Below are 262,308 nucleotides of genomic sequence, written 5' to 3'. Positions count from 1 at the left end.
AAAAAATAATACGAAAATGTAGAAATTCTGTCATTATCATGAGATATATATATATTTTTTACATTGTGGTTTTACTTTAAAATAATAATACTTTGAGATTGTAGTTTTCCATAGAACATTATGCACATTACGACGGAGTTTACATTATATCAGAGATAAATTATTTACTCTTAGGAGTAGTGTTAAATTCATACATGGCTTTCATTGAAAATAGCAGCGATTCACTTTCTGCCCCATTCAAACCTGAATTCAAAATTGTAAATTAAAGACAAAATCCTGTGGAGGGCAGTACTCACCTGCAGGCCCCTAAATATTAATTGTTCTGGGAGATTTAGGTTGAAAATATATTCAGTCAACCAAGAAGAATCTGATAATGAGAAAGGTGTCTCTCAGATGATAAACCAATGAAAAGAAAAATCAGTCTGGTGAAGCGCATTGTAATAATAATTCCTTGTAATACCGGTAATAATTGGTATGTTGAAAGTTAATAATAACTTTCTCAATAACCAGTCGACAATTACTTACCATCATAGCAACCAAGCTCATTTTTCACGTAAAATCTGCCATTTGGGAGCAACTATATAAAAACACAGTGCTTCAAATTATATCCATGATTGTGTTGTCTTTGAGAACCAATTTCTTATTTTCCCAAACCAAATATTTCTGACACATACCACTTTCATTTATTAGTTTTTTTCAGATGTCCATTATCAGGTAAATAAATGTTATAAATTATCATTATCCAGGGAAAATGCATACATGAAATAAGTGAAGGAATAATGAAATGTTTAAGTGATTTGTTATACATGATTCAACAATTCAGTAAAAAAAAAGTCCAGATAAAAGTTACTTTCATTATATGTAGAAAGCACACACTGCATAATAATTTCACTATTTCTGTAATTATTTCATAGTTTCTTGTTGCAGAGTGTTGTAAATTCATTTTATTTTTCCGAGATTACCTGCCAAAGTCAGTCAGCCGGGTTAATGCTGTTATGGGCAAGATAATTAGTCTGCAGTTAAATTGATGCGCAGGCTAACCAATTACATGTTAGTGTCTAACTGTGCAACCATAATAACAGTTTAAAACGCTTCATGGCAGATGGTAGCACAGAAGTTATAATATAACTTATACAAAAAACATTAAATATTATTGATTGAAATATTTTCTAATCTTACTGTGTTTTTTAGGAATGCATTAATGGTACATTTATACTATGGATATTTATATTTTATGAATGTGTGTGTCACAATTTTCTTTTAGATGCATCACATGTAAAGTTTAATCTAGATCTTATATACACTGAACCTGTATCCTCTCAGTCTGAGATTAAATCAGATTAAACAATTCATTTAGTGTTTGAGTTTAGAGATTTACATACATTTTAGTGTTAATTAGAAATAAATTTTTAACCACATATTTAAAATGGCTATATGGCCTTCCACATGATTTTCAGCTTGTTGGATTATCAGCCTATTCCTCCAGGTTTGTGGGTCACCCTGCTCACACATATTTCAGTTCCACCCACACATTTTCTGTTAGTCTAAAGTCAGGGTTTTGTGACACTGATGACCAGTTCAAAACATTAAAATTGTTGTCCTTACACCACTTTGTAGCAAATTTAGCTGTATGCTTACGGTTACCATCTAGTGTTAGACCCATTAGCACCAAAGCTCTCTTTTGCTGGCTGATTTCTTGAGACGTTGATCCAGCATTTCCACATAATATTTTGAAGTACATTGGTTACTTGTGCATCAACACAAGATTGTGCAGACTTTGAAGCATCTTCCCCCAACTCTTCCCCTGCGAATGTAATGCAGTGTGTAATGGCTAAATATTTCAATTTTAGTTTCATAAAACCACGGAACACGTATTCAAAGTGAAGAGCTTTTTCACTGAGTGCATTTGCAAACGGCAAATCTGCCTTTTTATCTTGCTTTTAGAGTACCTCAGTGCAGGACTCATTTTGCTGTGGATAGAAATACTCTTAGCAGCCTCAATCGGGAGCTTCACAAGGTCTTTTGCTTTTGTTCTGAGATTGATGTGCACATTTCACATTGAAACACACTCATCTCTAGAACCCACAATCTCTCTCCCTTCACAAAACTGTGATGGTTAGATCTTTCCATGCAGTTTATATTTGCATTTAGTTGTGCCGGATATTTTTGATTGTCTTGCCTTGTCACAATAAGAGCCAGTGTTTTTAACGTTGATTTAAATATCCATGAATTCTGCAATGTTGTTAACTAACATGGATTCTTATTAAGCTAAGGCATTATAATCTGTCATCATCAACAGTTTACAGAAATACTGATCTCTGTGTATGTGAACAAATTTACCAAGAGTAACAGCAGAAGCTTTTAAAATATTCTCTCTCTGATTATTCTGGAATTTAGAAAGTAGAAATCATTTTGGTAATCCTAACATGTAAAGTTTAGTTTGATTTAAGGTTAAAGAAAAAAAAAAAAAATCTTCTGCGTTTCATTATACATTGTACTTAAATATTACCAATTTCAACTTTACAAATATTCTTTATTTTTTTTGGAATGTGGCACTTTTGGCCCCTACCTTATAATACCAGTAGTAATCAATTTCTTTTATTGTTTTTAGCAGCAGCAGCAGAAGGGATAATTGTTTTTTTTTCCTGTTTGAAAAAAAAAAAATCACATTTGCCATTAACATTTTAAATGTTTGTGTAAATCTGTTGATCCATTAGTGTTTTATCATGCTGTAAAAGTCATACTGGTTGGTTGTTTTTTAACAGCACACTATTTTCTCCACTATCCTCATTACCAGCTGTTGCCATTTTAGATTTAAAGTGCAGCACATCTGTGATTGCTTCCAGCATGCTCTCTAACTTTCTGCCTTCTTAACAAACCCAGATATTTTGCCTCTGATGTCGCTCATGCCTGCTTACGCACATTGCTGTACTTATGTGAGCTTGTCTGTCTGTGAGTGAGACAGAGAGAGAAAGAAAGGAAGATAGAAAGAAAGGAAGAGGAGCGCCGATGTGCCCCAGCACTCTCCCAAACTGCTACCTACCTACCGGTGCTCTGCCGTTGTCATGGTTACAAGTCTCCCCTCCCACCTCACGGTTGTCTTTCTCGCTGGTTACAGGGAGATGAGAGGAGAGGAGAAGTGGATCTGGCTGCTGCCTCTGCGTCATATTCATACCAGTGCAGCTGAAAGCCTCCCCTGGCCCCCTCCACCTCACCAGCACACACGTCCACCTCCTCCTCTTTCTTCCTTTCCTTCTTCCTTTCCTTCTCATCATCCAATTTGCACCCTGCCAGATCCCCCTCAACCACCACCACCAGCGTCTCTCCATTTGTGTTTGCTATCTGCACCTGCTTATCACAGCACTTCGTCTCTCTCTCAACTGGACCTTCTGCGTTGGTGACCTGAGAGGACTTTCATCAAGCAAGTGAGGGAGAGGAGAAGAGAGGGGAAGACAAAGGTAAGCACTCACAGGAAAGATATTTACCGTAAGTATGTTTGTGTCTGAAAGAGAGAGCATGGGAGGCAAGAAAGAAAGGAAGAAACCAGGAAAGAAAGAAAGAGAGAAAGCAAAGAGGTGTAAGACATGTAAAAAAAAAAAGCATGAGGAGAAACCATCTGTGGCAGAGATATCAAGAACCACCAGGAGTGTTTTGGGTATTTTGGTGGGATTTATTAACAAAAATGTGGACCGTTGGTGCACAAAAACAAGTGTTTGATGTAAAACAACGTGATGGGACCAGATGTGTGCCTCAGTCAGTGAGCTTGTGTGCAAGCACTTTGCTATGTGTCACATATTGTTATTGAGCTGCTGCTATTACGTGTTCCCACGGCAGCGAGAGGGATTCGAATGCAGGGAAGGGGGGGCTTGATTATTTTCTCTGAGAGCTTTCCGAGCAATGTGAGGACGTGTTGACAGAGTGGCAATCTCTGCACCTTAAAGAGAGCTTAGAAAGAGTCTGTCTAACAGGGCAGTTTAGTCCTCAACTCAAATCTCTTGAAATGGGTCATAATACCCCTTTACTATTACTTCCCACACACTTTATATTTTATTTCGTGAACAGGCAGCAGTGGAAATGTCCCCCTTTTTCCTCGCCTTTATTTATTCTACTGTTCAGAGTTTACAGTAGCAAGATCTGTTAATGTTAAACTACAGTCGTGGCAGCTTTACAAGCATCAAAGGAAAAGAAAACATATGAGAGAGATGAGCACACAGAGAGAGAGAGAAAGACCAAAGGGACAACAAGATCGCTGTCTGCAAAGGGGAAATAAAAACAAGAGAAAAAAGGGGGGCCTGGAGGGTTGCTCATTGTATCTTGGTCCTGACAGAAGTGTCTGACATGGTGTATGACATTTAACTGTGATGTCTCTGTCAGTGCGACGGAGTGTGGGGAATGTGCCTGTCAGCTTTGATTTTGACAGAGACACGTTTATTTGTCTTCTGTAAGTGAATTAGATGACAGACAGAAAACAAAGATCTTAAGTTTGTTAAACTGAGCTTCAACCAGGAGAGTGCGTGGGGGTCAGTCGAGGTGAGGCGGGGTGTTGTTCCTGAGATTTGGCAACATGGTGGTGCCAGCATTGTCTTGTGGGAGGGAAGACAGACAAACTGGTCCCAATGGAATGGGAAAACCATATCATAGGCTGGAAAAGACTCAAGGCCGTGGTAGAGTTTCACCTTCCAGCCCTACAATAAGTAGTGTTGACCACCACAGACGGGTTTAAATCAGAGCATACTTAGGTATTGAAACGGCCTAGCTAAAGCACAAACCTACTTGAAAATTTATGTTCACTTTGTGTTTGCCTATCATATAAAACACATTCTGATGTTTGTGGGTCAAGAAGTGGCAAAAAGTTAAAATGTTTACTTTTTCACTTTGTCTAAGACCACCATGTCTAAGACCATCATAATGTGGTCTTAGACATTTGCTGTAATTCAGTTAAACAACAGATTACATAAATAACATATAGAGCTGTTACCTAGAGTGCATAAATGTTATGTAATAATACCTAAAAAAGTTTAAGGTTTTCCTTTGTACAAGGTGACATTTCTTTTTTATGTCATTTTAACACAATGTTTTCCTTTCACTTTTAGCCACAGTGCTTGACATAGAGTACCAGAACACTATATCTACTATAATATCTTTCAGAAATGTTGATATATTGTTACAAAAATATTTTTTTAATGGAAGTACACTGCAGCAGAAATTGTTATTGCATACGCTGACCACCAGAGCAGCTCTGACTCCATTGTTTATGTTATGGTAGGAAAGTATAAGCCCTGGCTTCAGGAAATTTCTTTTTTGATAAATTGTTGGTTTGTAAAATGCCATTTCATTTTGCTTCCTTTGTCTTGGTAATGCTGCAAATTTACCAAAAATAAATCCAACCTGAATCTGAATGTTTACTGATGTCTGTTGTGCATTACACAACTACACACAGCACAGAACGAATGTGGCGAAGAGACATTTAGCTCGCAGGAGTTTTTCATTATGTCTGAGCTGAAAGGCTTTGTCGTATTTGTAAAGACCAGTGACTTCATGCAGAAAAAAATGGAAAAAAAGTGAAGTGCAATTGATTCTGGCCTTCATTCCAACCCAATGCTTTGTTAGAACATTAAGATTGAGTATGCCAAGGTGGATACTTAAGAAATCTGCTCGAAAAAGACTGGAGCAATAAAGAAAAAAACAGCTAAACTTGTAGACCCTTGAATTTGAGACTCATCCAATGGAAAAATTCGGATGGTTGACGTTCCTTTCTCTGAGTCATTAGGTTTTATATGCTACACCCAACCAGTTTGAGCCATGACTTGAAAGTTTTTGCTTACAAACTCTCCATCCAGTCTAACGGAGCCTTCGCTGTTTTGCAAAGAGTGGTCCAACATCCTAATCTGTTGTGTGCCAAGCTATTGGGGACGTACCCCGATAGACTTACAGCTGTTATTACTGCTAGAGGTGGATTTACAAAATACTGACTCAGGAGGGTTGAACACAAATGCATGTAATTTTTTCCAGACTCTTGCACTTTATAGTTTGGCTCTACTTTGTGTTGGCCAATAACATAAATACTCTAAAGTTTGTGAGAAATGGGTAAAGTTTCAGTTTGTTTTTAGGTTTAGAACATAGTGACACTGTGACAGATTAGTTAATGAAACTGTCTGTAGTCATCTGTTGAGATCACAACAACAACAGAGGTATTAAACTTCTGGAAGTAAGTTGTGGGTGTGTGTGCTTGCGTGTGTGAAACTGTAAAAACATGCAATTTGTGAACAGAATTTATGGGGCAGACACAGCAAAACCAGAGGGGTGGACAACGTGAACAAAATAAAGCCTGCAGAGATTAAACAACAAAGTAGAGGGATTTAACAAAGAGAAATAAAAGTACAAAAAAATAATAATCAAAATAATTGTGGCGACGTCTGAAGCAAAGCCAGGCTGCGTACCTGCAGTTTTGTTGGGCCTGCACACGTGCATGCTGCATGAACACGTCCTCCGTGCCTCCCGTGGGTCTCCAGTGTCCCTGCGCTCTAGGAGGCCTTTGCATTTTTAATCGATCCTGTCTGTAGTGATTAACACCAGTGTTCTCTCTGCAGCAGAAAAACAAAAAGATGGAGCGGGATTCGGAAAGAGAGATGCAAATCTGTCATACATGAGGCACAGTGTGTGTATGCGGGCGTGTTCATGTGTGTGTTTGTTTGGCAGTAATTACCCTCTGCCTCTGGGCTCCTACTGAGTATGTTTATCTCCCACAGCAGCACAGGGCAAAAATAGATGATGCATCACTGCCACACATGCACTCACGCCTTTTGCATTTTTCCCTCTTTCGTCTCTTTTGCCCTAATTGCCTCCCTCCTGCATTCTCCATTTCAAACGTGCATTCGCCCTCACTCTGATCCACATTCCCTCCTCTAGTCTCACACACTGCCTAGACTCTTTCTTCCTGTTTCACTGCTCTCTGGTTTTCCCTCCCACTCATGTTGCAATATGTCTATTAATGATGCAGCTTGAGCACTGCTGCCAACTTCCTGCCTCTGACAGAGAGAGAAGAGTGTGGTTGTGTTGTACATGGCCTGCTTTTTCACCACTCCCTCTTATCTCTCCTCCCCTCTATGTCTATGCTGTTTTCCTCAGAGTTAGCCCATGCGAGCGGCGTGTGGACTGAGTGCAGCTGTTTCGTTCAGAGAGGAGCCCAACATGTGAGAAGATGTCTGTTGGAGGCTGTGCTTGTCCCGGTGAGTTTTCTCTTTCCTTCCTCCTCTGTCTCTGCGCTCAGTGGTGCTGTCAGAAAAAAAAAAGAAAAGACTTATGCAAAAAGTGCTGCAAAGCCCCCTGGAGCCAGCACCAAGCTGTGTGACTTCTGGGTGTTTGTGTGTGTATGTGTCGGTGAAACCAATGCCAGACTTTTTAACACAAGGTTAAAAACTGAAGCTGCCACACTGTGGGATTGAGTTGTTCAGTAGAGCCTCTCAGTCACGCTGGCTTGCTGTGCAGCAGATCAATGGCTCAGAGTTTTACCACAGACAGAGAAACTGAAATATCGATAGGTACTTCCTTTGCTGGCAGTTTTTACTCATTTTTGCAGCTTTATCTTTCCAGTGCAGGCCTGGAAAGATAAAGCCTGCAGGTCTGATTCTTTGTTATTTGAAAGTGGTAGAGGCTGATGAATGGTTATTGCTCTCCAACTGTTTGTTATATCATTAAAGTCCTAATAATGCTCTCAGTAATATTTTAATATTCTCATTTTTTGCTCTTTTTAGAGTCACTTTGAGTCTTATAGTTGATTTAGCAGGTATCTCAGTGTTACAATCTGCTCAGGAAGCTAGCCTGCAGCCCGCTGCTTTACAGATATGCTGTTTACAGGAGTTTTTATAAGAGAGAAGGGAGTACTTCAGTTTTTTCACCATTACTGTCAGGTAATAGCTTTTCATACAGACAATTGCTGTCTGTATGACAATGTCAAATTTAGATAGTCACGTTTCCCTCCCTCGAGGAATTTGACTGTTTCTCGAGGGAGAAATAGTCAAATTCTTTCAGCTTAATGACTGACAATTCACAGCAACTGGTGGGGAAGGGCTACATCACTTGTGTGTGTGAAATCAAGTTTCCTGGTACAGAATACAGCAAAATGCCTCTGAAGTAAGACTTTTTGGGGTTGAGGGGAAGCAATACAAAGGTATAGACATGTTGCCTTAGTGTTTGAATGCAGAAAAGATAGAAACAGATGTTATCGGCTTACAGCTGGTGCCAAAGCACATAGCAATCCTATTTTATATGAGCAGCAGCCATTTTGAACTCTGAACTCAAAGCTGTTCGTCAGGCTCCAACTTTATTTTTAATATTTGAATGCATAAAGTAGAACAGAATACATTGTTATCAGGTAATGGTGGATTAGAATTAGGAAATCCAACTGGCGTTTTGACTTGCAATAGCTTGTGCTAAACCCGGGTGCAACATCCTTTCCAGATCTAATCTCTAACTTACAAGACACATCCAATGGAGCAAAATAAGTTGACTAGATGAAAAGAAGAAAAGTTGTACTTCCCTTCCATCTACACAACATGAGAATAAAAGAGAAAGGTGAAAATATATCTTCACAAAGCTGTCGATCAATGTCTAATTGTGGTTGAATGTTGGTTGGGCAGAAGAAACTAACAAACCAAGGCTGACCTTTAATATCTTTAATTTGGCAAAAATTGGATGGGACCTTTTCAATGTATTTTATTGGATAAATAAAGCCAAGGACTGGCCAACCTTCAATAGGGATAAAAGAAGATGTACATAAATGTCCAGTGATCAAAAAATATGCTGCATACAACTAAAGATAACTTGCACCTTCTCTATCATCTCTTTAAAAGGAATTTAATCTGTATAGACAGTATGACATTTTCTTGTTTGCTTTTGCTGTCTTAAAATCGTATCCTTTTAAAAGCTTGATAAGTCTTATCGGTCTAACCTATCTACGGGCTGTGAAATACATTTAAGTTGCTCTCCCTTGGCGAGTTTTAACAATTAATGAGGGTGCTTAAGATTAAAAAAGAGCTGAATTTGCTTTAAGCTAAGCTACTTATTTTTAAGTGTGACTTTGCACTTTACCTTTCTGTGTGTTTAATGTTTCTCTACAGTAATTAATGTTGACATCTGAGATTAAAAATTGATATTCGCAAAAATTACTCTAAATCTTGCTTGGATGGAGTTCCCACACTCGGTTTGCATCACATTCAGAAGGAAACTCTCTACAATGTTTTCTTCTGGAATGTTCGGCAAAAAAATAGTTTTGGCCTATTTTAAAAAGCATGTGGCGTAGTATGCATAAATGTCTTCTATTATTTTTTTCTTGCTCTCAATATGTCTTCTACTGAGAGGGAGATCATTGCTTTGTTTGTGGAAAAAGTGGGAGTAGGAGACGGACTGTGTGGCATGAGGGAGTGAGAATTAGGCAGAAATTAAACCATAGCATCTGCTCCTGGGAAAATCAGAGAAGGCAGATTGAATTAGAGTTTCAGAATAATTTGAATGAGGCTGCCTTGATTCATTAACAATAGCTCATCAGGGAGTGTATTAGGTCTTTGCTTGACTTGTTCCCTTTCTTCCCTCCCATCTAGCTTTCTCGCTGCCTTCTGTAGTTTTCCTAGTATCTCAGTCTTCGTTCAATGCCAGACTCTACTGTGGAGCAGCAACTTTTAATCACATCCATGTGTTTTTGAGGGATGTATATAAAAGAACAAAGTGCAGCAGAAGGACCTGCCATCATTCAAAGACTTGCAAGCTACAAATCCTTCCATGCAAATAAGCATGTGCCTGCAGTCTCACACACAGACACACACTTCTGTGAGCAGCCTGCTAGGACAAGTTTAGGCTGGTAGATCTCATAGATAAGCTCGCATGCTTCAGTTTCCCTCTTCCTTCTTAGGTGCGAGCTGCAAATCATCATGTTTGCATACTTTGCATTTTCATGGCAGAGTAGATGGAAGATCTCCCGAAATGCTTCTAGAGTACTTTTATTTCAAGTTAAAGCTTGAATTCAAGTTAAAGCTGAACTTTCAATTTCATGAGGTTGTCCTTCTTCGCTTATTGGGTGAGGATTTCACATGATGCAACAGAGGAGTTTTGCACATGTTCTAATAAATAACAGGCTGCTCCCGTCTGTCTTGTTCTTCTGCAACCCCGTGGCATTCCGCTGTTGCTGGGATTTAGCTGTGAATCAGCCCTTTTCGGGCTTTGCTCCATGCATGAAGAAGATTCGTCCTAACACAGAGGAGCCAATCACATCCTTTGTTCTGGCTAAATGGTAAAAATAGATTGCCTCAGAGCTGAAGATACCCCCACCTCACAACAGCCTGACTCAAGCATGCGCTCCCCTCTGCTCACCACTCTCTCTTTCCCTCTCTGACCTCCTCTCCCCCACCTCCCTCATCTCTTCGTCTTTGACTCTTGCTTCCCTTGTTGCCTTTCTACAGGAACAGCAGCGTTACCTCATGCAGAAAGTCATAGTGTCCCCAATTGGAAAAAAAAAAAGTGACTTAAAGCAAGATGGCAGTCAAACAGCAAGCACTTTTCTCTCTCATTTTTTTTTCTTACTGTTACACAACAACCCCACCACAGCCTCAGCCTTATCTTTGTTGCACTAAAACGCTTGAGTCTCTCAGCCGTTCCCTCTGCTGTTCTCACTTTTTCCCATTCCCTCCGTGGCCTTTTCTCCGAACCCACAGATTTTGTTTGTTAGATCAAAATGGCTGTGTGTGCAGAGGCAGAGAGAAAGAAGGAATGCGTGGGAGAAAGAGATGCTGGGGAATAGAGGGGGGGCGGGGGGGCGGGGGGTTGCGGAGTGGCGCCGAGCTGCGGTGATGTCACATCTGCTTTGGGCTGACAGGATGGCAAAAGAAAGCTGCCATGGGCCTCAGCAGCTGAGAGGAAGGGGAGAAAAATAAATGCCTGAGAAAGAGAGATTTGGATCAAAGCACAAAGTGTATTCTGTAAGAGATCTGCAGAGCGGTGAAAACACGACGGCATGTTTGGAACCTGACTACAGAGGATGATGCTGCTGAGACTGAAAACAAAAAAGAGACTCTTGTGTCTCTGCGGTTGCAAGAGCGAGGGCTCAAAGCACGAGTACACAAAGCTATAAGCAGCCAAAAATATCAAAAATAAACTGTGCTCATAGCAAATGGCACACTGTACACTTGTTGATGATGTTGTTACTTTGAAATAATGAAGGTTTATACAAAACCTGTTGCTGTGTGACAATCAGATCAGAGAATGCTCCTATACAAACATAAAATAGATTACATCTGAAGCATTTGGACTTTAAATTATCCATTATTATTTAAGCAATAAAGAGCATCTACATCTAGAGCCACAGGATATAATCACAAAAATCTGCTTCTTTTTTTACTCAGATTAAAAGTAGGAATCAAGTTGCAAAGAAATTCATGATTATATTGTCTTATGATGTTGTCAACATTCCAACACTGATATCTAAAAACATCAATATACTTCAGAATAGAAAAGTTCATTAATTTATTTTACAAATTACATCCATATTGATTAATTACAGAGTGATGTAATTCATGCATTTGTTTCTGCTCATTTTAATAATTATGACTTACAAAAACCCATATTAATTATTTTTAAATGCTATGCTTCTTAAGACTAAAGAAAATGATATATTTTATACAAAAACGTTTGGCCACTGAAAATAATGACTTGCTGCATCAACGCAGTGCAGCATGGAGGTGATGAGCCTTTTTTTCCTCTGCACAGGTGTTAAGAACCCTGTCTTGGTTTAATTGCTGCTTTCAGCTTTTCTGCATAACTGGCTCTCACGTCTCCATCTTCTTCTTCTCGACAATATTCAATATGTTCTTCATGGAGTTTCAGTCAGTTCATTTCGCTAGTCAGTTCAGTTGTGCTATCATGGTTATTAAATTTAAGTTTAATTAGCATGCCAAGTTGAGATAAAAAACTTAAAATAGTGCCTCCATAAATCTTGTCAGCACAGAAAAATGATCTTAAATTTCTTTGGATGATGTGTGTCTCCACTCTGGGACACTGGTTTCCAAACAAAATTCAAACTTTACTTCCATCGGTAAAAAGGACTGAGAAGCTCACAGCAACAGTCTAGAGTCTAGAGTCTAGAGTCTAGTCTAGTCCATTCCAAATTATGGAATGGACATTGTTTTGTGGACTTATGTGAACTGCAGCACATTTTTTTGTCATCATAGTTTTTCCTTCCACTCAACTTTATGTTCAGGGAAACTAATGGACAGTGTTCCGGACAACAGTGAAATCTGCAGAGTTCACCAGCAGTGAACACATAGGGGGCAGTGATTATGTAGGTCATGATAGAACATTTGTGTATCGATAAATATAATCTTTCACTGAGCAAAAGCAATATTATATTTTGTCATCAGCTGCAAGTCATGATAATAAGACAGACATAAACACTGCAAATAAATTTTTAAAATATGACTTTCCCATTTAAAACTGAGTGACTGAAAAACAAACAACTATTCAAATAATAACATTGTTGTACACCTGAGATCCTTATTTACAAAAAACCTTCACATCTTTACTTATATTTGGTTGCACTGTAAGAGAACATTCCATTTACCACATTTGTATTTATCATGTTTCAATTTATCCTGCTTTCAGGCTGCTGAGCTTCTTTTTGTCAGCCCACAGTTGCATCCTTGGAGCGCAGTGCTGCGTTAGTGCTGCCTTGTTGCTATCACTACCTGTCAGTTGTCACAACAGTTTCCCTGTCAGTTTTGTGCCTACGCTGTGGTGTCTCCAACAGCAGCAATAGGATTTTGAACATCCTGTTCAGCACAAAAAGCTTCACTATTGCCCTGTAAATTTGTGAAAGGAATGACTTGTCTGAGAAGTTTGGTTTTCAAGGCAGGTTGAATCCATGGTAGTGTATATGATAGATGTGCTAATTCAGTTGAACAATTCTCAAAGTAGGCTAGAGATTCATTGATGAACCTAATTATAAATGAGTTCTTTTATACATTATTATTTAAGACAGTTATTGCTTCGTATAAGAAACATGTTGTAGGTAGGCCTGAATGTAATGCAGCTCAGCTCTACATAAAATTATATGGCCATGTTTGTTTTTAAAAAAAAAATCTATATTCTATAAATACAGGCGGACACATAAGACCTTGTGGGGTACCAGACCAGTTTCCAAAGCCTAAAATAGGCAGTCAGCTCTTTTTCCCAGACCCAGTCTTATCAGGAAATCTGTGTATATAATAAAGGTGACTCTGAATGTTTTTAAATTTTTTCCGATTTTATTTCAAACATCTTGTTGGATCTAAAATTAATTAGTCCATTTCACTGCTTATTTAACTTCTCAATTTGGTAGAGATTTGCTCCTCTGTAATTGTATAATTCAGTAGGCCTTATTTCAGTTGTAAATATTTAAGCCCACAACTAAAATTCAAGACCAAACACAAGGAAATGGAATAACCATCAAGGCAAAAGGTATTGTAGACAGATTCTGCTCTGAAGACACACTGAAACATTCTCGGCATTGGCCACCAGAGGGAGATGCTGCACTTTCACCGCTCTCCACACAAAAGCCAGCCAGTTAAACATAATCTGAGGAAACAAATGAGAAAATATGTGTTCAGGATGAGGTCCAGTGTTAGCTTCCTTCAGACATAGGATGTTGGTCAAAAAGGTAAATTTTTGTCTGATCTGACCAGAGCACCTTCTTCTTTCTTGCTGTGTTCATCACACGTTTACTGCTGACAGTTTTCAGTTGACAAATTGTTCCATCTGAGCTGTGGATCACTGCAGCTCCTCCAGAGTTACCAGCTTTTTGGCTGCTTCCCTGAGTAATGGTCGCCCGATCTCTGACTTTAAGTGGATAATTGTAGCTTTTTGGTTGTGCTGCACTCTTTTCATTTTCAGATAATTGAAAAGGGCTCCACAAGTTGTGCGTAGAATATTTAACAATGTAATCCTGCTTAGAACTTTTCCAGACTTTATCCCTGACCTGTCTGTAGTATTGGTATTCATGATACTGTCTGCTTTATTATGTTCTCTAACAAACCTCTGAGATCATAACAAAAAAGCTACATTTATACTGAGATTAAATTACACACAGCTGACCTCTAATTACCATAGACCTTTTAATGTGGTTTAAGCCATTTTCCTTGAACCAGATTGCACTTAAAGATATCAGAGAAAAGAGGGATTAATAAATATATAAAAACACCCTTCTTACTTTGATTTATATTAGCAGAAATACAAATTTCATACATACTTAGCCATGTATGAACGTAAATTTGTAGTGTTCACTAAAAAGCTAGTGAAAAAGTATGCTAACTTTAGACCCACACAATGCTTTGTGTTAGTGCTACAAGCCCAATAAAATGAAATAAAGCTTACCATCATAACAGGATAGGAGTTGAGGAAGTTGCAGCAGTATGAAGACACTGTACTTGTGCTTTTCTGTTTGATGGAATATTAAATCTAAATTCACACTTTAATTTTATGTTTTTGTTCAGAGCCTTTATACAGTGAGAATAGCTGTAGGTCAAATGCACTTCTTCACTCTGCTGCATTCCAGGCTTATTGAGTTCCACAAACTGAGTGGCAGCTAAAGTGAAAGCCTCAACAAATGAGCTTTAAATGCACCCTGAGACCACAAAAGGTTTTCTATCCTTCAGATATATTGCTTGTAAACACGAGAGTGGATATTGACTGAAAGTGAGGCTGCAGATCACATAACTTTAAGGCTAAGACAGGCTTAGAGCTGCAGTCCAAATAAGGAAGCATTTGAAAAGTTGGCTGGAATTACACACATTTTCTGAATGGAACATTTTAATCAACCTAAGTGACTTTGAGAGAGATTTTGAACTTATGAAGAATCTTTTTTACTCATTATGAAGTTTAGACCAGAGAGACTTTTCGTGATCAAAATATTACACATACAGCTCTGTTGGACATAATCCAAATAATTATGTCTGTGGTAAATGCCAAACTTGTCAAATTTGATGGGAAAAAAAGTCTATAGATCTTGTGTTTGTTTATTGTTCACATTATTTCATGCAGAACTATTATAATCAAGCTAATAAGATAAAATTAAAATGTAAAAAAAACCCTAAACAAACAGGCACACAATTTTAGGTATAAAGTTTTGAAATAATGCAATTTCTGATTTTAAATGAACACATCCACATAAAGCCAGACGTCTTAACTCTTTTGCATTGGCTTCCCATTCCAGAATTTATTTAAAGGCACTTCTTAATGCATTTTAAGTCCCAAATGGATAAGCTCTTTCATACATTTCATTTCATGTTCATGTTCATATCTATCTAGCCCTGAGAAATCTCAGATCAACAGATACGTTTGTCCTAAATGTCCTTAGATCATGATTTAAATCCCAAATGAGACAGAGCCTTTTCAGTTACTGTTAAATAAAATTATTTTATTATTATTATTTGTATCATTATTTGTCCTTTTTTGCTTTGCTTAATTAGTTTACATTATTCATTCTATTTGTAAAATGAATAAGATGAAATGTGTAACACTTTGGAGAAGGAAAGACTCTGAAACATATCCGTCTGCTTACTATATAATATCTAAAAATTACAGTGGCTCTAAAAAGTGTACATACTCCTGTTAAAATGCAAGGTTTTATGATGTAAATTAATGTTAATTTGATGAAACAGTTCAAAACTATTTCTACCTTCAAAGGTGCATAATAAATTCTGTATAATCAACCCTCCAAAACAAAGAAATTTATAACAGGAATGAATCTCAAAAATAAAATAAACTAAAACATTGTAGAAATATTCACATCCAGAACTGAGACTTTGCAGAAGCACCTTTTGGTATGGTTTGGCCCTCTCTTGAATCCACACCTTCTATGAATAATGTCAAATCTGGCAAATCATAAATAAGGTTCAGATGCTAACATTTTTTATGCTTTTACTAAAACATCAGTTTTAGGTTGCAACTGGTCAGAAAGACTGAAGGTAGCTACCATTTGATTCTACATGCAACAACAATCATCTATAATCTTATTACATGGAGGACAGTGTCCATAGCAAAGCATGGTGGTGATAGCATCATGATCTGGGGTTACTTTTCTTCAGATGGAATGAAGCCAATGTTTCTTACTGAAGTGGATTGAATTATGAATTTTGAGCCAAACCAATTTGTTGTCAGCTGGAGGTTACTTAAAAACTAGTTTTATTATCAAATTCATTGTTACAAAGACAATGATTTTTTTTTCTCCTAACTGATGAGGCTGAAAACAAAAGAATATACAGAAGAGAAATTTTGAATTCCCATTATTCCAGTGAGTCATCCAATTTAACAAACATTATGACTTTAGAAACACTTTGGGATGGAGATGTATTCACACCAGATTTGGAGAATTTTACAAAGTTGACTGGACAAATATTACAATGTGAAGGTGCAATGAAAGAATAGTGAATGCTAAAATTGAAATAAAAGGTTTTTCAATTAATTATGCACTTAAAGGAGTGACTATTCATCTAGCTCTTTTCAGCTTTTAAAAACTCAATTTGAATTGTAATGTCACATTGCATATGGAACAAATTGAGAGCCACAGTGTACACAGCATAAGAGTGCATAATTCCTAACATTTTCCTTGTTCTTTAATATAAGATAAATTGCGTTGTGGGAAAAGAATTATTCCTCTCAATGGGAACCCACCTTGTTCCATGCTGGAGGCCATTGGCACACTGATGAGTTCCAGACAAAACAAATTGGGGGCCCGGTGAGGGAGAAAGGGAGGGAGGCCTGTTTTTGTCCGGCTCTGTGAGTCGGGATGGGCGGAGGAGCCTGGAGGAGGCGGGGTCTTCGTTTGTTCGCGTCTCGGCTGCAGGAACAAAGGGGTCCTGTAGTAGTACAAGCATAGGTATCACGGTTCTCCTAGCTAATGTCTGATAAAACGTAGGTATTGTGTTATTTCAGGTCGGTTGAAATCGGTGGAAGTAGCGGGAGGCTTTTTTTCTGTCATATGGCCGCCGCCTTTTGGACCTTGAGAGTAAATTATCAACGGTAAACACTGGAGCTTTCTCCATCCTGCCGCTCCGGCTAGCAGCGAGGCTAGCTGGCAAGAGACACCGAGCCGAGGCGTTGAACGACGCCGACTTTTTCTGAACCTTTCTCTGCAGGTAGCTAAAAACTTTTAGCTATACATATTCAGTTGCAAGCCTGTGTAACAAAGAAACAGCGAAACAGGACGCTGGTTGGCAATAAGAACTTAAAAGCGTACGGTGGTTATGGTGGTCATTTAGCTAGTAGGTTAATAGCTTAGCAATGGCATCCGTCTTTAAACGGTTACCGTTAATTAGGACGGCCCAGCAGTTAGTTCACGCCTGGTCCCGACAGGTAAACTGGATGCTGCCACACTCTTAAATGCATACGGTGCATTATTACTCACAGAGGTATAACATGACTCCGCTGACCTGCTGTGGAAGTATGCTGAAGAGTGTTTGCACATTGATGTTTTATTGGCTGAGGGCCATCCTCTGGATGCAGCTCTATTGTTTGCAGTGAAGGAGTTTGGGCGGACTAAATTACACCAAGGTCTTTTTATGTGGAGTTAACCTCTGTGAGATCTGGAGCGCCTCAGCACTTCTCATATGTTTGAATGAGTTATTTATTTATCTCTCTCTCTCTCTCTGTATATATATATATATATATATATATATTAAAAACACTTTAACAACCTGGTTATTATGACTTAATGTTTTTTTTTCTTGCTTTAATTGAATTGGACATGCTTGTAATTTATTTTCACAGTGTTTTGACTTTGACAATCTTTGAACATTTGTCTTTTGATGCCTTAAAAAGCTGTAAATGGGTCGTTTTTTAGATTTAATGTTTTTTGGGGGTGGATAGGTTTGATTTAAAGCTAGTGTTGTTTACAGTAAAGTAGTTTAGGTGGACTAAATTACTGCTTGAGATGCCTTTACAGCTCCCATAGGATGAAAGTTGTTTAAAGGTTGCAGTTATTTACCTTCAACTCGTATTATTTTGACATTAGCTGGTTATTTGAACCTGCCTCTTTAATAAAACATTTGTGGATTTTGCCTACTTATATTAGTAAAGTGATTTGTTTTTATTTTTGTAAGCTATTAAATTCCATGCTTACCAAAGGTGCACCCATTAGCCTTTCCTGGTTATTTTTATTGGTCTGACCTTCCAGTTCATATTCTGACTGATTTACCGTAGTCTTTTTTTTTTATCACACAAAGGAAAACTGATGGATGTTTTGCAAATTATATGATTGGGAAAGTAAGTTTTGAGTAGAAAATTTAGCAACAAGGTCATTTGAATGTGTGCATCAAAGCATGTGTCTATAATCATCTATAATGTTTACTTTAAAGATTTCAAAAGATGACAGTTTTTTTTTGGTTTTTTTTTTACAAACTGCTGTGCTTTTTTGATATGCACAAATTTACTTCGTTGTAAGAAAGACTTTAAATGTAGGACTGAATGCATCCTGGGACTAATGAACAGGATTCTTGGGGAGCAGGTGAAAAGGTCAGACGTAAACCATATAATGCCATTGTTGAGTTTCCCACTGCAGGTTTAGCCCTTATCGTAATAGGGAGTGGAGAATGACCTGCCTTGACTCTCGGATTTGCTGAAGAAAGGAGGAAGAGGTTGAAAGCAAATGAAGGAGGGGTCCTATTTGTTCAAGGGATTGGTTTCCTTTTTTTACCCAAGTTGATGTGCATATTGAAATCACCATTTGGGGGAGTAGTCTACCTTCAGATCCCTTTTATAACTGCACAAAAACTGATGAAAAAATATTGAAATGAAATTCCTGTAAGATTTGATTCTTTGCCGTTGTTTGTGTGTGTGTGTGTGTGTCCCCTGCTGTTTTTAATTAGGTATGATCCTATTTTCATTTGGCAAACTGACAGTGACAGACTGTTGTGTATAGATATTGAATTACAGGAACATTGTGCTGCCCTCAGGTGTCTTGTCTGAGAATATTTGATCTGAAAAGTGTAACGTGTCAACATTTTTAACAGAGAAAGCGCACGTTTAACAAGCTTTTAAGAGTGTAACATCTATGACTGCAAAGAATCCGGACCACGTAAATGAAATTCCATCATGCGTTAGAAATATTGTTTGCATTTGTGAAAAAACAAAGCTGAAAAAAAGAGCTATGTCTACCAAATCTGGGTCAAATTTTCAGGGCTTATACTCTCTTGCTTTTTCAGTTCAGCACTGTGATTACTTATGAAATATTCTTGTTTGAACATGATTACATGAAGTTTTGGATCATGCTGTTTGTACATATGCATCTCAACCAGAGCTGAAGAATAGATTTTTTATTTTTTTTTAAACATTGTTTGAACATTGCTGGGTTGTCTGGAAAAAAAAGGGTTAACAGCAGCCAGCGTATGAAGTAGGGGGATGGGTACTCTGTGCAACTTAAGGGGGGAGTCATGCACACGCACATACACAAAGAGTAAAAAGATTGTTTTCTTTTGGGATCACACATCTAATGCAGATGGCTTCATGAATAGGTACAAAAAATGACAACAAACCAGGCCACCTTTGCTTTCATCTGCCTACTTGACTGATTATTTGCCTCAGATGTGCGAAGGCTAATAAATGCCCTCATGATGATTTGTTTTCTTGTCCATTTAGTAGATTGAAGATGCATTAGATAATGAATGCGGCAGGAAATTGTTTTTGCAGCATGCTTTCATTTGACCAAATCGCAACCAAATCATCCAACATTAGATTACTTAGTTGATGCTGTGATTTGAATGCAGTAAATCCAAAGTAATCTAAATCTCCTTTTTAATTCTCTGCTCCCTCCCCCCCCAACCCCTCCTCTTTTCTTTTTTTTTCTGTGCAGGCTGTTCGTCAAAATCATTCAAACTGTACTCTCCTAAGGAACCCCCCAACGGTGGCAGCTTTCCCCCCTTCCACCCAGGCGCTATGCTGGACAGAGATGTGGGGTAGGTGTCAGATTCAGCGTTGAAGGAGAGGGTTCTAAAACTTGAACAACTCACAACAATACACTGGTTTTATTGCTTTTTGTTTGGCTTATTTGGGTTCACTAATTGGTTATCTTGATTTATATAAGTTTACATTTGTGTCCTGTTCAGTTTTTTTTATTTACTCTTACTCTCTACTATCATGTTTTGAATTATTTACAGACACAAATCGATAAGTAATATGTTTTCCGATCCTTGCATCTTAAAATTGTAATAATGATTAACAACATTTACTTTAAAGAGTTAAGTCTTTTGTAATGACATGCATTGTAAGAATTCTTTCCTACATTTTTAGGCCTACACCTATGTACCCACCGTCATACATGGAGCCTGGAATGGGGTGAGCATGCTCAGCTTGGATCATACGGTCATCTAGTTGGTCTAAATGCCCACTGAAACTAAAAATGTTGTAACTTTTACTAATGGAATAATAATATTTTGTTGTCATTTTTGCGAATCAAGCTGAGTCCGAGAATGTCTCCTGATGCTGGAGTGTTGCTACTTCAGATTCCAGAATGAGCAGTCAGTGAAATCAGAACTCTGCAGCACGAATAGCACATTGTTTCATAGCAGTTTTATTTCAGAAGCAAAGCATGTCGCTACAGACATTAAAATGCTTGTCTGTTTGATTTTTAATTAACTCCGCTGATCTCGATTCCCACGTGGATCCACTAAAGTGAGGGGAAAAAGTTATTTTTGTAAAAATAAAAAACTGTTTAAACTCTAATCATATTTTGTCACAGGTTTAGTTTTACTCTTTAAAATTTGTCAATTCACTCCGAATGTTTGGTAAAGGAATAACTGCACTAAACTGAATGAAGTTGAAACACTTAAGTGCAAGAAAGGGAAAGAGACAGAGTTAAGCTTCAACTTACAGCTAGGCTTTGTACAGCAAGAAGTTGTGAACATTTCACAACTCTTGCACTCACTTTCTTGCTCAACAGAATTAAATAAAAGCGTGTGCGATATCTCCCGATGGAGCAAGTCAGCGGCTGCATGACAGCTTCCTTTTAAATTCACATTAGCTGACGAGACACAATGCTGCAGCATCAGATTGTTTTAAATGTGTATTTCTGAAAATAAACACTTTATCTGATTCCTAAAAATGATTTAGATGAGAAGGTTTCTTCTTCTGGCCTCAACAAACACCAAGAGAGGAAATTTATGCTTCAATTAATATTTCACCTAAGCTTTGCTGCTCTTTACCTAAATGTCAGCACTATGATTACAACATGGGTGATTTGATTTGACTGTTTGCAAATACAAAACATTCCTATGTTTAGATATCTATTAACTCCTCCATTCAGAGTAATATTTTAGGGTTTTAAACAGTTTCTGTTCTGTGCCACAAATGATTGCTCGTTAATTATTTTAATTAATTACTCATTTGACATTTGAGTCATCTTATTGTTTCAGGAGACCAACACCGTATGGGAACCAGACAGATTACCGGATATATGAGCTAAACAAAAGATTACAGAATTGGACAGAGGTGAGTGCCGTTTCTAGCTCAGATCAAAAATGGACTCTTTTGAAGCTTTTATTGACATTTTTTGCTTCACCTAAGATGAACTCCTAAAGTCCTGTACAATCAGATATTGTACATGGTAGTAAAAACATTACTGGATGTTTTTAATTCTTTGCACCTGTAGTCTGTTTTGTGATTTTTGAAGTTGCTGTACCATTTATGTTTTCAGTGTAGATGAGACGACAAGCCCATCTAAGCTGACCACTGAGCATTGTTGGAATTTTACCCACAGTTTAATGCCCATCAGTGTTTAATATACTTAAGCATGCTTTGTTTAAAGTGTTTTCCCAATCTTGTTTTGTTGACGTTGCACAACAAACACACATTGTATGAGTTTCAAGTTCTTTTTAAGATTTTGGTGTATTTAGTTAGTTTTAGGCACATTCTCCTGTATTCCTTTTCTCTGTAGACAGCATACATTTTCCTTTCTCCAACCACTTCTGATAGATTGGTTAAAGTTTAATCCACCTCTGCTTTCAGGACTGTGACAACCTCTGGTGGGATGCCTTCACTACAGAGTTTTTTGAGGATGACGCCATGCTCACAGTCACTTTCTGTCTGGAAGACGGCCCCAAACGATATAGTGAGAGATAATTTACTGCTGCTTATGTGGACTTTTTGTTTCTTTGACGTCCTGTCTTTTTTGTTTTTCCGCTGTGTTTTCTTATGTTTTTTCTTTTTTGTTTTTTTTGTTTTTCCCTCGATTTGTTCACAGCGATCGGCAGGACGTTGATTCCTCGATACTTCAGAAGTATTTTTGAGGGAGGGGCAACAGAGTTGTTCTACGTTTTGAAGCATCCAAAGGAGTCTTTTCACAGCAACTTTGTGTCTCTTGACTGTGATCAATGCACCATGGTGACTCAAAATGGCAAACCCATGTTTACACAGGTAAATGTTTTGGTTCTATTCTCCTACTTGGTTAATAAAAAGCTCATTTTCTCCAGTTCCTCTGACCATCTCTCCTGTGAATTAGGTGTGTGTTGAGGGTCGCCTGTATCTAGAATTTATGTTTGATGACATGATGAGAATCAAGACATGGCACTTCAGCATCAGGCAACACAGAGAGGTTTTGCCAAGGAGCATTTTGGCTATGCATGTAAGTGTGACATAAAATTACACTAATGGAAATTTGCATGCATTAAAAACATTTTCGTTCCATATTCTATTTTATTAATTCACCTTTTTTATCTTAACCGCTAAGGATCCTCAGATGCTCGATCAGCTAGCTAAAAACATCACCAGGTGTGGGCTGTCCAACTCGACGCTCAACTACCTCCGTGTAAGAAAGTTTCCTTTTAAACCTTCTATTCTTTTTTTCCTCACTTTGAGTGTTAAGGTAAAATTTGACATATGTTGCCTTTTTATTTCCCTGAAGTTATGTGTGATATTGGAGCCGATGCAGGAGTTGATGTCCAGACACAAGACTTACAGTTTGAGTCCAAGAGACTGTCTGAAAACCTGTCTTTTCCAGAAATGGCAAAGGATGGTAGCGCCTCCAGGTAACTCCTGAGTACTTCTTTGGCTCAGTTCATCTTATGCTCCTAAGCTAAACTGTATTCACCAACCAATTCCATGATGCAATGTGCTGAAAAGTTATACTCCATATTTTGTCAGAATGCAATCACAACCCTAAATATATATTTTCTATTTTATGTGGCACAACACAGTACATAATTGTGATGTGGAAGAGAAATGATGGAGCCATATTAAAGGTTGATTCAAATTTGGTTGTAGCAGCGTAATGCTCTTCTATTTAAAAACATTTGTCTGACGTTTGTTCTCAAATGTCCATCTTCATAAACAGCCCATTAACAGGTCAAATAAGTATAGCTCTTGAGAATCTGTGCCAAGACTTGAAATTGACATTCAAATTTCCTCCATCCAGTTACTCTTTTCTACCCACTTCAATCATGTGTTGCATAAAATCCCAATAAACAAAGCCGAAGTTTGTAGTTGTACCATTAAGGGGGTGTGAATACTTTAGCTGGGTACTGTAGTTTCAGAAGTGCAGATGATATGAAAACCATTCCACTAAATCTGTGTGCAGCTGAGCCAGCAAGACAAGCTCCAAACAAGCGGCGGAAAAGGAAAGTGTCTGGTGGTAGCAACGTGAGCTCCGGCGGAGGTGGCAATAACAACAGCAACAGCAAAAAAAAGAGTCCGGCCAACAGTTTCTCACTCTCCAACCAGGTACCTGTAAGCATTACTGCTTCCTGACTGACCTACAGTTGATTGTGACAAGCAGAAGAGCAGTGAGGTTATAAAGTAATTTGATGTGTCGTAAACGAAACAGCAGGTGAGGACGGTCTAAATGCGGTTTGGATTCAGACGGGGTTCAGGGATAAGTTTACTCTTCCCAAACTTAAACCTAATTAGTGACATGCTTGACTTCTCATGTGCACCAGTAACGGGCAGTCCCTGGTCCTCTGGTGGCAGAGTTCATGTCGAGGATGCATATGAGTTCTCACTTTTTGATTAGTGCAGAATGTATTTTGGGGGCGTGTAGTTGAATAACCTTGCTGTGATTTTTTTTATTTATTTTTTTATTTTATTTTATTTTATTTTTTCATTGGAACAGTTGGGTTTGGTGTTGGCTACAACCAAACTCATCAAAGTGCCTGATTCACACTTAACAGCTGTCTTTGCCTTCATGGTTGCTTGATTGAGCAAAAGAGACCCGAGGTGGAATGAACCCCCGCCCTGTGATGCAGCACTCAAGGATCAGGGATGCCCAGTTGTGTCAACCCTGGTTCTTGGAATAGTCCAGACAGAGGCCCCAACAAAACCTTGCCCTGCTAAGTTTAACTGTAATGGGTTAATCGCTCAAAATGTAGAGTTTTTTGTTTTTCCGTAAAATGTGGCTTGTGTAGCAAATATAATGGGATTTCATTCATTAAGATCAGTTTGAATGACTAAACATTGAACCAAATTAGTTTGCACCTGGACCACATGGGGAAAAAATACTCCCATTAAGTCGTCGTACAGCCATTCATTGCGCGAGCACCCCCACCCCCCCGTATTATGGGGATAATGTGTACCGGCCCTTGCTGTCCCCTTTAGGATGTGATGATGGTGGGAGAGCCCACACTGATGGGAGGGGAGTTTGGTGACGAAGACGAGCGTCTGATCACACGACTGGAGAACACGCAGTACGATGGTGTGAATGGCCTGGACGATGAGGACAGTTTCAACAGCTCGCCTGCACTAGGGGCTCACTCGCCCTGGAACAGCAAAGCCCCCCTCAGTCAGGAGGGCAAGAATGACAACTCCCAGTCATCCCAGTAGACTGCTGAGGTCTAAGCCAGAGGCAAAAATTTTAAGTAAAAAAATACTGGAACCTTGCCTCAGCCATGACAATAGCAGGATGGATGAGGGAGGGCTGCACCGAGCACTTCTATTGAATTGATGTTTAAAACTGTACCATCGCTGGGAAAGCAGAGTCAGTGAGAGAAATTATGCTGGTGGGCTGACACTTGAAGCAAAACTCTGAATCTCCTGCAGATTGTTGCACATAATTAGTGGTGCTCAGCCTCGTCCCCTCCGTCGCTTTGGCTGTTGTCAGTCCTCTTAAAGGAGTGGTAACGGTGTTGTTCGCCTGCGCGTCCACTCTCACCACAAAGCTGAGGCAATGTTGACGTGTCCCATCAGAGTACTCACCGCTGCGGTCACGCTGGTGGGTTTTTGTTCCAACCTCGGGTCTCTCAGTTGTGCGTTTTGGTTTTTTTTCCCCTCCCCTTGAAGACGCACCTCATTGTTTCTGTTGATCTCACTGTCACTGAAAGAAAAAATGCTTAGCCTTAATTTTACCTTAACCTGACCTTTTTGCAGGCTGTAAACATCCAACTATGTGCACTTAAAGTGTCAAAATTCAACGTTCAGTTTTTAAAAACTCAATTATTTGTTTTTGTAGGACCTGGTTGGAACAAAAACCTGTACAGTGCCGGAGCTTGAGGACCGGAGTTGAGAACCACTACGCAAAATCTCTTAACACACATTCACACATTCACCTACACGCACACACTCACGCACCGACCCACTCACGCACACACACACCCACGCAGACAGACCAGTCCACGCAACAACAAACACTGTCGCCTACATCTGTGGCCCCAAACAGTGAGGTACTGGAGAGAGGTGGTACGCAGCATGTCTGGACCAGAGCACCAGACGCCACAAAGTTGTTTTTATTTTCTATATTTTAGATCTGTTTTTTTTTATGTAAAGTATTTGAAAAAACCGGCAAGCAAACAGTAACACCCCAGGATTTTCTTTGCACTGTTTTCCACTATTAACGGCAGTCTATTTTTCTTATGAAATTGACGTGTATTTTTTTTTTCTATTACTGCTTGTGTAAGAAATGTAAAACATTTGAGACTTTCAGTATATTAATGTATAATTATTGCTGTTAGATCATTTTTAATGTGGTGATGATAACTCTGTAAGCTTTTGTCATCGTTCATCTGGCAGAGGTGTGGACCTGAGTCAAACATTTAATTACTTCAGACACGACTTAAGGAAATCACAAGAGTAGAATCTCAATTTGGACTTTACCGCCATTGACTTGTGACTTCATTTGGATTTAAGCCTTTTAACTTTAAAATGGTTGAAATTTTGTTCCATACAAAAAGAATGTTTTTCAAGATATTTCTTTTGCCATTTCTTGAATCAAATAAAGTTAATATTTACTGTGAAAACACCTAGAGGACATTTTGGGGGGGAGGGAAAGTTAGTAAGTTCATGTTCAACTGCTTGTTGTGACAAGAAAGCACAGCTGTTAAATCATACTAACACACTTTAGAAATTAGAATAACTTTTTTAAGTTAAATATTTGAACAGATTCCTGGCTTAAAGAAAGTTTTAAGTTTAAGATTTCAGATCTGACCTGAAACTTGAACATCTTGGCTTTAGACTTGACTTGGGACTGGCAGAACAACGACTTTCTCCCACCTCTATCTGACCTCAGTAATAAACAGTTTATTGTTTGTACTGCTGCGCTACAGCTAATCTGATGCGAATCCAAAGCAGAACTGCGGTTACTTGTTTCCCCACTAAATCTCCATCTAATGTCCCATCCTTGCAAAACTGTCTATTTTGTCCTTAAATCTCTTATTCTTCGGGAGGGTAAGGGAGCGGGGTTCTTCAGAAAAATATAGTAACAGAAAACTCAAATTTGCTACTCAGAATATTTTAAAAATCAAGTTTTAACTGGATTGTAAAATAGGAAAACTTTTGTATTAAGCTTCCCAGCAATGTTTTTAAATTACAACAAAGAAAGCTGCAGACCAAGGAGCTCCATGTAAAGACTCTTACACACTGCGCTGTTTTTATTTTTAATATTTTTGTTGGCTTTCCTCCTCATGTTTGTGTCTGTGCTTGTATATTTTTAGGTAGTACTTTCTGTAAAAGTTCTATGTATTCCTTTGAACTATGAGAAACTCAATCTAATGTAAAGAGATGGAGAAAAAAAAAGCCCTGTAAGTTGTTTTAAAAAACATGATTTTTAATGGTACAATCACTGATGAAATAACTTTACCTTCATTTTAGCAAACTATTTATTTTTCTATGTACTGATGTTCTGTTCAGGTTTAACCCATCTGTACAATACTCATGATTATATCTGGAGGAATTTGTGCTGCTGCTGAGTCAGAATGCTTATCACAGCGATGCGGTGTTTGACATAAATCTATCGAGTCAGGCAGTTGCTTTCTCTGTAAAAACATGGCATAGCCGTGCAATAGGTTTCTGCTCTCTAAAAGTCACATCCTTATAAATAAATACAGATATTCCTGTTTTTCTGTGCCACAGTGGTGCAGCTTTCAATCAGACTTAAGTTTATTGAAAACCTTTTACGCATTTTTATTTTTGAATCCCGTAACTACGTCAATAATTTGGGGTGAATTCACCTATGTAGTTGATAAATCGCTGCAGTTCAAGTTTCTGTCGGTGTGCAGGTACACACATAGTGAAACGGTGAAACTCCGATTCGTCCACCAGGGGTCCCCCTAAGCACCAGACTGAGCAGCTGGACAGTTTCCTCCACCATCGTGTACAAAATCCACAACAAGCTGTCGTGTTTTAAACCCTTTTTCCAACTGTCTCCCAGTGCCTCCTAGGCTACTTTTTATTTGTGGTGTATCAGTTCAGAAGGCGGACATGAAATCAAACGCAGGGTCGACTTACCAGCACCCTGTGCTCTTTACAGGTTGACATAATATGGGAAATATAAGTGTGTGAGGCAGAGAAATGGCAATGCACCTGTAGCTGGCTCTTGTAGCACCTCATCACAGGGGTGGTTTTATATATTTCTTTGCCAGGTTTCTGTCAGTAATAATTATTGTATGTTATCAATAAAGATGAATTTTCACTGAATATCAGTTGTACTCATTTGAAAAAAGAAAAAAAAAAGTGTACTACTGAAATTATTTTATTTTTTGGTTTTCCAAGGAAGTTTTAGTTATGTAACAGAATACAAACAATTTAGAGGATTAAAGAAATTTAGCATTTGAAATAGAATAAGTTATTTATGACACCACTGCTTACACAGTATAGCAAGTAGAGCAATCTTGTCACATACTGTACTAAAGCCATAACAGCCCTCAGAGGAGTGGTGGAGAAAGTTGTGCAGAGTGCATTTTGCCATGTCTGCTCTATTCGCTAAATCATTGGTTTTCAGTCATGGTCTTTTGGACGCTCTGAATCAAATAATTGTATTACCTCCTCAGCTGCCACGCAGTGCTGCAGAAGTCTGTTAATTACTCATTTACTGAAACCCAATGTGTGGACCCAGTTAAAACCCCCAAAACATATACAGAACCTGAGAATGAGTAGTGGCTACCTGTAAATGAGGCTACTTGTGGCTTTTCTCTTTCCACGCTCTCCTGAATCCCAGATTTGTGGAGGGTGTAATGAATAGTTGACACATATTGAAAGCTTCTTCCAACTGAGCTGTGGATTGCTGGAGCTCCTCCAGAGTTATTTTTTGATCTGGGTCAAGTGGTTGAGTTTGTGGTTACAGCTTTTGCTCAAGTATTCTTATTGACTAAAGTTGGGCACTGTGGGTGAAGTTAAAAGAAAGTCACAGTTACTGAGTCCAGGAAATTACAAATCCAGGAATGTACTTTTATTAATTGTTTTAAGACTGTTAATGTTGGTGAAGGATTTTATACCATTGCTTAATAATGAATTACCTCTCTTCACATACAGAAATTAACAACATCTAACACTGAATATTATTTAAAGTCAGCCCTTAATTAATTAATAAGTAGCGGTAAAAAAAAAAATCCATATAAACGGAACATAATATTTATGCTCTAAATTGAATCACCGATTCCATTTTCTGATTAGTGATCCATTACCATATTACTCCAGAATATAAACTTTATGTGGCACAAAGACCACTTGTCACAATCGGCAGTTATTAAATGAAAGTTTCAGAAATTGTTGCTTTTGATTTTTATTCTGTCAGTATAATTGGTTTGACAAAAAGTGATGTACTTTTCAAGCTGAACCTGTAGGTTGAGCATCATGACAAAGCAAAAAAAATAAATACAATCACCATTTTTAGCAAATTGAATAAAAGTTTCACAAACGTAAAGCTGTATTTTATGATTTGTCTTTTGTCAGGTTTAACCATTCCAAGTGGTGCAGTTTTTAAGGACTCCTTATTGAAGAACCAACAAAAAAATCTTATAATAATTTTTATTTTTTGCTTTTTACGTATCCTAAATATCACAGTATATTTTAACAAAAACTCTAAGCACAAAACAATTCAGTTCAAGTTTGACTATCCCTTGTTAATTTAGATTCAGCACCAGAGCGGTTCAAAGGTAAGTTAATCAAGATCCATATCTGATGCTGGGAAACAGATGATTACTTCAGGGTTAGCATCCTCACCCTTTAACATTATTGTCGAAAAGTAAATCTCTAAAGACAACTGATAGAGAGCTATAGCAAAAAGTGAAGGCTTTCCTTTTCAACCATTAGACTACATAGGCTACGAACGTTTCTAAGCCTGTTCTGCTCTACCATTACTAGGCTAAACATGTAAACATAGTTCAACTTTACTCGTACTTCAGCTGGAACCAGGGGCACCCCCAGGAAGCTTGGGCCCCAAGACAAAAAATTTAATTGGACCCCCCTTCGCAGCTGCTGTTATAATTTTTTGAGTTTATCTGACCCATCAAAAGCGTCACAATTTCAAAGGCTTGCAACTGCCTTGCTTTCTGTGGTCCAATACTGATACTAGCAATATTCACTGCCAACGAATTTTACATGCAACAGACCACATACTGCATGCAAATAGGTTGCTTAATTATTTTATTATTATTATTAGTTTTAGCTCATTGAAATGTCTCTTCCCACCACCAACAGTCAAGGGCAACGTGCAACATATACATAAAGCAATCTAGACTTCTCAAAAAATACTACGTTGCTGTATTTTGTTCAAGCCACAGAATCTAACTTTAATAAAAAATGTCTTTTTCCACATTTGTTAAAGCTGTCACCATGTCGTGACAGTTTGCTATGAAACAGATAATCTATGAAAAGGTCAATCTCATTCATCTCCTCCCTGAACTGTTACTGCTGTCTAAAGAAATGCACCTTCTGACCAAAAACAACCAATCAGAACCAGGAGGAGGGTCTTAGTGCTGTCAGTCAACCTCAGTCACTCACTCTTAAGTGTGCTAATGGAATATTTTATAAAGATTGTTTGAATTTCTGAGTAATAAATACATTGTTTTTGTCGTGTAGCTGTTAAAAGAGTATAGGGACAGGAAAAATCCACATACATAGGGGCAGTCGGTCAGGGGCCATTGGAATTGTCCTAACTTTTCTCCCCTATACCTGTTACTGCCACAAATTAAACTTGGTCTCATTGTTAGAGTACAGCCACGAACAGCACAACAGTTACCCGAGCTCCACAAGGGCATCTTACGACGCTATAACCAGTTAGAGAGACCTGTTGTTCTCTATAAAAGGTGTGAATCGGTTCGGTTCTATTCCAGTGGGAAGATTCTCGTATTACAGTCTGGAGCGCAGCAGCTGCGGTCATTTCTCCGCTGATTTGCATCGACACTCAGCAACGGAAAACCTGGAGGTTCTGGTTCTCTTTCATAGCATTCGTTTCGTGTCTCACTATGGGAACGCCCTGGGCGTGACCTCGTCAGAAGCTCCAATTACACTCCACCAGCCCTGATTGGCTGGGGATAAGTCTGTCAGTGCCAGGGAGAGGGGGCATGTCCCACCCCCTGCCTATATATAGGACTGGCCCTGCACAGACAGATCATTCAAAAACCTCTTCTCGCTACGAGCAGAAGTCCCGACTGGTTTCTCTCTTTTGCCTGCCCTCCTGGAGCTTAGCTTAACTGTCCATAGATACGAGTGCGAACTCGATCGCCGGGCGCTTCGTTCCAGACTGGTAGTCTATATCGGGAGAAAACTGGCGTTCAGTCTGTTGCAAAACAGCGCTGTTAGCTGTGAAGAACTGTGCTGGGTAGAAATACGCTTCACTGTTTTTCACTCGAGTAGCAATACTCCATCGGTAGCAATACCGGCAGAAGTAGCGATACTTCACGCAAGCTATTGTTTCGCTGTGCTAGCTATCAGCTGGGTAAGCCGCAACGCTCCCTGACATCTAGCCACACCAGGCTAGCCATTTTAGCTGTCACCAGCTTCGCTGTAGCTTCGCAGAAATCGTTCCTGCAATTAGCATGGACGCCGGAAAGGCTGAGGCTAAAGCGGACGAAAACCCACGAGCTTGCCCGTGTGGAAATAAAATTTCGAGTTGGGACACTCACCAAATGTGTGTGACGTGTCTCGGCTTAAGGCATGCCCAAGCAGCCCTCGAGTCATCGGAGGAGTGCACTCATTGTAGCCGGCTCTCACTCAAGGTGCTGCGTCGCCGTCTGGCCCGTCAATTGACACTGTCCGGAGGCGACCCCGTCCTGGCTTCTGCTGCAGCTAGCCAAGAAACAGCGGCCCAAGGACTGACACCGGTCCCTGATGCAGAACCAGGACCAAGCTGGGGCGACATGCTTGACGCTGTTAACCCGTTGCCACTGGATATGAGCGGCCATAGCTTCACAGCTTACCCCCTTGATTACCCCATGGCAGGTGATGACGGAGGCTCGGATGCAGATTCTGAGCTTCTCATCACCGACGAAGAGGAGGATGATGAACCGCCTCTGGTGCTCCGAGGTCGGGTCGCAAAACCTACACCTTCGGGGGTCAGCCAGGCCGGTGATGGTGACTCTTCTTCGTCTGCCTTGGATGTGGACCTGCATGACGTGTGTAAACGCGCCGCAGCAAAACTCAATATCCAGTGGCCCGAAGTTCAGGCTGAAGCAGCAAAATCACGTTTCGACGGTAAAAAGCTGCCAAAAGCCAAGAGAACGGGAAAGCAGTTCCTGCCTTTCTTCCCTGAGTTGTTGGAGGAATTTTCAGTTTCCTGGCGCAACAAACCATACAGGGAGAAGCACCCAGTGGCAGGTGGCTCGATTCTAGACTGCGAGGGAATGGACGACCACGGTCTCCGCCAAATGCCTCGAGTCGAACCAGTGGTGGCAGCGCACCTTCACCCGAAAACTTCTATGTCCTCGGGTGGGTTGGCTCCATCCCTCCCCTCAGCAGCGGACCGCTTCCAATCAAACCTGACGGAGAAATCCTACAAGGCGGCCGCTCTATCAGTTCGCGCCATGAACGCCTCTTCCATGCTGATGGCGTATCAGGCGGAGCTGGAGGAGGAGATGACTGCATCACCAGACGCTACACTGTGGGAAGAAGTGTGTATCATCACTGATCACTGTCTCCAGCTCCACAAAGTAGCGATCCAGGCTATGGGGAGAACTATGGGGCTCATGGTTCTACAGGAAAGAGCCAGATGGTTAAACTTAACCACGCTTTCCACCAGGGAAAAGGAGGACCTCCTCGATACCCCCATCACCCCACATGGCCTGTTTGGTGCAGCTGTTACATCTATGCAAAAGAGGTGTGAGGAAAAGAAAAGGGACGATGAGGCTTTAAAATTGTGTCTCCCAAGACGGGCACCGGTGCACACAGCCGTCGGTCCTACATCCCAGCGCCAAACCTTTGCCCAGGCTGCGGCGCGTTTGCCTCCCACTTTCAGAATCCCTAAGCTGCCGAAGACCCAGACTGCCGCCAATCTTCCTCCGAAAGGCGCTGCTGTTAAGGGCTCGTGGCCGAAGAAACCCGAAGCCGCTCGCTCAGATCAGCCGCCACCTACGTCCACTCAGACAGTGAGGAGGAGGAAGCGTTTGGCCTGACAGCTTTTTGGAAGTCAGAGAGCGAGCTGGACTCGTTCTTAGACACGGCTCCGTTACCGAGCCCTTCCATAGAGTTCAGCAAAGTTCGGCGCACAAACGAGGGGATGTTCAAGCCCGCTCAGCGCGCACAGAACGGGGACCGTGTTCAGTTCAGGATGTCCCGCATTGGGCCCAGTTCATGTCCCACAAGCACTGTTTTATGTCACAGAACATTAAACTTTCACAAGCTGCCGCATCCAGGCAAAACGCCGAGGGCGCAGCTAAAAATGTTGCAAAACAAACAAATACCAATAAGAGGGGAGAGGGTTTGTCGCTCCCTAATGGAAGAGCAGCCCCTCCCCCCCATAACCAGACGTATGACCGAGGGAAACCCCTGCGCATGCGCGATGCGAGACGAGAGGTTTTGCAAGCCAGCGCCACAAGAGGGCGGTATTACTCCGTGCAACACAAACTGGCCTGTCAGCCCGCTGTCACTGAGACTGATAAAATGGGCAAACTGCACAGACTCAGAGTGGGTTTTAAGAACAATAAACCGTGGATACCGGCTGCAATTTGCTCTGCCACCTCCACAGTTCAGAGGGGTGATTCAATCGCAGGCCAGTGGCTCCGCAGCTCTTTTCCTACAAGAGGAAATATCCTCTCTGTTGGAGAAAAGAGCGATACAATTGATCCCTCAGGAAAAACGCCAAGCAGGGTTTTACTCCAGATATTTCCTGGTCCCAAAGAAAGGTGGCCGAGGGATGCGTGCAATCTTAGACCTTCGGGCTCTAAACAGACATCTGAGAAAATACAAGTTCAGGATGCTGACACACGTTTCCCTCTTACGTTTCCTGCGCCCAGGCGATTGGTTCACATCAATCGATCTCAAGGATGCGTATTTTCACATTCCGATTTATCCACCACACAGGAAATATCTAAGATTTGCATTTCAAGGGAAATGCTACGAGTATCTCGTTCTCCCATTTGGCCTCTCCTTGAGCCCAAGGGTGTTTGTGAAATGCACAGAAGCCGCTGTGGCACCACTCAGGCAGCAGGGGGTTCGTGTAGCCACATACATAGACGATTGGTTGATCGCAGCTCCGTCACTGCAGGAAGCTGCAGATCATACAACGTTGCTCTCAAAACACATGCTGGATTTAGGATTCAAAATAAATGTGGAGAAGAGCATCCTATTTCCCTGTCAAAGAATCTCTTTTATCGGTCTGTTTCTAGACTCTGCCCAAGCCAGAGTGAAACTCACAGAGGAGAGAGTAAAATCACTTGTGAACTGCATGTCCCTGTTTTACAGAGGAAGTTTTGTGTCTCCCCGTCTGTGCAGACGATTACTGGGTCTAATGGCCTCAGTTTTGGATGTTGTCCCACTGGGCCGCCTTCATATGAGGGGACTCCAACGTTGGGTCGCTTCTCAGATGGTGGGCCTACAGCCCCCACAGAGGGAGGGTCTCAGCCACCTGCAGAGCAGCTCTACGTCCCTGGAGAAGTGTACACTTCCTAACTCAGGGGGTTCCCATGGGAACTATACAGAGCAGAAAAGTGGTGACGACAGATGCCTCCCTGTCAGGCTGGGGGGGGATCTTCGAGGGGAAATCAGTGAATGGGACATGGGACATACACATGTCTGTGTTCCATATAAATTATCTGGAACTGATGGCTGTTCTCCTGACACTGAAACATTTCCTCCTTTTCCTAAAGGGTCATCATGTATTGGTTCGGACAGACAACAAAACTGTGGTGGCATATATAAACCGACAAGGGGGTCTAAGATCCCTTCATCTTCATATGCTGGCCCACAAGCTGATCACTTGGAGCAGCAATCATTTTCTGTCCTTGAGGGCCACTCATATCCCAGGAGTGTTAAACCGGGGAGCAGACCTTCTCTCCAGAGGAAACCCTCTGTATGCAGAATGGAGACTTCACCCCGAGGTAGTCAGGATGATCTGGCTGCGTTACGGGCAGGCTTCAATAGACCTGTTTGCATCTCGGGAAAACACACAGTGTCCTCTGTTTTTCTCCCTTCACGACCGGGAAGCACCTTTGGGGGTGGATGCTCTCTCCCACCAATGGCCCCGAGTTCTCCTGTATGCATTCCCTCCAGTAGCCCTCATTTTGCCGACGATAGCCAGAGTTCGAGCCGAAGGCTTGTCAATGATTCTCATTGCGCCTCACTGGCCATCGAAGCACTGGTTGGCAGAGATAATCCAGCTTCTCCAGGGAGAACCATGGCCTCTACCGCTGCGGCGGGACCTGTTGTCTCAGGCGGGGGGGGAAATCCTCCACCCGCACCCAGAAAGGCTGGCACTATGGGCCTGGCCTGTGAGTGGTTTAATCTACACTCTGTAGGTCTCCCACATAATGTTATTGAGACAATCCAGAGTGCGAGGGCCCCCGCCACCAGGTCTTTGTATGACTGCAAATGGGCCATATTTGAAAAATGGTGTGCAGAAGCACAAGAAATACCCATTCAGTGCACTGTAGTTACCATTTTGACTTTCCTGCAGGACCTGCTGGATAAGGGTAAAGCTTTTTCCACCATAAAAGTGTACTTGGCAGCAATCTCAGCTTGCCATGTTGGTTTTGGTGGGAAAACCGTGGGACAGCACCCTTTGGTTTGCCAATTTATGAAGGGAGTTCGTCGTCGGCTGCCTGTCTCTAAACCCCTGGCCCCTTCATGGGACCTTCCTCTGGTTCTGGAGGCTCTGATGGATGCGCCATTTGAGCCCCTGGGACAAGTGGATTTGAGATTTGTTACTCTGAAGACAGCACTTTTACTGGCGCTTACTTCAGCTAAGCGGGTGGGTGAGCTTCATGCTTTTTCAGTGAACCCAGCTTGTACCAAATTCTCTGCAGGGAATAGAAGGGTAACCTTAATCCCTAATCCTGTTTTTTTACCTAAGGTGGTGGGGTCATGTTCGGCTATAGACTTGGTGTCTTTTAATCCCCCACCTTTTTCCTCAGTGATGCAGGAGCGTCTTCATGGACTCTGTCCTGTTCGGGCCCTGCACACCTATATGGATAGGACCAAAATATTGAGGAAAAGTGACCAGCTGTTTGTTTCTTGGGCAAAAGGTCACCTCGGTAAACCTGTGTCGAAACAGCGACTTTCACAATGGATAGTTGCTGCAATTGCTTTAGCTTACACCTCTAAAGGACAGCAGCCTCCTGAGGGTCTTCGTGCCCACTCTACACGAGGGTTGACCACCTCATGGGCCCTCTTTAGAGGAGTGTCCATCCAGGAGATCTGTGCCGCAGCAAGCTGGGCTTCTCCCCATACATTTGCTCGGTTTTATAAGCTTGATGTCACAGCTCAACCGCTGGCTCATTCAGTGCTCAGCTTGGCATCAGCACCACCAAGCACCCGTTAATGACTTTATTGTCAGCAGTCAGTCTTGGGTCTGCAACGCAATCCGGGAGTCAGGATTTTCCCATAGTGAGACACGAAACGAATGCTATGAAAGAGAACTTTAGGTTACTTTCGTAACCCCGGTTCTCTGAGTAGCATGAGTGAGTGTCTCACCTAGCCACCCTCCTTGCTCATTCGTAGCGAGGAAGAGGGTTTGAGTTTTTGAATGATCTGTCTGTGCAGGGCCAGTCCTATATATAGGCAGGGGGTGGGACATGCCCCCTCTCCCTGGCACTGACAGACTTATCCCCAGCCAATCAGGGCTGGTGGAGTGTAATTGGAGCTTCTGACGAGGTCACGCCCAGGGCGTTCCCATAGTGAGACACTCACTCATGCTACTCAGAGAACCGGGGTTACGAAAGTAACCTAAAGTTCTGATGGACTAAATAAACCCATATATTTTATTTTGTCTTATAGAAATGCATTGCCGGCCAAGCTTCTCTGCTTTTCTCTTCTTTATTACTGCCAGCTCTTCAGAGAAACGAGCTGCTATCAGCGATGCTAACTTACATTTACAAAATGTATGGCTGTGTTCCGGTCGCTCCCCTGATTAAACTCACAATTATGATACTCTGCACTGAACAGCTCTCTGATAGTAGACAGCATGTCCGTAAACAGGTTTTACTAAATATTGTACAATAACGATGTAACTTCTATCATGATTATAGATTGGCAAAACCCCTACAAATTACAATGAAATACTGCTACTTCCGGTGGGCGCCGGAAGTAAGACCCATAATTGTTTCCACAGTAAGCCTCCCAGGAATAAGGTGGCACGGCGCCCCTGGCTGGAACCATAAGTTATGGTCAGAAATAATGGACCTTACCAGAGGGGCCGCTTTTCATTGGCTGATGCCCATTCTACGTGGTCACGTGGGTGGCCGTCTCACAAACACAAGCTTCTCGTTAGCTAAGTACAGCATAATAGCAGTTCTGATACAACGTCTACACCTTGTAGCCTGTCTGCTACACGGTCTTACTTTAGCTAAACAGATCAATATGCAACGTGTACTGTATCTGACGCACACTAACAATTTTATTTTAGCAGAAAAGGCTTTGGACTAAACTGTTACTCGTGTTAGCCTCTCTAGCACCAAGTACAGCTAGTCAATCAACCATCGCTTTGTTCAGGGAAGCGCTGATTAATAATCCAGAAATAAATATCAAGCCTGGAAACTTGATGTCGTAACGGACTGAATGTTGTTTTTTTAACGTAATCTTTGCTCGTCTTGCGAAGCGCAGGTGGTTGCCACGGTAACAGGTGTGCTTAAACTACAAAGAGAGAGAGAGTAAAAGGCAACGAGTGGTTTTGAGTTGATCACCTGTTCGGGTTATTTTACCTTTGTTTACATTTGCTGTGGCTCATTACAGCCGCTGTAGTTTCTAAACGTTGGACTAATTACCTGTTTGTTTGTGACTATCGTCATTCATAACAAACATCAAATATAACAAATAGATTTCATAAAATTTTAACAAACAAATGGCTTCTTTACCTTAACAGAGCTCTTTGGTTCCTCCTATCAGTCTGTAGCTTCTCATATTGAGGTCATCAAACCAAATTTCAGATCTACCATAACTGACTGACTGACACCTGCTGGCCTCAGGTTTGCAACCAGCTTGTGACTGAAAAACCAGCAACCTCCTCCCAGACGATGACATGAACTTGTTATTTCCTCTGTCCATTGTAGTAGCTGATATATTGTGAAAATCCGGTAGAAATGATGCACTAATGGAGTCATGTTTACATAGAAACAATGCGCTAAGAGGCTTTGCTTGTGAGACTTGCGGTCACGTGGGTCGGTTGTGGGCGGAGCTTGGTAAGGTCCATTAAGGCACCACCAGCATTCCAGGTAGGTTTACCTGAAGCAAATTATGAGTAGGTTATGTGAAATAGCAACTATTACCCACTGAGCCCTTTTTTGTTTTTTTTAAAGAAACTGCATCAAAACGACGCATAAATTATGTATTTAAATATCTCTCTATATTTGACATTATCAAGGATTAAAACCGAGGTCTGGGCGTAGAAAACGTCGATTTATGCTAGTTGATTCGAGACTGACTTGCATAAAAAACAAAAATGAAATCCAATGGATTCTAGCTCGCGACCTCACGCTTACTAGTACAGCTACATCGTTTTAGCAAACTATCCACACAACGGGAAGCTGTTGGGTGTGACCAGAATAAAAGCATGAAACAAAACTGGCTCTATTTCCCTGTATAAAATAAATCATTGTTAAAGTTTAACTGTAAAGGCAAAACAAGAAATTGGTCCAAGGAATCAATTAGTTATGGTTTCTTTGAAAGAACACATCATTATATATATAAAAATATTAGTATTATTTCTACAGTTAATGAGTCAGGACCATTTCTACAGGCTTCTAGTCCCTGTCGGACTTTGTCTAAAGCAGCCCATAATGTTTTTTTTCTTTTCATTTTAGTCTAAAATACCAGAATTTACATTAAACTTTATCTTAGGCTGTCTGATTAGATAATTTTTAAATAATACGATGCTATGATATGAAACGCTGCTTGAGTAACCTTTTTAAAAATACTTTTTACTCTGACTTGATTAATTCTTTGTATGGCTGCGTTTTTTTTTGTTTTGTTTTTTTTTTACTTTTACTTGAGTAAAAATATGTTGAAGTAGTATTACTCTTACTTAAGTAAAATTTTTGGGTACTCTACCCACTTCTAAAAATAATGTAAATCAAACACCTTTTCTAACTAGCCTAATTCTGTCATCTCTGCATTGTGAGCAACATAGCTACAGAGCATTACAGCAGTGGATGTAGCTTTAGAAGAAAATTAGAATTAATGTTTAAAGGGAGGACTTGCATATATTTTTCCTCCACTGAATAAATGCACTCATTTTTTATTTAGTTTTTTACACAACGTGCCAACAAATTACTCTGCAACTGTAACAGTGAAATGTGCCCGACTCTGAGATGCTATTTCAGAAGACACTGGATTGTTTAATGCACTCTTTGGTTGTGGTGGTGTTCATGTGCTAATGCTTCAAGATGAACAGATTAAAGGATCAACTTGTAATTGACGACACCGGGTTGAGGTTAACCAGTTATAGGTGATAAGCCAGTGTGCTCCTGATCAAAGAAAACAGAAACGGACAGACAACTTTAACTTTAAAGCATAACTGCTTATGCAAACTTTTGCTGCCCCTTTTAATGTTTACTAGGCCCAACTCTACCTCCACGGCAACAATTACTAACATTAGGCAAAATCAGTAGAACGGTATGTCCCTGCAAGTTCTGTCCCATCACAGCTCTTTTGCTGAAACTATTCAATCTGGGGTGTTGTTCAGACCGACTGGCATCTGTGGTCTTGTTTTGACATGCTTCACTGAAAAGTGGTGCTGAAAAGCTTCCATTTGGATACTTCTGATAACATTTTTCAGCTGTTTCCAATTACCCCCAAATATTCCCTGAATTCTTGCAGGATTCCTTGACATGCTTTGGATATTGTGTATCTCAGAAAACTCCCAATCCCGAGTGTATCCTCCTCAGCTTTCTTTCTCTACACATATCAAGTTGTGTGCCGTGTTATTTGGCAGATTTTTCCTTGCAGATTTGAATTTGCATGATCACGTGACCATATGGGATTTTATTAGCTCTGGACACAAATAAGTGACCTTGATTGGAATCAGGTGTGGTCAGTGTGTATATATTTGTCATCTAAACAAAACGTTTCACACATGTTTAATCCAGGAAACCATTTCGGAAAATTTGCCTATCATGTTGTTCATCTCTGTCCCTCACAGGTTCCTTCTACCATTCCTGCCTCTCTTTCTCTGTGTGTTTGGTTTTTAGGACCCTCCCTTTCTCTCTCTTCTCCAATCCCTTTTCTGTCCCCTCCCTCCTCTGTGTCAGAGCTGTGCACTCCAGCACACAGACAACTTCCCAACAAGAGCAGACCGTATCAGATTGCCTCTAATGCACTGAGATTCTCCCACTCCTCCCTCTGAATAGCTCTGGATCAGGTGAACATAAGTACAACTTTGCTAAGGAAGGTGAGTTGGCTGAAAGGAAATTACAAAAATTTTACTATTGCTGCTCCTCAGAGTATCTTGTCTTCAAATCTATCCTATTTACCACTTTGATTTTTTTTTTCTTCCCGTAGTGGCCATGCCTCAATGACTTGTACCCAGTGACTAGGTAAGAACATTTAATTTTTCTGTTTTCATTCCATCTCTTAATTTTTTTTGTTCACTGTTGGCGTATTTAGTTAACTGCCTAAAGATAAAAGTTTCCTTTCTGATTCACGTTTTTCCACTACATCATTAACAAAGTTAGCACTGTCTTAAAAACTGAGCTGTACTGAAAGTCTTTTTGTTGTTCTGAATATATCTTTTGAGAAGCCATAGCCCCTTATGTGTCGAATGCTAGACAAAAATTGGTTTTGTTTTGTTCAGATTTAGAAAAAAAAAGGCATTTCTGTCATAGTTTCAAGAGTTAATAGAGCACACATAAAGACAAACTATGACAATCTTCAGAACTTTGCAGAACAAGCATGGTTTGGGATAAACAAAACTAATGCAGGTAACTGCAGCTTATCTCCCTGTTTACCCTTTGAACACAGGTCTGTCAGGTTACAGTCATTTTCCTGACATTTCTTGGAACATTTAAAAGCCAACATCCTCCACACTTCATTGTTTTAGAACAGGGGTGTCAAACTCCAGTCCTCAAGGGCCGCTGTCCTGCAACTTTTAGATGTGCTTCTGCTGCGCCACACCTGAATAGAATAATTAGGTCATTAGCAAGGCTCTGGAGAGCTTTTCTACACAAGGAGGAGGTAATTAAGCCATTACATGCCAGTGTTTTGTACCTGTGGCACATCTAAAAACTGCAGGACACCGGCCCTTGAGGACTGGAGTTTGACACCTGTGTTTTAGAAGTTGAATAGATATTTTCTTAACAGTTATAACTTCCTGTTTTCTAAATGTCATTGTCGTTGTTCTTGTTGTGAAAGACAACATCATTTATTTCCCCTGTCACTATAGAAAAATTGTTTTGTCATCTCTATGTGTTTGTGTGACTCACTCTGTGGATTTCAGTGACTTTTTTTCCCCTCCAATAACTGGAGCTATTTTCTTCTCTGAGAGCAGCATTGTATTCAGTCTGTACTTCTTTTTTCTAGGTGCATTCAGGCAGTGCTCGCACCATGAGTTAATTACTCTGAAACTGTGACTTCTTCTTCCAATAAACATTTTCAATCTGGTTTAACCTGTGAAAATGCATTTATGTGAGAATATGTGGAGATGGCCATACAGCGGGGCAGTAGGAACGATGCTGCTGCTTCTGGGGAGCATCTCGGCCCAGGATGTTTCTGCACAGCTCAGCTGTCAAGCGGCCGAAGTCGCTCAGAACATCACTCAACCTCAGTACAACAGCATATTAAACACCAAAGCGGATGCGGCGTCTTTAGTGCCATTCGTGCAGTCCTTTCTTTACACAGTCCAGCCTGACCCTTTTCCTGAAGGTAAGTGTTGCCTTCTTGTTCCTCCATCTAAGAGTTTGCTTAGGAGGTGTATTGCTGTTTGCTGTTGCTAGCTTATGGACTATCCACAATAACGTAATGTGGTTTCCGCTTGCTTGGGCAAACTGTACCTATGTGGTGAGGAACTGGAACAACTCATCAATCTCCACACATAAACATTACAGAGAACCAGTGAGTAAATGGGACTTCTCAAAAGTTGGCCATTCAATCATTAACTTTTGTGTGGTGTCTTAACTTTTGATCTTTTGTTTCCTTGATCCTTGCAGGCCCTTAACATTTATTGAAGTTGCCCTATAAAGCAGTCTCTGTTCCACTCATTCTTCCAACTTTATATTTATTTCAGATAAGAGTCAAAAAGTTCATAGTTAACCCAAATGCTATTGATGGAGTACAATTTAAGCAAAAGCCACTTGATGCGTAGAAAACCCCAAACCATACCAGTTAAACAAATGCGTAACAGAACACTCCCTTTCATCTGTCTGTGACAAAAAGCTAATTATTTCCTGACTTTTTCAAGTTTGTATATGCATCACTTTGCTCACAATCCCCTGCACTGCAGGTTATAAATGTATAAATGCGTGTAAGTAGAAGAATAGGGGATTATATTTATAGCATTCTGCTTTCTGATGTCACACAGATGGTAAATGAAACATAAAAAGCTTGTATGATCAGCACCTGAGCGTTTCTACTCAGTTACCAGCACCGGCTTTTGTTGTGAACTAAATCCACAATACCAGGGTTTAGCGGTCACATTAATGACTGGCTTTATATTGTGTTATCTCCCACTGAAGGCCGACCCGTCTCCTAGTAACCAGAAGATGTCGGTGTCTGATTTCCACTCGTACAATGCGAAAATTTTAAGATGTTTTATAAAGGACAGGACACACTGTCCCTGGGGCCAGGATTTTTATACAGAGCTGACCAGAGTAGAGAGGCAGGAAGCATGAAACATCAAATCAGCTTTCTTTGAAAAAGCCTCACATTTATTCTTAAATTTCAGAAACACATAGCAACTTTGTCTCATATTTCTTTCCAGGAATATTTCTGGAAATAATCAAGGATCCTCAGCAGGTGCAGTCAAACAAAGGGCTGATGACTCAAGTAAGTAAGTGTGCTTGAATCCGAAATATACACAATTGGGAAAATAAGTATCTAACACGTCAACCTTTATCTCATGAAATATATTTCGAATGAGAAATAGATTTCCATAACCTCATTTCATGCCAATAAGGATATTGGCATAAAATTCACAGCGGTTGCTGGTAAAGACCCAAGTAATGGCCACATGTGTTGAAATCAAAACAAGTCCATTAACTAAGTTATGATGTAGACTGGCACAGAGAATATGTATTGAACATTCTATACATATAGATCATATATGTATAGAGTAGTAGTAATAAGTAGTAAGTAAAAAAGCCTTTTTGTGAACTTGTGAACTAAACTGTTTAAATGGAACTTAGATCCCCACTTCTGCTCCAAGTGTCTTGAAATCTTGAAGGTTCCAGGAGTTTCTGCTATGTCCTCTGAAATTTATCTCTTTTCATAGATTTTCAATTGTATTCAAGTGAGGTGATTGACCAGGGCATTCCAGAACTTCTTCTCCAGCGTTTAATTTTCTGTATATCTAGAATTATTGTCTTGGTTAAAAATCCACTATAGAAATAAAATTTTCACACCAGAATGTTCTGGGCTCCAGACTTTACGGTTTTCGGCATGGTGTTTTTAGAGTGATGTGCAAATATATTCCTGGTCCAAACAAGGAGTCTGCATTGATACAGAGAGTTCAACTTCGGTCTAATTTGATCAGATTATGTTCTCTAACTAAGCAGAGCTTTTCAATAAAGCAAACTTCAAATTATGCTTTTTGTTCAGAAGTTGAGTCTTAGGCAGGGGCTTTTTTACACAGTCGATGGCAGATAGTAATTGAGTGCCTAACATACTGTTCACATGGAAAAATTTAACCTGCTAATTCCAGATCTTTCTGAGCTCTCTGTTAGGAGTTGTTAGCTCTGGAGTTCATGTTAGAAATCTAGTGAGGAGAACCTGGCCATGACTGGTTGCGAGAGTTACATTAAATTATTTCCACTTCCAGATTATGGCCTCAACATTGCTCACTAAAGCAGTTGGACATTTAGAAAGACTTTCATAAGCAATACAGTCAGTATGTTTTGCATCATGAAATGTTGCAACAGTGAACTGCTTTTATTCACTAGCACACACTTCTAGTAAAATGCCTTGGACATGAAATATCACTGTTTCTAGGACCAAACCATCTAACTTTAATTTGCTCTGAATGAGGTTAGGATTATTTTCTAATTACTGACAAATTTCAGCTAATTCCTTAGATTTTATGTCTTTTTTCAGTTTCTTTCTTCATGTGCTCAATGTTTATTGGATTGTTGAACTAAGAATCTGTGACTGTTGAACATTGGAAAAAAGCCTGACTGGTCTGAAAACTGCTAAGACTGCCATCCTCATGGTTGTAATATGTGAAAACATTAAAGAGAGAACTTATTTGTTGATGTCTCACTGGGCTCTGACATCATATGAGGCCACAAAGATCTAATTATCGCGTGTGCTTTTGCATTCAGATCCTCACATATGAAGTGGGTTTCCTAGTGTGTATCGCCATTGGCATCTTGTACATCGTCCTGATGCCCATAATTGGTTTCTTCGTGGCTTGCTGTCGCTGCTGTGGCAACTGTGGGGGGAAGATGTACCAGAAGCAGACATCCTACATCAACAGTCTCAGAAGAACTCTCTACTTCAGTGTATTTGCAATTACAATCATTATCTTGTGAGTATGCATGGGTGGGTGTAGGTGTGTGTGTGTGTGTTTTCTCAAGAGACATAATGAGAAGTTCATTCAAATGTGTGCATCTCTTGGGTAAAGTGCCTATTCATTAAGCAAATTTATCTGTTTGTACATTCATGTGTTGTTTTTTTTTCTTTCTCTGTTTCTTATTGCAGTGCTGGTAACATTTGCATGTTCAGAAGCAACGAAGATCTTAAAGAGAGTATGAACCAGAGTCCGTCGGACCTCAACAATACAATAGGGGACATGCACACCTTCCTGTTGTCTGTACCACAAGTAAGTGAAAATATACACAGGTCAAAGTGTTGATAACTTGCAGTTTGGCAGTCGTTATCAGCTTATCTTTTTTATTAAAACTGCTTTTAAACCATGATCTCCAACCTCCCATTCATCAGCAAAGTTATTGAAAAAGCTGTGTGTAAACAGTTAAATAGCTTCATAACGCTGACCAACTGCTTTGACTCCTTCCCGTCTGGTTTTTGTGCTCACCACAGCACTGAGATTGCCCTCGTAAAAGTGTTCAATGATATCCATATAAATCCTAGGACCCCTCTTATTCAATATTTATATGCTCCCACTAGCTCAGGTTACAACAGGAAATAATATTAGCTACCATAACTATGCAGATGACATTACAATGTCACCATCCAATTACTGAACAGATGCTTAGAACAGATAAATGTGTGGATGTGCCAAAACTTTCTCCAGCTGAACAGAAACAAAACTGAAGTTATTATTTTTGGACCTAAAGAGGAGCGATATATAGTCAGTACAGAAGACCAGTACAACTAAAAAGTTATTACAACTAAAAACCAGCGATCAGGCCGTGGGAGTAGTGATGGACTCTGACCTGAACTTCCAGAGCCACATAAAGACAGTTACAAAGTTGGCCTTCTATCACCTGAAGAACAGGATTAAAGGACTAATGTCTGAGTCAGATCTAGAGAAACTCATCCATGCGTTTATCTTCAGTCTCATTGATTATTGCAACAGCGTCTTCACAGGTCTGTCCAACAAATCAATCAAACAGCTGCAGCTGATCCAGAATTCTGCTGCTCGTGTTCTCACTAAAACCAGGAAGATAGAGCACATAACACCAGTTTTAAAGCCTCTCCACTGGCTCCCTGTAGCTCAAAGAATAGACTTTAAAATACTGTCGTTAGTTTATAAATCACTGAATGGTTTAGCACCACAATACATTAAAGATCTGCTGCTGTTGTATCAACCTTCCAGACCTCTCAGATCTTCCGGTTCTGGTCTGCCAGAACCAAACGAGGAGAAGCAGCATTCAGTATCTATGCACCACAAATTTGGAACAAACTTCTAGAAAACTGTAAAACAGCTGAAACACTGACTTCCTTTAAATCTCGACTAAAAACCCACCTGTTTAGGATTGTATTTGAAATGTAATCAATTACAAATTCATTGATGGAACTTTACTTAATGTCGTGTTTGGATTATGGATTCTATGTTACATTGTGTTTCTATGTTTGTTATGATGTAAAGCACTTTGTAATGCCTTGCTGCTGAAATGTGCTATACAAATAAAATTTGATGTGATTTTGATTTGATGAAAAATATTGATTTTGCTTAGTCAAAAAAATTCCCACAGGGAATTTCTACCATTAATATTCCCCAAACTGACATGTTGTATAGAGACATGTAAAAGTCTCCACACACATTGAACAATGTTACTCCAATGTCAGTAATTGGAGTAATCACCCATTGTCCACCATTGGACATCACCCATAGAGGAGCAACTGCAAGTTAAGTATTCAACTTGTAGAGAAAGCTGATTCTTTTGACTCAGGAAGAGTCAATACAAATGCACACCACACTTTTCAGATTTTTAACCAAAAAAAATTCTAAAATTTTATGTATTGTATTTCTTTCACTTCAAAATTATACCTCTACCACATGAAATCCCACTGAAATAGATTGAATAGCACGATTGATCAACTGCAAGGCAATGTAGATTAAATTAAAAAAAATCTTACATCTGTCAACTGACTTAGATCCAGTTCTTTATTTTGCAGTGTCAGTATGGTCATGTAAAGAGAACAGGGTGGTACCTGGCTTAGAGATACTGTAACTTCATGTGACTTAAATTATATTAATGTAATATTAATATTATTGTTTGACCCATAAGGATGCACTTCAGCTTTTCCATTTTTCATTGTTTGACTTCAGCAAGTGGAAAATGTGGTGAATGAGAGCTACAGAACTGTGCAGGAAGTTACCAGGAACTTAGATGGTAAGAACAGGGAAGTAAAACTGCTAAAACAGAGGAACCACTGTGCCTCACATGTCACAAACTGATTTGTTTGGGTGTTGCAGACATTGGACGTCAGTTGGGGAAGAAAATTCAGCAGCGCTTTAGAGGAACTCTTGATCCAGCTCTGCAGTCGGTCAAACGTCTACACAATGGTATGATTTCCATACCTGAACAGGTTTGGGCCATGAGAGCATGGAAATGCGTTCGCTCATGTTTGCAAATGAACATCTCTGCTTCCTGCTCCAAATGGAATTAACATGTTCTTTGCAGATGCTGGGCATTTTACTCTTCTGATTAGATGTTTTAATAGGTAGTTTTAGGAATAAAAAATTACATAATGCAGAGCCAAGTACAGACAAGTCAGCTGCTCCCACTGAACTATAAAGTAGTCAAGGAGGCTCCTGACTGAGCCTTTGTTTGGAGTAGTTGTTTTGTTTTAGATCAACAAAGAGCCGTTTTCAGTGCAGAGTATACTTGATCTCATTGTACTGCTTCTCATTCCTGTAATGTTGAATGTTTGGGCTCCTTGGGAAGAAGAGCCTCCCAACGAGGACTTTGGGTTGTCCTTCCCAAAGAAGAAGAGCTCTTTGAGTGTAACCACTTTAATGTGTAAAATGGTTACACATTAATGTTAATGTGTAACCACTTTAATGTGCTCTTACACATTAAAGTGAAAATAATATTGCATATTTGCATCTTCTATGGCTGGAAGCTAAGGCGTCCGCTCTTCTACCTCCTTGGTGACTTAGTCTGCTTTATGGTTTATAAGAAATAGAAACCTGATATGCAAGCATTCCTCTGTGTGGGATTTTTTTTTATTTTATTTTTTTTATCAGATTTTATCCTCAGGTGTAAAACTGAAAAATGTAATTGTAGAAGTTCTCACAGAAATTGTCATTTTAGTTATTATTACACTGGACTTGATAAAGCGCTATTTACTAGTTCAAGCCATTTACACAACTCATTGAAAAGTTTGTCACTTTTTTTACAATAAGCTTAAAAATGCTTTTCCAAACAAAATGTACATGATGCTATTTATTGACAACTCTGGTAAATGTGCATAAAGGCTGAGGGTAAATTCAGTTTTGTTGCAGAAGCTTAATCTCACGCTTCAAAAAAATCCAACTTATAGTTTGAGCACATTTATTGAGCGTGGGAAAGAAAGTGTCTTTATTTTTCCAACTTGGATTTAATGTTTTAAGTTAGTCTGAATACCTAAGAGAATTACTTTAGTAATTCTTGACTCTGTGGTTCCCTTAGGCAGAAATATGACGTAAAATGCCCATAAAACAAACAAAAAAAGCAATTTTTCAAAGTAGGAAAAACAAGAGAACATACCATTCCCAAGGACAGATGTGACTACAAGTTACTATTTGCCTAAACTTGCCCATCTCTATATTGGGAACAAAAATAGAGAAAGTTTCCACAAGCATTGAGGAAGATGTGTTGGAAGTAGTGCTGATCATTTTCCCCCTTCACCGTTTTGTACTTTTGTAGTTTCAGTCTTTTTCTATGCAACTTTTTTCAGGATGACAACAGGATGTCCCTTGCCTACCGTACATCACTTCATACCTGCTAAGAGTACAGTTTGATCAGAGGTCGGTCAGCTGACCCAAACATGGATCAGAACCAAAATGAACAAAAGATTCAAACACCAAGTCTTCAGACAATAACGCAATATTACAGTAAATTATACATGAAACTTGAACATTTTGCGGCTGTTTATCCTTATGATTCATAAAAATGCCCACTAACAAGAAAAACGTGACACCCAACGGTGTAAGTAAATGGGTAAAAAGTAGATGTAGGAAGGGACTAAATGGTAATGTATGGCTACAATATGGGAATGGGAATTTCTGCTGAAAAAGTATATACAACAAAAGGCAGGGGAGTTAAAAACAATCTCCAGAGCTCATGTATTTTATTGCTTTTACAAGTCTTTACCAAGAGTGTCACCTAACTGTGAAGTGTTTTATAGTTATTTGCTTTCCACTATGACACCTTATGTAGAAAACCCTTAATAGAAGTTACTAGTATTAGTTAAAATTAGTTTCTAGATCAAAACCTGTTAAAAACACAAAGGTCTGTAAAGAGTTTTTCAAATGATCACTGATTAGTGGCTTATTTTTGTGTGTTTTTTTGTTTGTTTGTTTGAATGAGCAGAAACTTTGAACACCAGTGACCAACTTGACCAGATGAACTCATCATTAGTCCAACTGCAGTCCAGCATAGACCGTACTGAGGCCAACATCAGCGTTGTCAGAGATCAGATTAATCGCACGCTGTCCAACCCAGGATGCAAAGATTGTCGCCAGCTAACAGCAGACGTGGAGAAACTAAGGCTAGACATCACCATTTCTGTAAGTGCTGGTTTTCTGTAGCCTAAAATATAACAGGCATCATTCTTATTTGATTTATTTATATTCCTGTTGAATGGATGAGTTCTGGGTTCCCAGAATGCCTGCCTGCACGACAAGGACAAATAAGGTGCTGAACATCCAGTTCTGTTAGCTGAAGTGTTTTATGGAAGAGATGAGTCAGGGCTGATTGCTCAGTTTACATAATACTCAGATTCTGTCCCTAAGCATTTTGTCATGAATAAACAAGAGAAATGATTTCTGCAGTCACACTATGTTTGACGCAGGCTGAGACAAGGACCAGAATGACAAATCTTTCTTTGGAGGAGGAGAAATTCATCATTCAGACAAATCCACTCTTTTCCCACCTCCTAAAATACTCAATCTGTGTCATCTTTGATCATTTGATCAGTGTTAGGTTGATTTATTTAAGTTTAAGATGTATTTTATTTTGAGAAGAAAATGAAAACATACAAAATTGATAGTACACTTTGAAAATCATTCATTGATTGACCTGACCATTTCTTGGTAACTTCAGTTAGATTTTTCTGTTTTTGCACTCTGCTGCCCTCCTTTGTTGCTTTAAGTTACAACATGTTGGAAACTCCTCAGCAGAACTTGCGTGTGTGTGTGTGTGTTTGTGTGTGTTTTTTCACAGGCTCCCAGCCTGCATGAGTTTCAGTCTGCAGTGGATGAAGTCATTAAAGCTAATCTCCTGTCTGAAATCAGTGAGGTCAGTGGAAACTGTAAACAAATAAAAGCATTAATGGTCTGAAAACAATTCTGGAAAAAATGTCTGAGTCTGAAAAAGCCTGAAAAAAAATTATGATGTTGTTATACATGCTTTCTGTGCCACAAAGAGCTGGTTTGTTTTGTTTCCTTTTTTGGTGTAAACAGTATTATTACAGTCAGGATCATTTCCTTTTCCAGTAAAAGAAAATGACACAGATACTGTCTTCTATTGTAGACGCATCAGAGCTATTTGTAGAATTTGCTTTTTATAATTTCACAGGTGGAGACGTTTTTCGACACCATTCCTGAGAAGGTGACCAATGAAACTGAGGATTTAGTTAAAAGTGAGTGAATACTAAATGTATCTCCACAAATATAAGCTGCATAATTACTACTTTTGTTTTCTTGCCTTTGTATTTTTAGACAGCAAAGAGCAGCTGAGCAACATAAAAAAACAGGTTTTGCAGATTTCCCAGGATCTCCACCTTTCAGCTTTAGATGACGCGTCCAAGACTCTAAACAAGGTCCACAGTGCCGTGGACACGTACTTAACTGGAGCGAGAAGACTGGAGGATATTGGGTATAAACTATGGAAGTGCAAATGTACGCAATAAATAAAAAAAACAAAGCAAAACATTTCTAATTACTGTAACATTTCCTTGTTAGATGGAGTGTGGGTGTGGTTCTGTGCTGTGTGATCCTCCTGGTAGTGGTCTGTAACATCCTGGGTCTGATATTAGGTCCTCTGGGTTTCTCTCCTAAAGTAGACCCCACCAACCGCTCTAGCACCTCAAATTATGGAGGCATCTTTCTCATGACGTGAGTGACGCTTGCGCCAGCCGGAAACCACCCCACTGTCTACCGGACTGGGAATATTTTTTAAAGAATTAAACCTGGATTTGATTACAGGAGCGCAGGGTTGAGCTTCCTGTTTTCCTGGCTGTTCATGATAATAGTGCTGGTGCTCTTCTTACTGGGTGGAAACGTGTACACACTGATTTGTCGACCATGGAGCAATGGAGAGCTGCTGCAGGTAGAGATACACACAAATATATGCATTTGAAATGCTTTACAATCCTTAAAGATCAAATCTGAATGCAAAATAAAAACATAACTTTTGATAACAAAATCTTTTATGTAGCTCTAGATATAAATGTTTGATCTTGTGCTTTGCAAAGTATCCATACCTTTTAGGCATTTTCACATTTTTTTCATGTTACAACCATTACCAGTGTATTTTTCTGGAATTTCATGTGAAAGACCGACTCAAAGTGGTCTATATCAAAAGGTTGGATCCCAATTATGAATCTTCTTGAATAGCTGCATCTCTTATTGGATCATTTTTAAGATTCTAGTTTGTTTTTGTTTTTTTTCGTTTTTTTTTTTTTCATATGGCCACAAAACACTGTGATAGCAAAGCGGTCCAAACTATATTTCTACTATTATATCCTATTGTACTATACATTTGAAATGATTTGTAGGAATACAGTTTCTTTACATAACCCTATTCCAAAAAAAAATAAAATACAACCAAATAATTTGAAATAAATGTTTGAAACCATTTATACAGGCTTTTAAGGAATATCAGAGATGCATTAAATTAATTCCTGATGGCCTGACTGAGATGAGCTAGGCAGTATATAATAAATTCTCCAATATTTTATCTGTTGGGGTAAATAATGTTTTGTCTTTAATTGTAAGGTACATCAAATCTTTCTTAGGAATATTGTTTAAACTTGGTAAATAAAACATATGGCTATGGATTAAAAGATTCCTGAGTCACTGTCTTTCCTGCTTACAGTTCATTGATACTCCAGGTTTAATCCCGAACTTCGAATTAGGCTCGGCTTTGGGACTCAAGAGCAAAATCAACCTCTCCCATGTCTACAGGTATGCATCACCACTACAACTCTAATGCAAACACTGCTACATAAACCATTCACGCACGGTTTATGTAGCAGTGTTTAATAATAACTGTGTGAATAGTCAATCTGATACAGCTGGCCGATGGTGCAAATGGTGTCTGACTTATAGATTGCTATTCGGTGCTGAATTAAAGGGCTATTTCACTGTTCTTTAAATAACCTAAACACCATTTGACCGTCTCTGGTTCAAAGTGTAAAATAACTTCAAAGTAAAATTTGTGATTTATGAAAGCTCAGATTAACCACTCCTGATCACAGGAATAAATTTGTATCTACTTGTTTGGCTTGAGTGTCTAAACCTGTTGCATCAGTGATTAGCCTGTAATTTGTCAAGGCGATATGTCAGTGCGAAACTTATATTTGATGTTTATCTTTCCAGAGACTGTAAGCAAAATCACCCTTTGTGGACGACGTTTCGCTTGTATGAACTTATAGATCTTGGAAACGTACTGAATGTGTCTAAAGTGAGTTTTGTTCAAGCTATCTCGTTTTAAGCATCTATTTTTTGCCCTTTTAATTGTGTGTGTTAAATATCCTCTCTAATGATCTCATGCTCACAGTACACAGCCCAGGTCGACAAGGAGTTTGAAAATACAAATATCACTCTGTCTTCAGCTAATATCCTGAGCCCTGAATTGATAAAGAAACTTGAAAACATTTCTTCCAAAGCTACTGATTTCAACGGTACAGCTATCACAAATCAGGTACAGCTTATTCCCACGTAGAGTTATTGCTATTTTATGTATTTCTGTGCAATCAGTGATCCTTTACTTTCTCTTACAGATGAATGACATTCTAAGCATCAATTTGAATAAAACAGCAGAAAAACTTGATAACACGAGTCTTAAACAAGTGAGTCTCGTCACATTAAGACTAATATATATTGAAAAAGAAAAGTTTGGTTTCTTCCGTTTTTAATGTTTATTCTAACTTTCTGTCCATTTCTAGCCGACCGCCATGAAAAATGAACTTCAAAATGAAGCTTTGAAACTGAGGCTAATTCAAGCCGACATAGAGACGACCATCTTTCCTCAAGTGGTGAGTGCTGGGGTTCGTCTCTGACGGTGTCTGTTTGCAGGGCATTTCGTTTGCATTAACGAGACGACCACTGCTTTCTACGCCACAGATAAACCTGAAATCATCCATCAGGGATCTTCAGTCCACTTCAAAAAAAATCAACGTGAGTGCATTGACCAACACCTTGAGCTGCAGAAAGCAGAAATCATTCATTAATTCTCCTCTGCGCTTCATTCTTGGTTTCATTTGGTTCTCTCCGGCCCTTTCAGGGAACAGTGGGGGAGGTGCTGAGGAAAACTCAGGCAGCACAAGACTTTCTCAACACAAGTACAACACAGATTGTAAAGACCGTGAGTAGAGCCACGAGTCACATGAGTTTGAAGAAATGTGCTTCATGTGGTCTGTTAATGCCTGAGGTCATTTAGCGAGTGGGGAAGAGGAGGGTGGGAGGATGGATTACTTATTATGGGTGTGTGTAGTGGAAACAGTGTGTTTCCACAGGGCATTTGGTGTGCTGCTGAATTTTTGTTTCACAACATAAGTGAGTTATCCACTTATGCTGTAGCGAAGCACCATTTATGTAGATTTTATTCCTATCAGTATAAATTTGAGCCTTCAGAATTTATAAGTGTCTTTTGCATAGTTACGGTAAAATCAGGATGGATGAGATACTTTTTGCTTTCTAGTGACCATCTTCTTTTTTCTTTTTCCACACCTAATGACTGACTGACAGTCTCAGGCTGAAAGTTAAATGCTCAAAATACAGTCTGTTAGTGACCTCAAGTGGTCAAATACCGTTCTGGTAAATTAATGAGAAAATGGGTCCACCTGGTCTGGCATAGACTCTGCTAGCATTCTGTGATTAGTGACATTATCATGGAGTCATCATTGCAACAATTATATATACGTGTTTATATTTCTGGACATGATCATGCCTCAGAATGTTATTTCCATATTTTGGACAACTAAATTTTATGGAGTCTAACCAATTTTTGTTCCCCTAAACTTAGGAAAGTAGGAAGTTTTTAAACTGCCAGCTGGATTACTTCACTGCTTATACTGACTGGGCCAAGACTATGGTAAAAGAAACTCTTCAAATCTTTTATCTGCAATCTTAGAAATGAGTGCATTGTGTTTGTAAAGTGTTTTTTTTTGAGCCGTGTTCGATTTCTCTCAGATCACCCAGCAGCTTGGCCGCTGTGGGCCTGTTGCCTTGGCTGTAGACTCCATTGAGAATGTCCTCTGTGTTAACATAGTGGAGTCTTTGGTGAATACAAACTTTTTCCTAATTTATTTTTTATTCTTGAGACTACTTGTTATTTTCTAGTTTTTTAAATGTTTTTTTTTTTTTTTTAGAATGCGTTCTGGTTCAGTCTGGGCTGGTGCATTGTGTTCTTCATCCCCAGCATTATATTTTCCATGAAGCTAGCAAAGTACTACAGGAGGATGAGCTACTCTGATGTTTTTGAGTAAGTAGCGCAAAAATGTGTAGGTGATTCACGTGACTGAATAAGGCTGACTTCTGTTCATTTATCTTGTCTTCAGAAATCACATCGTTATGAACCACATCGCTCAGGCTCAGATGAAAATTGGCATAAGCGTGGGGCAGAATTAAAGGTCTTCAGGCACAAATGTTGTGTTTGAGAAAATCAAAGCACATGGGACACCACAGCACAGATGTGGCACATTGTCACTTGGGTAAAACAACTGAAAGAAAAAAAAGAAAAGGTTAAAACTAACATACCTCCTTGAATATTTTGTAAATTTTGTTTTTTACTAGAGGAAAACCTGACCACAGTGTGTATGGTACATTTCATACAGCCTGTGTTCCCCTTTTAAAGCTATCTAGAGGGGTTCTGATGATATAAGAGAACCTCAAAGGATGTTTTTTTAAAATTTCCTGGCTGAAATCAGCCTCATCAGGCATATTTCGTGCTTCTAGTTACATATGTGAATATGTTGACGCACAGTTCAATGTTTTGACATTATTTGTGGTTTAGCAGCTTGTTGACAATGGGAAACACATTTCATTTTTGGCTGAATTTCTATTTTCATTTGCACTAATGTTGGGAACAAATGATTTCTGGGTTCAATGTACTTAATTGACTTGCAAACAGTTTTAATCATATCATTGCTGCTGTTTGCTTACTTTACAATGCCATTACTTTTTTTTTTATCTCAAGTAGTAATTTCATTTGAATAATGTTATGTTTGATTGGTGTTGATTTTGTTCTGCAGAGTAAATTCTGTTCTTTTGTTAAGCAGCACTTTACGCCATTTGATTGTGATTTTTATAAAGGGTTGAAACATTTCTGTCAACTGTTTTCCATACAGTGAACAAATAAAAAAACACTAATCAAGAGTTCAGTGAGTCTTTTGTTCATCATATTTTGTGCAATTTTATTATGGTCCTTTCTATCTTGATCAAAAAGCAGAAAAGTGTTTTCATGGTGCAAATGGCTAGAGGTGATTTCTGCAAGGCACATGAAGTTTTATCCCCCTGCTATATTGAGAAGAGTGAACAATCTTTGCAATAATGTGCTACAACAACAAATAACTGACAAATATTCTTTCATTTTGATTAAACATGACTTGTTACAGAAAACAGATGTTCTGCCTTTCCACTGTGACATCTACCGTGCACAGCTCTCTTATCAGAACGGCCATGCAAGAAGCTCAATATGTTGTTTCCTTTCTGTTCTAAACTTTTTTTGTTTTTTTTATGTTTCACAATCAACCATAATCTACACATCATGCACCGATATGACAAGGTAATGGCTCATCAAGAAGCTGCTGGTTGCTGCTGTAATTTAGAAAAGTGACACAAAAAAAAAAAAAATCAAAAGCCATAACTTGAAAAATCAGGGCTATGGACTCACAGCTTCACATCACTTCTTTCATTCCGATAGCACTCTGTTTTCTTTAGTGTTGCTGGGGGATTTTCTTTTTGTGATAAAAGCTAAGCAAGAAAGAAATACCTTTATCATAAGTTACTCCTACAAACATAGAAGAAGGTGTTCTGCAGAACTGAGGCTGAAATTAAACTTTCCAAACACTGTTTGCAAAAGAGAACTAAGACTAGGGCAGAAGTTCACCTTCCAGCAGGACCATGACCCTAAACATACAACCAGAACCGCAACAGAAGGGTTTAGGTCAAAGTATATTTACATACCAGAATGGCCTAGCCAAAGTCCAAATGTAAATTGACAAGACCTAAAAATTGATAGTTAGACTCCCTCTATTGAGACTTATTGAGCTTGATCCAAATTACAAAGAAAAATTGACAAAATCAGTTTAAAGATGTGCAGAGTTATTGGAAACATAATGTAATAGATGTGCATTTATATTTGCTTTTTCTATTTTTAGTAGATTACTTTCCTAGGAATTCATTGAACTCTGTAGATGTAAAGTGACAAAATGTAAAAAAAAAAAAAAAAAACCCAAAACAAATATTTGCAGTTCTATGTAGACTTTCTTGTCTAGATTTTAACTAGACAGGTTTATTTCTTGAAAATGGGTGGACCTCTGCCATGTTTAATCCACATTCAAAATCTATGTGAAACCTGAAGTTATTTGCTTAACTCATAACAAAAAGGATTTGATATTAATGTAAATAAATGTTTTAGTCCTTTTATTTAGGAAAATTAACACCAAAGTCACTTTAAAAAACTTTGAACTCACTGAACTCTCAGCATTGTCTTTACTAATTGTTGTCAAACAAAAACAGTTTCCAAAGTTGCCGCAGTATGCACATAAAGTTACCCTTTAATAGAGCTGTCACCCACTAAAGCAATCTGTTTTCAACAACACATTTGTCATTGCTGTCCAAAACTTGTTTGCATAAGTAATACCGTACTCTGCCAATCAACGTGGAAATGCAATAACGACCTTCGGAGGAAGAGCTCAAACTCAATTTGGAGTCAATGATCCATGATGGCAAAAAAAACAAAGCAGGAGCAGAATCGTGCCCATCAAATCTGTGGTCTGAATCAGCTAAGTTGCTTAAAATTCATCATCACCCTCCCTCCCCTGAAATATTTTAGTTTCAAGGTTGATGGATCTTTGTTGCACATTGACTCGACATGTGATGAAAACGTGTTGCAACGCAGTCATCCCTGTCACGGTGCATCAATTTGTGCTGCTCTGTAGGGTGATCCAGAAGCTCGAAGACAGATAGAGGACGCAGCACCAGGGAGCAGAGAACCAGAGCCTTGTTGAAACGAGCTATTGTTTAATGCAAGCTATAATTAGACCAAGTGAATCAATGACATTACAGCACAAGCGTGACCCGAAACCGTGTAATAAGAGACACAGGATGCTGGGAAAAATCAATGAGGAGGAACAAATGTTAGATCAAGTGGAAGAGAAAGAGACAAGGAGGCAATATCAGGTCCTGCAGCTTCTTGCACCCAACCTTTTCTTTTCTTGCCTATTATAACTGAACCTCCTTTCTTGTGTTCTTAGAATGGAGAGGAGGAACTAGTCACATACTTTCTACCTCTGCTGCTGTGATTACATCTTCACTCCTTCATGTGGAAGCTGACATTTAGCTGTGAGAGCCCCACAAAAGCGCCTAGTGTCCCACATTTGCTCCACTTACAGTCATGAGTCTGAAAGTGTAACTAAAATAAACCCTGAACATGGAAACAATGCAGCTGTAAGTGGATTTGGCAGAAGTTTTGTCACCGTTTGAAGTGTATGGTCAGGTTTCAAGATAGAAATTCAATACTCTGGAGCGTAATGTCTTTATTTATTGTTTTTAGTGAACAAATTCTGCTTTGGTCTGTGAGACAGAATGTAAACAAAGGTGAAGAAACCAGAAATACTTCAAACATGTATCGTTATCAAGCTTGATCTGAGTCACCTTGATTATAACAGGCCATAACATAAAGTTTAATTGGATGTATATTGTTCATTTTGGCAGTATGCAAAAATGTTATTTGGCTTACAGTAGCTTTAAGCAATAACATTCACATTTATTAGGAAATAATACTGCACATTTATGACTGTATAATTTATTAAAAACATATTACTAATAAACTACTTGATATTTGGAATTTGTTAAAGTATCTGTATTTCACATGTTGTAGTAATCTGCTTGGTCATCATCACACCACGTCTGAATGCTGCCCTGTTTAACCCTTTGTTTTCTGTTTCGATATAAATAGGATTTGTAAATGACTTCATAAAAATGCTCTCATTCAAATCTTTACCGTTTTTAATTGTCAGAAGGAAAAACAAATAATTTTTACATCCTGCAGAAATACTGTAAAGTTTTCATGTTCAGAGAAAATCCTGCAGAAGACAATAAAAGCGGAAAATTTATCTTTTCCAAGATGCTAAAAGGGTTTTCATTGGCAACAAAAACACCTTGTGTTCCACTTCAGACAGACTGGACAAACAAATCACTTAGTTCAGACGGAAATCTCATTTTTACTTTTAATAGCATAGAAACATATGCTGATAAATCCTTTTAACTTGTTTAACGTTTTATACTCCTCCAGTAAACATTGGCAAAAAAAATTAAAAAATCAAAGTCACAATGTGGATATAAAGAAGAAATGAACATAAACTGCAGCAATAAACAGGCAGAGTTGAAGGCAAATAAACACTGAACATCCAAGCAGGCAGTATGAACGGCCTGTGTGGGGGAAGTCAGGGAGTTCCCAGAGAGTCTCAGTTCATGTTCAGCACACTGATCTGAAATCAGCCCGTCGGTTCCGTCATAAATTAAGACACCAAAGCGACGGATTGCAGCGACGAATCCCAAGAATTTCTGAGTGAATTTAAAAAGCGGGGAGGAAAGGAATGCACACAGAGGTCGGATGCTGGGAGTTCTCCCTCAGGAATACGAGGGAGCTGCAGAGATGCGGCAGAAATGTGACACCGCTGTGTCAGCTGAAAGGCACCGACTGTCCCGCAGCTCTTTGAAGTCTGATTGTCACGTATAAGAGAGGTTTCACTGAGCCACACCCACACAGAGCTTAGTAGTCTTCAACAGTTTGGTTCAAAAATAAATAAGAATATTATGGATGTTTCCATATTTTAGTACAAAAATACAATCCTTTTTTTTTTTAAACTAAAACACTCTCTTCACCCATCCTAAATCAGAAAAGCTCAATCTGAACAGAAACATCCAGAGATCAGAACAGTCAACACTGACTGGTGTGATATAAAAGTGCAGAGCCAAGAATACAGAAAGCCTTTCATCTCTAATAACATTTTCCAAAGTGGTTCCAAGAAGGACAATGCATGAGATCTTACGCAGGCAACATGGAGACTGATTTGGTCCAAACATGTCCCTCCCATACACACACACACACGCACACGCACACACAAACACTTGAGTCTCAACAAGATTAGTGCTGAAAATTGAATTTAAAGTCCAAAATGTGAGTCACTTTTACTGGGAATGTAGTCTGGAATGTCCCGTGAGTTGGGTTTAGAAAGGACAAGATGGAGCCGGGAAGGGAAAATGGACGACACCGAAGGGAGAAACAGACAGCTGGATGTTTTGGTTGTCATGTCAAGGCAAGCCAATCAAAGGGGAGTTAATGTATAAGCCTGTTTACTTTGTCGAATGTGAAACTAAAAGTCAGCAGTAGAACCTTGACCCCGCCTGTTTTACCTCACTTTGAGCGAACAAGAACAGAAAGGCGGTTCTCTCTGTTGATTACCAGCTGCATGGAAGCAAGCCACTCAAGTTAAAAGGACTTGAGTGGCAATACTATAAACCCTGGATGTTGTTAAGATGTTTTTTGGACCGCTCTTTAAACACTGCATAGCTTCTGATACAGGTTAAAGTTACTCAAGTAGATGCTGTAAAGGCTTTGGAGTTAACACAGCAGGAAAGGAAGGAAGCTTTCAAAATAATCCAGACTTCAGACTTTAAGTCTGAATTAGTGGCTTTGTTACTTATCAAGCAATTAGTTGTACTGTCTTATTACAGTAACCTATATGTCACCATTGTATTTTAATAAGGCTGATATTAAATAGGCCGGTGCGAGAACAGTTTCATTCTCATGCAGTTCAGGATAAAGCAATAAATAACCTGGTAGATTCTGTATTCACACTAAAAGGTCGACTTTCACTGCATTACGTACACTTGTTGAGTCTTCAGTAGTCAGTTCAGAGTTTCCAGTTGTCAGATTTGTTCTGACAACCTGCTAAAAGCCACCTCACCAGTGTCAGTAAATTACTTTACTGATGAACATTTAACTTATTTGTATCTTTGTGCTAAAGTAAGAATGCTGATATTCAGTTCGGACATGTTTTGTTCGCCATCAAGTTCGTTTGGGTTTATGAAAATCCACCTGGGTCTGCAGGTAGAGCGTTTGTGTTCGGAGATGATTTCAGTTCCTGCGTCTCTGTGTGAGGAGACGGAGTGTCTGCGTCGGACACGGAGCTCGGCCGAACGGTGGGCTGGCGGGGAAGAGCCGGCGGCGGGTACAATGGCGACTGGAGGATGTCGGCGTACCGCTGGCTGGGCTTTGTCTCCCTCTGAAGAACTTTTCTCAGCAGCGGCTTCAGCTGCCCCATGGCCAGCTGGCTGCTGGGGGGGTCTGCAAATGGAGAGTGGGACGGAGAGCTGCAGGAAATGTTTTTGAGCACCAGGTTGAGGATGGTGGTGACAGTGTAGTCCTCAGGGCACAGCGCCCACAGCAGGTCCAGGTAGGGGTCCAGCTCCCGGTGCTGAGACACCTCGCACAGCAGGGAGTTGAAGATCTCCTTGTTGAGTAGGGGGCTCTGTTTGCAGAACTGCTGGGCCACCTGGGTGACCCGCTCCCACTGGCGCTTCATCATGAGGATACGCAGCGCCTGCAGAATGGCATTGGGCCGCTCGCTGACGAGCAGCAGCTCCACTTCCAGGTCCTGCCGCTGCTCTGTGTCCGGGTCCAGGCTGGACAGGACCCACAGGGCCCGCCTGTAGAGGGGAACGTTGTTCTCCCCGCTTTCCCCGCCTCTCCCACTGGTGAAACCCCAAGAGGACGAAGCCAGGCTGAGTCCCAACGCCGCAGAGCCCTGCTGCTGCTGGGACAGCTGCAGGAACCTTGGCAGCCAGCCAGGCTGAAAGCGAACGACTGACTGGCAGAGAAGCTCAAACACAGGCAGGGCAGCTGGGGAGGTCGTGACCTTACAGTTATAATCCCCTTTCAGGCTGGGGCTGTGCTTCGACTGCCCGTTCGTGGCGGGAAGGGAGTTCGGGCAAGGAGTGAGGACCATTTTCCACACATCTGGGGCGGCCCTGCTGGACATGGAGCCCTCCCCGTTGTGGTGTAGTTGCAGCGCAGTCTGAGCAGCGCTCCACGCCTGGCTGGGGAACAAGGTGAAGATGGAATTCAGGTAGAGCAACGCTTCGCCGTCCAGTTCGGAGGACGACAGCAACCTCACCACTTCTTTCTCCACCAGCGTCCCACCCATTGCCTCTACCTCTTTCACACCCCCCCTCACTAAACTCCCCTTCAGCTCCTCCAGAGCCACCAGAGCCCTCAGCTCCACCTCCAGAGAGCACATTAACTTCTCCTGCCCTGCAATATAGTCACCTCCTCCATTCTGCAGTGACTCTGTCTCCGTTCTCCTCAAGCCTGAGTTGAGGTAGTTCCTGAGAATGGAGGCCAGAGAGATGGGGGCCTGGAATCGTGCTCCCTTCTTCAGGGACTCCACGGTGAGCTGCGTGCTGCTGAGGCTCCTCTGCTGGTAGTACTTGCACGCCTCCTCGAAGACGGCTTCAACCAGGACGGCTCCGGACTGATTACTCTCAGCCGGACAGAGGCCCAGAGCTTTCCCCGTAGAGTCCTTCTCCGCAAGCATGAAAAGTCCAGTTTCCGAGAGCAGAAAGGGAGTTTGTCTGTCAGCCTGGTTTGCGTATAACAGCCCCTCTCTTTTCAACGCAATCTTCTGCAGCTCTCTGCCACAGTTCACCTCTATCAGATGCAGGGTTTTCCCGACCATTAGCGCCGCGGTGTTCACGTAAAAGCACAGGCTGGTGTGAGTGTCTGCTTGAGGCGTGAAGTTGTCCGCCAGCTTGTACACCCGCCGCAGCATCCCGTCCTCCTGCAGGAGGTACAGCCAGCCCGTGTTGAGCAGCATCAGCAGGCCTCCACAGCCTGTGGGAGAAAAGCTGCAGATTTCAGGCGGCTCGAGAGCCGACAGATATCCCAAACAGTCTGCAATCAGCCGCCTGAAGTCGGACTCCTTGGCTGAGAGCTTCTTTATCGGGGTGTTTTTGCACGTGGTGCTGATGGTGAAGGAGTTGTGGTGAGGGGACCACGTCAGGAAGAATTTGGAGATGCACAGTTGCAGCTTGGCTTTCAGGTCAGGCAGCAGATGCACGTAGTCGCCTGAGCTGATGACGGTGAATTTGGGATTATTGTGAAGAATGATTTTCAGTCCTCCCAGCTTCACAGCTCCATCCTCCACCTCACAGTCCCTCCTGCAGATGCAGTATCTCAGTTTGTTCCTGGTGGAGCTGAGGGCGGGGGAGCTCTCTGAGGCTGGACGCTCCTCACACCACACCAGGAGGCTGGAGCACACACACACTGACAGCACTCTGGCCCGGGGGCTGTTGCACAGATCAGAGGTCTGCAGGAGATACCAGCCGGTTTTGTAGTCCAGGAATTTCCAAAACTCGGCTTTCCCATTCTCATAAACAACCACCGCAACAACTCCTGTCCCCTTGCCTTTGTTATGAAGGAGATCCAAGTAGAATACATCCACTATGGAGACGCCCCCTTTGAACCACACGTCAAGGTTCTTCGGGTTGAGAGCCAGCTGAGGTCTTTCATGCTTGTCAAAAGTCATGAGACCAACCTTAGGCTGGCGGAGGAGGACATGGATGTGACGTCCATCTGGACTCACACGAACGTCTGACAGTTTGATCCTGCTGGGCTCGTCTTTAGAAAAAGTTAGTAAGTCACTCAGCTTCTGGCTTCCAGCGTAGTCCCTGAAATCCGACAGCTCTTCCAAGACAAACCGCGACATATTCACGGTTCTGTTTCGAGGAGTTCAGAGTAACTTCCTTCACCGCAGCCCTTATCAATAAGCTTGTCAGTTAGCTTTGACGGCTCATAAATCCTACCCCTGGCTCCAGCGAAGCTAGCAGAGCGGATGCTTTATGTCCGGTGGAGGGAGTCATCTCTATAACGGCCGAGCGGAGGGATACACAAATCCGACAGCTTTACGCTGCTGTAATTTCATGTTTTATAGACCAGAGCGGAGCTAAACTGTTAGCTGACAGTGTAAAGGTTTGAAAGAGCAGTCTGAGAAAAGGCACTGCAGTCATTCCGATGCTATGCTAGCCCACCTCTAACATCACGGGACTGTTAATTTCCGGATACTGAGACTTCTCTGGATAAAGAGGAGGAGCAGAACACCGACCTTTGGGCTACAAAGATTTTGCAAAGGAAAAGGAGGAATCACTCTGCTGATATATTTTTTCTCTCGAGATTTTTCATATTAAATAAAAATATGATATCTCAACATCGTTCATTAGATTAAGTGTTTGACGATAGTGCCTTTCAATAGTGTTCATATCCCTTGACCTAATTGTACATTTCGACTCTATGTAACCTAAAACGTAAGTATTTCATTAATCTGACAGATTAATACGAAGTAGCACATAGCTGCAAAGTGGAAGGAAAATGATGCAGTTTCATCTTTTATTTTAATTTTCAAATACATTTTGAAAAGTGTGGAGTGCAATTCATGTATAGAACCATTTATCTTTTCTTACAACTGGCTGCAACTGTGTCCTATTCTCTTTTACAAAATAGCTCCACCTCGAGTGTCAAACTCATTTTCATTTTGGGTCATATGAAAAATCTGAATGTTTTTAAAGGGCCGGTTGCGCCAGGATATATTGATAAAACTAATTAAATCTAAAAGTTGCAGGAGAAGCTCTTGAGGACTAGGTAGAAAACAGAATTACAGAATTGGACTCTATTTACTAATTAGGTGACTAAGACAGTTGTCAGCACTGAATTTTATTTAGGTGTAACACGGTAAAAAGGGCTGAATACAAATGTAAAAGTTTAGTTTAAGGTATCTTTTTATACAATTATGATTTTTTTTTGTCTTGGTCTATTGTATAAAGTCACAATGAAGTACCATAAAGATTGTGATTGTAATGTGACGAGATGAGAAAAATTATTAGCGTAGTCGCGATTTTCACAGCAAGATGGAGCTGTAGTAACTTGGTATGAGATTTTTAATAGGTTATTTTTCATCGGAATATTGGTGAAGCAGGATGTAGACCAACCCTTTTCAAATGTGAAAGATTTCTATGTAAAAGTTTGAATATTGTTAATTTCTTTGACTTTATTCAGACTAGTACATATCTTATACAACCAGTCAATCTTCCATCCACTTTGAGTATGACCAGAGATCTTCCAAAGAGAGACATTCAGAACAACCAGCTTTATTTGTCAAGATAGTTTACACAGACAAGGAACTTGACTTTGCTTTCACGCATTCATGGCACACAGGATTAAAGATAATTTGTAATAAGACAAACTTTAAATATCTGGTTGTAGTTCTTGCTGCCCAAACACAGGAGGTATACATTTTATATTACACCAATTTAGGTTGCCAGTTTCCTATACAAATGGCATGATTAAATCCAGTTCAAATGCAGGCCTTTAAATGCAATTTAGTCAATTTGATCAAAGCTAGCAACTTTTAGAGAAGCAATTGTAGCCACCATGTGGCATCTCCCTTTTCAGTCATAAATTCACATTGTTTAGATTGCAGTTTTGCTTGGTTTGTGTAGCCTCAATGTTATTCTGCCCAGGCAAACATAATTTCATGAATACAGAACTTTACATATTTTAATACCTCTAAACCTTTGCTGAAGCTGGCATCAGATCTCCTAGCAATAAAGGAAATGTTAGTGTTTTCTGACAAGATAACACAATAGCATTTTGAAAATGTGCTATTCTTCTTCCTGCTACATGTATTTATGTGAAGCAGTGCTGAAAATATTTCATATGATGCAGGTGTTATTAGGCGGAAAACAATTTAAGAGGAACATTCAGTAAAGAATACAAAGAGGAACTATGTGAATTTCTGCTTCTACTTTTGAAAGCTGTTTTTTGTCGCTGAACCAGTTGTTTTACTGATCCGGTGTTTACATTTTGTCTTAACTGAAAAACCATCCTAATTATTTCTGGTTTTTGGTGAGAAGGTTTAAAATTTAGCCACTGGCTTGTGTAGGTTTGTTTTTTCTGCTCTTTCATCCTTGTTTACTCAAATTTCTTACTGAAGCGAGATTTATTAACTCAGCAGTCCCAGATTTATTATGAATTGAGAGGCCTTTTTGAGGATACAGGTATAGTTGGAACAAAAAAAATAAATAAATAAATAAGGCAGCATACCTGGATGAAAAATGCATTGTTTTGACAATATCTAACATTTATTACAGTGGGAGTTGAAGGCTCATTGGTGACTCACAGTCTAAGCAAGCGGATCCCTGCTATGGAGCATGGATTACTTTACCAAACTTTTCTGGCAACTTTCACCAGAGCCCACAGAGTGGCATTAACTGTGTACGGACAGTGTTGCTATAAATACATATTTGGAAACATCTATAGAGAGACCACAAACAAGTAGTTGGCAGTAGTAGGATTTTTATTTTTTATTTTATTTATGAAGGTAGTTTGCAACATTTAAAATTGAAACTAATTTGAGAGAACACAGATCACATTTTCTTTAATTCAAATAGATTTTATGCTGTTTCTCTTGATTTGTCTTCAGTTTTCGATTCTACTACTTGTGATCAAATCAGGTCACATGAAGGCGAGAGAAGATCTGCTCAGAATTTGAGATAGGAGAAAGGGATTAATTCTAAGCTTGTGATCCCATCAACATAATCAAATCATGGAGAAAGTTTTGCTCCATGTCTCTTCAAATTATCCATGGGATCCTTTTGTGTTTATTAATGACAATAAGTGTTTTTAAAATACTGAGGATTTCAGGCTCAATTATCTGATATCTAATATCTTTAATGTCAAGCAACATCCAGAAGGAGGCAGGATTGAGCCTCACTGTGTGGCAGGGATTCAAGACCTGGTGCTGAAAATAATAAATGTACAACACGTATGATTACAAAGAAGACAAAAAGCAGTCCTTATTTGCACATATGATTACAATAACAATAATAATAATAAGTCAATGTTAAAAATGTTCAATATAATTTAATTTTAAATAGTACTTAATGAATGCAGGGGCAGCATTTATTAATACTTCAACAGTTTGTTTATCAATGCATATTGGCACAACCGGTCCTTTGAGAACATTCATGATATTAATATTGCCCAAAATAAAATTGAGTTTGACACCCCTGATCGAAAGCACATACCATACTTTTTTTTAAATCAGTTTAATTTTAATTTAAGTTGTTTATACTGTTAGTATTCTAATGTAAATTTGTATTATTTGTTTTTATTCTAATAGCAATCACCTTTGTATCATTTTAACTTAACATAATTTATTTAATTTTAATACAATGAAGTAAGTTTATTTACTTAAATCTTGGATTAAAAAGCTGACATATTCTTTCAGTGTCTGTTAAGTAGATCCGTGCTGTGGATCTTATGACTGTCATTGTTTCTGTTTTAATTCAATGCACCAGTGTAGCAGCTGTTCTCCTCCTTTGTTGGAGACAACAAGGACCCTTTAAAAGTCAAAGGATCTTTTGATGAAAACTACTTGCTTTCACCGCCTACTCATTTTCACAGCTTCAAATTGCTTTTCTGTTTTTCTTACTTATTGAAAGCCAGAAATCTCAAAGTAGGAGAAAAATGGGTACAACCGTATTTTTCTGAAAGTTTTCTCTACAAAACTGGGTAAAGTTTAACTTGGAAGAAAAGGTTCTCTTTCTTTCAGCTCCGACACACAAACAGGCAGTTTCTATTATATCCAAGCCGCTTTTAGAGGACGTTCTTTGGTTATTCAGAATAGTGTGCATGCAGATAAAAGTATATAGTTGCAGTAGATTCAGGCTTCTTTGCTCATGGACAGGTTTGCCTTGGATAGAAAACAGCGTCTATTAGAGAGTGTGTTCAGGCTGCTGTGCCTGTAGACAGGAAGATAAAGTGCTTGTCTGGAGACTGGAGGGGATTGAATGTGGGGGAGATTTTCTTCTTGAGTTATAAGGCACAGAAAGGGAAACTAATGGCTGAAAGAAATGCTGCTTCTTAGGGTGGAAAAGATGGGTTGGTTGTCGGCTTTGCATTCCCTTAGGATAGACGTCTTTCTAATTTGAGCATAATTTAAAAGCAGAAGAATTGGTAATTCTCTGAGTGATTGGGCTTTACTAAGAGGATATGTTATTTTTACGATATCTGTGTCCCAAAAAACATTGCAACAGCTGATCAGCCTTACATGTCCTGTAAGGACAGGTATGACTAGTTTGCTCTTTGTGATAAAAGATGGCAGCTTCCCTCTCTCTATGTCCACCATTGAGTTCTTATGTTCCACATCTGGATCATTTTCTCATATTGAAACTACAGTAAACTCTTTCTCGCTTACTTTGGCGTTTCCACCTGAGAGACTGCCTAGTGATGTTGGATGACAGTTTTCAGCTCTTTTCCCGCAGATATTAGTTGCTGTGGCAAAAAAAAAAATAAAAGAATTACATATATTTGGATTCTGAAAGCATAAAGTTAAAGCCTCGCACAGATGTTCATTACATTTGATCTTGAGGTTCAAGTCTTAAGTAGGGTCTGCAATAGCAGTTACATCCACAGAGGCAGTCATTTACTCAAGGAAAGAATCAGACCTGAGAAAAAAAAGTCAGCAGAGCTGTACATAAATGAGATATGATGGGCAATATCTTTTACTCACATGACCCCCAAAATAACAAGCTGGATGTGAAAATACCACTTTGGAGATGTTATTAGCAATGATCTCAGCATAATAAGGAAAATTGTTTCTTGTAAAGGCAGTGGGGTGAAACTTTCAATATTCTTCCAAATGAGGTTCATGATAAGCAAACAGAGGTTACGTATTCTTAATGTTATCATTTATAATGGATATGTTTGCCTCATTGGTAGGGAAGATAGTATTTACAGATGGCTGTCCCTCCACATTTAGCCCCAGCTCTAATCTCAATGAGCCATACTGCAACTCTGAGCAGCAATAGCATCAGATCTCCTCCATCACACTATTAATCCGATTTATGGCCCTTGGCTTTTTGTGGGACTTGCTTCATGTTTTCAACACCCCCTCTCCCATCTTGCTTTTCTTCTTTCTCTTCTTAATCTGTCCTGTTCCCACTGGATGAACGAAGTGATGCTCATTTATGAACTGCTGAATGTAGTACTCTCTGTGACCACATATGGGCAGCGTGTATTGGGTTTGGTTGATCAGAGAAGGATGAGAAAAGGTCGTGTTCTTGCTGATTTTACCCATATTTGGAAACTGAAGTGTTTCACTTTGTAAGTAGAGTGGATCCACTCCTGCAACAAATATTCTCTCTCACTGTCACTTGATTGTGCACTAGGTTTAAAGAACATCTTTCCATCTTTAGCCTCCTTCTTAGTTTCCTTGTTCAGTTTACCCTTCTTCCAGAAATGAGTTTGCTGTCTTCCTCCATCTCTGCCCTCTCTATTGCTTTAGATCTCCCCTTCATCATGTCTCTCTTTCCACTTCCTCCTTCATGTCTAAAGAACATCTGAGAACAGATATGTTGTAGTCACAAAATTATAAAAAACAAAACAAGTTCCCCTTACACTGTGACCAGTAAAAGCCATATGCATATGCATTGGTAATAAATATGTGCTATTTATAGACACATATAAATAAAAAGCATTTTTCAGTTTTTTTGCCCAGCTGTGGTGCCTGAAGCTTTGCTCAACAAACCTCCTATTTCCCCTGCGCCTTCCCCACTCAGCTCCTCGAGACTAGCAGCAGCAGCAACTTTCAAACACTTCGTGGAACAATGAGTCTGGTGAGCTTATCATATGAACTACTTCTCAGGCCAACACTCCCAAGAACAGTCGGAAATGGCATAATGAGAAACATTGTTGTAATGAGTGTTGGAAAGAGCAGGAGCTTCTTAAGGCGACAGGTCCCATTTCAATTTGTCAAATTGCAAAGTCTGTTTTTGTTTTTGTAACAACAACAAAAAAAAGTGTAACCATGTAACATGCTATACTGTAAAATGACATGGCATATCTGGAAAATAGAAAACTTCGCCCCTTACAGGCCAGATTATTGCACCGTTTGTAGAGCACAAATCCTCTCTCTGTAAGCAGACTCGTGTCTTCCTACACTTCTTGCAAAGCTGGGAGAGACTCAGAATTACTTGTAACTGAGATATAGTGAAAACTGGTTCTGCAACGTTTTGACTCAAGGCATTTAATAAAAATGCATGTGCACAGCATTAAAATTTTTTGTTAGAAAATGTTTTCTAAAGCCTCATCAATTTCTTTCCCCTTCCATTATGCCCCACTTTGTTTTTTTTATATCAAATTAAATTCAAATAAAAATACATATAAATTTCTAGTTGTTACATAGAAAATTTTTTAAAACTTCAGGGGCTTTAAATACTTTTGGAAGGTTCTGTAAATCCTCTCCTGCTGATTCTTGTTCTTTTTTTTGTCTCAGAAACATTTTCATTCCTTCTGCTACATGCAAAGACTCAAATCAGAATCATCCCAGCCTTTGATCACACAGAGCCTCCCTTCACCAGCGCAGACCTAATTTAGCAGCCATAAAACCTTGATGATCTAACTTGAAACACCTTCACCTTGGCTGCATCCTGACACGAATCTGGCAGCGTGTCAACGTGATCAAACCCATCTAAAACACAAGAGCCGAATGTGGATTTGTACTACTCACACGTGTTTGTATGTGAAATGTGTGTAATTGCTGAGGAGGACGGTTTATTCTAAAGTGTGCTGCCATAAAGCTGTCCACGACGGGCCTTGGTTGATGAGCTGTGACATTATAATGTCTTGGCTTTTTAAATTGTCAGTGTCTGCTCTCATCAATTGCCTCTTGTGCCTTTTATAGGTGCTTATAATGGCTCTACTAAAGAGGCATTAGCAACATCTGTTTTCTTTTCCCTATTTACACACATGGAAATTACTCCTGTTCGCCTCTGTCTTCTGCTGCTGCACTGCATAACAAGCTGTATGTTTTACACATTCTTAGTCAGCCAGTCCTTTTAGTCATTGTAGCTGTATTTTATGTACCAGCACATGGGAGCTACAATTAACCTATCTTATGTAATTTTATTAAGGAGTGTGAGCAGGCTTTAAGCTCTTCTGACAAAGTCCTCTAGAGCATTACCAGTTTCAATGCAGAAGTCCTGGAGTTAAAGTCCCACTGTTACTAAGCGTTAACCCCCAAACTCCCTTCTGACCATACTGTCTTCTAAAAGGTTGCCATGCCTTTGTCAAAACACAGCTGAGATTCTCCAAGCGATTGGCCCCCAGTTTTCTATTTGACCAGCAGGAGGCAGGACATGGTCCTTCTGGCTTTATTTCATATCATCTCACTGGAGGGGATTTGTGTTTTTGTCATTCTGGTCACTTCATCTGACTTCTCCAGCATCTGGTGTCTAGTTTGTTTTTGAATTTGCCTCCGGGAGGAAAGACTGTTGGGCTGATGTGGACTCAGGGAATTGCTGTATTAAATCTCAGCTGGGCTAGAGTTTTTCTTCACTCATATTTATCATTCTCAGCTTTTAAAGAAAAGACACCTGGAGGAAAATATATTTCGCCATAGTTGTTATTGTTTTATGTATTGTCAGTTACGTTTCAGACGCTAATGTAACATTTAAACAGGTTACATAGTTTTGGTTGCAAAATAGACCTCATGTGTCTCAATGTCTTTGATATAAAAGATGTGCTTTGCCTTGTTTTCCAAGATTCTTTAAAAAGCCTTTAAATTGATATGCTGGGTACAAGACAGATTGTCCTGTTACTGGCTGTGTATTGATAATTCAGTTATAGCTGAACTGCAATGTGGTTCAGTTCTTTTTTCATTTTTCTTTTTTTTTGCATACTTTACAGAGTTGTGAGTGCCTGCTCTGTTTATAAATACAGAGGAATATACCAGGCATCAAAGATTACCAAAGAACCAAAAGTCATCTGCACATGACACCTGTATATTACTATTATTCTTGATTTTTAAACTTAATTCATTACGTTGCTATTAAGATTTATAAAGATGGTTTTTAAATGTACAAATGTAATTTTATTCTGTTATTGTGGTAAAAATGCAACATGATTTTTTAATATTATTATGTACTATTAATTTTTGAATGTGTAACATTACAAACAGCGATCCATAAATAATGCTGTATTGTTACAATAATCACATATCTCTTAGATCCTTTGGCGATAATGCAAAGTAAAAACAGCCAACTTTGTTTTCAACGATGAGTTTCCCACCTAAAGTGGAACAGAGAGCTCTTTTTTTCTCCAAAGTTTATCCTCTTTAATAGTACTGGCTTTGGTAGCTGCCTAAGATTTGTAGGTACTAAAGCTTAAAGCATAACTGCAGTAAGAAAAGGTTTATAAATACCATAATTAACCAAAAGTTTGCTCATATAAAACAAAGGTGACTATAGAAGTTAATTTTTTATGTGACCACAAAAATCACACATTTATAGACTCATTTGGACACAGCAGAGCACCAGAAGCATTACTGGAGGGAATCATAAAAGATACTCACTATAAACTGAGAAACACTTTTATTTTCCAGTGATATGAGTCTCTTGAATCATTATGAGTGTACCTGGGCATGCTGCTCCCACAGAGGGAATGTGAATGTGTCGGTACGTGGAGCACACCGAGTCATTTGCTGTTCGGCTGCATCTCAGAGGAAAATGACTTTGACACCGTTGGCCCTTTGCTTTATAAATTAGGTCCCAGGGGTGGACATCCAGCTTTACACCCCAAATTCATTATGAGTTAACCACGAGCCATTTGGGAAGGGAAAAGCTATACAACCACATATTACCAGGTCATTATCAGAAGCAGTAGGAGGCACAAGCACCTCTATACCTAATAAAATTGAACACTGTAACATTGCTACCTTACCAAAGATCATATTCCTGTCATATGATTGGGTTGATGTATAGAGATAGTGTAGCTTTAATTGCCTTTTGGTCCAGGAGTCTTGGTAGTGATCAGAGACATCTTTTAATTGGGGAAAAAAAAAAAATCAACTTGGCGCTCAAGGGACAGAGGAGGGTATTGGAGAAGTTGCGTTGAGTAATGATTTCCTGTGGGCTGCAGAGACAAAGATAAAGGCTTTGTTGGGTAGTGGTCAGAAAAAGAGGACAGGAGGAGGTCAGAAGGATCAGAGGACAACAACTACTTTCAAGCCCATTCATGTAGACTGCCTGCTCAGAGAGAAAGAAAGCTCGCAGAATAGCAGAGCTCAGTTAATCAATGTCCGATTCCTTTCCTGTGCTTCCTCTTTCTGTTGAAGTTACAATTTTCACTAATGAGCTACTGAAGAAAAGTTCAACTGTAAATGATGATAACCAAAGAAGCTGTCTATTTTTTGTTGTCAAGCAGTTTTATTGAGGAATCAGACATGAAAATTGAAACATCAACAATACAATTTTGTCCTCTTTTTGATGTAAACATAAAACATAAAGACAATGCAAAAACAAAACAAAACAAAAGTGAAATAAATGTACAGGGACATTCTAGCTGTCTATTTTTTTATTACAGAGATTCAGGATACTGAGGTTGCACATGAAGGTAACTTTATTTCTGTGGCAAGTTAATTTTGAATGCTTTATAATGAAGCTGTTTATAAACAAATTGAACAGGAGCATCTGGAAAATATAATGATATTCACCAGATTAGATCACAGTTCTACAAAAAGTATGCCTCTTTCTGTTGAATCCAGCATCAAATTTAACATTGTTCTTACAAAAAAAAAAGCAATAAAAGAATGAAACTCAGAGAAGGATTAAACACTTGTTCAAACATATTAAAGTTCAAATTAGTTTCGTCATTTTTTTTGTTTTATTGAGTAGCACAAGCAGACAAGGTTTACTTTCCAGAGCAAGACCTGCTAAGACAACAAATTCTTTCAGCGGGGCTGATATGATTGTGTTTATTTATTTATTTTTACATTTGAAAATCTGACCGTTACATAAAAACAACAATATCCATGTAATACCCATGTCGGTAACATGAAATATGCTGCATAGAATCCCCTGTGAATTCTGTGATGTCGTCTCTTGGGTTCTTCATTGTCCACCCCGTTCCTTCAGTCACTTTCCCTGATAATTTCTCCTCCTCTTCTTGCACGCCTCCCCACCCTGCCTTTGTCATGCCCATTAGTCCTCAGCATACAATCGATACCCTGAGGCCCACAGCTGCCACTAGAAAAGCAATGTAGGAAATGAGAAAGGGAGATAATGAAAGTGTAAGGAGGAGAAAGAGAAGACTTGTAGTGGTGCTCCTTATTGTAGTTGGTGTTTGTGAAAGTCCTTCGTCTTTGTTTTCTCTCCCTCTGCCACTTCTGCTCATTGATTTAAATTTTTGGATAAAAGTTTATGCTAAAAGCTGAAACTTCTGGGTTGTCAGATAGGTTATTGAGTCACAGGTAACAAATCCCTTTTATCCGTCTGGGTTTCAGTGGCTCAGTACATCGATTCAAAACCGTTGCCTTTCAAAGCAAAAGCATACTGACAAATGGGACTCAGCAACGGTGCAGCGCTCGTAAATTTTTTGTTGTGAACCCTGCTTTGTGTCAACAAGGGCCTAAGGGGGAGGAGGGCTGGTGCTGGAGGTGTAAATTAGACTATAGATCAGGGAAACTGGCAGTCACTGATGCTGCTCCGCTGATGAATGGATAACAGCCCCTCTGTTCCACAGAGCATACGGCAGATAAACTGGGGTGCCCATGTGGAGGGCCAGCAGCAGACAGACAGGTGTGCACACATTTGGACTCAAACCACGTGCATAATTTAATTTCCATGCCAAGAAAGTGCAGGAGACACTCAAAGAGCATGCAAACTACTGCAGAGTTTAAACCCTCGTTTGCACAAGAAAATATTTCTGACTTGAATTCACTTTTTACTGGGAGAAATGCTTCAAGTAACATTTCTCAACATTGAAAAAAAAAAAAAAAACCACAAAACAAAAATGGTTGCTTTTTTTTTTTTTTAAAGCAAATGCTAAATAGCAAAATGTGTTCTTCAGTACCATGATGTTTAACAGTATCTGTACATGTAGAGTGTGAGAGAGATCTAATATCTTTATGCAGCGTTAGCAGCAAGTAAAAAAGGGTTATTCAAATCTGTATTGAATCTCAAATGGCTAAAATGGCATAAAACAGGTAAACCACAGGCTTGCCTCTTGTTTTCTGTGCAGAACAGTTGAAGAAACTATAGAAAGGCTAACGCTCCCTTGGGCTTCAATCCCATGAGAACATTTAAGGAAACCTTTAAGGCCATCTTTTTCTGACAATCCTCCAGTTGTGTGATTCATTTTGCCATTTCGGTGAGGCTGTTGTTGTTATTTATAGCAATGTACTTGCCCAAATGTCTCTAATTTAATGTTTCCAGCAGAATGTTGCTCCACACTCTCTGAAGACATGGTGCGAAGAAAATCCAGGCAGAGTTCCCCTCCTTAAATCACCAGGAAGCCAGAGTGACAACAGGGAAGGGGGCGTGAGAGAGTGGATCAGAGTGGGCGTTAGACAGATTTGAGATTACTGTTTTTACCTCCTCCTCATTTGATCCATCCCTCTCTAAATCTCCACTAAGCTATAACCATGACTCACCCAGTCTCTTAGGAAACTGAAAAGGAAAGCTTGGAAAGACAAACGAAGCATCAGCCATGTTCTAACATTAAGTAGACACATCAATCTAACAGACACACTCATTATATTGGCCTAAGTCATATACACCTCCTCAAATACGAAAAATCTGAAATAAATTGGATTCATTTTTTTTAAACCAAGAAGAGAACCATTTCTTGTCATGCAGTCCTGATTTTGCTCTACAATAATAAAGGCTTTTCAATGACCCACAGCACACGACTCTAATCTGTAATGTCACTTCTTTTGATAATTGATGATATTTATCGAAGAGCAGTGACAGGAACAGAGGCAGACAATGAATAATGCAAACACACAGAGGAGCACAATATAATAATAATAATATTGCTCAAACCTACTTGCACCCAAAAATAAATTTATTCTAACATTTTCTTTGTTAGAATGAAATTGACAATCAAAAAGCAAATGAGCAGGACTTTTGATAGAAATGAATTTTTTGAGTCAGTGTAATGGCTTGCATAAATGATGAAAACAATGTAGTAAATTATTTACTCCATGAAGTTTTCTACTTCTGTCTTTACTTGTGACTTATAGATTTATTTTTGGCATTTGCCTAAATAACAAGCTAATGTTTCAGGACTTTTTAGTTGTGTTGGGAATATTTTTTTATTCTTTCTTTTTTTTTCGTCCACTGTAACTGAAAGGATATTTGAGTTCTCTTTTCACTCTTTTTACATAATAAATCATTACAGCACTCACGCTAGTATAACGATTACAGTGAACATGTGCGTGGTGACTAACTATTCAAATGCTCCGGCTTATTGAACTGTCTGCAGAAGCTATCCGAATCCATCCTGTGCCGTGTATTAAAGCGTATGAGAAACAACCAATCATGTTGTCCTGGCTGTAAATTTTTTTTAAAATAGAGCATTTCCTGATTAAGCAGTCAAGAGCTGTTCTATGGAGATAATGTGGTGGCTTTGAGGGGATTTTCACAAGTAGGTGTTGTTGTTTCCCCCTGGCAGGGTGGCAGGGATTTTCACTGAAAGTGTCTGTGACTGCGTTGCCAGTGCAGCCATTGGCACAGTGCTGTACACATCGTCTGCAGGCTAATATCACGGCTTCAGCTGTTAAAAATGGGACTGAAGGATTTGATGGCTCACTCAGAAATTTCAGGGGACTTGAAAAGTTATCAGCCAGATTGATTTCAAATGCTGCGTGACTAATTGAAGAGGGGGTTTTTCCAAACACACACAGTCCGTGTTTGTCCTTTCATCTTCTTCTGCCAACAGACAGAATATTATTATTTCAGAACCATGTGACGGTTTCCTGTTTTCTTTTCTTTTGTGTGTAAACTAATAAATTCAGCTCTTGGTGTGGCTATAAATCTTTTTTTTTCAGTGCATCTTATTGAAGTTTGATGGCGACTGGAGTCTTTGAGTCAAAAGTGTACACACACTCATCATCAGCATCAATATATTAATCTAGGTGTTTTAATGATTCAATTCAAGATTACTAATTTAATCATTTTTAAACAACAACAACAAAAAGATAGGCTCACATTGTTATGCTTAGTGTGGAACTTTACTTCACATGTGCATTTTGTAGAATCTGCATTTGCTCTTTCTTCATAATTGCATACGTTTCTCATCTCGCATATCTACATTGCTGTACAGTTCTTATGCTATCTTTATTATTATTGCTGATTTTATGTGTACCTGTCTGCTTTCATTTTCCTTGACACTTTGCTGATGATACTCTTATTTATCCATTGAGGGACAAATAAAAGCTTTTTCATTTCCATCCCAAATATTCGCCATATAGCTGGACACATTCAGAACCCCTTTAGATCAATGGGAGCTATTAGCCTCCATCAGCTTCAGGGGTCAGTGTCTGGTATGGCAGTTAATTTACTGACTAATGTGATCATTTTTAATGCTTTATGAAAAGAGCTGTTAATGCTAGCGAATGAGACAGTTGCAAATTAAAGTACTGTTGATCTGCTTCAAGCCGGTGACACATTTACACAATAATGGCCCTCAAAAGCCCCCAGATTGAGTTAATTATGTTCAGCGCAAGAAGTAGTCACTATTTGCCACTAAGTCCGAAGAATCTTCAATGCATGACGCTCCTCGTTACAGCTAAATCTCCCGCATCTCATACATGGAAGCTGTTCTTAGGGAACATGTTTGGTAGAAACTAGCTGAACGTCTGATCTTACTGCTGGCAAAAGGAGCAAATAAATTAAGGGAGAGTGGAGATAAAGGGTGGGACTACGATAAAAGAGGTCATATTAATTTTTGTAAGCTCTGAAAGCAAATGTATATTTGCAGGTTCACCAAAAAGCTTTGCACAGATCAGACTAATTATTATGTATGGGGATCAAAGAGTGTGGTGGCTTAGCATGCTGAATGTGTTTGCTTCTAAGTAGTTATGTAGGCAGCCAGCTGGAAACTTTAATTAAAATCTGATTTGAATGCTGGGTGTACTATTTTTTATTTATTTATGCACAACATTCTCCTTTAAATTTTGCGTCCAAAAAGCCAACTTCTTAAAAAGAAATATTTTAACCCCTTAAGGAGTTTACAAAACATGCATTTCTTTGGAAAGCTTTGACATTTTCAGATATAAATTAGCCTATTTTAATAAGAAATATTTTTATTTATTTACTTATGATCTAAGAGTCATGCAAGTATAACATATTTCATCCTATTTTAAATAACTAACCAATGTTGGCTCGACACATAACAGACAAGTTGAACAGAGTTCCTTCGTCACATTGTTTTTGCCACCTTGTCACAAAGACAGTGTTAAAAACATGATTTTCAAATGATACTTATCTGCTGCAGATACATTTTTAGGCGTGACTCATCTTCTTTTGTTCACTAGTTTCACCCTTTTTTCAGCCGCATGCTGCACACTCTAGAGTGAAATTGAAAGAAAAAGCAGCAAATCCTCTACAAAAATCTCTGAAAGGCCTGCAGAAGCACTTATCTAAGCCACTTTAAAATGTCACAAGAAAGGTTGGTTTCCTTGGGAGCAAAGCACAAAGAAATTAGGAGTCATTTAAACTTCTGAATCATACAGAACACTTGAAAATCTCTGTAGATTTCAGAATTTTCAGACGTTCACGTCAACTTGCAAATTAATGATTTTTCAGATTGACAAATATGTTTGAGTCAGGGGTTATTTCAGAGAATTGGTGTAACTTTGTTCTCTGCTTCAGGATTCTCAGTAATCACCTCTCTGACCTGATCTGTTTTAATTGGACTCACTGGCTAAGGATTCACACTCCACCTTCTGCTCAGCACCAGATCCCAGTTCCTCCTCTGTATCTGAGAAAGATATGTTAATTTTCTTTTTTTACACTGTATGCTTTGCCAGGCTTTACCTTAGTGAAGGGGAGAAATTGTATTTTTTCCAACAATTCTTCCCACCTGGTTGTTCAGCTGAGTCGAACTGTGCACACCTGAAAGACAAGACCGAATTACTTTCATCTTGTAAAAATAAAACATCTTATCTCCTTTGTGTGTCTTGATCATTTTCACCTCAGTCGACTTCAGATAATATTTAACTTTGGCTTTCATGTTATGAGTACCTGCAACCCTCCAAGCCTGAATAGACAATGACTTGATGTATGGATGTGATCGGAGCATTTTTACATACAATTTACACACAAAAAAGTATTTTATTACAGTTGCATAAGTTTGTGCTTCATATTTTGAGAAACCACTCCTTTATTTGGCTGCAATAAAAAAAAAATGTCCCATGATAAAACATCTAACAAAGCTTTTACCAAAAAAAAACCAAACAGATTAACAGTACTCCTGACAAAGTCTTTCGAAAAAGAGAAGAAAGGAGCATGACTTTTTATATATGCTCTTTAAAATTGTTCAATGAGTGCAAAGTCATTAATCCTTGACTTTCTGCAGGGTGATAATATAACATGACACAAAGGCCCATTACCTTTAGCCACAGGCTGCCATGCTGGATAAGAACCCATATTTTCTTGCCACCACATGCAGTGATCAGGACATAAAAAGCAATATCTAAAGCTCACTGACATAAGACTGACATATTGGTGGTCCTGGTGTCTCCATAAGAACCATGAGAAATGATTTACAACTGGTTATTTGTCCATTTCTGCCCTAGAATTGTAAATGAAACACGTAGAGTTTGCTAATCTCTGAGACTTTAACCAAGAACTGTGTTGTTTGGTCGGATGTGTCTGAGCATCAGCATTTCCACATGCTCACCGTTATGGAGGAGGATCTGTGATGCCGTGGGCCTGCTTCTCTTCGAAAGTCTCAGGAAACATATTGGAAACTAGCAGACTCATTGAACTGCAAACAGGCTGTGGACGGTCTTTAGAAAGTTTGCAAAGAGCACAACTAAAGAAAAAAGATTAAAGGATTAATTTGTGTTTAGGCTTTTTACACGTCTAGGACTGAGAATAAAAGAGGTGTGTTAAAGTAAATGTATACCATACAATACAATCTAAATTATGTAAAGGTGCAAGAAGCATTACTGAAATATTTACTATTTTAAAGTATTCCTAATCGTTTTGAAAGTTGAATTGGAACAGTTGTCGACCTAACAAGAAATACCTTTGTTGCAACATAAAAATCACAAAAACATCACACTGATTTTGTTTTGACAATGCAGTGCTCTGTGGGGAGGATTTCCATATTTATGTTGATGTTACTTTGACATAAATTCTGAACCTATACAATGTTGGAACTTAAACATCTCCTCCAACAGAATACTATTTATTAAAACAACAACAACAATTTTATTATCTAGAAGAGAAATCTGGATCAACCTATGATGTCCCCCAGACGTCCCAAGACCTTAAAGAGATAATGGATTTACTATCCAGTGTAACCTTCTGCTTTGGGAGCAATAGTCAGCATTTGCAATCTTTTTTGAGCATTGAAGCCATTTTTATTTTCTCCAAAACAAAAAGGCAAAATAGGAAACTCAGGGGAATAAAATCTGATTAATAGTAATCTTTTAGATTTTGTGAAGCTAGTTAAGAAGGTAACACTGTAACAAGCACCTTATCAACAATATCCAGATCAAATCCACTTCTATATCCTTTCTCCTCTCTTTGCTCTGTAAGCATTTTGCATACACAGACCCTCGACATGCTCAGCCAAGCATTTACACTTCACTTTACATGCAACGCAGGCAACACACACTGGCGCACACGCCCACACACACTGCGTTCTGACCTGTCATCTCTCTGACAATCTGTCTGCAGCACTTCATCCCTGAAAACACCTGTCAAGTCCATCTCAGTTCACCGTCTGACACACACACACACACGCACACCCACGCACACGCACACCCGCACACACACACACAAAGCAACAAAGTTCCGTAAATGCAGCTGGACAAACTTGTCTCCTGGCTTCAATAGTGGTAGGAGGTTGGGATTCAGTGAGCTAAGAGACCTTTCTCCAATTATCCCAGAGGATGCTGAGAGTAGTGTGTGCGTGCATGTGGGGGTGACTGTAACTGTGTGAGTGCTCATGGATGACTTTCTGCCTCTCGCCCAGAGATCGTTAGAGAGCCACTCAGCTGTAACAGATCCCCGCAGAGAAGGACTGAAGCAGGGAGGAGAGAAAAGCCACAGGTAAAAACCTGGAACAGGATTTTCTTCTGTGAAGAAAGATAAATAAATCAGTTTGCTTTAGTTTATTTTGCATGAAGACAACACGCTTAAATAATAATAATAAAAAAAACCTGCTGGGTTTGGGTAGTGATAATTGTTTGTTCAAAAATTTTGACTCGATTTGCTGGACTGAAGAAGATCGCTATTTTAGATTTACAATCATTTAATCCGACTCAATGAACCACTTCCTCTGGATGAGGATGAGCTCACAATGAGAGAGCAACTTTGTGGTTGAAACAGTCCGTTGCTGCAAATTCATTGCTTAAAACTAGCTGTTTTTTCTTTGATAAGACCACATATGCCTGGTTGCCTGATTTCCAACTTTATTTTGTCTTTTTACCGTGTTGTACTGCAGTCAAAATGCTGACTAGATCGTCAAAATTGCAGTGCAAAATGAGACAGATGAAAAAATAAAACCCCTTTTCCTTCTCCTACAGTCCTTCTGCCGCTGTTATAAACAAATAATAAAAGCCAGGAAAAGAGTCTTAGTGCTGTCTATCAATAAATATAGATATATTCAATAAAATATACACATATAAAATTTGAATAAATCAGATCACTGAAAACCAATATCAATGCAGAAATGTGAACTCACTGAAACATGTTTAATATGTGCTCAAAAGTTATTTCTAAAAAAGAAACTTGTTCTTGTGTTTTGCTCGTTGCTCATATTTTTTCTTAAATTATTGTTATTCAATTCCCCCTTGAGTTGTGCTTTTCCTAAGTTAGTTCTTCTCCAGTGTTTGATATTTACCTTTATCTCAGTCTGGCAATTTTTGCTGCCAGACTTCCTGCCTCAGCTGTTCTTCATTTTCTTCTGATTAGTTTGCCTGATTCCTCAGTCATTTTCCATCCCTTCCTCTGTATTTAAGGTCCTGGGTTTTTATTGTGTGTTGCTGGATCCTTCTATTACAACGCCTGCCTACCTGTTGCATTCTTTCTGTAACTTCTCTTTGTCATCAAAATACTTTTTGTTTGTCTCAACACTTGGGTCCTTGCAAACCAAAAGCATGTCAGTTATTACTGCTCTTTCAAATGAGAATCACTGGAATGGATATTCTAATTTATTAAATGGCAAAAGAAAAAAAAAAAAGACAAACACCTTAAATAAAGGTTTTGAATTCAAGTTAAAAACCCCAAGCCTGCAGACAAAGATGTTAGTAGGTTGCAGACTGTATGGCTGCTTTCACCCTGCAGACTGAAGTGATCCAAATCGGATTTTTTTTCTTTCTCAATGCAATCTGTATCTGATCTCTTCATGACACTCTGAAACACAGACATCAGATTTTTTTCTGAATGCTATTCTACCATCAGCCATCAGTGACAAATACACCAATGTGTATATATTTTATTTTTCATTTTTGTTCAAGGGGAAACAACTTAAGTGTCATTGGTTAGTAATAGTTCTTTCCTAGCATAACCTAGTGACTTGGTGTTATTCCCTCAAGCCTAAATGACCCAAGTTGTTTTATTTCCTTTAATTCATCATTACCAGCAGTATCTTGATGTAAACGTTATTTGAACATTTCTGAAAATTCTATTTCCTTAAGAATGAGAGAATGTCATTCTTGGCTTCAGGTTATTGTAATTTACTGGCATGTTTTCAATTCTAAATTTAGCACAGTCAGTCTCATCTCTAAAGAATAATTTGTAACATTTATTGCTGTTTAAGTATTTTTAACAGTAGCTGTAAAACATAGGCATGGATAATTCCCACTTAACTGGAAATGTGTTCCATCAGTAGCTAAAAGATTAGACCTGACTGACTCGAATATACATATGGTATTGCCACGGAGAAGCATAGAAATAAAGTTTATTATTCATCTCAAAGTGAAACAAAAATGTGAGTCTTGTGAACTGTTCATAATATCCACTGAAGCGATTCGGCGTCCTCTAGAATCTTTTGATGGTTGTCCATTGATTAGAAACTACTTTCTTGTCTCAATTTCTTACTCAAATTGTAAAATCTGTTTAGTTATAAATGGTTTGCTTTGCTTTTATAGTCACTGAAGCACCAGAGGAGCAGTTTTACGTTGATGTACAACGGAGTTGCACAAATTGTAACTAAATGTACAACACTATCAATTGTGTTTCTTTGTGGATAGGGGTGAACACAAAATAAAGTCACTACTTTATATTGCTTTGCTCATGTTTCATTTTCTTTCTCATATAAAAAAAAGAAAGTATCCTCCAAAGTTCTGTCAAGGTAGTACAAGATTTACTTTTTTCTCTTGCTTGACACCAATAAACTGGGTCAAACTCATGACAGCTGGAAACTTCTCTTGGTATAATGAGGATCCAGAGGCTTTCCTATTGTTCCACCTGACATTACTGTGGCTGTGTTGTGGTTCAGGTTCATCCTGTCACGCTTAGCAGGGGCTAAGGATCGTTACAGCAAATACAGAGCTTATTTAAGCAGATGAGGGTGGTATTATAAATGACAGGTACAAGGTTTTCTTAATGTTGGGACATCATGGGGCTCTCTTTGTGCACCCTGCCTGCTAAAACTACATTAGCGTCAATGTTTCACCTTGAGAACTTGTACACTGTCAAAGTGGTTTTTGCAGAAGAAGCTATTAGTGCAGTCGTTAATTAATGTCGCTCCCAGTTAATGAAGGAAGCTTTCAGCACAGCTTGGCCTGTCTCCAAATAAATAGAGGCAAATAACTGTGCTGTGCATGCACATAGAGCTGAATTCAAACTTCTGACTTGTGCACCTGCTTATTCAGGCTTTTTGGATTATTCCAGTCATTTAATTCAGACAGGGTTAGCTAAATTAAGGTATTTAGGCTTCATTGTAGGATGATTGGCTTTGTGAGGATGGGGAGGCACCACCCATTGCTTCTCCTCTGCTTTGCTTGTTGCCATCCTGCACTTCAAATTTAATGCACTGCAGACACACTGGCTTTTGCCCACATTGCATTGTATGGTCGTTTCCTGGTAAAAAAAAAACACAAAAAAAACAGACAAAAAACAACAACCTGGTTTTCGAGGATGCAGAGTTGACCGCAGGGTTCACAAAGCAGCCTGGGCTGTCCACATAATTGAAATATCTGAAGGCCATGCTGATGACAGGTCCAGGGTTTGCCCACCTCTCTGGTGCATTCAGCTATATTTAATGACCTGGTGCTCATGTCTCTCTCATTTCTCATGCTGCCCTGGGCAACTACCTATATAGTGCACATAAAAGTTCACTCCTGGCTATCCTGGTGAAACTCCATCTGGGATATGGGATATAAAGAAATAAAAAAAATCAGGCGCTGAAAATAAAAAAAATGTATCTGAGAGTAGTGTATCTGGAAACATCTAGGACCGCTGACCAGTGTTGAGGACAAAAATACTGATCAGGAAATCTTTATTTTTTGTTATTATTTATGTAAGGCTGTTGGTGGATTTGGTGTAAATCATCAAATTTCTTAGTTTTGTTCCTTTTCATTTGTGACGTCTCATCTTTTATTCCAAAGTGATTGACAGTACAATTCTTATTTTACCGTGATTTACAATTATTAAGCATCAGCATGCAACCAAGAGAAAGGCAATGTAAGTCCTCTAAATAAAACAGTGTCAGGAAAGTTTAGGGAAAGGGCTAAAATTCCAGACGGCATCCGTAAATTGAGAGATCCCTGTTTCCTGGGGCTTTAAATTATTTAACTGATGTCTTTTCTTGGGATTGCTTATCTCAGCTTCTGGTTTAGATTGCTACTCTGAGCAGAACTGTCTTCTGTCTTGGTTTCTAATGAAAAAGGGAGGAAAAACACGTGGTAACTTTAAAAGATAATTGAGTCATTTTTCAGTGTGTGCAAAAAGAGAATTGTAATAAACTACTTCAGCTCACTGCATCTCTTATTTTAGTCCCTTCGCGGATTAATAAAATATAACACACTCCCACACATACTTACAGAGAAACTTTCCAACTCATTAAAGCTCTGAAGTGCTCAGGGTAAAGAAGACGAATCCTTTTGGGAATATTGTAATTTAAAAGACAATTTACAAAGTCGCAAAAATTTTCAACAATTTGATCACATGTCACAATCATTTCCAAACAAACTCATTGAGTCTGTATTGTCACGCTGGCTGTGAGGGGAGGCTACCACCGTGGAACGCTGACTCAACATCTGGCTGCTATTAGAGTTCAGTATTCCAGTGAGCGGCCACCGAGAATGGACACAGAATAATGTATAAAGAGCTACTTAGTACCATGCAAAAGTGCTGCAGAGAAAGCTCTTGTGGGAAAGTGGGTGGGTGATAGTTGGTGTAATAAAAGCACAATACAAGATTTGTAGGATTAACAATAAGGGATCAATAATGAAATCACTCTTTGATGTGCATTTCAAATTTGTATTTTTTCCAAAAGTATGAACTGAGAAGTATGTCCATGTACTGAACGGTTCATGCACTCACTAATAAGGACTCCCTTTGCATGAGTTACTGCATCCGTGTGCTGTGGCATGAAGGCGATCAGTATGTGTCATTGCTGAAGGGTTAAAGAAGCACAGGTTGCTTTTAATGCGGTTACCTTAGTTTATGTATTTCTGAACATGTTGTCACTTATTTTCCTCCATGTAACACCTCATGTTTTCTGAAAGGATCCAGTTTTGTCAACCAATCAGTCACAGTAAAGGTCATAAAAACTTTTTTTGGTACTAAAAGAAGTTTTAATGGCTTCACTGTCGCTGGGTGGACAGGAGGCCGGTCCTCAGGGAATCTCAAATCAGCATCTCCATAAGGTGGTTTTGAGTGATGCTGTAATTTTCAGAAAAGCTGAAGTTGGGGTTTCATTGGCTATAAGGCATAATTTGTAAACTTAACAGAAACACATCTTAATGGACCTCGCCATCTGGGTAGCAAATCTATACATGTTTTGCTTTGTAATAATGAGGGGGAAAAAGTTCCAATTTATTTGGATCGTCTTGCATTTCTATGCCTTTATTTTGAACCTAACTTTGTGTTTGTCTTTTTTTTTTATATATCTCTGACTTGGTTTTATAAACATATCAAAGTTATGTGCAAGTTTTGAATACTACTGTGCATACTAAGAAATATTTCTTCAATCACATGGTGGGCAAGTCATATATTCATTCTCTGCATCTCCCTCTCAGTGCATATGTAATCTTCTCATGTGCTTTCAAAGATTTGTAGATTTGCTCCATTATTAAAATGTCTGGGGTAATTAGGAATATAATTCACTATAATCAAGTCCCTGTGGATGTTTCATGTACCATGATAAACACCGCTGAGCAGAAAAATGCAATATTGTGGTTTATTCGCAGGGGGAAATAAAGCCAGAGATTCAGTTTAATAGAACGCACACGCAGCCCGATTCATAACGAAGAGTAAAACAATTTTTGTTGATGACGAGGCGTTTGAGGCAATAAAAATCAACAGCTGGAATATTGTGTGGAAATGAGCAGTATTGGAATTTAGATTGCATAGTGAAAATTTTGTCTGAGTACAAGGTATTGGAGGATGGCTAAGCTCAATGTTTAAATAAATTATGTTAGTTAAATCTGTCTGAATAATAAAAACTTTACAATAGTTGTAAGCAATAAATTAGAAAATGTGTACCTATGAGACTCACTTGTCAAATTAAAAGTATCTTTCTGTATAAATATGTGGTTTTTATTTATTTATTTTGACATAACTTTAAATGTTTTTGTCAGCTGTGGGTAGAAAATAATTATAATTAACAGGAATAAAAGCTTGTTTAATTTACCCATGTAATGTTTCACTTAAGTTACTGAACAAATAAACTTTTCAACAATATTATAATGAATTGAATGCAACTACATATGACTGCATATATTTGAGTACAAAGTATTTCTCATCCAAGCATGAAATTGCAATTCTTAATCATGAAATAAAGCGCGAATAAACAGTGCCGTCTACAAGTACTGCCACTGCTGGTAAAGTTGTTTAAAATAGTTTGAATTGTTCTTTTATTGCAGAAATATATTCTGGCACTGTAAGATAAGAAAAACAAGGCTTTGTTTTCAGTGACTAAAAATCCAGTCTGATGAAATTATTGTTTTTAACAAAAACACAGGTGTGTCATCTGCTGGGAGTGTGTTGAAAAGAAACCCTAAGCAGAATTTGATTTGGGAGCTCACCAGCCAAACAACACAGCTCTGCTTGATTGTTCGCAAATAATGCATTTAATGGGACATGTTGCAGAGTTAACTACTGAGCCCTAATGAATTACATGAATTGAAAATGCGAGAAACATGGCAAACAGCTTTAATAAACAAATGGCACTAGGGACAAAATGCCTCAGAAGGAAAAAGCTGTAAATGAATAATGGAGGTTAGGTTATTTCTTAAACTTATTCATCTGCTCTTAGTCATATCTGGGTTCCATTGTTTCAATGCAAACTCAGCAGAACAGGGAAACATAGTAAACATTACTTTTGTTATGCTTATACATGAAAAGACTGTTCATTTTGTTGTCAAAAAAAGTTTTATAACACTTCAAATATATTTCAATAGTCAGTATCCCTTTATTTCATCCAAAGCCACTGTTTGAAAATTAAGATAATGATAGCAAAAATGTATCTAATTAGTTAAGGGTTTCCCTGGCCAGTTGAGAAGCAAGAAGCGTTAAATGTTTTCGTCTAATAATAGAAAGAGACAATCAAACAGGAATATATTTCATCATTAACATTTGCTCAGTGGATGTATTGATTGCTGAAGTGATTCGCCTTTTTCCTTCTGATTTATGAGTGCTGGGAAGGATCGAGACATTTATTTCTCCCCAAGTGTGAGCAATGTTTTTCTTTTTTTAAATTCCTCAGTGGTTTTTACCCTCACCGAAGCAACCCTGCTGTGAAATCCATCTATTGGTTTCAGTATTTGAAAAACGACTTTGAGATTGGCTTTAAAAATCAGGAGGAAAAGTGCATTGCTTTTAGAATTAGCCTCTAAATTGGTCAATTAGGCCCATCTTTGGGTTTCAGATAGCTCCATGAAGATGGCTGGTGTTCATGATTATTTCATGCTCTCTTATTTGGACGCATGAATTATGCAAGAAATGTCATAAGTCCAAGAGGTGGTGCTGTGAAGCCTTTGTAAGTGTGGAGAGTGTGTGTTAGTTCACACAGTGTGTCTCCCCACCTGCTGAGATGAGTGGAGGAGACGAGTGTGGGGACTGAAAATGTGTGCAGGAAGGAAGCCACTACTTAAACCGTGAGTTTCCAAGACTTCGGAGTGAGTTTGTAAGTTGCAGACACAAACAAGCTCACAAAGGGCCATGCACTTGTGAGCAGAAGCAACAGACATGTGTGTGTGTGTGTGTGTGTTTAATTATGGAAGAGCTTCCCCTCTTTCTTCTTTTTGTGTTCCAGGGATTACGCAGCACTGTCTTGAAGCTAGAGCTGATTCGCTCCCACTTCCTAAAATATGCACACCTTTTTTTTTTCCCTTGCAGATTTCATGCTTATTATCAGCTGCTTTGTTGTGTTCTTTTAACACAACTTTCCCACTAAGGGTATGACTGTAAAATGTGTCTTAAAATATCTTATACTGTGAAATCATTCTCCTTAAACTAACATACTTTGGAAAGCAATAATTTCCGTGCATGTCTGTGAAACTGTCACACGCCTTTCTGATTTTACTAGCAGAACATTCACTAACTCTGCGTTGGAAAGCAGCAAACAAATATTAGTTTCAGGCTCTGTCCAACAACCATTTGTAAGTCAACAAAATCTGTTTATTTTTCTGAAAAAAAAAAAAAAAAGCTTTTATATGCATGCCAAAAATGTTATACATATTCATGAGTACAAAAACAGACTGAAGGAAAGAAAATGAACCTTTTGGAAATAACTTGTAAGCAAGAGCATGCTGTTCATTAAGGCCACATCTCTATATAAAGGCTGCAATTTCAGACTGTATTTCAGTCAGTAAAATTTAAGACTGAATTGCACATTCAACCTTTTTAGCTCGGATTTTCTATCACTTATGGTTAATGAAAACAACATTTAATGTTTTGGTTAACTAAAAGTGGAAAATCATCATAATTAACATGAATAAAAGCTTTAATTGTGTTTCAATTAATGAACTGAGTTATAGAAGAAAAACATTTTAGTAGTGTTCTCATTCATAAAATATGACTTTATATATGCATGCATATTCGCCAAGTAAAACATGACCTCTGTCACTTCTCTTTTTCTTAAGGCAGCAAAGCGTGTGATAGCATGCACATGCATTATGCATCCTTCCTTAGCAGCATATTTACAAGTAAGGTAAAGTAATCAATCTTCTTACGAGACCCCAGGTTACTGTGATCTTTTGTTTGTTTAGGTTGCATAAGGCAACAGGAACCAGGGGCTCATCTGGTCTGCAGAAACTGTAATGTTTTGGGTGATAATTTCCCCCGTCTGATAGTTTTAAATGCCCACATGTTTGCTTCAAATCTGACAAGAGCCTCATAAACTCTTTAACATCCACAATATTACAGCAGTACCAATCTGTCAAGAGCTGGAAGCTTTTGTCCTCAAGACCCTTAAAATTATAAATGAAAGGACAACTTATTTATTTCAATTGCCCCAAACAATTGATTGAAGTTTTCCCCTGATGGAAGCCTCCGCATCTCTCACAGCAGCCATCTTTGAAAAGCATTCTTGAATTTACTAGCAAAATTTATCCACTTAAATAGAAACATGTTGCTTTGTCTCAGTAGAGTCCGTAATAGGCGCTGGTGGTTTCATGGCACTAAGAGATCCTGCTAATCTCCCTTCTTCTCTTCAGTCGAAACTTTATCGATTGTTCACATCTCTCTTGAAATTAGAATCCAACCTGGGTCTCCTCTAGTGATCAATCTTCTTATTCACAAGAGAACAGGACTACTGTGGCTTGATAGATGCGGGGATTTAGAGTTTATATTATTGGGTGTGTTTACAATCCAATGCTCTCAGACTCTCAGTATGCCTGCTTGCACACTTAAACATGATCAGCTTGATTAATGAGTTTGATTTGCTCTCTCTGAGGGTAACTGAGACTGGAACATTGTTAGTTTATCCTTGAGAGCAGAGCTTTTTCTTTCTTTGTATGTTGGCTTTTTGAATTGGTCAAATTATGCACAAGGTGAAACTGGAAGAGACTGAAAGGCGTGGTTATGAAAGGCTACCGATGTTTTGTAACTGATATTCTTTACTTTATGTTTATCTGGTAGTTTATTGCCTGGAATAAACTTAAAATTAACAAAGAAAGCTGGAAATATTTATTTATTTTTTGTCAAAAGTAGAAGAATTTGTTCCCTCTGCCTGTTAAAATTCAGATGTTTTGGGGCAGTTTTTCTTTACCTCTTGGAAAACCACAAAAACAGTTTGATGTTGAATGTTGAATTATGATGAAAAAACAGGAGGGAATCAGTGGTCAGGCTTCCACAGTTAGCAGGAGGTGTGTGTGTGTGGAAGCTGGTTGAGGAACCTGTGACCAAGGCATGGAAATGTGCAGATCGAGAGAAAAGGCTCAATTTGGCAATTGCTCCTCCAACATTTATTCTACTTCGTTCCTTGAGAAAGGTGAAAGCTGAGTGGCTAAAGGTTTGAGAATCCTGTGCATGTGCTCAACCTAACAAGGTTCCTCATGTGAAGAAAAAAAACTGTTCTAAGTAGCAGAGGATGCCCGGCTGTTACTGAGTTTCTGATTTTCTGAGTCAGCTTAAATGTTCAGAAAAGTCCGGATTAGCAAGTGCTGCACTCATACGCAATTACTACCTCTGGCTGCATGCAATAATGTTTTGGAACGGCCCAGTTTGAGTCCCGACTTGAATTTGAAGCTTAAGATCAGGATGACAGCAAGGAGGCTTTTTCAATGTCAAAGACGTGGTGCTCATGTTTGAAGATAATTCACCAAAATAACAGCATAAAAATGCAAAGCTGGGCAGCAATAATGAGAGGAATCTGACAGCTATGCCATTAGTGGTTTTTGCAATGATGAATGAGAAGGTTGGAAATAATTTATAGCATCATTCTGAGGACTGAGGTGGCATAGAGTGACTCTATTATGAAAAAAATATAATCAAATTAGAATCAGACTTTTTCACACATTGATATTGACATACGGTTCTTTTACATTTTCCACAAAAATCTGACCTGCAAAAATTTGCCTGCAAATTTGGTGACCTTCTGGTGACCCAAGCCAAAGCAGCGGAGCTGGTTAGCGCGGCTTAATGAAGCTGAGCGAGAAGATGTTTTTTTTTTCCCAGGACAACCTTTTTTTCCCCATCTACTCACTGAGTGAAATGTTTGACTTGTTCGACTAGTGTCAGCAGGTCAGTCAAACCTGGTGACACTTGATGTCATGAACTAGTATCAAACACCTAGTTGTCATCCACTAGTGTGCCACCCTGGTCTCCAGAGGCTCATTTAAGAGATGCACCTCTTTTTCTGCCCAACACTGATGTCATGTGATCAAAGGAGCACAATTTGATTGGCTGATGGTGTTTGACTCCATCTAGCACTGACTGCTATGGCTTGGGTCACCAGTAGGTGTTTGAGTGTTTTGGCCAATTACTGACCCACAATGTCCAGGAACATCCTGATTGGATTTTAGTAAAAAGAGGGAAAAGAGATGATAAACTAATTTAATTAGCATGCCGCAGCCCAACAAAAACATATATCCACAATGTTGGTTTGTAGGGAATATTACATTGATATTGTTTGAAGAAGCCTACTCTATCCATATTATGTGCACAAGAATAACCTTAAACACATAAGCAAATTCAGTCAAAATTACCAATGCAAAAATAAGATTATCATGCAAACAAGAGCAGTGAACATCTCTGTGATGGTTTAAATTTCCAACTGGCCCTCACAAAGATAGTTTCAGAAGTCACATATGCACCCCTTACACACGCATGCATAATGACTCTTGCTTTGATCTAATATAGTGGCGTTTGTCCCATATGGTGCTCAGCCTCACTGAGCTCCATCTCTACTGAAGCATATGTGTTCGACGCCAGTGTTTTTCTCTGTTTGAAGTTACACAACACTTCCATTTATTTTTCACCCAAACTGTGAACTGCTTCGCTGTTTCTATTGTTTTACACAGAACGCACACTTGTAATTTCAAAACAGTTTGTTACAACTCTTCTCTATACTGAGCAGATAAAAAACTCTTCACACTATCAGCAAAAAATATATAAAAGCCTGAGGCACACTAAAGAATTGTAACATGATCTGAAGCTCGAATTGATTATCTATGTTGTCTATAGGGAAATCAGCATTTCTTCCAGCAAATGTTGAGCTTTTGGGGAGTCATTGTTCTGCCTGAGGGTCCTTCAGAGGAGACAAAGTGTCCTGACATGGGGGGCTTGATCATGATTTCTCACATTCCTGCAGGCCAACCTTCATAGACTGATCATCAGAGCTGGACGTCATGCAGCACCTGCTGCCGGACTCCGTCCTGCCAAAGGGTATCAGTCGGGGCTTATCAAGCTTGATGGAGGTGCAGATGGCCAATACAGAACAAATGTGTGTGTCCTTGTTTTGAAAAAAAAAAGAAAAGAAAAAAAAAAATCAATGACTCACAATGTGATTCACTTCTGCTGAGCCACAGAAAACATTTGGGTTTCAGAAAGGGAAACATCTGTTCATTTAATTGTCTAACTGCTGAAGTTCTGGAGATGTTGTTTCACATGAAAACGTTCCACCTCTCTCCATATAGCCAATGAAAACCATCTGAACCCCCCCCCCCCCCCCATTAATTTAGAGCTATTTAAAATATTTCACACTTGCAAACATTCAGAGATAGTGTTCTATCTTCAGAGAAACACGGTCATGAGTGGACCTCATATTTTTGAGAACTTTGAAAGACATTGTTTAAGTGGGTAAAGTCATCTCAGTTAATTTAATGTCGATGATAAGAAAAGAGCTACACTGTTTTGTTGGAGCAAACTTTGGAGATTTTCTGATGTGACATTTTAACTCTAAGTGTGTGATGCCTGCATTCATGCAGGTAGCAGAAACTGTTCAGCTTTTGAACTGTCTCTGCTGTTCAGTAAATATATTGGTATTTTAGGCATTTGTGTCTCTTCCTTTCTTTTAGCATGACTTTGTTTTATAAGGTTTATACAGACTCAAGGCTCAAGCTCCAAACTTTAAAATTATCTGGTGGAAGATTTTTTTTATACTAATTTCTTTATGAATCAGGATAATGTTTAAGCAAAGGATTCTGACCAAGATTATTCAAAGACCACCTGAATTTATTTTGATTTTGTAGCGGCATATAAATTTGTGATTGACGAGCGTTAAGACTCACCTCCCGGCTCTGATTGGTTGTTTCTAGTTAGCACTGGGAGAAGACAGAGGAGCTCACTGTTTTCACAGGTTATCTGTCTCATGATATGTTGCCGTCATGACATAGTGGCACTTTCAACAAATATGTAAAAAAAATATTCTTTATAAAAGTTACACACTGCAGCTTTAACTAAGGTAAAATTTTCTTTCTATTTTAAAACTATGTTACTGATCATAGATTCACACAAATAATTTTTAACCACATTTCATTTTACTGGCTTGACTTTAATGTGTTTTATTCACATATTTCCAGCTTCAGGAATGAAAATCTCTCTGCAAATGTGAGCACAGTAGAAATCCCAACATCAAACTCTTCATGTCCTTCATAACAATTTCAAACCATTATGTTATCATAATACATTTACTTCGTATTACATAACCTCTTCTTTATATGGGATTTTATTCATAGCCATCTTTTAGGTCACTCTTCACATTTCCGGATTAAATCCGGATAATGGAAGTTATGAATCTTAAAAGCAAGATAATGGTGATGTAGTTATTTGCAAAAAGATTGCCTTTTAAAAGACAACATCCTGCTTTTTACTTCAGCTTAAATCCAATCTGTTTGATGCAATAAAATGACACAAATAGCTTTAAAAAAAACCCATAAAGTACTTCCAGTGGTGTGAAATTTATGGTAAATGGACTGAATTTATATAGTGCTTTTCTAGTCTTACTGACCACTCAAAGCACTTTATGCTAGAGTCACATTCCCACAACCCCACTAACACCCCGATCAGTAGTTATCTTGAGGTTTAGTGCCTTGCCCTGGGGCACATCAACATGTGACAGGGATTATTTGGAACTGAACCCACAATCTTCAATAATAGTATTGCAAGACAGTAGCCAAACCATTTTGCTCTCAGAACTGTCTTAATACTTCATGGGGTAGATTTTTTTTTTTTTTTAAAAGGAATCAAAAACCTTCCCAAGAGATTTTGCTCCATATTGATAGCATCAAGAAGTTGCTGCAGAGCCATGATGCAAATCTTCTGTTCCACCAAGAGTGCATCCTCCACATCCTCCTCAATGGATGGATGTTCAACAAGTTCTCTTCACATCCAGGTGCCAGTAGCTGCCATTTGATTGGCTGATTTGTTCTTGTTGAACAGGTGTACGTAATCAGGCGGCCTGATCAATAGCAGCTTCTTTCTATTTCTGGAATGTGACATTTTATAACACATGTACACATGTAGTCAAGTTGCAGAAGATCCTTTCTCCAAGTGTGAGAGAAGTTATTTGTTGCACTTCTGATTTGCTCTTCATAAGAGCAGCACCTGCAGGCTTACAGTTCTTATCCAAAACAAAGGACACAGAACTGATCTAAATGTACCAACAAAAATGCAATAACACTCTGAAGGGGGAAAAACAATCAGGAGAGAAATGTCGGTGCCAGATAAAAGAAAAGTATCTTCTCTCAGCAAAGTGTCATGTTGCTATGACTACACACCTACTTCTTATTTATTTATTTATTGCTGCAAATGAAACCAGCACTGCCTGAGCTAATCTTAAGAGAGGACCCAAAACAGCTCCTGCTACGCTATTAGCTTTATGTCATGTATATTTTCAAAGTACAAAAAAAAGTGAAGTAAGCTCTCCAGCTTCTATCTTGTGGACGCTTTCAAGTGGTTGTTGTTGCTGGAATCACGGCAGAGAGCGCATGGGTGGGCCTGCATGTGGGTGAGAGCTTGCCAGGTAGAGAAAGAGACTGAAGTCTGTAGGTGGAGGTTAACTTCTGAGATAAGAGCCGGAGAAAAAAAAAAAAAAAAACGAAGGTAAAAAGCTGTTTAGTGTTACCACAAATCCAGGACTCGGATCATTTGCATACTTAATCCAGCATGACTCAAACTGGACCCCGGTGATAAGCATATTTTCTCTGCATAAGCTTGCAACACGGATTTGTGTCTCACACCCTTCGTTTGTGTTACGTCGGGCAGGAAAATAACAGGATGCACTTTTGCAAGAAGAGAGCTATGAAGAATTTCACCACAGAGGAGAAATAGAGGTCATGATGGGGGGAATGGAATGAGAATGGACAGCAGGATGCCCGTAGGCCGGAGAGGTAAAAGGTGTAAATCTACTTTAATGGGCAGGAAAAAAGTCTTTAGGTGACAGTGGCACACTCACACACACACTCGCCCACGCCCGCCAACCCCCACCACACACACACACACACACACACACACACACACACATATTTACACTAAAGGCAGACGAACAAATCAGTGCTCACTGTACACACCTAAAGGGTAATCAATAGATTAACGACTCTTAATGGAAGATGTGTGATCAAAGATGGCAGGTTGGTATTATCACTGACACAAAAGAGTGAGAAATATGTGCCTCGTCTTTATTTCACCGTGCTTCACGCCACTGCAATTTTACAGTCTGTTTTCAAGAAGAATAATTACTCTCCACTCTCACTCAGATCTGCAATATTATGGAATTGTGCATGCTTATGTGAGGATGTGATTGCTGGTTGTTTTATTTGTGTACAATCCATTATGCTGATGTGACATTTGCACAGTGAAATCTTTCTGATTTAAAATTATACAGAGGGACAGGACATGAATTCAATTAGTCAGAGGACCTAATTAGTGGAAAACATAATATAAACGATTTCTTGTCTATTAACTATAGCTGAGGAAAAAGCAAATAATAGCAAACAACACTTGGGTTCATTAAAAATAAAATTAGAGGATCATTTGTTAAATAGTAAAACAATTTGAAATAAAATTAAATGAAAGTTGTGATAAATAAAGTTTACATAATTATTTTACATTTCAACTATAAAATAATAGTGTTTACCTTAATATGGAATCCTATCCTCCTATTCAATAAATAACAAAGTGTGGAGTTAAAATATTAAATTTGAAATATTAATTATTGGCCATTAGTAGATATTTTTACTTAAAGGGATGCTATATGTGTTAGAATAAACTGGAAAAAAATGATTACGGTACATCAACATTCACCTATTTTCAGTGTTAGTTTGAAAGTTCTGTTTGAATATTTAATGTTTGGAGGAAACAAAACTAGATGGTTAATTTTGTCTGAAAGGAGTTTTACTCTATCTTTATTAACTGGATTATTAAATATCATATATAATCAAGTTTGTTTTTATAGCACATTTCAGCAAGAAGGCACTTCAAATCGCTTTACATCATAAGAAATCACACACACACAAAAATACAAGGTTATGAAATAGACAGTCAGCGATTGTCAAGTGTCATCGTTACATCGTTAATCTTTATCAATTTTGTAATTATAGAAAAATATAAGTTATCCTTTCTGTAACATTTCCAGCTGTGAACAAGTTTTATTTACCTAGTCTGAGGGTGAAATGGCTTTTTGGATTATAAAGGTTGCCGACCACCCTCAGTTTGACTAACAGAGGGCTGTAACTCCGAAGGTCTGCAAACCTAATGATGATGCAAATCCGAATATTGATGAAGAAGAACAAGGAATATATGAAGGCTCGTAGTATCTTATAAGTATTTGTCACAGTTTTCTATCATGTAGTATGCCACCTTTAGATTAAAAAGAAAACTAAGAAAATCCCATTTATGGCGTACGCTGTAAAGCTAGTAAATAGCAAAAACCTCATAGTGACACCTGAGAGCAATTGCTATTAATTGCACAGAGGCAGCTGGCTTACAAAGCAAACTATCATGCATTTAAAAATAACACAGCCATCTCTCCATACCTACTCCCTAAAACACTTCAGACAGATAAGAGCAGATGCATGGTGTTATGGATTCTTATTCAGATTTAGAGTCAATATCTCCTCTCCAGCAGATTTTATTGGCCCTCTGAAAAGGGACCACACTTGGACAGACTTTGTCTGAGTGACATTTCCAGGCTATTAACACCCTGTGCCAAAGATGAATTTTATACTAGTCAATCTAACAATGTGACATTTAAGCCATCCGGTTAATGGAGGCGCCTGCAGCCTTGTCCTTGCAGAAAGAGCTCATGTAAAAAACAATGGAACATGAGGCAGAGTCTCATCATGTAGAGGTTTGTCTGAAGCATTGTAAAAGGTTTTCAAGCTCTTAGCCTGTCACAACTAATAACGTTTCTGAGAGATGTAAATTATTTATTTATTCTTTAGAATAAGAATCAGATTTATTATTGCTGAGATTTATTTTTTCCTTTAAAAATTGGATGTTTTTCACATTACAACAAACACGCAAAAACAACACAAATCCAAATATTTGAAGCAATTGCCACTTGCATTGGATATACATTAAAAGAATTTTAATATCCCGTGTCCAGCAGTGGAGCAGACCAAAAGGTTTTGTTGATTTGAGGTGATGTGATTCTGTGTGCATGGTAACACATTACTGCACACTACCACAGCAAATAAGTGGATCTTTTTATGGAGCAACAGGACATGGCATACAATGCATTGACATGGGTTCATTTGACAGTTTATTGTAAATCAATGTGACATTTATCATAGACATACTGTTGTTTAACACAGAGCTTAAGATGGCTACCGATTGAGCAGATGGCTAAAGGGAGATTCCAAATAATTTTTTATTATCTTTATGTAACTGTGGTTAGGAAACTTCAATGTTCAGACTCTTATATAGCCTCCTGCAAAAAGGAAGTAGCCACCACTGGGGTGTGGAGTAGTCTTAATTTTCAGCACAGAAACCTCACTATATAATAGAACCATTTGAGGATAACAACCTTTAAGCAGATATTAAACATTTATGTATTATGGTTTTTCTTAGATGCTTTGGAGCATTTTTACATGACTGTTGACATTTGCATAACAGTATATTTGTCAAAGCAATTAGTACAAATGACAAAACCTACGTCAAAGAGAGTCACTTGCTCAAAACAGATAGTCCAGTCCTCAAAAAGCAAGTATTCATGTAATTAAAATTACAACGTCTGTGTCGACAAAATAAAAAGTCATTCTCAAGGTCTTTCTCACAAGATCTGGTTGTGCGAAAAAGTCCATCTGGTCCTTTTGTACACTAATGAAGAACGGCACAACAGGTGTGAAGGTAGGATGGACATCTGGTCCACTCATGGGATGACCAACAGGAGAGAAGAAAGTGAAGAGACCAAGAGAGAAACAAACTTTTCAAAGTACTACATTCTGATGACTAAGACTTGTTTGAATGTAACTTTAGGCTAGCCGTGGATTATTCAGTTCATTTACAAACATAATAATCTGAGTTGTCATAGTAATACTGCTGTTAGAGGGCATATAAAGGGGTTTCCCTTCCTGTAGTGTAGCTGCAACCTTTTTGAATCCCCTGGAGTTCAGAGTTCTGTCATGTGAACAGCCCTCCCTGTAGCTTGACTTGGACTGGAATTTATTTGCAAATCCCAGAACCCAGCAGCACTCTTCGCTGCTCTCTCTATTCCAAGTTTTTTTTGGGGGGGGGGATTTGTATAAAAATTCCCATAACAAAAGAAAAAAAATTCATTCCCGGCTAAAAATAGAAAAAAAGCTGAGTGAATCCCCTCAGGTGTTGCTGCACGTGCAAATCAGAGTGTGCTTGGATGGTGACAATGTTTGTGAAAAACCTATTATGTCTGATGGGCTGGAGTGATGGCTTGTTCACGGCTCTCAGGGCTGATGAGTGCGTGAATTATGCATGGATCACAATTTACAATGTTAGCCTCGGGTAATTAGAAAAATGCTATCTCACCGTTTACTCCACTAGGTGCAATTTGTCAGTGCTTCCCCAGTGATCAAAGCACAAAAACCTTTGCATATAAATGTGCTGCATTAACAAGAGTATGTCTGAATAATTATGTCTAGTTTTTGATAGTACTCCGGATAATCTGTTCCATTATGATTTGATTGTTCCCCCAGTTGAATGTTTTATATGATTTTATCAAATTGGGTCATCTTTGAAGGGATGCATGTTGTGTATTGCCGTCTTTCTCACAGTGACATCTCAACAAATTATATGGAAACCAGTAAGCAACCAAAGATGAATGAAAACATCCAGGTGCAAATAATTCATAAAAATAAATGGAAAGACAAATAGATTTACAAAGAGAGACTGATTTTTCTATTCTTTGTTCTTTGTTGCATGCTTTCCTCATTTTTGCTCCTTGCATGTCCTTTAACCATGAGTGTGTTCTGATGTCATAGTAGGACATGTAAAGCATCCAACTGTGGGTTTGATTCAAAAGCTAAACTGGACAGAGAAGCATATATTATCCTTCATTTATTCATTGGTATTTTTTGCTTTCTATTTCATTTTTAGTGAGGTTTTTCAGATAATTTATTTCTGGTCTTAGAATAAAACTTGTCCATGTTTCATGTTTGATCCTCTCTCCAAATGGGCATAGCTTAACTTGGAATCAATAATTTTTTTGGCCTACTACACAATGTTTTTTTTTTTTTAGATATGAGAAATCCAGGGTTGCACAGTTGGTAGCACTGTTGCCTTGCAACAAGAAGGTCCTGGGTTTGATTTCTGGATCTTTCTGCATGGAGTTTGCATGTTCTCCCTGTGCATGCGTGGGTTCTCTCCCGGTTCTCCGGTTTCCTCCCACAGTCCAAAAACATGACTGTCAGGTTAATTGGTTTCTCTAAATTCTCCGTAGGTGTGAATATGTGTGTGAATGGTTGTGTGTCCTGTATGTCTCTGTGTTGCCCTGCGACAGACTGGCAACCTGTCCAGGGTGAACCCGCTTCTCGCCCGGAACGCAGCTGGAGATAGGAACCAGCAACCCTCCGGACCCCACTAAGGGAGAAGGGAGAACAGAAAATGGATGGATGAGCAATCCATAATAAATATAAATTTCCTTTTAGCATCTTTTGCTTCAATCTTACATGAACCATGATGCTGCTGCTAAAAAGTGATTTAAATAATCCAAAAACATAAAAAAGAGCTGCAGCCCTCTATCCATCGATTATTTGATGCATTTATTGTGGCTTCAAACAAATTTACTACATACAGCTCTCTCTTTAATCACATAGAGACAGTTCTCTAGCTGCAGGATGTAGGAAACATTTCCTGTTTCATAAATACATTAAAACAAAGATGTTAAGTCATCTAGAAAAATGTAAATCTACATAGGGATAATTTTTGGTGTGTGTAAGTTACTAGTGTGAAGTAAAAGCATAACAGTTGGGATGTGTAGCAAGACTGGTCTAAATGGCTTTCAAATGTAGATTCAAAGAAAACAAGGAATACAGACTGCTGAGGAACAGACTGTATTCAGTTGCAGGTATGCTGTCGTAATAGTGGCATTGAGATGAATATTTTTGTGACTATCACAGGACTTCTTGCTCATTATGATGCTTTTAATACCAAGAGGGGGAAAACATGAAGAATATCCTTTCAATTTGACCAAGTCTGCTAGATGTTACAACCATCCAATAAACTCTCCCATTCATTTTCTGGTTTGCACTTTTATCTGCAAGTGTCCCTCCACCTATAATATTCTGTAATTCTCTTGTTATAGGAGTTTTATCTATGTTCTCCTATTCCAGCTGCAATGCTGCTCTGGTGTGTCTGATAGTTGGCATTTCCGTACTGTTGGTGTATTAATTAGCAGCTTACCTTTGAGAGTGTCCTAGGTGCTTCTGTCCTTTGGTTTGTCCTATCATCCTGCTCCCTCTTACAGTCTAATTATTTTATTCCTATATTTTTTTTCTCATTACGCCCCTTCATATCTTAAAGTAGTTCCTTCCTGCAGCTTCAGTTTTTAACGAGAAACTGAAGCAGCGCGGACAAAATAAAGTTTAACTGTCAACCTTAAATCTAACCCCTTCTGTTTTTGTACTTAGGAGGAAAACTAAAATTGATAAATGTCGCCTTGATGTCCCAGATTTGAGAAAGTCGTACTTTCTGTTTATACAAAATATGCAAGGCAGACAGGTCACAAAAGCTTTAGCCCTTTATGATAAAATGCAAAATTTCTGCAAGGGGACATCATGAAGAAAGATCGGAACGCTTTTCCTCATTATTAGATGCACTAAAAATATTTGAGATCACATTTGTTCCATATTAGCATAGCAAAAAGACACATCTTCAAAATGATTCCCTCCTATCTTTCATGTTAAATGGGATCAGATCCCGAGGCAGAAAGCTCTTAACACAGAAAGTACAGCTCTTCATAATTTTATGCTCTTGGAGAAACTAAGCTGGCGAAGCCCCCGTGTTCTTCCGCTTTAACTAACAGCACTATGTTTTAAAGTTTCATGTGCTTCCACAGAGGGTCCAGAGCAGACACTGTGGGAGGTTGCTTTGTTTTGTGTGTCTTCACGCTATGTTAAATAAGAGCTGAGGAAATAAACAGGGCAACAGAGATTGTCAGTCCAGCTGATATGTTGTATTCTGGATTTGGTTAACATGCTCATAGGATGTGATGCAGGGTCACAAATTTGTATATTTACCCACAATTAAAAGTTAGGTAAGAAAAAAGTTACTGCACTGGCTGTGTAAACATCGAAAAACGCTAATTGGATGACATCTCTGATGGATGTAGATCTTTACAGTTTGTTGAAATTTAGATCATTTCATCTCAGTCAGTTGCCCAGCTTGGCATTCGAAAGAGAGGGACTCGTCCGGGGCTCCATTCAGCCAAGAACCGCCACTGCCTCACACACTATCTATTTTGCTATGACCTTGTGCACAATATATATATATATTTACAGTATATATTACATTGCACAACTTAAACAACCCAGTCCTTCCCAGACCTAAACTAGGTCACCATAACCTGAAGTGAACCACAATACATAACATATCTCTGTCATTACTTATTTAGCAAAAAAGAAAAAACCACTCTGCCACCCTGAAGAAACTGCTTTAAACAACATTGAAGCAAGCAATTCGGTCTCTTATAAAAGGCCCTTTTCATGAATAATTTCCAATGACTTTCTTCAGTAATATCTCAGACAGACTCTTCTTGATAGCTTCAGCTCATTTGGGGGGCATTTGTTTGTGCACTTTTAGAAGAATGCTGCGTAACCACTGAACGAGGCTACACCTGGATGTGGGCTGGGCTGTAACAGTTCCCATGCTTTACATCTATGAGGTGACATTGATATAAGCTTAATAAATGCTATCGGACATATTGCTACACCAGGATGTGAATTATTCAGTGTTAGTTTAGAAGCTGCTCTTTCATGGTTGTACCTATCTGGATGTTTTGTCTACAATCCTGATCCAAATCAGGACAAACATTTACAAATGTTTTGTTTCAATTGCAGTTGCAATTGGACAATCATTGCTTCATTGAGACTTTTTTTAAACATTAAGATTAGAAAATAGGGTCATGTTTTCTAATGTTTTAGTTCTAAATTTGTTTCATTATATGGAAGTATAATTAGAAAATAATTTCACAATTAAGGCTGTATGAAATGTTATATTGAAAGGACCTAAGATTATTTGTCTTTCTTCAAATAGTTTGAAAATCTCTTGAAATTGACTAACACAGACTACAGCTTTTTTATGGTTCAACTGGACAAATGTTTTCAGACCTAATTGTAGACGTTCATCCTGTGATGAACTCCAGTAAAAACTGTTCAATTACACTGAAACTGATCTCATTAGTGCAGGATGTGATAAGTACTACTGAGCCTTAGTTTCATTACCGGGGTTTTAGCTTTGGAAACTATAATTACAGATTCTTTCTGTGCAGCTACAGACAACAACCTCTAATCATTAATGCCGAGTCATGAGATGTGCTTTGGCTGTCGAAACCTTTTGAACACAAAAGCTCTTTACTGAGAGTATTGTAATGGTCAAATCTTTCCTACATTGTGATAATGCTGGTACTCTCGTTTATGTGTAATTTAATTTAATTGAGGCAAGCAGAGAAATGAAAACAGCTGTACATCTATTCCCATAAGGGGAATTGTGGTAGGAACCCAGAGTACCCAGAGAAAATTCGTGCATACGCAAGAAAGATAATTGTTGTGATTGGGATCTGGGATCTTCTTGCTGACAATCAGTAGTGCCAACAGCGGTACAACTGTGAAGCCCCTATGCAGTTTAGTTCTAAATTTTTATTAAAAGCAGTAAAACAGACATTAAAAACAATCTAGACATAGTATATTATCTTTTTACACTCTCCATTTATAGGTTGACACTTTATTGGGAGATAGAAGAAATGACCTCTTAATTAGAAGCGTATGTTTAATTTATACATTTTTCTTTTCCAGTGCATTTCTCCATGTTATTCTATAAAACATCTTTTTCTGTGTTACTACAACAGTCTCCCCAGTGTTTGATCTTAGGAGAGATCTTTGTATTTTATTTCATTGTGTGTTGAGTTTATCTTTATGTACTTACACGTTGAATTGCCTTTGGATGAAAGGTGCTAAATGTAAATAAAGCTGCCTTGCCTTATATAAGTAATTTGTAATGTAAGCAATTTAGTTTTACAGAGACAACCTTTAATAAACAAGACAATTCTGCAAATAAGCAACAGCTGAAAAATCTTGTTAAGCTATCAATAATTAATGTTAAAAAACAGCACAGATGGCATACGGGCTCATTTTAAAATATTAATTTGTTCCAAGTATTGTATCTGTGAAAATGTGACAACTTCAAGGGAAAAAAGATTCATGAACTGATATGGATGGATGAAAGGGGTTTTTATTAGTAAGGACAATTTCTGGTAAAGTTGGCAAACAAAACTTGGAATAAACAACTTTTGACTTAAAAATAGCTTTTTTTCGAGGGGGTCATACCTTTTAATGAGGACCATCCAACATTTGGATCAGTGTGATAATCTCCATGACTTCCTCTCAGATAAAGTGTGTCCTGATAAACATCAGAATATTCCAGTGCTGTTGAATCTGATAAACCTGCTCCTTCTCGGCAGGTAAGAAAGGGCAGATATAGAGACTGTGCATTATTCAGAGGCGTGCACAGTGAGTAAATGCCACGTGCAAATGGGTTTCTCATGCGGTCATGTACTTCTGCGAGCCATTTTAGCTGTGTGATGGCGGCGAGGAAATGAACCCTTATTTTCCTGCGGCCCATTGTGAGTTGGTAGATTGCTTATGTCTGTGTGTGACTGACGGCGTGGTAGGCAAGGTTTAAAGTTCACCTAAAGAAAGTAGAGAGACTGGTTACCAAAGGTGAAATGGAGTTAGATGAAGTTGGTTATAGACATTGATTTATAGTTGGACACTTGTGAGGAAGCATGAAGGAGGTAGTAACTTTCTAAAAATGCCTGTTTAAAACATAAATAATGTTCTTAATTTAAAATGTTTGTAACTGTTGAAAGTCTTAGAGGTGGGCGCTAGAATTAACTTCATCCAGACTAATAGATTTTGAATCTGAACCCCACTAAAGTAACAGATGTTATGAATCTGTTTGCTGAATTTTTCTTCCAATCTATTTTTCCTCATTAATATTCTGTACAGTTAGCACAACATCGACAAGACCTGCTATTCTTTGTTGGACCATTTGTCTCTGGGTTACTTTTGCCAGTAATGCATCAGTTTACTGGAGTAGTAAACAAGCACTGAAAGCCAGACCGAAACAGTGTTTGTCCAGAGAAATCTGGCCTGGCACAACAAATCACAGCCATTCCTCAATTTATTTTGCAGGCTGGTATCCAGTCATAACTCTGGTCTTTGAAACAGCTATTATCTCAGTTCCCAACCGAACCCACAATCTCATTCTGTTTACGTTTAATAGTTTCCTCTTTTCTGCCGAATGTAGCTCTTCTCTTTTACAGCCCGTCTGTCATAAGGAGGGAGATAACGCAGCTTTTTAGCGATTCCCTGGGGAAGAACAGCAGAGACAGTGTTGTAAGGTGGTCATCTTTGTGCTTGCTTCTGCTGTCACTTTCAGAAACGGCTGAAGATTTTACAAAGGTGAATTTGAATCTTGTAAAGTCATTGAGAACAAGTTTGTTGTAGCAAAAGCTTTTATTTCACGTCAACAAACATGTATAAGAAAACATTCATACTAATATCTCATGATGGCATCGGATGAAAATGAAAGAACACATCAGACAAGTCAGGGAGAACATTGTGGGGAAATCTAGAGTGGACCAGATCCAAAATATAAAACAATTATCCAAGCTCTTAACATCTCACAGAGCACTGTTTAATCCATTTTATGAAAATAGAAAATACAGATTAAGAGTATCTGCCAGTTTCACAAACTTGACACTGATGTAGAACCGGTGAAATCAAATAGATCTAAGTTTGTGGTTTTTGCATTTGTAAATTTTTGTTTTGTTTTTACTGTCTGGCCCTCTTTGTTCAGTGACACCTTAAATATATTTCTTCAGTTTTCTTTTCTTTTCTTTCTTTCTTTCTTTTTTTTTTTTTTGCTTAGGGGGACATCACAGACAGTAACAAAAACTATTTTACATACAAATTGAAACCAAATAGATACAACGTCAGTGTTTCATCTCTTGCTCGCTGCCATTCAAACCAATCTTGTGTAAAATTGATCAAGAAGTCCAACCTGCCTTTCCAGTGTTCTTTTTTCTCTCAGTCCTCCATAACTTGACAATGTAAAAGTTCTCCCTCCTTTTGCACTCCTTCTCCCTTCATTTCTTGCTTTCCAATTTCTTTTTCAATCCTCCTACTCACTGTATTGTATTTTTTATTTTCTACAATAAGTTTATTGCCATACTGCTGTTCTCCCTTTCCTATTCCACTGTCCATCTGAGTCAGACTCAAGGTCAATGCTCCAAGGAATTCTGTCCAAATTTAGATGAAACCAATTCAATCAGGAGGCCCTGCCTTGTCCATATCTATCATTTTGCTCATATGCTTTGCTTTTTCTAGATAGGCTAACAAGTTTTACTGTAATGTAAATTGATGAAAGATCTCTTTCTGTTGCAGCTGAAGGAAAAACATATCGTTACACAAAAGATGTAGATATTAATCTCAATTTTAGACCTACATTGTTTATTTTTTATGATTTTTATATGTTTATGTAGGGTATATTTCTATTCTTTTCTTCTATATAACAAGTTGCTGCTGAAAAATGCTAAGTAATTTTAAACAAAACATATTCTGCATCTCTTACTTTTTGTCATTTTCAGATTTCTTTTGTGTTTCTTTTATGTCTTTGTCTTTTCTGTTTTTAGTTTTTACTCAGTTAGCGTCCTCTAAGTTTTTTAAACATTGTTTATTTGTCCTTTGAGTATTTGCTGTCAGACTTAAATGAATGAAGGAGCCAAATGTAAGCTGCAGGCAAGTGTAGATGAAAGATTTTAACTTCATGTAACAAACTGAAAGCAGATGTTTTTGGTAGTTTATTTCAAACTGTTGTTTTCAGCACAAGCACCTTTCCTTCAAAGGAATAAACTGCATCGGTGACTTAACATCAAATTCTGCAGAAGCCTTTAATTACTTCAAGACTTTAAATATGGCCTGAGACAAGAATTGGGAAACACTGATTTGTATTTCATATTTTATGTCTTGCAAAAAATTTTACTCTGCTGCAAGACTTTCATCCTCAGTAAATGTATTTGCATTTAGTACCTATCTTAAACTTGCATCAATGTCAGCTCAAATAAATACACTGAAGACACAATTTGTGCAACTGACAAATTCAAAGTTATGGAGATTTTTTTTGCTGCAATTACACTGGCATCATCATCAAATAAAAAAAGCCAGCAGTCCACATTTTAAGGAAGCTCATTTGGCTTCCTATAGGTAGAAATACAAATCTAGAAATGTGTCGCCTCATATCCAAGCCTCCAGTGTCACTTAGTACCATGTCTCAATAATCTCATTGTCATCTCATATTCCCCTCATGTGTCTCATATTGGAAGATCTGTTAGAAAAATTAAATGCCATAACATTCCATAACACATTCGCTTTTTCCACCAGTGAGCCATCAGTGCAAACAGCCTAAATGTTTTGGACAAAGGCTTACAATAACAAACCGTCCTGGGTTGAGTGAGGACAGCTAAATAGCTATCAGTGAGGGGAAAGGCCCATAAAATCACCTTCTGATAGATCACTAGGGTGTGCTTGGCTAAGGAAGGCGCATGGATTTTATAGCAGGAGGAAGACAAAAAAAAACTGCTCCCAGCTAAGGGAGACGAATGGAGAGCAGCAACTAGTGTATAGATGTGATGGAGAGAGCAAACAGGAAAAATACCTGGTAAACAAACAGACTGAGCCTGGCAGGTCGGAAATTGCCCCGGCCTTTAGTCACGATGTGTTGTCCCATTAAAGTCACCAGTATTGATGCTGCAACGAATGCTGTGTTGCCAAATGTGGAAGGGGAGGCATTCTAGATGTTAAAGGTCAGCTCCACTCCTCTTGTCACCGCCGAGAGAAACGGGGAGACCAAGCATCTGAATTACCACCACAACACTATGGCATGATTTCCCACTCGTGAGGCTTAGAAGAGCACCCATCCTTTTATCAAAAGACCCTTTAAAACACCGCTTGCTCATTCTCGCATTGTAAATTTAATTACCTCGTCCATCTGTAAAGTGCCTGAGTTACCAGCATGTTATGATACAAGTGGGGAATGTGTGAGCTGAATGGAAGTTACCAGAATCAGATATGGCATTTTGGAAAACATAAAGAGGATGGAATTCACTAAGCAGTTCAAACTTCTCCATTTGTTTATTTCAAACTTGATACTTGGTTTAATTTTCCACTGGATTTACAAAGCTGATTGCAGAAAATCATTGCAAATGCAAATATGTCCATTAAGACCAGAAGAGTCATATTGCTTTGTGTTTTTGTGTTTGGTTTGATTTGATGTAAAGCACTTTGAAATGCCTTGCTGCTGAAATGTGCTATACAAATAAAATTTGATTTGATTTGATTTGAAGAGTGGGAAATTTTCCATCATTTTATTTTTGCTTGCTTGTTTTTTAGTGTTGCAGATGCAGAGCTTAAAACAAAGGGGGAAAAAAAGCACTTTTTCTATTACTTATGTAGTATTATAATTAACAGTCAAGTTCACGAGTGGATAGTCCTCAAAACTATACAGTTTTTTTTTTTACGTTTGTTTAAAAGGGGGAATTATGGCAGTAATGCAGTTGTAAATAAAAGTGATTACCTCATGCACAGTGCATCTAATTTTAAAATGAACATTCAAACTTAATTCTGCAAACATTTTCCAAAACTTCATGCATTTGCAGAAGAAATTTTCCACAATGATTGGAACCATTTTTTTCTGTAGACGTCAAACAAAAGACATGGAATATATTTCTGTGTCCAACGCTCTGCACCAAATTAATCTATTGTTATGCTTTTCTACGCAGAGAAAGGGCTGTTTGTGTGTATGCAGGCCTTTGTGAAAGTGCATGTTATTCATAAGTAGTGCTGAGGGGCCTAATGAAAGATAACGTCTAGTTAATGATCTGTCAAAATGAAGTGTTTGTTTGTTAAGGAGAAGATCATCCCAGGCTTAATGTCTACCCAGTGTCTCTTACTGGAGGAAATTACTTCTCATTACAAGCACAAGTGTATTTATGTGTATGTATGGTATATGTCACAAAAATTAAAGAAGACCCAACACATGTGACACATGCAACACATGCATTATTCTCTGGCTTTTCCAGTGAATGTGCTGGTTTGTGTACTTGCAGGGACATAGTGAAGGATCTCATCAGTCTTTTCTGCTAACTGCAGATTAACGGAGCAGAAGGAAAAAGAATCCAGCAGCCAAATCATCCATACATGGCCATCCAGTCAACAGCTTTGAAGAGAGGATTAGCCTTTGCTTTATTCACCACACATTGTTGCTAGAAGAGCTCTGTCTGCTCATCTTGGCAGACACTTCTCACTGGGGCCGCACGTGGAAAGAATATACAGTATTTATGAATATCAGAAGTGTTTTTCTGTGATTTGTTCCCTAGAGGTTAAAAGCTAAACAATATACAATTAGGCAACAGAAGTCACTAAGGTCTGGATTAACAGATTGGTTTCAAGAAGACACACAAAAAACTGTATAAACCCAAAGCCAAACACACACTCTCAAACACACTCCAACTTGCTTTGAGCAGGGAACAGAAGAGCAGATAAAGAGGTCACACACGGGTTACAATGGCATTAAATAAAGGAGGAATAGCATTATATTCAGTCATATTCAATAAATGCTAACACTTTTGAAATGTTCATTTATTTCAGTGACTCGGTTCACTAAAAGAAACAACATATTTGTTAATTATAGAAAGATTGTTTAAAATCCTTCATTTTTGTTACTCATGATGATTTTCTGTGTACAGCTAATGAAAACTAGACTTTTACAAACAAATAAAAACCTGTTTTATACAGAAAAGTATTATGAGTAAAAAGTGCTGGTAAGGGTTCTTTTAATTTATTAAACAAACTGCATTGGAATATTTATTAAATAATCTATTCAAAATGACTGTATTTTTCAAAAAATACAAACATGGCTGATTTAATCCAAACACAGCAAAGAAGAAATAAGGCAAAACATAGACCAAAAAGAACCAGAACTATAAGCCCAGAAAACCCCCAAAACAACCCAAGATCCAAAGTGTCATCTGTAAAGGAGGACCCTTAAAAGACTGGATGAAGTATTTCCTGTCTTCTGCTTTTGGGGAAGCTGTTTGTTCTCATTTAATTTGAGAACAACTTATAGAAAACGGAATATTTAGTATTCTGTTTAATATTTTTGCAGTGTTTATGATCCTATAGTGAATCATAAACACAACAAAAATCTTAAACATGTTAGATAAATGCCCAAAATTTTAGTAAAAGTCACACTTTTAGATTAAGAGGATGAAAGACAGCAAATAGTTTGATTTTTAGTTTTAGCAACTTTCAGTTGTTTAAAATTTTCAACATCAGCTTTGATGTTCCAGTATCATTGTTTTTGTTTAGCTTTCTTAAATATCTGGTAAGGAATCCTAAAATATTGGATATTAATGAAATAACATAAATGTGAGAAATTATGTGAACTCCTACATGGACAATGTGTTTGTGCTTAAATTTATTGTTCAGAAGTAGTCAGAAGATTAAAAGCAATCATATGTTTCCATTCAGTTTTTTGTTATATGTCTTAAGAGAGTCATGCAAAACACTCAATAGTGCACATTCAGTGATAACTTTACACACTTGTTCATAAAATCCTCCACTGTCCAGTTAACTCTCTGTACCTTACTTATTAGGATAAAATGTTTGATTGTTAAATGATTAGATATTATTTGTTGAGACATGTTTCCTTAATATGCCACCATTTAAATTATTGTGATCAATGTTTGAGCAGACAGAAAACAGATTCCACTTCTATTGTCTGAATGGAGAAAAAGCATAGCCTCAAATCTCCCATTTAAAAAAATTAAAATAAAAAATCCAACAAAGTATTTTGCATGTATTTGTGTGTGTCTGTCTAGTACCAAATGATTATTCAAACCAATTACAAATACCCGCAGTCAATATTTTTGCAATGCTGTGTTTGACTGTGAAGGATCAACAGTAATTTCATTTGTTCCATCTATTTGGCATTTGCTAGCTGCCCATAGAAATCAGATAATTGGTATTCATCTCTGTATCTGCTGAGGAAGAGTGGTGCCAGAGTCAAGCTGTCTCAGCTGTCCTGCTGTGTCCTCCCACTGGGCAGCGGTATCATCAAACAGGGACACTTCCCTGGAGCTCACCCCGCTGCTGTCACCTAACAACCAGCTTGGTGCTTCATCTCTCTGTAGTCTAAAAAGAAACACAGTTAAACTTGGTTAAGGTGTTTATGGTCACTGTCAATGTTCTTCTTGACTTCAGTCAAGAAAAAATATTACAGTAATATAATATGAACAGCTTTGAATGAAGGATTTCTCCACAGTAATCTGACACAGAAAAAGATTAATTGTTTAACAAAACTTATACTAACACACTTTAGTTCTGAATGGAAACTCAGACTCCCTAAAATAAAAGTTTTGGTGCATAAAACAGCTCATAGTTTAAATGAATTTCTTTAATCAATGTGAATAGCTACCTCCTGCAAAACTTGCATCTGTAGGCATACTGGTTAGTGTCATAACTTGGATCTTTTACTTTTACTTGCTCTTGTTTTATTTAGCAGCACTGATTCCACAGAAAATGTTACTTCTCGACAACATTAAGGGAGTTTGCCGATTGCAAACTAATTGACATTGTTGATGCTTTCAGTCCAATTCTGCTCACAACTATTTTAACTTTTCTTTGGATTTTTAAGCTGCAATCATCAACAAACTTTAAAAGCAGTAAAAGTTTAAAAGTTTAAACAATAAAGGTTTTGGTAAAGACAACTGGTTCTGACCTTGATAAAGCGATGAACCTCAAAGCACTCTTCAAAGCACTCCTAAACTTTAAAAGCACAAATGGAGATGCACATTACACACATCACATTTATTTTAAAGGTGCCTATTGCACATTATCATTTCTTACATTGGCCATTCCACACTCATAATACCACAGAGACTGCATGCAGAAACTCTTAAGCTCACAGTAATGAGATTCAGACTTAGTCAAAGCAACCATTAGGCAGAGATTTGTGGGAACACTATTGCAGTCAGGGAATGTCATCGCAATCAATACACAAAAGCACTGCATTGCCGGCAATTAGGTGGAGATATTTATGTCTGATTAGGGAGGCAAAGCTGAAGTCATTTGTTCTCATAATGCAGATTCAATGGGAAGCCTGGGCAGCTCAGTCAAAGCCAAAGATGTGCCATGAGAGGTAGAAGAGGGAACCGGTAAAGAGTATGAGCAAAAATAATCAAATGAATCTTAATCCATGCTCTCGTCTCCTATGGTGCCAAGAAAAAAAAAAAAACAATTTATAGATTTTGTTTGTTTTTGTTCTTATGCAACACTTAAACTTTTCAGATCATTAAACAAGTTCTAATATTAGATACTGATAATTTGAGAAAATACAAAATGCTGATTTCACATAATGATGTTTTTCAATAAGAGAAAAAAGTATCCAAACCAACCAGACTATGTTTAAAAGGAATTCTCCTTGGAATCAACAGCTGGATGTGCCAACAATGTTTCTGATAATTGTCAGTGATAACATTGGCAGGGTTCTTGGGTAATTGGGCACAATCGTCTTTTCCAGTCCTTTTAATTTAGCCTCATATTCAGGTGTCTGATCTTGAACAACCCATTCAAAGGCATTCCACAGCATCTCTATAGGCTCTAAACCCAAACTTTAGGCCACTCCAAAATCGTCCTCATGTTTTTATTTCTTCAGCAATACTAAGGTGAACTTGCCGGTGTGCAGCCAGGTATGATCGTCCTTCATAACCCAAGTGCACTTAAACTTAAGATGTGGGTGTCCAGCGTCAGTCATCAAAAGTTAGTGTCCTGTTTTAGTGTCAGGGGATGTGACTCTGCTCTAGCAAGGTGATTCAAATGGTCCAACTACCTCCTCAGCATGTTAACATTTTGCATAGGCCTGATAATAAACCATCATTTGACTCAGATTTGTTGAAGGGAAGCTTTTGAAGACTGACTTTGGACACCACTCTCTCAAGATAAAATATAATTTTATATATACATATATTATCAAAGATTCTCTTTGATTTTTAAGATTTTTCAGTAAGAAGCAGCACAATTCATAGCTCCATCAGTTATGGCAGCTCATCTTGGTCCTCAATCAGCAAAACAGGCAGAATCCATTATAACCCTAATTTGTTTATGATGTTTTCTTTTTGAAATTTTTGTCAGGATCGTTTTTTACCTTAGAATTGTTCTTTGGATTGTTCTAATAGAGTTTGGCTCGTCTCATTCTTATTGTTGAATCGTGAACACTGATCCTAACTGAGGCAAGGGAGGACTGCAGGATGAGTCAGTCCTGGGGTAATTTTGGTAGGTTGGCCACTCCTGGGCACTCTTTCATGTTTTCAAATACTTTCTCACAACACTGTAGATATCACCATCCTGTGGGCAGACCGTGGAGAGAATAAAAAAGATATTACGAATAAAAGGCTGCAACTTTACACAGAATTGGCTCTTTTCCAAAGTGATAGTACGTACAGTAAGACACTGCCAGCAGGCTTATTATCATCTCAGAACCTCGAACTGTTACATGTCTTACAAATGGAAACTGCAGCCAGGCCTGACAAAAATCTCACAAAGACAAATATAGTTGTTTTACGGTCAAATGCCTTCCGGAAAAACAAAATGAAAAAGTAAATAAACAACTCAAAGAAAGTAAACAACCTCAAAACCCTGATACCACCTTTTGAGTAAGACACGAAGGTGCAAAGAAAAGAATGAAGAGAAGGGGGTGGAGGGAGGTGTGAGAGACAAAAAGACAAAGCGAAAGATTGGGAGCAGAGAATGGAAAAGCAACAACAGTAGAGAGATTGGAGAGTAAGCAGAGCTCAAGGCATGAGATGACAGGTAATCACTCACACACAATATGCTTTGACAGCACAAGAAACATGTCAGAAAACATCCCCCAAGCAACAAGTAACAGCACTCAGAGCAACATGCTCACACACACCCATTCCAACGCAATAACACAACAATTCACTGTAAATTAGAATCAGGGAATATCAGGCAAGAGGAAATAAATTCCCCCTCTAAGATGACCTGAGTATTAAGAAGATCCTGCAGGATCTTCTTAATACTCAGAAGATCCTGCAGGATTAAGCCATGTCATTATACACACTATTTGTTGGCTTACGTGCAGTTGCTTCTATATTTAGTACATATTAATGAGTAATGTTTAAACACGTCCCTTCAATTAAACGGTTTGAGATGAGACAGATTGTACGTCTGTGTTTTATTAGGCCGGGCCTTTGCTTTGTGTGCATAGGGGAGCAAACGTGCATACTCATTGCTCTTGCGTAGCCAACAGATTCGGAGGGTGCATGGCAACCCCAGACGGAGAGGCAGATGTTCCATCCACGAGATGAATCTACTCCACAAATAAATCAGACCCTCATAGAGGTCTCTCTAGGGGATTAGATTGCTGGGGCACACCTGCGCACTTGCACAAACAGGCACATAATTTACAGTACATATAATACAGTATTTCACTAACACAACAACTAACGTCCAAAGAGCATCGCAGAACAGCGACACATGTTTAAGCACATGTAAGTGAATGCTCATGCACATGGATTTGTACTCGAAGGTGCCGGCATTACATAATGATCTACCCTCCTAGCCCTCCACAGGGGATCCGACAGTCCTCACTCTTCACCGCCGTAGAGAAAATTTGGATTAGGTAAAGACACATACAATGACATTCTATAATCTAGCATGAAATTACTTGCGATTGTGTTTAGATTAATCCTTCCTCTGTGTCCCAGAGCGCTGCAAATCTTCCCTGCTTGAAGGGATGCTAAAGGTCAATCTCAAACATTGCTTACTGGAACAGAGCCATGACCAGATGTAAAAGATATAGACATCTAGGAATATGTACCGGTTGCACGGGCATAAGATTAGCTCAGAGATAGGACTCGTGGTGGAATTGTCAAAGGTCCTGATTTGCTTTTTTCCTCCGTAAAAATGCATCAGGCTTAAATTCTTCAGGGATGTCTGAGACAAATTCCTAGAAAGTATAAACAACACCCACTCAGCTCTTCTCATTGATTCTTTTAATTCTCTAGAATGTGTAACACTGTTTACTAGCTTTTCATTCAGCAAAATTATTGCTTTATTTTTGTAAAATAAGGCTCCTCAGCTCTGTCCTGCACATTCTGGGTGTTTCCCTGCTGCCACACACCTGACTTAAACGAATGAGTAATCAACAGGCCTCTGCAGCTCTTGGTGGCATGCTGAGGAGTTGATGCAATCATTTGAACCAGGCATAGAGCAGACATCTAAAACATGAAGGATTGTGGATCCCGAGGACCAGGGCTGAGAGACGCTGATGTAAAACATATTAAGTGTTATGGTAAGTAGCACACATGTGTTATGTGAAATGGTGTCTGTGTGTGATCTAAACATGTTTACCTGCAGTGTTTAAAGAATACTTTGCTGTGGAAAGAATGCACAAACATGTGATTAGCCAAACATGATATTGTGTTGCTGTTTATAAATATCTTGACTCATTGGAAAGATGAGTCAAGATAGCTTTTTATTGTTTAGAGACAGATAAATGTGAGGACTCTGCATATCTGGACTTGCTGGAGTGAAGTGTTTTGATAAATTGGTTCTATGTGGTCAAAAAGCATGATTATAAGAGATCTTTGAATTTATTTATAAATGGATTTCCCTATGTATTCAGAACGTGTCTGTCATGCTGCTCTGCCATCTCCCTGCTGGATCACATCACCTCATTCATTGCATCACAGAGCTGAGATATTGAAACCCCTTTTGCTGTGAGTATCAAACTGATTGTTTGTTTTCATGATTTTCCTGCTCCATTGGATTAGTAAGTTTTCTGAGTCTCTGTCTGATTTTATGTGCCTCTGATCTGAGCCCTACTGTTGTTTTAGATTTTAGATCACAATGTTGGTTTTTCATCATTGGTCTTGTTGGTTATTTTGACCACTGGACCAATTTGGCTTGAAGAGAAGAAAAAAAAAACACACCCAGATTTTAGATTTAAATGTCTTCTGTCTGTGGAATAATTCCTCCATCTTGCTCCCTTCGAGCATCTCTTTGAATTCTTTCATTCAGGAAAGCTCAAACCTTAGCAACTATAGCCTCTTCGGAACTGCCTTTTCTTTTCAGCCTTAAAGGAAGCTGATAAAAAAAATAAAATCCAGGGGTAATTCAGATCTCTTTACAAAACGGTCTTAACTCCCTGCCTCTCTTGCAGAGAGATTTTGAGTGTGCTGATTTCTGAGACATTATCACCATTTCCACATTCATTTAATTTTGTAATAAACTTTTTCTTGCCGCTGGGTTTCAATTCTACGTCCAGCCATGGTGCTGGCACCCTTCTTTTGTAAGCTCTTCCTATGATACATTTTGATTCACAGCAAAATTATATTGGCTTCCTGTAAAGTTTTTAGAAATTAAAATTTTGCCAAAGGAAAAATTAACAAAAAGCATTAAAAAAAACATTTTGGCTGCAGATTTTTTAGTAAATTCAGAACCTTATAAGCGCATACTGCTTTAAAAATTAAACTTTGATGCCTCAACACAAAGCTGATTATCAAATGGGTTATTCATCATTTCATTACGCATCTTGCAAGTTAGGACAACAATTTTCTTCTAAAGTAAAACAAGGAAGAAAAAACATGTTTTATATCCACAATTAAAACCCGTGGAGTCTTATGACAACAACTGTATTATTCAAAATGTTGTGGAGTGAATTTAGTAATGTACAACATACCACAACGATCATTTTAACCTCACCTTTCACCAAGAAAGAAAAATATTTTTATGATTATTTTCATAATTCATGTAATTATGAACACAACAGTTTTATTTTTGAAATTTGGTTCATAGTTAAAATAAATTCAGGAAAACAGGAAATAGTTTAGTATTTCGTGGGTAAGCAAAGCCTTTAAAAGGGAATTTATTGACTTCATGCATCAACTTCTAGCAGGATGTATGTTAGTTGTTGTCTTGCTGAAATTCACAGTTTTGCATTTCAGGCCCCGTTACTGAGCAAATCTTAAGATCTCAAAATAAGTCGTTTATTTTACACATGAATGATTTATGTGTGCATTAGTCTAATACAGCAGTTGCACCTAACAAAGCCCAACATATGAAACAGGCTGTGGAGTTATTTCATGGTTACATTCCCGGGCAGAGAATCTCAGTTGCTGCTGGTAAAACTTCTCCCCCAACAATGTAAATGTCCCCAAAGTTATCCCAAAGGTTTGGTGGACTGCCTTTCCTGCTAGCCATGACAAATGGTTATTTGGTTTATGTGACAATGACTTTTTCATAGGTTAGGTTGTTTGAGAAACCTTAGCATTTGAAAAAAAAACCCCAAAACCCAACACTTTTTGTATTAACTCAGGTTATCTTTCTCCGTTATGTACATTTGCATGGTCATTCAAGTAAGATTTCAGATAGACCAAACAAATATAGATGTTGACAGAAATGTTTACCTACGAACAGGAACTAAGAAGATGGCAAAAAAAAGCCAGGAACACAAGGACAAACTCAAAAACGGTCAAGTGAGTGAATGAGTTAGAGAAAACCTCCTCTCTGGACTCATAAATAATTGATACAAGCTCCTTTGCTGACTGATTTTCCTTAATATAGTCAAATAAACACAAAAAGAAAGCTAAATGATGTGCTACACAAGGGAAGCAGAAAAAAACCAAGTTCTTGGACACCCACACTGTCTCAAATTCATGTCCCAGATGATGGGCAAGTTATGACAGGACTCTGCACACATGTGCCACGCTCGCTCTGAGGGTGTTGCCCCTGGGCAAAAGGTGACATTGGTAGCAGTAACCCAACTGACATCTGTCAAAGGCTATCATTGGTTTTAAATGCTCAGTGAGACAGCAAATGACCCCGTGTGTCATCTTAAGAACCTAAATAACATGCAGCGGGACTTTTTTTTTCTTTTTTATAAGCTTCACCTTTCATCAATAGAGCCACAACTTAATAATAGAGACTTTCAGTTTGTGAAGTTGCTGTTTGGTAGAACCCAAATTAAATCCTATCCAAGTCAGTTTTCATACTCATAATTAGAAAAATGTCTGGACATTTTCCCAACAGTTGCTGTTCACACATTTACACAGGAAGAGTCTTTGTGAGAAAATATGTAAAATAAAGATAAGAGCTCTTGAAGATCAATTTCAAGAAGCACACAGTTGAATTCAAATAATTTCCGTGGTAGCACATCCAGAGTGGTTCTTAATGACTGATCTGTAAATTTACCTGGTACAAACGTTGGGAATTTTGGTGGGTTTTGTTAGCATTATGTCTCATCAGTAACTATTTAACTGTTGGAAAGTATCTAAAAAGGGCCACATCTTTAGGAAAAATCATTTTGGAATAGAGTATGTTGTGTGCCTGAAAAACTCAGAGTCCACTCTACTTAAATCAAACAACTATTTCTGCTATTGCCTGTTTGTTTGATGTCTTTTGTTGGATTGAATGGTTGGATTTTGAAGAAAGAAAATGCACCGAAATTTCACAATTAATTAATTTCAGCAATTAGGGATTTTAGCAGTGCTTCAGAGGACCTTGTACAGCCACAAGAGCATGGCACCGCGACCTCATGTTGGTCACTGTTGTGGGATAGCTTAACATTCCTCCACCAACAGTTTGTCACCAGCAACGCATCTTGGAAGACAGTCAGTAAGAGAGTTTATAGGGGATTACGACTAGTTAGGGTGTCTTGTATAACATGTCTCTGCACTGAGATTCCTTCCACTGATAACAAGTGTGTTTCAGAGATGTATATGCTGCCGCACATTATCATTCCTCCACAAAAAAAAACAACAAAAAACAACAACTTCTTGATATTGGTAGTGGAGGATTTGGCAAGTTTTTCACAGGGACAGCAAAAACACTCAACTTTGCTGCTTAACTCATAAAGGCATTTTTGGCACAAATTTGGCATCAATTAAGGAAGAATGAGCTTTGTGTCCAAGAAGCACTATTACAAAGAAGCAAGAGAATGACCAACTTTAACTTTTCTTCCTTTTTGTTTTAACATAAACATCTGCTATGATACTGATGAGCTAAATAGCAATAAAATAAAGCAGGACACAGCGTCTCTTGTTAGTGTTATCATACCAAGCAGCTGCTCTGTGACAAAGTCGTTCATGCTCCAGATGATTCGCTGCTTCATTCATCAACAAGTGCCTGTGCTACTCAACTACCAACTACTCTATAGCACAAGCTGCATTGGGATTTCTTAATGTCTTTTGGCATTTCCTGTTAGTCAGCCTCATGAACAAAATGCCTTGAAAAATGCTTCTTCTCAACAAAAGATCTCTGAGCAAACAGAAATTGCCAAGCTAGGGCAGTTTTAAAGTTCTGGCACCAGCTCACTGTTTTTATTGTCAGCCAGCTGCAACTGAGCATATGGGGCTGTGTATCTCCTGTGCATATGTGCAAAATTATGAAAATATAAAATTGGCAAACTTCTCAGCCTTTATTTTAGGACTATTAATCAAATTTTGTATTATTTTTGATCATTCGAGTCCACAAACACACATAGACTACATGTTTGAAATTGTACAGTTTTTCTTTGCTTGAGATGGGAGCAAGCAATCACACAAGAGCCATCACATGCTAGTGAATTCCCCTGAGGAGAAACATTAGCTTCGCAAAAGGGGAATCTGTTCACGTTATGCAAAGGTCAAACAATTTTCAGTTTATAGGTTGGTGCCATAATGTACGCTCGGCTCACATGAAGAGATAGAGGTGTCACTGAAAAAAAAATTGTGAGATATTAAAGGAAACATGTAGATCGAGAGTTTGGGCTGTAATCGCAGCAGGTTTAATTAATCAAACCCAGAATACTGAATCAAAATGACCTTATCCCCTATAAATTAAATGCATATTACATCCATTTTCAAATTTCAGTTTGGGAACAAAAGCTGAAACCTAAACAGCACAAGACAGGCCTTCGATAATAAAAGTTAAAAAGAAAACATCAGCTACGTAAACGGATAACACCCCCACCACTCAAAGTTTTTAGAAGTTGTGTAATGCAGTGAAATAATTCAAATAAGAAGAACATGTGTATTAAAATCTAAAAGAAACTTTAAGCTGAAAATTTTAAAGTCAGATTTATACTCAAATTTGTGACTGTCATAATCATTATGACTTGTGTGACAAAACATTGGGGCAAAACATCCACTCAGTGTTATGCAGGGAGAAAGATCTGTTTGGAAAAATTGTACCATCTTCAATCTATTGCAATGTGGCATAATTTTAAGATTTTTTGGCCAGTTTTATTAAAATAAGACAGGTCGGTCATGAAAATATTTAATTCATAAATCTGTTGAAGCCCTAACATTTAGAGTAAGAGGGTTCCACTTTGGCAGATATTAAAATCCTGAAAGAGAGTGAAAGGTGAAATCTGTTTTATTTAAACCTTTGACGTATTGACCTATTAAATGTCTGATGGTTTCATTCCAAGGTTTTCGAGCATTAGGACGTTTTACACTGCAGGCTGATGTACACTTTAAAGATCTCTAAATTAAACATAATGAATAATCTAACAGTAATTAAAATTATGGATTGTTTTCATTGATTTCAAATGACTGCCCATTTGTCCAGACCTGACAAAGTGTATATGTAGAGTGTTTGTGTGGGGTAGTGTTTTTGGTGTGCATGTCTGTATATTGCTGAATCTCGACGGATGCCATCAATCATTTCCTCGGCCTGTGCTGGCTGTGTGATCGAGGAAAAGCTGTCAGCTCAGTGTTGGAGGTCACTAGCTGCTGTGAATAATAAGACAAAGTGTCATTTATGTGTTTTGAAGTGCTGTTCAACACTACTTAACAGGAAGGGACGCTTTTTACATCCATCGGGACGCTCAAAAGCTACTCTGCGACAGTCATTTCAGTTAATACTTTTTACTTCATCATTTCTGCTGATGTGGAATATTATTCTGCTTATTTTCCGCTCTCTTCCACGAGCGACAATTACATGTTTTGAACTTTCCACTTAAATGAAAACTAAGTGCTCCATAAAAAGCTCAAGTCAGCACCGATTTGCAGTTATATTGCAGTTTTGATAGATTTTAGATGCTATCTCTGTAATATATGCAGAGACACACCTTTGTCCAGAGTTCCCAGACATTTGTTCAATTAATATTCATGCCACAGTTTGGCTCATGGCTCAAGGTCAGGGACTGACCTTGAGATTGTATTGAGTGCCAGGATGCATTTCTGTAGTTTTCCCATTCCTCTGTTGCTTTCTCAGAGGTTTTATCTGTTACTTGCAGACACCAAATACATGACCTGTTCAAGCTTTTAAGAGTGTGTGAATAATGTAGTCACAAGGTACCTGATATTTATGGTAGGCTTAGATTAAATGACTCTGTCAGAGTTCAAAGTTTCTCTTGAGAAATATGCAACCGTCTCTAAATACAAGTAGCCTTAGAAATACCAAATTAAATCTTAAAAGTGCACTATATTGCCAAAAGTGTTTGCTCATCTTATGTGATCTTAATTGACATCTCTTTCCTTGATGACCTTGCTTTGTGCAATGGTGCTAATTCAAGCTGGAACGGGAAAGGGCCACCCCCAAACTATTCTCACATCGTTGGAAACTCCAGAAAATTTAATCTAATCTGTAATGAACAACTGTCATGGTCTTGTTAGTCTGATGAAACACTGAGTACTTGTAAAATGAAGATAAGTAAAACATGGCTCAGAATAAAGCAGGCTGTCAGGATCTTATGTTGTTTTTGAGTATTTTTGTTAAAAGTTTTGATCATTGTTGTTTGCCTTAGTTATTCTTTACTTTGTTCAGATTGACCTAGTTTCTGTTCTACTTCAGTTAAGTCTGTTCTTATTTATTCTAGTTAGATCATGTTATTAATTGCTTGTGTTTAGTTATTCTTTGTTTCACTTATGTTTCTGATGTCCCCTGTGTGTTTACGTCTCCTTGCTCTCCTGTGCCTTTCATCTCTTTCTTTTCCTCAACCTGCTTTCTGCTCTCCCCTCACAGCTGCTCTCAATTAGTAATTAGTCTTTGTCCATTGTTCCACCAAACAATCTCCCAGTATTTAACCATCTCTTTTTCTCACTCCTTGATGGCTCCTCCGGTTTAACTCTTTTGCTAAAGTACCTGGTCTCCATTTGGTGACTGTCTGTTTACAGTTTCCGTAAGTTGTTTTTGGACTTTATTAAATAACTTTAATTATTCTTTATGCATGAAAACTGTGCAGGGGTTATTTCCAGCAAAATCAGCTTCCTTTCACTATCTATAAGTTTGGTTAATTGGATAACTTAAATTGACCTTAAGTATATATGTGGATGGTTGTTTATTCTTTTTGTCTCAATATTTTTGATTAGATCATCATTCCTAAAAGAGGATGGAATTTTGACAGTCGTGCAGGGTGTGAGATGCATTCAGTACTTGTAAATTGAGAGATGTTGTTGTGGGTCATTCTTAGCTTTGCGCTGAATGCATCAGAATCTGATTATTGTATATTTTAGTTTTGACATACACTGGAAGATCACCATGTGACTCTGCTCTCTGTTCACATAAACTTGTGCTGCTACTGCTTTACAATCTTCTTATCATATAAATACAACACATTAATTCCTCAGCCTTACCCTTACAGCTCATTGATGTTGCAAGATTGTAATTTTAGAAATGCCTCTGTGATATTTCAGTTCATTGTAAAAGCATAAAGAGAACTTGAGGAGCACAGATTAAAAGCATGATGTGAAATTGCGTGTTTTCTCTGAGGGAACCTTTTCAGGAATCACAAAGGTTTCTGGGGCATTTTTTTCTCCCTCCATGTGTTGCCACAGCAGGGAGCAATGCCAAATCAGACAAAAGCAGGTAGAAACCTACCTTTAAAATGGCCTTTGAGATGGACTTCATTTTATCTCAGAGTTTATCCGCTATGGATTATCATAAATGAGGCATGTCTTTGGGTAATTAATCGTAATCCCAATCAGAGATCTTTTTCCTTTCTCCTGCTGTCAGGAATCAGGAACAGTGCAGCTCATTAAAAATCTATTATAGCTACAAGAGTATTCTGATCTGTTGCTATTGGGCTATGTTCAGCACTACCATTTCCCACTGAATATGCACCCTGGTCAGCAAGATGGATCGTTGACAGCTCAAGTATCCATCCAGCACTCTTGAAGGGAAAACTGCTTCCACTCACATTTGTCTGAATCATACTGGAGGAATGATGGCTAACATTCTTACATTAAGACGTCAAAGCAATGGATCTGCTGCAGGATATCTTAAAACTCACATGCATACCTGAAGCAACTGGTTACCATGGAGACTGGAAGGGACTGATGTATACATATTGTTGATCAAGGGGATCTACTTACTACTTAAATAACTTTGCTGGGATATCAGAAGATGTGGCAGTGTTTGCTCCCATCTTTAGCCCTGTTTGATCTTCTAACATCCAAAGAAAGGCTTCAGCAAATTAATCTGGAAAGGAGAAATTAAATTATTTAATTATTTAGATTTTAATGGATAATGAATTTCTTGGCAATTGCCTCTACATCTTAAGCACAGAATGTCTATGCAGATAGGATTTTGAAGCCGTGAAGGATGAGGTGACTAAAGGACTATTCTAACAAAGAATATGAATGATGTTTGAGGAGCTGTTGGCTCTCTTAGTTTTCTGACACCAAGACCGTTTTTTTCAGGACATTGAACAATTTAATTTAAATCTGCATTGCTATCTTAAAAAGCCATTTGAAATGGTTTCAAATGATCTGGTACCATCAAGGATGAATACTGAAGTTTCTGAAGAGCAAAAAACTAAAGCCCTCTACAAACTGAGATGAGCCCAGTATAGTGCCATAAATAATTAAAATAAAAAGGGCATTCACGAGATGGGATGAAGCACCATGTATAATGTGGTAGGTGTTCTGGTCCAATTGGTGGCATTATACACTGCCAGAGAATGACACACATAAAAAAAAAACACCAAATGCGCCATGTTTGTCATTTGTTAGTCAGGCGAATGTGAGATAGAGATGGAGCTTCAACATTATTGTTTAAAAAATGGCACCTCTCACATGGCCAATACAAAGACAGCATTTTGAGTTTCATCCATTCTGGAACCCAGTTTCAAAAATGATTGTTTCTGTTCTCCCGAGATGGTAAATTTTTGTGGAGGCACAACGTAAAAGACAACAAAATTTTGCTGATGCACCTAGAATTGTGTCTGTGTGGACAGGACTAAAGAAAGCAAAATGTGTGGTTGTAGAACAGGTTGTTTTATGCAGAACTGCTGGCATAAAACAACTGTCTTAATATTAAGATTATTATTCTTGATAATGTTAAGATTAAAACTTAACATTATTTTGCTGCAAAGTAAATAAAGTCCAGATTGTCTGGTTGCCTACTAAGCACACATGTCAAAAATTCTCCCTGAATTTTCAGTTGACTGTGCAGTCTACAGGCGGTAGGGTGATGAATAGTCGTTAATGCTTAAAAAACAATCCAGTTTGTTTAGTCTCGTTCACAGAACATTTCAGGTGTTCACGGCTGAAACTTGAGCAATGCAGTAGAATGACTGCAAAGACTTTTAGCAGTTTTCAGACCTCAGAGTTTGGACAACCTTGTGGTGTCCCTTTAGTTCTGCAACGTTAAATCATAAAACAAAAATCTCATTAACAGAAAAGCAGCAGACCTCACAGGTATAATGCATCTAGATTTGTCCACCTCAAACTGCCCAGCCACAGTCTCCTCGTCAGGGACTATCTAATTCTTTTTATTTTTGCTTGTACCAAATCCCCTTCAACTCGCCATAAATCGATCTCCCTCGCTTCTTCTGTCTTTCAGTCTGGCACGCTCCTCCTCTCCTTCATTAAGAAGCGACCTGTCCTTGTCTCCTTTCATTTAACATGCACAGCAATCCAATCCCCATCCAATTGTCTGTATTTGTGAAATATTTAGCTGGCATTAGATGAGAGCAAAAGCTGATTTCGTGGTTATTGTTTGCCGCCATGTGTTCATATAAGGCCTGCAGCTTTGACAGATCTTGATAGAGAAACTTCCAACTCCTTGTGAAAATAAAGTCAAAGGCTTCCTTTTTTTAAAATGGGGTTGTGCATAGAAATCTTTGTAGCAAGAAGTTTATTTTCAGCCTGTAGCTGTTAAAATAATCCCAGCTTCTAAAATCATTGAGTATTTTTAGTTTTTCAATACAAGCTGTTGATGTCTATTTTATTTTATCTGCTCATTGTTCTTATAAGTTTATAAATCAATTTAGTGTTTTTATGCTTTGCATCGCTAAAGTAAAAAAACTTTTGTTTTAAATACACTAAAAATGAAAAACAAGTATGAATTTCACTTCACTTTATAGCCACCTCACCTGCTGTGTTTAGCAGTGAAATCCCATTATGGAAAATATAAGTGATGTAAATGTAGATTTATTGTAATTCTTAACAGTACATTTTGTTCATATTAGTTGATTTTCTTTTCTTTTTTAAAAATAGTTTTTCACCAAAACAAAGTGCTGTGCAACACTTTGTTCTGGTCAAGATAAGTTTAGTCTGTCTGAGCAAGTATATGATCTAAATCTGATGGGTTGTGGGCTTGAAAAGCTGTAATTTTTTTTTATGCTTAAGGCAGTGGTTCCCAAAGATTTTCTGGGCCCCGATATGGATTACAATAAATCAATAGGGTTTTATTGTACTGCCTGCGCCACAAGGCAGAAAAACTGTGCCCAGCTGAATCAACTAAAAAATCAACTGGGCACCCACATCGATTTGCAGCTACATCATAGAACAGCAGTTTTTTAAAAAAACAACAACAAATTATTCATTTTTGTCAACTGTTTCACAAGATGTTCTGTGTATTTTAACCAAACAATATTTTCAAATTCAAAATAACCGTGTAAGCCAATGATAAGAGAATACACAATGAGGATAAAGACTGAGAGCACTATTTATCTTCTCTCTAAAATCTAATCAAATAAGACCAAAGAAACAAAGTGATTTGTTTTCCTTTACTCAAAAACTATCAATTTGTATTTCTATTTACACACATTAGACATCTTTATATAGGGTGTGTGTGGTTCTAGGAATACAGCCACCTCAACGCTTCTGAACCATGAACAATGTGTAACCAAACATCTCAGCATGTAAAATATTTAGTGTCTTCCTCACTGGCCTCCATGATTTGTGTTATTTTTGTGACTTTGAATTATACAGTAAATCACTCCCTATGTTTCCCCTGACATGAACAAAAGGGACTTGACTGAATGCAAAAAAACAAAACATTTGAATTATGATTTAAAGTTAAAATGGTAACCTGGAAGTCCTGCATTTCAGCAGACAGGAAAAAGAAAAATCTAATTTCTGACCTGTAAGCTGGGTTTTTGCATTCAACAAATTACCAATTTTTAAGTATTAGGATGTTCGTTCCTATGCCTAAACAAATTAACATCTTGCTAATATAATCATTCAATAATGATCTCATGTATTGATATTCTGTTTAGTCCATTGTTAAAAACTACAGCCCTGAAAGCATTTAGTTCAATTAATTATAGATGAGTCACATTTGTTATTCCACCTTTCCTTGCTCTCTTTTTTTCTAGCTTACTTTGAGGGAAAAATAGCTCCCTTAGTTTAGCTGCAAATTAATACAGCGGACCAATTGCAGCGTGAAGTCATGAGAAGCTCTTTGTTTCTTTCAAGTTGAAAAAAGAGCCCCATGGTTATGATGAACTGAAGCATGAAACTCAGAAAATGCGAGTAGCAAACATAAACTGCAAAAATATAGTCAAGGTCTTTTGGCGTTCTCTTTCAAAGATCTATTCTTTCGATGCTCACATTTAATTTGTCTTGCACGAATATTATCTGTAACTTATTCTGCTTCTTGCACCGTCTGCCACGTTCAAGGAGCCTTTTATTGCTTAATTAGCTGGAAACTTACATGAGACCAATTCAAATTTGAATGATCATTGCAAATTTGGTTTACTGGCAAAATATACAAGCTAGAAGCTGTTTGGCTGAGCACATTAAATACAAACAACTTAAATACCCTAATGCTATTAACATCACAAGTGGTTTCTCCATCTTGAGCACAAATGCTATTTTTAATTACTGCTGCAGTCTCAAGATTATTTAACCCCCACATGTCAAGTATTTCAGTACCTAGGAGTGCACCTTTTGCTGTTATGACCTGCTGCAAATGTGATTCACAGTCAGGCACCAGGTGCTGGCAGAATTTCTAAGCAATCTGAGCCACCTCCTGTTGGGCAAAGACATCCAGTTCATAAATATTCTTGCGTTTATGTGCTACAACTGCCTTTTTGAAAATCCCACTAGAGATTTATTGATAGAGTTCAAGTCAGACGACTCTGATGGTTTTCTTGGTGGGGTTCTGAATCTAGCTTTGGTGAAGTTTTATATAGTTGGAATTAGTGTCCTGTTTGTAGCTTCAGACACCAAAGCTTCAGCTTCCTCACATTCACTGACAGGATATGTTCCCAGGATTTCTTGACACTAAAACTTGACACTGTGAAGCAGCCCGTCATTGTAGGTATTTTGCAGAATTATTGCAACAAATATCTATTTTTTCCTCTCACTCATTTATAGGTAATTTTAGATCTTGATTCACTGCTCTACTAACTGGAATCCCCAAAACTCTGACTTATTTATATAACTGTGAACAAATTGGAGATAACGTTTCTTGTGAGTTTTGGTCAGTGTATGTCTACAACTTCAGGCATGCAGACTTTCAATGATGCATCAACTAAACCTCAGGAAATTTGAAACCTCAATGGCCACTGCCACCTGGTCTTGATGGTTTGGAAAACTAACTGTGTATGTTGAAGATGCTTGATTATGATGTAAAAAAAACTATGTCTTAAAAGTAAGGTTATTGGTGGTAGACCTACCAAAGTAAGAGAGGTAAAGACAGAAAAGAAGAGATGAGAGGAAGAAGGATAGAGACAAGGCTTCTCAGAGTATGAGTATTTATAGATCATAAATAGACAGAACCTCTGCCTGGCAGCAGCAGTGTGCTGCTTGTTGCTATTGCTGATGTCTCTGTAAACATACAGTATATCTCTGACTCAACGAGAAACATACGGAGTAGAGGGGATTTAGATATTGAGGTAAAGACGTAAGGAAAGCCAATATAACGATCAAGACAGATCTGCATGGCCAAAATCAAATGTACGTCTGTATATCAAAGAGAAAATGAGATTCAAAACAACGCCATTCATAATTAGGCCATTGAGATGTTCCGAGATCTAAAGTCGGATCAGCTCTATCTGCGTTCACAGCTCGCCTACTCTCTCTCTCTTTGCCTCTCTCTCTTTCTGCCCATAAGCGTGCGCGCGTGCCGATCCATGTGAGAGTGCAGACCAAAAAGCGCGCGCTTGCTTCACTCAGCTCGTGGAAGCAGAGAGCGCACAGAGCAACAGCCACAAGGAATAATAAAACACACAGCTTCCTGCTTTCCGCGTATGGCACTTCAAATATGACTTATTAACGGTAGTGTACTTGCAGCCATCTTCTGACAAAAGTGAGAAATTTAAAAAGTCATTTTTTTTCTCCCCAATAAGAAACACTAATCTGTCAACTGCTTACCACAGTTCCACATACCGGCGCAGACTGGGAATATGAAGCAGAAAAACCGTGCCCAAAGCTTGTCGGAGTCCAGAGAGCTGGATGGATCCTATGACCAGCTGACGGGTGAGTGAACTTTGAAATTTTACCGTCTGGGAAAAGATTCAATATAACCCGATAGTCTTAGTTGTTTTAACAAGAACTTTTGTCATGTCAGTTAAATGAAAAAAGGAAAAATATGTCATGTACAATTAAAATTACGATTTTTAATATTAAGCTAATTATTAGTTTTTATTAGAGTATGTGCGGCTTCCATATAGGAACAAGTCTTAGTCCCCAAAAATGTTATTCTTTTGCTCTTTGGATATTTTCCTAATGAACAACAAAAAAAACTACATCTATTTATAAGTTACTATATCGAATCTTTTCTCTCAGTGTTGCATGAGATGTGCGTATTGTTAAGTGATGGATTTCCTTTCTTTTGACTATTTTTTGCTAAAAGTGCGAATCTTGTTGGCTTGGCTCAGTTACGGGAGACCACGTTTTATTTCTGTCGGTGTGTAAAGCGCTCTGTATTAAACACTTGTCCAACCCTGAAAAATTACGGAATTCCGACCACATTCCTCTACGTTTTGAGGGAGTTCACTTCAAAGAGAAATCTCAAATCCCAGTGAATTTTCTCCACCCTTTCTCGCTGCAATGATTAAAGAGAAAGGTGATCCGTGAATTAACACTGTAGCTGCAAGCATCTGGTCGATTTAGTTAATTTCAGTGGTTAACTTTGTGCGTGTGTGCTGTCTTTCTATGGGTTGAAAAGCTCTTCCCAACATGTCAGATTCCTGATGTGAAACTATGTTTGTGGTGTCTACACCTGTGGCATAGTATATGTGACTTACAATAATTTAAAAGTCATGACCAGGTAATTAGCAACTTCATATTTTGCCAGCAAGGAAGCCTGTTGACTGTGTGAGCTGAGCTCTCCATTCAGGAGTTGTGAAGGCAATTTGTTTGTCAGTGCATTAACTATTGTGCACAACCTCTGGTAAAAAGGGTTTTTTGATCAGAGGTCTACCAAGGCAAGAATTTTCTATTATTTTTGACTTATTTTGCCACAGTGAAATGGCTGTAGCATACAATAAAAAAGATTTTAGGAGCAGGTTTGAATTTAAAGCGTCTTTTCATTCTAACCACCAGACAATCAAAATTGCAGGTGGAATTAATGACATTGATTAAATCTTCCTTAGGCTCTCCTTTTAGAGACTGGGATAAAAGACGCATCAACTTAAGCAAGTATGTCCTCAGAAGTGATACGCTCAAGAAAGATGGGAAAGTGTAGATTCAAGAGTTTGACTCGTGACAAACTGGGAAGCTGGATCAGACCATCTCCAAAACAGGACCCGTCTGTGGTGTTTATGTTTACTATGAATCAAATATTGTCCAAGAGAGTAATCTCTCTCTCTTTATAATATATATATATATATATATATATATATATATATATATATATATATATATATATATATATATATATCCCCACGTCAAGTCCGCTTTAAAATTCATCCATGGATGGTGGCATCCATTGTCACTTCCATAAATATTGTGCTGTTGTGACATCAGCATTCCTCTTCTGTGCACACGGGTCATTTTGGAGTCATAATCGCTCACACAGAACTCTGACTGCGATCACACTTAATTAGCAGTATGAACGATCACGCAAAGAAATCAGATTTCAGCAAAATATCTTAATTGACCTGCTGTGTGAACGCAGCCCAAGACAGACTGACTGACATGAAGATGGAGAAACAGAAATTTTAGATGTCATGCAACTTCACGTTTTCCTTGTAATTAGATGCAGATCCTGTTTCATACACACTAGGTTATTCCACCTTGGTTTAACAGTTGGTCTCCCATGTGCGAGTGTCCACATGAAGTCATAATGCCTTTTTAAAAGTTGAATAATGAGTGCGAAAGAGCAGCACTAAGTCGCTCATGGTGCTGGAGCAATTTACTACTTGCAGAGTTAATGACTTTTTCAAAGATGTGAATAGCCTGGTCAATTCATCTTTGTAAGACACTGTCAACTCTCCAGCATGCTTATCCCTGGTGGTTTGTGTGGTTATTAAGGCTTGCTCTCAACAAAGGTCGATGTAGAGTAGATGAGTGGTAGATGAAGATGTGGGAAACATTTAGGTTATTTGTTTGTATGTCGTTATAGGTGCAGGTAGTCCCTCAATATTCACTGAGTTTACAAGTCTGTAATTCTGATATAACTACATAATTATTGTATTTTTTATTTATCATAATATTGAGTGACTATAGCCATTAAACTAAATCAAATGTTCAAAGAATCCAGGAGCTCCAATGTTTCAGAGCAAGTTTAAATGAGTTACACACATTACGTGATGTGATTTGTGCGAATTTATAGGTTTCATCTTTAGTTTTTTGCACATGATAACAGAGTTTGTGGTCAGAGTTCATCAAGACACTTTTCCTTCTATCTTCAAACATTTTGAATATGTTCTCTGCAGATCTCAGAAATACGGACATCATTAATTTAATAAATCCCTTAAAAGGGGGAAATATTTCCCCCTTTCGTGTGTTCTTTTTTTATACTTTATTGTTTTACACATTGCTTACTTGTATCAACTGTAAATTAACCTTTTTGAGTGGTACAACAGATTTAAGACTCTTCTGCTCTCTCGATGCATACTGCACTTGATCTTGTCAACACAAATCACATAAATTATCACCTAAGCTCAGTATAAGATTAAAAACATAAGGATTTCTGCAGGGTTGTCTTCAGATAATTTAAAGGCTAGATGGTGATAATATTGGCGAGGCATAGAAAAATCAAAAGCTATAGCAGAATTTCCGGAGTTTTACTGTGTAGTTGTTGCGTATAGGGGCGGATACTGATTCTTCTTCTTGTTTTTATTGGCGGTTGGCAAACAGCTGTTTAGTTTCATAATGTCAGTGTTTTTCAAATAATGCTTAAAAATAATTTAAAAATTATATGCATTATCAGTTTCCACAAGAAGATTTTTTTACATTTAGATACACTTCAATTCAAATACATTACTGTCATGTTATATAACTTTTGTTCTCAATAAAATAAAAGCATGTGTTGTTTTGCAACTGTTTTATTTTCTGATACTTTACTGCTCAAAAATGTTAATGTGTACACTTATATATATATATATATATATATATATATATATATATATATATATATATATATATATGCTTATATGCACAACCATGGTGGAAAACAAGTAATACATTACATTTTTCATTGGTAATTAAATGAATTTATATATTACTTATAAAACAAATATTAACAGTATCTTAAAGCTATGTTGAATTGAATAAATATTCAACAAAGTATTAAAACTAAAGTGTGGGGTTCCTAAAAATACTCAGCCCTGTTCAAAACCACTACTACTATCAAAGAAGAGGCAACACAGTTTTTTAATGGTTTACTGGAAAAAAAACAAAAAACTCCAATTGTTTAGACATTAATTGAGAGCAAAATCAGCATCAGCCATAAAAAGCCAGATCATTGCTTCTCTAAAAAATATTGATTAAAAAAAACCATACATGGCTTAGAAAGGAAACCATATTCATACCCTGAAAAGGAAACTCAGACTTTCTAATGGAATTGTATAACACAGCACTAACATGTGGATTTATGCAGAGGGAACGTTTTATAAATAATTTGTGTTACTCTGGTTTGCTGCTTAGTTCTGTGACTCGCTGAAATCTCAAGTCTATTGTTTGTGCACTTCTGGAAATCAGCTACACACAAAACCCTCTGACATCAAGGTAATTCTGATATGGCTTATTAAAAACAAAAGGAAAAGCTGACTAAACAACATTTTGTAAGAAGATCTCAAATTGATGTATTTGCATATGACAGTTGATGTCATGCAAGTCCCAAGTAAGATAAAAAGTGTTGCAGCATGATGTTAGCTCATTGTTTGTGAACATGGAGGTGGCTTTGTCTCTGCATGTGCGTGCGTGTGTTTGTGTATGTGTGTGGGAAGAATCACTACAGGTGAGTCATCCCTCTTACTTACCAACGACTTGTGAGTGTAGTGAGTGTGTATGTGTGCTCAAAGTAAAGTTGGCCTGTGTTGCCTAATGCCAGTGTGGGTGGTCTCCAATTCCAATTTGAGTGAAAATGTAGCCCCTCTAGAAATGACACCCTCACAGGTTGCCGAGCCGTAATGAAATGAGCTCCGCAGTGTCTTCGCATGTGTCAGGACGTGTGTTAGCATGGCATTCCCCGTTGTCTGTAAGAGCGCTGGTTGAGAAATGAGAAATAATTATAGACGTGCGGTGCAGTAACCTCCTCCTTCACCTCACAAGCCACAATTAGGGCTAATATCATCTGCACACACACATAATATCTTATGCCGTATGCAGCTTTTGTTTCAACCCTTATTCTGAGTCCAGAATATAACCTGAAATCTATCAGAATTGGTTGATAGCCGTTCGGTCATAATTTTTTTGTTTTGTTCTAAAACTCTACATTGAATATCAAGTTAAACATTTAAATATTGCAATCATGTGCTTATTATGACAGAAACTGTTCAAGCATGTTTAAGACTTCATATTTTCTGTTATAACATCTTGTACAAGTGCCTGAGCAGCATGATTGCAGAATATGTATACAGGTTTTCAACAAAGATGCATTAGTAGCTTGAGAAGAGAGAACTGAGAATTGGCAGAAAACTGAAATCTGATAATTTAAAATTTAGTTTTATTCCAGTCCATGAATCCATCATGACTAGTGTTCTTGAAGTACTTTTTTTGAGTAGGTGAGCAGCCCATAGCTGAATTATAATAGTACATCTTTTGTGTAGACAATTTTACTCGGATAAAGTCCTGCACGATATCAAGAAAACATGTAGTCAGATTGCTATTGCTGAATGTCACTTCCTGACTGTATTCTCTGAGCTTCATCATCTCATCTAATGATGAAGATGATGATCCGTCCAAAGATGATTTGATGTGTATTAATGCGTAAAGTGTAAGTGTAAAGGTCTTTTTAAAATGGAAAAACTGGAATTGGTCAAAATTGAAATTGGCATCTCTAACCCAAAAGGAATCTATTAATTGGTATCTACCTTTGAACGTCTGATTGGAGCATCTCTAATCCACAGACCAAACTGTAAAATGAAATGTTCTATAAGCTATAGATAGTTAAATGAGTTGCAAACATTGAGTTTTTGACTTCATTCATCAGTGTATTCCTTATTGCAATATTTGGAGAAAGTGACAGAAGTCTCATTGACAAACAGTCTTTATGTTGAGGGCAGCAAGTGATTGTATGCCTGAGGACTGGCCTTTCACTGTCACTGTTTCTTTTCTTCTTTGTTTCAGTTTGGACAACTCCTTTTTGGACTGTTGAGTATTCCCCTTTCCACTGTCTGGCATAAATACAAGTCTTAACAACCTGAAATGTCAGACAGAGTTTCAGCGTTTGACAATTGAGTATGTCCAGGGTCTCGTCATTCAGAAATTTAACATATCCAAGATTTGTAAGAACACAACGTGGCAATATTTTTACCCTGGTGACGGAACTGGTTTTCGCCATTTTTTTACTCCCCTTGAAATGTTTCTTCTGTCTTCATAATAACTAAATAGGGGTGGAAATTTTAGAAATGTAACCTAATTTAGTTAAAAATGTCCCCAAAGGTAAAACTTGTAGTTTGTTTGTAAATGTCTGAATGTTTGAATCTTAACATTTGAAGGATAATTGCACATTTAATTGTTTATACCTATGACTACGAGACACAATGACGTGGTCAGGGTGTAGATAGGCTAGACAATGATCTCTAGGGCACTATCATATAGGCACTCTTAATTTAGATGAAGAAAGATAATTATGAGCAAAGCTGAAATTGTCCAGGTGAATGTTTTCACTGGTCCTGCATGACAACCTTTGCTCTGTGACAGAGGAAGAACTGCTCCTACATTACATTTAATTTGGTTGAGTGAGCTGAATCAAGAACATAGATGGCTTTAAGTGATTTTGGTTCGACACTTTTTGCTGCAACAAGATTCTTAATGACCACTGGTGCGCCTTGAAATGCTTGAAATAATGTGGCATTGCATGTACCAGGACATCCATGGTGAATTTGTCTCATTGAGGATCTTTTCTCTGCTGAGGTTGGAATCACTGATTTGACATGAAACAATCTCTACATGGAGTGCTACTTAGAATAGGTCACTTGGGTTTCCCTGTAGCAGTGGTTACATTACTGAGGGGGCAAAGAGAATTTGGATGATAAAGAATGTGAAGAAGTGAACATGGCACTCTCTCAAAACCACAACCAAGAGACATGTCTTATGGACTCACACAGAAACATCCTTGCTTAATAAAACGCATACATTTTCTTAGTTTTGCTAAATAATAAATTTTTTATTGGCTGTGTACAAATCTATTAAATGTGTAATCCTTGTCATTGCACTTAAAGTCTATGCGTCTGAATTCCATCTTACAGTAAAAGCCAGGTATTTGCATATGCTGTCTCTAACATTAGGAATAAATAAGCTGGTCTAGTTTTAGTAGTTGGGGCTACCATAATTTTACATCTCTGATAAACTCAACTGGCCTATAGAAAATCCAAAAATCATTTATTTTATATTAAAGAGAGAATTATGACTGAAGTCATTTTTAGAGTTTTTTTTTTTTTTTTTTATTCCCTCAGAGTTTGCAGGCCCCCTGGTGCACAAGCACATTTTCTGGACACGAGTATTCAACTGGACCTACTATAGTGCTTTACTTTGTTCCCCTTTACCAATTGAAACTAATTTATCTTATTGCTTGCAGTCATTCGGGTCCAAACTTTAACTTTCTGGCTGAGGTCTTAAAATTTCGCTTCAATATTTCAATATATTCCTTTCTTGTCTATTTTGTGAAGTCTGCCACCCCTCCTGCAGCAAAATATTCCCACAGCATGATGCTGCCTTCCACATGCTTCAAATCCAATATTGTGTTCTTAAACGTTCAACAAATTAAGATCACTGTCTCTGAGCACACTTGCTGACTGTAAATTGGCTTGTCAATTTAGTGTTTGCCTTTCTGTTTACTCTTCCTGAGTTACCTTATAGTCCAAGTTAGTACAGGCCTTGCTCCGCTGTGAATGGCGGCACTATGTTGTCAGCCTTAGCGATCATCTTCATTCGTTTTTTTTTTTTCTAAGTTCATTTAGCAAGACTGACTGACTCAGAATTAAAAAACAAAAAACTGAAACAATGGAGCATAACAATAAATCAGACTCAGACTACAACTCCAGAAAATTATGATGGCCTCTCGTAGATTAAGTTCCATCAATTTAATTACTTCATCATGAAGGGAAGCTATTTAATTACATAGAAAACATTTTTTTCACTTGTTCAAAGTCTGTTCAACTCATTATTTAGCAGAGCCAAAGGGCAACATGGAAGAGCTGAGATGCAGACACTGGTACAGTTGCATTTGTCTGCTAAGTCTTAATTACTCTCCCTGACCTTGTATTTTATGTCTTGCTTTAAGAGCTCTTCTTACCCATCAAATTCTGGTAATGAGCAACTATTTCTAATATATTTATTGTTAAGTAGCAATCAGATTCCTCAGAGCTAAGATTCCTCTGACTTGAAAAATTTGGCTTATTTAGATAATTCTGTCTCCCTATGGTCCTTACTGTTTCAGTCTCAAATATACCCTCTTACTTCATGATTGATATATTTAATAAAGTTTGGACACACCTTCTAATTGAATTCAATTAGAAGGTGTGTCCAAACCTTTGGTCTGTACTGTACATAATAAACTCTCTTGCAGTTTACTTTGCCCTACGTATCTGTGTCAGTTCCTTGCTGTCTCATTGTCAGTTCTCTAACTTGCATCCTGACCCTCATCCTGCTTTCCCTCTCCAGCTGTGTGAAACCACAGTGCAACCGTAGCTTAATAGGGTGGGAAGCCAGAATCAATTTTAACGAGATTTAATCTTTGATAGAATCTACAGAAGGCCAGACGATCGTTAATTAAAATCAGACCTGCTTCCCTCTCTCGTAGTGGCACAACCTCTTGTTATCCCTGCCTCCTTCTCTGCACACACATCCATTCAGAAATGTGTGCAGGCAACAAGGACAGGAATATAGGGGAGGATGAAGATCAAAGCAACAGGAGTTTTAAGATGGGGTTGGCAAACTCAATTTGCTAAGAAAGCTTTCAGAATAATATGGATAAAAGAAAACCTTTGCTTTGAGTTTTTGTTTGATGCTGGGGGCGTTAGAAACATTTATCAACTTGAATGATTGACAGGAAGCTCGTCAAACTGTGACAGAGCCCCGTGTCTCTCACTGTGGGCCCTTCTCTTGCTTCGCTGCTCTGTCAGTCACAACATCTGATCTGCATTAGAGGATGATTTTCTGTGCATTAGCTCAGCCACTTTCCATTAGATGGAGAGTAACTCATCGGTATGAGGAACAGTAGATGTTCAAGCAGTACAATGCTGCATGTACAAGCTACACGACTGTCCTTCAATATACTCTTTCATACCTTTTATATAAATGTCTAAAGAACAGAAATCCCCTAAAACACTCTGTATTTTTTACAAGAAAAGCGATTGCTATGTTTGTGTATGTGTGTGTGTGTGTGTGTGTAGTCCGTGCGAGGAGCCATCTACATTAGTGTGGAGGATGTCTGAAGGGTATATATAACAAGTTCATTGTAATAAGTAATGCTTCTCCAAAATGATGCCTGGAGAGTGTGTATGTGTGTGTCCGGTTGAATGTGTACAGGATGGAGCTTTTTGCACTTTGTATTGTATGGAGACAGTTTAACTGCACAAATTAGTAACCATGCTGACACAGGCCCTATTATCACCACTTTTATTTATGAACTCTTTTTTTTTTTAATCTACAGGTAATGTTTGTGAATGCTTCACAATCATAAGCATCTGATTTTCTTATCCCCAACAGCAGCATTGGAAACCTTTAGAGCAACGTTTACTGATATTAAAAAAACCTAAATTGTTAAAAAGCAGAGTAGGGAAGGATCTGTATGGAATAATGGGAAAACAAAAAATCAAATAAGAGCAGTGCTGCTAAAACTGTTCCTCTGATGCTAAGCATTTTTTTTTTCTGACAATACAACGCTGCTAACACAGAAGCGCAGGTACACATATGTGTGCACAGTCAAGAAAGGAAGCACAGTGGGAATAGTTGGATCAATAGTCCATTGGTCAAGTTAAACTTGTGTGCCTGTGCAAACAGTGTATGACTGAACTTTAATTGAGATTGTCTTCTGCTGGACAGTGGTGGTAAGAGGTGATGTTATGTAAATTGTGTGAAAAAATTTAACTTGGATTGAAAATAAATAAAGATTACTTTACAATAAAATGATGTGTGGAGAACAAACTAGAAACCACAATAACCATCTCTTCAATTTTACAGATTTTCTGTCAAGATACTTCATGACCTGAATCTTTTGTTAATTTATTGGAGAAAGTTATAAAAAGACATGGAAAATGATTAACAAAACAATAGTAGGGCGATTATTAACTCGCAGTCATATATATGCTCATCAAATAGTTAATCTACTTTAACTATTTACTTTAAGTTTCAGTTCACTGAGTGTTACATAAAATTTGTACATGTAACTTCTAAATAAATGTCTTGTCTATAACTTTTCAGGAAAAAAAAGCGTTATGGGACTGTTTCCAGTCCAAATAATCCTCAGAATTAAATACAAATGAGGTAGATTTGTGTTTTCACAAAGTATTCACAATAAACTTTCTATGTAATATTCTTTGGGTATTGAAAGATAAAAAGCAGTTTTATATCCCAGAGGACAGACCTGGCAATTTTTTCAATTATTATAATAAGCATGCGAGGACTTATATGCGTTCCTCTAGCATTTAGTCTTGGTCATTTCTGCTCGACTATATGTTGACAAGTCAGATGAGTTAGAAATAAATTGTAATAGTGAAATCTATAATAAAAATCCAATTTGAATCGGCTCTCCATGTCACGCGTTGCATGGTGAGCAGAAATTGTTAAGCCACCATCATTAGTTCCCTGGCAGGGCTTCGCTGCCCTGGCCTTAAAACGACTTCCTTCATCATCGCTGTATTGTCAGCCTGAGGCCAGGTTGTCAGAGGAGACAATTCCTGACAGCCCAGTCTTTATCTTTCCCTGGAGACGCTGAAGTCAGCCAAACTCTCCACCAGCCAAGTATGCACACCCTGACAAGGTAGAAGAAAATGAAACCAATTTCATTTTGGAGGCTATCTGGTTCAAGGTATTATTACAACTGTGTGCAAGGAGGATTTTGAGAAATCGTAAACTGCTGATGTAGGCGTAATGTGCTCGGCTTCACTGAATTTTTTGAGTGTGTGTGCAGACTTAAACCGTGCTGTATTTTCAGGCTGACACACCAAAGTAGTTTCTGGCATTATCTAATGATGCATACCTTTAAATTAGTTGGCTTTAATAATCTCCTTTGCACTTGCTTGTTCTGGTTGTTTGCTTGTTGGCTTTGGGGCTTGAAAATCCTATTTCCCTGCTTGCTTTCTCCCTCCGGCGCCGGTAAACCGATTACTCACAAAGCAACTTGACATTCCAGAAGTGCCTCTCCCTGGGCACCACAGTCTGGCACGGGGATTTCAGAAGAGTGAATGGAGTCTGCTAATCAGCACACACATTGTCAGAGGCTCGCAAACTCTAACAAAGGCAACTTTGATTGATTGGTGGAGTGACAGCCTCGACAGCGATGGGATCATTACCGGCCTGGAGCAGTAACACAGTTTCGGACAGTAAATCTGGACCTGAACCTGAGGCTGTGAACAAAAAAGAAATGAAGAGAGACACTTAAGTTTTAAAAAAGAACAGAAAGTGACATTCATGTTTTCCTGCTTTTATTTTTATTTTTTGCAGTAGTAACATTGATAAAGGATGTTGGATGTAAATAATCGTATAGGCTATATTTATGAAAATTACTTGATGGATAACAGACTGGTGGAAAATGAAAAAAATATATATATTTAGGGGTTGTTAAACCTCTAAATCAAATTTTTGAGGCAAAAAAAGTCTAAATATTTTTTAAGTCTAAAACATAAATTACACGCAACACATTTTAAAGCACACAATTTTGAAACAAACGTTTTAGAAAGAAAAACAGAAAAGCACTCTTTGGCTGCGTTCACACTGCAAGTTACATCAACTAGGTATTCTTTAAACTATTGCCAAAAGGTTTCTTGAGTAAAAAAGTATATTGTACTTTACTTTTTACGTGTTATCTGTTGATACAAGACCTCTGATGTCTGTGTATTGCTTTCATGAATTGAATACACACTCTCCCTTTACATGTGAAGATAAACTCAAGCAGCTTTTTATGGTGTCTGAGCCAAATAAATGACAGCTTCTCAACATTCTTACTACACTGTGGGTAACATGAGGTTTAGGGAAAGTTTTAGAGCCAAACTTTCAGGTGAAAAAGCTGTTGTGAGTGTTGAATGATTTAACATTATTCTCGTAAGTAAAACACAAACTGATTATGCATAGCATCGTAGGTAATATCCCGTTAAATACTATCAAGCAGTGTCTTGCTCAATTGTATATTTGTTTATGACATTTTTCATCTCAAGTGGCTGTTCAATTCTATGTTGAAATATAGGCAGACTGGGATTGCCACAATGGAGTTTTACTTCTTTGATTGAGTGCCAATTTATGTCTCCAAGTTACTGCTCTGAGACACCATTTCTCTTGACACCTTTCTCCTCTTCACTGGCTAAGTCACCATATTAATCTTAATTGTCAACTAGAGCTGCTGAAGAGATTGCTGTTATCACTTTGGTCTTTCTTGGGTGGTCGTAACCCTCTGCATTGATGTCTGAGTTTAATATTCTCTGTGCAACATCATAATTTTTTAATATACTATTGGCTTTGACTAATCTTTATAAAAAAAAGTGACATTTTATACTTTAATAAATGGGTGTATTTGCAGTATATAAAAAGAAAAGTTGGTTCAAAATACAAATCTTTCTGCTTACCATCTAGAAACCAAATGCAATTACAAAAATATTAAAAAGTTTTAATGAATGTCATAATTAAAACTTGGACAGTCCTGATCTAACACCTGTCTAAGGGTTGCTTTCATAAGCTCAAGATGTTTGCATTTAATGAGTGTAAATTAGGCTGATGAGCACGTTCTACTGCGTTCGCAAAAAGTCATTAAGAGGGGTAACGATTATTAATGAGGGCCACACAAATTTCACGTAGTGAAATATGGGCTTGTTGTTTTGTTCCCGCTTGTTCACAACAGAGGCTTCCCTGGATTTCTGGCATCAAAGTACAAGTGTGGCAGCATTTTTGAGTTGGCTCATCATCTTGGAAGAAAAACGAGATGAGTCTTGGGCATAGATCCTTATTATGTAAGTTAATATGAGTGGCTGATTCTTACAATGGTTCAACCTGCCAATAAATGTGTTAAATGCAGTGTGCAGCAGTGTGTTTGTACTTGACATAAGGGAAGCGTCCCATTTTTCTCTCTTTGTCTAGTTACTGCTCACCTGGCCTATTTATCTTTTTTTAATATTTTTGGCCTGGTTTTGAACGTTTCTGGTTTCCTACCAGAATATTCACACCTCTAACCATCTGTGGCTGTTAGACTTTTAGAAACACTAAATAGAACATCCAACATTGTATCATGTATCACGAGTAAAAGTAGAATCCAATAACCATATTTGTTTTTAAATCATTCCTCTGGTGTTAATTTTCAAAAAAGCAAGTTTTAGGTAATTTATAAGGGAAATCAGAGGATGTTTCTTCCAGGCATTTTCTTTTTACAATATAAAATAAATACACAGTGGCTACAGTCTAAATTTCAATTAATCTTTTTCTACAGTTGTAAATGCAGCAGAAGTTCCCCCAACTTGCACTGCTTGCGTCTTGGAACAAACTTCGCAATAATTATTTATCCATTATAGTCAATGAGAATGTTTACACCAACTCCGTACTATAAGAAACTTATAAGTTATTAAAAATCTGGTTAAATGTGTGACCTCATTGTTCATGCTGGGCAGATGCCCATCTGAGAATTTTCTACCACAAAGCAGTTTTCTTGATTTTTATTAATAATAACCATTCATCCAGTTCCTGATGTAGCAAAGCAATCGCTGATCATCATACTTCTACCAGCATTTTTTTAAACAGTCCTTATGATGTTGTTTATCTGAAATTCAGTGTTGTGTTAAACACAGGTGGTAATAGAACAGGCACCTCACTTTCATCAGTTTAGAATGGGTTTCCAAAAGTCTTTAGCCCTACAAAGAGGTGTATTTGTAATTTTAAGTTGGTCATTTGTTTTCCTTTTGGTCAGTTGTGTTTTTCACTTTGGATCTTTAGCATAGATGGTATTTTTGGTTAGCTGGACTAGTCTGACTGTGGTTCACTGGAGTCCCAGAGCCTTAGAAATGTCTGAGTAACCCTCATCAGACCAACAAGTGTCACTTTGTTCTCTTGTATTCTCCATGATGTGTTTTTAGACATCTCAACTTACTTCATATTGTCATGTAAGTTTGGGTTATTCTTATCTGCTACTGAAAGTTGTTTGATTCCATCATTTCAGTGGGGCAAAAAATGAAGAAATTTGCAGGTGTCTCATGGTACTTTTTTGACCAGAATTTGAATGGGGGTTTGTTTACTTTTCACTGTGCCGTTTGTGTCAAGCACTGCTTTAAGTACTTGCCTTATTAAATTGCTTGTAAGCCCTGTTTGTAATATTAAGAGAAACATCAATGTTTTGGGTCTGTAAACAGAAAATCTGGACCAATGTGTTATTGTGTCCTTGTAGCTGTCAGACAGTAACTTGTTCTAATTTTATTATGACACTGAAACAGCAGATCACAAGCCTGAGCTGCATCAGCTACTCATTTTCTATTCTGCTTCTGTTTGGTGTCGATCAAGAGTAAAACGGAAAGGTACAACCTCCCTCAGCTGCATGAGTGAAGAGAAAGAGAGCTTTACTTTATATTAGCGAGTCATTTACAACATGATTTAAAACTATGTTGTAGGATAATACATTTCTAGTTGGCAAGTTAAAAATGGTGTGAGAATACATGATGATTGTGTAAACCTCTGAAACTTAATTCAATATTAAGCAAGTTCCCACTGTTATATTTGTGTGTCTTACTAGTCGTTCTGCCGGAGGATTGATTAGGTTAGAAACTCCTGGTACAATAGTGGCAGCAAAGTGGTTTATTTTGTTATGTGTAAGGAGTATTTCGTTAAACAAGTTGCAGTTAGTAGATTCTCATTTTTTACTGTTACTACTACAACTACAATGACAATCACACACTTTAATGCACTAAGTGCAACTTGTGTCTTCAGCAAGTGAGTGTTGAAGAACACTGAACTGTTTTTTTATTTACACCTGTTTGCATTGCTTTTCGCTGTTTGCTGCATGTTTGTGCCTCTCGGCCACCGTACTTGTATCAAACTCCAAATTTGTAAGCACAAATGCTGATTATTCCTATTAATCCTGTCGTATTTCTTACACTTGATTGAGTTTGTTTAAAAAGACCAAAAAATACAAGTTTTCTATCATCATTCAGAACTAAAAGTGTGATTCAGAGTAATTTCATTGATCTGTCAGTATTTCATTTATGATTTAGGAGTACACACATACAAATGTACTCTTTGTGAAGTCGATCCAACACCCTTTATCCTCTGTATTTGTGTGTGCGAGTGACTGAGACGGAGAATAAAAGAGGACGATTGAAGTGATCTCCGGAGGCCCTCTCAATCACTGCTGATTGTGCTCATGATATGAATGAAACTGATAAGAATTGTTTGGCCTCAAATCAGCCTTTCTCTTTCTGTTTCGATTAAATTCTTCTGCACAAAAAGAGGGGGAGAGATCTCGGATGAAATTAAAAGTGATGAAGACAGTGGCCCAGACAAAACCACAGACATACAATGCCACAGGCTGTAAAGCCACACACATTCAATAAAACCAGATGTCAGCATGCAGGTCAGACAGTCAAATAACGTCAAACTAGAAGTGCACTGGAATCATTTTCTCTTCTGCCGTGTCTCCAATAAAAGACAGAGAATCAAATAAAAAATTGTTAAACTATTGCAGCCTCCATTTAGTGAGGTGTAGAACTTGACTAATACGGAGTCAACTGAGGCCAGGCGATTCATGTACACACACACACACACACACATGCAGAGAAGAGGTGAGACTGATGCCTGCTGATTTGTTGATCCAGGACTATATTGCCCCAGCTGCTCACTGTCATCTCTTCCAAGCAGCCAGAAAAGGACGGCTGTCATCATGCACCTCTGTTGGCATAATGCTTATAGGGAATATTTTTAGTTGGTCTCACATTCTGGGCTTGAATAAAGTGTGCTACAACCAAGGTGGACAAAGTGAGGTGAAGAGTATACACGTTTTTATGCGGATACAACCTTTAATTTGTCTTAATTGGATTTTTATTTGTGAAAGTTCAACACATATTATTAAATGATTGTGAAACTGAAGGGAAAAAATTTACCTATAGTTTTCAAAACTTTTTCCAAATCTAAAAACCTTTTTACTTTCCTTTGTATTCAGCCCCTCAGAGTCAATGCTAAGTAGAACCAGCTACAACCACCCATACGACCAGGCGATCTTCTACATGGTTGTTTAGTGCCCTGCATGCCTTGTGACACATTTTCAGTGGAGTTCACAACTAAGGCTGATTTCAACAGAGCTGATTGGTCTGATTTTACAGAAGTGTTCAAATGCCAGAGCTAGGAAATAAATTCAGGACCAATGTCTCCTGATAACAAGAAACTTTCTTTTTTTTAAATCAAGATAAAAAACTTCTTAAAACAAGAACACTTTCTAATTTTAACTAGATCTAAAACTCGTCATAACATACAACATATCTTCTAGTTTAAATAAGAAAGATAATAATAGTAAAACAACATCTTTTGGGAGATTCAAATGTTGTCTTGAAGGAACACAGTGAATAGGAGGAGAGTCTGATGGAGATGCTTTAATGCCTTTTTTTAAAATGTGTAATCTGTCAAAGGAACATATACTTATATCTTGTAATAACAAGAAGGCTTCTCATTATAAAAAGCTGTAAAACCTGTCTCGTTAAAGTGACAAACTCATGAGAAACTTTTTGTGTTTATGAGTTTTATATATTGTTAAAAAGGGAAAGTTTCTTGTTATAGTGACATGCTGCTCTTAAATGTATTTCCTACCTCTGGCACTTAAACACTTCTGTGTGTTTTAAAGGCAATAGAGGTTTTTTTTTCTCAGGCAGTCTACTTTGTTGTGAAAATGTGAAAGCAAAGCTGTGATGCCTGGTGTGGACCACAGAAACAAACTTTGGTCCTCCTGGAAAAGTGTTTTTTGTTGTTGTTTTATAAACAAAAAAAGTGAACTAAAGGAAGGAAGTGACATAGGATTTACAGATGTGGATGTGAGCTGAAAACATCCACACTTCCTGAGTGTTAGTAAAACCACAGCAGCAAGTGCTTGTCTTTTCCCCTCATGCATACAGAGCAACTCGCTGCCTTGGCTGCTGCTCATCCTAGGCAGTTTTGCGTCCCAAATGCCCTGGTGGTGTAAGTGGGTGTGACATTTTCCCATTATTTCAAATTATAATCCTCACTCATACCGAGCACTTTCTTTAAATGAAATCTTTAGAAGCCAAGAAATGTCACTGAAGTACTATTTGCTTTCAAATACAGTAGGTCTATGTGTCTCATCCATGAGTTTATTTACTTGAATGATCTTTATGCTGCGTTCTGATTCATACTTTCTGACTGCTCCCTACTTGCTGGAATAAACTGTGATGAGCATTTCACAATCTTAACTTTAATGCTGTTCATCTGAGGTAATGGTGTCATCACTTTATCCCAGCATGAGTAACTTTTTTTATTTACCGGGAAGTGGTTTTAAACTTTTAAAATGAGTACTAAAACCGTTAGGGTGTAAAAAAAAAAGCGGCATATTGTAATCTCCTCATTGGCAACTGTTAAGTCATATAAGTGTTTTGGGAAAATCTAAATTTACTGCTGTATGTTTGTTTTCATCTTACCGTCTTTATAGTTTGCATGAAGGAAACAACAATCTTGACTGTGTGGGGAAACGGCATGGAAATAGATAAGCTGCTCTATCATTGAAGTTGTTTGTAAAAATGCAATCCATCATGGCTCAGTGGGAAATTATTCTTGCCTCTCCTTCTCCTATAACATCCCTCTTCTCTCTGTGTTTGCAACCTGCATTGTGGCAGTCATGACAGGATTGCTCTGACAATAATCCTCCTGCCTCGCTCCTCGTCCTCACCTCCATTATCAGCCCCCTCATCCTAAGCCAGCACAACAAAAAAGCAGTTTTCTGTCACGAAAAGACAGCTGCTGTACAAGTATGGGTTTCCTTTCAACTCACTCAAGTTGAATTGTTTTTCACTCTCTATTATGGATGGATGTGTTGGGCTGCACACATTTCTTGAATGTGCACATGAATCTTTTCACAAAGGTTTTAGCTGGACTTTCTCTTCAGATTCTTTTTACAAACACTAAAGCAACTTAAAGAAAGCTCTTATAGCCAGGAGGAGCCACATTGTTATCAAATAAAAAAAAGGGTTGTTTTAACAAATGCGGGTGTATAAGAAAAGTGTACCCAAATGGCTAATGTCTAAATATATTACAATCAATTTCTATTCTTTTTATTCAATGTGGTAACCTAATCAGTGCCATATTATTCTGCACCTTCTGTTTTATTCAATGGTGTGGGATTTTAAAACTCTGATTAGCAGGTACGGGTAGAACCACTCCAGGTCACAGTTATTTCAGTTTCTATGATTCATCACTAGATAAACACCACTCATTCATTTAACTATTTGCATAGAGAGCTATGCTGTCCCTACACTTGCTCTTAGTCTTCATCTGGCTGACTCATGAGAGGTAAGACACAATCAGAACAATGCTTTATATTAAATCTCCAGAGATATCATTTACAGTGCTGTAATTCATCTTGTCCCTGACATATGCAGCTTTTCCAGGGCTTGGATCAACAGGCACAAACACAGCAATATATCTAGTCAACAGCAAATCAGTGAGTAGAATAACCCCAGTATTTTCTCATCTAAAGTTATGGTTTCCTAAGGCATTGCCATTGGAATCTCTATAAATTGTCACTCTTCGATAAAACATCATGTTGTACTGAGGAGCTGCAAGTTCTTCCAAAAGTATTCACACCTCTCCAAATGTAATAAACCATTAAAAAGTAGAGCAAAACTGAAAGGTGAAAAAAAAGCAATGCCTGATTTTTTTAAATTTTTTTTTTTATTTTTATTTTTTACTTCAGACAACAAAAGTTATTGTGTGAATCATTCTCAATGGTGTGCCTGTACTGTATGCGTCCATGTTCACATTTCAGTAAAAAATCGTTGACACTCCCGAATGGTCGTGGTACAATTCACACTCTGGTTGTCTCAAATAAAAATATGTGAGTTAAAATACATTTGACGTTCTTTACTTTTTGTACGTTTTTCTTCCCATTCACAATTCTGCGTGTCCTGTCCCTCATTATGTTTTCCTATAATGGTGGGGAGAGGGAGTCTTACTTGAGTTATAAATGAAAGCAGGATCTTTCCTGCCTAAATTTGCTTTTATGTTCACCGGTGAGCCTTTTTCTTTCTGACCCCAGAGAAGTTTTACATTTTGAACCCTGTTCTTTGAATATGTTTGAGACAGATGGGACTCGCATCTAGGTAACGCCAGTGTCTAATGTGCTGATTTAAAACACACTCCCACACACTCAGATATATACAGATATTCCCACATAGACATCCTTGCTTCTGTATTATGAAACTGTCATATTTCTGTGGCATACACCCCTCCTCTTCCAGTTTGCTCATCTGTGCTCATCTTTTCCTCTTCTGCTCCTATTCAGCTGCGTCCTGACAGAGGAACCTGTCTGTCTTATCATCCTGTTCCAGCTTCAGCTTGGCTTGGGGTCTCCTCTTCTCTCTGCTCCCCCAGCACTAAAACACAGGGGGGCGATGATTTGGCACGCTTCACACTCTCATGAACATTTACATCATAAAGGCTCACATACGAAAATTAATGGAGCTCATACTGTATAGTTTTACAACTTTAAGGTGGTGTCTGTAGCAAAATACTCTTACCAGTTCAGTATTTCTTGTCCTTAATCTGCCTTATGCTCCAATCCCTCCAGCCTCTGGCTGGTAATGAGTTTGGCTAGTCTCTCTGCTTTGCTCACTTAAGTGCAGTAATGAATCCCCTGTTTGGTGTCTGCAAATCTTTGCCAATGTGCATTGATTGTAGATGTTTCTTACATCACTACTGGACAATTACCTCCATATTGTAAACTAATTCACGTTTTTTTATCTTAAACTGTAATTGAGGATGTGGACTTAGTATTGCGCAATATTGTTAAAATGAGGATATTCATGAGTACACTTAGTATTTTCCTTAAACTTAGAACATGAATAGGTTGTTTTTTTTTAACCAAGGAACTTGAACTGAAAACCTTAAAATGTAAACTGAGAGACTTTTAGGTCATAATTTAACCATAATGGAGAATGGTTAATGGAATGATGTTATCTGCTTTGCACGCACCATTTGACTACATTGACATAGATTGTAATTTTTTGAGAAATGTTCTGATGTCTATGATAGATGTAGAGAAAAAAAATGGAAGTTTGGAAGGTTTTGCTCATTGTAGGATGTGTTTTAAGTTTTCTCAAATTCAGTGGGTTTTTTTAAACACTGAATTTGTTTCTCTGGTAACTTCCCTTTCTTTTGAAAAATACTTTTAAGAGTTTCTGGAAACTGATTATTTCTTATATTATTTGAGCAGTTTTGACAATTTGACAAGAGCCATATTTTTTTGTTTAATGTCATAAATGACAAATTTATAGGTGACCATGATTAAATGCATTTAATTGGCCATCCTCCAATCACAAATCTAGACCTGTATTGCTTTCTGACAAGAGCAGCAGAAAAAAATATGCACGAATGAGAACAGCATTAAATTAGGGAATTTCACCTAATTAGGATACAATATATTTTAGCACAAAATATTTTAGCACAGAGATTATGGCAGAAGCAAACAGATGTTTGATTGATCATATTGGTAAATGGCCTTTACTTGTGTAGCACCTTACCAAATCCAGAGGACCCCAAAGTGCTTCACTCTATATTCATTCATCTATTCATGCACACATTTACACACTATTGTCCTTATTTTTTATATTTCTAAAATTAACTTGTCTTCAATTTGTGAAAAGTTGATGAATGAGTACAAAGGTTTTTGGAGGTAAAGTATGAAAACCAATTCAGTAAGCTTTTTCTTGTTAGGATGAACTTTCATAACATTAGGTGCCATAGGGAAGTCTGGCAATCACAAGAAACACATTTGCAGGTGTGTTTGTACAGGAGGACAGACCGTCAAGCCAATCATCGAGATAATGCTGCAAAGAAATGAAGCTGGAACCCTGGTAGTTTAATTATTTGGATTGCAGCTGCTGCTGTAGAGGAACCAATTTGGTTCTGTTATTTCAAACATGATTGCTAATTTTCTTTGCATGCCAACATTTACTCATGACTTCATGGAAAACACAGGGCTGATGAACCTCAGTTGTTTCATTTTTTTTTTTTACATCATAATTTGTTTAAATTTAAATCATGTGTCAGGCAGATTTTTACGATTGCAGACTGGATTATTTTAGCTAGAAGGAAAGCAATATACTCATTCATTCTAATTTGAATCTCAGAATCATTACATAGCCTATCTGGGTTGCACATTTAAATCCTAAAGACTTCACATCAAGTGGATTTTCTCTCTGAAATCAAGACAATATTTGACCCGTCATTTGAACTTTGGAGATAAAGATGCATTATCAAAGGGAAGATGAAATATCTTCAAAAATCAGAAAAGGATAACCATTTGTCTTTTATTAAAATACATAATCGCTGACTGGATAAACCACTCTATTGTGGCTGAGTGGTTTTATACATGAGTTATGAAAGAGTTGTTGGATTAGAGCAAATCCTTTAATTTGAATTTGATGGGTGACATTGTTAAATATTTGTAATTAAAGTATATCAAAGGATATTTTGAAAGTGTTGGAGGACATCATTAACTGCTAAATCAGTCAACATTAGTTTATAAATCTTGAAAACAAGTATAGAGTTTCAGTTTTGCATTGAAATTTCTTTAAATCTCTCAGTACAGTTCTATAAATCCATCATGCATTACTGGTCCAGAAATTAATTGCAAGGATTTGGTTTTTTCCTCTGTGTTAAAGTTAGGTTTTTGTGTGTGTCAGTTAATTCAGTTCCTGTGTTGTCCTGTCTACCCCGTGATTAATCTCAGCTGTGTCTCGTTCCCTCTGTGTATTTAATGCCACCTGTGTTCCATGTTCTTTGTCGGGTCCTTGTCGTATCTGTCTCATTGTTCTGTTGGTTTACGTCTGTTGCTGCCGTCCGTTTAGTTCCAGTTGCTACCAGTTTTATGAGCTTTAGCCTTCCGCTCTCCCTCTGTGCTCCCTGGATAATTGGACTTTGTACTTCTGGAATCAACATTAAAAGCATCATTTCATGAGTCCACTGCTTCTACCTCACCTCTTCCAACCGCAAATCATGAGATTAATGACGTATTAGAGATTACTATTCCTTAGGGGTAAGGAAGCCAAAAATCTTGCAATATGGTAACATAAATATTTAAATCTAGGTTAAACACACTGTAGATAAAATGTTCTCTGTTTGAATTCATATGGCCTTCAAGCTTTTTTTATAGCCATGCTGCCCCCCTCTGACCATACATGGTTTAACGCACCTCTGATTGTCAGGCTCAGGGTTATTCAGATGGGACTCATTGCCTTAAAAGGAGCAACTTTTTACTAACTTAAATTAATTTCTGGGCTGTCTTTCAGGATCCCTCTCTGATACGCTCGCCCAAGCTCATCTAATTACATGCACATAAAGTGGTGACAGTTTCTCATCATGATTGTTGTGCTCTTGACTTTTTTTCTTTTAATAAAATTCGGTCTCAACAGGTAGTGGAGGAAGCGTTGCTGACAGTAATTCATCTGTTTATGTCACTCTCTGCTTATAGAGCAGGACTGAATCGATGCTGTAGGGACTTCGTTTTAAAAATGTACCCATTCCATTTTTTTCCTCTGTATTCTCAATTGCTTGTGTTGTGTTGAGCTGGATTGGAATATGCATGACCAAACTCTTTATCTCTGACTTTGTTTTGAATTCAAAAAGAAAATCAACTATACTTGCGTGTGCATTTGCTTTGCTATGTTTTGTTATATATCTGTCAGCATTTCTGAGGAAATGCATCATTGTCGTTGTGGTTTATTCAATATTCTAATGTATTTACAGACTGTAGAAGCGCAGCAGCAAGCAGAAATTGATTTGATTTTAATGCTTTGACAGACTGACATCTCACATCAAGCTGCTTTAATCTCTCTATTTCCTGACTTGATAACAAACTCTGAGATTAGGTTGTTGTCTGCTTCCTGAATAAATATACACATACTGTGTATTTATCTCCTCCCCAAGCTGAGGGTGTTAGCAGACCTGCAGTGTCTTTGACTTACTTGCTAAAATAAAGGTCGTCTTATCAATTAACCTTGTGTGATGAATGAGGAAGCGATATAAACAACAGAATGCCTGCTAGTCTTGAGTGGGGGCACATTTTGTTCCTAAACAAAGCATATAAACTTAGCATGAAATCCTCTGGGTTAGATTTTGTCAGGGAAATTACTTTTAGGCTTGAGGTGTTTGATCCAGTTCATCATATCCCTAATATGTGTTCTAACAGTAAATTAAAAGAAAATCAGTAGAACAGAACTCAATAGCTGTGCAAGCATCAAGCAAGGAACAAACAATTCAGCTGCAGCTCAGCTGTAAGTTAGTTTTGGTATTAAACACCTGCTAACTTGTTACAGAGATCTAGCTCTGAAGTCTCAGTGTGTCTGAAGGCTCATACTTTGTTGTAGTGTGCTGTAAGAATTGAAAGAGGTAATCAAAAAAATGTGTCATAAAAACTTTCAAACATTTCCTCAGTAGAAAAAATGTGTGCTACTGGTCTATCAAGGTCTCTATAGGACAGAATAAATCAAAATGAGAAGAAAATATTTTAATAATATTAAAGCATGGCATTTTATATTTTTAGCCATTCATGTTTTAAAAAGTAAGTGTAGTTTTACTGACAAAACTCATGACTTGCTTAGAGAGCTCTGGAAGTTGTCATTTCCTGGATGCGAACATTGATTGCATTGTGTATGTAAACAATATGGGTAAGCTCAGGTAGGTATCTCTGGTATTGCCTAAGATTTAACTAACCTGTAGTTTTTACATGCTTCGTCCACATCCTCTGTAAGAACCTTCCCTCCTTTTACCTTAACCTCTTTATACATTACATTTTTGCTTTATATGTTGTATGGTGGAAGCTGCTCTAGAGCACCAAAACTGTGTCCCACATAAAGCTACAGTAGGTGGTAGGATGGCCTTTGCACTCAAATGTCACACAAGCACTCCTTCCTTTCTGCTTTTTAAGTATTATCTTTGTCACTCCTGTATAGAAAACCGTACACCTACACCCTACTTATAAAGAGCTTTTATGTCTTCTCTGTTCAACACCACTGGCACTTTTATTAGACTGTAACATTTGTCACCCACACTCTAGTTGAACTTTATTGAAACTTATACTTCTAGAACAGATGTTTACCTGGTTCAGAAAAGGAATCAGTTTCTTCAGAAGGACACAGTTTTCTATTTTTTCTTCCTCTATGCTTCATGCCTCGTTTCTGCCATGAGCTGGTTGTGATTTTAATTTCCTATGTTTAATGAAAGTCTTTGGTCGTCTAAAGAAGACTTTATTCTTATACAGTTATCCAATGTCACAGTTGAGGTCTACTTGGAGACAAATTGTGTAGTTAGGGAGAGTTGTATTGAAAAAGTTGTATTTTGAAAATAGTGAAAACTTTCCAGTTATATTTAAATTGTCACTTCCTTGACATGCAGGGAAAAACACACCTATAGACTGATTATAGAGATTGTTTTTTGTAACAATGTTTCTACTGTGATTGTGAATTACTTCAGAAATTACTTTTTTTAAAGCCTGTCTCAAAGCAATTATTATACAGAACGACTGTAAGCAAAAAGACTATGGCTTTGAGGATAACTCTTAATTTCTCCCCTGATCTTTTGACAGCTCTGCAGTGCACAGTTGTTATGTTCTTTCGGAAGCAATCTGTAAACCCATCAGCTTTTGACTAATTACCATAGTCCCGGGAGCAGTAGCCAACATGTCTGGGCATCTGGCACAGTTTATCCCAGTAGCAAACAATGGATATTCTTAGCATTTTCTCATTAGACTAGCCAATACTTTACAGAAAATATGGTTTAAAATGATATAGAACTGATCATTAGCCCATTGCTTGTAGCTGAGTATTGTCTTTTGATGAACATCATGGCAAACATGCAACCAAAGCCAATTCTAGATTAATTTCTCAGAATACTTCTTAGCATAACACAAAAATTCCAGCTTTAAAATGACCAATTAATGGATACATTGTCCTTTCCTTCCTGCAACCTCAAAGCTTTTCTGCATACTTTCGGAATCATTAAATGCTTGGCCTCTTACTCTAAGACCTTTAGTTATGGATTGCAACTCTGCCTAGCTTGGGCCAAGAGACTGTAACATAATCAGCATTAAAATTTGAAGCCAGAGTTAAGCTATTAATTTAAAGGCCAAAGATTGCAAAAAAAAAAAAATGTAAATAACGGGAAGAAGTGTAAGTGCAGAGTATTTTACTTGACCTAAATGTTCACAGAAACAAAGAAATTAAACACAAGTAACTTTAACAGGCCATTTGAAGTATCAGAACTTCTCATATATCACTGAGGTATGTCTTGTGCATAAAGTCAGGAGGCGTCATTCATGTAGGATTCTTTCCCTTGATTTGAAAAAGTCTGTTATGGTTTTAATAGCACTCTGTTTGATATTCTGCTTGTTTTTTTCTATAATCTTAAAGTCACGTTTAAATAGACTGCACTATTATAGCACTTTTCCAGTCTTATTGACAACTCAAATCACTTTACACTAGAGCCACATCCACCCATTCACATTTATACACTGATTGGTAGCCCTTGACTTACGCAGGGATAAATTATCATGTGACAGGAAGCCAGAATCAAACCTATAATCCTTGGATTGCAAGACAACTACTACCCACTGAGCTACAGTGACATCCAGTCATGTACCCTTTAAACACACGTTTCCTTCATCATTCAGCTCTGTTCTTCACCTCATGAATAAAAGATTAGCAAGTGAGTCCACATGTAGTCTAGCAACAGTAAGTGTCTTGGTTTTGTTGTGATCTGCCCTTGACTACCTTTTAGAGTAAACATGTCACCTTAGCAAGTTAGGAACAGATGCAGCTCCTGTGGCGACAGCTCTCCTTATCTATCCTTGTTTATGTAACTGTCAGGATATCTTTTTGGTCCCTCGACAGTTTTCCAGCACCGAAATAGAAAAACTGTCCCCTGTAAGCAGATTTGAAGGTTGCTTGAATCAATCAGGATGTAAAATTCCTCTGAAGATGTTTTGCGTTAATGGCAGTTTGCATGAGTGGGCAATCGTTTCTCTTATCAGTGTTTGTCCTTGACTCTTGAACTAATATGACACATTTTCCTGATACAGGTAATATACTGTTTTTTCTAAGAAAGTTGTTGATATTCAGGAAAGCCTAAAAATCTAACAATAAGTTAAAGCAGAAGAACAAAATGTTCAAATTGTGCTTCTAAATCGACACATTCTTCTTCATGGTTCATCATTATTCTGTGCTTACCTCCCTGTCTTTTTCCTAGGTATTTTGTCCTTGTCCATCCTTCCAAACTTTGTGTCAACAATTAAAAGTTAAAAACACAAATGGTAGGAGATAAAAGACTGAGTCAGAGATAGTGGGTGAATGAGACAGAATTGGTTGGCTGGGATGGGCTGATAAGTGAGTATGAATTGATGAAGATAAGAGACAACTCACCTCCACCCCCAGAGCATCCTTTCTGGCCTGCAGGACTAAAGCTCGGCCTTCTCAACAGAGAAAAGAGGGTTTTATTTGCATAGGAGTGCTCCACACTTGGGCAGAGGACTTAGTGAATTGGGAACAATGGCCAGTGAGGCTGCATTTAAAATCAGCTTGACTATATACAGTATAACGGATAAAGGTAAACTTGTGAAGAGAGACCCTGAAGAGTTTCTTTTTCTCCTCCACTGCCTTGCATGTCTAACCTCATGTTGCCTCTCATCCTTTGTCACCCATGCAGAATAAAAGAAGAAAGTGAACAGCAGGAGAGAAGCACAGGGGGTGTAGTTTATAAAGAAACTTTCCAAGACCAGCACAGAGAGGGTGTAATGTACACGGGATGCAAACTATTCATCCTGATCCACAAAAGCTCAATTAGTAGAAGCGTTTAAACTATGTGTTACAATGACAGTTAATGTTAAAATTAACTTGGGCAGAAAGAGGAGGTTGTACACCTCATGTTGCATTTTATGGAATGTTTCGTGTACTAGTACATGCAGAGAATCTAGGTGCCACCGTTGACAAGAAATTTCCTAAAAATAATCCTGTCTTAAAGAAAAAAAAGAGACAGAATACCTGACAGAAATACAGGATGAACGAGAGCATTAGAGTGTGATAACGAATGAACTTGATCCAATTTATCCAGCCTGCTTTTTTCTCCTTCTCCTTCTGTCACCGATCTATACCTGTCCACCCACTCGTTTCCCATCAGCCTCTGGGTGTTTGTGTAAAATCAGCCAATTTGAGCTGCTTTCTACTCAGTTACTGTTCATTAATACAAAACCACTTGCAGGAACACTCTAAGAAAACCTACTGTACACGAATGTTGCAAGCAGGCTAAAGCTTGAAGTTTTGTATGTAGGTCGTTAAATTGATGTTCCTTATTTATTTTGTTCTTGTAGGTTTTCATAAGACAAAAGAAAACCAGATGAATGGAGACTTATACATAATGTCTTTAACCTCGAGGTCTAGGACCTCTGTTAAGCTCCTGCTATACCACTACCGCCTACATCATTATATCAATGATATAAAGTAGTGACTTTTACCCTGCACATTCATGCACTCAGCTGAAAAAAGTAGACTGGAGCCACTTAAAAAACACTGAAGAAGCATGACAGTGAGCTCTGAAAATTGAGTAGAGTGAGGTGGAAAGTTCACCTTAGTCTGCCGAACAGACAGAGAGCTCTTTGAGAAAGTGTAGAAGGCAAGAGAGCTTACATGAAGAGAGTCAGCGATTATAGCAGAGGAAGAGCTGCACTTGTCGTGATCAAAGCTGCTATTAGTGCTCTTATTGTGAGGATCAAATTAGGATCATAACACTTGTAGCAAGAGCACATATGGAGAAGCTGTCAAACCGTAGAAGAAAAAAAAGAAAACCTGGGCGAAGCATAGATCAAACATTTTTGCTCATTTTTACTTGCTTGATTTTCTTTTTTTTTTCTTTTTCTATGTGGTTGGAAATACGTAGGTGTTGTGCAAGAACATTTTTAGAAGATCCAGTACCTTACAAAAGCATTCACCCGCTGAACCTTGCTGTTTGGCTGCCCTGTTACCATACAACAAGAACATCCTGTATCTGAATCCCTGCCTGGGGTCTTTTTATGTAGCACTTCTGTGTAGATGTTTCAGGTTGGTCTCATGTTTTAGATGTGTTTGATCTCTATCATATCGGATTCAAACGATTGAATTACCTCTCCAGCATCCCATCAAGATCTACAGAAGCCGGTTGATCTCTCATTCATTTATTAGTTTCAGTTACTCTGAATCCATGCCTCACTCCTACCTCACAATGACTTTGTGTTGTTATAGCACAGAAAACTCTAATAAAACTGGAAAAAAATTAAGAGCATTTTAAGGGATGTGAAAACTTTTGCAAGGCATTAGTAAATGGCAGTTTTAAGATCTTTGGGCAGCCATCCAGCATGTTTTCTGTGCTTGTTAGCACCAATTTTCTCTGATGAATGACCTAACCCCACCATGACTGTGATCCAGTTCAGTACAAGTAAAGTAGAAGATAAATAGCATCCTTAACTCATGCATGCATGACAGAGCCATCCACACACTCGCGTTGTCCCATACTGTTAGACTCATCCCAGAAAGTTTGTGTGGATTCCCTGCCAGGTGGATTATCTAAGTCCTGCTGAAGGTGACCTCTTCTCCTGTGATGGTTGACAGCATTGAGACTGATCTGTCCCTGTTCTATTACGACTGATTATATCATTTAGATACAGATGGGCCATTTAATCCAGCAGCTGTCCTCATCAGACACACCAGGCTGAACCCCTGTTAATGGCTCTTGAGAAGCCAAGAGGGGGCCGGTGGCTGGCAATGAAGGGGAAACACGCAGATTAAAAATAAATGCGATAGCACGCTGAATGGGGCCACTAACTTGAGCGCACCCTTGTTCTCAGCAAAAAGTTTGTAGGTAAACAAGCTTATCTTAAGACTTTCTTAAAATGATTCTTGCAAGATCATTTAAAGATAAAGTCGATAGGGAAATGCACAGATCAAGTTTTTCAAGAAAGTTACTCCCACAGAGGGACAGCCTTAAAATATTTTTTTCAACAAAAATTAAATGTCTTGAAATCCTGAATTGATAAAATAGCAGTAAGATACCTCCTTTTAGTGAAGCTTTAGATATAGATGGAGATGATGTGATGTTGAACTTCATTGTCTGATAAATTTGATGGAAGGCAAATAAGGTAGTTTTTATCTTTTTTTTCTTGGTTTGAAAAATGAGACCGTCCTTGTTTTGGAAACTTCACTATCTTTTAAAATCAAGTCATATCTATTTTTTTTGTTTCTTTTGAAAGAATCACAATATGCTGCTCATTAAAAACACTGTCTAGTGTTATAATTTTCCACCAAAAGTAGAATGCTGACAATAATACACAAAGGGGAAACGAAATACAATTGCAAGATTTTGCAAAATACAAAGTCTTTAGACTGGTAATTTTTCTCTATGTCCACACAGCAAACTCCTTTGAACTATAGTAAAAAGTATTTGTGATACCTGCTTATGAATATTGCTTTCAAAAGATACTTTTAATCTGACAAGTCTGGAATATTCTATATGGCTTTATAGCCTCTTACCACCTTAGTGTGCAAGTCTGTTTAATATGAGTCAGTCAATCACATGGCTGCAACTCAATGCATTTAGTTATTCAGCTGTGGTAATGGCTTCCTGAAATAAAAACCAAGCATCAGAATGGGAACAAGATGGGATTTAAGTGGCTTTAAATGTGATATGATTGTTGGTGACTGGGTGATGAAACGGTTGGTAGCACTGCGGTCTTTCACTAAGAGGTCCTGGTTTTCTCCTTGTACTCCAGCTTCCTCCCACAGTCCAGCAGCAGGATTGTTATCTTCACTTAATACTGAATAGTTTGCCTTTGCTTTAAGTTTGCATGTGCATGGTTGTGTGTCCCCTGCGAGGCAGATGCATTCCTTGTGGTGTCAAAAATGAGTGGTGGATGGGCAGACTGGTTTGAGAAGATTGGCAACAATTGGTGAAGTAATCACTAGTTATAACCAAGTGATACATAATACCATCTCTCAAAGTAAAATACTTTACAAGTACAGTTAGAAACAGTTAGACAAAGAAGATAGATTACAGTTTAAAAAAAAAAAAAAACTGAATTTTTTTGGTATACTTTACAACTAAACAAAATTGGAGAATACTATGCTAATTTAACTCCACTGCAGTAAACAACTGCTCATAATAAACTTACAGGCATATTCTACTGTTTTTTGAGTCGCTGATTTTTAATTTTTTTTGTATCTAAACACCAAATTCGATTCTGATTACATTCCATTGACAAAACTCTGCCTTGTGTTGCTTATAACGATATTAATATAAATCAAATGTGCAAAGCGTATGCTCGCTGTGTTACTTACACAAAAGACAAGAGAGCAGAAGTGATGTGCCTGAGTCAGCACCACTAAAACTAGTTTTAGGTCAGAGTGGGGAGATGTGTAACTGGGCTACATTAGAAATATTAAATAAAATCAGCCCATACTGTTTCATCTAGACAGGATAGACCTGATGGAGAACAGATTCTCTTTCTTTTTGTCACCCTCCCTCTCTCCTCTCCTCATTTGCCATATTAGTCTGCGCATGTTTGAGCCCACACTGTATTTCTCCCGAGTGACACCTCTACTCAGCAGCAAGTGGTTCTTATATTTTCTAATGAAAAGCCCCCCACCTGCAGTCTGAAAAAACAAAACAAAACAAAAAAACAAAACATGCAGACGTTTTGCATGGGTAAGAACCACAAGCTGAAATTAAGCTTCTGTGATTGTGGTCTGGGGTGCGATAAGCTCTCTCCGTCTCTCCTGTTGCACAGGGGAGATGGAGTCTGCAAAAAGAGACTGGGGACTTTCTTTCCTCCTACACGGCTCTGCTCAGAGGGGCTCCATCTCTCTGAGGCTCTGTGATCTTCAAGTCACAAAACACCTGCTGCCTGCCTTTAGACAAGCATGGAGAAAGAGGGGGTAGAACAGCAGTCAAGCAGCCAAGAGGCTGGGCGTGACAGCGAGAGCGAGGCAGAAACAGGCTTCAGAGGAAATACACACAGCCTGCATTAGAAGACGACATGTAAAACAAGAAGCGAACAAGAGGTGGCAAAACAGAAGGATAGGAGGAACAGATGCTTAGACTGCAGGGATGCCTTTAAGCAGGTGGGAGTAGCAGTGTGGGACTTTGGGTCCCATTTTCCCAGTGTTGGGTGTAACCTGTTGTTGCTTTGCTTAAAACCAGTATGAAAACTTCTTGTCGGCCCCACGGCCCTGCAATACACTCTGTTGCTTTAGTTCTTTCCTTTGTTTATTATTCTTATCCCCGAGAGTCTGCCTTCTTCCCATCATCTTTGCATCTAGTTAAAAATTCATCTCACGCTTTGACCATAAGAATACTTGAGCAGCTCCCTGTAGATTTAAAGGTTAGATGTCTGAGCAACACTGTAGATTGAAGTACATTCATCATTTATTTATTTGTCTCATCCATACAAAGTTTTCTTCTGACTCACCTCCAGCTGTATATTTTCATACAGAAGTTTAAAGAGCGTCTGACCACAGAGTGTAATGACAGAACCTCTCATCTTCACTCACGGTCACGGTACTACGCTCTGGTCAGTCCTGATGCTCAAAGCAAAAGGCAAATCTAAATTCAGATTTGTAAATGTGAAGCAGAAACATTACACAAGTAATTAGCCTTGTTGTATTTATTCCCCCACTTTTCTCTAATGGTTCAACAAACCATTGTAAAATGGTAGAAGATATTAAGGATTTAAGTGCTCAATAAAAAAAAAATAATGCAGGTTTATTTACACTGTTTGATTGTACTCAACACTTTTTTTTGTAGAAGTGTGGAGTAAAATGGATTCAAAAACTACAATGATTGAAAAAATTGGTTTATTTCTGTTCCCTTGCAGCAGCTGTGGTCACTAATGATCCATATGTGCCATCTACTGGCCTATCCTGCTTATTACAGAAGTACCTTCTTAATTATTTCATCAATAATTTTAATTTGATAGGAATCTACATATATACATACATCTACATACATCTCTCATCCTCAGCCATCTCAACAACATTGAAGGCTTAAAATTATTGATGATAAACTTGTATCAAATAAGATGTAACTTAAATATTCTTCTCTAAATATAATATATTTCATTCAGTTGTGACATAGAAATGAGGTGCAGTTCCTGCAGGAGAAGTAAAGCCAAGAAAGCAAAGTAATTTAGCATAATAGTCTTATTGTTGGGCTGGATAGTGAAGGAGTTGGTAGCACTGTTGTCTTACAACAAGAATGTCCTGGGTTCAAATATCAGCTTGTGGTCTATCTGCATGTAATTTGCATGGTTTTCCCATGCATGCATAAATAGATGGATTCTAATTAATTTGACAGGGTTTTTTTCACACCAACAATTAATAGAATAAAAAAAAAAAAAAACAGAGAAAAACATTAATAAATCTAAAATACAACAAAAAAATTATCAGCAATGTGGTCACCAGATGCTCATACACATAGATACTGATATTTACTAAAACACTCACATTAATTGTGATTAATCCATATTATCTTAACTTGTAAACAGCTTTTAATGAATATTCATTAGTATTCAGTCTGAAGTTTTCTGCCGTGGTGTTTCTCTCCCAGATGGAACAGCCATGGATCATTAGTTACTCACAGTGCTTCATCCTCATTAATAGCCCTTCTTCCTCTTTGGTATTCATTAAAGTTAGATCCTAATACATGCTTCTGTGTGTGTTTGTGAAGTTTACACATTTGTAGTTTCTCTGAGTCCATCTGTTAGGCTCTGGGGCAGATGACTACTTCTCAGGTTGTGTGTGTGCCGGTCTCTACCTGCAGGTGGCAGCAAAGTCATTGGTTAGTTTCTGTAGTTGATCTCAGTTTACACAGAGTACACGATAGCAGCATTTACTTACAAAACAAATCATGTTTTCAATAATGTAGAGCAATATTAGAGACACTCTGACTATCCCTGCAAACTAGAAGAATGGTGGGGTGACTTCTCTTTTATGGGGTGCTGCTGATTAGTCCATAGACAAGAAAATGTTGGTGTTTTTCATAAGGAAATTTTCACCATGTTAGTCATACATTTATTTATGTAAGAGTTCTAAACTAAATATTTAATTCACAATATATGTATGTGTACATATGTATTTAGTTAACAAATTGCATACAAATATTTACAACTAAATATTTAGTTAGAAAGCTGAATATTTAGTTGCAAACTAAAGGCCTTTGTTTGAATTACCTTTCAAACTAAATATTAAGTAGCAAATTAAATATTTATTTTGGCAACTAAATGTTTAGCACAAAATTAACTATTTGCTAACTATATATTTAGTTACAGGTAAATATTTATTTTCCAATTTAAGCATTTAAAGTGAAACTCAACCCCCCCAAATCAACTTTTAGGGTTAGACTGTCTGAATAAGTTGTTATTATTAGGGCTAGCCCACTTTCTGTCGGTTCTAAGATTACAATTAGTAACACTGGTTTTCCTGATTCATGCTCTGCTGCCTGCATTTGCCTGTGTTTTGTTTTTTCTATTTGTGGTGCCTTATCTCACTTTGTCTATACAGAAAACTTATCGTAAAACTTTTTCTGCTTCCCCCTTTGACTCTAGATCCAGTTGTATTATACCTGTAACCTCCCCAAATTTGTTTGGTAGTTAATACAAATCCATAAAATTTGCTATTACCATCCAGCCACCAACAATCATGTATAACTATTTGTTTTCATTTTTCAAAAAACATTATATTTGAATTCATTTTATTGAAAAGCCTTCTTGATCTACATTAACCCAGGACATAGGGTTCAGTGGAAATATACACAAAAGTAGGTGCTGTAAAGGTCAGACTCATCATTTCTTTTTCTGCACAATGTAAACAGTATGTTGCACTTCCATGTGGACAAGTGTTTCCACCTCCCTCTTGCCATACTCTCCTCCCTTTCTCCTCGCCTTTTTCTCCACAGTCACGTGTTCTCAGTGAATAGAGACTTGAGTGGGTTTCACCAGCTGGTGCCTTTGCCTGGTTCATAAATGGTGTTAAAAACAAATGCATGTAAATGGGCATGTGTGCCTTTGCCAGATACTTGAGCGCTAGTGCGGCATCTCCAGCATTCCTGTGTGCTTTTTGTGTGGAGATTCTTAGCTGCTGCAGCAGATCTGTGGAAAATTCTAGAGGTTGTAACTGGAGACTAATGTAACCTTTTATGACCTTATCCACTCTATTTGTGTGCAATTTAGTATGAATTTTAATGTACTTTGTAAAATTTGAATAAAACTCAGACATAAAAATAAAAAATTGAAAAACATTAGGAAGTCAGATAAGGTCATTTTGGAGAATTTATTTCACGGAAGACTCAGATATCTTGCAGGTATCTTAAAGACATATTTGACAGACAGTAGATGGTTTGGCCAAGTCACTGGGTCGCCGTCCTAATAATGAAAATGTTTTTTTCCAGATAGCTTCCAGATCTGGATATTCACCTTTAATGCAATTAGCCACAAAGTCTGTCAAAATCCCAGCTTCTGTCAGATGACCTCCCTAACTCTCTACCATATTATTCTCTCAATTTCTTTTTTCCTTGTTATTTTGTTACATCTCATCAATTACAATTCAGAACTTACAAATCTCATTTAACATCCAGAAACAGTTTAAACAACTTCCTAAGTTGATAATCGATGTCAACAGTCTCACTTGCTCTTTGTTTGTGGCTTGGTATCTGATAATAGTTGTTAATGTGCTGCTACCTGGGTTCAACTCTGCCTCTCTCACACCATTGATATCTTGGTGGCAGTGACTCAGACTCCTGGATGAAAATACTTGGAAAAAAACCTCATGCCTGTGGAGCCTCACAGTTGTAGACAAGTTCCACCCTCCATAAAACCGTCAGCTATCAGCAGACTGACGTGATGGCTCATCCACAGCTACGAAACTGTGTATATGAGTTTCCTAAATGTCAAAGGTTTTTATGTTGATTGCTATTTAGAAAAATAACCACATATTTTTTGTCACTTTAGAAGCATATTCAATGTACACTGAATATAAAAAGAATTATTACTTCTAGATATTCCTAGAAGTTATAATGCTGTCTTCATTTGTATATACTGGTTGTTTTGATAATTAAAAAATGAAAAATATCACAAATAATATAAAAAATGCAAAGAAAGCAGAAAACTCTTGTCTCCTTGAGGTGGATCAAGTTTGGGAAAATGTACATGTGCCTGGCTGAATGGTTTTCCCTCTTGTGGGATTTTTTTTGCTTTCTTGACCCACTTATGAAACACATCATCATGTTCCAGCACTGACAGGTGGTGGAATCTGCCAAGAAAAAAAAAAAAACTGTATAGGCAAAGGTGGAGAGAAAAATATTTGCTTGGTTACTAACATGGGAGTCAATAATGCAGATTTAGTTTAGTAATTTTACAGAATAGAAAAGAGGAACAGTGGGTATAAATACAGCATTTTGTATGCAACAAATAATGACTTCAAAATATATTGCCCTTGTTTATCTTGAAAATCTTGGTAAAATTTGTTTATTGTATTATTTTGTGATTTTACCTGCTGTTAATCTTACTTACTGCCTTTTCGCTTTCTACAAGGTATTTAGAATACCTGTTTTGTTCTGCAAGCACTTTAAATCATGATCTGTATTTTTTTCTTCTTCGATCCTTTAGGGATAAACTTTTTCTTCCCTGCACTAGATTGTACATCCTGGTCCTAAAGAATGTGAGGAAGCAGAGATGTGTTATTACAGTTACTATTTCATGTATGTAATCTATATTAATCTTCCAATCTGTCCTTTCAAATCTTCTGATTTTACCCCTCAGAATTTAAATGAGATTATCTGAAAAAGTGCCTATGTGCAATCTTTCTTGACTCAATTATTTATAGGTTCACAGACATAAGAGACCATGAATGTGTGAGTTTATGTGTGCAATATATTGGCTATATCCTATATACAAATTGCAAAAGGAAAGACATAATTTTTAAAGAAAGGCTAGTTTCCTATTATCTCCAGGATTATATGCATTCAGGTGAATACCTTCTAAATTGTTTATAGCTCAATAACCCCCCCCCCCCCCCCCCCCCCTGAAAAACTCATAAAAGATATCTGTTCCCTTGCATTTGCAAGATTTGATGTTTTGTGGGTCTGTCTAGGGTTGCTAATTTTGCTGTTGGAGTTGAGCATTGCAGTACGGACCCCTTAATATTTCATAACATGTTGTCAGAATCAGACATACCCCTCAAGATGATGGAGGCAGGGTCTGCAAGAAGAAGACAGGTTCAGCTGATGTCTGCCCACTCCTCTTGCCCACACAACACAAATATATCGAGCGTTTTTGTGCTACAGTTTTACCCAGGACTGCTTTACCTCATTCACCACTATGTGGCAATATGGGTTTGCAATAAAATTTTGTCTGTTTATGTCATTAAAACCTAATTAACTAGTTTATTTGGTTCTTTCATGTCTCACAAAAGCTTATGTTAAGTTTTTAGTGGTCACTCTGATACTGTTGGGTAAAAACATCAAGATTAATTTAAAAAAGGCATCACTAAAATAAAAGTCAAATGTATGATGCACAAATTTTACCAAATAATTTCACGCAAACCAATTACGTTGTGTCTGGTTGAATAGGTGTCCTTTCTATTAGTAGATGTGGTGCAAAGAGAATCAGTGGTATTCACTTCTCTCAGTGGTCACAAATTTATGCCTGATCAGTGAAACTTTGGACTGATTAAAAAGCTTTTTATCTCCACATAACTAATTAGCATAAATAACACCAAAAAGTCCCTGAGTGCCATTTACTCTCCTGCACTTCTTATAGCCTTTCTCAATTGCTCTGTCTCACACTGTGCTGTTCACAAAATAAATGTGGCTGTCATTAAAAGAACAGCTCACCATGCAGTCATTTCAACAGTTTTTTAAATGAAATTGCTTGGCTAGCGTATCTTCAGACCAACTATTAGATACCTGTTCTCACTCCAGCTGCAGCTCACAAATCAAACAAAAAGTCATTGCCCATTTGTACTTTGAAAAATATACTGGTAAAAACAATATCTTATTTGTTATTGCTGTAGAAAATGTCTTAAATTCACCCAAAAGCCTGCCACTGATGAGTAAAAGAAAAAAATTGCTGATTGTTTTAATGTGCCAATTAATCAAAACAGTATATTTGAAATGTTACTTACAGCCGCTTGTTGCTTCCTACTGGAGTAAAATGGGACTTTTAGGAGTTTCAACTATTTAATAAATTTCTGTTATCAGATTTATGTTTGGTCCTCCATTTAGCTTTTGAGTTCACACTTTACAAGTAGGTTACAAAGAGTTCTTTCAGTCTCACATTTAAAGATCTTTGCCTGATTTTGAAACAAACCACATGAAGATCAGTTATGTGAAACTGTCTAAAGGTGTTTTTAAATAAACCCTTTTAGATAAAAGTTTATCTAAAAACTCTTCAAAGAGTAGGTTTATCTCTTTATTCTTTCTCTAAAGCCAGAAATAAGCTTGAAGCAGATTGGGTTTAGGAACCCCTAAGGCCTTTTTTTTATTTATTTTCTTCAAAAAATCTTTAAAAATGTATTAATTTCTATGTGTATGACACTTGGTGTGCTCTCCACATTCATGACATCTCAGTGAAATACTTGCAACAAGCCTTAAAATAAATAGATTTTTTTATGACATAGTTCTACAAGAGAAAACTGAGCATAATCTGACTTTTACTCAGGGTAAATTTGAGGATTATATTATTCCATATTAATTTTGTTTATAGAGGTCCCACTAGTATTAGCACCTGTACAGTTAACATAACATTATAACACTTGTTTTCTTTTCTAGCATTTAACTTATTGCATGCAGACAGACGGATCTCTGACCACTCCTTTCGGCATAATCTTGAAATAAAAAATAAAAAGGTTTTTATCATTAGCTAAAATGATAAAATAGTCAAAGGAACATTATTATTTCCTCATTGTTTGTGATTTAAGAGTCACTGTAGGGGGCCTGAATAGGAGGCAGGTTACAAACCTCTGCACTAAATATAGAGCAAGGAAGTGAGAAAAAAATATATATCTCAAATTCTTCAGGCATTCAATTTCCCAATTTCAGGCATTTTAAAGTCATGTCAAGTTTACTGAAATTAGTTTTTTTCTTTCATTTTGTGAGAGATTTTAGGCACCAGTTGCTTTGAAAATGTGTACAGTTTTAAACAACCTCTCTGCCAGTCTTACCCAGGGTGTTGTCTCATCTCGTTTATTGCGATCTAACCCACCTTATGTTGCTGACTTCAAGTTCATGGACAGAGTTGTGGTACATTACTTAACCTTTACACCCTCTCCTTTCTGTAACGTCCTATTGGCGATTCTAATAATAACGTAACGAGAGCTGAACAACAGTGTCAGTTGGCTGTAGGGATTCTGACACTGAACAAAAAAATGGTGACATGTTAAGATGGACATTTTGCACGATTGTTTTAGCTTAAATAATTTGCAATAAAACGTTTGCCATCCACTCTCCACCATGTCCTTCAGTTTCTTTGCTGAAATCACAACTACCACCTTATTCTGTGTCACTTTCGGTCATGTCAGATCTTTATTTGATATGTGTGGTACAGTCTCTGTTCGGTAATTGCCTGAAGTATGACCTCTGTGACTCCTAGATGACAACATGGAGAGGACAAGCATTTTGTTTCTAAGACCCGAAGAAGAAACAGGTGTGCATGTACATTATTTGTAAGGCTTTTTTGTGTGTGTTTACATCTGCCGGTCTGAGTACCAGAAAAATCCATTGGGTCTGGGGTTGCTGTGGTAACAGTAATCACTTCTAATTCGGCATCAGGGAGAAGAAGAGAGGATAAAGGTGGAGTGGCAGCAGTTGAGAGGGGAGTTGTTGAGTGAAAAACAATAAAAATGTGACAGCAGGGAAAACAAGGTAAACGTGTTTAGTGACTCTGAAAGTGTTCAGAGACTGAAAGCAGAATGATATGGTGGAGAGATTTTACATAAATGCTTTTCTTTCTCACTCCCATAAGATTTTAAAGCTCCTATTTCCTTGTTGCCTCATAACCTGTCATCTGCCACTGTGAGCTGATATTTGGACAACAATTTTCTTTTTTTCAGTCGTTTTTCATTTTCAAATCTACCACACTTTATAGTGAAGTAAATATATTCATTATATTCAGCAAGGAAAATAATTATAGGGCTTGTCAGTGTTTTGTATTACTAAAATTCCAACTATATCTGTAATCTAGGGAAAGAAAACAATCCAACAAATGAGTCCTAAAACTCTGAGTGTGGTCGATTCCTTTTTCCCGAAATCTTGAGAGGGTTTCCTGAGTGTACCTGTAACATGGTAAAACGTTGTTCTATACTTCCAAATTATGACTGCAGTGGTTCTTCTTGAAATATTCATAAATTTAGACAGACAGCTATATAGCCAGTGACACCATTGCAACAATAAGGTTTAGAAGTTCCTGTTTGGAAACTTTTTGAACAGCTATCAATTAGGACTAAAGCATTTGATAATCCACAATGAGTGGCTGCAAGATTGCTTTCTAAACGCTAACAGGTTTCAGCCGTTGGCTTTCTCTGTCTATTTGCACATAATTTTCTTCATTGTGTTTATGCATTTTCTTGTCATTCCAGTTTATTATACATAATTTATGGATTTAGTTGTTTTTCTCTCTCTGTGTACTAGGATTGCTTGAGTTATTACTGAGCTCTTGTGTAAACTTCATGTAAATAAATATTAAAAATAGATATTCACAATGAAAAACATTTATGTATTCAAGTCTCATTTCCCCACTGTGTTTCTCTTTTTGCCTCACTTCCACCAAGACACCTGCCTCTTTATATATTTTCACTTTCATCTTTTGCTCATCCTTACAACAGAATTTTTCTCCATGTGTTATGAACATGGGTAATGAGTAAGGAGGCAGTGTGATGCAAATTAATAGGTTTGCTTTTTTGCTTTTTGCTTTTTAGTCTGTCACTTTACTCAGCCTCCCACCGGCTTAAATATACACACGCTGTCTCGCATGCTGTCGTCTTTATGAGGCACAAGTGGAAGGAAAAATAGAAATGAACAGCATGAAAAAGATGTGTGAAGCATGCAGCAGGAGAAAAATCACCACCTGCCACTCAAGCCGGCCTCTTCGTAGTATTTGTCTCACTCACGCACACACGCAGACACACACACCGTCTCTGTTCTGTGCGCCTGTCCGTAATTTTCCGCCACACTCCGTTGCCATCCAATGAGAGGCCAGGAGAGGGCTTTTCAGACCGTGAGGGGGAGGAGACAGAGCGTTGCCTGCTGATTGACAGTGAGCGCCCTACAGGTGGAGAGAAGAACCGAGAGAAGGAAAGGGGGGGTGGGAGAAGACAACACTGAGAAGAAGGAGAAGGGGTGAGTGAGGAGAAGGGAGAGAAGCAGCAGCAATCAGACTTCCATACACTCACATTAACCAGTCCTTCGTTCCTCCTCTCCTACCCTGGGAGCTTGCTTCCCTGGACAGATCAACCGACTAACACCACCAGTGATTACCACTATCATCACACACATCCACTGCTGCACCAAGATGAGCCAATGCAGGAAAAGGTGCAAGAGGCAGCTCACTAAGGTGGCTCGGTATTTCTACCGCTTCCTTATGGGAACGCTCACTCAAGGTAGGCACCTAGAAAAACTTGGACTTTCAACACTGAGAGGTTTTCCAGTTTGTCCGCTTCTTGATTTCAAGTGGACTACTAAAGTTAGCAGAGATGTTTGGATCAGTTTGCTTCTACAGCTGAGATTGTCTGCAGCCTTGTTAACAGAGGCAAACATTCTGAGCATGTGTACTTTTATCTCAAAGAGTGTGAGTGTGTGCATCCGTCTGTATGCAGTCCATTCGAGTGCTTTGTTTCATCTCCAGGCTGTGAGACTAACAAAGCTTTGACATCAAACAGATGTCTTAAAGATGGTAGTCATTAATAGCTCCGATGTGTGTGTACTGGATCTCTTTTTGTGATTTTACAGTAGATTTCCACACTTGCTTTCCTATTATGCATATTAATTGAATCAGCTCTCAGTATGCAGAGACAGGATCAGAAAGCTGCTGGGCTTCAATGGACTCACTCTTTCCTTCTTTCAATCTCTCTTTTGACTCCCCTCCTCCTTCACTGCTCTGTCCTTCTCTCCCCCTGCCTTCTTTTTGAAAGTATGTGGCTTCCCACCTGCACTGAGGAAGTCTCAGAGGGTAAAAAAAAAAAAAAACAACTGTCTTTTATCCAGCTCTCAGTGTGACTACAACTCTCACATCATCATCCTCTTCTGCTTTCGAGCTCTAACAAGAAAACTTTATAATGCAAATCTGCAAACTGAGATTACCACAGTTAAAAAGTTGATTGTAGATTAGAAATTGCTTTATTTTTTTTCAGCATCTTACTTCTTTAAATCCCAGTATGTTTACCTGAGGCTGAGTTAAGTGTCCTTCACTGGTAAACAACTTCTGGAACATTGTACGCTGACCTCTTACTGCGCAATTTTAGGCCCTTTTTTTTTCTTTTTTCTTTTTTTTTTTTTTTTACCATTTCTGTAATATTACGCTGCAGCCCACATCATCTTCAGAAAATCACAATAGCAAAAGGCGGTTCTACTAAATCCCAGCAGCTAATCCTGAGGATAGAGAGGAAGCTGTATTTTGATGACCTTGTCCACAGATCAGTGTGCGAATGGGAACTCAACAAATATGCTGATCACCTCAATGTCGGCTTTTCATCTTTGCTGCTCAAGCTTTGGCATTTGCATTGCCTCGTGTTTGTGCTGTGAAAGCAGCACTTGGACATATGTGCATAAGTGTGAAGAATTTTTTATGAAAACAATGATAATATAAAGCTAAATGTAAATGAAATCACAGTTGAGGAGGCATTTGGATCAGCTGGTTAGGTTTGGCACACCGTGTGCTCGGGCACCAAAGGTTCTCAATTCAACTGTCCTGGGCTTGAGATTCTGTCTGGGCCCTTTGCTTTTTGTCTTTCCTCTTCTCTTCTTGCTGCCTACTATCCACCTACTTACAGACGGCTACTAGAGTCACACACCCAAAAATATAAAGAGCGGACATGTATGTAGTCTACAGTTGTTTTATATAAGAGGTGTGAAAAGCTCTCAAGTCACAAGATTTTGTTGCATTAAAATGAGACCAGCTTTCTTGTCGAAGTTTTTCTGTCACAAAGCCCAAGTCTTTATCAGATGAAGAAAGTGAAAGCTATTACTATGAAAGAGAATGTTTAAGCTTCAGGCTTGAAATACATTTTGAAATACAAATGAAATAGTTTCTTAGTTGCCCTCAACTAGAACTGGACTCAACTAGAACTGCTCCCCAGCCTGTCTGACAACACCTGGTTAATAAAATATGAAATAAGTTTGTGTTATTGCCTTTTGTATGTTTACAAGAGAACAGAAACAACAGGCTGACCACCAAGATGCAAAAGATTTACGGATATAGCCTAGTAGTAATGCAGGACATGTATTTTCCTGTGCAAAACTGAAACCCTGACAGAACTGAGCAGAGCTGCACCGTTTCTTGTGTGTCTTTTAGAGACACGTGGTGCTTGCAGGGCTGTAAAATCACGGTCATTCTGCTCCAGAAGTTAATACATGTGTTCCTGGTGCTGCTCGTTGTTACCTTCTCCACACTGAGCAGCTTCATGATTGCATTTCCGCCGGTCCGATGTTGTGGTTAAAATGTTCGGAGTTTGCAAGGTCTAGATTTTCTCTATGGAATAATCTGCTCACTCAGTATTTAGGTAGTGGTTGACCTCATAATGTTGCTGGACCTGACCAACTGCAGCAACCCCAGAATACAGCATTGCACCTGAGAGGTACTGGTAAAGTGTATTCCCAGCATGATGGGAACATCACTACCGCTGCCTTTCTTCCCACCCTGCTGTGACCATCACTACAAGAGGGTAAATCTGGCCACACTTGTGGTTAGTAAAATCTTGTTTATATAAAGAGAAAAAAAAAGTTCAAAATCCTAAAAATCTTACCTAGTCTCATCTGTGTGAACCCATTGTTGTGATTATTTCATGTCATAAGTTTTATGCATTATTATGTTCCCATGAGTGGGAAAGTGACACTGTGTACTGGTAAGGTGTATTGTAAGTTGAACTTGCATTACAACTTACAATGTAACTAAGTTGCATAGTAAGTTGTAACTTAGTTACAACTTACAACTAAGTTGTAACTTAGTTACAACTTACAACTAAGTTGTAACTTAGTTACAACTTACAAGTTGTAACTTAGTTACAACTTACAAGTTGTAACTTAGTTACAACTTACAAGTTGTAACTTAGTTACAACTTACAACTAAGTTGTAACTTAGTTACAACTAAGTTGTAACTTAGTTACAACTTACAACTAAGTTGTAACTTAGTTACAACTTACAACTAAGTTGTAACTTAGTTACAACTTACAACTAAGTTGTAACTTAGTTACAACTTACAACTAAGTTGTAACTTAGTTACAACTTACAACTAAGTTGTAACTTAGTTACAACTTACAATGTAAGTTACATTGTAGGTTGTACATTACAACGTACAATGTAAGTTACATTGTAGGTTGTACATTACAACTTACAATGTAAGTTACATTGTAGGTTGTACATTACAACTTATACAATGTAAGTTACATTGTAGGTTGTACATTACAACTTACAATGTAAGTTACATTGTAGGTTGTACATTACAACTTACAATGTAAGTTACATTGTAGGTTGTACATTACAACTTACAATGTAAGTTACATTGTAGGTTGTACATTACAACTTACAATGTAAGTTACATTGTAGGTTGTACATTACAACTTACAATGTAAGTAAGTTACATTGTAGGTTGTACATTACAACTTACAATGTAAGTAAGTTACATTGTAGGTTGTACATTACAACTTACAATGTAAGTAAGTTACATTGTAGGTTGTACATTACAACTTACAATGTAAGTAAGTTACATTGTAGGTTGTACATTACAACTTACAATGTAAGTAAGTTACATTGTAGGTTGTACATTACAACTTACAATGTAAGTAAGTTACATTGTAGGTTGTAATGTAAGTTGAAAATATTTACATACAACCTCCTTCCAACTCACTTATTAAGCTTCCATTTGTTATCCAATATTTCTGACAGAAATTGTCATCTAAAAATGTCTCTTCAAAATATTTTGCACACATTGCTACTGCCTCATTATGCAGATGTATTTACTCAGAGCTAGGTTTGTAAAATAAAAACTCAGGGGACAAAAAAATGTACAATTCTATACTGAAACCACTGGAGAGAGTATAGTCATATTCAGATAAATCTCTGTTAAACTCTTAGACAGTGTATAAGAAAGTTGGAGAAATTTATTTTTAAGTAGAGTTTTCTTATAGAAGTTTTGGACAGGGACTATAATACATCAGGTGCATCACAAATGCAGCAATATAAGGCTTTTAGTTTAGTAGCTAACTACATAACCATCTAATAGAGCCATAACAGCACACAGAGTCACGGTTCAGTAAGGTTTTGGTATCTTGACTTCATAAGAAAAAATACCACTCAAAACAGAGATAGACACCTTCTGCACCATAAGAAGACTCACACAGAGTGCACTATGTATAATAAATATAATTTCTCTACATTAAGCTTCACTTTAAGATGAAAATCCAATTTGAACTTAACTTTCTATAACTGTTTTTTAATATTAGCTTTTTCTGATGTTGCTTCATGTGTCACCATGATGGCCAGACAGCTTTTTGGTACACTGCAGATATTGCTTTTATTTAAACTGTAAGACAACAAATAATTGCTCCCTTAGTAGATAAAAGATTCAAACCTTACCTCTCACCTGGCTCTCCTTGTAATATTTATATAGTGTGTAGTAGGATTGTTAAATCCCTGGTGGCCTACATAACAACATTATTAGACTATCGTGTCGCAAAGCACAAGAATATATGATGCGATGGATTGCCATACCTGTCACTCACTCGGCACTTCTACAACCGGAAGCTGGAAATCTTTGCAGTGTGCTGATTAAAAATGAGCTTAATGCCTAAATTGATTGCAAGTCACTCCTGTATTATTGTCGTGAGGAGTTTTGGATAAAGAACTTAATCTACTCATCCTCTGCTGTTTCTCTTCATTCAGAAATAAAAACATGAAACCTGCACATGTTTGGATGTTGTTGTGGTACCTTAATGGATCTTTACTGTTAAAGTGTGGGGAGATGAGACTAAAAAGAGCACTGCCTCTTATATTATACTTTGCAATGATCTTCATTTGAAACATTGTATATATTATGTTTATTTTCAATTCAACAATTTACTGTGAATGTTTATAACTTTGACAGACAAACCTGTCAAACCTAAAATTTCTTAAGTCTTCATCTTCCTGTCTGCCTAATGACAACTGGTGCTAGAACTTGTCCAACAGAAGCATTTCTAAAATAAAAAATGTAAATATCTAAATCTTAAAAGAACATTTTATTTTTGAAAAATTTACGCCCCCCAACAAGACACTTCTTTAGTATTTAGGATGCATTCCTAAATGTTGCTGTCTGTGCTGCCCTTCCAATCATTTTCTGAGTGAGTGGCAAGAAACACCCTGAACAAAACCTTTAGAGAAACTCGGGAGATAAATCCTTCAGTTTGTGTGCACTAATATCTAAGGCAAATTCCCAGCACCAGTTAACTTGACATTTGCTTCAGTGCAAAAGCATTTATGCCCTTGCACTGAAGGCGGAAAAAGAGAAGTAAGAGAAAACCCAATACAAATCCTTATTGAACGGGCCCCTGCTGAGAGTCAAACTCATGACCTTCTTGTTGTAATGCACCAAGTCTAACCACCAGAGACACCGCGCAGCTTATGATATTTTCTAATGAAAATGTTTTTCAAAAATATGTTCAATATAAAAAGGACAAATGTTTGTTTTCCTGTAATGAGAAGAAATAAACTGAAAGATTCTTAGTTTAGGGTAATTTGCCATTTGTTGCTCGTTAAGATGTATGTGGAAAAAAATGCTATAATAACATCTGACATCTGGTGGGTGTTTTACACATAGACTCACACACACAAACACACACACTTTATCACAAATGCAACTGGAGTTAGTCATTATGCTTGCTAAACAAACTACTCGCTCTTTAAACAGCTAACCAGCTACCGCTGTCACCAAACCCATTTAATCCCATCCATGAAGTATTTATTTAAAAAACACAGTGTGTATGCACATACGCATCCTTAAGTTTACCCAGAATGGAGTTACCATGACTACTGGCTCCTGCGTGTCTGTTCCAATGGGAGACGGAGAGAAAAAGAGAGAGTGAGATGTCTGCTTCAGTGCAGCAGGAGCCAGGGAGGGCTGAACTGTATAATGGCTCTGCTACATAGGGATTTCATCAAGGCCATTCAGAGTTTGGTATTTGAGAACTGTGGCATTTTTGGTCGTACAGAAGTGCTGAGGGACGTGCCATTTAAGTCCAGCCTGGAGAGACAGAATACACATTGTAGCCAAATGGTGTATGATTGTAACAGAAGTTTAACCTGTGCAAAAAAACCCATGACATTATGAAACTCCCCTGTCAGTAATAGGTTTTGTCACGTTTCCTCACTATATAAAGTTAGTCCAACGTGTCCGAAAAATTCCCTGGTTTTCCAATTATCCATTTATCTTCTGACTGATCCAGCACAGGATCTTTACACCTGTCTTTAATTGGTACTTGCAAATATTTCTCTTCCCCACAAAAATAATTAAGGTCAGGTATCAAATCTTGTGTAGCTAATGTTGTGTATGTTTGCATTATTGATCACAATCAAATATAATTACCTGCCTTTGTTTCATCCCACTTTGTCTACTAATTAGTTTGATTCATTAGTCTCCATCAGGGTAATACAGCCCAGCCAATCTGTGTATGTGTATGTGTGTTTTTCTGCTCCTCATCTGCCCTAAAGCACTGTTTATGTTGCATATTAGTGGGACAAGCTCTGTTTAGTGTAATTAGGGATGTTCTGAATGCAACTTAACTCCTTTCTCCTTCCCCATACACAACTATAGAACATGCAACATCCAACACAAATATGTACAAACATACCACCTCTTAGGGTATTATCACAGTGTTAGCCTTTTAGCTGAGTTCTTATCTAAGATAAACAGTCTGAACATCCAGAGCAGATGCGTCTTTTTTTTCTGCAGGATCTTTGGTCTTTGTCACAACTCCTCTCTGATTATTATTACAGTTTCTCATGCAATGTGATCATTAGGAAGATGTTTCAGCCCTATGTTGAAAGATGTGATGGATAAAATCTGAAAATGTATGCTAACAAAAATATAAGTGGGTAAATACACAGTCAAAAGTGTATACACCCTTATAACAAAGCCAAGTTTTTGCACCATATAAAATGTGATAATGGATTTTTTTTTCCATCCTTATTGCAACATATGGCTTGTACAATCTTGAAAAGCAAATACATCTGTTTTATTAAAAATCGGTTGTACTAAAATATATAAATAACTGTATAACAGACTCTATAAGATGTTGTAAAAAGTAACACAATCATTTTCAGGATTGATCTTGATGAATTTAACCATTCATCTAAGCTGTCAGTTTTAGGAGTGGTGCACAGCTAATCAAAGCCAACAAACACAATCGGACTGCATTATTTTTGACATTGCAATTTTTTTTCAATCTAATCTACTGTTTCTAACATGAGTGTTTCACAAAGACTTCAGAGAAGACATATAAGGTGAAGAAATAATGACGTTCTTCTTTAGAGAAGGAATCATTTGTTGGAAGAGCTCAGTTTTCTGTTATGAAACTGGATTTCAGTGCTCATGTAAATCTGTTTTAAGCTTTTAATTAGCAAATACCTGATTACTGTGTTATTGTGTAGCTTCACCTCTCTGTTGCAGTTGTAGTTCAACACCTTTGAACTACAAAGGTGTAGTTTGAACTTAAACGTGTGTAAATTTAGGTGTAAATTTACACATTGGCTCAGGTAGACAGAAACACACACACATTTCTTCAGATCCTGTTTTTTTTATTTTTCAGCTTCATACTTTGAAGTTGATTTTCTTTGCAGCTCACTTGTGACTCTGACCAAAGAGATTTTGTTATCAGGCCTTTCATTTATGAATAAAATATAGTCTGAGCCACAGTCTTGCCATAGAGATGTGGAGCTTCATGTGCTTTGTGTATGTGCATTTGTGTGTGCACACAAAAAGATAATATGTGTATGTGTGTATCTGACATGCTGCCTTTTTTGCCTATTTGTGACAGGAAAACTCTCAAGGACTGTCACCATTAGTCAGAGAGGAATCCATTTGCTTGCATTTGTGTCTAGTTGGTGTCACAAGGGCACTTTGCATGCGAGGCGATGCTAAAAGATGAGAAAAATTATGCAATTTCTGTGGTTCTGTGCAATAGTTTAGATCCTTTGTCTTCATATCAAAGGATTTTTGCAGATACAAAGTATCTGTAAAACATAAAAAGATAAATTCAGTAATTTAACTCAAAAGGCAAAATTGTTTTTTTTAAAAAAAAAATAAATATATAAATAAAAATATGAGCTTGATTGATGGCTCCAAGACCTTCTTGGCTCTGATTGGTTATTTTTGACAAAGTGATGCATTTCTACAGATGGTTGTGGGATCACAGAAAGAAGGGTGGGGAACTTAATTTTTTTTCACAGATTGCATCTCATGTTATACTGTCATGATATGGCAACAGTGTTAACAAATAAAAAACATATTTTTATAAACGTTACATACTGCAGTTGTAAGGCAACCTGGGCTTCCTGAACACCTCATTTGAGCCACAGGCTGATCCCATGTCATGCTGAATTTCTGCAGTAAGTCATGCAAATATAGAGCTCTGACCAAGTTGTGTGCATAGATTGTATGGCACACGAATATGTTATTTAGTAGTTCAAAATGTATTGTTTGATTGGTTGTATTATTATTTTCTGAGAAACTCTTAAAACTACTTTGTCTCCCAGCTATAATCATTAAAGCAATAGAAATAGCCACCTGTGTATCACTCTGTGAAATCCTTTTTAAATTAAATTATTGAAATAAATTTACTTTTAAATGAAATCATAATTTTGTAAGCTGTAACTCTTTATATCCCCTTCGATTTTGCCTTGATGCTACTTTAGAAATTTGTTATTTTTGTAAAATTCATCTTTAAACAAAATATCTAAAACATAGACTCCCAGTGGTTGTTCTGGAAGAGCTTGCAGGGAGTTTGGTTTGGATCCACATTCGTTGCTGTATTTGCATGCAAACACAGTTGTAAGTCATAACGCAGTGTGTGGTAATGGCACTCACAGTATGAAGGAATTGTTCATTACCATAAGGATAACTTATTCCAGCTTATATACTTTACAGTGGGAGAGAGGAGGAGACACTGTGCCCGGCTGAGCTGGGTGTTCTCTCATATCAGTGCATAATGGGCAATATGAAAACTCGGCAGGAAGCAGCGCTTAATCTCTGTGTTTTGGTAACTTTCTCAGCAAAGTAGAAGACATATTTTCATCCATTTAACAGATTTCATTCTGCTTCATTAAAGATTATTGTTGTTTGACTATGTGCAAGCAAAGTTGTGGCAGTTCTTTCTCTTTGTAATCTTGTGATAAAAAGAAGCATTGACAAAATAAGGAACAGCTAGATGGGGGACAAGCCGAGCGTGCACAGGGATGTGGTTTTATCACATCTGAGCTTTCGCTTGTTTTTATCGCCAGACACGTGAAGATTCTCACCTGAATTATCTGTTTCTGTCTTCTACTGACACCTCCTGCATTACACGTTCACAATAAGGATAAAAAAAAAGGTGGCCTAAAAATAAACTCCTTCCAGAAGGTCAAAGCATGTAGAAAAAAAAACCCTCTTTGAAGCTTTGCATTTAAAAATAACACCTCTGTTTTGAAATGTGCTGCCAATTTTACACACAAGCAGCGGCATTTCAGATCAGGTTATTAAAGGAAAAGCGACAGTTGGTTAGTAGATATTTGTGCTCTCTGTGTATGCTGGATAATCCCTGCGTGTATCTGTTGCTTGCTTTCTTATCCTTTGTTTTCCCTGGCACCATTTGCACTGTTTTACCCTAATCTGTTCCATGCTGTTCACATTTCACTTTGTCCCAGGCTGATTAAGTCTTTGCTTTCACTTGCGCTGCTTGTCAGGTCTTTAACCCCCCTTACATCATTGTGCTGTCTGCAGTTTCTCCTTCTCGTAATCAAAATGATTTATAGGTGGCTACAGGCTTCTCTCCCTTGGGAACATCCCCCAATCCTCTTTCGAGTAAAGTCGAGGGAAAAACAAGAAACTAGAAAATTTATGCTAATAAATTAGGCTTTTTATCGAGTTGGGTTGCATTGTAACAGAAATATGTTTCATATCTGGCTGTTAAGCTATTGAAAGAATAATAGTCATCTGTTGATCTTCAGCTGCTAGATCTTCGCTGCACCATGACCTTCCCCTCTGTCCTACTATCTTTTTGCGCCGCACCTCCGTACCAGCGCTGTGAAAACTCTCAGCGTGTGTCATCTCTTACAGGCCGGCTCCTTGAACTGCTTTCAACCTTCTTCCCCTTTGTCTCCCTCCCACCTCTGTTCCCTCGACAAGAAATGCGTGAAACGTTACCATCATCCATCATGTGTATACACACCCCTCACTAGTGCTAAAAATAAACCCCTATTAGTAGCAGTTGGAGTGTGTGGGCGTGTGTGTGTGTGTAAGTAGAGAGGACAGAGAAAAATAATCCAATGCAATCTGCATAAAAGAAGAGAAAAATCTGCAACATAAAGCATGGCTCTGTAGCAGCTGATAAGATTTGAATGAGACCTTGAGTCTTGCTATACATTATTTGGCTAGATGGTATGCTGAAGACCTAAATCAGAGCTTTAAGGAGGGTGTTTTAAAGTCATCTTGACTTTTAGTGGCCGTCTGAACGTTCAGAGGGCGGCAGTAAAAGCAAAGGATCGAAACCATTCAAGACGGTAGCATGATTATTGGTGGTTGCGCCACATTAACCGATATGTCCTTCAGACATGTTCTAACCACTGTATCTCATAGTGATATTACTTTAACTTGCATTCAAAGCTAAACTATATTTAAAGAAGGAGGGCATTAGAGGTTTTTTACAGCTTTATATCATTTATAATGTTTTTCACTCATCAAAAACACACCTGGATTGTTGCTTTAATTCTTTCATGCATGTTTGGGAAATCCTTAAATCTCCCATAGGAACCATTCAGGGGTGCCTAATCTCTTGGTGGAACTGAGCGCTGCCTTTTTGATGCAACTCCTCCACAGAGCTGCAGTTTCCAGCCGAGCTTCTGCCTTGCAGAGAACCCCTTCACCTGGGCGCCCATTCAGCTCCATCAGACTAGTGGCAGCAGTAATTAGCTAACACCCGCTGGAACTTTGCACCTGCTGAGCTTGTCATGCAAAGTGCTTCTCAGTTCAATGTACAATTTACTGGAGGAGCAATGTTGTAAGGACATATAAGGCGGAGTGTGGGAAAGAGCAAAAGCGATTAAAGAGACAGAAGCCCGATTTCAAGGCATTAAATTGTAAAGTAAAATTTCTTTTGAGCTATGTTTGAGATATACAAAATTATTATAACAACTGATGGTAACATAGTTACTTGACTGCTGTAAAATGGCACCATGTGCCTGGAAAATACATAGTACTGCCACTTTAAAAACATGTGGTTGAGCAGAATATATCTCAACTTGACTGATGAATGAAGAACATTTGTAAAAACTCACAATGGGTCTTTGTCACCGAAAGCAGCAAGGACCTAATGTGCTAGCTGTGAATCTTGCTGTGAGCTGTGAAGCAGCAGAGTGTGATCACAGTTCAGTTTCGGTTTAGTTGGTCATGTGAAGGTTTTCTCTGTGAAACGACAACAAAAAAATGTGTAATTGAGCCTTTTCAGGCTGATGAGGTTTGCATTGAGATTTTGTTGTGTACATTGAAGGGATATAGTCTCAAACATTGATTGTAAATACAGTGTTTGTGTCTCTGTCCATGGTGCTGAAATACAATATCACTTAGAAATAATTTATGCCAAAAAGTATTTACTAATATTGTTCACATCAGTTGTGTTAGTGATATAAATTTCAGTATTAAAGCTATTATTGTTTTAATGGGAATAAGTATAATGTTTGCACTCTCCCACTTTGCAGTGAAAAAAATAATTATGTGTAAAGTCTAAATCAAAACAAATAAAAATATTTTTTTATCTAGTAAAAATCAAACTGAAACTGAACAGTTTTTAAATTAATTTTCTCACAGGTTTCAGTTTGCTTGTACAGGTTATTACAAATATTAATGTCACATTGAAGGTGATTTTTTTTTTCTTGCTTATTTGTTCTATTGTTCCTTTTTATGTTACAAGAACCTGGTAGGACATTTTAAGAGGATAGTTTAAAATACTAATAAAACGCATTACATTTTGATGTTATAACATAAGGCAATGTATAAAGGTTAAAGGAGTATTATTATTTTTGCAAGGCACCATATACCTCCCCCTCAATTGTCCTGTATGATCTGCATCCATACTGAAAATCTTGTTTTCTAAGTTCTTGTAGCATCTCCGTGCATTACTCACTTCCTGCCATCTTCTCCTTTTGTTTGTGACATCACAATAATCACAAACAGTTTCAAAGGTTTTAGAAACAGTTTATAATGTGACTTTGATTTTAAGATTTTTGATAAGAGATCAGTATAATCAAGCGTTGACAACGTTCGTTGTCAAATGTCAGTTTAGCTTTAACAGGAACTTTTAAGACACTTCTAAGAGACTTGTGAAGAAGGAAAAACTCAACAAATGCCATAAAGATATCAGGTCATCTTTTTTTAAAGCAATATAATACAACAAAGACAGCAAAGATTACAGTGTGATGAATCATCAGTGGATTATTGTGATTTCTGAAGCATTGCTATATGTATATTTTGAGTGATCAGCAGGCCTGGTGTGAAAAAGAGACATTAGCTGAAAATGTTCAAACATTGTAGCGTATTGTGTCAGAATGAACATGCTCGTTTCCACACAAGCCTGTCTTCATAAAAAGCTCTGGATTCAAAGTTCAGAATATTCAGTTTAAACCTTAATGACTCCTTTCCAATTTTTCAGTTTTCAGGGGGAAATTTTTAGTAGCATTTTGATAAATAATTAATTTTCTAATCATCTTTCTCCAGCCAGCCCCTTCGTCATTAAAGGCTAACTTACTCAAGGGAAGTGTATCTTCCACCCTTTCATTGACAAGCCTCTCTGGCAGGTGGATAAATCTGCAGCTAACTATAGTTTTTCAGAGCAATGGATGTATCTAAGCTAACTGAAGCTATTGAACACCACAGGAATCTTTCAGTTACACTCCCACTGTTGTTCGAACAATGTGTGTATGCCTCTTTCTTGCAGCTTAAGGTCTGATTGCATGCTGATTTGCAGATGGCAGGAGGAGCACCTGAAAGTAGAGCTGTCAAAGCCTTTTAATAGTCTGTTATGTAAAAAGAAAAAAAAAAAATCATATAAGTATATTTTTAACATTTACAATATTACAGCTTTCAGGCATTGTTTTATGTGCAGAATCCACCCTGTGGGTTACTGAAAGAGAAGGTTGGATAGGAGGACTGATAAATGCCTACATAAATATGCCAATGAATATACAATTATTATACAGTTGCATAAAAAATGCAAAGCATTATTATTATATATTTGTTTATTATCTGTCACATATAATGACTTCTAATTTTGTGTCTGATGGTAAAGTGAAATTCTTTTGGCTATTTCTTCAGTGAGACTTGAAGAGGATGTGAGGGATTCTGTATTAATTATTATTGTGTGATTGTGAGTTTTCCTAGCAAATCATGGCATGGCAGTTTGCATTCCAGACCAAACTGACTGAAGGCCTTGACACAAACAGCAAAAGTTTTGATCTTTCTGTAAAGGTTTGTTATGGTGGAAATTGGAATTAAGAAACTTTAACACTCCTGACTGGCAAGTTCAGAAATTGTCATCAAGGATGATAAAAACCTTGATTTACACTATTTCATGGGAGAATTCAATTGCATAGGCAACGTTTGACCGAATGAGGTCAGCAGTGAGAGAGTTTTAGGCAAACTAATATGATTTTGGTGCTAGTCACACTTGAAGCAGCCTTAGATGTTTTGAATATTTAAAACGCTGCAGAATTAACATCACAACTTGTAAGACATTATACCACAAATATGCTACAAAACCATTGTTACAAAGTTCTCCAATGACCACAAATGTAGCAATGACCTCAGAATTTCCTAATCTCTTGCAATACCATGCAGACGTTCTCTCTACACTACTGAAGATTCCTTAAACTCGGCATGTTAAATACCTGCAGGAGCTCCACCACCAGGGTGAATTGATCCATTTTCTGATTCATTCAGTTGTTCAGTTGTTTCTTGCAACACTTTTGATTCGTCTTTCTTTCACCCCGTTTATGGCTTAGTTTATGTGCTAGTGTCAGCACAGGAGTGCTTATAAATTAAAAACATTGTGATATCTCTTAGATTTCTGGCACATTTTTTAAGTCAGAAACATCAACTGAAAAGCTTTTTAAAGCTGGACTTTTCAACTTGAAAACGTTTTATCTTTAGGATTTCACTAAAGCAAGAATAAAAACCATGAAAACCAAAAACTAAGTGCTTTTTCCGGTCTGTCAATCCGTGTCTTTGACTGTTAATAATGGACCGCAGTGGACAAATACAAAGGGTGCCCATTGGTTCAATCCACCTGGGATGTTGGTGATTAGAGGCATTAAAAGTCTGTCGAGTTCCCGCTGGGACTGAGCTGTCACATCCTGTTGGCCACCCTGGTGTGAGGAGGGCAGATCCTGGGCAGGAACAACCTTGAGAAACAGTTTGCTGACCTCTAGTCAGCATCAGAGAGACATCAAGAGAGAGTCAGGATATGTGGAAATAAAGGAAGACAGAATAGGGTGGATCATGACAATATGAGTGTGAGTAATGTGTGAAGTTGAGCAGAATGAAGTGAAACCAGGGAGAAGCTGAGCGAAGCAACAGAACTAAGTAACAAGAGCATACTGTGGTTGTGCAACATGTAAAACATAGGAAAAACAATGATTCTTATCAAGAAAAACTGAATATTTTTTACAAGAATAATAATTAAATAAATAGATAAATATCTGTCTTACAGAAAGACTCCATTACCACCGCAACTCTCGCAGCCATTTGGTGTCAGACTGATGTCACTTTTCCACTTCCTGTGAATATCTCACTTGCCTATCATTTTCCCAAGCAGCAGCTGTCTGTCACTTATTCCACTCTGCATCAGTTTGATGTCAGTCAGCCATGTTCAGCTGAAACACTTATATACTTATGATTGTGGGCTGGATTTTTTTTTTCTTTCTGTCTGATCATGTGTAAAACTCGTGCCTGTGTGTCACAGCTTTGAATGAGTCCTGTAGTCGGGGAAACGGGACAGAAAAAGACAAACATACCTGATCAGATTAAACTGAATTTTAAGAAATTTGATTAAACTGTTTCTACATGTATGAAATAACAGATTAACTGGGAACTTTAATTTGTAAAGGTGCAAAGAATAATCTTCATATCTGCTGCTTTGGGGTAGACGATGCTGTAGCCTTAAGTGTAGGTCGAAGAGTTTCTATAGTTTCTCAGTCATGTTACCATTATGCTGCAAGTTTGAATCATTTTAAAATACTTTTCTACAGATAATGTCCAGTTATCCTTAATTGCTTTCAGGGTCTGAGACCAGCCAATTAAACTTGACCCCCTCTCTCAGATTTAACCCAATCTGCTTTGAAACACATTTGGTGGTGATGATGTTCTGCTGCTTTTCTGATCGCTGCTTCCTCTGCCTGCTCTGTTAATTTAGGATGCAGTTGTGACATCCCTGTTCCATTTTCAGATGTTGAATTTAACATTTAATAGGGTTATAAAGCAAACTTCCAACTTTTGAGTATCTTACAGAGCACCAACTCTATATTAAACTTCTCCCAGAAGTTGAAAAATTTATTTTCTTTTTGAATTGAAGGTTGTGTTACTTTCCTATCTATTAAACCTTCAAGAAGTTCAAATCTGCTTTGTCTGTAGAACAGCATCAGAGTATTAATCTATAAAGACTTACCATAAGTTATTCTACTGTTTCCTTGTGATGTAGATGAGAAATGAAAGAAAAACCTCTGCTTTAGGAGAATTCCTTTGCATGAATAGATAATAGAATAGCCGTCTAATTATGCACATGTCTAACTAATAATAAACTGAAAGACAGTAGAAATGTACACATACATTCAAAAATTTAGAATATTAATGAAAAGTTTATATATTTCAGTAACTCAGCTTATAAGGAAAATACATATAGATTAATTCCACACAGGCTGATGTTTTAAAGCTGATGATAATGGTGATTTATTTCTTACAGTTAATGAAAACATGGCGTTTAAGATTAAAATATCCTATCAGACCAATACAAATATTGCTAATGCAGATGGTCTAATTAAAAAATATGTTTAATACCTACTTAAAGGTTGTTGATTTTAAAAGCAATATTTTATCTGACAAATAAGCCTCTTTGGAACTAATATTCTAATTCATTAAATGTGACTGTAAATGTTTTGACACGGAGATGACAGAAAACAGCAGTGACCTTTTCTTTCCAATTTTTAACATAAATCATTTCTCGCAGCTTATTTGTCCTTTCTGATTTTAATGATAGACAAACACATTTAAATCATGTTCATATGGAAAGCAAACTATATCCACATGAAAAATCTGTTGATCTCACATTTTTGTTCCAAAGGCTACAATCCCCTGGAAAGCCTGCCTGGGCAAATAAATATTTGATGTACATCAAAACTTTACATTTTTATTTATCACAAAAAAAAGTAAATCATTGCATCTTTGCTTTATTTTATTCTGCTTTCATTCTCATTTATTCCAACACCATCCTTGTTACCATCCTCCTTCTCCCTTCCTCACTGTCTGCTCCTCCCCGCTTCCTTTTCCAGGCAGGCACCTCGGTGTTGCTTCACACCCTCCTCTCAGTCGTGCTGCTGCGCTCAGCCTGTTCCTGCTCTCTTTTCTCCTGCTGTCCCACTGTTTTGTCTGCTTGTCTGTCTGCCAGTCTGCATGATGTCAGTTTGATTCCATCTCCATTTCCACAGATCCAAGCCTTTTGTGTGCCTTCATGTGCCAGTACACACACAAACACGCACACGCGTATGGGTATGCGTGATCTCATCAGTTCCCACCTCCGGTTCTCCAAATTTGATTCCTCTCAGGGTTATTTATAACTGTAAGGCCCTCTACACTCTGTGTAACACGTCATGACCTGTGTCCCTGCCTTGCTTTTCTGAGGGGGCGAAAGAAAAAAAAAAAAAAAAAGAGGACATCACACTTAAAAGCAGTTTTTTCAGGTGTGATTGTCCATCTGTGTCCTGTCAGCAGTAGATTTTCAGGAATCACAGGAAACATTTGCTCTCCTGCCATTCTTTTGAGGATTTTTAGTGGAGGTCTCCTTTTAAAAACCTTTTTTTTCCCTGGAGGATCTGATACTGTAGCACTTTATGTGTAGATGTGTTTCATAATTATTTTCTCCAATCTAATAAGAATCCCACTCACATAAATAAATTAATATCCACAAAAGTCTGGATGACTTACCTGTAAAGTTAATCATAATCAGTCATGTGCTGCTTCCCTTTCTTCTCATTCACTTTTTACTATTAAGTGTGAGCTGCATCAGAAAATTGAATCCACTCCCTGATGAGCTTTTAGAGTACTTGGTTTTATTTTGCGTATTGATATTGTCTTTACACATTGATTTTTCTACTGAATACTAAAGATGAACCAATCAACCAGAGTTTTGCGTAGAGCACTTTTTGTACAATCAAAGGTAACACAACTGCCTTTAGAGAAATAAAGATGAGAAAAAAACCTCCAAAATGATTCAAAACCCAAAAGGATAAAATGAAGAAACTTTGTCATTTGATATTCAGCCTTATTGCTAGGTGTTGATGTCATCTTGGGGTCAAGTTTTTCTTTCGCTAGTTTATTAAACAAACCAAAGGTGAGGTATGGAAAAACCAAAGCTTTAGAAGTACAAAATAGTAACAGAGGGAAGCAACCAGCTCTCACTGGCCTAATTCTCTGCGGTGGCACCCTGAATGAGCAGCTAAAATACATCTGTGGTTTGCACCCAGAATAGGTTTTCTACAGTTTTTCATTTTTTTTAAGTTGGCATCAATTGAGCAGCTTCTACTTCCATTAAGTAATAATACACTGCATATTTACTCTCTTTATCTGATTCCTTTAAGGGTATGAAGAAAGAGTCACTGCAGCTACAAATCAGGTGAAAATGTATTTTTAATTTGCAGACAGCAGGTAACATAAAGCTAGCCATAAAATAAGAAAACTAGAAAAGTGACGCTGAGAATTCCTGTTTGTTCAGATAAGGTTGAAAAAGTAAAATATTCTAAAAAAAGTAGCATCTTTATTATCTTTCTTTTACAACAGAGGGCTAGCTTTGAAGAGGATTTTAATATTTATTATTTGGGCGTGAACTCCTTTAAAAGATAACCCCACAGTGTGAGCTTGTTTTGTTTGTGTCTCTGCAGAATACTAATGAGCAGCGAAGCCTGCACAGCCATGATAATGGAGTTTGTCATGTTCTCAGTGCATGTAATATCAGGCCATTGAAGTGCTGAAACTTGAATATATATATATAGGCCTGTCGCGATAAACGAGAAATCGATTAATCGTACGATAAATTAAAACTATCTACGTCATTTTAATTATCGCCGTTATCGTCTCTTCCAGCCTTTTTCTCTTTCTGTTGATGACACTAAATGAAAAAGGCTAAACTCCGGTGCTCGCCACTGACCCTCCCTTCCTCATTTCCTTAGTGTAATGCCCAGCGCACACTACACCATCTTAGTGCTGTCGGTCGATTGTCGGCCCATTTTCAAAATCTGAGACCACACATTAGCCGACAGAAATCCTAGGTATAACGGTTCCAATGGCTGGCTACAAGTCCAGCTAACTAATTTTAAAATCAGGCATTAATCAATGCTTTACTACAATCTATCTGCAACGCATGTGGCTCTAGTGTCAGCGTAACGTCCTGACTGAATGAAAATCATTAGAACCGATTTATGTCACGTTAACGAAGAACAGCTGAAAAGGTAATGGGTTCATCAACTGCGTAGCGATTTCGCTCCAACTCCTCCCCTCGTCATTTCTATATTCTTTGTACAAAATGTTTTATAACCATTAATGTTGTTTCCACATATCATCTCCAATGTCCGCTGGACTTCGGGTTGCGCCGTGTCAGCTGTTTGGGATTCCCCTCGGTAATTTCCCCTCAGAAAGCGCGGAGCAGAATCCGGCTTTCTGATTGGCTACCTGTCACATTCAACAGGCTGCGGTAACGATCCCAGTGGGGAAAACCCCTGATTTAGATTGGAGGGGCCACAACGATCTAGCGTAACACACCACACACTACAGGATGATCACAAGAGACAATCTTAGTACGATAAAAGTTCTAAGATTGTCATAAGGGGAAAATGTAGGTGTGAACTAACGTGCAGTGTGAACTATTGCATCAGGTAGTCGATGTGCCCATCTTCTCTATTTAAATCTAAGGATTACTGAAGGGCAATATGGTAAACAGACTTTATAATCTGAACTCTTTTGGCTGAATGCAGTATTTATTTACACTTTGGCTTTATGTTATTTATTTTTTATTCAAGTACATGTTTGCTAATGGAGACTGAGAATCAATTTTATTTTTATTTTTGGTTGTTTTGTTTATTTTGTTTATCAGTTCCAGTGTTGGGTGTTCTTTTTAAAATAAAGTGCATCTATCTTTGGCAGGAAATCGCATGCATTATTACGTCATTTCCATTAAATCAGTGTAAAAAGGTCTTCAAACAATACTATCGTCTATCGCAATAGTTTTTTGAGACAATTAATCGTTCAGCAAAATTTGCTATCGTGACAGGCCTATATATATATATATATATTCATACATATATATATATATTCATACATGGATCAATAAGTTAACCATGAGAAAGAATAGAAGTTCATGTTGTCTCTATAACATGGGAACATGTTAGGATTTTGTAGTTGTGTGCCTCCATGGCTAGAGGATTGATGCTGTATGTTGTGTCCATGGCGATGCAATCAGCCTGCCTCTGCTGATTTCAGGTGTTCTTGTTGTCTTTGGTGACAGCTGACAGGTTTAATCACAATACACCAATTGACCGAATCTTGTCCTCTTCTTCGCTCTTCTCATCCACTCCCTCCACTGTTAGTGATTAAATCTTTCTTTCTGGTGTGCACAACTTCTTCAGCGTAATAAATGAATTCTGTGAATGGGTGAAATTCTTCTTCCTTCCAATGCATTTTTATCAAAGTTGTGCTTCCCTCTGTGTCTTTGCAGCATGTGTATCAAAGGTTGATTTGTCCTCTGCTATTGGTTGGATCACTTTATACTTTTTGATTTGCTGCTGATTCAGCACCACGTCATGTCCGACGTCCATGTTGTCATTGCCCTGTTCTTCACTTGGCCATTCAATTGGATGCTACTGCATGGACTAGATGTCTGGCACCGTGTCCTTAAATTGATTGGTGTGAGGAGACTGAAGGGGTTCTTCATGGAGTAATTGGGAGCCTGTATTTTGTCTTCATTATAAATTAGGATAAACATTATGCTTTAAGTCTTAAACACTAATTATTTAAAACCAATAAACTCGTAGATTCTCAATTATTGTCTTTCCAACACACGGCTTTTCTACATTTTCTAGTGAAATGACAGAGATATAGATCTTTTTCAAAACTTCTGCATACTTTTAACACCTTAGTTAATAAGTAAATCATATTTGAAGGAATTCTCAAATAAATCTTTAATGTGTCTCTCTGTATGTCTATGTGTTTGCAAGTACGATAACGCAGTACATGTGACTGTATACTTGCTTTAACCTACACTGACCTCTACTGGAGGTTGATTAAAGCTGCATGAGGGTCATTTGACTACTTTGTATATTTTTAATTTACAGTTCTGTTATGACATTCTTCCCACAATCCAAGGCAGTCTAACCATTTTTTACCTGTCCAAATCACTTCTTTATTATTTTGTAATTCTCTTTTCTCTCCCACCACCTCCTAGTCTGTCTTACTCCCCCTTATCACCTTCTTTCCCATTCTCTTTCTTCTCACCCAGTGGGCACCTGCTCTCTTGCACTGTAAGATTCAAAGTTCACTCATTCTGCATTTGATTCATGAAATAAATAAAACATTGTTCATTTCCAACCTAGAGTACATGCCAGGGTGAGTTTTTGTAGCTTCCTCCCAACATTTTTAGTAGCTGTGTTTCCAGTTCCTGTTGCAGAGCTCAGTGTTTACATGCTCTGCTGCTTGCACCAGCCCACGGTGTATCCTGATGCTTTGTGTGCTGCCATGAGCCGTAACTAACGCAACAACGAGCCAGACACACTGCTGTAGATCCAACAGCAGCGTGTCTTTCATTCAAGATATGAATGAAAGGCTATATATTGGCTGGCTGATTGGTTACTTTTTCACCCACTTCTTCCATAACGTTGTGAATGAAAAACAAAGTGTACCTCATCAAAGGAGTCCATGCATGAATGCATGTGTTTGCATAATACGTGGGGAAAAAATCCATATGCAGAGTATGTCATGATGCCAACAGGAGGTGAAGGATGACAGCACTGCTGATTACCTGAACCAACATGTCAAACAACTGAAAGTCATGTTGATGCCCAGCGACCATTTTTTAGATGAGAGCTTTTCTGTTGCTGTTTGTTCTAGGCAGCCCTGAGGAGGGCAGTGGAGGCTTTACGTCCTTATTTTTATGTTGATTTTTCCACTGTCTTTCTGGCTGGTCATGAAGAAAGGTGAGAAGCGCTTTTATTGTAAATTAGAGGGTTAATGGAGCAAATTAGATGCCCAGAGACTTTAAAAATTCCCACGTTGTGAAATATGTTGTAGTAATTTTAAGAAATCTTTATGGAACTTCTATGTCAGATCTCTGGAGTAACTTATTTACAGTCCTTTCATGCATTACAATAACAAGCTGCAATGTGTCTTATTGTTATCTTATGTAAAAGACCCACAATAAGTAAATTAAAAGTAAGTTGGATAAATCTTATCTGTCAATACTTTAGAAGTAGAATCAATTTTAGTTGTCACACTGGATGGACTGTGTTTGTGAACATTAATGTTCAAGTTTGTGCTCAGGGTTGTTTAAGCTGCTGGAAGTTGAACTTTTGCCCTCATCCTAAATCTTTTGCCGCCTCCAACAGGCTTCTGTCCTTGATTGTCCTGTAGTTGACCCTCCTTATTATCTCTCCAGGACATAAATGGTTCCTTGTCCCTGCTAAAAGGATAAAACTTTCATAGTATAAGGCTGCTGCCACCATGCTTTGTTGCTGGGTTGGTATGATTTCTGAGTTACGTTTTTGCCTCATAAAGTGTTTTGCACAATAGCTAGGGCCTTTAACCAGAGGCATTTCTTTCACTTGTTTGCTGTGCCTCCTACTAAACCTGTGACAAATGAGACTTTTTTTTTTTCATCTTTCTGTTAACAATAGCTTTCTTCTTCCAACTCTTTCATGAAGGACAGTTTTACAGAGTTCACAAATTGTCCTATTGACAATTTCTTTGACCTATGATCGCTGCACCTTCTCCAGATTCATCCTGGGCCTCCAAGTGACTTCTCCAGTTGATTCTCTTATTGCTAGTAGATGAAAGCCTAGTCATATATCGGTAGTTTAGCAGTTGTGCCACACTCTTTCTGTTTTCTGACGATAGAAAACAGATGTGGAGAAGTTGAGACATTGTTAATAATCGAGCCCTGTTTTAAATCTCTCCACAATGCTCTCACTGATCTGTCTTTATAGTGCTTATTTATTAATGTTGTCTCATAAATCTTTGAAAACAGCTGCACTTATATAGAGACTCTGGATTATGTAGTACTGCATTTTGTTTCGGATTATAATACTGGAAGGGGCTAAGCATTTCAGTTTTTCATTTGGGAATGATTTTTGAAGTTGTGTAACCTTTTTCTTCAATATTCCTCTGCTTCGTGTGGGCCTATATATCACATATAATTCAGATAAAGTACTTTGATGTTTGTGATTGTGATGTGACAAAATAAGAAGAAAGTCAGAGGGTGTAAATACTTTTGCACCGCTCTGTGTTTTACACAAAACACTAAGCAGGGAGGAAAGAAAATTGTAACTGTTAAAAGCTTTGTTCAATTGGTTGATGCCAAGACTGAATGGTATGAATAAATATAAATATATTGATAAATCGTAAGCATTACTTGTTCTTAGTTATAACCCTAACTAAGAACATAAAGGTGCTGTGGTATCTTTATGTGCTTCACAGTGTCTGATCTTTGCTCTACATGTCCACTAGATGTCCTTGTCCACCTCAGTAACCTTTAGTTTCATTTGAATCACCTCTTCAATCGTATTGTACCATGTTTTATTGATGTTGTGTGAGAGTGATCACAGTGAGATGTCGCCTTTGGCTAAAGAGAATATTATTACTGTAGATTGATAGGAAACATTTTATTAAGCTGTGTGATGGCAGAATAATTAAAATGTACCTTTTTGATCACGGCAGTTCTTTGTTTTTCAGACTCTATTCTTGTTTTCAGTGAAGCATTACTGAAGCAAAAATTAACACTGATGACATTAAGTTAGAATAATCTGGGGAAAGAGGGTTTACATTTAAGGCTCTAATAGAGCAAGAGTCAACATTAACACATCATCTGTTTAATTTTAACCTTTAGTGGTGAAGATATCAATTTATTTTACATGGCATGCCTGTTGTTTTATTTTTCTGTAGTAAATTCTTAGTTACTGCTTCAAGTTAAAATCCACCCACCTAACATAATCTTCCTATTTGCCAACCTACTGATTCAAAACATTTCCCCGAGGCCTTAAGCTTGACACACACTAACAGTACATGTAAGCACTGACACATCAATACAGCCATTTGCTGTAGCGCCATAAAACCCTTAAACCCACCAGCACAAATGTGAACGACAACCTCTACAGTTCAGCTCTTATCAATTGATCTGTTTACCCCCAGAGCTCCCATCTCAGAGCATCTTGAAGTATATTTAGCAGCAGAATAAATTTGGAAAAATCAATAAGGAGCCTGGAAAGGAAAGGAAGTGTACAGATTTCTTTCTTAAAACTGAGCTCCACACATTTTAAAGGGTGTATTGGAAAAGTAACAGATGTGGTGCTTTAAAAAGTTTTAAAAGCATATGGTTTTAAAACATATGGTTTTTATAATAAAAATTGATGACAGAAAAGCTCTTTTTAACCTGAGATGAACTCATGTAGGTCTACACAAAAAAACTCACACTTTCCCACAAATGCAGAATGTCTTTTCCTCATGGTTGTTTAGGAAATGAGAAGCTCATTGCATCAGCTGGGGTTAAAAAAACAAAAAACAAACTTGTACCAGCTAGAAGACAATTGTCCATGGAATAACTATCCAACAGGAACCTCATACCTGCATGCATGTGGCAATTTATTTTTTTGTTTTGGCCAGGCAGTGTACAGATATATGTATGCATGTGTGTACATGAAGTTTTAGAAACTACCTCCAAACTCTATATAACAGCGTTTACTTAGATTGAATGATGGAATATTATTCTGTAGTTTCAATACCCAAATGTGTATATGTGTATTTTTGGACCTGTTTTAACTTCAGGTAACATTCTGTGGTCAGCAACAGATGGGTGAGGGACAGCTTTGAATAACTTAATTCTTCACTCAACTAGTGAAAACTAGGATCCTTCCAGGACTTTCACTTGCATCACTTTAAAGAAACGTTAAAGTATTGCAGGAATGCGATGGAAAATTTTTGTTGTTTTCAAATTGCAAGTCCTGAAAACCTTAGCATATTTCATTGATGGTAACTGGCTCTTACCTTTCAGACAATTTAGCTCTGGTACAAGCTTTTTGTCTTTATAGACAATAAACTTGTAATTAGACAAGTTTGTCTATTGAAAGAGCCAATTGGGTTTTTATTGAGTGTATATATTTTTAGACTCCTTTTTGTTAAATTTTCTCCCAACTCTTTTTAGTGTGTGCCCTGTATAACAAAGGGCTGTTTTAGTTTCTTTGCACACCGCTGATCTTTCTGTAAAGGATGAATGTAGAGTGGTAAATCAAAGCTGATGCACCTCTTAACAAGAACTGCAAGTAGTTGCAGAGCTGCATCAATGTTGTATTTATGTAAACAAATAGATCCCACAGCAACAGTTTCCACTCCTCTAATCAGGCAACACAAACAGCACCTCCTCCTTGTAATCACTTGTCAGACTTCTGAAAATACATCTCCTTCTTGCAGTTTTGCTGAAAGGTGGAGGAGAAAGTGTGATGTGTGCAGCAGTAGAGGACACATCTGCAGATCCAATTTTCCGTGGTGACAGCCTGAATGAGGTGAAAAAGCCTCCAGGAGGGGACAGATGCTGGTGGTTAATAAAGAATAGATGTCTTTTTCCCCTGAAAACAGAGGAATGTGATCTTAGCAACTCTTGAACATGTCCTTCCTTTGTTTTTTCATGTTCTGTCTGACTTTTTCCATTTCTTTGGCAATGAAATGCCCTTTCCCTCTGTTTCACTCCACCTTTGCATCTCTCCAATCAAATGAAAAATCTTCAGTACGTAAATAGGAAGGAAAATCATTTCTAACCAACAGGTTAGGCTCAGATTTCACATTCTGCTGTCACTGTCTCTGTTGTGAGTGTGTGCTTTGGTATCACTGTGTGTACATTTATTGTTTCTGCAATCTTAGCTCTGCGTTAGCACAGCCCGTATACATTATGGTTATAGAGTGAAGAGATAAACTTCATGGTGTCTGGTTACCTTTGCGCTGAGTATGAGGATATTGAGTTCACACAGAAGTAGTTTTTCTGTCACCTTGTCTGACTTGTGTTTATATTTGTGCAACTTTCGGTAGACATTAGGATGACCCACACGGTACTCTTCTGTTTATTAGACATTGCAATGCTATAATGAGGTACAGTCTTGAATCACCATATCTTAAATAAGCCAAAGGAATCTCAAGAAAGAAAATCCTCCAGGGATCTGAATTGATACGCAGCCTGTTAGCGAAGTTGCTACTTACTACCACAATTCTTCTCTCAAAAAACATTGAAAGCGAAACACACTGAGACAGTGAGACTCAGAAGGAACACATATTTGTCTCATTCTGTTATTTGTGCTGCACAAGAAGATACCCTCACATGAAGCCATGCTAGCAGGAAACATCAGATGGTGGTTGATGGCTTCAGCTTGCATGGATTCCTATTGATATGTATTTGTCCATGCAACACTACAATCTGACTGACTGACAGTGGTAGGGTGCTTTATGTAAAAAATAATCACATAACTTATTATTCTACAGTTTCACTAAACTGGAATGAGTGTGCATGTCTGTTTGTCCTTTACAAGTATGGTAAAACTGCAAACCAGCCAAAACATGGCAGTCCACCTAAGCAGACAGGCCCGACATGTGCACATTAATTATAAAAGTGGACAACTGGTCTTAATGGAGTCAGGTTGTACAAAATCCTGAAAGTCTACCAGTTCTGATGATGTGCTGTGTTGTCATGGTTTCACCTAGAAACACATTTAACTTTCGTTTAACTCCGGAGGAGCTGCAGAATCATTGAAATCATACAAATGATCTCTAAAAGGTGGTTTCTTAAAAATTCTAAAGTCAAGCTTCCAGCAGCGAGTAGTTTATATTTATTTCTTTTATTAATATGATCTTAATTTAAAGTTGGTAATACTTAGTTAAAAGGTGACAGCTACTACAAAACGCAAAATTCCTTTCGAAAACCTATGCTTCCCTTCAGCTACACTGTCCCCTAAACGGTTACCACTGGCAGGAATTGTCTTCACTTTACAGTGAACTGTGTTGTGTCTGTGTCCCTTTGACCTCAGTTGTTTTTAATCTGGAAAACAAGATTTTGATTGAGACTAAGGTTTTTTGCAGAAATGAGTATTATCATAATCTTTGGCAAAAAGTATAACAAATGGAGATTTGTCGTTTGAAAAACAAGTATGAAATCTGCTCGTTTAATTTTGTTTTCACAAATCTCACCTACCCTTTCTGCATTGCAGGATCTATTAGTCAGTCTGGAAATAAGAGCGTTTTCCGCTAAACCTTTTAGTGTGGCCAATAAGGAAGTACACATGCATTTGACTCATAACCTATAGAGTGTGAAGGAAATAATATATATATATATATTTTTTTTAAATTAAAACAGTTGTGTATGCTACTTCATCATTCATATATCCAAATGATAATTCTGTTATAGTGAGAAAGGTTTAATGGTTCTATTTGTCCATATGCATTTTAAAATATGGAAACAAGAAACAGTTTGTTTCAGGCTTTTTTTTTTCAGGTTGTGCATCTCTAAAATTTGCCTTTCAGATGCCCTTATACTGTCATTTCACTAATGGTTAGAACAAAATTACAACTTGCTGCTTAGTGTCTTAAAGTTTCATCTTATAGTTCTGCCTAAATCCATTGCTGCTCTTTGCATATTTCCCACTATCTTAGACAGATGTTGAAGAAACCGGAGTATGATCCCCACGGCGGTGCATTCCAGCTGGAGTTGGGCTTAATTCTACATAAGTTCTGGTTTCAGATCAACAAATGAGTCTTTAGTTTGTGTAGAGGAGCTTGTAATTGATCAGTATTCATATCCCACAGAGAGAATTGCATCCTAACAGAGAACATCATGTGGAAATAATGGCTTCTTTCTCCCATAAACGAGACAAAGTTTTCCTAAAGACTCTGTTTGCAGCAGCTGTTGTCCCCAAAGGAAAAACTATACTTTTTCTCATTAGAATGAGCAGTGCTCAATTTAAGTTCCTTGGTTAGAGAAACAGTTTCATTACATTTAGAGTTGTCAAGCAGAGTTCACTGAACTTGTAAATATGCTGCTTTGAACAGATAATTTACTATATAAGCTAATAAAGTCTTACAATTTTAGTACGTTAGTATACGATGAAGCAGCTTTGATTTCTGTAGGATCAACCAAAGCTCTTTAAAGTTTAAATAAAACCCCTAAATTATATATTTTTTGTCAATAAACTGTCTAAATAGGTTATTTAGGGTTTTATTTTTAGGTTTCTGTGGGATTGTTTTGTGTCTGGAATGTTACTTAATATAGCAAGAAAATGTATAAGTATACAACAGTGCTTCCCTCCTCCTGACCACAACCCCAATTTTCCCCTCCAGTCCACACTTTGCCACACCCCTTCGTGTCTCAAGGCTCCACCCACCTTGCAGGCATTTCTCAAAATGTGTAAGGGCTATGCTTTCACATGGGGGCGAGTTGCACATTAATTTTCTTTCTAGTGTTTCTTCCTCATTTTGCATTAAATGTTCTCTTGAGGCCTAACAACGTTAGGTCAACGTAAGTTAATTACACATTTCAAACAGATTTCACAGTCTGGGAGTGACGCATAAAGATTTATGCTCCATTTGCTTTAATCTTTGGTGTTGATTTCTCAAATTGAACATTGCCTGTAAAAAAAATTGTTGCATACAAAACTTTCACAGAAAGATGTTTAAAAGTTAATGGAACATGATATCAACCTGTAGGCATTTGTGTGTTGCAGAACAGATGCCACAGTTGTGACGCAGTCAAAAGATGCTTGCTAGGTGATATTTGAATTTGGATGAACATTATTGCATATTGTCTTGCCAATATATTCCACACTCACTTTCCGTTTCCAAGGTAACCCCACTGTGCAAATCAATCAAATACTACTGGAAAGAGAAGACATTTCTTAACGTCCCCCCCCCACCAACAATCTCTGTGTCATTGTTTGTGCGTGTGCATGCTTCTTGCCCACTCTCTGCCGCAGATAGTTTTTCCTCCCTCCCTCTCATTTTCTATGCCATCTCCAACTCATCCTCTCTCCCCTCTTTTTATCTGCTGGCTCTCTCTCACTCACTCTCTTTTCCCCTCACAACATTCACTTCCTGACAACCACTGCCAAAAGGACTAACAGGCGCAGCATAGCCCCAGATTCCATCCCTGGAGGAGGGCCTAGAAGAAAATAAAAAACCCAGACAAGACAGAAGAGAAAAAAAAAAGTTAAAACTGGAGCCCAGGTGTTTTGACACTTTGGATGTCTGTGTCACTTGCTTGAAGCTTCAGCATTAATGGCAACCAATGGCGAATAAAGGAGGTTGACTGAGGACAGATTTTGTGAGATAGCAGAGGAATATCAACCGATTCAAGCCAAGCTGTCTGCAGCATTAATTTGAAGTTTTAACAACTTATTCACCCCTTTTACCTCTGAAAACTTGCGACTGGATTGAAGCTGATAAAAAGCTACGGAGGAGAGCCGAGGACAACTTTCCTAAACTTGGACAAAGTGTTCAGATTGGGCGTGGCTGCGTTGCTGGCAAGGATCAGGGCAGCCCGACTTGGCTTGGTGGTACGGTTCTGGGCGATGACATACTGCGGTCCCCCAGGATGTTGAGCTTGGATGGCTTGGAGATGATCGCTGTGCTGGTGGTCATGGGTCTCTTCATCAAAGTCCTGGAACAATTTGGGATGTTTGAGCCTGTTGGTGGGGAAGGTAAAAATCTTTTTTTTTTTTCATAGTTATGTCAAATGTTATTAAAGTTACATCAACGCACAACCGAATGCATGAAAGGTTACTTTTATGTGTGCTACCCTTTTCCTCCGGTCCTCAGTTGGCAGCAGTGCTGCCTAAGGGTTCCTGTTACCGGTGGGCCGTGCAACACTCTATCCCTCCCTCTCCTTCCCAAACACACACACAAGTGTGTAACTTTAGCTGTGTGTGTGGACTTTCTCTGCCCCTTGGGTGTGTGCTTTTACCTTTCAATCGATAACACAATGAAAGGAGTGGGTCTGAGTGCTCTGAAGACACACTAGTTTCACTGAGGGAGTGCCAGCGTTACTTTTAGAGCTCACATTATCTCACAAGGTTTATATGGGGCAGAAAAAAAGGAAATACGGCTCTGCTGCAGATCGTAGCTCAACATGTTTCTAGATTGACATAGTGCATATTAAGCAACCTAATTTCATTCATTAGGTTTTTCTATAAAAAAAAAACTTTCTTTGTATCATAAATTGGCATGTTTTACGGTAACAGTAACAAGTTTACTGAAATTTTGAGTCTAGAAGGGACTTATGCTGTTGAGGAACTTTTATTTTATGTTTTCATTTCTTTTTTCTGTGTTATTTTTCATGTCCACATTAATAGCAGGTTGATAAAGCTCTTCCATAAAACTTTGAATTTGGCTCATGTGGATTTGATTTAAATCTGGTTTTATTCTTCTGCTCTTTGTAATTTCTGTACAATAAAACTTATCAGCTGAAGATTGATATACACATCCCTGATTTTCTACATGAAAATATATTTTTCTGCCCAATATTTGTATGACATTAAGTGGAGGACCAGCACTTTTTTTTTTTTTTTTAGCTTTAAACACTGAGCTTAACCATATAATGTTTAATTGCGTTAAACATTGCAGTCACACTTGAAAAAAAGTATTTTATGTCAGCTAAATTTGTAGTTACGTTAGAGCTGACAGGACATTTCCTTTCCCTACCTCAGGAGTTATCACCAAGCTTTGCTACGCCTCTCTTCTCAAAAATGACCTAAGTTTTGCCCTTTCTGCCTTCAATCTGTTCAATATTGTTCACATCTTCTTATCACTGTCTTCACTGTGACAATAGGGCAGATGGGCAATCTTGAGCCTATCGTCTGTTCTCCTACCCTGTCTGCAATATGCTGTCTGGATCCTAAGATGTCTCTTCTAATGACCATTAGCACTAATGCGCTGAACTCCAACTATAGATAATAATTTGAGAGACAGGCTTGCCATATACTAAGATAAAAACAGCAAAGACTGTGACATTTTTTTAGCAGATCATCCTGAAGCCACTTTTCATCCCTGATGCACCCTTTGGACTGACTCCAGCAGTCAAGGTGTGCCAGCAGCTCTGTCATCTAAAAAACAAACAAACTTGGAAACCTAATATCCATGCTTCTGCACTCTACAAGTACTTGTAGGCAGAGGCAATCATACACAGATATACACAAACACATGGAGCTCAATTTACATCATACTTCCATTCTTGAGAGCATTTCAGCGTTTAACATATTTTGATAATATTTTATGAAAATTCCTGCCTTAATGAGAGTATATCTGCGTGTGCCAACTCCTCGGTGAGTACTTAGGCTAATGAAATTTTTTAATGGAGGATCTTTCCATTAAAAAAATGGAAAGATCCTGACTGTAGCATTAGACTCCTCAGAATCACTAAAGGATTTGGAGGCAACCTTTCAGTGTGTGCTATCCACTTGTAAGTATGGCTCCATAATCATTGCTTTGTTCAGATTGAAAGCAACTTATTATGTTGTGTTTTTGCTGTAATGTTTTTATTTATTGACTTCTAAATCAAGTTGTTACTTCCACATGTTTACATTAATCTATATAGTGGCTGCTTCTTTATCTAGACTTCTAATCCTCTTATATTCCTTTGTTTTTAATGCATTTGGTTTTAATATGTTTATGTAATATTTTTGTGATATAAACAATAAAAAGTTGAAAGAAGCTAAAAAAATTTATGTTTTTTGTCATATTTCTTTCTTTTTAAAGACCCATTCTGTGTCATTTTCCAGTGAGTCAGAGCAAGGAAAGTGAGGGGAAAAAAATACATTTCATGCTCATTAATTTAATGAGCTGTGTTGCTGACCCTGCAATAAATAAACAGCATCTAATTTTTCAGAAAAAAAGTAAAGCGAACATTTCCTTTTGAGTGTTTATGACTCACTTTAGTCTCAAAGTTTTACAAGTTACCGACAGATTTTAGCGTAATGGGTATTGACAGGGATGTGCTATTTAGTTTATGAGGTGGATATTGAATGGGTTTGTCTGTGCAGTACTGAGTGGTAGTTCCTTCCCTCTCTTCTTTTTCCATAGCTTTGTTAAACTTTAATGTACCTTACAATACAAAAACAGTGATCATGTATAACTCTGTTATCCTGCTCTTTCTGCGGCTGGTAGGTAGAGATACCTTTATCTATCTCCCAGTGGTTACTAAGCACAGAGCCCCTCAAATCTACTGTTTGTGTGTTGTTTCTTTTAGTCTTTCCATGTTAAATCTTTTGTGAAAGATGTGGCATGTTTCCATGTCCACCACAGCATTTTGTCTTGTCTTTCATCTTGAAGGAAATGAACTTGGCACTGGGCTTTCTGAAGTGGTTAATGCCTGCGACAAGACTGAGGACTGAGGGCTCCTTCATCACTTTTGATACTCTTATGTGTCATATCCATTTTAATGACTTAGCAGCTGGACAAGAGCCACAGCTACAATAACAGTCATCGATCCATTGTCTTTTCTTATTTGGAATCAGGTTGTAGAGGTAAGAGGCCTAGGTTAGAAACTCACACATCCTTCTCTACCACGTGCTGCATTTCTAAGCTAAAAGGAATATTTAGCACCTCCAAAAACATTCTGTCTTTTCCTAGGTCTCCTCCCAGTGGAAAAGGCCAGAAAAACCTTCAGAAGAAGACATATTGATCAAATACTGCCTTAACTGCCTTGTTTAGGTGCAAAGCAGCAGCAGCTCCCTCCAGATGACTGAGCATGTCAGAGTGATCTAAAGTTCAGCTCAGTCACCCTATGGAGAAAAGATTTGACCCTGGTTATGATTCATATCTCATAACCATAGGTAGGGGTTGGAACCTAAACAAACTAATAAATTGAGAGCTTCAGTTTTTGCTCAGCTATTTATTTTTTTCACACAACTGCAGCAAAGGTTGGTCCTAAATGGTTTTGACATGCCAAACTACATTTGGGTTGAATACAATAAATTCCAATTACATACATAGGAGTTACTTTATAATGTAAAAAATTTGAATAAGTTCAAAGGGATGGGAAGATGTTGTCAAAGCGCTGCAGTGCAATGCCTCAACGAATTGGATGACAAAATGGAGCAGGCTGAAAGGATCTTTACTAGATGTCTGGAAGACAAAGCTTAATGTTAGGGTTAGAAAGATGTAGGTATCGTTAAGTGCAGAAGCTTCATGGTTTATGTCCAAATGTGAAAGCAGCTATTGAAGATGTTAGGCAATGATAGAGTGGTATTGCTATAATGCAGAAGAATAAGTGCTGTTAAAATGTTTTGCTGGTCACCAGAGGACCCATTTATGTCTGATTTCATGCACACACCTTTATGTCCATCTGCCCTCTCTGTAATTGCCCTTCAGTTGATAGGCGAGCTAATGGAGAATGGAGTGTGTTTGTGCTCGCAGTAAATTGAGATGGAGCTGTGGTGCTGCACACACTCTATGGGTTCTCAGAATCGTATAGCCTTTAGAGTCTCAACAGGAAAAGAAATGTCAGAGACAGGCTATTATTTCACGGTAATGAATTGTTTAATAAGTCTTCTTTCTGTTGTGTTGCTAAAACAAGGGTGAACAGTATTATTCCTCTTTTAGTGGTTTGTTAGCTGAAGTATGTCAATAATTTAGTAAACTTTATTAAATCAGCAGTGAATGTGAAGGAGTCTGTCCTTGTTGTCCTTGTCTGGGTCTCTTTCCATCCGTGCACCGTTGTTGTTTAGCCAGCTATAGATGAGAGCCTGAGACATAAGGAGGATCACACAGGGGATATCTAATACCTAACTCACCCCTCTCTACCTTATTCCCTCCTCCTTTTGCTTTCCTCTTTTTTGTTCCAGCTGGCACTGCACCTTTGAATTTGATAGTAGCTGTATTCATGTCTTCACGTTAAAAAGACAATTTGTATGTCAGCTACTATGTGGATGAAAGAGAGAAAGACCTAAAGTCGGTGGTTCAGATCATGAGTGAAAAGATAACACTGAATGAAGTAATTCACTCTGTCTTTCTCTTCCTGCCATTCACACCAACAGAGCTTTAAGAAAATGTTTAATTCCCAATAAAAGGTGAAAGAGAATATTGTAAAGCTTTGTTTTAAATCTACATAGGGAGAAAACTGCCTTTATTAGGTGAAACAACACAGCTAAATATGCATTACTTTCTTATTCTTGCCAATCATTACTCCAAAATTATAATGTTGATTAATCTTTTTGGCCCTTTCTGGCACCCTCTTCACCCTCATTATGCTTCCTGAGCAATATTGCTTTTTTTGCCACACTCACACAGCTTAGTGCCCTGCCCATCAACAATTATCTTACAGCTGAGCAACAGCCACCAATGAAGATGGAGCTTCAACATGGAGCGTGGTGATGGGTGGGACATGTTATACACTGAGTGAACATTTTGTTTCATAGTTGATGTAGTAGAAGCCAGAGAAATGGACAAAATGTCATTTTGTTTGTATGACTGTCTTAACCCAAGGAAATGTGTCTGCAGAAATCAGTCTGTTACAAAGTGGAACTAATGTGGCATCTGTTTTGTATGTGTGAGATAGATGCCACATTAGTTCCACTTTGTAACAGACTGATTTTGTATGTGTGAGATGAGAGGTTTTATTCATGCTAACCTAAATTTTAAAATGTGTTTGACAAATTAAGATACGTTTTCTAAAACTTGTTTTCCTGATGTAGTGGTGTTGCAACAACAGCTGCTTTTTAAGACACTGAATGAAAGTGAAATTTATTTGGCTCTCACTCTGAACCTCCTGCTCAGACACTTTTTCCTCTCTGTCTCTTATTGACTTTTTTCATCTGGCTCTTGACTCGAGTCTTGTACCTACATAAAGTATTAACAAGGGCACAGAAGCCTGGGAGCAGGATTTACCAAAATTAATCATTTACGTCAAACAGCGAGGGGATGGATTTATCCTGTCTTACATTTCCAAAGAAAAGCTACAAGTTGCTGCCATTCTGCTGCCAATTTGATCCTCGTTCATGGCTGCATCACAGCAACATTTGGGATAACTTTCTCATTGGCTCGTCTGTTGCTCCAACAAAGTAAACTGTTGTCTGGCTAGAAATGTTGTTGTGATCTTCTGTAAATTAGCTGCTGTAGCAGTAACCTCACATGCAGATCTCTAGTGGAATAATATCTCTGAACAGATGCAGAAATCCCTTAAGAGGGTTGAGCCTCACTGTTAGCTGTAAGAAATATTTGTTTTTATTTTTCCCTTTTTGTGGTATCGATCCATTCAGGATGTTTTCTTGATTTGGCTTCTGGCAGCAAACAGCAGAGAGAGGCATGTTTATACTTTGATGGGAATATGCTTAGAGGCTTGTTGTGAGCAATGCAGATGCAATTTAGACTGAGTACTTTACACCGCTCAGAAACACATGACTCAATGGTAAAAGGACAGGATCTGCTGAATCAAGTATGAAAGTGATTTAACGCACAACTTTTATTATTTGGCCGGATTTATTTTTTATTTTTCCTATCATGCTGTAGAAATAAAACACAGAAGTAAGCATATCTATTCTTTCTGAAGAGCTCTGTGTGTGCAAAGGTGTTGAAAATTGTTAATGGCTCAGGTTCTTTTATTGTCATCACACGGCTAGTCTGGTTCTGACTGGTGCTGAATTTAAATGAAACTTAACAGGACAGAGAGGAGAGGTTGTTGGGTGGAGCCAAAAGTCCTCTTGAACACAGAATTGCGAATTAAATAGTTGGCTTAACACTGACCTCTACAGGTAAAAAAAGGGTAATTACCACAAATAAATTGAGGAAACGTCAGATTATCACTGTGCCAACAAGTCTATTACAAATCAAGTTCAGCTTGGCTGTTGTATTTATTCTTAAATAATTATGAATTTTGTTTATTTTTCTTTTTTAAATTGGATTTAAATTATATTTATTTTTATTTGAGTATAGTATTTTCTATAACTACACAGTTTTGTTTTTCTTATGTTGTAAATTTGCCATTTATGTACATTCTCGTAATCCTATATATATATATATATATATATATATATATATATATATATATATATATATATATATATATATATATATATATATAAAATATATATATATATAAATGTTTTACCTTAGTTTGAATCTGCATGCTTCCACTTAGCTTAAGTATTGTTTAGAGCATCTGAATTAATTAATTTATTTGGTTAGTGAGCTTGTGTTTAAAGGGACACTCTGAAACTGCAACATAGGTTACAGTTGCTTGTTTCCCTTAGTACATTTGTCAAACTCAAGTTCTGACTCCTATAACTCTTTATATGGACATAGACGTCAGTGGGACACATAAATGGGACCTTCAAGACAACAGTTGTGTGCTGAAATATTCTTTTATAAATCAAATGGAAGCAGTTTTTATCTGTATACTGCCATATTAGATCAAAATGAAAGGTTGTTTAATGTTAACTAACTCCTCATCTTCTAATAATTCATATTTTAACAGTTTGTCAATGGGTAGATTTATTGAAACGTTCTGCCACAGCCAGACCTTTGAGGACATTCATGATCTTGACGTGGCTCCAAATTAAAAGGAGTTTGACACCCTCACCTTATTGAACAATATCATGTTTTGCAAATTCATTTAGTATTTTCTCTGGTTATCTTTGTCAGACATTAAGGTTAGTTTGATGACCTGAAGCATTTAAGTGTGACCAAAAAAAACAAGAAGCAAAGACAGAAGAAATCTGCCGGAAAGCAAATACTTGTAGTGTTAATCCAAAACTAAAAAATGTTTAAGATGAACAAAGGGCATTTAAACATTTTAATACAAAAAAGAGCAAGTTTTACCTTTTTTTTATTTTAAGTCTCTAGCAGTTATTGGAGAATAACTTCTGATTTATTATCAACAGTCAGATTTTTATCAGATCACAACATAGCTAATTTAAGACGTTGCCCCACAAAAAAGAATGTTAATATAATTTTCACTTTAGATTATGTTCGTGCATGCAGAATGACATTTATAAATCTGAGTTCCTCCAAAGAGAAAACCTTTTTTATTTTATTTTACCCTTTGTTCATTTGCATTCATTTCTAATTCATGCTGCAAGGACTCGGCCTTGTTACGATCTGTCTGTTTTTTTCTGTCTCACATCACCATATTAAAAATATCTTCAAATGCTAATGGTCCATGCAAATGGATCCCTTATTTCATTTGTCTAATTGAAAACACACTAGCCAATTTTGAGCACCATTTGTCAATGACCTCTTGTGTCTCATTTGCTTGATGCTTTCCCACACATGTACGTTTCCCCCCCGTCTCTTAGACGTTTTAATCAGTTTTGAGAGAAATAATTGTCCAGGTAGATGACTAAATATGGAGGCATTTCAATTAGGAGATGTGTCTGGCTTCGGGCAAACTACTCCTCGCGGAGACTAATCAACTAAGACTGATTAACCTAACATTTTATTACCGCCTCAGAGAGAGCTTGTGTGTGGGTGTGTGTGTGTGTGTGTGTCCATGTGTCAACATCTACTGTCGATTAAAATTCAGGCAAGTGAATGTCCAACATTATTTTTGGTACAGAGCTTCTCTTGGGGATTCTTTAAGCCATCATTTTCTCAAGCAGATGAGCCGTAAACAGTTTGGGCTAAAATAAGCTCAGTGACTTTTGCATTTGGAATGGAGCTGCCCTAACAGACCTGTTGGAGGTGGCAAGAGCATCATGGGTGAGTCGGGGTTGGTGAGAATGGACATCTGAGAAGGTTTTCTGGTAAGCTCACCACTGGCCTGCTAATTATATCACACAGTCTCTCGGTTTCCAAGTAAATTGGAGCAGTGCTTTCAGTCAACTGGCAACAGACTGCACAGACCTCATGCTGGATTAGCAGTGAAAGTGACAGCTGTCATATGGGGAGCTGGATGGAGATTCGTTTATTTACCCAACTTTCACAACCATCTGTATTTCCAATCACAGATATTTTGTTAGTTCTGTGTGTCTCCATTTCATATAAAGCAGATTAATGAGGGTTGGTTTTAAATTCAATTGAATAAGGTGTTTGTCTTATTTAAACCTCTGTTTAGCTCAAACATTTGAGTTAATTGGACACAAACATATTCATGTATTTCACAAAATAGATGGCATCACAAAGATAGAACATTATGTGGAAATATTGAACAAATATCTCAAGATATCAGCCAGGAAGTTAAAGCTCAGGCACAAGTTGATCTTTGAAATGGAAGATGATTTTAAACATAGTATTGAATTACCTCCAAAGAATCTTAAAGACAAACTTAGTGTTCTGCTGTGGCCGTCACAAAGCAAAGGATCTCAATTGAAGAAAACATTTGTTTGTTTAGCTTTTCTTAGATTTTTTTGTAACAAAAGTTTGCTAGTTGAAGTTTAAAGGTTAGTTAGTGCCTTACTGCATTCCTGGTACCATATAGTTTGAGCACATATTTAGCAGTGAATGGAAAGTTTACTACTTTCAAACTATTATTGTTCAAATTTGTTGAGTCTGTGTGATTTGTAGCCCCGGTTTTCTGTGATTAGTTGACAAGAGTGGCTCCTGTCAACTAAGGACAGGAGCCACTCAGAGATTGTAATCTCTGGCTAAAATCTGCTGTATCTGCTCAATCACCTTATCTGTCATCTCTAACCAACCAGCTCATTCTTGTTTGACATCAGGAAACCCTCCCACATGACTGCATAAATTTTATTTTATGATAAACAAAATCCAGGGCATTGTTCCTCTATGCAAATCAAACATACCATTATAGTTTTGCTTGTTTAAAACCAGTTTTTAGTTTTTCTTTTAAATTTTTTAAGACTGATAATGTCCGCGACACAGATGTGAAAGCAGCATCTTCTTTCCCATCTGAAAGGTTCAGCTCTGTGCAGCATTGCGTATGCAGTACATGTTGCCCAGCTTTCACCTCCAGGCTGTCTGCGTGTGCACATGTGTCGATTTTACACTCAGGGGATATTGCCACATCTGCGAGTTTGCCCACAGTAGCTACTGCGTCAGATGCTTTGGATTTCTGTCGTCACTGTTTTACTCTCGTCCTTTTCCTAATCTTTGTATTTTTCCTTATTCAAAAATCTCCATTATAGTTTCTTTTTCCTGCTTTTCTCATCACTGCTGTTATGTTCACCTCTGACTGTTGCATCTTGTCTCTCCTGTCCAAATGTTTCTTCTTGTCTCTTTCCTTAATTCGCTGCCTCGTTATTCTTTTGTTTTCTCCCATGTTTCCAGCCTCACACTACCTTGTTTCACCTCTTCAATTGCAAGTAGTACTCACCACCATTGCCTCTTCTTAAATTTATCATCCTTTTCTTCCTTCCTCTTTCACTCATCCCCATCACTGACCCAATTAAGCTCGAGAGGGACACAGAGAGTAGCGGAGTGACGAAGCCGAGGCACAGAGTAGAGAGAGTTTCAGAGTCAGAATCTGGAAAATCAGAGAGTCTGAAAACAATTGCCACCAACCTGTCAGGACCCACACAGTGAACGGTCCAAACTTCACCTGGAAGCTAAACAACCTCTGTCAGGCTGCTGGAGGCGGAGGAGGGAGTCCACATCCCCACCGGCTTTTTCTTTCTGCTCTGGAAGAAGAAACGAGGAGAATAATAATCTATTTTCAGTGAAAAATAAAGAGGGTGGGAATCCGTGCGGAGTTAGGATGGCTGGACACGGCACGTAGAGGAGGACTGAGAAACAAGGACAGCACATTCCTTTTTGGAAACTATTTGTGGGGGGGGGGGAGGTGTCCGAAGGTGGTCTTCTCCCCCCGCAAGGCAAGAGTAAGATTTGTGTGGACAGGAGAGCAAAGGAGGAAAGGATGCATCTGTTCTTCCGAGACAAGTGGGAGGTGGAGGGGCTGCAGACTGTGGGCATCCTCCTGGTGGTCTGCAGCTCCCTCAAACTGATGCACTTTCTGGGGCTTATCGACATCTCTGTGGCAGGTAAGGGAAGTGTTTAAGAAGGAGCAGAAAGCCTCGTGTTAGTCAAAATATTTAATGAGGTGATGGGACAGTGGGGAAACACTCTCAGCTGGCAGGAGGCAAGAATGCTGAGTGTGTGTCTGTGTGTGTGTGTCTATTTCTTTAGAGGTAAACATGACGTCTTGTCAGACCAATTTCCCACACTCATTCTGTGCCGCTAATGTGTGGCTGGATGGTATTGGAACATCTTCTATGAGAAGACTCTTTCTAGAAAACAACAAAATCTGGGTATTACTTTGTACCTTTAATCTAAGTGATTTTATACCTATGATGGAGTTACTTTTTAGTTCACTATGATACAAATATGCATTGGAAGTTCTCAGATTTGTTTACACAATAGAAAACTACAATTTACTCTGGATTTCTGAATGAATTTTTATCAATGCCTATTAAGAAAAGCTGTGTGTTATTTATAAAGTTATAATAATATAGCAGTTATGATTAGTAGTAGTGGTAGCAGTCAGCAGAATTTTAGTATAACCTTTAATTATTCAAAATTATAGGTTAGTAAAAATTATTTTCAAATTATTTAATTATTTCAATTTTGTTTGAGTCCAAGGGCTAATCTCTTTACCCCATCATTTATTTATTTATTTATTTATTTATTTATTTATTTATTTATTTATTTATTTATTTATTTATTTATTTATTTATTTATTTATTTATTTATTTATTTATTATCACAACATCTATTCATTATCTAAACATACTTATCCTACCAGGGTTGCAGGTATTATTACTACTATATTTTATTAAAGTAAAAGACAATTCCAGTAGCCAAATGAGTTTACAATGTTTTTTTTTTCTAGGAACTAGTAATAATACTAATATTTGGAGAAAATAAATAAATAAATGCCATCTCTGTTATTTATTTATAAATAAATTAATAAATAACAGATCCAAAGAGGTCTTGATTGCATGTCCCTATGTTATAAATATCTGGGAAGATCATGCTGAACTGAAAATGTGAATTCAGGCAATGTGTCTTAGCCAGAGTGCCACCAGGACACAAGACACAGCTTGCATGGCAGACTAAGGGCTTTCTGGTTGGAAGACTTGAGCATTTATCCAAAAATATCTTTTAAAAACATCTACAACTCAAAATTTCTTTGCTTTCTTGATTCTCTGTATTGTTTTCTGTTTTCTGTCTGGGTTTCTTTAAATTTTGTTGAGTTAAAAATATAAATAAATAGTCTTCATAGACTTCACACTTGAATCTTTTGTGGTTTGGTTTAATTATCCTGATACATCTTGGGTCTAGAAACACAATATTTGTTTAAAATCTAGTATTGCCACCTCCAAGAATGAAAAGGTGCCAAGATTACCCTCACTATCAAACCCAGTAGCATTACAAACAAAAAGCATAAGAAGAAAAACTTCTTTCATTTTACTTTGACTTGGAGCAGAATAAAATAATTTCAGGCGTCATCGTCAGAAAATGAAATGACATCAAAGGTAACTCAGCACACATTCATCATGGTACTTTGGCAGCAAAAGAAATCAGACAGGAAAGACTGACAGAAAGAAAGACAGACAGAGGAGGAGGAGAGTAAGCTATGATGCTCTGAAAGAGGCTTTGATGATAATCGCAAGTATTTTAGGCTCAGTGCACCATGCAGAGTCAGCAGAGGCACAAAACCCATGAAACAAAAGTGTTTTTTGTTATTAGTCTATTTCAAAGCTTCAGAAAGATCACTGTTGCATTAACCAATGCGTAAAAATCTTCATTGTGATATTCTTTCATCTTTTCCTTGTTCCAGCCTGCTGATTATAAGGTTATAGATTAGTTTTCTATATTTATAATCATTAGCATTCATAAACTCCTTCAACTTACCTCTGAGGAACGCTGATTAATTTTTAAAGTCTCTGCTATTGATTTCTGTGACATGGTCTGTTTTTGGCTCCATGTAGAGAAAGATAAATTGCTTACCTGTATGAACAGCTTAAGGCACCAGGGTAGTTGGATAGATGAGTCTGCCAGACATTGGACAATGTGCTCTGCCTACTTTGTTTGCAAATAATGCCACAACCACAGGTGAAGAAAGTGACAGTCCCTGGGGCTGCATGCTACAGAAAGACAATAGGATGACACATCATAGAGGCTGTAGTTTGGTTTATTTTCACACCAAATGTCCTGTACTGCTCAAACCATTGGCTGGTCTTGGAAAAACACCAAAGTCCTTGTGCGTATGGAAACTAAGATGCAGTAGTCAGTAGCTGGGCTTTGTGTGTAAAATTAAGTCCATGTTTTGCTGCTTTCTCCAGCAAACTTTTTGACGTTTGTTTGAGATTATTGTTAGGAAGTTTGAAATAGTTTTTGTCTAGATACTACCCATGGTTATTTCAGTACAACTGAAATAATGTGTTTTTGGAAAAGTTTTGCCATCCAAAAAATGTCACTCACTCCAACAGGTCATTGGTCCGCCTATAGCTCTGTTTACGGAATGCTTTTGCTATTGTTATTATAATAAGTTTCTCATATTTATAGTTTTATCAGAACTGCCTTAATTTTTTGCCAATATCTTATAGAGATGATGGAAGAGTCAGACTGTTTTTTCTCCGTCATGTGTCAAAGATTGTAGATAGGGTTAAAGTCTGGACTCTGCTGGCCAATCCATTTGTGAACATTATTGTCTCGCACTATGCATGATGGGTGCATGCCTCCTTGTGCCTCTTTTCTTACACTCTGGATCAGGGGACGTTCTGGACTCATCAGACCACATGATGATCTTCAGCTGCTCCTGAGTGCAATCTTTATTCTTCTTGACCAACTTAAAGCTTTTTTCATTTAGTCTCACTGATCAATGTTTTTAATCAGGCTACTTAGGTTTTTTTGTCCCAATCTCTTGAACTTGTTTGCAATATGGATGTGTTAATGCTCTTATGTTCAATGGTGAACATACCTGGGATTTCTGCTGGTGTTTTTGATTTTACCAAACATGTATGTGATCACCTATCACAGTCATTTGAGGTTTTGGTTTAACCACATTTCTTCCACAAACACGATGGTTCCCCAGCGTCTTTCTAGTTTTTAATAATGTGTTGGACAGTTCTCCGCATAATTTTAATACAAGAGATTCATATATTTCCCATAATCATAGAATGTGCCTTCAAAGAAGGTTTTTAAGAAAAGAGAAGCCACCTCCTGCATCGACTAGGGTTTAAATAATGAGGGCTGAAGCATAATCATCCATAATTACTCAATGGGAGCCTCTTAACTATTTACTTTGTTAAATTCAGGTGGTGATATTTTTTGACAGCCGTAAATATTAGGATGCAAATAAAAATGGTCTCCCTTTGTTGAGCCAACCCAGAAGGCAATTACCTGCCTGAACAGCATGAACTGATTTGTTACTTTTTTTTTGTTATATGTTGTGTGTGTTTTGGTTCTACAGGCATGTTGCTAGAGAAGTAAATAGACTCATGTCAGTGTACGTATCTAACCTCTGTGCTATGGTTGGTGATTGCAGGTAACCCCTCCCCCAGTCAAAGCAAAAAAACCATAAAGCAGCGATTCCTCAAGCTGCTGCCGTGCTGCACGCCCTCGACCACTCCCTCAATCAGTCAAAGCAAGTGCTCCTTCACTCTCTTCCAATAGCCTCTCTAGAGAGTTCACATTAACATTTGTGTGGATGGTGCCATTATTACATTCAGTTAACGTAACACAAAGAAATGGAGAGCCTCACAGTTTGAATTAAGCATAAACTCAGCAGGTTTGGTGTTACAATTTGTGCAGTGTGACATTTAAAAGTAGAAGATTTGTGTTTGTACTTAACATAGTTAATATAAAGTATGTTTGTTTGTTTTACCTCTTTAAGTCTTTCACTTAAGATTGAGTTCTTATGCTTTCTAAGCAAAATTGTGTGAAAGACCCTTCATAAAAACCAGGACTGTTGACATTGCCAGGTATTGGAAAGAATGCTTTGATGACCTTCTTAACCCAGTCATCCGGTCCTCCACAGAGGAGGCAGAAAATAAGACCTGAGAAGGTGAGGTAATATGACAGAGGTCACTGATTAAAAAAGCTCTCCAGTGCCCCTGTACCCTGAAAGCTCTGGACATTGTGAAAATGTTGTGATTTACAAGCATCTTTGGTGTTGCGGTGGAGGGTGGCACAACACCGACAGAGTGACTGACCAGGGTGGTGTTTCCAATTGTGCTGGAGAGCATGTTCCAGCAATTGTATCACAATACTTAACTCTCCTAAGTAAGCTTAGTGTGCAGAGTTTGAAAGAAGGCAGTAAATAATTATCGAGTCTTGGACTCCAGAAGAAGAGTGATTTTGTCCTGGCTGTTGAACAATTACCCTTAAGGAAATGCTATGCATTTTTGTTGGTCAGTTCTTGTGTGCTTTGTGGGAGTTGGTACTATAAGATCACAGAGAGCCTTGCAGTATGTTTATAACTAAGGTAAGTGGTGTGTCCTCTCATTTTTCTCCAAATCATATTTTTTCCCTGTGTGGACTGATCTCCACCAGTGCTTCTCTTACTCTCCCTTCTGTTTATGTCATTTATTTATGGGATCTCTGCAGCTGATATGGTTCCTATGCATCTACAAACCAGGATTTTTACCGTGTCCTGGAGCAGTTTGCAGCTCAGACTGATGCAGCTGGGATGAAAGTCTGCTCTTCTAAATCTGAGGCCATCATTCTAGACTGTAAAAAAGTAGATTACACCTGGAATTCAGTTTCTGTCTGAAGGGGTACCTTGATGTCTTTTTCAGAAGTGATGGTACGATGAAGTGGTAAATAAATAGACGGATCTGGATCTCATCTTTTGTAATGCAGGCATTACTCTGGCCTGTCTATGTGCTAACTCTTACATATAGTTGCAAGATATTGATGATGACCAAAAGCAGGAAATCACAGCTAAAAATTTGCCTCCTCCATATGGTGGTCAGTCTCGGTGTCTGGGGTCAGAAAGAGTGATGAAGAAGAAAATTGGGATAAAAAGGGGTTGTTAAGCTAGATGAGGAGATAAAGTAGAATGAACAGGGATCTTAGGAGAGTTGAGGAGAAAAAGGGGGATGAAAAAGGTGTCTTAAAGAGAGACTAGGAAAAAATGGATTGAGGGTCATAAAGGAGGAATGAGGGGGATGAGTGAAATAAAATGGAGTTGTAAAAAGTTTCAGGACGATGGGTGAGGAGAGAAGACAAGTAGAGAGGAAGTGAGAATGAATAGACAAGCTGCAAGCAGAAAAGGATCCAGAGCACAAGACAGAGTGCTGCTTGAGTTTATCAGCTATGAGTGGTTTTACCAAATGATGTGGTTCTTATTCTTAACCTATCTACATTCATATTGTAAACATTTGGGTTTTTATAGGCTAAAAAGGTAAAAGAAGGTAAAATAACCATTAAGTTTGTTTTACCCATATCAATGATCCATGTCCGTTACTTCACAAGCGCGTTTATCACAGTTCTATCGGTTCAGTCACATAAAATAGTCTTCCAATGTCCTTTAGGCAAGTGAGAACAACATTTGTTCCTGGAAGCAGTATGTTTTACTGAACTTTCTGTTTTGTTCTCATTCATTAATAAAACTTTTTGTATTAGTCTTCTTGTCCACAGGATGTACAGATTGACATTAGTGTACTTCTTGAAAAGTGGTTGGAGTCTGCTTGTGGATGGGTTATGTATTACCAATGTTCGGGGTGGTAATCAAAAATTATGGTTTCCCTTTTATAACAATCCCTGTATATAAATTATTGAAAAATGTACTCTACTTAAATTTACTTCTGCCCAATGAATGTGAGTAACTATGACATCTTTAGAATACATTTTAGAAATGTTTTTGCGATTCCTGTTTTAAATGCATCAAGGTGTGTAAGCGAACCTAATCCCAATTCAGTTGCTCATCTGAACTCAAAATTTGATTATTTTTCCAGTACATGAATTTATATTACAAATTTTCTTTGTTTCATTGAGCTTTCTCTCCTTTTTTAGTTGTGAAAATATAATTTTTTTTGGTTTTGTTTAATGTTTAATTTACATGGAACAAAATGTGTAGCTGGATGTGATTATCTTTACATGACTTTGATATCACTAGTAAGATGACTTTCACTTCTTGAGGTTTGGTTGTTGTCCTGATGGCTATTTTTTCAGTGACTAACCCTTTTATGTCTCTTGCAGACAGTGTAGAAGATGACTTTGAGTTGTCCACTGTGTGCCATCGCCCTGAGAGCATGGACAAGCTGGAAGAGCAGACAAAGTTCACCAAGAAGGAGTTGCAGGTCCTCTACAGGGGCTTCAAAAATGTAGGTTTCCATTGTTCACTTATATTCTCAGCTACATTTAAATATGTTAGTATTTTCATTTTCCTTTTGTTTTTCATTAGGAGTGTCCGAGTGGAGTGGTGAATGAGGAGAACTTTAAAAACATTTACTCCCAGTTCTTTCCTCAGGGAGGTGAGTTTGACTTTTTACAGTGCAATTTAAATTTTGATATTTCTACTAAAATAAATGTTCAACAAATCGATGCACACATCTGCAAAATAATCTGACATTTATATTTTTCCTGGTTTTGCTTTTTGTGTCATGCCTAAATGTTCCAGGTGATCAAAAATAATATTAAGACCCGACAAAGATAACCTGAGTAAACACTGTTATGGCTCAACTCACAGGGCACAACAAGTACAGATGTACAGTATAAACTAAAGGTTCTAAGTAATTAATTAATTTAAATCAAATGTAGTTACAATAGAAGTTTCTAAAATAACACATGAAAATCAGTGAAATATGTTGAGATATTAATGACTGAAAACCTTGTCTGTAAAAGTTGTGCAAGCAAACTGAACAATGAACCAAAAGGTAGCAGTGTACCATGTTGAGAAGTTAGTTTGTAATCAGGTCACTAGATCTTCCAAATACATTCGCAATGTTAGAGACAAAAGGTAAATAGCCCAACCTAAAGAAAACAATACCTGCAAAGATTGCAACATTAAAATCTGTTTTTTTTTTTTTTATTATTAGTGGGAAAAGCTAGCCAAACCAACCTGGACCCTAAATTTTAGAATTTGTTGTGCCACCAGTATTGGCAACTTCTGTTATCATAAATTTGAGAAAAATAATAATAATTTTCCGTATCAAAATTTTGGCCCATTTTTCTTTACAGAATGTTTTTAAATTTGTAACACGTTTTGAGCTTGAACAGGCTATTAAAGGTTATGTCACAGTTTATCAATCTTAGATTAGGCCACGCTGACATCTTCATTTTTTAAAATTTTTTAGAACTTGTTAGACATGGACTTGCTGGTGTGCTTCTGATCTTGGTTCTGTCCCATGAACTGATGGCCCAATATGCTGATTCTAGATGTTTTGGTGAAGAGTTAAATAAAGGGTTCCATCTGCAAAGCAGTCCCAGAATATCACATTATTACTACTATGTTTGACTGATTTTCTTTTTCTGAAATGCTGTCTTGGTTTTATGCTACATGTATTAATGATGTGTACCTTCCTAAGATTTTCAATGCAGATCATTTTATAGGCAAAATTGGTTTGTGTTGCTGTTTTTCCTTGAAAAAAGTGACATTTATCTGGTGGTCTTTAATATCCAGTCTTTAAAAAATGAGAACAGAAATCTGTAAGGGAAGCACTGAATGGAAACTTAGGTTTCTTTTTATCACAATAAAATAACTACTCTATATTTAACTCATAATAATCAGTTCTTCCTAACCGTAGTAGATGTTCTGCAGAGAAGCAAAGTGATTTATCATTTCATGATATTTAGTTTTATGAAATGTTAACCACTTGCCTCCAGTTGTATCTGAAATTATTTTTATATCTAGTCTAAATTTGGCTCACTGCTAATCAGAGCCGTTCAAAGACTTCACGTTTCCGCTGCTCTCGGGTTACTCTTAGTCTCTTCCTTTGCAGATTCGAGTATGTATGCACATTTCCTGTTTGAAGCCTTCGACACCAACAAGAATGGCTCCGTTAGTTTCGAGGTGAGCTCTGTTCTTTGAACGGATCAAAGCAAATGTGGGCTCATCTGAAATTTGATACAGCAGCGACAGCGAAACAAAGATGCATTATCCACCTCAACACCGGCCCAGAGAAAGTCATAAACAGTTTACCTCATCAATATGTCAGATCTTAAGCAGTTCCTAATTGATTAATTTTCTCTATCAGGACTTTGTTTTTGGTCTGTCAATCATCTTGAGAGGGACTATTAATGACCGGCTAAACTGGGCTTTTAACCTATATGACCTGAACAAGGATGGCTGCATTACCAAAGAGGTAACACACTGACATTAATTTGTAAACTGACAAGTTCTATTTTTAATAGATTTGAATTTCAATATCTTTTCAGAATTTTGAACTTATCCCTTGTGTTAAGCATTTATTGCCTTCCAGGGTCACAGAGGTAACGGGTAAAAAAAAAGAAAAAAAAAAAAAGATGAAACCTAGAAATCTCTCACCCAACTGGGACTCTCCAGCATATCCTGGGGGATCTCAATGCATTTATTTCCAGGCCAGAAATAATGATTGTTGAATCCAGTGATCTAGGGGTTTCACTCGGATCTCCCTTTTAGTGGGTGCCAGGTGTCTGAACCACCTCTTGGTGTGGAGGAGAAGTGAATCTACTTTGAGCTTCCCTTAGTGAGTGCAGCCACTCTATAGATGAAGATAATTCAGCCATTTGTATTTCAGATTTTGTTGTTTCAGTCATAATCCAGATCTCATCACTTATAGATGAAGGTCAGAGCAAAGACAGTTAAATCGAGAGCTTTTGGTTCTGCTGTTCTGCAGCATGACAGGGCAGCAGCATCTGTGTTACTGCAGACAAGGCCTCAGTCTGTCTATTGATTTCCCTCTTGATCCTAGCATCTCTCATGAACAAGACACTCAAACTTCTCTTCTTGAGGCTGACCAGGAGGGAATAGTCCACCTTTTCCTGTTTGAAAGCTTTCACTTTGAGGTGAACTGCCCTCCCCCAGAATGAACTTTCCCTGGAAGGCTAAGAAGTGTTATCCCTCAGTAGCTGGAACATTCCCTTTGGTCCTCTTGTCTAAAAATCAGAACCCACACCTTGATTTTACCTCATTCAAGGTTGTAGATTTTGCTCTGGCCCGTCAAGCAAGATTGAAGACAACTGTCATATTATTGTTTTCTCCTACATCTCTAATACCTATGTGTTTTCTGACATACTTTGCAGGAAATGCTAGACATCATGAAGTCTATTTATGACATGATGGGAAAATACACGTACCCCACTATGATGGACGATGCTCCAAGAGAACACGTGGAGAGTTTCTTTCAGGTTTAATTTCTCAGTGTTTGCTTTGCTGTTGTCACCCAGACTACATATAGTCACAGACATTCGTTTGAAAATTAATATGTTTTCTTTCAGAAAATGGACCAGAATAGAGATGGGGTGGTCACCATAGATGAATTTATTGATTCATGTAAAAAGGTACAGAGAAAACCTTTGTCTTTTGTTGCCCTCAGTTTTAACCACATGAGCATAAAGTGGTGTTTTTCTCTCTCTGTTCAGGATGAGAACATCATGCAGTCCATGGAGCTGTTTGACAATGTCATCTAAGGATCTGGACCAGTGAGGATACTGGTCCAGAGACCCCAGGGAGGGGAATGGTGTTGGCGGAAAAGACATCAGGACTGAAGAGATAGAATGAGTTTGTGAATGTTTGTGTGTCTGTGTGTGTGGCTGAGTGGGATACAGGCCTGAGCTTGTGTCGTCGCTGAGAACTGTGAATCCTTTGGGCGCAGAGAGACCATCACCCTCCTCCTGGACCTCTAGTGGCATTTCTTCCAGCAACGATGGAGTTTCCATGACTCCCAGGCTAATCATAAAGAACTTTAATTAGTTTTATCCTTGAGCACAGACAAAGAATGCTTGCAGTGGGCTTACAGCAACTAGCACACCCCCAGCTGTTTTATTTGAACTTTTATTTATTACTGTGTCTAGCGGGTCAGTTATGACAGCCTGCAAAAGCTGGACTCAGCTGGATCAAGTTTCCTTTAAAACCTTGATCTGAAATAACTTTCTCCCTTTGCCCTAATATGCTCGATATCTGGATTTGTGATTCTGATCTTGCCTCTGTTGTGCGCCGTGCGGGAAAACCTCCCTGGAGCCAAGAGGAAATGAGTCTGTGGCCACCTGGTGGACATGACAGAGAAAGACACTTCCTGATGGAGCGACCAACAAATTGAAGATCCCAGAGAGCCGAGGTGAAAGCTAAACAAAAGTGTTGTTTTCCAAGAGAAACTGACTTCAGTATCGCATGATGATGTCACTAATATCTAATTACATATTTAAAGAGATACTCCAAAGTCTACTCGTCTGTCTGCTGTTCCTAGTCATTCACAGGTGCCTCACCCTCTGCGTGTGTGTGTGTGTGTGCATGTGTATCAGGAAGACATGCTGTCTGTCTCACAGATGAGTCCCCACAGTGGGTCGGCACCCATGTTTATTCATGGGTTAGACCAGGGGTGGGCAAGACTGCTCCTCGTGGGCCGGTGTCCTGCAACTCTTAGATGTCTCCCTGCTCCAACACACTTGAATCCAACAGCTGAACCACCTCCTAAGTGCAGTCAAGTTTTCCAGAGTCCTGCTAATGACCTCGTTATTTGACTCAGGTGTGTTGAAGTAGAGATACATCTAAAAGTTGCAGGAGACCGGCCCTCGAGGCCTGGAGTTGCCCACCCCTGGGTTAAACTAATTTCTGGCCTTCCAAACTATCCAGTCCTAGCAGTAGTTGTCTGATGACTGTTGTAATGTTTTTAGCATTCCCAGTGGAATGACAATTAGCCAGTGCAATGTTGGAATAGCACTATAGTTGATCAGCTTTTGACCAGTCAAACCATGTCAGTATAGGACTGCAAACCACAGTCATACTGCGCTTTCAAATTTTATTAAAGGGAAAATCAGTGTATCCAAGACAGTATGTGTGAAATTCTTATTACCTGAAATGTCATGTGGTTGTAGCAGGTTCTACCACTTCAAAATCATGTTTATTTTGAATATGAGGCTATTTAGCTTTCGCAGAGTTACAATATGATGAATATGGATGTTTTGGGTTTTTTTCCCCCCCATGTCTGCCACATTTCCCTTTTCTTATTATCCATATTTCTGCCACCAAAGAGGACATATTAGACATATGTCAGTCTAATGGATATGAGACACTGTAATAAGTGAGGCAAAAAGCACTTGGAGATAAAGGTATGCAGTTTGCCTGCTCACTGTCAATGTCATTCAAGGTTGTGAACCTGCACGATAAGCTGTTATGAATATTTCTTTAAAAATGTTTACAGCTACCATATAATTTGCCTCTTTTTATACCAGAACATCACTGAGGTCTAAGACCTTGTTACCAGAGGCACTGAAACTTTAATTCAGAGAACCTAACATGGAATAGCAATAATGTTCTCCATCACAGTACATTTCCATTTCCACCCAATCTCCCACTTCCTTCAAAGCAACTGCATTTTTTATTATTTTCTTTCAAACATTCCCAACTCTGTGGTATAGTTTACACATGCAGTATTTTTTTTTTATTTCACTAGAAATGTATTTCAGCTCAGTTCTTAAGTTCCTGACTACAGTAAAACCTGTCTATACCCGCATGTACTGTGTCTAGAACAATGAAACGTTACATGTTGTAATGATTGTCTGGTTAGCTAGCTGCTGGTTGCATTACATATTCAAAATGTGTATATTTTGTACAGAGATAATAAAAATCAGTTACTATGCAACATGGGATGAAATTTGAATTTCAAAGACTCCACATTCTTGTCTCTTTAGAATTGCATTACTGTGATTTATTCCTATGAAGCTACATAGTAAATAAAGTTCAAAATGGTCAAAATGCCCCATTTCCACAATAACAGATTTTATTACTGTAGAAAATCGTTCTACAGTAATAAATTCTTTTTCTATACAAAATCATCAAGAAATAGGTCAGGCTGTCCACACAATGCTGTCAACACTTTAACTATCGAGATGATCAATTAATGTATTGTTTTCCCAGTTATTTGTTGGGATTTGAGGTTTTTTAGAGATTTAACCACTTATGAAAACAGCAATTTCATTGTATTTGTAAGAAATTCAGAGCAAAAGCTTATTTTGGTGATTAATGTCTTTTTTTCCAGTTTGATCAAGTTGCCGAACCTTCCCAAGCATCTCAGAGGTAGGTGGGACAAACAGAAACACAAATAACAGAACAAGAGGATCCTTGTTGTTGTTGTTTGTTTTTTTTTCCCTTTCTCTTTTATATAAATTCAACAAGCTTATTTATAAACACTTTGCTGAATACATTTTACTCAATCACATTTTCAGCAAAATATGGACATAACTTTATTATATCTAATTATGTTATCTCAAGTAATACAATTTCAATTAGCAACCAGCTTAAAAGTGATAAGTCAACCAGGCTGTAAACAACAGTGTCTATTTACATGATAAAAAAAGAATAAATAAAAAGTTCAAGAACTTATTTTTTGCGTATTAATTTGCTGCTGGGTATGATTAGACAGGAAATGGGGCCGAGGAAGAGTCGAGGTCTTTGTATGACACCCCGACTCTGTGGCCCCCCATTTAGTTTTAGAGTCTATTCATGAGCAAGAGCCTCAAAGTCTATAAATAACAGCCGATTGTCAAATGAGGTTCATCTCTTCTTTTTCACTGTTGCTTCCTTTTATTGCCAGTTAAGACTTGTCGTGATTAAACAGGCTTGTCCACACAGGAGAAGGCTTTACTTTGGCATTTTACGAAGTTCAGCCAGAACCCAAATGGCAAAAGTCAGAAGAGCGACAGATCCAGACTGGTGAGTTGCTGCCAATGGAGTTGGAACATACAGTAGAAGTGTGCTGATACCGAGTGCTACCTAATGAGCAGAAAAAGAAAATGTTTAGTTATAGTGACATATATTGCACCATTGTGTTTTAGACATTTCTGCCTGAAAGCATACCTGTGTATAAGCCATTGCTGCAAGCAGACCGATGGCGATCTTAGCCCTTCTGGGTAGCATCATCCTCCTTGAGAACAGATAAAGGCCGGTGATTGCTGTCAGAGAGCCAATCCCCTAAAATATGAAGAAAAAGATTGAAAAGTAGATTAGCATATTACTGCATTAATTCACTGGCATTCAGTGTGAACAGAATTTGAAATGCACTAAAGACAACATACCAAAATTCTGTGGTCAAACTGCACTGTAGTGGGATTCTCAAAGATGTTCTTAAGCGCCGGAGAGAAGGCCAATATGTCATCAGGAATCCATTTATCTGCCATCTTAGGGAATGAGTTATACACCAGGCCAGCATCCAAACCAGCAACAAAGGCACCTTCAAAACAAAAATATCAGCAAAACTATTACGTATCTTTCTGACATGTTTGATGTTCAATCAAACTAGAGTTACAACAAAAACACATTTACCTCCCAATTTGTTTATATTCAAATTGCATTTACTGGAATCTCTTTTGCCAAACACCAAGCAGTACACAGAATAAAGCAACCTAGTGAATAGTCAATAACATTTTGAAGCAGATTTATTTTGCGTCTGGCATTAAGGGAAAAAAAAAAAAACAACAAAAAAAGTAACCTTTCCTTGCCACAGTTATCTCCTTCATAAAAGTATTTGCTACACCTTCTTAAAATGTATTCACTGAACAGGTTCTGTTTTTTTTAACCTTAGCACTGCTTTTAAGTAACACAATCTCTTGAAAGTACTTCTATTGTTTTCCTCAATTGATGTTTTTATTTTAAGTGTCACCTGAGAGAGCAGTTAGGAAGACCAGTCCACCCGTTCCCTTTGCAAACCTTCTGAGCTGCATGAGACGTTTAGAGTCTGCCATCTAAGAAGCAGATGAAATGCGGGGGGAAAAAATATTATCCAACCAAAAATTGTTTATTTATAGTAAATAGATCAAGACAGAGTTAAGATCAAAGACTAGATCAAAACTCTTACCTTATTTGCAGGCAGCATCAGAGTAAGCCCGGTCCAGAGGCTAGCACAGTAAAGCACCAGGGCAGAACCCAGATGAGCACACAGACGGTACTGGCTGACCCGCGGGACATCGTGAGAGTCAGCCTTTTCCTCCAGCCCACTTTTTACCATGTACCAGCCCAGAAGGCCCTGACGAGATTAACACACTTCAATTATGAGATGATTTGCAAACCTCTGTGGAAAACTTTATTAACTGAACAAAAACAACATTTATCTTGATGTTAAAATAAATAAGTGATATCTTACCTGGAAGAACACAAATCCACACAGCCCCAGCACTTTTCCCTTCATGGAACGTGTGAAGTATCCTTTTTTCCAGAAGTACGCGGCAGGCAGGATGTATGCTAGTCCAACAAGCCTGCCCCACATGCGATGACCCCACTCCATGTAGAAGATGAACTTAAACTCAGGCAGAGTCATCTCATGGTTGAGGCTGAAAAATAAAACCTTCATTTAGTTACATAGTTATAAAAAAATAAGATTACATATTAAATCAAGCATATGAAAAAATAAACAGAATACATTTCTACTTTGTTTAAAAAAAGAGAAGATTTCAGTGCGTCTTTAAACTGTTAAAACAAGAAAAAGAAATAAGCCGTACATTTTGAACTCTGGAAACTGTTTGTACTTGGAAAACTCAGCCTCCCACTCGGCCTCAGACTGAGGTGGTTTCATCTCTCTCACAAGATGCCAGTCAACCATTGAGAGTCCAGACTCTGTTAGCCTGAACATTAAAAAAAAAAAAAAAAAACAGACACACATCAGCACTTACTGCATTTCAAAGAATTACAAAACCAGTGACAATAGTTAAGTTACTTTCACCTTGTGACACCACCCAAAACCACTGCTCCAACTACAAGCCCACTGCAGCCGAGCAACCAGCGACCCACTATGCGGTTTGTTGCTGCGTTGGGTACAGATACTGCTGCTGGGGTGGAGGGAGGCCCTGCTTCTACAGTGATAGTGCTCTGGTTTCTCCTCACAAGCCATTGTCGCAGCTGTGGACGCTGATGCTGGGAATAAAGAAAAGAAAGCAAACATAGGCATGGCTCGTATATTACGATTTAATTTAATTTGCGGTGTTGCTCTCTTATATTATGATTTAATTTGAGGTGTCGTTCAAATTGTAAAGAAGCTACAACACAAAGCAGACTAGTTTTAAAGAATATTTCATGAATTAAATCTTTATTTCCCTCATATAAAAAGACTGTTTCGTCTTACTACCAGGTTTTGTGAAGCTCACAGTGGTTTTATGGAAGCACTGTTAAAAAAAAATAAAATCAATTTGTTTTGTCTTTTTTTTTTTTTTTGCTTATTACAGGTTTCATATTGACGTATTTTCAAATATCTTCCTTTCAGAATACAAAGGGTTATTCAGAAAATACATTCAAGCAGGTGTAACGTCGCCAATGATATATATGATGCTTCCTTTCTACCTTAATAGTAACAACAATGCGGCTGAAGGTCAGTGATGCAATATTATGTTACGTGATTACACCGCGTGACTGGTCAATATTAAGTTAATGTAAAGTGTGTCCAGCCTGCATTTTAGTAAAAACAACCTCACTAAATCTGACGGGTCTGTTATTATTGCGACCTTTTCCTTTAACTAGTTAGGTTAGCTACAAATAGCAACTGAATGCAGCTCAACTTACGCTGTTTTGTTGAAAACCCTTCCCAGCATATCTGCAACCACAAAATATTGTAGTCCGTAACTTTGAGAGTAGCATTTTAGTGTTTTGTGCTCCCCTGAGTTCCTATGGTACTACAGTGCAGTCCCAAAGACGAACTGTTGCTGCAATAAGACTGGTTTGGTAAGGCTGCTGGTGCGCATACCGGTTCAACTTTAACCCCCTGACGTCAGTATACGTCACGTTGAAGTAATCAGGAAGTCAAGTTATTAAAAACAAGAAAACAAAATATAAACCAAAGGAGTTTAGTTTCATGGGCGGTGTCATACTAGTCGCACTAAGGTCAACATGCTAGCGGTAGCCTAGATGCTTCTAGCATTACTTTTTTAGCTAGCTTTAGCTTTTTATTTAATGTTAGCTTTTACATGGGGTTTTTCACATTGCATGGAATATATTATTGTGATTCAACATGCTATAGTGGTAGTCGAGTTGCTATCATTAAAATTTTAGCATCTCGGCTTTAAACACTTTTGCCATTTTCACCAAAAGCATTCAGCATTTACACTTGCATTTTCGCAGGAAATACACACTTTCTAGTTGTACTTGTCATTGGTATAATAAAGTTTCTTTAAAAAAATGTTGTCTGGTCAGTACTTCCTGAGCATGCGCAGAACAAGATTACACTACCTCCTATCTCGACAGCTGTTTATCGAACTGTTCTTACAGCCCAGAGGTATAAAGTATTTATTGCTCAAATTATTTCATATTTATGTCTTTACCTAAATTAGTCCTATAAATTTCTGTTTGTCATTTATCAAGATGAATTGTTTTAATTTTTGTCCCTGAAAGTGTATAAGTGATGATTTTAACTGATATGTCGAGCTGAGTTCTCCCGTCGAGATAGGTTTCGCAGTGTTTTTTAAAGCTGGTGAATCACTCGAAACGCTTCTATGGCCGTCTTTAGCTACAGTTTCCATTCAGTAAAATTATTTATTAGCCATCTCTAGATATCGACAGTTTGCTGATGAGTGAATTGGCACAAATATCTGTTTGTGCAAGGGATATTCAAACGGCAGTGTGCGGTCAATATGAGGTGAACAGGACCCTGAGGTATGGCAAGCCATTTTAACATAAAATTGACTTCACAGCACTACGTTCCAGGTATGTGAAATTGGTTCATGACTAGTTGTATCAGTTAATAAGATGTCTAATTGTATATTCGCTAGACAAAAATACCCATTCGAAATAATTCTAACTGGTATAAGTGACGTCAGATTTACCATCAAGAGAACTTAATGTGTGAATTTATGCATGTATTCGTTTAATTGGCACCCCTGATATTTCAAGCCAAACAGAAAACATTATATTTAAACAGTTACTGTTGTATTTTGTCACAAGATTTTTTTTTTTCTGTTACTAACTAAATAAGACAGAATCTGTAAAGTGATTGGCTGATTTGTTCTTTTGTTGTGAACAGTATCTTTAGTAAATATAATTTTCTTATCTGTTGAAATAGGGAGTACAGTGAAGTAAATTTTAGCAAACATATCTCCCAAGCACAGGAGTGTCTTTCCAATCCACTGGGATCCTGACCTCTCGGGTGTTTTTGTCTACTCAGCTGGAGCAAGTAAGTTTGAGCACCATGACTTCACCAAAAAATCCTGTGTGTTAGCGCAGTGATCTAACTACCTGGGAACTACATCTTAGTGGTTGAACTCGACTCACACCTGTAAAATATACAGATGCACTCACACAGATTTTATATTTCTACGTATCTTACTGATGATGCCATTGTCCTTTATCTGAGTACATTTTATTACAAAACACAGTCTGTATTCATAGTTGAACCCACACATATATAAAACAAAAATGTGCCGTTTATTTAGTGAGTCAATATTTTTTACCTATTGCTTTTTTACTGAGACTATTGAAAATAACTAATTATTGTTGCATTTCTTCAAAAGATGGAAAGAAAGTGGGAAGACATTTTCTTCTACCTTTCCCAACGATCCTTCCCAGAGGAGTTTCGGAAAGCTCAGAAGCAAAACCTCAGGAGATATGCCACCAAATTCACATTGAAGGGTCAGTTTCTAAAACACTAGTGTGCATACATCTAATGTCTTATTAATGTTCCTCTTTCAGTAAAGCCACTGTTATTTTGTTTAGAAGGAGAACTTTACTTTGGAAGCAGAAAGGTTGTTAAGACCAAGGAGGAGGCAAAGGAACTTTTTAAAGAGTTTCACATTTCTCCAACTGGTTCTCACATGGGAATTGTGAAAACAAGGTCGGCTATGTGCACCAAGTTTTACTGGCATGGCATGTCTGTGGATGTGGACAAATGGGTATGCCTTTTCTTATAGCAACATAAATTACTGTTTGTTAATTTTATTATATCTATTCTTTTTTTTTATCCAAAAGGTTGCAGAGTGTGATAACTGCCAAAGGGTTGGCAGACCTTTGGCTTATGGTAGGAAACGCAAATATGTTAAGGTAAATGTGTTCTTCCAGAAAAGCTCATGTCGAAAATAAAGTTGAAGGAAATGTTTTGTTTTTTTTATTTGACATCTGCTAATATATCTGCCAGACAACAGGTGTGCCAATTACTTGACAATGGAGATTGTGAAATATAAACTAGGTAATTTTTTCCCTGTTTAATTTTCAGGAAATAAGCTATTAATAATCACTAATAATCTTTTTTGCTATTTTCTTACACCTGGGCAATAAGTTCAACATGTTTCACATTTACCTCCAAATAAAGGCTTAGGCAAACAGAACAGTTCAACTAAATATATTTCTAGTTTGAAGAACTAAAACGAAATCCATGTTAAATTTGTGTTTTTTCTTTCAGGAAAAAAGTTATGCAATTTTGGGTAAATTTCAAAAACCTTTTGTTTTTTTTACTCATTGGTATGTCCTACTTTGATTGGCAGATTTGTTAACTTTATATAAGTTGTTGAAGTAATTGGTGCTAAAATGTATATGTGTTATTGTTTAAGATAAACATACTCGTTAGTATTTTGCTCAAGACAAACCTGCCTTTACCAATATGGCGGAAGCGCGGACGTGTTTCTACAGGGCAACAAAAGCGATGTTGTTTTTACTCTTTATTTGTATGGTTGTATTAAGCTAACGTCCATGGCTAAATGTAATTATCCGAAATTATAACTAGTTAATAAACACGTTTTATCTATTATTTTAAAAAACCGTAATGGCGATCCCGAGTCGTGGTGTAAGTGTTATCGTAGAAGCGTATCTCGCATGGGCGGTCTCACTCAACTAGCGATGTTGGTAGCACACTGTTAACATTGGTCCACCCGCACAAATAGAGCGAGTGCTAAATTCAACAAACCGGAAACTGGTCATCCATTGCCGTGCCTGGCTCCCACAAAAACATGTCCTGACTCTGAATCGCACTCAAAACATTCATTCGGTTCCTTCTGTTCATAGGAAAAGGAAAAGCTACATGTGGTGGTAAAAGTTTACATACTTTTAAACTTGTTTACTAAAATAAAAAATTAGAATGCATATGTCTATATCCCTTTTCAGCGTTCCCTTGTCCTGAAATTCATAATGGCACAGAGCATTTTATTGGAGGTGTGCGTGGATTCCGTGGAGTCTGCTGTCAACGCTGAGCGAGGAGGTCAGTGAAGAGTAGTTCAGTTTGCTCTGCTTTATATTTTTAAACCCATATTATCTTCCTGTCTTAAAATCTAGCTCTTCTCAAAAGCAAGGTCAAAGGTTGCAAATTGCTGACTCCATTTTAGTGGTGTTTCAAACATCTACATTATTTCTGGCAGGTATTGTGCTTTTGTCATGCCAGAAGTGATTATTAAGTTTTGAAATTTCTCTGACAGTTTTTTTTTTTTTTTTTTTTTTTTTGTCCTTTTAGGTGCTGGTCGACTGGAGTTGTGTTCAAGTCTTATGGAGGGAGGTCTCACTCCCAGTCTCGGTGAGCTGCACATTGTAGATTTGTCCTAGAAACTCTGTAGGCTACATAGCCACATAATTACAATTAATTTCCTTCTTATTTGTTTTGCTGCAGGTCTTCTACAGGTGGTTAAGCAGTATATCAAAATTCCGGTCTACGTAATGATACGGCCTCGAGGTGGGGACTTCCTTTATTCTGATCAAGAAGTGGAAGTGATGAAGAAGGACATCGAGCTGATGAAGACGCAGGGAGCAGATGGCGTAGTGGTAGGCGCCTTGACAGAGACTGGAGGGGTGGATGCAGGTCTCTGCATGGAGCTGATAGGTACAGTTGATGTAAATAGTTTGCACACCGCAGCTAAAATAACTAGTCGGTGGACTGTAGAAAAATAAGACAAAGATAAATAATTTCAGAACTTTTTCCAATGTGTATGTTTGCAACAGGCATTTACAATGTGTGTTAAAACTGTCTGCCAGGAGGGGGAGGCAAAATATAAGCACAAATGGTTGATAGCCGGTGTCAGAATTGCAGTCTCACTGATATAAATAGATTTGGACCATGACATTCCTCTTGGGCAGCTTTTAGGTTTTTCATCATCAATTCATGGAAAGCGCAGAGCCTGCTTTCAGCTGATTGAGAGTTTTATTCTAGATCAAAAGGGTGTTGTATGTTTGTGGATGCTATGGCTAATGTAATGCAAGTAATATTGTAGAAATTAAGAAATAAAGTTCTTAATTATAAGAATTATAAGGCAAAGTAAGAGGCAAAATGTTAAAGGTTGTAACTTTGTTGAAATCATCAGAAATGGCCATTGTCATTAACTTAAATGACGAGTCAGCAGTTTTTTTTAGGATGTAGGTGGAAGTGCTTTTCACTTTGTCAACAATCAAGGAAGGACTTTATATTCGTCTGAATTGCTTTATTGAGGTGTAAAATGTCCTCATAAATCTTTACAGACAGGGTTGCTGCAGCATAAATAATAAAAACAAAATCAGACATAGCTTTTTTTATTTTCATTTTTAACATCATATTTCCAAATGGTGTACTTTTCTCACTTCCTTGTTGGAACTTCCATTAAAATGCCAATTATTGATGAGACCAGCTCTCAAAGACTCACTATAATAAAAGTGAGAAGGGAGCAGATCAATAACCTGCTCTTGATCCAACTGAGATACATAATTCTAGTTTTATATGTTATATATGTTTTATATCTGTTGTTTCAACATGACACTGTAGGATGGATTTTTAATTTCTCTTGAGTTATTAAAAAATAAAATCATATGTTGAATTTTATCAGTTAGTTTCTCTATCACAGAGTTGATGCTTTACAGGGTTACTCCGTTCTGCATCTTTGTGCGGCATCAGTTTTTAATCCGCAAGCTATGTGATAAACCAGTTTTCTCCGCATGCAGGTTATTAAAATGAAAAAATCAACAACAGTTCAAATTCAATTTGGAAACTTGCCAATTTTCCTGCTTCTAATAAGATGTTCTGTGCCTTTCTGCTCCCCAGCTGCTGCTCGTCCTCTGCCTTTGACCTTCCATCGAGGTAACCGTACCGCTAAACTACTCCCAGCATTCACAGCTAAAGAAATATCACAGATCCTCTGCAGAATAGAGAACTCTTTATTAGAATCTTTAAGAATACAGATTTCAGAGTGAGTCTAACTTCTCTGCATGGAAGTTGTGTTGATCTTCCTGCAGCTTTTGACATGACCTACGACCCAGCAGTTGCTCTGGAGACTCTGATATCGTTAGGATTCGAGAGAGTGCTGACAAGTGGCTGCGACAGCTCGGCTTTGGAGGGGCTGCCCGTTATTAAACGGCTCATTGATCAAGTAAGTGTTACAGAAGCTCTAGAATCCTTGCTGGCAGTTGAGATGTTGATCAGTACTCCATTTTTTTTTTCTTAAAGTTTTTTTATTATCTTTAAGTAAGAGCTGTGGAGCCTCGGTTAAATGATTAGAATTGGCATTCATATACAGAGTAGTAATTTCTTTTGTTGATTTAATTTTGGGTGAAAAGAGCCCACTGCAGAATGATGGGCTTCAAATAGTTTGGAAATGACCTAAAATTTCTCCCCAACAAGACTTGTGTTCCTTAGATCAGTGCAAGTGTCTTTCCCCCTTGATATTCCCTTAATATCCTCAGGCAGTTCTGCTTTATTAGACGTCCTTCTACTTCCTGATGACCAGTTAATCAGTGGTGACCAACAGAACCTGATTGCTACAATACCTTTATAATAATTATAAGGTAATAAAATGGGCATCATAATATACATTATGATGCCCATCCTGAGAGTCATTCTGACTTTGCTATCTGCTCTTAACAGGCCAAAGGGAGAATAATTGTAATGCCAGGTTAGTACCCCAATTTTTATCGCTTTGCTTTCTGCCCATTTCATCTATTAAGTTATCATTTTTGTTTTTTTATGTATTTAAATGACAGGTGGTGGTATTACAGAGAGGAACCTGCAGAGAATACTGGAGGGCTCTGGAGCCGAGGAGTTTCACTGCTCAGCTCGCTCCAGCAGAGACTCTGCAATGAAATTCAGGTCTGTTTTAAAGCCAGCCCTTAATAAGGCTTACCTGGGCATGTTTCTACTACACTTAACAAATGAATTGCTAAAAAACTCAAAACGCAAAAACTTAGTTATATTCTTTTAAACCTTTTGCGTGCAGGAACACCAGTGTAACGATGGGAGCTACGATGTCAGCGCCTGAGTACAGCCTGAAGGTGGCAGATACCAGCAAAGTCCGGAGTCTGAACGCAATCACCAAAAATACCTTGTGATACCTCAAAAAGATGGAACAGTTTTTTTTTCATACATTGATTTTCAAATGGCCTCAGTGTTAGTTTTCTTTAATCAGAGCATTAACATTTAAACAGTTGTTTATTTTTGCAGCTCAGGGAGAGCACTGCTGTCTTACATGCTGTTACTGAAGGTTTATTACTGAACAAAAAGCTGTGGATCATTCACAGGTGTGTTCTGAAGTGCAGAAAAAAAAACAGCATTTCACACAACATTGTGGGAAAACTGAAAAAACAGAGACATAAAACTACAGTTGAACAATTTAAACAAAGAAACAAATTCATAATGAAAGTACATTCAGTGCAATGTTGGAATTGTTTTGTTTCCTTAGCTGTGTCCTTTTCTGTTTTTGATTTTTTATTTAGCTGTTTTCTTCTGCTGCCATTGTGTTTTGCACATTTTGATTGAACCATTTTTGAGCTAAGATGTGTGGAAAGGTTTAAATCTCCGGGTTTGATTTGTAAGGTAATAAATATGATCAGATCTGTGGATCTGAGAAAAAAAAAAGATATTCTATCAATCTGGTTTATTTATATAGTGCCAATTCACAACATGCCAATTTAAGGCACTTTACAAAAAAGCCAATTCAGTCCTGTCATACATATTTAAAATCAAGTACATACATTCAAGTTGATCACAGTTCTCGAAAAATCCAATCAAGCTTTTGATTTTGCTCACAAGGTAGAGGGAGAAGATGAAACCTTTATGTTCATGGAACTAAGATTCTGATTTGTTAAAAGAAAATTGTTTGCTTTTTTTCTTTTCAAATGTGCACTGACTTTTACAACTTTGCAACTCACATTTACACACCTTTGTATGCATTCAATAAACAGTTTATACTGCGTGACGTTAGGAATACACAAAGGTCAAGATGGTGATGCTGTTGCTAAATATAAAAAAATACATACATTATTACCATGTTATTACAAATTTAAAGTCCCTAAAAGTTGACTAAAACATTAATCTTAAATAAATCGTTTTTCTCATATTTAGCAAAACTATTAATCATTTGTGACTTAAAATACCCCAAAACAAAACAATACTTTAACTAGTTAATGACAATATGCCTCTTTTGGTTGGTCATGCAGGCTAATATTGAAGTGTGGCATTTAGTTACTGTCCAGTTTCTAAGTTAAGTTTCTTTTTTATGATCGATTAAAACAAGACACATTACACTAAAATGACCTCTCAGCAGCAGCGTAGTTGTATTTTGAACAGTGAATATAGTACTTTTTTTATTATGTATATATTGGCGTCACATTGCTGTCCTGGGAGCTGCAAGAATATTGAGTCAGCATGACTATGTGCTTGTGAAATTAGTAAGCGTTTAATGATTACCTACAACACAGTAGTAGTCAGAACTCCCACCCACATACACACACACACACACACATGATCTAAATCCATTGCAGACTAGAGATGGACTTTTGAATAAGATCTGTTGGGGTTGTTTTTGTGCACTGAGTTGTTTATCAGCTCTGAAAACACCAGTGCCAGTCAGACTAATGATAAGCTAATGGTAGCAGCCAGCATGATTGTGGACTTTTTAATTGCCCATATATCCGGAAAGAAAAATAACCTAAATCACGAGTACTTGTCTTCGTGAACATCATATCAAAGAAACTACAACAAGAAAGAGTTGAAATCTTCCAAAGTACTAAAAAACATTTTTCTTAAGTAGGACAATGTTTTTTTTAAGGAACTTTGTATGCACATTTGTCAGTGCGACTGAGTAAATGCAGCCCTAGTGTAAAGTGCTTTAAGTAGTCAATATGACTTAGGAAAGAACAATATAAATTCAATCTTTTGGTCATTTTAGTTTCATTTATCTTTCAGTTACACTTGATTATTATCAGGCTACAATCTAATGTCTTTGGCTGGATCTTCTTATTTTTAAAATGAATCAAGTGCAACTAATTTGTCCACTTTTAAACCTTTGATGAAGCTTTAAAGTAATCTAATAGAAACGTGAGTTGATTCAAATCATATCAAAGTTAAATTTAGGAAAACCTTTTTTTGAACTGTTTTCCACCTTTTACCCATGCAGACAAACTCTTATTTGCACATCTGTGTCATTTCTCTTGGGTTGATCTTATGTAGATTTTCACCATAAAACCCATCCCCTGGGCATGCAGGCTGTTTGTATAGACAGCTGTTGGTGGTATTCTACAGTGATTCCTAGGTAGTTTTACAAGGTGGAAGTGAATTGGAATGAGAGCAGTTTAGCCACAAAGTGGAAGGCCACGTTAAGTCATAACAGAGTCAGCGGATGCTGAGATGCATGATGTGCAAAGGTCACAGCTTTTTAGAGAATGTCAAACTTTATATGGCATTGAGTTTCTCTTAGAGAGCTTCAGGATATGGGCTTCCTGGCGGAAATCTTGCAATCACCAAGTCCAATATAAAGGATGCTGTTTCCACATTAGAGCAGTGGAAATGTGTTTTCTGGAGAGACAAATCATTTCTCTCTCTGACATTCCAGTGAATAAACTTTGTTTGGTGTTTTCCAGAGGAACAGTACTTCCCCTGATTCCACTGTGTCAAATGTAAAGTTCAGTGTAGAGATAATTATGGTGTGGAGCCTTCATACAAGAGTTGGGCTCATTAGTTTCAGTGAAATGTTGTAGTGCTATAGCACACCAAGACCTTTTCCTTCAGTTGAGACACTGAAAAAATAAAACAGGTGACCGACTTGAAAAAAAATCAAATTTGTTACAAGTAATCAAATTAATTTCAAAAAAGTAAAAATATGAAGTTCACTAAGTTTTCTTGTAATACAAACATAAATAAATTAAGTTTGACAAATGTAATGCTATTATATGTAACAAATTAACTTTTTTTTTAAGTTTTTTCTTCCAGTAGAGATGTCCCCTTTATCAGCATGATTGGCAAATCAATAAGCGATTTTTGACGTGCAGAAAGTCACTAGTCTGTTCAGAGTCCTGACATCAGCCTGATAAAACATCTTTGGGATGAAATGGAAACTTTGAGCCAGACCTTCTCATCCGTCATTAGGGTCTGACTTCACAAACGCACTTCTAGAAAATTGGTGAAAAATTCTCAATGGTGTCCTAAGCCTTATGGAAACCCTTTTCTGTAAGCCGCAAAGGGTGATTCAACATCCTGAGCTCTGGGATGTTACTTAATTTTCATCATGTACAGTGTGGAAGAACCTTAAGGCCCCTTCAGTTACCTTTTCTCTACATTGTAAACACAATGGAGGGATGTTAATCTATTCTTAATCTTCCATATCTCACTTTTAGTACAGTGTGAATGTTCAGTATGCCCTCTGGGTCTGAAGTCCATTCCTCTCCCTGTTCGACAAAAACAAAATGAGGCAAAAGGGTTCTGTAATGACCACACCCCCAAGTCTGTGATTAATCAGTGTCTGACTAAAACACGGAGATTTCTCATCAGGCTCATTGCTATTCAACTCATGTCAGTTGAGAATTTAATCAAATTTGACGTGAGTGCTGAAAATAATTGGTCTCATTCCATCCTCTTTCTCTTGCAGAGAAGTGGAAACACAACAGGAAAGTGGGCATAATGATCCCCTCCCTTCTTTTCCTAAACACACTTCCTTTTTTAGAGAGCGGTTCCCCCAACACATGGAAAACTGCACAGTCAGACTTACGCAAGGTTTTTCTCTCTCTCTGATTTTCTCCCTCCTTTTTATTACTTATGAACCCTTCTCTGCTTGTAAAGTTGAACTTCAGACAAAAATGAGTGTAGAGGAGTTTACGTGGGCTGGAGAAAAATTTAACTTGGTCGTCTGTATGGTTTTTCATCTCGCAAAGGATTGGATTGTAGTACTCTGAGGACAACACAAGTCTCTAGAAGATAAAACCTCCAGATTTTTATTTATATTATCATTTTGCAGCAGCATCTCAACACTTTTGTTGTTGCTGTGAAATATCTTCACACATGGAGTTGGTTTAGATTGCTTGTATTTTTATTTATTTTATTTTGGAGGGGGGTTGGTTTTGCTTCAAAGGTTCCTGGATCAAAGTCCTTCGCAGCTCCATCCTGAAATTGTCTGTGCTCTGTGGGTGGACAGAGGAGAGAGCAGCAGTGTTTGAGTGGAGCTCAGCTGCAGTGGAGCAGAGGGCACAAGGAGTCTGGTCGTCAAATCATCGCCGGGCGAGTGAAGCTAACACAACGGATCATGTGTGCTGCGCCTCTGGACATGTACTGCGGGTCAGCCTTTTGGGTGAGTTAAACAGACTACAGATGTTCAAAAGTGAAGTCATGTTTTGTTTTGTTTTTGTCTCAGGATGAATACAAGTATTGCTTCTTGTACAGACATCTGGTCTCTAATCTTTATTGAATAAAGTCTTTGTTATAAAACTTGTTATATTCCTTTGTGTTGTTTTCAGTTTTGTCTTTAAAACGTACTGGTTTTATTACAACATTTAAAACAATTCAAGCACAGTAAAGTTTAAGTTTATTCTATCTTTCAGTTGATGAACTTTTTGTGTCATTTCTTTCAAATTGTAAATGGAAGCCAAAAGAAATGTTTTGCCTTTGTGAACATATTATGTGACTGTAATGAGGCTCTTCCTGGGCGTGATTCAACAAGTCCAAAACCGTAACAAATATTTCTGAGAGGTAAAACTGCAGCTCATTTCTTCTGAAAAGTAGAGCGCCAGTACTACAGCAGCTTGTTTTCTTTTACTCGCAGTACTGTGGTTTTTGTGTTTAAAGTTAATGAAGATATCTAAAGGCAAGAAAAGTTATAAATGAAAGAATGTTAAAGAGTTACAAGAAAAGGTTTGTTTACATAGAAACAGATTTTGTAATTGGTAATCAATAAACTACAATTAACTTCCAAACATACAGGGTCTACCTGATAAACTACCTTAAGCTGCAGTTCACAGAACAAACTCATAAACTCACCGACCTCTCATTAAGCTTGTCATTATCACGGATCAGTTCACATGACACATTATAAGACTGTATTTTCAAGTGTGTGAATCATGTTCTTTTCAAATTATTAAAATGTTTTGCAACTGTGTAAATTTTTTTGAAAAGCTTCAAGATCCACAGTTTTTAACACATTACCAAGATGACTCAACTTTAATTATAAATTAAATAATATGTTTGAGTTGCTTGTGCCAGTCCTCACACTTTAACATGAATTTTCCTTAGAAATTACAGTGAAAGTGACAATAAAAAAGCGTTAAATCAAAGCTTTCTAGCATATGTTATCCTGAACTGAGAATCTTTTTTAACTTTTCATTTTGTTCTTTTAAATGTGCTGAACTTATCAATTGAAATTCATTTGTGATTGAATTGAAATGACTTGCTTGTAAAGTGTTTCAAGGCGACATTTGTTGTGCATTGGTGCTCTATAAACAAGCTAAATTTAATTAATTTTGAAATTCAGGAACTACTCAAGAAAATAACTGTCAATATAAATTACATCATAAATTTATACATCCAAAAATTCAACTTAATGGTATCATTATGACTTTAATAAATATAAGACAGTTTATCAAAATATGGATAAATAAAATCAAAAGAGTGGGATGCAAAACTTCTCTGACTTCTTTGCTTTTGTAAACAACTTTAAATTATGAGTCATTATTCTCTAGGTGTTATGGTAACTGCTTTGGCGCCTTGGATTTGCTTTAGTGCTTCATTCTCCTGTGCAACTTCCCAAAGGAGTTGCTGGTCGTCTTGCCCACCATTATTCATTCTGTTTTGTGCACATCCCTCACTGTGTGGATTAACTTATCCACCGTAGGAAACATTGAGGTCTGCAGAGTGGATCATCAGGGCTGACCTTCCTTCCCATGAGTACTTGTACAGGTCTATGGTATGAGACGAACAGCTAACGTTCCTGCAGACCTCACACATTCTGGATGTGAACTGCTTGGAGTTTTACCTTTGGATATTTGTAAAAACCAGTACCATGGACAAAGTTTCTTGTGGTTTTCATTCTGATGAGAACAGTCTCAGAGAGCCCAGATCAATAGCATGCATATTTGCACTCATTCAAATATGAGTGCAAATATCATATTGCACTTGTATAGTGTACAAAAAGAACACTATACAATGTTCTTTTTGTTTTTAAAGAGAACACTGTATAGTGTTCTTCAGCTTTTCATATTTTCAAATGAAAAAAGAAAACAACAAAAAACTCCCCACACCACCCACCAATTTTATATATTTCTATTTTAAAATATCTGACACTGAGAACAAGTGACCAAAGTCTAATTTTGTTTGTGTGCATATGCTTGGCCAATAAAGCTGAGTCTGATTATTAAAATTATACATGTTTATGATGCATTTGTGTACACATGTGTGTTTGTACCTCAGAATGCGTCCTATTTGGAGAGAGAGGACCCTGACCTCCCAGTATGTCTGGAACAGACAGTTCTGGTCTGGATCCCTCTGGGCTTCCTCTGGCTATGCGCTCCATGGAACCTCATGTCTTTATGTAAAAGATCACAAGTAAATACAAAACGTCGGACTAAGCTCTACCTCTGCAAACAGGTATTGTACAATTAAAACACATTCTTTCAACATGTGATGCTGAGATGGGAGCATTTTAATAATCAGTCTGGTCTTTCTCTTCCCTCCTCAGCTTGTTGTGTTTCTGTTGTTTTTGACGGCCATTGGAGGCCTGATTGTCACATTAGTAGAAGATTTTGGTCCAAACAACTCAGGAGAGAAAAATTCTGCTGTATTCTACACAAACCCAGTCCTCTTCGCTGTCACATGGGTAAAATTCAGGTTTTAGGTTCAGATATTTGCTCCAATATTTAAGATTGAAGCAATCTTCACAGTCTACTTTGTGATTTGATATATTTTGTTTTCAGATTCTCCTGCTGTTGTGTCAAGAAGGAGTGAGACGAAAAGAAAAAGTAGTAGACTCTGCTTCTCTTTTTCTTTTCTGGCTTCTCCTTGTCCTCTGTGACATTTTCCCTTTCCAGACCCTCCTACGGGAAGCTCTTAGGCTGGTATGAGCAACCAAAGATTAGCTATGGGTTTATATTTAAGTTAAATATTAAATACAACATCTGTCTAACCCTTTAACATCTTGACACCCAGGGAGAGGTCAGAGATGTCCCTCGTTTCTCTCTTTTCTACATTTCCTTTGGTCTGGAGGTGATAGCACTCATTCTCTCCGCTTTGGCTGACATCTCTCCGGAGATAAAGGAACTTGTGAAAAAGGTGAATTTTGTTTTTCTTCTTTTGCTTAGAAATGGAAACACTACAGCACATTGGGGAAGGTGTTACGAAGACGTTTATTAGTAAACATCTACCTAATGAAGCTAGTGCCATGAAATTCACACCAGTTACCAGTATTTACAGTCATATTCTATACATAAAGGAGTTAAGACAAAGCAAATGGCTGACTTATGTGCGAAATGCAACAAAACTGGGAATAAGTTCTGATCACATCAGCAAGGAAGATTCAACAAATTCCAGAAATCTAACACAAAGAAACATCATTTTCTTATCAGTGAAAACTACAAAAGACTTCACTGCTGAAGAAAACGCACGCTGAAGCTCATTTAAAGTTTGCCACAAAACAACTGACAAACCAATGAAATACTGGGAGACTGTTGCTTAACATATTATTGCTTATTGTAGTGTGGCACCATCTTTTAGAATATGTCTTTGCAGATTTAATTTCAGGAACGATGAAGAAATTTAATGAGTAATTTTTAATTGGAATCCAAAAATTTTTCAGCAAGAAAGTGATCCCAAACAGTGCAGACAACTCTCTTTTGGTTTCATAGAAAGAATTTAAGGCTGTTAGCAACCCAGTTGATCACCTGATATGAATCCAATTGAAATCAAAGGAAAAAGTTGCACAGAAAATATCCCCAGAACCTTCAGAAGACCTTCTTCTTTGTGTAGAAGAATGAGTGGAAATCCCACTTAAGAAATATTTTTAGCTGGTTTTAATACACAGGATTACACATAACCTATAAACCTATTTTATAGCTGGTGAGAATTTTATGTTAATAGCTTCTTTATAGAATAGAATAGAAAATAATTCAACTTTATTGTCATTGCACTGTCACAAGTACAAGCAATGTATATTTGTAGTACTGTATATTAAATAACTCCTATATTAAATAAATCCATTCTTATTTATTTATTTACTTGTTTATTTGTTTTCCCCTAACAACCTTAACATAACTCCATGTCTTTGTTTTCTGTTCTCTGTATTGTAGAATCCAGAGGCTGGTGCAGCATTTTTGAGCAGAATCACTTTTAACTGGATCAACAGGTGAATTCAACCCCATTGTAGAAAGAATTTGAACAAGAGCTTGAATGGCCAAATGAATGAATGAAATCGTAAATAGACTGAACTGATACAGTCTATTTATATAAGTTCAGTCAAAGAGACTGAACTTATACAAATAGACATTAAATAATGTCCCTTTTAGTGCCTTTAATCCCCCTTAATGGGAAAATTAAATAATGCCACTTCTTGTGCTGCAATCTAAGATTTCTTCTTTCTTTTCCAGCATGGTGGTGAAAGGCTACAAAAAGCCTCTGGTTCAGGAGGACATGTGGGAGCTGAACGAGGTGGACAGCACCTCTTACATCAGTCAGCGTTTCAATCATCACATGCAATTAGAGTTGGGTAAAGCTCGGATCCGATTTCAAAAAGAGTTGAAGGATAAACTGATCAAAAATCGAGCCAAATCTATGGAAACACCTTCTGAAAGCAACGGTCTGGGGAAAGGTGTGAATCAGGATGTACTGATGATGGTGAGAACATTCAAATATACCAAACAACCCATTCAGGTTTTTAATCCCCAATAATAATTGTATTTTCAACAACACCGATTCTGTTCCAGGTGGTCCCCATATGCTTTTGTGTTCCTAAAGAATGTGCTTACATATTTTACATCAGGAGGAAAAAGGAAAGAAAGAAGATGAAAATAAGCAGAAGAAGAAAAAGAAGGAGGACACAAATTATCCAAATTCATGGCTGGTTACCACCATCTACAAGACATTTAAATGGCTCCTGATCGAATCTGCCTTCTTCAAACTTCTGCAGGATCTTCTGGCTTTTGCCAGTCCTCAACTCCTGAAGTAAGTAGAAATAATCAACAGGTTGACTCCTTTGTAGGTTTCTATGTAGGTCCCAACACAATTAACACTAGTTTGACTTTACCAGATTTTAAAAAAATTTTAGACTGAATCTATCAAAAGTCTCATACAAACAGGTTTTAAATTTTTTGAATCAGAAAAAAATGACTTCAAAGTTGTTCCAGTGCTCTAGTCTGACCTTGCGAATGTCTAAACCTGCATAGTTTAACTGTTTACTCCTCATTGATTAGTTGAGACATTCACTGATAACACCAGGACAGCTTGAGAAGAAAGTAAACAGAAGCTAATTTGTAAACTAGTAAAAGGATTACCTGGAAGAGGATTATGAGTTTGACATGATCATCATAGATGATAGTACATGTTTTATTCTTTTACTCAGGTTGATGATCTCCTTCACTCAGGACAAATCCAGCTATGCCTGGGAAGGGTATTTGTATGCTGTGCTGCTGCTGGTGGTGGCTCTTCTACAATCGTTGTTCTTGCAGCAGTATTTCCAACGATGCTTTGTTTTGGGGATGAAGGTTCGAACTGCCCTCATGGCTGCCGTGTACAAGAAGGTAACAGTCAAAATGATAGCTTGATAGGGGCTGGATAACAGAAGTTCAAAACTGCAAAAAAAAAAAGAAAAAAATATGAAGTTTGTAGTGCTATTGACGAGATTGCAAAGAAGATACAGAAGGATCTGAATTTTTTCCAGGTAGAAGGACCATAGAATAATATTCCAACCCACCTCTCCCATGATCCTGTTCTGTCAGTCAGCTGGCCAAAGAAATACTAATTTTGCCTTATTTCCAGTAGAGACAAATTTATTGGTTTTTAAAGAATAGCTGTTAATATATGACTGTGTGTCTAACAGCTGACTGCAGGGTGAGCACCAGAGCAGATAGCACAAATAATTGACCAGCTAATGTCAGTTTGTCAAATTTGTAGCTATGACACAGAGAGCCGAATGGGCAAAGGATATATATCATTTCCAGCAGAATGTTTTCTTAAAGGGACAGTATTATATACTAATTATTTATTTTTTATTTATTGCCTCATCAAAAACACACTTGGAGTGTTGCTTCTTTTCTGTTTGAAAAATCCTTTAATTTCCCATGGCAACCATTTGGCTTTGCAAAACGCTTGGGTGGACCTAGCCTCACCTTTGAGAATGAAGCTCCTTCTCAGAGCTGCAGTTTCCAATTTTGGGACCTGCTGCTCCACCAGCAGCAGGTGATATGTCTAGTTTCATGTGTCACATAGCTGCCAAAGTTCCTGCCAACGGTGCAGTGCCATGTCGGGTTGTATTTCTTGTCAAACTCCTTTTTAAAATAGGCAGCAATATCCTTCTCTATGTTGTACTTCTCCATTGCCTTCATGGCACAGTCTACAGCATCCTGCTGCATTTCATCAGACATGTCTGCATTCTTGATTTTTGAGCTCGTTATACACTCTACACCACAGTACAATGCTTGTAAAAACGTCGTTGAATGGTTTGTAGAAGAGTAATGTTGTGATGACTCCCTGAAGGCGAAGTACCAGAAAGAGCAAGAGTTTCTTAAAGAGACAGACACTCAGTTTCAAGGTCTTAAATTATAAAATCAAATTTCTTTTAATTCATATTTGGTATATAAAGTATTTTTATGACAACTGAAGGTAACATAGTTACTTGATTGTGCTGTAAAAAACATAATATCGTCCCTTTAAAAACTATTGCTACTTACCCAGCAGGTCTTAATTCTGAAAATTTGTTGAAGTCTGTGTATAAAAAACAGTAAATATATGGTATACATAGTTGTCAAAACTGTAGCAATCAATATGTTGCATTATTTAAGCAGTTGCATTTTTTTTGGCACACATAAAAATTTTGTGCTATACTTCAATTTTTGTGCTCATAAAGTGAAACATTGGATTTTTTTTCTCCATCTTTCCTTTCGCTCTCTTCTTTCGAAGGCGTTGGTGATGTCTAATGACAACCGCAAAGAGTCAACGGTCGGAGAAACTGTGAATCTCATGTCAGCAGACGCCCAGCGCTTCAACGACGTGACCAACTTCATCCACCTGCTGTGGTCCTGTCCTCTGCAGATCATTGTGTCCATCGTTTTCTTGTGGCTGGAGTTGGGACCTTCAACACTAGCTGGGCTGCTAGTAATGGTGCTAATGGTGCCAATTAATGGATTTTTAGCAAACAAAGCCAGAAATTTACAGGTGAGCAAATGGGACAAAAAGAGAATGTTTCCACACTCAACCATATGCAACATACAGAAAGTTAATCTCAAATTAGAATATTTTTAAGATGTACTTTTATTTACGTAATTTGTTTTAAGACGTAGTACTGAGAGTCTGAAAATTTTCAAGCCTTTAGTTATTTTTGATTATCACGTCTTCCAGTAAGCTACAAAACGATAATTGGTAAAAGAAAACTTACTTATTTTCACACAACATAGCAGAACACTTTGTTCAGAGAGTGCAGTATTCACCCATGTTGATGGAAAGTTGAGAGGAAGTGTGTTGGGAAAAAGATGAGCTAACAACAGAGATAATTGCAGCCTTGAGTAAAGAGTGAGGCAAAGTCCAAAACTTTTTGAGTTTCTCAAAAATTTCCAAAGCTTAGTCAGTCATTTCTTCAAGACCCTCCATGAATACCACTCACATTCTTATTGTTAAGCCAGTCATGAAGCAAAAACAAAAAAATAAAAATAGCAGTTTTTCCTCCAACTAGCTTTCTTCAGTACACTTCCTTGTGTATTGATCTATAAAGTCACGTGTTTGAACAAATTTTTTAGCATCATGCTCCAGGGTAAACATTGCCTTTTGTGGCTTGTTGACATTCCGTGATTATCAAAATCAGTATAGCATCATAAAACCTTATCTTTCTATACTACGTTGTGACTTAGTCTTGACAAAAGGCTAAAGGTTTCTTATATTAGTCATAATCTTTAATCTCAGGTCATCAAGCCTTGTATTAATTTTATAAATGCTTGTGCTCAAAGGTATAAATGTTTACCAACCCCTTTGGATTGCTTATTAATATTAATATCTATTTTGTTATTTTATGTTTAACACAATGATAAATAATGAAGTATCTTACATCTGCTTTTCAGATAGAAAACATGAAGTTCAAAGACAAGAGAATGAAAATAATGAATGAAATGCTCAATGGAATCAAGGTAATTTGTTTTGTCTCTTACTATTTGGAGACAGTTGAACTCTCTTTGTCATATTTATATCTTGTGGCATACTTAGTTCATGTCTCAAGTTCCCTGCAACATTTTTTTTGTCATTCCAGATGTATTTGTTCTCCACCTTATTTGCCTCTATGAAGGTTTATTCTCTGTTGGGCTTGCTGTGTATTGCTTAATGTGTAAATTATGTAATGTTTTTGTCCTCGTCCACCCTCTCTCACCAGATTCTGAAGCTGTTTGCATGGGAGCCGTCCTTCCAGACTCAAGTTGAAGATATCAGAGGAGATGAACTGAAGGTGATGAGGAAGTTCGCCTATCTCACATCCGTCTCCACTTTCATCTTCACCTGTGCCCCTGCTTTGGTGAGTCATGTTAGAGGTTTTCAAAGTGAAACAAAAAATCTGCAAGGGTCCTTGATGCTAACCCAGCCTGTGTTTTGTTTATGGACAGGTTTCTCTGGCCACATTTGCTGTGTTTGTTGGTGTGAGCTCAAACAACATATTAACTGCTGAGAAAGCCTTCACTTCAATCTCTCTGTTCAACATTCTACGATTTCCGCTGGCCATGCTTCCGATGCTTATTGCTTCCATTGTACAGGTAGATAGACTGCTGTAATTGCTACTTGGACACAAGTCAGAGCTGTAATAAAACTCTAACTATCTGTTGATTTCACACGTTAGACAATGGTGTCTAAAAAGAGGCTGGAAAAGTTTCTGGGAGGAGATGATCTTGACAGCGACATCGTGCGTCATGACCCTAGTTTTAGTAAGTCTGTCTTTCTTTTTCTATCCTGAGAAGTGACATGTTGATCAAATTTGTCAGATTTACTGTTTTTTTAAAATTCTGCATTAATCTTTTTTTTTAGATTCTGCTATCAGAATATCCGATGGGTCCTTTGCATGGGAAAAAGACTCTGAGCCTCTACTGAAAAAGTAAGTTTGCTTTGTTTATTATTCAAGAAATCCTGGGCATGGTTAAATCATACTAAGCTTTTGCTGTTTTATTAAAGTTAGGATTTTTTTTTTCCCTATTTACTATATGCCAGAATAACAACAGAACATTGAAGAAGCTTTTGTATTTCTTTTACTTTCTTGAAATCCAAACTTTACATGTCTCCTTAGAATTTAGTAGGACTGTTTTTTAAACTATAGGACTTGGTTCAACCTTCTCAAAATAGTTTATCATGTCATTTCTCCTGAAAATACAAATGTAGTTTATTCATTCGTGGGACACTATAAGCTAATTCCACTATCTGTGTGTGGGATCGAGATCATATCTTTGTGATGGCCACTTCAAAACATTATTTATTAATTTTTTTTCCTGAATATTTTTCCTATATGTTTAGAATCATTGTACCCATTTGCCGCAAGCTTTAAACTTTCCAGTTGTTGTCTTGAGGTATTTCTTCCTAATTTGATCTATTTTGTAAAGTCACCCGTTGCTACTGCAGAATAAAAACAAACAAAATAAACATGAGACAGTATGAATTGTATTCATAAACTTCATCGTTGGGATGCTGTTCTCAGGCTTGCAAAGGTTTGCATTTTTCCTCAAAATGTAACTATATTCATTATGGTCAAATTCTTACAATTTTGTCAAATGTGATCAAAAACTCCAAAGTAAGGGGATTGTCCCTTAAAGTCATCACAAAGTAATTTGCTTTTTTATGTTGCAGATAGAGTAATGACATCTTCCTTGTTGAGTGTCTTTTCAACTCAGTTCATTGCTGGACTTATTTCAGTGTCAATCCTCACAAGATGTATTGATAGAACTAGTTTTCTGACAGCTGGCTTGAAATTCTTATGCAATTTATACTGAATATGCCATCTGGAAACTGTACCAAACAGTTTCCAGACCTGTGGAGCTCTACAATTCTCTTTGGTTTTTCCATGATGGCACAAAGTTTTCTGTATATCTTAGGAACATCCAGAATTAGACCTTCATGTAACTCAAAAGGGTTGTGATCTTTTTACAAAATTTATGTACATATCTGGTGTCATTCATATATGTGTCGCAGTATTTAGCCACAAAATTCCTTGTTAATCTTTATATAATTAGGAGGATATACAATATGATTTCTGCCTGTTTCCCAGTGTGTCGCTGGATATCAAACCTGGTCGGCTGGTAGCCGTAGTGGGAGCTGTGGGCTCAGGGAAATCATCACTCATGTCAGCCCTCCTAGGGGAGATGCACAGCACCAAAGGCTTCATCAACATTCAGGTACTGCTTGATTAATGTTTATTGAATTACATTAGTATGCTTAATGATATCTTCTTTTTTCTTACGCGTATTTTCAATCCCGTATGAAAACATTCAAGTTTGAATCATTGGATGCTCCAATTAAATATTGGTTGTTATTTTTCTGCTCAGATAAATTGTTTTCGAGAAACCTGTAGAGAAAATTCTAAAGATTTGAGTAATTAAGGATATCCTGTTTTTACCTTTTTCTGTTATCTATTTGATACGTATTCAGAGGATTTGCATAAGGGGGGCACAGTTGCACTAAATAATGACTCATAATCATTTTGTTGAAAAATGTTTATATAACTGCAATAAAAAAATATCCATTGTCAAGTTTACTCTTAAAACTTTCTAGTAGCTGTTCTATTGTTCTAAAAACATATTGTGTTTGAGGACAAAGTTCTGTAATATAATAAAAAAGTCATATCAGTTAAAAAAAAGTAATCTACAAGTACTGTAATCTAAACATTCTGCTAAGTGGCAACATCGCAAAAACATCCTTGAAAGACGTACAAAACAGCCATTAAATGGCACCTTCACAAAACCAGTGTATGCATACAACACCTTAACCATTTCATTTTCCTAGAAACATCTATCATTGACATTGTAATGTTTTCAGAAAATTGGAATGTGTGTTTTAATATTTTATTTCAGCTTCTCTGATTCACTTTTTGCACATATGTGTACTTCCATTTGGGTCTCTATTACTTCCAGCTTGAGGTCAGCTGAATTTATAGCTGTGTGTGCTGTTGTATGGCTACTGTGCTGTTGTGTGCTGTTGTATGGCTACTGTGTTTTGTTGTTGATGTACCATTCATGTCTGAAACAAATCTCACTTGCATGAAGTGCAAGTGTAAATGTTGAGCTAGGGAGCACAGCCAGCAGATGTTTATTTGGATTTCAAGTGACAAGAGGCAATAAACCAGCAAAAGTGCAGGGTTCATCTCATAATCTAAGAATGGTTCTTGTTTTGCAAAACATCTAATGAACATGTTTTGCATAGCCCATACATCTATGAGCCCATAGATCAAGCATGAAAGTCTGGACAAGCTTTCATGCTTGTTCAAGGAAACATGAAAGCTCCCATTTAATCATCGGAGCTGCTTATTACTGGAAACAGTCCAAACTTAATGCAAAATAAGTGGCATTCAATCTGAAAGTAAGAGTGTGGCTACATGATACTTGGACCTTATGTGCTTTTTGTATTTCTACCCAGGGCTCTCTTGCATTTGTACCACAGCAAGCCTGGATCCAAAATGCCACTCTGCGGGATAACATCTTGTTCGGCTCTCCCTATGAAGAGCAGAGGTTCGAAGACGTACTGGAGGCATGTGCTCTGGGCCCCGACCTCAAGCTGCTGTCTGCAGGAGATCTCACTGAGATTGGAGAAAAGGTAGGTTCCTATATTTAGATTTTGGTTCAGACATGTCGGTATGCTCACAATGTGAGTTTTGACCGAATGTTATATGGCTGTGAGGTAAAATAAAAACCTAGTGTGGTTATCAGACCTCATATTATTAAGTGTGTGCTCCCATTTTTGTTTTTAGGGTATCAATCTCTCAGGAGGTCAGAAACAGCGTGTCAGCTTGGCCAGAGCAGCTTACAGTCAGGCTGATATTTTACTGTTAGATGACCCCCTGTCTGCTGTGGACTCACATGTTGGAAAGCATCTATTTGATAAAGTTATTGGACCCAAAGGAATTCTACAAAACAAGGTTTGTTTGTCTACAACACGAAAACTGAAAGTGAAACAAACCCAGTCTACACAAACACCCAAGGACTTGTTCAGATACGTAATAAACATGATGGGTGCATCCATCACATCTTATACAGACTCTATTGTTGACATTGCCTTTTCATGTTAAATAAAAATCCAGTTTATTTGATTTGAACTTATACTTGCTGCAATTATGAGAATTTCTGAAAAATAATGACAGGAACCGTAGGTAATTCACTGTTTCTTAGTAGCTGAACTATATTTAAATAATCCCACATGAAAATTGATTTAAATTAGGCTTTATGTAATACTATTATCTCTAAGGTTTACCATCATTTTTGTATCAATAAAGGAAAAAAGCTAAAATAGAAAATACACATTTATTATTGAATTTGCTCTTTTCTCTGCAGACTCGTGTCCTGGTGACTCACGGAATTAGCTTCCTGCCTTACGTAGATGAAGTAGTAGTTTTAATAAACGGACAGGTTTCCGAGGTTGGTTCCTACCAGAGCCTTCGTGCTAGTAAAGGGGCTTTTTCAGAGTTTTTGGACATATATGCCAAAGAGCAAAGTAATCAGACACAATCAAAAGAAGGTAATTACATCATTTCCTTACAATCATCATGGCAATAAAAGGCTGCATTATTACAGTATGTGTATATTGGATCATTACAGAAAATGATGCTGCATCGAGCATCCCTTACTGTGTAGTCATGTGGATGGTTTTTGATCAATGCCTTTGCAGATGGTTACCAAAATATAGCAGACTTAGAAATCATCCCTGAGAGAGATGACGCTCAGGCAGACTCTCCTCTAGAGGACGCTGTTTCTATCACACTGAAAAGAGAAAACAGCATCCGTCGCAGCCAAAGAGGAAATAACTCCAGGTTTGATCACATTGTTGTCTTAAGTAACAAATGACGTAAAAAAAAAAAAAAAAAAAAAAAAAAAAAAATGAAAACAAAACATAGTTAGGGTGTGCCACAATATTTCAACTACTGTTGCACATCTACATTGTTTTCTTGATAATTCTCATTCAAGATATATTCCTGTACTCCTATATGTTTTTTAACTGTTGTTTTTTATTCAGTTTCAGACTAAGGAAAAACAGCATTTTAAAACCATCTGAAGATGTTGGTGAGACAAAGAAAGGTCAAAGGCTAATAGAGAAGGAGACCATGGAAACGGGGCAGGTATACATTTTGGGTCTACCTCATATAGGAACTGAAGTAAACCAATAGATGAAACTGTAGAGCCTGTCTTCTTAGTGTGCTCTCTCATTAACATCCAGGTAAAATTCTCAGTGTATCTCCAGTACCTGAGAGCCATGGGATGGGGATATACTTTTTGGATCTTCTTCATTTACTTCATCCAGAATGTTGCATTCATTGGTCAAAACTTGTGGCTGAGTGACTGGACAAATGATGCAACATATTACGATAACAAGACATACCCTTCCCAGAAGAGGGACACCAGAGTAGGAGTGTTTGGTGCTCTTGGACTGGCTCAAGGTAACTGCCCTTTCATTTTATAATTTTCAGATTTAAGTCATTTGGTTTGTTTACACTACAATATCTCAGTTTCCAGAGTTGAGACACTGAAGAAATTTGTTCAGGATCACAATAACACAACCAAAGTATTGTTCTGATCTGGACTAATCTAATCTAATCTAATCTAATCTAATCTAATCTAATCTAATCTAATCTAATCTAATCTAATCTAATCTAATCTAATCTAATCTAATCTAATCTAATCTGTGCTTTGTGGCAGAGAAAGTATAAACTCTTCTCACTTACGTAGTCACATGGGCTGACAAGTTGTAACTTGGGCTATGGTTATGACATATCTGTTTAGTTGAATATTTCAGATTATGTGTTGGTTGTAGAAATAATGTAATATTCATAGTTTTTTGAAGTGTTGCAAGTGTTTCATCTGTAATGACTTGAGATAGCGCTGAAAGTGACTCAAAATTCTTTTGTGAGGTGTACATTCAAGAGTATACATTTTCTGTCCAATTGTGACAAGATCAGAAAAGGGAAATACATTTTTTTTTTATTCTGTGCACCAGTTTGCACTTAAATAACACTTTTCTGCTTAATGATGTTCAACCTTGAGTTAATGGTTTTCTCTTTTATTGTTTAATTGTGTGTCTTATTGTTTGATTTTCTTTGCTGAAACAGCAGTGTCTGAAACGTGTTCAACCTCCAAGTCATTTCAGGCAGTGGAAAAAATTGCTATGCAATTTTAAATCTTTACAGCTTCTCTTTAATGAGAACATTGTTGATCTTCAAACTGTTGGGAAAGACAAAGGAGAACTCTGCGCTGGTTTTGTGATTTAAAACTTAGCTACGCAAAGGTGGTAAATAACATCCAAAATTAAAGTTTTTTAACATTTAATGTATTTTTGCAGCCATGTTCTGAGGTTCTATAGACCAATGGGAAGTTCTTGCTAAAGAATCAGAAGTTGAATATCTTGTAAATAAGCATGAAGTGACATAAACAACATAGATATGGGATTGTGTGCTGATAGATTTATTTTAGAACTTTACTGCTTTTTCATTCATTATGGTTTTTTTCATCTGTTACTGCAGCTATTCCTAACAGTCCAAAAACACAAATATTAGGTTAATAGGTCAGTCTGAATTTATCTTAGGTGTGATTTGGGGCAGAATGGTTGTTTGTTCTGTTTGTGTGTGTTGTCCTGTTAAAGTCTGGCTACTTGCCCATGGTGGAACCCCACATCTCACTCGACTGCTGGAGATAGCCATTCACATTCACATGGGACATTAACCATATATAACTGCTTATGTTACAGGTATTTTAGTGTTCCTTGGCACACTTCTCCTAGCCAATGCCTCAGTTAACGCATCTCGGATTCTGCATTCAAGACTGCTAAACAACATTCTCAGAGTCCCTATGCTTTTCTTTGACACAACACCAATTGGAAGAGTCGTCAACCGATTTGCCAAGGTGGGGGTCTATTTATGTATTATTTTATCATTGCTGTATTTATTCGCCCTTGCAAATCTCCTTTGAGATTTTACTATTTTAGTCTCCACTCAGTCATTATAAGTACGGTAACTAATTAAAGATTAATGATACTCAGTTTTCTTACATTCTTCCTGTGTTCCTGTAGGACATATTCACAGTAGATGAAGCCATCCCTCAGTCATTCCGCTCCTGGATCTTGTGTCTACTAGGCGTTCTGGGGACACTGTTTGTCATCTGTCTGGCAACTCCGTTCTTCACCATCATCATCATTCCTCTGGCTGTGATTTACTTTTTTGTGCAGGTGAGTGAACCCAAACACAGGCAGAGTGAAACAATATGGAAAAGAATAAATGATAGAGTGCCACAAAACAAAAATATTCTAATAAATTTTTTAATCTGGTACACTAAGTGACTCTCCTGTCTTAGTTTCACCTTCTGTTAGTACTAATACACAAATATTGCTAACAGACACTTTTACTTACCTCATCTAACTTCCTTTGTGAGCACAAAGCAGAGTTCAGGATCGAGCATGGCTTACAATAAGCCCCATTGATGTGAAAAGAGGTCATCTTATCTTTGCTGTTACCTACTTACATCCCTATTCACTCTCTTTGTCTGTAGTTAGATTCATAGAAAGAAAGCTGCATGGTGAAATAGCATGCAACTTGAGCTGACTTCTCAGTCAACCTCAGCACCTGTACAGGCTGCCATTATTCTCATCTGTATAAGGCAAATGGGTCCTCCGCTCTTTAGCTGGGAGAAATTGGTCTCTTCACTTCTAAAACGTTTAAATTGTCAGAACACAAGGACAGATTTCCACTTTAATTCAGCTTGTCATGGATCATTCAGAGCTGAGGCACAGATGTTAAATTGCTTCTACTTTTCTTTTAAATCAACTAAATTATAAAAAACAGAATTATCAGAAAACCTCCACAGTCTTTTATGCTTTTGTATAAAATATCTGTTTGCAAGCATTTTTTCTAAAATAAATTAAAAACATTAAATGGTGATTTAAGCCTTAACACGTCTGTCTAAAAGTAAATACCTTTCTCCTGCGTTATTTTCTTTTATTTTTTTTAAACTGAATAGTTAACAGTGTTGTGTAACAGTAACTAAACTGATGCCAGGTTTTCAGCTGATTCATAATTCCAGGGCTCCCCAAAAGTTTAAAGTTAAGATTTAGGAATATTTCACAGGGTTCTGTTGTGTTATAAACCGTAAAATGGTTGGTGAAAATATTCTGCTCTGAAATTATGAAAACAATTACCTTTTCGCCTGTACACAGGTGACTTTAGTTTAGCAAATTAATGAAGAATTCTGACTCTGGTGCCAAGTGTTTTGAAGCATGTAACTGGCATCAAACTCTGAGGAAGATGAGCTCAAGTCTTGGACCAAACCAGCTGGAGATGTTTATGATTGGTATGATTAACATTACTGTAATCACACCAATATATTTGCTGTCAAACATTTGAAGAAAATCAACTCATGGAAGCTCATTAACAATTAAGCTATTCTATACAATGTCTCCAGACAAACTGCGACTAATTTTTAGTAAGGTGCACTGCTACTACATTTGAATACATTAGAATTTTAAAAATAATGACCATAAACATGCCAATATATTGTCCTAAAAACTGTCCAGTAAAAAGGAAGAAAGGCAAATGGCCGTCAGTAAAAATCCTAACATTTCAGAGCAGCGTCTGGAGCAGATCATTTTCTGGAGGTCAGTTCAACCATTGCATTTCCACCCTGAGCCACTAAGGTTTCCTTTGTACCACTCCAAAATGGGCCACCATTTTGGCCCGTTGAGCCAGGGAAAAATAGACAGACCTGCAGGGGCTACTGGCAACTGGCAGCCAAAAAATACATACACATTACCCACAGACATGTAGTAAAGTCCCCCCCTTCCACACTACATAGATAATATTTATTGCAAAAGTGTATCTTGTCAAAGAAACAATCTCTCCTGGGAGAGGTGTAATGAAAAGTGTTTTGGTTTTATAAAGCTTTTTCTATAATTATCAATCCAAAACCAACTGTTATCAATTTTTTGTCTTCTCTTCACTCCCAGCGATTCTACGTAGCAACGTCACGACAGCTGCGCCGCCTGGACTCAGTGTCTCGCTCGCCTATATACTCTCACTTTGGTGAGACTGTGTCAGGTCTCTCTGTAATAAGAGCTTACAAACATCAGGAGCGCTTCCTGAAACACAATGAAGTAACTATTGATGAAAACCTGAAAAGTGTCTATCCATGGATCGTGTCAAACAGGTCAGTAATGGAAGGAGACCTTCAAAATAATATTTTTCAAAGTACTAAATGATGGCAGTTTCTGATGGAGCCCATTTTCAAAATATATATTTTTCGGTTTCAGTATATGATGTTTGTTTACTCAACAGATGGCTGGCCATCCGCCTGGAGTTTCTGGGAAACCTTGTGGTGTTTTTTGCTGCTCTTTTTGCTGTAATATCCAGGAGAAACCTTGACAGTGGCCTGGTTGGTCTGTCCATATCATATGCCCTTAATGTGAGTCACTAAACATCCTTCACTGTATTTTAGGACAAATAGCACAAAAATAGTTGTAGTAAAAATATTAACAAAACCAGCAACAAAACTTTAATTTCTATTTCTTGTTCGGGTTTCCAGGTAACTCAAACCCTCAACTGGCTGGTAAGGATGACCTCAGAGCTGGAGACTAATATTGTAGCAGTGGAGAGAGTCAGTGAATACTCTGAGCTTGAGAATGAGGTATGCTGTCTTTCATCATTTCTCCACAACAAATCTGCTGTCTCACTGTTTCCTATGTTGACATTTGTATAGCATAAAGAAGACATATGTCACTTGGATCACAGTGTGAGGAAATAGAGAAATTCTTTAAGCATCAATGGCTGTGGTGTTTTTATTAAAATATGTGAGCTGTTTTCACCTTCACAGTATTCTACTGTAATAGTACCATATATATATATATATATATAGGTTTGTTGCCTACATGTACTAGGTCAGCATTGTGTTGCAACAAGGATTATATAGGATTGTATGCTAATTGTTCAACTAAAAAGATTTGCATCTGGCACACTAGACACAATAATAAAACATGAAACTGCGTTGAATTATTCGGTGTCCCATTCTTTTAGTTTTTTTGTCCTTTTAAACCATCAGGTCACCTCCCAGTGCTCAGATATATATTAGCCAAATTAACAAGACTGCAAGGAATGCCTTTCACTTTCACTTGAAAGCATCCAGTCTGTTTGATGTAACAGCTGAGTCGACATTTTAGAGTGGCCAGCATGTGTTGGCTCTTTAACACGCAGCACTAGCAGTGTTTATTGAAAGGTCCAACCTATCTGTGTCCGCCTATATTGTGTGTGGTTATCAAATTGTGTATAAAAATGGTTGATCTGCGTAGTAAGGCAAATTGGAAAGTCTTCCACTGCCATCAGGATTATACGCTCGTATGCAGTAGTTATGTCCATATTACAATGACGGTACATACACCTGTATGTTATACATTTGGATAGTTTTACCAAATATACTTCACGGATACATTCTGAACATTATCAGCCTAACTTAATAACGTCACTGATGAGCTTGTTCTTCTTCAGGCTCCCTGGGTGACTCAGCATCGGCCTTCAGAGAAGTGGCCTGAAGCAGGAAGGCTGCAGTTTGTAGACTACAAGGTCCGATACAGACCTGAACTGGACCTGGTTCTGAAAGGGATTTCTTGTGATATTGGCAGCACTGAGAAGGTTTGTGTGTGGGAGATTTTCTTTCAATGTAGGTGTGTGTGTCATTGTTTATAAACCATATAAAACAACCTTCTCTCATTCAAAACAAACAAAAAAAGGTTTTTGAATTAATAAATGTGTGCATGTGTTCATTTTATAACAGCAGGGTTATATTAAGATCAACTCATTGCATCTCATTTATTGACAAACAATATGAATTTGATCAGCAGAAGGGCAACTGGTTATTATTAAAAGGGAAATGAAATTCAAATTGAACTTGATCAAAATGTAAAATCATACAAAACTGTAGTTTTTAAGTAGTTTAACTTAATTTTAACTGAGCATAATCGTTCTTTGAAGAAATGCAAACAGCGGCCAGGTTTTTAGTTCCACACCTTTTTATTTAGATTTTCTAAGCTCATTGACTGTCAAAAATTCTGCATACAGATACCAACTTAAGCATCATATTTTAAAATCATACGGGAATGAAGCTCAATAGATTTACCCTAAACCTAAATGTTAAGCATTGAACTTCATATCATTGTGGAGAAAATATCAGACATCAAAGGGAAACAGCAATAGCTAAAAGGTTAAGGTACTTTAATGGACCATATTTTATGGGCAAATATTGTCCCCATTTCTTCTAAATCAATAAAAACAGCCAAACTTGAAGGAGCTCAATCTGCAGTAAATTACAATATTGAATAAGTTGTGAAATAATTCTGGATAATTATATAAAACTTTCCAACTAGACCATAATAACAACACTTTGAACTAAAAGCACAGATAGGATAGGTCTGTAATGAGCTGACATTAATCAACCACATTCTTCTATTCTTTTTCCACTATACTTTTGATTTGAAGAAATGTCGAGCCTTGAGAAAACATAGGGATGCTCCAAATGACACTGACATTTTTGTCATATTAAATTACATAATATACATTTGTCATATTAAATGCACAAATGAACAAACTGTACAATTTTCCACCTTTGTATGTCCAGTTGCATGATGGGGCCACATTATTAACACACCAGATTGTCAGGATTGTCTGTCCCTTCAGATCTGGAGTTTGAGAAAGCTCTTGGAGAAGGACAACTTTAGATTGAAACATTCCTTGGCTTTAAGTAGCACAGTAAACGTAGCATTAATGCAGTTATTGACTGCAATCAGACTAAAAATGTCAAATAATTGTATTCATTCATGATATTCCAACTGTTTAGGTCTTCTAAAAGATGGGTTATGCAAAAAAAATTAAAAAAATAAAAAAATAAAAAATCAATTATCATATTTTGGATCTCAAGTTTATGTTAAATTTAAGTTTTCTTTCATTACCTTCAGATTGGCATAGTGGGTCGCACTGGAGCTGGAAAATCAAGTCTGACAAACTGCCTGTTTCGCATTATTGAAGCAGCTGATGGACATATCCTCATTGATGATGTAGATATCTCTAAAATTGGACTGCACGATCTAAGGAACAGACTCACAATCATCCCACAGGTAAACAGCTAAGACAAAAACAAATGCAAAAGCAAGGTAATCTTTTCTGCTAAGTACACTAACCTATATGATTCTGGAGCGCAGGATCCAGTCTTGTTCTCTGGGACACTGAGGATGAACTTGGATCCATTTGACAAATTCAGCGATGAGGATCTCTGGAGAGTGCTTGAGCTGTCTCATCTGAAGGATTATGTAGCTGGGCTGAAGGAAGGATTACAGCATGAGGTTGCAGAAGGGGGAGAAAACCTCAGGTGGGCAACATAAACTTAAACAGTGATTACAATTCAAATCACAGTAAATAAATGCAGAATGTGAAAACATTTGTAAACTGATGGAATACTTGAGATTTCTGTAAACTGCAAACAATTAACAATTGATTATTCCAAAACAATATCATTCCCAACACAATTTCGTCCTAAAAAAAGATGTTTGTGCTATATGTACACAACACTTCAGTCTAACCTGATCTCAATCCCAGTGAGTGTCCACACAGGATTTTATTTTAATTTCTGAGAGCCCCAGATAAGATCTGAACATCTGCCTCTCTCTTCCAGTGTTGGTCAGAGGCAGCTGCTGTGCCTGGCTCGGGCTCTGCTGAGAAAATCTCAAATCCTGATCCTGGATGAAGCCACTGCAGCCGTTGACCTGGAGACAGACGACCTGATTCAGAATACAATCCGCAAAGAGTTCTCCCAGTGCACGGTGCTCACCATCGCCCACCGTCTGCACAGCATCATGGACAGCTCCAGGTGAGTCCGAGTTCAGCACGAAGTCTGAAGTGTCCTCATAGGCGCTTCATTCTACTTTAAAAGCTTGTTTGTGTCTGAGGGAGACTCAAATGATTTTATATTACAATTGATCAATCAATCGATTAGTCAATTAAGATTCTTCCTACTGGATGAGTAACACAGAGAAGGGTTTATAAGTGCTATAATTATACCATTTGCAGTACTATCTAATCATTCACTGAAACTGAACATTACTTAAAAGTGCTTTAGATGTGCAGCTTTTTGCACATAAATGGTGTAATTCTTTCTTACTTGGTATGTTGTGAAACATCTTCGTTTTCAAATCAGAGAAGAATGACTCAAATATGAAACAAGTGACAGATTTTAAACTCTTTACTTTTAAAGCATGTTCAAGCAACACCATAGACATGACCCATAACTCACATTTTTACAGTTGATATTGACAAGTGATGCCTTGAGACATGTCGTCATACATCATATGTTAGGATAAAATAACTATTTCTGTTGTGACGCCCTTACAAAAAAATCCCATGAAAATCACATGTGAAACATGGGAATCACATGTGATCACATCACCATTACATTTTTACAGAACTGCAATTGTTTTTTCTAAAATACTTTTAAAGCTTGAATGTGAAATATTGTCAGTGAACATAAACAAGAAACCTTGAAACAGACTCAAAGCGGAGAATGTCCTTGAAAATATGTTTTTAAAAAGTCAGTTATCCTTATATTGCCTATTATTCATATTTGTTTCTTCACTGATTTTATAGTTCTGCATAAAACATAAACAGTGTATGTGCATGTCTTTTTCATTTTGCTATGTTTTCTTTTATCACTGTCAAAATAAACACTGCTCAATATGACGTTAACACATGTCCCTGTGCTCCACAGGGTGATGGTCCTTGATGCTGGTCAAATTGTAGAATTTGATTCTCCAAGCAATCTGATGCAAAAGAGAGGCCATTTCTACTCCATGGCAAAAGATGCTGGAATAACAGCAGAAAGCCTAACATTTCTCTAATGAGAAGTGCTTTATTGTTGTTTCTTTTTTTTCAAGATGACTTAATTTTCAGAATTAATTTTTTCTGGTTTTGTCCAAAACCCATTAAGAAACATCGCAAGCTGTGTTGTATTTATAGGAAACAATATGAAGAAATTATATTGCACATGTATATAATTTTTATATGGGAACAATAAACATTCTTTCTGAACTAATGCTTCATTTATTTACTATTTTAATTTGTATGACCAAATCAGATCTGTAAAGGAACTGAATTGTAATGTCTTTTTAAATACAAGCTCTTTTGGCACTGTCTTTCACATTGGTGACAATACAATGTAATTAATTTGAGTAGGGTTGTCTAAATCAATATTTAAATACAATCAGTGGAGCAAAATACTCTTAAAAGATACTTGTTGTCTTAAAATTGATACAAACAAAGCAATTTTTTAGGCTAAGTTATCACATGGCTTTATGCTGCAAATGCTGCAGACACAGCTTTGATTCATACAAATATTTTTCTTCCACATCTTGTTGATTTCGATTTCCATTTTAATGCATTTAAGATTGTCTTTGGCTGAGGAGCCTATAATTCCCCCTCTTATATACATAATTTTCATCACTACTGTTCTGAACAATATTTGGAGTGACCAATGTTACTGCAAATGGTCTTTAGGTTAATGTTTCCCTTTTAGAACCTTCCCAATTAAGGTACATTTGCTCCACATCCTTGACACAACAGAAGGAGAAGAGCAATATCTTTAACTACACTTCATGCTCATGTTTTATGAGTGATTTGATTGCTTCTGGTAGTAGTTCCATCATTTCTGCTATGTTTTCTGCCAACAAGCCAGATGCGACAGCTTCTTATTGTCTGCAAGCTTCGAACCACATACTAATTTCCCCTTAGACTTGGAGGTATTTGTTTTAGAAATGTATTCTACAAATTGAAAAGATGCTCCATCAATAAATGACTATTTTTTATACTACCATGATTTATGCTCAATCAAAGGCTTGAGTTTGGTTGAAATGTTTATTTTTATTTTTATATAGCTCTTTGGTTCTTTATTCAGTCACATACCTGTCACCAATATTCAAAATAAGTCAATTAATTAATCATGTATCAAGAAAGCAATCTCACTTGCGCTGGCAAACTTCTAATGTACAGTTCTCTAAAATTACCCGATAATGATCAGGTTCTTCTTTAGAAATCATATTAAATGAAAACCTAATCATACCAACGTTTATGAATTTAAGGAAAACAACATGTTTATTATTCTTCCTGATGAACTTAATGTCATCTCCAAAATCCAATTTGAACATTTGTAGTCAAAATTTCATAACCTTTGCAATTGTAATGTTTTTACTGACTAGTAATGAACAGGATGTTACTCAGGCACAGGTCATTTCTTCAGGGTTTTATATATTTTACGGTTAGCTTATAAATGTTTATTATACAAAATGGCAATAGTCCAAACAAATAATTTAACTTGTGAGTATTGTGTTCAGCTAAAATGAATGATATTTTTTCTGTTTTAAGGAATGATGCCAGAAAAATCATAACCTGTAATTCAAGGAATCCAAAATTCCGTAACTTGAGCAAAATTGTTGCAAATGCTATTTCACTTTAACAAGGTATTCTGGTATTCATGTGCTCAAGATTTTACCAGCTATTTTACCAGCTATGACTAAGACTGTCTTTGTGAAGAATGAGAGAGAGAGAAAAAGAGAGAGAGAGAGAAAGAGAAGGAGGGTTGGAATAAGAGAGGGAGTAGCAGAGCCACTGAGGTACTGAGGGAGGCAACCAAAGCAGGAGATTTTTTGTTTGTTTGTTTGTTTCTTTTTTTGCATTTTGCCATAGAGGAGAGCTGCTGGTATTTTCTCTGTTTTCCCTTTTGAGTAAGGTGAGTCTAATTTTACAAGTCTATAACATGGCCAAAGGCTTTTTTCTGTTTCTCTATGATACTGATTCTCCGTCCCTGCTGTGTATCTGACTCAACAGGTTACACCAGTTAAATGAATCTTTTAAAAAAATCATTTTATGTTCATTGAGAAAAAATAAATCGATTTAGAGATTAAATTATTTACAGATGTATCTGATTCAAGCACTCTCAGTAAGACTTTGCTTATATTATTTTACTTTAATTTTATTTAAATGTATGTTATTTTGATGATTATGATACACCAGTCTGAATTCTCAACAAAGATTTTTGAATATTCTGTATGTGTTGGTTAAAAAAAGAGTAATCAATAATTCTTCTAAAGCCTCCCCAGATTTTCTTGTTCCTCTAATATGGGTGAATATTCTATTGAATTTGTCTCATATGTTATTCTTTTGTCAAAGGTAGATCTCAGTATTTGCATATAATATTTGTCATTAATTCAGTAACTGCTATAAATAGGTAAAAAATGCAAATGGTTTCAAATTCCACATAAGAACACAGTTAGACTTCTGTATTTACATCAGACCTATTACCTTGTAATTTGCAACCTGTCAATTGCTTGCCTGAACAAATGTGAGGCAGTTGTGCTCCCTCTTCTTTTTGTTTTCGCAACATCTAGAACACTGGAATTTCCAATTAATTTGTGCAAAACCAATAAAGCAATAGATTTTTTACAATAAATCAAAATAATCTACATATTAATCTGAATAATTCAGTTTGATTTGATGATTATTTGGTGACATCACAAGTGTATTTTTATTGCAAATAATCCAACACAATTTTTCCTCCTAAAATCTTCCTGTAGCTATCAACTACCTGCCTCAACATGAACTTCACAGAGCAGATTTCATTCCTCTTCAGCTGCAACGTCAGCCCCAGTGAAACACCAAAGCTCGACATCAGCGTCACCAAGAGTGAACCGCTGTCAGTTGCTGTCCCCATGACGATCTTTTACAGCCTCATCTTCTTGTTTGGCGTATGTGCGCTTTTCTAGACTCAAGATTGTGACTTTGCAACCCGTCAATTGAAAAATGTATCAACGTGCTCCCCTGTGAATGTGTCACAGGTCGCGTTCAACACGGTGAGCATACTGACCCTCCTCCTGGATGCTCATATGAGAGTCAGCGCCATTCGTGTCTACCTTCTGAGCCTTGTTATTTCAGGTACCTGCTATGATTGATTACCTCCCGTGAAGCTCAATCACTCACACCTTTCACAGTGAAAGTGACATACAACATGCCAATCGCCCCAAGCACAATCAAATTCTTCGTTATTGCCAAATCTCAGCCGCTCATGCTTAATATGTAATGTTACTGTTGCACCTGAATTTCCCCTCTAATAAAGGCTATTTCTACTCTAATATTCCTATTCTAATATTTTTCTGGTATTTGGCTGCTTTATGTTAAAGTTAATGCTCCTTAGAAGGCACTGTTAAAGCAAAGCTGATCAATAACTTTCTATCAATTCTTACTGTTACAGACATTTTGCAGCTGTTGACCATCCCAGTCACTTTGTATCGGTATTACTGGGAGAGCTATCCATGGCGCCTCGGCCAAGCAGTGTGTAAAGTGTACTTCATGGTCCGTCAGATGTACTGCGCCACCACAAGCTGGGTAATCGTGACCTTCACCACAGAGCGTTATGCTGCAATATGCCACACCATGTGGTCCGTCTCCAGTCTGAAGGTGCGGAGCTGATACAGCAAAGTTGCACCATTTGTTCTTGTCTTTTGTGTTGCCATTTTTGATTTGAAATGTGGAGTTATTGCACTATGAGCAGTCAGATCTATGCATGCGCAGTCCTTCTGCCCGAGCTGGGATCTCTGATTGGATCTCTAATTCACTAATGAGTTGGATTGTAAAAATTAAATACATTTTTAAAGAAAGACATTTTAAAAATAAGGGGTTAACATGCAAGTGTAGTTTTAAAACAGTCTTACTGTAATAAGAGTAAATGGTTTGCTCCTTTAGTTTTTCACAGTATAACCAGAAATATTTACAGACAAATCCATATTTCTGTCAGCCAGAGGAACTAGGTGCCTTTTTTCTATCATTTGAGTGAAGTTGCAATTTTGTACATCAATGTGACAAAACAGTATGTACTGTGTTACTTCTCATGTAAAGGACATTAATCCATAGCTTCTTAAAAACCTTTGCACAATATTGGGAACCCACTCCCGTCTAATCCAGTTTTTAAAAAATATTCAAATGACGGATTTTTAAATGAAGCGCCAGTCCCTTCTGCGGTATTCACCACCCTCAACACCCACAGTTTGATTCACCCTTAATTATCACATTTCTGGGCTCATTGACTTTTCATCCACTCAGTATATTCCTCTGTGTGCACCAGTGAATAATTGTTTTCCGTGTCTTGATTGATCATGATTACCACCTTGCGTTACACTTAGCAATTACCAGTTGGAAGAAAGGTTGATGAATTAAAGATGCAGTAATAACAGTGTTTCCCCACCTTCTCTCCTCTCCGTACTAAAGAAGTCTCGACTGCCATGTCTTGTCACTGTGTGGATCGTTTCCCTGGTGTCCGCAGTGCCATTTGCACTGGTTTATGACCAGGCAAGAGCCTGCATCCTTGACTACACAGCAACCACACAAGAAGATGCTTTTAAGGTCTCCACCATGTGTGAAATGACTGAGCCTGATCCTGCTCATATCTACAAAGGAGCCTTACTCCTTAGAGCAGGGCTCTTCTTCCTGGTAAGATCAGTTTTTCAGGTCTCTGTTTCAGCATCAGACATGAGCACTAAATATTCTTGTCTGACTACAGGTTCCCCTGGTCTCCATCTTTACATTATACATGTTCATACTTCTCCACCTACGGAAGAATGGTCGTCAAAGGAGAAACATGGGTCTGATGAGGCCAGATTTAGAGGGAAGGAGAGACGTTCAGTGCCATCGGAATGGAAAGCTACTTTTAAATGAAAAGAGGGCTTTAAAACTAATGGGTGAGCAAAGAAAAACATAGGTTTTATTGCATGTTGGTTGTAGGACTGCAGATGCAGTAAAGTGTGGTAAAGTTTAAGCAGCAAGAGTGTTTCAACATGGACTATAACAGTAAATGTATATGTTCGCAATCAGTACTTTTAAGCTTCTTAATGATTTTCTCTTCTTAGGTGCAGTTGTGGTGGCTTTTTTTCTCTTCAACTTCCCAGATATTGCATCGTCACTCATGCAGGTGTATGTGGTTGTTTGGTCTGACAGAGTTCTTTCCGTCTATACTATCCTGAAATCATATTTGTCCCTGCCGCTGTGGTACATCAATGGTGCTCTGGACCCGCTTCTGTTCTGTATTTCCTCCCACACGTTTCGCAGGGCGTGCTGGAGAACATTGAGAAGACTCAGACCACGCTGCTACTGGTGGAGGTACTGGGGTCTGTCTTGGTTGAGGACACAAAGCTCTAGTGAGGATGCAAGCACAATGGCCAAGGAGAAGATTGACAGAAAATTCTGCAAAGCAAAAAGCGACAAAAAAGAAAAACTTTGAAAAGAGAATGGATCAGGCAGATGTGGAGAGCTGGGAAAGTTCTTTGCAATGTTAGCTGCAACAAAAAGCACTCTGAACAATAAGCTTTCTGCCATGTTCTTAGAGACAAAACGTATAATTTCCTGCTTTCTCTCACTTCCTTTTGTTCATGTAATAGAATGTCGGGGTGTCACTACTGTATATTAAAAGTTTGATCACAGTTGTTACTTGAAAACGCTGTAAAACATGCTTTCAATGGTTGCAACTATGCGGAATTTGTAAGATCTTACTTTGTAATGTTATTTCGTTAATAGTTGGTTACACTGTATTGCATGCCAATGGAGAAAAACTCCATCCTATTTTAAATATGTACCATTAAAAACAACAATTACCTGTGAATTTTTTTTCTTGACCTATTTTATGTTTACATGTTGTTAAATATTCTTATGGATGTTGTAATATAAATGTTATAAATATAAATGTATATTATTATATAAATAATTATATAATTATAATTATATAGCTATGCTATATAAATGTTGTTATGGATTAATAATGGAGTACGGTATATTTCTGACGTAAAAATATTTGAGTGATAAACAAGCAAGAAATGCTTCTTTGAAATGGAATGTTTGCTATTTCTTTCTTGAATTACCCTTTAACTGAAATAATTATCATCCTGGCAATTTGAGCATATTTATTAAACAGAATGATCAGTCAAGTAATCAATCTTGAAACCTAATAGTTAAAAATATTTCTGTTTATGTCCTTTTTGTATCTGCTTTTGACAATAATGATGATTTTTAGCCAGTAAAAACACATGTATATAAAAAGCCAAAATAGCAATAGAAAAAGAAAAAGCAGAAAAATATGAAATATCAAGCTCTTTATTCCCTATGGCTTTCAGTAAAGTACTTTTAAGGGCAAAGTTCACATGAACGGCTTGATTTTGATTTAGATTGCTACCATTGTGTGATAATGAGCCATGTCTCTAATTTTCTGCCACCTTGGAGCAACGGAGGGAGCATTTCATAAGAGCGAAAGCATTCTTTACTCTTTCATCCTTTTTTAATAATACACAAAATTAAATTATAGAAATACAGAAATTAATTTATTCTTGTTGTTCAGGCTGAAGTGAGTTGAGTTCAAATACTTCATTGTTCCTAAAGGCCAATCG

The 262,308-nt window shown here is 37.8% G+C and overlaps 10 protein-coding genes across 28 annotated transcripts; 8 read left to right on the top strand and 2 right to left on the bottom strand.

The window, feature by feature from the left end:
• Positions 1-3,115: 3,115 nt before the first annotated feature.
• ldb1a (LIM domain binding 1a) lies at positions 3,116-27,906 on the top strand. 3 transcript variants are annotated; one of them, XM_044137316.1, is made up of 12 exons: positions 3,116-3,458; positions 7,129-7,229; positions 19,868-19,970; positions 20,305-20,349; positions 21,426-21,501; positions 22,018-22,120; positions 22,253-22,425; positions 22,511-22,633; positions 22,739-22,816; positions 22,913-23,036; positions 23,585-23,727; positions 25,448-27,906. In XM_044137316.1, the coding sequence occupies exons 2-12, from the start codon at positions 7,202-7,204 to the stop codon at positions 25,499-25,501; spliced, it is 1,050 nt and encodes a 349-aa protein (XP_043993251.1). In that variant the 5' UTR covers positions 3,116-3,458; positions 7,129-7,201; the 3' UTR covers positions 25,502-27,906. The 3 variants fall into 3 exon arrangements, with proteins under 3 accessions (XP_043993251.1, XP_043993249.1, XP_043993250.1); XM_044137314.1 differs by having other exon boundaries at positions 3,117-3,458; positions 24,598-25,518; XM_044137315.1 differs by lacking the exons at positions 3,116-3,458; positions 7,129-7,229 and adding an exon at positions 16,871-17,156 and having other exon boundaries at positions 24,598-25,518.
• Positions 27,907-32,839: 4,933 nt separating this feature from the next.
• LOC122842751 lies at positions 32,840-34,746 on the top strand. The gene is made up of 2 exons (XM_044136892.1): positions 32,840-34,435; positions 34,723-34,746. The coding sequence occupies exons 1-2, from the start codon at positions 32,924-32,926 to the stop codon at positions 34,744-34,746; spliced, it is 1,536 nt and encodes a 511-aa protein (XP_043992827.1). The 5' UTR covers positions 32,840-32,923.
• A 133-nt stretch (positions 34,747-34,879) lies between these two features.
• Positions 34,880-36,533, top strand: LOC122842750. Its single transcript, XM_044136891.1, has one exon. The coding sequence runs from the start codon at positions 34,880-34,882 to the stop codon at positions 36,179-36,181; it is 1,302 nt and encodes a 433-aa protein (XP_043992826.1). The 3' UTR covers positions 36,182-36,533.
• Positions 36,534-39,995: 3,462 nt separating this feature from the next.
• Positions 39,996-55,213, top strand: prom2 (prominin 2). Its single transcript, XM_044137313.1, has 25 exons — positions 39,996-40,243; positions 40,354-40,388; positions 41,371-41,712; positions 42,767-42,831; positions 44,322-44,527; positions 44,701-44,821; positions 46,736-46,799; positions 46,883-46,972; positions 48,984-49,180; positions 49,836-49,910; positions 50,190-50,253; positions 50,333-50,489; positions 50,576-50,728; positions 50,819-50,942; positions 51,711-51,799; positions 52,214-52,298; positions 52,395-52,538; positions 52,618-52,686; positions 52,783-52,872; positions 52,961-53,014; positions 53,121-53,201; positions 53,862-53,930; positions 54,029-54,118; positions 54,208-54,320; positions 54,397-55,213. Exons 3-25 carry the CDS (start codon positions 41,466-41,468, stop codon positions 54,464-54,466), a joined length of 2,517 nt encoding a protein of 838 aa, XP_043993248.1. The 5' UTR covers positions 39,996-40,243; positions 40,354-40,388; positions 41,371-41,465; the 3' UTR covers positions 54,467-55,213.
• Positions 55,214-58,276: 3,063 nt separating this feature from the next.
• LOC122842552 (Hermansky-Pudlak syndrome 6 protein homolog) lies at positions 58,277-63,229 on the bottom strand. The gene has a single exon (XM_044136533.1). It carries the CDS (start codon positions 62,830-62,832, stop codon positions 60,151-60,153), a length of 2,682 nt encoding a protein of 893 aa, XP_043992468.1. The 5' UTR covers positions 62,833-63,229; the 3' UTR covers positions 58,277-60,150.
• Positions 63,230-114,277: 51,048 nt separating this feature from the next.
• LOC122842291 (Kv channel-interacting protein 2) lies at positions 114,278-219,295 on the top strand. 10 transcript variants are annotated; one of them, XM_044136033.1, is made up of 12 exons: positions 114,278-114,370; positions 114,704-114,797; positions 127,348-127,511; positions 127,613-127,712; positions 210,678-210,776; positions 213,335-213,459; positions 213,540-213,609; positions 215,077-215,147; positions 215,332-215,439; positions 216,359-216,463; positions 216,554-216,616; positions 216,698-219,295. In XM_044136033.1, the coding sequence occupies exons 4-12, from the start codon at positions 127,640-127,642 to the stop codon at positions 216,743-216,745; spliced, it is 762 nt and encodes a 253-aa protein (XP_043991968.1). In that variant the 5' UTR covers positions 114,278-114,370; positions 114,704-114,797; positions 127,348-127,511; positions 127,613-127,639; the 3' UTR covers positions 216,746-219,295. The 10 variants fall into 10 exon arrangements, with proteins under 10 accessions (XP_043991968.1, XP_043991971.1, XP_043991972.1 ...); XM_044136036.1 differs by having other exon boundaries at positions 127,348-127,542; XM_044136037.1 differs by lacking the exon at positions 127,348-127,511.
• A 97-nt stretch (positions 219,296-219,392) lies between these two features.
• LOC122842290 (cytochrome c oxidase assembly protein COX15 homolog) lies at positions 219,393-223,043 on the bottom strand. The gene is made up of 9 exons (XM_044136032.1): positions 222,822-223,043; positions 221,989-222,179; positions 221,768-221,890; positions 221,413-221,599; positions 221,128-221,295; positions 220,933-221,014; positions 220,349-220,503; positions 220,131-220,244; positions 219,393-220,046 (listed from the first exon to the last, which is right to left on the bottom strand). Exons 1-9 carry the CDS (start codon positions 222,894-222,896, stop codon positions 219,915-219,917), a joined length of 1,227 nt encoding a protein of 408 aa, XP_043991967.1. The 5' UTR covers positions 222,897-223,043; the 3' UTR covers positions 219,393-219,914.
• Positions 223,044-223,438: 395 nt separating this feature from the next.
• On the top strand, positions 223,439-230,052 carry cutc (cutC copper transporter homolog (E. coli)). 8 transcript variants are annotated; one of them, XR_006372590.1, is made up of 14 exons: positions 223,439-223,530; positions 223,857-223,958; positions 224,360-224,424; positions 224,762-224,879; positions 224,964-225,139; positions 225,216-225,287; positions 226,344-226,437; positions 226,687-226,746; positions 226,840-227,049; positions 228,238-228,273; positions 228,429-228,562; positions 228,876-228,977; positions 229,057-229,084; positions 229,173-229,279. XR_006372590.1 is itself a non-coding variant. In XM_044136696.1 (14 exons), the coding sequence occupies exons 2-14, from the start codon at positions 223,910-223,912 to the stop codon at positions 229,515-229,517; spliced, it is 1,260 nt and encodes a 419-aa protein (XP_043992631.1). In that variant the 5' UTR covers positions 223,440-223,530; positions 223,857-223,909; the 3' UTR covers positions 229,518-230,052. The 8 variants fall into 8 exon arrangements, 6 of the variants coding, with proteins under 6 accessions (XP_043992635.1, XP_043992631.1, XP_043992633.1 ...); XM_044136696.1 differs by lacking the exon at positions 228,876-228,977 and adding an exon at positions 229,406-230,052 and having other exon boundaries at positions 223,440-223,530; positions 229,173-229,278; XM_044136698.1 differs by lacking the exon at positions 228,876-228,977 and adding an exon at positions 229,406-230,052 and having other exon boundaries at positions 223,491-223,530; positions 224,314-224,424; positions 229,173-229,278.
• Positions 230,053-233,144: 3,092 nt separating this feature from the next.
• Positions 233,145-255,919, top strand: LOC122842528 (ATP-binding cassette sub-family C member 2-like). Its single transcript, XM_044136490.1, has 32 exons — positions 233,145-233,746; positions 235,858-236,034; positions 236,126-236,263; positions 236,361-236,501; positions 236,593-236,715; positions 237,729-237,784; positions 238,026-238,272; positions 238,418-238,599; positions 238,997-239,174; positions 240,553-240,807; positions 241,704-241,769; positions 242,009-242,146; positions 242,235-242,381; positions 242,465-242,549; positions 242,650-242,716; positions 243,878-244,004; positions 245,242-245,418; positions 245,573-245,740; positions 246,153-246,336; positions 246,487-246,628; positions 246,832-246,934; positions 247,033-247,252; positions 248,557-248,711; positions 248,878-249,033; positions 250,804-251,003; positions 251,132-251,258; positions 251,379-251,480; positions 252,335-252,478; positions 253,798-253,956; positions 254,041-254,207; positions 254,511-254,705; positions 255,600-255,919. Exons 1-32 carry the CDS (start codon positions 233,702-233,704, stop codon positions 255,727-255,729), a joined length of 4,701 nt encoding a protein of 1,566 aa, XP_043992425.1. The 5' UTR covers positions 233,145-233,701; the 3' UTR covers positions 255,730-255,919.
• A 2,558-nt stretch (positions 255,920-258,477) lies between these two features.
• On the top strand, positions 258,478-261,517 carry LOC122842466 (pyrokinin-1 receptor-like). The gene is made up of 6 exons (XM_044136376.1): positions 258,478-258,627; positions 258,718-258,814; positions 259,131-259,336; positions 260,144-260,365; positions 260,436-260,613; positions 260,782-261,517. Exons 1-6 carry the CDS (start codon positions 258,478-258,480, stop codon positions 261,150-261,152), a joined length of 1,224 nt encoding a protein of 407 aa, XP_043992311.1. The 3' UTR covers positions 261,153-261,517.
• Positions 261,518-262,308: the final 791 nt, after the last annotated feature.

This window comes from Gambusia affinis, linkage group LG13 (genome assembly GCF_019740435.1).
Source record: "Gambusia affinis linkage group LG13, SWU_Gaff_1.0, whole genome shotgun sequence".
Lineage (NCBI taxonomy): Eukaryota > Metazoa > Chordata > Actinopteri > Cyprinodontiformes > Poeciliidae > Gambusia > Gambusia affinis.
Note: the sequence above shows the minus strand (reverse complement) of the source record. Positions and strands in the feature narration are given on the sequence as shown.

What these genes read in the sequence shown, in the direction of transcription:
- LOC122842552 (XM_044136533.1), bottom strand. Translation starts at nt 62,832, where the DNA reads ATGTCGCGGTTTGTCTTGGAAGAGCTGTCGGATTTCAGGGACTACGCT.
- LOC122842291 (XM_044136037.1), top strand. Translation starts at nt 127,640, where the DNA reads ATGAAGCAGAAAAACCGTGCCCAAAGCTTGTCGGAGTCCAGAGAGCTG. An exon ending in CACTCCCTCAATCAGTCAAA is followed by an intron (nt 210,777 to 213,334) that starts GCAAGTGCTCCT and finishes TGTCTCTTGCAG; the next exon opens with ACAGTGTAGAAGATGACTTT. An exon ending in ATGGCTCCGTTAGTTTCGAG is followed by an intron (nt 215,148 to 215,331) that starts GTGAGCTCTGTT and finishes TTTCTCTATCAG; the next exon opens with GACTTTGTTTTTGGTCTGTC.
- LOC122842751 (XM_044136892.1), top strand. Translation starts at nt 32,924, where the DNA reads ATGTTCAAGCCCGCTCAGCGCGCACAGAACGGGGACCGTGTTCAGTTC. An exon ending in GGGACATGGGACATACACAT is followed by an intron (nt 34,436 to 34,722) that starts GTCTGTGTTCCA and finishes CTCTGTATGCAG; the next exon opens with AATGGAGACTTCACCCCGAG.
- LOC122842750 (XM_044136891.1), top strand. Translation starts at nt 34,880, where the DNA reads ATGGCCCCGAGTTCTCCTGTATGCATTCCCTCCAGTAGCCCTCATTTT.
- ldb1a (XM_044137314.1), top strand. Translation starts at nt 7,202, where the DNA reads ATGTCTGTTGGAGGCTGTGCTTGTCCCG. An exon ending in GATTACAGAATTGGACAGAG is followed by an intron (nt 21,502 to 22,017) that starts GTGAGTGCCGTT and finishes CTCTGCTTTCAG; the next exon opens with GACTGTGACAACCTCTGGTG. An exon ending in AAGGATGGTAGCGCCTCCAG is followed by an intron (nt 23,037 to 23,584) that starts GTAACTCCTGAG and finishes ATCTGTGTGCAG; the next exon opens with CTGAGCCAGCAAGACAAGCT.
- cutc (XM_044136696.1), top strand. Translation starts at nt 223,910, where the DNA reads ATGGCAAGCCATTTTAACATAAAATTGACTTCACAGCACTACGTTCCA. An exon ending in TTCACAGCACTACGTTCCAG is followed by an intron (nt 223,959 to 224,359) that starts GTATGTGAAATT and finishes TCCCAAGCACAG; the next exon opens with GAGTGTCTTTCCAATCCACT. An exon ending in CTGTGGATGTGGACAAATGG is followed by an intron (nt 225,140 to 225,215) that starts GTATGCCTTTTC and finishes TTTATCCAAAAG; the next exon opens with GTTGCAGAGTGTGATAACTG.
- LOC122842528 (XM_044136490.1), top strand. Translation starts at nt 233,702, where the DNA reads ATGTGTGCTGCGCCTCTGGACATGTACTGCGGGTCAGCCTTTTGG. An exon ending in ACTGCGGGTCAGCCTTTTGG is followed by an intron (nt 233,747 to 235,857) that starts GTGAGTTAAACA and finishes TTTGTACCTCAG; the next exon opens with AATGCGTCCTATTTGGAGAG. An exon ending in ACTTTTAACTGGATCAACAG is followed by an intron (nt 237,785 to 238,025) that starts GTGAATTCAACC and finishes TTTCTTTTCCAG; the next exon opens with CATGGTGGTGAAAGGCTACA.
- LOC122842290 (XM_044136032.1), bottom strand. Translation starts at nt 222,896, where the DNA reads ATGCTACTCTCAAAGTTACGGACTACAATATTTTGTGGTTGCAGATAT. An exon ending in GTTTTGGGTGGTGTCACAAG is followed by an intron (nt 221,891 to 221,988) that starts GTGAAAGTAACT and finishes TTTAATGTTCAG; the next exon opens with GCTAACAGAGTCTGGACTCT. An exon ending in CAGCAATGGCTTATACACAG is followed by an intron (nt 220,047 to 220,130) that starts GTATGCTTTCAG and finishes TCTGCTCATTAG; the next exon opens with GTAGCACTCGGTATCAGCAC.
- LOC122842466 (XM_044136376.1), top strand. Translation starts at nt 258,478, where the DNA reads ATGAACTTCACAGAGCAGATTTCATTCCTCTTCAGCTGCAACGTCAGC. An exon ending in GCCTCATCTTCTTGTTTGGC is followed by an intron (nt 258,628 to 258,717) that starts GTATGTGCGCTT and finishes AATGTGTCACAG; the next exon opens with GTCGCGTTCAACACGGTGAG. An exon ending in GGTCCGTCTCCAGTCTGAAG is followed by an intron (nt 259,337 to 260,143) that starts GTGCGGAGCTGA and finishes TCCGTACTAAAG; the next exon opens with AAGTCTCGACTGCCATGTCT.
- prom2 (XM_044137313.1), top strand. Translation starts at nt 41,466, where the DNA reads ATGCATTTATGTGAGAATATGTGGAGATGGCCATACAGCGGGGCAGTA. An exon ending in GCAATTACAATCATTATCTT is followed by an intron (nt 44,528 to 44,700) that starts GTGAGTATGCAT and finishes TTCTTATTGCAG; the next exon opens with TGCTGGTAACATTTGCATGT. An exon ending in GGAGGCATCTTTCTCATGAC is followed by an intron (nt 50,729 to 50,818) that starts GTGAGTGACGCT and finishes ATTTGATTACAG; the next exon opens with GAGCGCAGGGTTGAGCTTCC.